At 40.4% G+C, this 220,873-nt stretch overlaps 2 protein-coding genes and 1 pseudogene across 5 annotated transcripts; 2 read left to right on the top strand and 1 right to left on the bottom strand.

Annotated features, from left to right (window-relative positions):
- The first annotated feature begins 15,583 nt into the window (after positions 1–15,583).
- DR1 (down-regulator of transcription 1) lies at positions 15,584–33,773 on the top strand. Its single transcript, XM_079777088.1, has 3 exons — positions 15,584–16,534; positions 26,582–26,745; positions 31,683–33,773. Exons 1-3 carry the CDS (start codon positions 16,315–16,317, stop codon positions 31,827–31,829), a joined length of 531 nt encoding a protein of 176 aa, XP_079633214.1. The 5' UTR covers positions 15,584–16,314; the 3' UTR covers positions 31,830–33,773.
- Positions 33,774–70,215: 36,442 nt separating this feature from the next.
- On the bottom strand, positions 70,216–70,680 carry LOC307102515 (ubiquitin-ribosomal protein eS31 fusion protein-like; annotated as a pseudogene). The gene has a single exon. The product of its transcript is annotated as a ubiquitin-ribosomal protein eS31 fusion protein-like (transcript).
- Positions 70,681–80,959: 10,279 nt separating this feature from the next.
- Positions 80,960–204,391, top strand: FNBP1L (formin binding protein 1 like). 3 transcript variants are annotated; one of them, XM_079776999.1, is made up of 16 exons: positions 80,960–81,207; positions 135,365–135,480; positions 161,123–161,176; positions 162,438–162,585; positions 163,564–163,626; positions 169,177–169,281; positions 174,528–174,656; positions 176,475–176,621; positions 178,577–178,780; positions 180,174–180,332; positions 185,440–185,454; positions 189,005–189,114; positions 195,488–195,620; positions 195,984–196,078; positions 198,841–198,989; positions 200,722–202,832. In XM_079776999.1, exons 1-16 carry the CDS (start codon positions 81,184–81,186, stop codon positions 200,898–200,900), a joined length of 1,830 nt encoding a protein of 609 aa, XP_079633125.1. In that variant the 5' UTR covers positions 80,960–81,183; the 3' UTR covers positions 200,901–202,832. The 3 variants fall into 3 exon arrangements, with proteins under 3 accessions (XP_079633125.1, XP_079633123.1, XP_079633124.1); XM_079776997.1 differs by lacking the exons at positions 180,174–180,332; positions 185,440–185,454 and having other exon boundaries at positions 80,964–81,207; positions 200,722–200,880; positions 202,689–204,391; XM_079776998.1 differs by lacking the exons at positions 180,174–180,332; positions 185,440–185,454 and having other exon boundaries at positions 80,965–81,207; positions 200,722–200,880; positions 202,149–202,832.
- The last annotated feature ends 16,482 nt before the right edge of the window (positions 204,392–220,873 follow it).

Raw genomic sequence — 220,873 nt, 5'->3', positions numbered from 1 at the left:
TGGACATCATTCCGGATGTACTTCCTGATGAAGCCGTGGCGGTGGGGGCCAAGGCAGAGGCGGTTAGGGGCAATCAGGCAGGCAGGCAGAGTGGTTAGGGGAAATCAGGCAGGCAGGTAGAGTGGTTAGGGCGATAAGGCAGGCAGGCAAGCAGTTAGGGGCCTCAGGCAGGCAGGCGAGTGGTTAGGGTGATCAGGCAGGCAGAGGGGTTAGGGGTGATCAGGTAGGCAGGCAGGCAAGCGTTTCCGGATTGTGAGAGAGATGTCGACTGCTGGTTTAGGCCCGATCCAGCAGTCAGACATTCCTGAGGGGTCCCAGATTGTGGAGGGTGCAGGCTGGGCTGAGGGACCCCCCACCACCACCACGTGCATGAATTTTGTGCACTGGGCCTCTAGTTTACTTATAAGAAACTGCCTGTCCTCCAGTGCCTCTCTTTCTCCTTTCCCACAGGCTGGAATTCAAACCCAATTAGGACATGTAAATGAGAACAATACCCTAGAAGATGGCAGAGCATGTTTAGGTATTATTTAATGCTTAATGCCCCCACACATTGCTTGGCACATGGTAGCTTCACAGTAAATTTTGCTGAATGAATGAATGGCTAATGAATGAATGCCTGTCTTGGCTTTCCCACTAGAGTGTAGGACCCCATGATTGACCCCAGAGTTTAACATAGATCCTTAAAATTAATAAATTATAAGACTACCTTGAGAGAAACCAAGATAACAGCATAGGTTGTAAACACCTATACTGCTGCCTCGCACAACAATTTCAAAACTGCAACTGGAAGACAGACCGGACATCATCCAGAACCACCGGAAAGCTGGCTGAGTGGAAATTCTACAACTAGAAGAAAAGAGAAAAGGACACTGAGACTCAGAGGAGCTGTGGAGGACAGAGGTGCGGAGACCCGTGCTCACGGAAAGGGCAGGCGGCTGAATACGCGGCTGGCTGACTCATGGTGCATGGAGAGGGCGGGCAGCAAGTGCGCGGCTAGCTTTCTTTGTTTTTTGGTTTTTGGTTTTTTTTGCATTTTTTAAAATATTTTTTCTTTCTTTTTTTTAATAAATATTGTTCAGATTATTACAATTGTTTCTCTTTCCCCCCCCCCCATATCTCCCCATCACCCAGTTCCCTCCCCCCCGTTGTCCTTATCCATAGGTGTATGATTTTTGTCCAGTCTCTTCCCATACCCCCCACACAGACACCCCTTTCCCCCTGAGAATTATTAATCCACTCCCATTCTATGCCTCTGATTCTATTATGTTCACCAGTTTATTCTGTTCCTCAGATTTTTAATTCACTTGATTTTTAGAATCACTTGTTGATAGATATGTATTTGTTGTTCATAATTTTTATCTTTACTTTTTTCTTCTTTTTCCTCCTTTTAAAGAATACCTTTCAGCATTTCATATAATACTAGTTTGGTGGTGATGAACTCCTTTAGCTTTTTCTTATCTGTGAAGCTCTTTATCTGCCCTTCAATTCTGAATGATAACTTTGCTGGGTAGAGTAGTCTTGATTGTAGGTTCTTGCTGTTCATCACTTTGAATATTTCTTGCCATTCCCGTCTGGCCTGCATAGTTTCTGTTGAGAAATCAGCTGACAGTCGTATGGGTGCTCCCTTGTAGGTAGGTAACTGTTTTTCTCTTGCTGCTTGTAAGATTCTCTCTTTGTCTTTTGCCCTTGGCATTTTAATTATGATGTGTCTTGGTGTGGTCCTCTTTGGATTCCTCTTGTTTGGGGTTCTGTGCGCTTCCTGAACCTGTAAGTCTATTTCTTTCACCAGGTGGGGGAAGTTTTCTGTCATTATTTCTTCAAATAGGTTTTCAATATCTTGCTCTCTCTCTTCTGGAACCCCAAAAATTCGGATATTGGTACGCTTAAAGCCATCCCGGAGGCTCCTTATGCTATCCTCACACTTTTGGATTCTTCTTTCTTTCCGCCTCTCTGGTTGGGTGTTTTTTTCTTCCTCATATTCCAGATCTTTGGTTTGACTCTTCGGGTGCGGTGGTCTACTCTGTATATTCTTTATTTCAGACAGTGTATGCATAATTTCTGACTGGTCCTTTTCCATTTTTTTGGTATTCTCATTTAGGTCCTTGAAGGTCTCTTCAAGTTTCTCAGCAGTTTTTAGGAGATTCTTGAGTAACCTTATAAATATGGTTCTGAACACTGTGTCGTCCATTAGTTTGCTTTCATCTATCTCTCCTACTTGTGACATACTTTGATGTCTCCACATTTTGGCTGCCTCCCTGTGTTAATGGAGTGGCTTTGTGTGGTCGGTGACCTATAGGGGCCGATAGCTCAGCTTCCCCAATCACCGTAGGTGGTCGCTCTTGGTACTCCCCTTTGTGGGCTGAGTGAAAAGTCTTGGTGTAGTTAAAAGCCCTGATTGCTGTTGGTACACTGGGAGGAATTGACCTCCGGTCCAATTGGTTGTGAGGGCCTGCTGTGTCTATAACGGAAGAATTGCTGTGCTGGAGACACAGTAGGGCTTTGGTGCTCACTGAGTCTGCCTCTTGAATGTGTCCCTTATGAGAGTGGTTGAAATCTGGTGTCGTCCACACCGACAGAAAAGTCACTCTCACTCTCCGACCGATGGCCGAGCCGAGAGTCCCGTAGGTGTCTGGGTCCCCCGTGTGTCCCCAGAAACTGGAGTTCAGCATGGTTGGGATTGTTGGTATCACTGGCGGGGGTTGATCTCCAAGCCAGTTGGCTGTGAGGATCAGCAGTGTCTCTGCTGGGAGAGCTTCTGTGCTCAGCTTGGATGGGGCGGAGTCTCAGGGTGGCGCAGACAAGCTTTGGTTTCCCGTCTGCTCCGCCCTAAGAGGGGCGGTTTCTCCGTGCCCGAATTAATGGCTGTGCGCCTCTGAGAGAAGGCAGCTTTCGAGCCTCTCCCGCTGCCTAACAGACCAGTTTCTCCCCAGCTGGGGCTGGATTTCAGTGCAGACCGGAGGTTTTGTTTTTCTCCCGAACGAGAAATCCAGTCACTGGGAGGGCTGTGCTCAGCTTGGATGGGGCGGAGTCTCAGAATGGTGCAGACAAACTTGGTTTCTGTCCGCGCTGCCCTAAGGGGGCAGGTTTCTCCGTGCCCTAATCAATGGCTGCACGCCTCTGAGAGAAGGCAGCTTTCGAGCCTCGCCCGCTGCCAAACAGACCAGTTTCTCCCCAACCGCAGCTGGATTTCAGTGCAGTCGGGAGGTTTTGTTTTTCTCCCAAACGAGAAAGCTAGCCACGCAGCGTCTGCTGCCCTCCCTCTCCGCACGCTGCGAGCAAGCCTGCCGCGTATTCAGCCGCCCGCCCTTTCCGCGCTCACGGATCTCCACACCTCCACGGCTCCTGAGGCTCAGCGTCCCCCTCTGTTTTTCTCTAGTTGTAGGTTTTCCACTCTGCCAGCTTTCTGGTGGTTCTGGATGGTGTGCACTCTGTTTCCCAGTTGTAGTTTCAAAATTGCTGTGGCAGGCAACAATTAGGTGTTTACCTTATGCCGCCATCTTGGTTTCCGGTCGCGGCTAGCTTTCTTGTTCGGGCGGGAAACAAAACCTCCCGACTGCACTGAAATCCAGTTCCGGTTGAGACTTTGGGTGCCAGATTCATTCGGGGAGAAACTGGACTGTCTGGCTGTGGGCGAAACTCGAGAGCAGCCTTCTCTCAGAGGTGCGTGCAGCCATTGCCGCGGGACACTGAGACACAGGGGCCTCTTAGGGCGGGGCTGACGGGAAACCAAGGCTGTCTGCTCCACCCTGAGACTCTGCCCCATCCAAGCTGAGCGCAAAAGCCCTCCCATCAGAGACACAGCTGATCCTCACAGCCAATTGGCCTGGAGGTCAACTCCCCCCAGCGATACTAACAACAATCTAGGCTTAACTACAACAAGACTGTGCACACAGCCCACAAAGGGGTGCACCAAGAGTGTCCACCTCAGGTAACTGGGGAGGCTGAGCCACTGGGCCCTGCTAGGACACCTAGCACACAAAGCCACTCCATCAACTCAGGGAAGCAGCTAAAATGTGGAGACAAAGAGGCAGGTCACAAATGAAGAAAATGGAGGAAAGCAAAAGACTGGATATAGAGTTCAAAACCACGGTTATAAGGTTTTTCAAGAATTTCCTAGAAAAGGCCGATAAATTAAACGAGACCCTTCAGGATATGAAAAAGGACCAACTAGAAATTAAGCATACACTGACTGAAATAAAAAATATTATACAGAGACCTAAAAGCAGACTAAAGGATCACAAGAATCAAGCCAAAGATTTGGAATACAAAGAAGCAAAAAACACTCCTCCGGAAAAGCAAAAAGAAAAAAGAATCCAAAAATATGAAGATAGTGTAAGGAGCCTCTGGGACAACTTCAAGCGTACCAACATCAGAATTATGGGGGTCCCAGAAGAAGAGAGAGAGCAAAATACTGAAAACCTATTTGAAGAAATAATGACTGAAAACTTCCCCCACCTGGTGAAAGAAATAGACTTACAAGCCCAGGAAGCGCAGAGAACCCCAAACAAAAGGAATCCAAAGAGGACCACACCAAGACACATCATAATTAAAATGCCAAGAGCAAAAGGCAAAGAGAGAATATTAAAAGCAGCAAGAGAAAAACAGTTAGTTACCTACAAGGGAGCACCCATACGATTGTCAGCTGATTTTTCAACAAAAACTATGCAGGCCAGACGGGAGTGGCAAGAAATAGTCAAAGTGATGAATAGCAAGAACCTACAACCAAGGGTACTCTACCCAGCAAAGTTATCATTCAGAATTGAAGGTCCGAGAAAGAGCTTCACAGATAAGAAAAAGCTAAAGGAGTTCATCAACACCAAACCAGAATTATATGCAATGCTGAAAGGTATTCTTTAAGAAGAGGAAGAAGAAAAAGGTAAAGATAAAAATTATGAACAACAAATACTTATTTATCAAGAAGTGAATCTAAAAATCAAGTGAATAAAAAATCTGATGAACAGAATAAACTGGTGAATATAATAGAATCAGGGGCATAGAAAGGGAATGGACTGACAATTCTCAGGGGTAAACGGGTGTTGGGGTGCGGGAAGAGACTGGACAAAAAGCGTACACGTATGGATGAGGACAGTGGAGGGGAGGTAAGGGCAGAGGGTGGGGTAGGAACCTGGTGGAGGGGAGCTATGGGGGGAAAAGAGGAACAATTGTAATAATCCGAACAATAAAGATTTATTAAATTTTAAAAAAGACTATAAAAAAAGACTACCTTGAGATTATTTTAAGAAATACTGTTTTAAAAAGTAAAGGAAGTGTCCTGGCTAGGTAGCTCAGTTGGTTAAAGCATCCTCCTGATGTGCTAGGGTTTTGGGTTCAATTCACATCAGGTCACATACAGGAAGCAACCAATGAGTGCATGGACAGGTGGAGTAACAAGCTGATGTTTCTTCTCTCTCTCTCTCCCCCTTCCTCTCTCTCTCTCTCTCTCTCTCTCTCTCTCTCTCTCTCTCTCTCTCTCTAACTTTAATAAATAAATATGTTTTAAGTAATTGAAGTACTAATAGAAGTGTTTTTACTATTTTACTTTAATTAGTATCTATATCAATTCTTAATCTGTATATAACAGTTATGGAATGACCTAGGATAAGAGTTTTTCTTCTCATATATCTTAAATACTGCCAATTAGCATTTTAAAAATACTTAGATTGGTTTTCTTTTATTTCCCTGAATAATATTTTACAGCAGTTCTCTGTGCAGACAGTATGCATGCACTTTTCAGTGCTATTGACTTCCCTGTGAGCTAGTGCATCATTGACCGTGACACCGGAATGGGCTGGTTTGTACCATAGAGAACTTAATAAACCCCATAGTTACACAGAGCCTTTTGCCTTCTACTTCTTCTCAGATCTTTGTTATAATTAAAGGAGGAAATCATTGTTTACTTCAGATTTAATGTTCCAATGTTTTTCAGAACACAAATTCCTAACCTCAGCCATTATGTGTATAAAATACTGCCATAGTAACAATAAGAATAGTGATTATAAATAATACTTTATGAAATGAAAAATGATCTGTCAATTCTATAACATTTTAGGATTAAATTTTTTTTTAATTTTGTGTCACAATTATCAAGATTTTGGAGTTAAGCCTGGCTGTCGTGGCTCAGTGGTTGAGTGTCAACCTATGAACAAGGAGATCATGGTTCAATTCCCAGTCAGGGCAGATTCCCCAGGTTCTGGGGCTTGGTCCTCAGTGTGGGATGTGCAGGAGGCAGCCGGTTAATGATTCTCTCTCATCATTGATGTTTCTATCTCTCTCCTTCTCTCTCTCCCTTTCTGAATTCAATAAAAATACATTTTTAAAAGTAACTTTTATATATCAAAAAAGTAATTCCTGTTCATTGTAGTAACGTTAGAAAATAATGACAGGCAATAAGAAGAACATTTAACAATCCAGTAATCTCCCTTCCCCATGGTTTATGTTTTTCCAATTATTTCCAGTAAGTGTATATGTGAGTGTAGGAGTGTAGGGGGGCCAGGGAGGGAGAGAGGGCGAAAGAAAGAAAAGACCCTCCTCCAATACATCTTGCTCTGAATTTTGATTTTCCTTCTTAACAATATATTGTGAGCATCTTTTCAAATACAATTACTATGGTATCATTTTTATTGGTTGAATAGTGCGGGTGTTTTGTTGAATGAATTTATCATACTTAATATAATCAGTCCCCTTTTTGTTGGACATTTTAATATTTTCCCCTTTTCACCAAAGCACAGATAAACCAAAAAGGACAAAGAGGATAGAAAGAGAAGAGGAGGAAAGCAAGGAAGGAAATCGCAGTAAACATCTTATGGCACACATTAATTATTTCCTTAGCATTATTTGGAAGTGGCATGGCTGGTTAAAAGGAATATACTTTTCAGACATTTTATCAAAGAGCAATGGAGATGTAGTACCCTCTCTAACACCAATTAGATACACAAAGTAGTGTTTTAATTGCATTTTTATTACTGATAAAAATGAAAAAAATCTTTATTAACCTTTTTTATTCCTTCTATTTTGACTTACCTGCAGAAGTCCTTTGCCCATTTTTCTATTTGGCTATTTATCTTTTCTTATTATTTTTTATGACGTTTTACCCTTTTGTCCCTTTTTCCCAAGTTTGGCATTTGTCTTTTAATTTTTTTTTCTCATGATTTTGTCCTCTTTCTTTTTAAAAAAAAAAATATTTTATTGATTTTTTACAGAGAGGAAGGGAGAGGGATAGAGAGTTAGAAACATCGATGAGAGAGAAACATCGATCAGCTGCCTCCTGCACACCCCCTACTGGGGATGTGCCCTCAACCAAGGTACATGCCTTTGACCGGAATCGAACCTGGGACCTTTCAGTCCGCAGGCCAGCACTCTATCCACTGAGCCAAACCAGTTTCGGCGATTTTGTCCTCTTTCAGTTTGATATTTGCCATTTAATTTTTTTATTTTTTTTTGGTGATTTTTAAATCACTTTTTAGTTTTTTATTTTTTTAATATATTTTTATTGATTTCAGAGAGGAAGGGAGAGGGATAGAAAGATAGAAACATCAATGATGAGAGAGAATCATTGATTGGCTGCCTCCTGCATGCCCCCTACTGGGGGGGGATCGAGCCCACAACCCCAGAATGTGCCCTTGGCTGGAATTGAACCTGGGACCCTTTAGTCCACAGGCCGACACTCTATCCACTGAGCCAAACCAGCCAGGGCAATTTAAAAAAAAAAAATACATTTTTTATTGATTTCTTACGTAGAGGAAGGGCGAGAGATAGAAAGTTAGAAACATCGATGAGAGAGAAACATCGATCAGCTGCCTCCTGCACACCCCCCACTGGGGATGTGCCCGCAACCAAGGTACGTGCCCTTGACCGGAATCGAACCTGGGACCTTTCAGTCCGCAGGCTTATGCTCTATCCACTGAGCCAAACCGGTGTTGGCTCAGGGCAATTTTTTATATGTATTTTTAAAATCATCCTTTTGGTTTACATTTCATGAAATATAATTCCTGCTCCCAAGATTATATAAGTATCCTATATAATAAAAGAGAAACATGTAAATTGACCATACCTCCGCTATGCTCACCAGCCAATCAGGAGTGAGTATGCAAATTAACCCGACAAAGATGGAGGGTTAATTTGCATATGCAGGCGCCAAGCAGCCTGGGTCCCGGGAACATCCTAGGGACCCAGGCCGCTCCTAGCCTGTAGGCCTGCGCGTAGGCCCTGAGCGGCCAGTGTCCCAAAATGCCCCCAGCCACTCCAGGCCTACAGTCGCAGGCGCCAAGCAGCTGGAGGCGGGGCGGCCACTTGCGTTTGTGTTGGCGCCAAGTGGCAGCCTGGGTCCATGCCCCCAGCCCCACACCCACAACACAAGGCTGGCTGCCGGCCTCGGGGGCGTGCCCCCCTGGGCCACAGGGACATGCCCCTAGCCCAGTAGACACAACACAGCGGGTCTTCTGCGCAGGAGCTGCAGAGAAAACACCTTTTTTAAAAATATATATATATATATTTTATTGATTTTTTACAGAGAAGAGGGAAACATCGATGAGAGAGAAACATCGATCAGCTGCCTCCTGCACACTCCCCACTGGGTATGTGCCCCCAACCAAGGTACATGCCCTTAACAGGAATCAAACCTGGAACCCTTCAGTCTGAAGGCCGACGCTCTATCCACTGAGCCAAACCAGTTTGAACGTAAACACCTTTTCTGACCTCTCATTGGCTAAGCTCCCTGTACGCCGTCACTTGCAGTGTTCTTGGTAACTTGGGTAATAAGAATCCAAGAAGGTGATTTAGGGTTTTTCCACCACACACTGAGAGGAAAAAATGGAGGTCCGCTGCTGGAGGTGCTACGAAATGTCATATCCTGCCCTACCCAGTTTGGCTCAGTGGATAGAGCCTTGGCCTGCTGACCGCAGGGTCCGGGTGCGATTCTGATCAAGGGCATGTACCTAGGTTACAGGCTCCTCACTGGCTGGGGCTCAGGTCAGAGCTCATGCAGGAGGCAACCAATCAAAGTGTTCCTCTCACATTGATGTTTCTCTCTGTCTCTCCCTCTCTCTTCCACACTCTCTAAAAAATTAATGTAAACATATCCTCAGGTGAGGATTAAAAAAGAAAGAAATGTTATATCCTATGAAAGACACATCTTGAAAATGCCTAAAGAAAGTTGTTATTTTTTTCATGGTGAAGGGACTGGAGTCCGTGTTGATGAAAAGACCTTGGCGACTGTGGTGGCTGGCAGTGGCTGCAGCAGCGGGGTGATTGGGCTGGTGCCTTCCCCTGATCAGCCTGGTCGCCTCCCACAGTAGGCCATCAGTAGGACATCCCCTGAGGGCTCCCAGTCTATGATAGGGGGCAGGCTGGGTTGAGGGGCCACCCCCCGTGCACAAACTTCATGCACCAGGCCCCTAGTTTCTCTATATTTTCTTTTACTAATTTAATGGCTTCATTTTTATAGGAAATTCTTTTTCTTAAGATATGTTTTTATTGATTTTAGAGAGAGGAAGTGAGAAGGAGAGAGAGATAGAAACATTAATGATGAGAGAGAGAATCATCAATTGGCTGCCTCCTGCACACCCCCCATTGGGAATCGAGCCTACAACCCAGGCATGTGCCCTGAGTATGAATCAAACCGTGATCTCCTGGTTCATGGGTCAATACTCAACCACTGAGCCACACTGGATGAGCTCTATTAATCTCTTTAATCCACAAGGAATTTATTTTGGCACATGGTGTATTTTTGTTCTTCCAAACCATTGGCTAGTGGCTCCTTCACTTATTGTATTATTTGTATTTTCCTCCCAATCAGAAACGCTACTTTTAAATCTATCTACTTGGGACTGAAGAACTTTGAATTTTAATGTGAAAATACAAATCTGCCTGACATATCTAATCATTTGCCCTCTCAATCAGCAATTGTGAAGAAGATGAAGAGATGTCAGTTCAAATTCCAGAAAGATACTGAATGAATATCTGGCTTTTTTTAAATCAAAGTATGTTATAAATATTTTATAACAATATTACTAACAGATTTGTATTGTTAGATATTCTGATCTAAATCCCTGATTCTATTATATTCACCAGTCCATTCTGTTCTTCAGATTTTTTATTCACTTGATTTTTAGATTCACTTGTTGATAGGTATGTATTTGATGTCTTTTTGTTGTTCATAATTTTTACCTATACCTTTTTTTCTTCCTCCTCTTCTTAAAGAATACCCTTCAGCATTTCATGTAATCCTGCTTTGGTGGTGATGAACTCCTTTAGCTTTTTCTTGTCTGTGAAGCTCTTTGTCTGACCTTCAATTCTGAATGATAGCTTTGCTGGGTAGAGTAATCTTGGTTATAGGTTCTTGCTGTTCATCACTTTGAATATTTCTTGCCACTCCCATCTGGACTGCATAGTTTCTGTTGAGAAATCAGCTGACAGTCGAATGGGTACTCCCTTGTAGGTAACTAACTGTTTTTCTCTTGCTGCTTGTAAGATTCTCTCTTTGTCTTTTGCCCTTGGCATTTTAATTATGATGTGTCTTGGTGTGGTCCTCTTTGGATTCCTTTTGTTTGGGGTTCTGTGTGCTTCCTGAACTTGTAAGTCTATTTCTTTCACCAGGTGGGGGAAGTTTTCAGTCATTATTTCTTCAAATAGGTTTTCAGTATCTTGCTCTCTCTCTTCTTCTGGCACCCCAAAAATTCGGATGTTGGTACGCTTGAAGCCGTCCCAGAGGCTCCTTACGCTATCTTCACACTTTTGGATTCTTCTTTCTTTCCACCTCTCTGGTTGGGTGTGTTTTGTTTCCTCATATTCCAGATCTTTGGTTTGACTCTTTGGGTACGGTGATCTACAGTTAGTTTCTGTATATTCTTTATTTCAGACAGTGTATGCATAATTTCTGACTGGTCCTTTTCAATTTTTTTGGTATTCTCATTAAGGTCCTTGAAGGTCTCTTCAAGTTTCTCAGCGGTTTTTAGAAGATTCTTGAGTAACCTTATAAATGTGGTTCTGAACACTGTGTCGTCCAATAGTTTACTTTCCTCCATCTCTTCTATTTGTGACATACTTCGGTGTCTCCGCATTTTGGCTGCCTCCCTGTGTTGATGGAGTGGCTTTGTGTGGTCAGTGACATATAGGGGCCGGTAGCTCAGCTTCCCCAATCACCCTAGGCGGTCGCTCTTGGTACACCTCTTTGTGGGCTGAGTGGAAAGTCTTGGTGTAGTTAAAAGCCTTGATTCCTGTTGGTACACTGGGAGGAATTGACCTCCAGGCCAATGGCTGTGAGGACCTGCTGTGTCTATAATGGAAGCACTGCTGCGCTGGAGACACGCTTGTGGTACAGGGCTTGTTTGAGTGGGGCTTTGGTGCTCACTGAGTCCGCCTCCCGAATGTGTCACTTATGGATGTGAGGAGTTGAAATCTGGTGCCTCACACTGACCACTAGGTGCATTGGCTTCTGGATCTCCAATGGGGTGCAGTTCAGCTGCTGTCTGAGGCTACCCTGCAGGAGCTACAGCGAGAACTGCCGTCCTCTCCTCCCTGCTTGGAGCTTGGAGGCCTTGGAGCTGTCTGTACCGGGTTGCAAGTTTACTAGTTTAAACTGCAATAGAGAAGGCCATTCATATGCAAAAGCCACTGCTAGGAGCTTCGTGTGTTTGTAGATTGTGCGGGGCGGAGTCTCAGGGCATCTCTAGGCTAGGGCGTGTCAAACAGCAATGGCTGGCAGTGAGCCGCCTCCAACTGCGTCCCTGCCATCTCGCGTGCCGGCGCAGCCAACAATTCTATCTCCATGCAGCTCTGCTAGTAAGCCACCCTCACTCTCCGACCCAATGGCAGACAGACCAGTTTCTCCCCAGAAACTGGATTTAAGAGAGATTGGGGGCTTGTCTCTCTTCAGATTGAAGAAAGCAACGCCCGCCTCCAGCTGCCAGCTCGTATCATGCACGCGCTCCCCTGTACCTCAGTTTTTCAGCGTTTGTGTCCTGATTGCACCTGTCTCTTTCAGTCTAGTTGTAGAGGTTCCGCTCAGCCAGCTTTCCTGTGGTTCTGGGTGATAGACGTTCTATCTTTTAGTTGTAGTTTTGGAAATTGTTGTGGACGGCAGCAGCCCAGATGTCTATCTACACCGCCATCTTGGATCTCTCTCTCCACAACTTTATATTGTTACTTTGAACACCAAATATTACCTTCCTTTCTCTCGTCTTTCAAAAGTCTGTATTTCAGGGCAACTCCTTCACTACTTCTTCCCAACAGCTCCAATAGATTCTTTAGTGATTACTGTATGATACATCCTCTTGCAGACTCAGCATGAACCCATAGAATGAAATGACCATTTGGGGGTTATTTGTCCTTGCAGCAGACCTGGACTATCTTGAATATATATCTATATCGATATCTATACCTATATCTATAATAAAAGCATAATATGCTAATTAGACTGGACGTCCTTCCAGATGACCTTCCGGACAAAGCCAGGGCTACAGCCATGGGATCAAGGCAGCCACCATGGCTGCAAGGGCGGGATCCAGGCAGCCGCCGTGGCTGCGACGGCCTACTCTGCCACAAATTTTGTGCCTCTAGTATACATATATCCTATATAATAAAAGCCTAATATGCTAACTGTCCAGTTGTCCATTCAACCAATCAAAGTGTAATATGCTAATGATATGCTAAGGCTGCTCAACCACTTGCTATGATGTGCACTAACCACCAGGGGGCAGACAGTGACCTGGTCAACCAGTTGTTATGATATGCACTGGCCACCAGGGCAGAAGCTCTGACTGGCAGGTTAGCTTGCTGCTGGGGTCCAGCTGATTGGGACTGAGGTGGGCTGGACACGCCCTGGAGCCCTCCCGCGGTCCCTCCCCGGCCCCAATTGTGCACTGGTGGGGTTCCTCAGACTGGCCTGCACCCTCTCGCAATCCAGGCTGAGGGACACCCCCTCCCAAGTGCACAAATTTCATGCACCGGGCCTCTAGTGTGTATGTGTGTGTGCACTTAATGGAACCAAAGTTTATTGGGAGAAGCCAGTCCTGGAAAAGGTACAGCTAGCGTTCTAGGAGCAGGCCAGTGTCCAGAGCTTCCTTTCCATGTTACAGTCGGGAATTGTTTAACATCCAAACTAATTAAAGTCTAATAGTTCACGTGTGGAGGCCCACATGGCCATAACCACATGGGCACAGGGGATGTGTTCCCCACAATAGGAATGTCAGGTATCTATTGTGTGCTGCATGCAGGGGAGGGGAGGGGAGAAGGCTATATTTTTTTAAATATGTTTTATTGATCTTTAGAGAGAGAGGAAGTGGGAGAGATAGAAACATCAGGGGGAGAGAAGCATAGATAGGCTGCCTCCTGCATGCCCCCTACTGGGGATCAAGCCTGCAACCCTAGCATATGCCTAGACTGGGAATCAAACCAGGGACCTCTTGGTTCATGGGTCAATGCTCAACCACTGAACCACACCAGCCGGCCTTGACTGCTATATTTACTTTAGGGAAGTTACCAGCTTTTCCCAGCTTTACTTTTCTTATCTGTAAAATGGAGATTAAAACAGTATCAAATAAGTTTGCTCTGAGTGAGGATTAAATGAGATAATACTTAAGTACTTAAATAAAAGTACTTAGCACAGTGCTTATCGAAAAAAAAGTATATAATAGATATAAGTTATTCATTTATTTTAAAATATATTTTTATTGCCCTAGCTGGTTTGACTCAGTGGATAGAGTGTTGGCCTGCGCACTGAAAGGTCCTGGGTTCAATTCCGGTCAAGGGCACATGCCCGGGTTGTGGTCTCAATCCCCAGTACGGGGCGTGCAGGAGACAGCCAATCAATGATTCTCTCTCATCAGTGATCTTTCTATCTCTCTCTCCCTCTCCATTTCTCTCTGAAATAAATAAAAATATATTTTAAAATATATATATATTTTTTATTGATTTCAGAAAGAAAGGGAGAGGGAGATAGAAACATTGATGAGAGAGAATTATTGATTGGCTGCCTCTTGCATGCCCCCTACAGGGGATCAAGCCTGCAACCCAGGCATGTGCCCTGATCTGGAATTGAACTGTGACCTCCTGGTTCATAGGTAGATGCTCAATTACTGAGCCACACCAGCCGGGCTGTAAGTTATTTTTAAAATTTATATTACCACAAACTAGCAATTGGTGTATTAGCAATGACAAATGAACAAAAAGGACAGTATTATTTGCTTTTTTTTAATGTTAAGCTTCAAATTACAAATGTTATAAATTATTGTAAATTTAGCTGAAAACCTGGGCATGCCTATTTTGAAGAAAATTTTAATGTTTTTTTAATACAAAAATTTTGGGTTTGGTTAAACTTAGTAGCACTGAACAGAGTTTGCACTTTAGAAATTAAAGAACTGGCAAGTGTACTGGAGAAAATGCTAAATGAAAAACAAAAACAAGCCCTAGCTGGTTTGGCTGAGTGGATAGAACGTTGGCCTAAGGACTGAAGGGTCCTGGGTTCAATTCCACTCAAGGGCACATGCCTGGGTTGCTGCCCGATCCCCAGTAGGAGGTGTGCAGGAGGCAGCCAATCAGTGATTCTCTCTCATCATTGATGTTTCTATCTCTCTATCCCTCTCCCTTCCTCTCTGTAAAAAAAATTAATAGAATATATATTTTTTAAAAATAAAGACAAAACCAAAACAGTATAATTAACCAAGATCTCCTGGAGATACATCTAGTAGTCTTTGTTAAACTAGTTTAAGAAAACATTTCAAATAAGCCTGTTGCTGTCCAATGTATCAGGAACAAAGTATCTAATTAACTAATAGTGCCAAAACTGATTTATAACATAGGCTCTTCCTGCAAATAACAGTATGACACACTTAATTAAAAAAAAATAATGCAGTTTTTGTGAAGAACTTAATACACGTTGACATTACTAGACACCCTGGACAGAAGCAAAGCTCAGAGCTGCTTAGATACTTTCACATACTTTCCCCTCTCTCCAGAAGCCTACGTGCAACACACCATGTACAATGGCCAAGTTGGAACCTCTTCCTATGGCTCACAGCACGGCACACATCATTTCCACTCCTTTGTATCACATTTCTAGTTTCCGGCTTAGCCATTAGTAGTGACTGGGAGGGCAAGTCACTGCTCTGCAAGTTTTGTTTCCCATAAAACAAAACTGTGTGGAGGCCCACAGGAAGCTTTGATCCCAATCACGTCTACTAGGTACCATCAAAAGCTTTCCCCACGGACCGTGCAGACAGGAGACACACTCTAGAGCCCAGGCCTTGTTCCCGTTCAATCCCAATTCGGGCTCTTTGAGGAACAGCAAAGAGAGTCCTTTTAACGAAAGCCAGCGCCCCTTTGTCCCGGAGCGTGGCTAGGAGTAGGTTTGAGGCGTCAGCTGCTTGACCCCTACCGCCCGCCAGGCGCTGTCCCGCGCGGCAGCCGCCAACAGGCGCGTGCTCGGGGCGCCGGGACCGCGAGGCGCGCGCCCGCCCGGCCACGGCCCCGGGAAGGCGCGGGACCGCGGCGGGAGGAAGTGGAGGCCGCGCGGATGGGCGGGAAGGCGCGGGTGGGGGAAGGGCGCCGTCACTTCCGGAACTTGATCGGGAAGGGAGGGGGCCTGGAGGAGAGGCTTCCGGTAGCGCAAAGGGTGTCGGGAGAGGCTTCCCGTAAACCTTCTCTGGCTTCTTGAGGGACCAACGTTGCCGCGGTTTCGGCTTCCACGATCTGCGTTCGGTCTAAACGGCCACGGCGGCCCCCCAGTGCCGTTTCCCTTGTGCCTGACTCTATCCCTAGTCGCTTCCAGGCGCCCGCCCGGGTTCTGGCAGCGGCCGCGGCCGCGGCCGACATGTTGTGAGGCGGCGGCGTGGTGTCCGAAGGATGGTTTGGCCGAGGCAGCGGCAACGGCTGCTGGCGGCGGCGGCCGCGGCGGCTCCGGCTCGTTAGAGCCCAGCCCGCTGTGTGTCCGCCCGGCACCGCAGCGAAGCCTGTGTCCCTGGACCTTCCTGTGCTCCGGCGCCGCTGGGGACCGGTTGGGCGACAGCGCCCTCCTCTCTGGGGATACACGGAGGTGGTTCCTGGTGCTCAAATCCCCAACCACCTCACGTTCCCGTCCCGACCCGGGCAGTGCTGCGCCCAGAACCCTCAGCTCCCCGGTTTTCCTCCCAACCTCGCCCTGAATCTCACACGGGGTGTACCTCGTCCTCCGGTGCCAGCCCGCCCCCCCATTTTCTGCACCCTCTTCTCACAGCGCCCCTGGATCACTCCGAGGGCGGCCTTTTGAAAAACCTTTGTGGAGTCGTGGACCAGGACTGGGGAGTTTTTTTAAAGTCGAGGCGCGAGAGATAGGAAGAGACGATGGCTTCCTCCTCTGGCAACGATGACGACCTGACTATCCCCCGGGCTGCTATCAATAAGATGATCAAAGAGACGCTCCCCAATGTCCGGGTGGCCAACGATGCCCGGGAGCTGGTGGTGAACTGCTGCACTGAATTCATTCACCTTATCTCTTCCGAAGCCAATGAGATTTGCAACAAATCGGAAAAGAAGACCATCTCTCCAGAGCATGTCATTCAAGGTGAGTGTTACGGGTGGGATTTTGTTTAAATGACAGTCGCGTGACCCGTTCGCGTCAAAGCCCCCATTCCTCCTCCCTGCTCGGGACTGGAAAGTGAAAAGGCCACGCGGGCGTGGAGGGAGCCGGAGCCGGAGAAAACCCCTCGGTGGCACTTTTCATCCAGCGAGTACAAGTAAGGATTGCACGCTTTTGGGCCAGCCAACACACCCAAAGGTAAAGGATTAGGCTCAGTTTACGTACAGCCAGGTAAGCCGAAGCAAGGACAAGAATTTTGCCTGCCTAAAGTGGAACCTAGACATGACAACTGAGAAATTGCCGGCCTAAGGTGAAACGTAGCTCGCTTGGAAAATTAAAATTCAGACAGGAACCTCAAGTATGAGTGGGGGGACAGCACCCCTTTCCCACTCATCTCTTTACCAATGTAGAGGAAAAGTTGAATTTTCTAACCGCATGAGTAAAAAAATTCTTCACACGAATGTGTTCAACGTTGTGAAGTTTATTGGTGGTGAATAAAAGAGTATATTTCCTGCTTTAAAAGTTGTTTGATGGTCCTACCATTAATCAAGAAGTTACCAAAGAAATCCAGTTCTATTCTGTAAGAAAAGGGTGAATATTCTTTTTTTTCCCTCCTCTCTCTTCTTTCTTTCTCTCTTTTCTTTAATTTTCCTCCTTCTATATAGCTTCCTTTGTTCTATGGAGATACATTTTTAAAGCTTGTATTAGTAGACTGTAAGAGATGTTTTTTCATGGAACATTTCCCTATTTTTTCCTGCTGCCATTACTGTTTAATTGTATACACTTAAACTTTTATTGGACATTTCTGAAAGTTTCAACAGTTTCTTCTCTCTTAAATTGAAAAGTAATAGGGATTTGAGAGATCATCTTCAGATTATTTGTTTCAGGCATGGAGAGACATATTTACTGGTCATAATGTCTTGGGAAGTACTTACACATACTCTTATGCAAAAGTTGTGTTCAATTTGAGGTGATAGCTTGCCCCTTATAATAATCCAATTAAAATCCTGTCAGTTTCTTGATTGCTTTTGAAGTCAGAAAAAAAGTATTAAGTTTAATGGTTAATTTTAATCATTTCGGTAGGCAAGTGGCTGCCTGCCATTTTATTGTTATAATTTCACTTTTTAAAGGGTGACTTTCCTGTTATTCTGAAGTAGAGAACACATCTGCTCATATTCCCCATATCCAATATTTTACTGTCAATATTGACAAGAGGATTAAATGATTCATTTTTGGTCCTTAATGATGTGTGAGAGGTAGATTTAAAATATACTCTTCCATTTCCACTTTAATATATAAGGAGGAAATAGATCCCTAGGAAAAAGCATATTCCATTTTTAAGCAATTATTTTTTTTCTATTTGTTTGGTGTGCTGGATACCCTGGCAAGTAAAAGGAAAGTCAAATTGTCTATTTTTCCTCTTGTGTTTTTATTTTTATATTGTATGTGCAGTTGTTGTCAAAAGTCCTTCACAAGATTATCCAACACATAAAAAAGAAAAATGATCTTTTATCAACATTGCCTTTCTAATGAAAATTGCAAAAATATTTTAACCCTTTGCACTCGCTTGCTTTTTTCTCGATTCCTTTATTCTACTCGGGATTTAATTTTTTAAATACCCCAGATTTTACAAAGCGTGGCAGTAGAATAAAAAACTGGAGTTTCTTTTCATACAAACTTATTTATTTGGATTTTTTTATATTTCAAATTATTGATACATTCAATAACCGTCACACTTGACATCCGAGTGCAAAAGCTTTTAAAGGATCTCCCTAAACATTTGTTTACACCACAGAAGTGGGGATCATTCCAAAAATCTAATAACACATTACAACCTCTTCTTGGGTAGAGTTTATTCTTTTCTAGGATATATTTAGATTTCTGATTGACATGATGGAATAGAAGTGCAGCTGTAGCAAGCAGTATGTTAAATGCCTCAACTTTGGAATATGATAAATTCAGTTTACCATATAAGTCAGAAAGTTCCAATGAAAACATTTTCCTTTGTGTACTGAATATGATGTATTAATTTTTTTAAAATCATGTATGGACCTGTTATAGTCTTATAAATTTACCTATTTTTTCTTGTAACATTGACATTGTTTAGTGGATAAGGACCTACCATTTTTGCCCAAAATTCTCCCCAGCTAGATGTTTAGATTTTATAAATTATAATCTCATATTAGTTTCAGATTTCTTAATCATTTTAAATATATATTTTTTTGCTTAAGTGGTTACTTTTTTTTAAAGAAACGTTTAATGTGTATATATTTTAGGTGTTTTAAGTGCATTTTTACAGACTAACTGGAAAGCTAGTTAAGTCACAGTAGACACATTTTTTACACTTTCTGTCAGCACTGATTATTTAGGAATGTAAGATATATCTAAGTGGAATAATAATGTACATTTAAAGTAGCATAATTGTTTTAAGTTTGGAATTTAAATAATAAGTTTAATGAACTAGACTGCTTCAGGACATCTCACTTGTTCACTTGCTACTTTGCTTGAGTCAGTTCTGTAAGATTCAAGTAAAAGTTGAAGTAATTTTACTGCCAGTAAATATGTGAAATACTATAACTTAAAATACTATAACTATAAAGTTATATTAAAATATTTTCCTAAATGTCTTGCTTATTTTGAGTTTAAGAAAGTAGACTTGGTATTGAAGATCACAGATACACAAATAGAGGGAATTCTAAGGTGCTCCTCATATTCCATTGCTGGTTTCAATGAACACATTCTTCAATGAGTTCTAACATGTTCTCTTACATTATGGAAAGAATTGACATTGAGAGTCAAGAGCTGCAAGTTCTACACTGGAAAGTTTTTCACCTTAGGCAAATTTGTTAAGTGTTTCCCCATTTATGTATAAATAATACTTAATAGTTTCAGGTATAACTTGCAGTTATTGAGAATCAGTTAAGGTTGAGAATCTTATGAAATATGCTACAATAAATAATAATTTTAAAAATTCATGTAGTATTTCTGATCTTCTATATATATAAAAGGCTAATATGCAAAGTGTCCCCTTGGGAGTTTGACTAGGAGACTGGGAGTTTGATTGCTTGCTATGATGTGCGCTGACCACCAGGGGGTTGGCGCGGAACAAAGGAAGGCCCCAGCTGGCAGCCAGAAGGCCCTGATCGGCCCTGGTCGCTGGCCAGGCCGGGGACCCTACCCGTGTGCAAATTTCGTGCACCAGGCCTATAGTTAAAATATAAAGCTGAAAATCTGTTATGTTTAACCATACATCATATCTTTTGTAAAGCCAGAGTGTAAGAATATTTTAAGTGATACTATTTTCTTTCTGCATTTTCAATCTCTTGCTACATCTTTTTCACATTTATGAGAATAGTAAGTGAAAGTAGTAAAAGTTTGAGGATTTGCTTCTTCAGCAATTGAGTTGCTGTAAGCTATCTATGTTGGGTGTCTTTTTAAAAATTCTAGTCCCTCTCATACTGGTACTTTTCTGTGGGTTTTTATTGTTGTTGTTGTTTATTTGTTTTTAATCCTCACCTGAGGATATTTTTTCCATTTTTTTTTTCAGAGTGGAAGGGAGGGAGGAGGGAGGTGGGGAGAAGAGAGAGAAAAATATTGATGTGAGAGAGACACATCAATTGGTTGCCTCCTGCACACGCCCCAGCAAGGCTGGGGGTCAAACCGGAACCTGGAGTGGAGGTACATCCCCTTGACTGGGAATGGAACCCACAACCCTTCCATCTACATGCCAATGCTCTAACCACTGAGCAAACCAGCCAGGGTTCATACTGGTACTTTTGTAAAATACAATAAAAATGGATCACTAGAAAAATAAGAAAAGGTATAAATAAAAAATTTATTTTTTTGTTGTTAGACATAAAATTACTGTCAAATTGCTATAAAGGTTCTTTTTCCCCTTTTGTTGAGATATAATTGACTATAACATTGTATAGTTTAAGTTGTACAATATAATGATTTGATATATGTATATATTGTGAAATGATTACCACAATTAGGTTAGTTAACACATCTATCACCACATAAAGTTACAGTTTTGTTATGAAGTTTCTTAAATGCTTACTTTGATTTTCCATACTTAACTCACACAGACCATTACAAGCAATTCTGGCATAAACGGACCACCCTTTGCGTAGCTTTGCTCTAAAGTCTAAACCACAGTCTATTTTGGAAAGTGGATGTGAAGTAGTTTTGAAATCAGGGGATCTGAGTAATTGCAGAGAAGTTGTAATAATAATGAAAATGAGAATGATACTGTATTGCCTAAATAATCGTCCATGCGGATATTTTTTTCCTAAGAGACAACATGTAATTTGCGTTGCACAGTATATAATCAGTACTTTTTCAAGTTAGGATTTTATTATTTTTCTTAAAATTGATACTAGTATATGTTTTGTTTTTCTTCTGCCACCCAGCAATTACTTTTGAATACTACTATGTACTTGACACTGTGCTAGATACTGCTAAGGATATAAAGGTGAATGATACTTAATTCCTGCTCTGCCATCATTCTCTTTGTCCCAGATTTCCGTGAGTTATGATACCATAGAGGACATAGTTCTTAAGGGTCTTCAGAAACCTTGTCTGGCTTATGAGCCAAAATGTCGATTTGGCTACATCCTTTTAATGTATTTTAAGTGAATTACATTACACAGACACTCCTCCCCCCAACATACAAAATAAAATACAAAAATCAGAGAATGTTGTTATATTTTTAAATGAAAAACATGCAATATGTTGTGAAGTATAAATAATTCAAACAAATTTTTGTTAAAATTAAACTTTTCAGGATTGAAATAAGCTGTATATGTTATTGGTGGTGGAAGTTTTTACTTTTTTTTCTAAGTGGGTATCTTGTTAACATATGTCTTTGAAATTGAAAAGTGTGCTAAGTGATTTTTCCCCCCTAATATACCATGTACTTTTCTGGGCATAGTTTTAAGATAAATGACAGAGGGTAGTAGCCAGACCTCTGAGGAACAAATAATGTGTGTGTTTTACCCACAAATTTTTTAAAGATTATTATTTTTTTTTGGATTTTACTCTGAGATCCTTAGAGCCAGGACCATTAACATTCCATAAAGTCCCTTTGTACATATTAGAAAATGATATACCTACCTTAAAAACCTTTATCACCATCTGCCAGAAAAGGCACAGATTTTAACATATAAATTATAACACTATTTTATAAACATACAAATCTATGCTGTTTATACCTAACTAGAGGCCCGGTACACAAAATTCGTGCATGGGGGTGTGTGTGTCCTTCAGCCCAGCCTGCACTCTCTCCAATCTGGGACCCCTCGAGGGATGTCCGACTGCCCTCTCACAATCCAGGACTGCTGGCTCCCAACTGCTCGCCTGCCTGCCTGCCTGATTGCCCCTAACCGCTTCTGCCTACCAACCTGATCACCCCCTAACCACTCCCCTGCCAGCCTAATTGATGCCTAACTGCTCCCCTGCCAGCCTGATTGCCCTCCCCTGCAGGCCTGGTCACCCCTAATTGCCCTCCCCTGCAGGCCTGGTTTCCCTCAACTGCTCTCCTCTGCAGGCCTGGGTCCCCCCCAACTGCCCTTCACTACAGGCCCGGTCGCCCCCAACTTCCCTCCTCTGCCGGCCTGGTTACCCCTAACTGCCCTCCCCTGCTGGCCATCTTGTCGCGGCCATCTTGTGTCCACATGGGCGCATCCATCTTTGACACATGGGGGCAGCCACCTTGTGTGTTGGAGTGATGGCCAATTTGCATATTACTCTTTTATTAAATAGGATAGAGGCCTGGTGCATGGGTGGGGGCCAGCTGGTTTGCCCTGAAGGGTGTCCTGGATCAGGGTGGGGTTCCCTTGGGGCGTGGAGCGGCCTGGGCAAGGGGCCTGTGATGGTTTGCAGGCTGGCTACGCCCCCCAGCGACCCAAGCGAAGGCCCAGGGATCTGGGATTTATTTATCTTCTATAATTGAAACTTTGTAGCCTTGAGTGGAGGCCAGGGCTGGCCAGGAAGTTTGGCTTCCTCCATCGCTGGGGAAACCCAAGCCGCCTGCTCGCTCCGTGGCCGTAACCATTTTTGTTGGGATTTATTTATCTTCTATAATTGAAACTTTGTAACCTTGAGCGGAGGCCTGGGCCGGCCAGGGTGTGTAGGAAGCTTGGCTTCCTTCATTGCCAGGGAAACCCAAGCCTCCTGCTCGCTCCGTGGCCGCAGCCATCTTGGTTGGGTCAGTTTGCATACTCACTCCTGATTGGCTTGTGGGTGTGGCTTGTGGCTGTGGTAGAGGTACAGTCAATTTGCATATTGCTCTTTTATTAAATAGGATGGTCTTCATTAGATATGGTACTGTTGTACATTGAACAGCCTGCTTATAACCATAAATCGTAACCTTCTTAAGAGCCATTCCCCTAATTCCTTTAAGATTCTACTTTGTGTAAAATGGGAATGATTACTGTTACATTATAAGAAATGATGTAAAGTATCTCCGTTTAGAAGATACTGTATCCAGTTATTAATATGTTAGCCTAAATATATTTAAATTTTTTTTAATTTGTGGCTGTTCCTGTTAAACTGTTCATATATATATATATATATTTTTTTTTATTGATTTTTTTACAGAGAGGAAGAGAGAGGGATAGAGAGTTAGAAACATTGATGAGAGAGAAACATCGATCAGCTGCCTCTTGCACACCCCCTACTGGGGATGTGCCCGCAACCAAGGTACATGCCCTTGACCGGAATCGAACCTGGGACCCTTGAGTCCGCAGGCCGACGCTCTATCCACTGAGCCAACCCGGTTTCGGCTGTTAAACTGTTTTATTGTGAATACAATATTTGTATATAGCAGCTCATTGAATAATAAATATTAAATATTAACCTAGGACTTACTTGCAAATTTTTTTTTAAAGCAGTGTTCTCAACCTTAGATGTTTTTAAAGGTGAGTTGTTTTTGTTAATTTTTAACCCAAACCCTCCGTGGTTAAAGGTAGTTTGGAATGAATTTTTTAAATGTCTAGTCTGGTAATTTATGACGTTTCAAAGAGGTATCTCTCCATTGTGTTGATTTGTTAATTTTGTAAATTTAATATTTTATATTATAAATATACTTGTTCAACTTGAACATAGGTGTGATAATGCATAACTGTATATTTAGGTCCTATATCCTTATTAGGGGACTCTTTTAAATGTAAGAGGAAAAATAAAGAATAATGATACATAGTCCAAGTCAGTTAAACTACTCTTAGGTACTAGACAGTATGTTAAATCCTTTCGATTAATTATTTGGTTGATTCCTACAACCCTAGAACTAATGCAGATATAATAGTGAATATTTTATTTTGCTTTTTCGATGGGTCAATCTCTGTTCTAAGCTCTTTATATCTATTTATTTATTCTTCACAGCAATCTAATCTGATGAGATGTAGATACTGTTATTCTTATTTTAAGGGTAAAGGTAAAGGAAGTTATGTAGGGTCACACAGCTACTATGAGATAGAGCTGGGGGTCAGGCCCTGGCAGATTTAGGGCCTGCATGCTTAACCACTATACTGCTTCTGGTTGTAGGAAGATATGGAATAAATACCATTCTCATTTTAGAGATGGAAAACTGAAGCTTAGAGATATTAAGTAACGTATCCAAGATTATACAATACAAATGCAGTGACAACTAAGTTTTAAATTCTATGTCTATCTGATTTCAAAAGGAGAAGAATACTCTGTCTAGGAGGATCAGGCAAGCTTAATTTGAAAATGGAGTTTGATCTAGGTCTTGACTGCATTACCATCAACATAAATGTGGGAAACTGGTGCCTGCTGGGAAACACCGAGCAGTCAGATTTAGTAGAAGTATGCAGGGATTTAGTAATGGCGAAGTAAAGCTGGAAAGGTTGGTGGAGCTAGATCCTGGAGGACTTAGATATAGGGCTAAGGTGGTAAGATTGTTCTTTAGAATGTGGCAGGATATCATAAACCATTCACTTGGTTTCTTTTGATTTTGTCTCCAGCCAATATTATTGAAAATACACTGCCATTGCTTGTGCCTTTAAAGAAGAAAAAAGGCTCTTGCCAGTGAGGCTCAGTTGGTTGGGCGTGGTCCTGTGCTCTGAAAGGTGGTTGGTTCAATTCCCGGTAGGGGGCATGCAGGAGGCAGCCGATCAAGGTTCTGTTCTTACATTGATGTTTCTCTCTCCTTCGCCCTCTCCCTTCCTCCCTCTCTAAAAGTCAATAAAAAGTATTTTTTTTAAAAAAAGAAAAAAGATACAAATGTTGGCATCTAGCTTTGACACTTAAAAAATAATCTATTAGTTCAAGTGAAAAATGCAGGCTGCCTAATCTTCACTTAGTTTTTCACTATACCCCAAGCTTCCTGAGGCCAAGAATTATACAGTAGTTAATTTGATATACACAACTCAGAATAATGTGTTACTGAAGTTTTGGGGATGGCAAGGTAGGGTCAGAAACTTGCCTTAGTTAAAATTCAAGTAATAGTACTCTACTTTATGGCATCAGGTTATTTTTATTTATTTATTTAAATATGTTTTTATTGTTTTCAGAGAGGAAGGGAGAGGTAGAGAGAGATAGAAACATCAATGATGAGAGAGAATCATCAATGGGCTGCCTCCTGCACGCTCCCTACTGGAGATCATGCCCGCAACCCAGGCACATGCCCTTGACCAGAATCTAACCTGGGACCCTTCAGTCCACAGGCCAACACTATCCACTGAGCCAAACAAGCTAGGGCCATCAGATTATTTTTAAAGAAGAATTATGAAATTAGTTTAATTGAAGAACTTAAAGTTGAAATCATTTAAAATATCTTTAAAAAAAACCACAGTTGACATGGTAATGTGGATTTGTAAAGGTATATTTGATATTCTTCCTGAAGAGCAAATCTCTGAAGGTAGAATTTAGAGCATATTTATTGAGGGCAACCTTGTTCATCAAATTGTTAAAAGACTACAGGAACTGATGAACTAAATTAAGTTTATTTACTGTGTTTTTCACTACTTCTATTTCATCATTGGCTCAGAAAACAAAATATGTCTTTAGGGCTTTGATCAACATGTAGCACTATACAATATAATTCTAAACACTATGAGCCAAAAGGAAATTTTATGCCTTGTCTTTCTGGGTTACAGAAAGCATTTAGAGAGTGTATTTTCTTGTAAAGAATTTCTTTCAAAATGTGAAAAAAAAGAAGCCCCCATTCTCTTCTCTCCCCTCCCCCCCTCCCCCCCCCCCCCCCCCGTGTAAGAGAAGGTTAAGGGACTGCCTGGCTAAAGGAACCAGACATCCTCGATTGCCTCGTTAGGCTTTGAAAAAAGAATTTTTTGTTAAATGCTTCTTTTATCCTTATACTTGTCCTTTATCCCAGTTTTTCTGCCACACCACATGAAATGTTTTAAGAGTGCTTCCTGTTAAGTTTTATTTTCAAGGGAAATTCATTGGCTCAATATAAATGCTGAATTTCATAAGTTATTTTCACCAGTATTTCTTAAACTTCGCAGTTTGAGTGTCTTTGCTTAAAATAGTTCCTGTTGGTATATTGGACAAAAGAACTTATCTACTCTTTTATTCTATCCTACTGAAATTTAGAACATATGTTATCAAAGCCTACTCTTTCTAAGCCAAATGGTACAAAAAATATTATTAACAAATATATTTCAAATATTTGCTCTTCTGGTCTTCTTTGAGAAAGTGACTGACTTAATGATGTTTGATTTACTATGAGTGGCATAGGAAAAATATTTTGTTACTAAAACCACATGTTCTTACGTTGGACTTTTTTTTTTCTTACAGGAAATGCTTTGGTTTTTAGTCAGCAAGAAAGGGAAAAGGGAAGGCCTGTTCTTAAGTTTTAGCTAATTTGCAATCTAATATTAAGAAATTTGACAAAATACTTTGTCATAGTCATCTAGATAATTGCCGTGCAACTGAAAGATAGGTAAAATTATTAGAAAACAACCACCTCCTCCTCAAAAACAAAAACTTAAAGTTTATACGTAGAAGAAAAGCTTATACTATCATTCTTTCATATTTTTATTTCCTTAGCCCTAGAAAGTTTGGGCTTTGGCTCTTATATCAGTGAAGTAAAAGAAGTTTTACAAGAATGCAAGACTGTAGCATTAAAAAGAAGAAAGGCCAGTTCTCGTTTGGAAAACCTTGGCATTCCTGAAGAAGAGTTATTGAGACAGCAACAGGAATTGTTTGCAAAAGTAAGTAATTCATTTTAAATTATTGTCATCTGAATCCTATGCTGTTTGCTAATAGAAATCAGACTGGTTTCTGAAATAATTTCCAAAATCAACTTACCTCGCAGGATTTTCTTTCTGTGGCTTACTTAATCATGGAATCTGATATTTAGTAGAGATGGCCAGTTTGAGTCTATTTGGCCAGTTATTTACTTCATGTAAAAGTAAATATTTGCAGCAACCTGTTTTCTAAAGAGAACAACTCTAAATAACTACTGAGATTTTACTCTGATTTTTTTTCCAGACAGAATGACTATACAAAGCATGAAAAGTAGACCTAAACATTTTTAAGATTTAAAATGATGGGCTGAAAATAAAAAAAAGAAAAATAAATAAAGAAAATAATGAGCTGATGAGAAAATACTCTTTTTAAAATTTATGATGAGTGGCATATAAAGAAAATGTGATTAATATCTACTTTGCACTTAAATTAGATCTTTAATATACATTTAAAACATTCTAATCTTAAAAAAATTTTGAAGTGTGCCAGTGGAGCAGAAAAAGGAAGAAGACTTCTCTTGCTTGGTACAGGTCTAATACCTAGACTGTGAAGGATTAGCAACCAAATACTAATATTTTTTTAAAAGAAGGGGAGAAGGTTAGGCCGTTTTTTCCCCTACTAAGATCTGGCCTCTCATTTGAAATTGTAAGGCAGTTTTGGGTTGAATAGATTTCCTACCAGTTACTGTAGTTACCATTGGAATTGGGAAGTATCATTTTAGGTAAGCTATTCCAGATTAGTACCATAGCTGATCTCTTTGCAATCATAACAACCAACTTGGTTTATACCAAAAGCATTTGAATTTTAAGTGTTATTAGGCACTAGACACCAGTCAACATTTGAACCAGTGGTTCCCAACCTTTTTTTGGCCATGCCCCATCTAAGCATCTCTAAAATCCTGATGCCCCTCCCCCCCGTGACATATAATTTTTATTATTCAAAAAGTGAACTCCTATTCACGTGGAGGAAGCCTAAAGGCCATTAACTTGGTCTAAATAAGCTTCCAAAGAAGCTTGCACAAAAGTAAAAGAATGAAAGGACAGTAGACGTACTGAGGAAGAAATCACTAAGAAATTATTTTTTTAAAAAAAGCCTATCTAATAAAGAGGGAATATGCTAATTGACTGTCACGCCCTCACAAAGATGTCAACATCCACAGCCAATAAAGAGGGAATATGCTAATTGACTGCCCCGCCTCATCCAGCCTCAGTCCCCCAGTCCCCTTAGCCCCGCAGGGGAAGGCAGTTGGCGGTGATCGGGCCAGCAGGGAAGGGCAGTTGGAGGCGATCGGGCCAGCAGGGGAGGGCAGTTGAGGACGATCATGCCGGCAGGGGAGTGGTTAGGTGTCAATCAGCCTGGCAGGCAGAGTGGTTAGGGGCAGTATAAGGCAGGCAGGCAGGCGATTGGTTAAGAGCCTGCAGTCCCAGATTGTGAGAGGGATCTCAGATTGGAGAGGGTGCAGGCTGAGCTGAGGGACACTTCCCCCACGTGCACAAATTTCGTGCAGCGGGCCTCTAACATATATATATATATATATATATATATATATATATATATATATATATATATGAAAAAATAGCAAATAAAGTTTTAAAATACAGAGAACTGAAATGCATAAATATGTCACAATATATATTTATACACTATACTAGAGGCCCGATGCACAAAATTCTTGCACAGGTGGGGGGGTGGGGTGTCCCTCAGCCTGGCCTGCACCCTCTCCAATCTGGGATCCCTCTCATAATCCGGGACCACTGGCTCCTAACCTCTTGCCTGCCTGCTGATTGCCCCTTACCACTTTTGCCTGCCAGCCTGATCTCCCCTAACCGCTCCCCTGCCGGCCCGATCGCCCACAACTGCCCTCCCCTGCCGGCCTGATCACCCATACCTGCCCTCCCCTGCCGGGACCTGCCTCCGCTGGGACCTGCCTCCTTCGTGCCACACGGAGCCTCAAAACCCCCAGACCTCACCGCACAGAGCGGCTGCTGGGCCCCGCTTCTGCTGTGCATGTGGCCATCTTGTAGTGGCTATCTTGTAACAACGTCACACACAAGGGCACCTAGGCTTTTATTAAAATAGATTAGTATAGATATGAGGCCCCTAGAACCATAAGAAATTCACTGTTAATAACTCATTCTCCAGTTGACCCCTCTTAAATATCAATTCCCCCCCTGTGGGGTGCGTGCCCCATGTTGGGAACCACTGATTTAAACTAATAAGAGAATAAAAGCTTACTACATATTTATTGAGTTCTAACCATGTGTTAATCATATTGCCATGTAATTTAACTGTATTACTTTATTTAATCCTCAGAACAACCTATAGTACTTAAAGATTTTACCATGGTTTCTTACATACCATTATATTGGTAAAATCTATAAGTACTAAAGAGGACAAGCCTTTGAGGCAGGCGTGAACACAAACAGTATTGTAATCCATATGAATGTAAGGTAACAAAGAAGGAGTAATGATTAAAAAAACCATTAGCCAGAGACAGGTGGCTCAGTTGGCTGGATCATCATCCTGTACACTAAAAGGTGGCAGGTTCGATTCCCAGTCAGGGCACCTACCTAGGTTTCGGGTTTGATCCCCAGATGGGACGAGTTTGGGAGGCAACCAATCAGTGTTTCTCTTTCACATTGATATTTCTCTCTTTCTCTTTCTCTACTCTTTCCTCTTACTCTAGAACCATGGTCGGCAAACTGAGGCTCACGAGCCACATGCGGCTCTTTGGCCCCTTGAGTGTGGCTCTTCCACAAGATACCACGGCCTGGGCGAGTCTATTTTGAAGAAGTGGCGTTAGAAGAAGTTTTAAGTTTAAAAAATTTGTCTCTCGAAAGAAATTTCAATCGTTGTACTGTTGATATTTGGCTCTGTTGACTAATGAGTTTGCCGACCACTGCTCTAGAACAAGCATGTCAAGCTCAAAGGCTAACACAGGCCATATAAACAAGGTTTAAGTTTATATGGGCCATAAAGAAAACAAAAACTTCAATTTTCATAGAAACATAGGTTTATTTTGATAGAGATATGCTGAATACAAAGGGCTGAAATAAATGAGTAATTGTTAACATAAAATAATAGAAAATTTTAATAAAAATTAATATTTTTTCTTGACCATTACCTTACCAGACACTGAATAACTGCCCAAATTAATAAGCGTAACGCAAATAAACATATATTTTTTTGTTCTCCGAAAGCAAAATATTTTCTGTTGCACACACCAAACAAGTCAGTACAAGACTAATGACGTGGCAGTCGGCTGCTAAAATAAATATTGACTGCTAGTATTAGTGGAGAGAAATGGTGCGCCTGCACGTAAGATGCATAAGGGAAATGAATGCAATACAATTATTGTAATCAGCCATTAGCAAACGTTGTAATTCGTTATTAATAATTATGTATACCAGGATATTGTAAAAGTTAAGTTACAAAATTTTTATTAAAACGTTTCTTACATAGTGTTATATTGGCTGGGCCGCAAAAATATTTGTTTTCCGATGATCTTAGGCGACCCTGTTAGCAGTTCTCAACCTGTGGGTCGCAACCCATAGGTTGAGAACCACTGCTGTAGAGCCTAAGACCATCAGAAAACACAGATATTTACATTACGATTCATTAACAGCAAAATTACAGTTATGAAGTAGCAACGAAAATAATTTTATGGTTGGGGGTCACCACAACATGAGGAACTGTATTAAAGGGTCACGGCATTAGAAAGGTTGAGAACCACTGAAGGGTGCCAAGTTAAATATTTGATGAAAGGAAAAACATACTCTGCTAGACACTTTACATACTTGGTAGAGTTTTTATGTATAATATAAATGTTATTATATCTATTTATACATTAAGAAACAGACTCAGAGATGGAGAAACTTGCATGAAATTATTCATTTGTTCTGCAGATATTTACTAACGACCTTACTATTTACCAGGCATAGAGCTAGGTGCTAGGCTTACACCAGTATACAAAAAAAACATAGTTTCTATCATTATAGAGTTTAGTTTATTAGGAAGGATTGAGTTAAATAAAACCAGTAAGTTCATACAATTAGAAAGTATTGGAATCTCAATTAAAACTCATATCTTCTGAATTTAAAACCTGTGCTCTTTCTATAATACCATGCTAATGGTTTAGCCATCCTTTAGTTTACTTAAATTTATTTTGAAAAAAAATTTTTAAATATATTTTATTGATTTTTTACAGAGAGGAAGAGAGAGGGAGAGAGAGTTAGAAACATTGATGAGAGAGAAACATTGATCAGCTGCCTCCCTGCACACCCCCCACTGGGGATGTGCCCACAACCAAGGTACATGCCCTTGACCGGAATCGAACCTGGGACCCTTGAGTCTGCAGGCCGACGCTCTATCCACTGAGCCAAACTGGTTGACCTATGAACCAGGAGGTCACGGTTCAATTCCCGGTCAGAGCACGTGCCCAGGTTGTGGGCTCGATCCCCAGTGTGGTGCGTGCAGGAGGCAGGCAATCAATGACTCCCTTTCATCATTGATGTTTCTGTCTCTCTCTCCCTCTCCATTCCTCTCTGAAATCAATAATTTTTTTAAAAAATATAAATTGTAAATTGAGAGGACAGAAGAATCAAGTGAAACAAAAGAAAAAGAGAAATACAGGTAAAAGAACCAAAGAGAAAATATTATGATTTTCCTGTCTACATTTTCAGCTTCTTCATTTGAACCAAAGCATAAATTATGTGACATAGAGGGGGGACTATCTATAAGAGAACCAATCTCAAAGAGTTCCTTTTCTCCAGATGTACAACAGTTATATAGTGGTTGGGAAATATTCAAATTTGATAATGACTAAGTTTGCAATATACACTAAAGTGTGTATTCTATGGGTATTTAAAAAATTACTTGTTCTTATGTTTTTGGTGTTTAGGCTAGACAGCAACAAGCAGAACTGGCCCAGCAGGAATGGCTTCAAATGCAGCAAGCTGCCCAACAAGCGCAGCTTGCTGCTGCCTCAGCCAGTGCATCTAACCAGGCAGGATCTTCTCAGGATGAAGAAGATGATGATGATATCTGAAATTCACCAGCTGAGGTTCTGTTTCCTCTATAAAGGTTTTCCCTGCACAAGAAAACAGTGAAAGAAATGCTTATCTGTAATTTTGTATTCATCTTGATGGACTTGCCACTGGTACCCTAGGGATGTCTGCTATTGATTTTCATCTATTGTGTGCTATTCATGTGAAAACTGTCTCTTTGAACAATTGAAAATTTAAGGTTCAGTATAATATCAATTTTGAATTTTTAATGGTGTTTATGAGATTTTAGATAGCAGTGAGTCCTTTATTGATCAATAAACAGTGTTACAGAAAACTTCAACTTTATAAAAATACAGTAAAATTTATACAGAAACTCTAAATCTGTATTTTCATTTCCTCTGCCCTTTTAACTAAACTAAAAATTGGGAATATTAAATTATTGGGGGAGGGGGTGCTGTGTAATACAGTAGGCATTAGACCAGATTGGTTAAAAAGAACGAGTTCATTTCTGTAGTATGTGTTTTTTTGTCTTTTAAAATGAGTATATATATATATATATAGGCTACATATATATGTTTGTGTGTATATATATATCTATGTACGTAGATATATACATGCACACACATATATATGCTCAGATAAATATACTTATTTGAAAGAATTTCAAAACAAGACATTCAAAAACTAGGAAGGGTATGTTCCATAGTAGTGTATAAATTTGGTGGGTCATGTTTTTTATTTTGTTTTGTTTTATGTAGAGGTAAAACCTATGGTTTTATTATGGCATAATTCATCTTAAGCTACACTATTACATTTCAAAGACTGCCCAATTTTGAGGACTGTCATGATTCTTACTATTTCACTCCGTTAATTGTCAGTAGTATTACTTGCTTAGTCCATTCATGCTTATTGGAACTTGTGAAACAATTGCTTAGGTTCTATTGGTTTAACTGAGGTTAATGAATATTCAAACCTTTGCTGGGGGAAAGGAAAGTTAATGAGCATGCTTGCTGTAAAAGAGGGGTTTTTGTAATTTAACTTATAGTTTACTTATTGTTTGTTTTTCACATTACTCTTAAATTTTTTTTACTAGATGGCCTACAGTGTCCAATGCTTCCTTTTGAAATGATATCATCTCCATCTTAGAGTGATAGCTTTAAAAATTGATTTGTTTTGTTTTAAAAAGCATGTCATAACTAATCAGTCCTATATGAAACATAAAAAGTAGTTTCAACCTGCTCATTAAAAGGGAGGAAACTTTAATTTGGTTCTCATAAATAAAGTATGGCAATGATTTATATAGGAATCCAGTGTGTTGAAGAAATGGCATCTTGTTTGTATTTTGGAAACAATGGAAAAGGCCACTTAAGATTGTATGAGGTAATCTAATCTAAATTCCTTTGTCAGTTGCCAAACTATTTAAATTTCTATATTCACCAAGCCCAAGGATAATTTGTGGCTGTCAAGGATTTCAATTTTAATTGGAGAGCTAAATAACGTTTACAAGTATTAGATTTCTTAATGATCATATTTTGCACTTTTAGGAAAAGTGAAATATTGTTATACATTTATTAAATACACTTCTCCATGCCACAAAAAGGTTAATTTAGTAGAATGTTTTAAGTTGAAGTTGACATTGTATCTATGACGTGCTTTGGACAACATAGAAGGGATTGTGTGTTTTTTTAAAGTTTAAGTACCAAAGGTAGTCTGGTCTAAGACACAGTAAGTTAATAAGTGTTGGCTTTTCTAATTTGTACTGTAACATCCTTATACTTGCTATTTTAAGTGTATCTGTTTCTTAAGTAAACAACTTAGATATTTTTCCACACCTTTTTTTCTGATGCAGAGTTCAGGTTAATTAATATTTTACTGCATCTGATAATGTATTATATGTTTGAAGCCTAGTGATTTTGCATTTGGACATTCTTGTGATTTCATATGCTGTATTCTTCAAGCAATAAAATTCTGATGTGTTTTATAAATTGTTTTTATTTTTAATGATCTATACAGACTAATAACAGGAGATTTCTGTTACTAACATTTTTACTAGTTTCAAGAATCTTAGACCCAAAACACATTTTGATCATTAAGTATGTAGTACCTGACTTTCTTCTTTGTTTACCGTTATTTAAGAAAATGTGGTTTTACTGTATTTTTGTAATTTATAGTCCTAGGGTCTAGATATCAAAAGTTAAGTAAGCAATGTTTTACTTTTAGCTTTTTTTTTTTAACATTTAAAAGTCACTATTTTGTCTGTTGATATTTTAAAAAATCTTTTAGAGAGAGAGAGAAACATCTTTAGTATTCTTGAGAAATAAAGTTATTCTTTAGTAAGTGTTTGCCCCACCTCCTTGAATATAAATCTTGGGTTTTTTTCCAGCAGATTATCAGATTGTTAAATGTTGAAAAGGTACCAATTTTAAAACTGAACATACCATACATATAGAGGAATACACAAGTAAGGTTTTTCACAAATTAAGCATACTCTTTCCACTGAGTCATTGTTAACCCTCAGACCAAGACAACAGTGCATTATGAGCATCCGAGAACCTTCCTCTTGCTCCTATCTTTTTAAAAAAATATATTTTATTGATTTTTTACAGAGAGGAAGGAAGAGGGATAGAGAGTTAGAAACATCAATGAGAGAGAAACATTGATCAGCTGCCTCCTGCACACCTCCTACTGGGGATGTGCCCTCAACCAAGGTACATGCCCTTAACTGGAATCGAACCTGGGACCCTTCAGTCCACAGGCCGACGCTCTATCCACTGAGCCAAACGGGTTAGGGCAGTGATGGGCAACCTTTTGAGCTTGGTGTGTCAAACTTCGCCAAAAAACTGAGCATAACTCGGGTAGTGTGTCACTTTGAGGAAAAAACATTATTTCACAAATGTTTCATCCTCGGGAGCAGCAAATGTTTCATCGCCGCGTGTCATTAGAAATGGCTACACGTGTCAGTGCTGACACGCGTGTCATAGGTTTGCCATCACTGGGTTAGGGCCATATATCCAGTTTTAGTATGTACTTGTCAGTTTTCCAAAATGTTTGTGAGAAGACACCATTTTAATGTGTACCATAATAATGAATTACTAATTGTTTAGTGGCCTAAGAATGTTTATGGATTTCTCAAAATACCAAAATTATACCAAATAAGTTATACTTGCTACAGCAGATATGTTCTTTTTTTTTAGTTATTTTGCCCCCCTCCCCCCCCCCCCCCACACACACACTTATCAGTAGGGGGAAGTTTAATAAAAATAGTAAATAACAATAATAATAATAATAATAGAGATCAACCAAAAGACTTGTGTGCATGCATATGAGCCTATCCAGTGGTCACGGACAACAGGGGGATGGGGGCATGCGTGGGGAGGGGTTTGGGGTGGGAATAGGGGGGATGAGGATAAATATGTGATACCTTAATAAAGAAATTAAAAAAAAATGACTGTGTTCAATAATAAAATGTCCCCTATGGTCCCCTATTACACAGTTGGTCGAAGCTTTAAGAAAAAGGACCCCGCCCCTTTTTTGGGGGAAGGGCCAGGTCTGTTCTTATTTAATACTAGAGGCCCGGTGCACGAAATTCGTGCACGGAGGGGGGGGGTGTCCCTCAACCCAGCCTGTACCCTCTCCAATCTGGGACCCCTTGAGGGATGTCTGACTGCCCATTTAGGTGAGGAAGAAATGAAATAACATATTACAGATCTAGTACAAGGATCGGGCCTAAATTGGCAATTGGTTATCACTCTCACAATCCAGGACTGCTGGCTCCCAACTGCTCGCCTGCCTGCCTTCCTGATTGCCCCTAACCGCTTCTGCCTGCCAGCCTGATCACCCCCTAACCACTCTGCTGCCAGCCTGATTGATGCCTAATTGCTCCCCTGCCAGCCTGTTTGCCCCCAACTTCCCTCCTCTGCTGGCCCGGTCACCCCTAACTGCCCTCCCCTGCAGGGTTGATTGCCTCCAACTTCCCTCCCTTGCAGGCCATCTTGTGGTGGCCATCTTGTGTCCACATGGGGGCAAGATCTTTGACCACATGGGGGCAGACATATTGTGTGTTGGAGTGGTGGTCAATCTGCATATTACTCTTTTATTAGATAGGATAGAGGCCTGGTGCAGGAGTGGGGGCCAGCTGGTTTGCCCTGAAGGGTGTCCCAGATAAGGGTGGGGTTCCCTTGGGGCATGGGGCAGCCTGAGCAAGGGGCCTGTGGTGGTTTGCAGGCCAGCCACGCCCCCTGGCGACCCAAGCGGAGGCCCTGGTATCTGGAATTTATTTACCTTCTACAACTGAAACTTTGTAGCCTTGAGCAGAGCCAAGCCTCTTGCATGCTCCACTGGCAGCCATTTCTGTTTGAGTTAATTCACCTTCTATAATTGAAACTTTGTAGCCTTAAGCAGAGGCCTGAGCCCGGCCAGGGTGTGCAGAAAGCTTTGCTTTCTCCGTTACCGCAGGCAACCCTGGCCTGGTCTCTCCAGCTCTGTGGCTGCCGCCATTCTGTTTGAATTTGTTTACCTTCTATAATTGAAACTTTGTAGCTTGAGTGGAGGCTTAGGCCTAGCAAGGGCAGGCGGAAAGCTTGTTTCCCTCTGTTGCCTGGGAAACCTTGCTCTCTGTGGCTGTAGCCATCTTGGTTCGGTTTATTTGCATACTCGCCCTGATTGGCTGGTGGGCGTGGCTTGGGCTGGTGGGCGTGGCTTAGGTGTAGCAGAGGTATGGTCAATTTGCATATTTGTCTATTATTAGGTAGGACTAGAGGCCTGGTGCATGACATTTGTGAACTCGGGGAGGGGGGTCCCGCATTCTGGCCTGAGCCCTTTCACAGTCCAGGAACCCTCGGACATCCTTAGTGCTGCTGTGGAGGCAGGAGAGGCTCCCACCACCACTGCTGTGCTCACCAGCCATCAGCCCGGCTGTGGCTGAGCAGCACTCCCCCTGTGGGAGCGCACTGACCGCCCGGGGAACAGTTCCTGTGTTGAGTGTCTGCCCCCTGGTGGTCAGTGCACGTCATAGTGACCAGTCGTTCCACCATTCGGTCAATTTGCATATTACCCTTTTATTATATAGGATCATACAAGGGGACAATAAAAGCAAAGGTATTTATTCTTGTTACTGACACAATAGTATTGTGTACTTACTAGGTTATTGTTCCTCAGAAGAAATGCAAGTTTTAGATAATCATAAATAGTATGTTGAGTTTATACATAATATGCTTAGTTGTGGAAAGTTCATGATTTAAACTTTTCATTGAATTAAGATATTTTTGTTATAACCTTATTAATGTACATAGATATTTCCTTGTATCCAAATGGCCTTTATGAAGAATTATCCAATTCAGATAGCATAGGCACTGCATTCCATTGGCTTCACTTGGATTTTTTGTTTTCTTCTCTGTCCCCTACAGCCTGGCCCCCTCTCAGTGTCACTTTGCCTCATGGCATAGAGCCGTGGTCGGCAAACTGCGGCTCGCAAGCCACATGTGGCTCTTTGGCCCCTTGAGTGTGGCTGTTCCACAAAATACCATGGCCTGGGCGAGTCCCTTTTGAAGAAGTGGCGTTAGAAGAAGTTTAAGTTTAAAAAATTTGGCTCTCGAAAGAAATTTCAATTGTTGTACTGTTGATATTTGGCTCTGTTGACTAATGTGTTTGCTGACCACTGGCATAGGGTATTGGGGAAAGACTGGACTGAACCTCTTTGGGAATGAAAATACGGTATCAATGGGAAAAGACAAAAAGAAACAAATTGCTTTGGAGAGAATAGGCCCAGGATTAAAATGTATTTTCTAGCCCTAGCCAGTTTGGCTCAGTGGATAGAGCATCAGCCTGTGGACCAAAGGGTCCCGATTTCATTCGGTCAAGCACCGGCCCAGGCCCTGGTTGGGGTGTGTGCAGGAGAATCAATCGATGTGTTTCTCTCACATCAAATTTTCTCTGATTTTCTCCTTCTCTTCCACTCTCTCTAAAAGATCAATGGAAAAATATCCTTGGGTGAGGATCAACCAAAAAATAAAAATGTGTTTTCCACAAAGTCAGATCTTAAAGGTGGCTCTCGACTTTACATCTGCTGATCCATTCACCCCCTAAGATCCCAGTCCAATTCTTAAAAATCTCACTGCTTTTCACCCAGAGATCCTAGCCACACCCAGTTTAAGATAAATCCGGTATACTGTATTATTACTATATACATTTTTAACAGCATGCTATTTTTTTTAATGAATCTTTATTGTTCAGATTACAATTGTTTCTCCTTTTTCCCCCCATATCTCCCCACCACCCAGTTCCCACCCCCCCTCTGCCCTTACCTCCCCCCCACTGTCCTTATCCATAGGTGTATGATTTTTGTCCAGTCTCTTCCCATACTCCCCACACAGACCCCCTTTCCCCCTGAGAATTATCAATCCACTCCCATTCTATGCCTCTGATTCTATTAAGTTCACCAGTTTATTCTGTTCCTCAGATTTTTAATTCACTTGACTTTTAGATTCACTTGTTGATAGATATGTATTTGTTGTTCATAATTTTTATCTTTCTTCTTCTTTTTCCTCTTTTTAAAGAATACCTTTCAGCATTTCATATAATACTGGTTTGGTGGTGATAAACTCCTTTAGCTTTTTCTTATCTGTGAAGCTCTTTATCTGACCTTCAATTCTGAATGATAACTTTGCTGGGTAGAGTAGTCTTGGTTGTAGGTTCCTGCTATTCATCACTTTGAATATTTCTTGCCACTCCCGTCTGGCCTGCATGGTTTCTGTTGAGAAATCAGCTGACAATCGTATGGGAGCTCCCTTGTAGGTAACTAACTGTTTTTCTCTTGCTGCTTGTAAGATTCTCTCTTTGTCTTTTGCCCTTGGCATTTTAATTATGATGTGTCTTGGTGTGGTCCTCTTTGGATTCCTTTTGTTTGGGGTTCTGTGCGCTTCCTGGACTTGTAAGTCTATTTCTTTCATCAGGTGGGGGAAGTTTTCGTTCATTATTTCTTCAAATAGGTTTTCAGCATCTTGCTTTCTCTCTTCTTCTGGTACCCCCATAATTCTGATGTTGGTTCGCTTGAAGTTGTCCCAGAGGCTTCTTACACTATCTTCAACTTTCTGAATTCTTTTCTCTTCATGCTTCTCTGGAGGAGTGTCCTTGGCCTCTTTGTATTCCAAATCTTTGAGTTGATTCTTGCGATCCTCTAGTCTGCTGTTGGGTCTCTGTATAATATTTTTTATCTCAGTCAGTGTATGTTTAATTTCTAGTTGGTCCTTTTTCATATCCTCAAGGGTCTCATTGAATTTATCGGCCTTTTCCATGAAATTCTTGAAAAACCTTATAACCGTGGTTTTGAACTCTATGTCCAGTCGCTTGTTCTCCTCCATTTCTTTGGTTTGTGATCTGTTTCCTTGCCTCCTCATTTTCTCTGCTTCCCTGAATTGGTAGGGTAGTTTTGTGTACTAGATGTCCTATTGGTTCAACGGGTCAGCCTCCCAGTTACTTGAGGTGGACACTCTTGGTGTACCCTTGTGTACTGTGTGTCCCCCAGCAGGAGCTACAGCAAGAACTAGTTTTCTCCTCCTTTGCTTGGGCGGTTTTGGAGCAGTCTGACTGGAGCTGCAGTTAATTTGGTTGAGCTGCCACAGAACAGGCCATTTATATGCAAAAGTCGCTGTGTGGAGCCTGGGCGGGTTTGTAGAATGTGCGGGGCGGGGTCTCAGGGCTGGGCGGGGTCTCAGGGCGTCACTAGGCTGGGGCGTGGCCAACGGCGATGGCTGGCGTCAGCCGTCTCTTGCCTTTCCACGTTTCCAAGTCCCTGCGCCCCGCGCTCCAGCACAGTAAAACAATGATTGCTGGGTACACCTGTGCAAAAAAGTCACTCTCACTTTCCGACCCGATGGCCGAGAGTCCAGCTTCTCCCTGTAGGTGTCTGGGTCCCCCGTGTGTTCCCAGAAACTGGATTTCAGAGTGATCGGGAGCTTGTCTCCCTTTGGGTTGAAGAAAAGCCGCGCACCCAGTCGCCCGCCGCCAGCCCGATTCACGCGCCTCCGTACCTCAGCTTTTCAGCGTTTGTGCTCCTTTCTCTCCTTAGTTGTATATCTACCACTCAGCCAGCTTTCCTGTGGTTCTGGGTGGTAGACGTTTTGTCTTTTAGTTGTATTTTTGAAATTGTTGTGTGAGGCAGCAGATTAGTTGTTTAACTATGCCGCCATCTTGGTTCCTCCCAAATCCTCAGCATGCTATTTTTTAAAAACTGTTTTTATGTGGTTAAATATAAAATTTACCATTGTAATAATTTTTAAGTGTCTGTCCAGTGGCATTAGATACATTGATATTGTGTAGCCATCACCATTTTCTCCAGAATTTTTTCATTAGCCCAAACTGAAACACTGCACTCATTAACGCCCCATTCTTCTCTCTCCCCCAGTTCTTGGTAACCACTATTCTACTTTCTGTCTCTGAATGAGGCTATTCTAGATACCTCGTATAAGTGGAATTATGCAGTATATATCCTTTTGCATCTGGCTTATTAGCATAATTCTTTCAAGGTTCATCCATGTTGTAGAATCTATCAGAACATCATTTGTTTTTAAGGCTGAATAGTGTTCTGTTGTATGTATAGGCCACATTTTCTTTACCTATTCTTTTGCCAGTGAATAAGTTGCTTCCATCTTTAGGCAATTTATATATATAAAAGCCTAAGTGACTGTTATGACCGAATGACTGGAATGACCAGTCGACCAGTCGCTATGACGCGCACTAACCACCAGAGGGCAGATGCTCAATGCAGGAGCTGCTCCCTGTTGGTCAATGCGCTCCCACAGCCAGCTTCCCACAGCCCCTCCCTCCAGCCAGCCAACCTCCCGCCCGCCCCTCCCCCCCATTGGCCCTGATGGGAGAGGACTGGCTGGCCAACCTCCTGCAGCCCCTCCCCCCGGCCGGCTGGCTCCCCAATAGGCCCCAATCGCTGGCCAGGCCGAGGGACTCCACCTGTGCACGAATTCATGCACCGGGCCTCTAGTTGTGAATAATACTGTTAGAAACATGGGTGTACAAATACTGTTTGGTCCCTAACAAGCATGTCTTTCTGAGTGTACAGATTTATATATTGAGAACTGAAACAAGGAAAGCAGTATGATATGAATCTATATAATAAAAGCCTAAGTGACCCTTATGGTGGAACGACCAGAATGACCAGTCACTATGACGTGCACTGACCACTAGGGGGCAGACGCTCAACACAGGAGCTGCCCCCTGGTGGTCAGTGCACTCCCACAGGGAGAGCGCTGCTCAGCCAGAAGCTGGGCTCACAGCCGGCAAGCGCAGCGGCAGTGACGGGAGCCTCTCCTTCCTCTGCGGCAGTGCTAAAGAGCAGCGAGCCGAGTGGTAAGGAGCAGCAAGCAGGCAGGCAATAAGGAGCAAGGGGTCCTGGACTGCGAGAGTGATGTCCAACTGCTGGCTTAGGCCTGCTCCCTGTGGGGGGGCCAAAGCTGGCAGGCAGACATCCCCTGAGGGGTCCTGGACTGTGAGAGGTTGCAGGCCAGGCTTAGGGCCTCCCCTCCCTCAGTGCATGAATTTAGTGTACATATAAAGACATTATATAATCCTATATAATAGGCTAATATGCAAATTGTGCCCTCAGGAGTTTGACCACTCGCTATGATGTGTGCTGACCACCAGGGGGCAGCATGGAGCAGAGGAAGGTTCCAATCGGCCCTGATCACCGGCCAGGCCTAGGGACCCTACCCATGCACAAATTTCGTACACCAGGCCTCTAGTATATGATAAATGTGACATGAACAAAAGTGATCAACACTTTGTCCTAGATCTTTAATATGTTATTTCATTTCTTCCTCACCTCTGTGAGGTAGTTATTGATAGTTTAGGGTGGCAGACTGGTAACAGATATACCATTAAAGATAAAGACATACATGATGCAATATTTTCTTTATAAAATTTCCTATCTTATGCATAATGTAGTGAGTTGGAAAATAATATAGTCCATGGCTATTTCCTTTCAATTTCATATTATCTAATAAGTTTGCTTTTGTATACTTTATATGAATAGCACTTGTTTATCAGTGGCATGGAGTTAGTAGTGGGGCTAGAAGAAGGAGATCTGACTGAAAAACTTTTTAGTTGAATTGAGAAGGGTTTTTTGGGGGAGGGGTTTGTGTGTTTTTGTTTTTATATGTTTTTATTTCAGAGAAGAAGGGAGAGGGAGAGAGATAGGAACATCATTAATGAGAGAGAATCATCAATTGGCTGCCTCCTGTATGTCCCCTATTGAGGATCAAGCCTGCAACCCAGGCATGTGCCCGGGCCCGGAATCAAAACATAACCTCCTGGTTCATAGGTCAGTGTTCAACCACTGAGCAACATTGGCTGGGCTGAACTGAGAAGATTTTATTGGGGACTTAGGGATGGAGGGAGAGAGTTAGTATCAGAAAGGATATATCTAGTGATGGAAGAAGAAATTATGCTTGCTGTTAAGGCAGCTAAAGATCCTCAACTACTAGGGGAAAATATGGCAGGCTCAAAATTGTTTCGTTATGGAAGTATCTTCTAAATAAGTTTGCTTCCTTTTTTGTGCCTATAAAAGATACATTAACTTTATATTTATGTCATTAATAAACTTCTAGGATCCATGTAGTAAGGTGTAGTAATATAGTTAAAAAGAGACAATAATCGTTATTTCAGAAGCAGTTATTTGGTGTCTTACACAGCATAGGGCATTTTAAAAGTCTAATAGTATTAGGTTAAGATACACTATTGAAATATACATATAATAGTAGCCCCTATAAAGTTTGGTCTATGTTTATCACTTTCCAAATAAACAGAAGTTAAGAGAAATTAAGTAATACAACAACCTCTAGCAATTGGAGGCATTAGAATTTGAACCCCAATCTAAGTAGTTCTAAGGACTATGTTTTTTTTCTACTACATTCTGCTTCTCCCCCAAAAGTACTCTGAAAACACTGGGTTGAATCTTTATGCCTTTATTTGAAGGTTATTTAAAAAATTATAAGCCTGCCTGAGGATAGCAAAATTGTGTGCTACTGCAAGATAATTGTAGAGCTCACTCTAAGAAAGCAAAGGTAATGTCTGGTAATATTTTTAGCTTTCTATTTCTGCCCACTGTTGCCCAAATGAATCACTAGTCTCTCAGTGTTATGCAGAATATGAACTATAGTTATAGAAGCTATTTCATAAAGTTGATTTATTGCAAAGGCTTTCTATGTGACTTTTTTTGCAGTCAAAATGCTTGACAGCTTATTGAAAAAAAAAGTGACCTGGAACAATATCTCACTCCCCTCAATCCAGGGGGATTTTGGAAGGCTTGAGTTGGAGTTATAGCCCAGTGGAGAAACAAGTGACCCTTATAGTCTCATCTGATATATCGAACACAAGATAAATTATTTTGCATTAAGAAAACAAAAACCTTCAAATCTATCCCCTTTCCCCAATTCCTCCTGTAATACAGCTGAGAAAGCACACACACACACACACACACACACACACACACACACACAGTGACCTGGAATTAGGTTCTAGAATTTCATCCTATCCAAATGTTGCAGAGTTTTGGATTTTGGGTGGAGTAATCTCTCAAAAACCAAGGCCAAATTAAAAATTTTTTTATATATATATATATTTTATTGATTTTTCACAGAGAGGAAGGGAGAGGGATAGAGAGCTAGAAACATCGATGAGAGAGAGACATCGACCAGCTGCCTCCTGCACACCCCCACCAGGGGATGTGCCCACAACCACTGTACATGCCCTTGACCGGAATCGAACCTGGGACCTTCCAGTCCGCAGACCGACGCTCTATCCACTGAGCCAAACCGGTTTCGGCCAAATTAAAAATTTTAATTGCAAGACCCCTATTTCTTCATATCCTAATAACAAACTATTATGCAAATAGGAATCATGATTTGGTAGCTGTGATCCATTATTTGTTGTTGTTTTTTACATTTATCAGGATAACATTTTATGTCGCTCCAGTCAACATGAACATATAGGTTTAGCAGACATATAGAGCCTTCCCCCAACGCATAGTAAGTAATCCCTCTGAACAGTCTGTGCCTGTGGTATTTCTATTTTTGTAACTCTCATTCCTTATTACAATTTGCTTACATATTTGTCTGTGAGAGTATCTTGGGGAAAGTAGTCATGTGGTCATCTCTATCTCTAGTAACTTATATAGGGTGTGGCAAAAGTAGGTTTATGGTTCATACTAGAGGCCCGGTGCACGGAGGGGGGGTGTCCCTCAGCCCAGCCTGCACCCTCTCCAATCTGGGACCCCTCGAGGGATGTCCGACTGCCTGTTTAGGCCTGATCTCGGTAGGATCAGACCTAAACGGGCAGTCGGACATCCCTCTCACAATCCAGGACTGCTGGCTCCCAACTACTCGCCTGCCTGCCTGCCTTCCTGATTGCCCCTAAATCGCTTCTGAATGCCAGCCTGATCACCCCCTAACCACTCCCATGCCAGCCTGATTGATGTCTAACTGCTCCCCTGCCAGCCTGTTTGCCCCCAACTTCCCTCCTCTGCTGGCCTGGTCACCCCTAACTGCCATCCCCTGCAGGGTTGATTGCCTCCAACTGCCCTCCCCTGCAGGCCTGGTGCCTCTCAACTGCCCTCCCTTGCAGGCCTGGTGCCTCCCAACTGCCCTCTCCTGCTGGCCATCTTGTGGTGGCTATCTTGTGTCCACATGGGGACAGGATCTTTGACCACATGGGGGCAGCCATCTTGTGTGTTGGAGTGATGGTCAATCTGCATATTACTCTTTTATTAGATAGAAGGATAGAGGCCTGGTGCACGGGTGGGGGCCAGCTGGTTTGCCCTGAAGGGTGTCCCAGATCAGGGTGGGGGTTCCCTTGGGGTGTGGGGCGGCCTGAGCGAGGGGCCTGTGGTGGTTTGCAGACCAGCCACTGCCCCTGGTGACCCAAGCAGAGGCCCTGGTATCTAGAATTTATTTACCTTCTACAATTGAAACTTTGTAGCCTGGAGCGGAGCCAAGCCTCCTGCTCGATCCGTGGCTGCCGTTTGGATTTGTTTACCTTCTATAATTGAAACTTTGTATCCTTGAATGGAGGCCTGGGCCCGCCAGAGTGTGTGGAAAGCTTGGCTTCTTCTGTTGCCAGGGAAACCCAAGCCTCCCTTCTGGTAGCCATCTTGGCTGGGGCTAATTTGCATACTCACCCTGATTGGCTGGTGGGCGTGGCTTGGCTGGTGGGCGTGGCTTGTGTAGCGGAGTGATGGTTAATGTGCATATTACTCTTTTATTAGAGAGGATGGATAACAATCTACACTAATAAAAGAGTAAGGTGCAAATTGGCATACCTCCGTGATGCCCACCAGCCAATCAGGAGTGAGTATGTAAATTAACCCCCCAGAAGATGGGTTAATTTGCATACGCAGGCGCCAAGTGGCCGGGGGCAGGACGCTTGCGTCATTGCCATGGCGATGACACAGGCGCTCCGCACCGCCCCAGTTGCTCCAGGCCTCTGGGCAGCATGGGAAGGCAGAAAGGCGGCTCCGGGCTGGATCAAAAAGGCGGCTCTGACCCGAGCAAAGGCGGTGCCGGCAGCCAGGGGAAGGAAGGCCCATTCTTGCATGAATATTTGTGCATCGGGCCACTAGTACAATAATAATATAGGAATAAACTGTTTTGCATACTCACAACTGTAAACCTATTTTGCCCCACCCTGTATAGAAAGGTTTTTTGCAATTGAACTTATCAGTATCTGCTTGTGGTCAGTACTGATTTAGCCTGGTGTTCCATACCATCTGTTCCAGAATTTCAATGTAGGGCCTAAAACAAGGGCGACGCTTAGTGAATATTCAATGGTGATACTAATAGAAAGGAGAAAAATTGCATTTCAAGTACTCTATTTAAAAAGAAAGGACCACATATGAATCATTTAGTCAAAATTTTCAGGAAAAAATGGTATTTACTCCTGAAAATTTTAAACTTCTCTGGAAAAATAATTTTCCCAATATAGCATACTCTTTGGTTCTAGGAATGCCAGATAAAATGTTATACCATATAATTAGAAAAATGGAAGTTACTTGAGGTATTTTAAGTAAGGAGGGGTTTAATATAGGAAATTAAAATTTTTGGAAAGGCTGGTGGAGCAAAAGGAGGTGTTGTTGCCCAGTGACAACAGGGCAATAGGAAGGTGCATCTTCCCGTGGAACCTTCATTTGCAGAATTCAGCTCGTGCAAAAACCCTTACTGCCCATGGCTTAAAGGGGTTGTGCTTCTGGCCCCATGCTCCCAGTGCATGCTGGGCTACCTGGGTGCCATGGGACCTACTGTAACTAGAGGGTGCAAAACTCTTCTGGTGCCACTACTACCTGACCTAAAGGATAGTTTCTTTCTCCCTTTAGCTTTCCAATCTCTTGCACATGCCTGCAGTTGACAGAACCCTGAGCAGGAACCTTGCTGGTAAGGGAGTCTGAGGAAATTTCAGGTTTCCCAGCCCCTGCAATACAGTGACAGGGTGGGAATGATGCTGAACATATCACTATCTGGAACACGCATTATAAACATAGCTTACAAGAAGAATATTGGTAATTATAGCCGCCATCAAAGTTCTGCCCAGACGGGAGTTTTAGGATAGAATAGTTCCCATCTCATGCTTTTAAATATTTAATATAATACGTAAGTGCTTTTTAAAACCAATGTTTAGAATTGGTTCTGCTTTTAGAGTACTAGGTGACCTTATTGAATTTTTGGCCTTAGTTTTCTTACTGGTAAATTGGAAAACTTAACTGATTTGGCAGTCTTTCAAAGGAACAGTAGTAGAAGGCTCTTTAAGCCTGTTAGATGGGGGGAAAAATATGTGTACATACAAATGTGTATGTGTGAATGCATAGCAAATTGTGTGACAAAAAGAATACTGTCCTTTGTGAAAACTGATTTTTTTTTTTTTTTTTTTTTTTTTTTGCTGCCCAGTGACTATGATTTTATTGGCCAAAAGTTGAAATACAGTTCCACTAAAGTTCATTAGGCATTGGCACTGTGCTGAGAACTAGAAACACAAAGATACATATTATGTACTCCAATTCAGTCAATATTTATTAAATATCTATCCACTAGGTGCTGGGACTACCAAAATGAATAAGGCCAGATTCTTTCCTAGGAGATCCTCATAATCCATGGGTAAAGACTGATAAGAAAATACTGAAAGATTATGATGTGTTGATAAGAAATTGGCAGTAATGACCAAAAAAATTGAATGGTGAAATTTAAAAATTTTATTCACAATAAGGAAGTTGGAGTCTACTTAAAATTGCTCAAGGAGATGCTATGTAGAGGGGGGAAATACTGAATCTGGAATAAAAAGATCTCAGGCAGTTAGAACTAAGGGGTTTTGGTCTTTAAATGTGTGTAAAATGCTCACTTTGGGAAATGCTGAAAAGTAGTTTTAAAAGTCATATATAATCTCACCACAAAGACAATCACTGGTAACATTTTTATGTATTCCTTTCTAATCCAAGAGCACCTTTAAAAAATATATAAATAAAACCCCCAAATGGAAGCATATAAGTGCACAAGATATGAGAGAGAGAGAATCCATTTGGGCCAGGTATTTCACAACCATCTACCCAGTCACTCAATCAGAAGCATCCAACTACTGTCAGAATAATCCTGAAACTAGTCTAATAATTCCTTTGAAAGAAATCCTTTAATTACTCCCCTTAGATTTTAAGATTGAGTGTCATTTTCTTATTTCAGCATACATGGTCCTTTACTATCTAGCTCCCATTCACCTCACTAGCTAGACCTTCTATCCCGCTACCCCAATGGTCAGAGCACAGTGGTTAGTGCATGTCAGGGAGGCAACCAATAGATGTGTCTCTCTCATCAATATTTCTCTCTGTTTCCCCCCCCCTTCCCGCCCCCACTTCCACTCTCTCTTTAAAAAATAAAACAAGCCCTAGCCGGTTTTGCTCAGTGGATAGAGCATCAGGCTGTGTACTGAAGAGTCCTGGGTTTGATTCCAGTCAAGAGCATGTGCTGGGGTTGCAGGCTCGATCCCTAGAGGGGCAGTGTAGGAGGCAGCTGATCAATGATGTTTCTCATCAACATTTCTCTCTATCCCTCTCTCTTCCTCTCTCTCTCTAAAAATCAACAAAAACATACTAAAAAGAGCAAAAATACTCACAGGTTGCTTTTCAAGATGCGGCAATCTATTCTGTTCACCCACTGCACCATGCACAGTATCTCTAACATCATTTGTCTTGCTGTCCTGGAATTATTGGCATTTTTATCTCTTATTCAACTCGACAAGTATTCCTTGAGATTAGGGATTATATATCTTGAAGTTCCTGCTTCTATCACAATACCCAACATTATAAATAATCCTACCTAATAAAAGAGTAATATGCAAATTGACCGTACCTTCGCTACACCCATAAGCCACGCCTGCCAGCCACGCCCACCAGCTCATCAGGAGCAAATATGCAAATGAACCCAACCAAGATGGCTGCAGCCACACAGAGCAGGAGGGAGGCTTGGGTTTCCCTGGCAACAGAGGAAGACAAGCTTTCTGCCTGCCCTTGCTGGCCTAGGCCTCCACTCAAGGCTACAAAGTTTCAATTATAGAAGGTAAACAAATCTAAACAGAAATGGCGGCAGCCACGGAGCTGGAAAGAGTGGGAGGCAAGGGTTTCCCCCAGCAATGGAGGAAGCTAAGCTTCTACAGCCCTGGCCAGCCCAGGCCTCCACTTAAGGCTACAAAGTTTCAATTATATTAGATACATGAGTCCCAACAGAAATGGCTGCATCCAAGGAGCAAGCAGAAGGCTTGGCTCCCCTCCAGGCTACAAAGTTTCAATTGTAGAAGGTAAATAAACCCCAAATACCAGGGCCTCCGCTTGGGTCACCAGGGGGCATGGCTGGCCTGCAAACCACCACAGGCCCCTCGCCCAGGCCACCCCAAGCCCCAAGGGAACCCCCACCCTGATCCAGGACACCCTTCAGGGCAAACCAGCTGGCCTCCACCCATGCACCAGGCCTCTATCCTATCTAATAAAAGAGTAATATGCAGATTGACCATCACTCCAACACACAAGATGGCTGCCCCCATGTGGTCAAAGATCCTGCCTCCATGTGGACACAAGATGGCCACCACAAGATGGCCAGCAGGGGAGGGCAGTTGGGGGGGACCCAGGCCTGCAGGGGAGAGCAGTTGGGGGGGACCAGGCCTACAGGGGAGGGCAGTTATGGGTGACCAGGCCTGAAGGGGAGGGCAGTTAGGGGCAAACAGGCTGGCAGGGGAGCAGTTAGGCATCAATCAGGCTGGCAGGGGAGTGGTTAGGGGGTGATCAGGCTTGCAGGTGGAAGCAGTTAGGGGCAATCAGGAAGGCAGGCAGGCGAGCAGTTGGGAGCCAGCAGTCTTGGATTGTGAGAGCAATGTCCGACTGCCGGTCTAAATGGGCAGTCGGGCCGAAACTGGTTTGGCTCAGTGGAGAGAGCGTTGGCCTGCGGACTGAAGCGTCCCAGGTTTGATTCCGGTCAAGGGCAGGTACCTTGGTTGTGGGCACATCCCCAGTAGGGGGTGTGCAGGAGGCAGCTGGTCTATGTTTCTCTCTCATCGATGTTTCTAGCTCTCTATCCCTCTCCCTTCCTCTCTGTAAAAAATCAATAAAATATATTTAAATGGGCAGTCGGACATCCCTCGAGGAGTCCCAGATTGGAGAGGGTGCAGGCTGAGCTGAGGGACACCACCTCCCCCCCTTGTGCACGAATTTCGTGCACCGGGCCTCTAGTCCTACATAATAAAGAGGTAATATGCAAATTGACCCTCACACCCTCACAAGATGGCTGCCTACGACCAGGCCAGCAGGGGGGTTAGTGAGGAATGACCAAACAACTGAACAGCAGGCTGCGTGGGGTGACCAGGTCAGCAGGGGTAGGGGCAGTTAGGGGCGATCAGGCCGGGGGTGGGGGGAGGCAGTTAGGGGTGACCAGGCAGGCAGGCAGGTGAGCAATTAGGAGCCAGCGGTCCAGGATTGTGAGAGGGATGTCCAATTGCCGGTTTAGGCCCAAACCAGCAGTCGGATATCCCCCAAGGGGTCCCGGATTGGAGAGGGTGCAGGCTGGGCTGAGGGGACACCCCCCCACATGCACAAATTTTGTGCACCAGGCCTCTAGTGTTGTTATAAATAACTAGGAGCCCAGCGTTTGAAATCACGCGGCGCTGCCCTGCCCTGATACCCGAATCCTCCGCGTAGAACTCCAGCACGCCTGGCCCAGCCCCCAACCCCTCTGGCCTTCTCTGGCCACTTCAAGCCCCGCCCTCAGTCCCTCAAGTTGCCTTGGGCTGGTCCTGCCTTCTCCGAGTACCTCTCCGCTTCCACCCCGTCTCCGGAGCAACGCGGTGGCTCTGCCCCATCATGGCACCAGAGGAGAGCGTGGAAGCCTCCCGCCTGCTGCGCTGTGCTCCTTCCCCTGGCAAGTGGGCAGTGGGGCGCTCTGAGTGCGAGCGGTGGGTGGCGAAGGACTGGTGACGGGGGCGCTACGGGATCTCACCCCCGCCCTCCCTGGCACAGGATGGTCCCACCTCCTCCAGGTGCCTCTCTGCTTCTGCCCCATCTCCGGAGCAACGCCCCACCGCACACACATAGGCAGCCTCCTGTGATCAGTTGTTACACATTATGGCGTCCCAACCATTAGCATATTAGCTCTTTATTATTATGATGCTGAAGGACTTAATGTGAATTAGTATAAAAAGGGGCTGGTGAGATTTTTTTTTACTTAGTAATCTTAAGGAAACACGTTTAGGAATTGTAACATGTTGTTAGTTGCCTACCCAACTGCCATTTCCCTTATTTTTTGTTATGAAAACTCAAGTTTCAGTGTGGCAGTTAGCAGTATACCCCCAGGACATGTATCTGGATAGGTCTAAGGCAGCCATGGCATCCCCATTCCCCTTTGCCAATTGTACATCTGGGTTGGACTTGGTGGGGCAGAGAGGGAAGTTGCAGAGGCTTTAGGGAGAGGCCTTCCTCCCTAAAAGGAGAAAGTCTTTTCCTCTTCTCCCTTCCTGTCTTGTTAGCTACTCTATAAGGGATGTGAAACCTGGAGCAGGAGCAAAAATAAAATGCTGAGAATTGTGGAGGGGAAAAATGGAGAGTCTGGGTCTTTGATGAGATCATTGAGCCACTCCAATCCTGTACTGCCTATTACATACAGACTTATTTTTATGTAAGATAATTAAATGGCTTCATTGTTGCCTGGCCAGTGAGGCTCAGTGTTTGAGTGTTAACCTATGAACTTAGAGGTCACAGGTTCGATTTCCTGTCAGGGAACATGCCCGGGTTTTGGGCTTGATCCCAGTGGGCGGCGTGCAGGAAGCAGCTGATCAATGATTCTCTCTCATCATTGATGTTTCTATCTCTCCCTCTCTCAGTCCTCTCTGAAATCAATAACAATGTATTTAAAAATAAATAAATAAAATAAAGTGGCTTCATTGTTTAAGGCAATATATGGTTGAATGATAGCCCCCAAAAGATATATCTATGTCCTAACCCCCAGAACCTGTGAATGTGACCGTATTTGGAGAAAAGGTCTTTGCAGATATAATTAAGGATCTTAAGATCATCCTGGATTATCTGGTGAGCCCTAAGTCCAGTGACATGTGCCCTCATACGAGACACACAGAAGAGAGATGCACAGAGAAGAGAAAATGGACAGAGAGGAGAAGGTCATGTGAAGACAGAGGCAGAGATCGAATTACACGGTGACAATCCAAGGAACACCTGGAAACACCAGAAGCTGGAAGAGGTAAGGAAGGAGTCACCCTGCAGCTTCTGGAGGGAGAATGGTCCAGCTGGCACTTTGATTTGGGGCTTCTGACTTCCAGAACTGGGAGCAAATTAATTCCTGTTGTTCTAAGCCACCCAGTATATGGTCATTTGTTACAGCAGCCTCAGGAAATAATACAAACTGGAAGTCAGTTCTTCTGTTGGTTACAAGCCAAAGATAATACCACACATAATTACCCTGTGTGTGTGTGTCTGTGTGTTGGTCACTTTTAAAATCTAGTTTCTTAACTTTCAGGTACTGTTGAACCTTGAACAACAGGAGGGTCAGAAATCTGTGGGTGACTTTTGATTCCCCCCAAATTTTAGTCGTCTCTTAGAATCCACAGGGGATTTAGTTCCAGACCACCCATAGATACCAAAATCCTTGCACCCTGAGTCCCTTATATAAAATGGTGTGGAATAATGGATACAATCGGCCCTCTGCATCTGCGGCTTCCCAACCAAGGCTCAAAAATACTGTCTTCGATCCAAGGTTGGTTGAATCTGTGGATGCAAAACCCACTGAAAGTTTCTGAAGTTAGCTTCCATTACAGGAAATAGAGGAGATAAAGGAACACAAGGAGGCAAACAGACAAGTCCACAGTGTGGGTGATTTGACAAGGCAACTAATCTGGTCTCTGCAATCAAGTCAATGGCATGAAAAAAGAGGTGAGGTAGAAGAGAGAGTACGCTAGATTAAAAGAGGCTTTAAGCCCTAACCGGTTTGGCTCAGTGGATAGAGCGTCAGCCTGTGGACTGAAGGGTCCCAGGTTCGATTCCGGTCAAGGGCATGTACCTTGGTTGCCGACACATCCCCAGTAGGGAGTGTGCAGGAGGCAGCTGATTGATGTTCTAACTCTCTACTCCTGTCCCTTTCTCTCTGTAAAAAAAAAAAAAAACAATAAAAAATAAAAATAAATAAATAAAAGAGGCTTTAAGAAACAACCAAATGCAATATGTTTAAAAATCTGATTTCTTTCAACAAACCAACTACTTAAAAGATAGCTTTGATTCAGTCAGGGAAATCTGAATATTAGACCTGGGTATTAGATGACACCAAGGACTTACTGTAAGTTTGGTGAAGTGGGTTTCTCACTTTGAGTTCTCCCGGAGGCTGAGACAAAGATTCAAATGCAAGTAGTATATTTGAGAGGGGATCCCAGGGAACAATGGAAGAGGAGGAGGAAGTGAGATGAGGAAGAAATGAAAACCAATAAAAGCAACACAATTAAGCAGGTTAACCACTGTGGGCAAGTGGAGCTTAATCTCACTGGCCTACTTTGGGAAATACTGTAGAATACACCACAGAGCTCATCTCCACGCCCCCATGCCAAGGGAACTGGAATAGTTACACACCAACTCCCATCAGGAGATCAGGAGGGTGGGTGGGGAATTCCCTGTCCATTCTGGCCTGCTCTGTGCAGGCAGAACGGGCTCTGGTGGCCAGAGAAAGCCCTCAGGCAAAGAACATACACTGAAATGATAATGGCCACGGTGATAAGAGAAATCAGTGACACCAATTGCTACAGTGTGATGGTAGTATTGTGATCATGTAAAAACATGACCTTTCTCTTAAAATGTAAACTGAGCTTAGCCTGGTGTGGCTCAATTGACTGGGCATCATTGCATGCACCCAAAGGTTACTGGTTCAAATTCCAGCCAGGGCACATGCCCAGGTTGCAGGCTTAATCCCTGGTAGGGGGCCTGCAGGAGGTAGCCAATAGTTCTACTCTCACGTCAATGTTTCTCTCTCTATGTCACTCTCCCTTCCTCTCTCTAAAAATCAATAAAAATATTTTTTAAAAAATATACTGAAGTATAGGAGGATGAAATGCTGTCTGAGATTTGCCTTAAAATACTTTGGCACTGAAAATTATAAAAGGAACAGAGGAAACAAAATGATAAAACAATAAATATTTAAATTGTTGGGTATATGGGAGTTAATTGCATTAACACTGTGTAAATATTTTGTAGTAAAAGCATTTTCAATGTACATCTAAGTAATGAAACTAAATAATGAAATTATTGGGCTGCCTGGAGTAATTAGATATAAATAATTTCATTTTAGAGAATATCTATCAAAAATATTTTTAGTTTTAAAATACTTCTCCTTAAGCTATTCTTTCTAGTCATAGGTTGGCCTAAAGTGTTTTCGCAGTAGCCAAGATGGCCGGGGTCTGGAAGCCACCCTTGTATTGCTCTTTTGGGATAGAGCCCATCAATGAACCGGATCAAACACATTTTACAGATGGTCCAACAGCCCAGAGCTGCTGTGGCCTCACCAGCCTCGTGTGCCAGGAGCCCCCTCTCCCCCAACCTTCCTATGTAATTGAGCCTCCCAGCATCTGTGTGCCACTTCCTTTTCTTAGCTGCAGACACAAACCTGCAAAAGGTCTTGCCTTCTTACACACAAAGGGACACTTAAGACCACTCACCAGCTGAATCCTTCAGTCCTTCTTGCCTTTTCTGACCCTCCTGGATTTGGACTCTTGCTTTCCTGGACTCTGATACTCACATGCATGGATCTGATGGTAGACTGACTATCCAGACACTTACCTCAGGGTCAACGAGTCACTGAATCTCAAACTTTTCCTGCCTAGATCAGGAATATCTGCTATACCCAACTAGTCCATTAGACTTTTAGGCTTTTTATATGCTCCATTTCCCCTTTCACCATTGTTCTTTTCCATTTTACAAAAGTAAACCTTTCTCACATCTCAATTTCTTCTAGATTCATTTCCTCAGGTGTTAAAATTTTCCATGTGATAAAAAGAGGAAATTTGAATAGTGTTGATGGGGAGAGAGTGAATGACAGGTAGCAAATCCTTTTGCAAGTCAGGTGGACTTAATTGTTTTTCTTTAAAATAATTTAAAGGAGAGCCTAATTGAGTTGCCTGCAAGAAATCAGTAAAAATGATTTTTGATGATAGATCATTATGTGATTTTTTTTACATAACTCAGAAGTTCAAAGAATTTAGTGACATTGCTATGACAAGACTTTCCATTCCCAACTACTTATTTATGCAAACGGGGTTCTTAGTGCTTAAATCTATTATAACAAAACCAGGAATGGGATTGATGTTGAATCCTCTCTCATTCTAGAAGTAAGTTATATTTATCCACATAAAGAAATGAAAATAGGCCTATCCAACTCATTAAACAATGCATTTCTAATATAATTGGACTTGCATGTTTAATAATTATTCATGAAAATGTATAATATAGTTTTATTATCTTAAGTTTTATACTGATAATTATTAGAATGATAAATATATACAAAAGAAAATTTTTTAAATACTTAGAGCTTTATGATCAGAGGAAACATGCTTTTTATAATGAAATGTTATGTGCTTATTTTTGTTGCAGAAGAGTATGATAGGGTAAACCCATGAAAGTCCTTCAATCATAAAATATATTAGGATAATGAACTGTAGGAGAAGTGGAATAGTAATGAGTTCTAAGACAAAAAGTAATCTAGAATTTCTTTTTGTTACACAGAAGAATTTGTTCATACATTTTTTTAAATGGGTGATTTTCATTTTATATTAGTTAAGGGACTCTTAGCTCCTGAAGCAGACAAACCACTAAATCTCAGGGTCTTAAATATAAATTTCTAACTTACATAAAAATCTAATAGTTGGTGGGGAGAAAGGTTGTAATGGGAGGACAGTTGTTGGAGGAGGGAGATCTTTGCCCAGTGTAGTCACTCAACCTCCAGCTGGTAGATGGGGAAGAGAGCGAGCAGCATGCAGATCAGACAGTGGTAGTCTTTATGGGCCAGGTTCGGAAGGACATAAATCACTTCCATTCGCATTCTGTTACCCAGAATTCAGTCTCGACGGCCACATCTAACTTCAAGGGAGACTTTGTGCTCATGAAAAAGAGGAGGTAGGTTGGGTAAACATCTAATCAGTCTGTGACATAATTGTAGATATCAAATTGCTAAGATATGCAGATTCATTTTTTTCTGTACAATTAAAAGAACAAACTCACAGGCATATTTTTAAATGCCGTTATTTAAAATGCCATAGAATATATGTCTTTTACAATTATTTAAAATAATATAATGAAAAATTTTACAACATTGACTTTAAAATGAGCAACAACTAGTAGCAATGAGCACTCTTAACACTCAGATCTTAGTTTCTAAATACCATTCTCTACTAAAAGGAATCAGGGCTCCTTGAGAAATGGCTGATTTGAGGGTTGGGGCAGAGAAACACAAGATGAGCCTAGAGCATCTTGTAGTACCAGAAAGTATGGAAATGCTCAAAAAATAAATAAATAATGGAGCATGTTAAAGTGACACAAGAGTCAAACCAAAGAAACAATATGAACAACGAAATAATGTGGTATTGTATTATAGCCCAAAGTATAAAACACATGTTTGAGTCTATACTGACATAGATAAGTTATTGAAATAAATAAATAGGGGAGAAAAAATGAATGTTTCCAACAGAATTCCAAATAATTTATGGAAATACTGCCCCCTTCAGGAAGTGGACCTTAGTCACCGCCTTCCCTGCTTGGGATGTGGGCTGGACTTAGCATCTCATTTCCAAAGAATAGAGTATGGAATGAAAAAAAATTAAAAAACTAACTTCACAGTGGAGAAACCTGGCAGCTACCACCCTAACCAAGGGACTAAGGATAACATCACCAGTAGATATCATGTACACCGTGATATGATGTAATGAGATAGTGCTTTACTTCTGGGGTATGCTTTCCAAACACATAACCCTAGTTTAATTATTAGAAAAACCTTAGATAATCCCAAATTGAGAGACATTCTACAAAAATGTCTTCCCTCAAAATTGCCACAGTTGTCAAATACAAAGAATGTCTGAACAATTCACAGAAAAGACTAAGAGGAAATGACAGCTAAATGCAGTGTGGTATCTTGGATGGGTCTTGGAAAACAGAAGGAGGACAGTAAAGGAGAAACCAGTGAAATCTGAATGGAGTGTGTAGTTTAGTTAATAGCAGTGTACCAACATTGGTTTCTTAGATTTGACAAATACACTGCAATGATGTAAAATTAGGGAAACTGAAACTGGATGATGGATATACAAGAACTCTACTATCTTCGGGAGGCTCCAGGCAAGAATTAATTTAGCTTCTTGAGGATGCCTGCACTCCCTGGCTCATGGCCCCATCCTCCATCTTCAAAGCAAGCAGCATAGCATTTTCCCATCTCTTTCTCTGTCCCTCTGCTCCATTGCCACTTCATCTTCTAACGTTACTGCCTCCCTCTCAAGAATGCTTGTGATTGCATTCACTACTCGACAACAAAAAGGTATTAATTATTTATGCAACAACAACATAGATGAATTAAAATAATTAGGCCCACTAATTAGGATAATCTTTCCCCATATCAAGATTCTTAATCACATCTGCAAAGTACATTTTGCCATATGAGGTAACATTCCCAGGTTTCAGGGATCAGGACATGAACACCTTTAGTGGGTCATCATCATTCTGGCAAACACTTTTAAATAATCATCCCCCCAGATGAAAGTATATTCATATAAATATTTTTACACATACGTTTGGAGTGGCTTTATTTATAATATTTACAACTTTTACTTGCAAAATAAAAAATAATCTAAATGTTCATCAACAAGTGAAAGAGTAAACAAATTGTGCTATACCCACAAAATGGATCACTACTCGACAACAAAAAGGTATTAATTATTTATGCAACAACAACAGTGATGAATTAAAATAATTACACTGAGTAAAAGGAGTCAGACAATAAAAGAGTACATACATCATGATTCCATTTATATAAAATTCTAGAACACAAATTTATCTACAATGAACAGAAGCTAATCAGTGACCGCCTAGGGATGGAGCAGCAGGATGGTGGGGAAGGTTTGGGTTACAAAGGGTCACATGGGCACTTTGGGGGATGATGAATATATTCATTACCTTGATTGTTGTGATGGTTTAATGAATTTACATATTAAAATATATACGGTTTATTATATGTCAGTTATGCCTCAGTAAAGCTGTTAATACAAACAAACAAAAACCAATTGATTAGTTCTGTTTGAATTAATTATAAGGGATTGGGGCATTTTGCTGCAGGATAAAACTCCATTCATCTTGACTAGTTGGTAATCAAACTAGATTTGATAAGGAGTAGGGTGCTAGGATAAATATAACTAAAACTTCCTCTTCTCCAACTTTCCGTTTTTTAGTTTTCCACCCAAAAGTTTGCTAGTTATGTATGTAAAGATTTGTTCAGAGGGTTCTGCCTAGAAAAATTATTCTTTGCTTTAAAAAATATCTAGTCAATACCTGAGGCTCAAAAGTGCGTATTCTCACCTAGAATTCTCGCCTTTGAATTATATACCTTTTTCTTTATATTTCTCTTTTAGTTGTAGTGCATGTTACTTCTAGGATGGACTTTAGCAACATGTCACATAGGCCTTGCTCTAAAAATCCATGGAAAAGCTACAATCAAAGTTGACTCCTTTAAGCAGTACATTATTCAATGCTTTGTACTGAGCATCGCTTATACTGTTTTTAAGGAATTGAATTATACAATTCTCTAAATCTATTTCTCATTTCGGATTTTCATGGTAACAGGAATATATATTGTATTGTTGCCTGATATTTGCTGCACTAAGTGGATATAATCTGTAAGGACTGTAAAATATGGTGGAGAAAGAATAAAAATGATAATAGGATCATGAACTTCTTATACAAATAAATGGAAAATTCTATTTTATTTTATTTCAGATTTAACAATCCTAACTGAATGCCATAATGTTTATATCATGTCTAAATATTTACATGTACTAATCTTGCAGCTGATATTTACATCACATCCAAATATTTACCTAGTATTTGCAGGTGATAAATTCTACAGAAAAGCAGTTCTGCAAATTTTGCTCATTGTGGGGAAAGGTTGTTGGTTTCTGTGTAGTGCAACATTCTTGCCATTAGATGGCAGTCAAAACTAATGCAATGATTAAACTCCCTTACCTGATGTTTAATGGTTTGCAGGTACAATTTATGTTATTCCATAGGCATGTTTCTGATAAGTTTTGTGAATATTGAAAGACACTATAAATGATCCAACATTCCTTTGGGAAACGAGCTATTTTACAAGGTAAATAAGTACCCTGAAGAGATCAGTTCCTTTTTAAGTATAACATGTGTACAAAATGCACAGATCTGCCCTAGCCCGTTTGGCTCAGTGGATAGAGTATAGTCCGGTGGACTGAAGGGTCCCAGGTTCAATTCCTGTCAGGGGCACATGCCCGGGTTATGGGTTTGATCCCCAGTAGGGGCCTGCAGGAGGCGGCTGATCAATGGTTCTCATTGATGTTTCTCTCCCTCTCCCTTCATCTCTGAAATAAATAAAAATATATATTTAAAAAACACACAAATCTAAGTGCCACCAGTTTGAAATATCATCAAAAAGCAAAAAACATGCCCTGTCCGATTTGGCTCAGTGGATAGAGCGTCGGCCTGCGGACTAAAAGGTCCCAGGTTTGATTCTGGTCAAGGGCATGTACCTTGGTTGCGGGCACATCCCTGGTAGGAGGTGTGCAGGAGGCAGCTGATTGATGTTTCTGACTCTCTTTCCCTCTTCCTTCCTCTCTGTAAAAACTCAATTTAAAAAAAAAGCAAAAACATGTGTAAGCATCACCCAGACAAAATGGAAGAACATTACTGTTATCTCAGAAGAACATTACCATTTTCTCAGAAGACCCCCTTATGCTCCCTCCCAATCATTACCCCCATCTTTCTCCCCAGGGATGAACATTATCCTCACTTCTATTATTATAATTTAGGTTTTCCTGTTTTGAGAAGTTTTATAAATGTATTTATGTATTATATATTTTCGTGTCTGGCTTCTTTCACTCTATTTTTTGTTACTTTTCTTATAGATATTGTTTCCAGTATTTAGCTATTACAAATAATTGCTGCTATGAACATCCTTGCACATGCCTTTTTGGTGCACATATGAATGTATTGCTTTTTGTTGAAGCTGTTAATCCTCACCCAATATTTTTCCCATTGATTTTTAGAGAAAGTGGGGGAGAGAGAGAGAGAGAGAGACATGGATGTGAGAGACACATCGATTGGTTGCCTCCCACACGCACCTGACTGGGTCAGTTATTGAACCTGCAACCCAGGTACGTGCTCTCAACTGGGAATCGAAGCCAAGACCCTTGCATGCACAGGCCAACGCTCTAACCACTGAACACCCCGACCTAGGGCTGAATGTATGTGTGAGTGTGTGTGTGTGTAGAATTTGGGGGTCATATATTGTATGTTATAATGCCAAATAGTTCTTCAACATTGTAACAACTGTAATTTTCACCAGCAGTGTGTGATAATGTCCATTGTTCCATATTTTTACCAACACTTGGCATTGCCAATCTTTTTATTTTAGCCATTCTAATGGACCTGTAGCAATATTTCATTAAGGGCTTTAATGTGCATTTCTATGATAGCTAATAAGTTTTATAACTTTTTAATATATCTGTAGACTACTGTATTTTAATATTTTCTTATTTAATATTCTTGCATTTTGCTGATTTTCTATCATATGGTCTATCTTATTAGGAGTTCTTTGCATATTCTAGATATGAGTCCTTTGTTGGGTATATGTATTGCTAATTTATTATTCTCCCATTCTGGGCTTGCCTTTCCATTCTCTGAAAAGCACTTTTCGATGAACTTTAATGTCCTCTAATTTATCCATTTTTTTCCTTTATGGTTAGTACTTTTTGTATCTTGTTTAAAAAATTTCTCCCTACAGCAAGTCATGAAGATAATTTCATATGTTTTGTTATAGAAGTTTCACTATAATAGTTTTCACAGAGCTAAAATCCACCTGGAATTGAATGTTGTATATCATATGAGGTAGGGTTCAAGATTCATTTTTTCCCATATGGGCATCCAGTTGATGTCGCACTGTTTGTTAAAGAGGCTGTAGCTTTCCTACTCTGCACTACCAACATGGGCTTTATGTTCAGAAAAGCTGTGCCAGTTTTGTGTAAAGTAGAACATGTCCATATTTAGCAAAGTTCATTATTTGGTAGAGTTTTTTGAAAAAAATGCCAATAAAAATCCCATTAAAATTATTTAATATGTAGACAGTTGCATGGTTTTGACAAAATCCAAAAACATTTTATTATAACAGAATAGTTTTATCATTATCCAAAATGTATTACATTTTCTGGAGAGTTTAAAACTCTTCTTTCTTGGGGGAATTTAAAGAAAAGGATAAACAATTTGCCTGAAGTCAAGCAGATTATGCAGGTTTAGGGATGATCCTGCTGACACTTTAAAATCAATTAATCAACCTCAAAGCTTGTATTAATCTGCCTTGTGACTGACCTGATCCAAACCTCTGAGGATGTTACCATCAAGCTGGGGGAACATGAACACATTCAACCTTTAGCGAACAAACACAGTAATATAAAATCAAGTGTTCCTACTGCTACCTCTTTGTAGTGGGCTTGGTAAAAGATGGGAAAAAACTCACAAAAAACATGAATCCTGTCTGGCCAGCGTGTCTCAGTGGTTGAGCATCGACCTGTGAACCAGGAGGTCACAGTTCGATTCCTGGTCAGGTAACATGCCCAGGTTTCAGGCTTCAGCCCCAGTGTGGGGAGTGCAGGAGGCAACTAATCGGTGATTCTCTCTCATCATTGATGTTTCCATCTCTCTCTCTCTCTCTCTCTCTCTCTCTCTCTCTCTCTCTCTCTCTCTCTTTCCCTTCTTCTCTGAAATCAATAAAAATATATTACAAAATAAAATCAGCCTTAAGCTTGCTTCTTTTTTGTGGATTATTCACTCTTTAATAAGTACTTGACTCACCTCTGAGGATTTTTTTTTGCCAGAAATATAAAAGTCATGCTAGCCCTAGCTGTTTTGGCTCAGTGGATAGAGCATCAGCCTGTGGACGGAGGGGTCCCGGGTTCGATTCCAGTTAAGGGCACATGTCTGGGTTGTGGGCTTGATCCCCATTGGGGGAGGTGCAGGAGGCAGCCAATCAACGATTCTCTCTCATCATTGATGTTTCTATCTTTCTTTCCTTCTCCCTTCCTCTCTAAAATCAATAAAGATATTTTAAAAAAAAGTCATGCTTACTTTGGTCTTTTTGAATTCATATTATTAATTTTTAAAGAGTTTCTTTTAACCTGGATTTCTGAACAATTTAAAAAATTGTAACTAAGTGATGACATTTTGAATGTGCAATTTCAAAAGAGCTTTGAGGGGATTTATTAATTTTTTAATCTGCAAAAATTTCTGTGTATTTTATTTTTTAATTTTAAAAATTGACTTTATTTGGTTGAAGTATTCATTTCCTCAAAAAGTTAAAAATGGAACTCCCATTTGACCCAGTAATACCACTTCTAGGAATATATCCAAAGAAAACAGAAATACCAGTCAGAAAGGATATATGCACCCCTATGTTCATAGCAGCACAATTCACAATAGCTAAGATTTGGAAACAGCCTAAATGCCCATCAGCAGATGAATGGATTAGAAAATGGTGGTACATCTACACAATAGAATACTACGCTGCTACAAAAAAAGAAGAAATTCTTTTTTTTTTAATTTAATAAATCTTTATTGTTCAGATTATTACAATTGTTTCTCCTTTTTTTTCTCCCATATCTCCCCTCCACCCGGTTCCCACCCCCCCTTCTGCCCTTACCTCCCCCCCGCTGTCCTTATCCATAGGTGTGTGATTTTTGTCCAGTCTCTTCCCGTACCCCCGACACAGACACCCCTTTCCCCCTGAGAATTATCAATCCACTCCCATTCTATGGCCCTGATTCTATTATGTTCACCAGTTTATTCTGTTCCTCAGATTTTTAATTCACTTGACTTTTAGATTCACTTGTTGATAGATATGTATTTGTTGTTCATGATTTTTATCTTTACCTTTTTCTTCTTTTTCCTCTTTTTAAAGAATACCTTTCAGCATTTCATATAATACTGGTTTGGTGGTGATGAACTCCTTTAGCTTTTTCTTATCTGTGAAGCTCTTTATCTGCCCTTCAATTCTGAATGATAACTTTGCTGGGTAGAGTAGTCTTGGTTGTAGGTTCTTGCTATTCATCACTTTGACTATTTCTTGCCACTCCCATCTGGCCTGCATAGTTTCTGTTGAGAAATCAGCTGACAGTCGTATGGGTGCTCCCTTGTAGGTAACTGTTTTTCTCTTGCTGCTTGTAAGATTCTCTCTTTGTCTTTTGCCCTTGGCATTTTAATTATGATGTGTCTTGGTGTGGTCCTCTTTGGATTCCTTTTGTTTGGGGTTCTGTGTGCTTCCTGGACTTGTAAGTCTATTTCTTTCATCAGGTGGGGAAAGTTTTCGGTCATTATTTCTTCAAATAGGTTTTCAGCATCTTGCTTTCTCTCTTCTTCTGGTACCCCCATAATTCTGATGTTGGTACTCTTGAAGTTGTCCCAGAGGCTTCTTACACAATCTTCAACTTTCTGAATTCTCTTCTCTTCTTGCTTCTCTGGAGGAGTGTCCTTTGCCTCTTTGTATTCCAAATCTTTGACTTGATTCTTGCATTCCTCTAGTCTGCTGATGGGTCTCTGTGTAATATTTTTTATTTCAGTGTATGTTTAATTTCTAGTTGGTCCTTTTTCATATCCTCGAGGGTCTCATTAAATTTATTGGCCTTTTCCATGAAATTCTTGAAAAACTGTGGTTTTGAACTCTATGTCCATTCGTTTGTTCTCCTCCATTTCTTTCCTTTGTGATCTGTTTCCTTGCCTCTTCATTTTTGCTGCTTCCCTGAGTTGGTAGGGTAGCTTTGTGTACTAGGTGTCCTATTGGTTCAATGGGTCAGCCTCCCAGTTACCTGAGGTGGACACTCTTGGTATACCCTTGTGTACTGTGTGTACAGCCTTGTTGTAGTTAAGTCTTGATTGTTGTTGGTGTCACTGGGAGGAATTGACCTCCAGGCCAATTGGCTGTGAGGACCCACTGTGTCTATAAAGGAAGAATTGCTGTGCTGGATACACATTTATGGGGCAGGACTTGTTCCAGTAGGGCTTTGGTGCTCACTGAGTCTGCCTCTTGAATGTGTCCCTTATGAGAGTGGTTGAAATCTTGTGTCATCTCACACCAACCACTAGATACCCTAGTTTCTGGATTTCCAATGGGGTGCAGGTCAGCTACTGTCTGAGGCCACCCAGCAGGAGCTCTTGCAAGAATTACAGTTTTCTCCTCTTTGCTTGGGCTTTGGCGGTTTTGGAGCTGTCTGACTGGAGCTGCAGTTTATTTGGTTAAGCTGCCACGGAGTAGGCCATTTATACGCAAAAGCTGCTGTGTGGAGCCTGGGCGGGTTTGTAGAATGAGCAAGGTGGGGTCTCAGGGCGGGGCGGGATCTCAGGGCGTCACTAGGCTAGGATGTGGCAAACGGCGATGGCTGCCATCAGCCGTCTCTGCCTTTCCGCGTTTCCAAGTCCCTGCGTCCCGTGCTCCAGCACAGTAAACAATGATTGCTGGGTGCACCTCTGCAAAAAAGTCACTCTCACTTTCCGACCTGATGGCTGAGAGTCCAGCTTCTCCCCGTAGGTGTCTGGGTCCCCCGCGTGTCCCCAGAAACTGGATTTCAGAGTGATCGGGAGCTTGTCTCCCTTCAGGTTGAAAAAAAGCCGTGCGCCCAGTCGCCCGCCACCAGTCCGATTAGCGCGCCTCCGTACCTCAGCTTTTCAGCATTTCTCCTTTCTCTTTCCTTCTTAGTTGTAAATCTACCACTCAGCCAGCTTTCCCGTGGTTCTGGGTGGTAGACGTTTTGTCTTTTAGTTGTAGTTTTGAAATTGTTGTGCGAGGCGGCAGTTTAGTTGTTTACCTTTGCCGCCATCTTGGTTCCTCTTCGAAAAGAAGGAATTCTTACCATTTGCAACAGCATGGATGGATCTGGAGAGCATTATGCTAAGTGAAATAAGCCAGTCAGTGAAAGGTAAATACCACATGATCTCACTCATTTATGGATAATATAAAGAATGTTACAAACTGTTGAACAAAAATAGACAGAGGCAAAGAAGCATTGAACAGACTGTCAAACTATAGTGGGTATGTAGGGGAGGGCTGGAGGGGGGGTAAGATCTACCGAAGGACTTGTATGCATGCATATAAGCACAACCAACAGATGCAAGACACTGGGGTCCGGGGGGATGAGGGCAAGTGCCGGGGGGTAGGGGAGGCTGGGGGGAGGTCAGTGTGAAGAAAAAAAAAGACATATGTACTACTATTTGTAATACCTTAAACAATAAAATTCAATTAAATTAAAAAACTCAAAAAATTTTCTGAGCATTTTATTTTTTAATTTTAACTTTATTTTTTTAAATTGATTTTATTTGGTTGAAGTATCTCTTGTGTAAAGTGAGGAAGGCCTGTACAGACCGGTTTGGGGAGGCAGAATTTGTTTTTTAGACATCTAAAATAGCCATTGCTAATTGTTCTTCTCTACAGAAAAAGAGTACAATTAAGAACATTATTTCAGCCCTAACCGGTTTGGCTCAGTGGAAAGAGCATCGGCCTGCAGACTGAAGGGTCCCAGGTTTGATTCTGGACAAGGGCATGTACCTTGGTTGCGGGCACATCCCCAGTTGGGGGTGTGCAGGAGGTGGCTGATCAATGTTTCTCTCTCATTGACGTTTCTGACTCTCTATCCCTCTTCTTTCCTCTCTGTAAAAATTCAATAAAATATATTTAAAAAACATTATTTCATAAATAATTTTCATTTTAAGATTCCTTTTAAGTCATATTTTTTATAATATTGTTTTTTTTCTTTTAAACTTTTTTTTTTAATTGATGTCAGAGAGGAAGGGAGAAGGAGAGAGAGATAGAAACATCAATGATGAGAATCATTGATTGGCTGCCTCCTGCACGCCCCCTAATGGGGATCGATCCCACAACTTGGGCATGTGCCTGGACTGTAATTGAACCTGGGACCCTTTAGTCCCCGGGCTGACGCTCTATCCACTGAGCCAAACCAGCTAGGGTTTAAGTCATATTTTAATTCTAGTTTATTAGTAACTTGAAAGCAAATAAGCTAAAAATGAGAAAGTAGGTGTTTGAGGTAAAAGAATCTGAAAATCAATCCCAGAAATATGATTTACCTACATCACTTTAAAGCTATGTAGAACGTGAATTTTTATTTATTATCTGAGAACACTTGATATTAATTTATTAAATATTAAGTGAATATTCTGTGTCTGTCTCAAAGGAGACAAGTTAAAATACTATTTGAATTGCTGTCTAATGAGAGGTGGATACCACGAACGATAAGAACATAGAAAGCAGCATCAAATTCAGAGTTAGGAGAGAAAAGAAGAGTGAGATTCATGGAGAGGAACGCATCCACAGAGGCATGAACGAGTACCCGGGCAGTCATGGAACTAAGTGCAGTGGGGGATGGCTGGAGTTTAGGAACAATGGCAGGGAGAGGTAGGAGATAGGAGGAGAGGTTGAGGCCATATTGTAAAGGTTCTTGCATGTTGACATTAGAAAACACAAAATTCACAATTCTGTAACATTTCTTTTTCTTAAAAATACCAACTTAAGGATTTTAGGGTTATCATCCTGGGTCCTTGCAACCAAGAAAATATTTAGGATTATCAAGTGATATTTTGGACTACTATCCTCCAAAGAATAAGTGAAATAAATACTTATTCTTAACCATGTTTCTCTCCCTCTCTCAAATCAAATTAAAACATATTAAAAAAAAGAGAATGTGGTGAAGGCCTAGGGCAGGAGGCAGAGGCAGGCTAGAAGGGGTCAATGTGGGAAAAAAGGAACATATAAAGTATGTAATACTTTCAACAATAAAGACTTAAATATATATATGTTTATAATTTATTTATATATGTTTATAAATAAATATATATATAATTTTAAAAAAAATTTAAAAGAGAAAGAAGAATATCAGACTATTTTCTAGGACACAGGTTCATAATGTCCAGAGTGTTGTTGTTTTTTGTGACTGAAACTCAATGCGTTGCATATATTGTAGTACAGTCATGTGATTTGTGGCACAATAGACACAACTGACCAGAAATAGAACACTAGAAAAGGGAATTAAAAAAAATTCTTTCTCAGTTATATGTTTGCCTATAAGAAGTTCTTTCCTGACAGTTTGGCTGAAATGAAGGGAAGCATGGATAAAGGCGAGACACTTTTTCAGAGCGACTTCAGAAAAATGGCCCAGGTAGTGCTCTAACTCAGCTGGGTGCATGTTTCCTCTCGGCAGGTCTAATCATGAGGAATTGCAGTCATTCCTTGAACACTGATGATCTGATATCTGCTGGGTAGTGGATAGGACGAGGTAAATTGTGAACAGGTGGGGCTGTCTCCTTGAACCAGGCAGGCAAATTCCTATGATGCCAGAACACAGGGGACAATTTCCTGGAGTGTCAGGTCATTGCTAATCCTGGCCCCACCCACTAGAAATGCCGAAAAGGCAGGTTATTAAATAGAGAGATAAGCAACTATATAATCAAATGCTCTGTGGCATAATATAGTGGCCACAAACATTAATTAGGGGACCACTCTCCTGAGCCTTCACCTTAAACACTGAGCAATTTCCTGTCTCACCACCCCTGAGTGTGATCTGGTTTGAATCACTCCATGTCAGTTCTATACAGAACTCCAGTATAGCTGAAGTGACTAATTCATTTTATGGGTCTTCCCTGGGAAATACGGGATGGTGTGTGTGTGTATATGTGTGTGCATGTGTGTACATATGTGTGTAGAGTGTGTGTGTGTGTGTGTGTGTGTGTGTGTGTGTTTCGGCAAATGCCACAGAACAGTGTGTGAGTGATTTTGAGGTATATTCAAAATGCACTATGGAGTTAAAAAAAAAAGAAAAGAACCAAATAGACATAACAGACATTGTGGCCCAACCACTAAAACCTTAGAAATTCTGACATAAGAGGCCTAACGTGAGGCTTAGGCACTGTTATTTTTGTATTTTTAAATAGACAAAACATGGATCATGTCATACAATTAAATGGTACAAACGAGTAATAGTGAAAACTAAGACGTCTTCTCATTCCAGGCCTCTCGTTTCCCTCTCCAGAGGTAACCATGGCTTCCAGTTTCTTGGGTGGCCTTCCGGAGGTATTCTGTGCACATAAATGCACAGTCAAAAGTTCCTCCCCCTTGAAACAAAAGTAATAGCATTCTGTACCCACTGTTGTCAGCTTTGTCAGGCACAAATTTTTCACAAGCTTTCCAAGAGATTTTGAAACAAACTCTCCATTACGAGTCACTGATGAAAGCTATGCTTTTGTTCCCCAGAAAAGCTACACACACAGGTCTTTTACATCCAATTTCAGGTGTTCACCAACTCCCTGAAACCCCTGGTCTTAATTCATCTGGTTTAGTGTCCTTGACCTAGAGTATTTAATCTAAGATCACCCTGAGAATTGAGTGTTGCCAGATAAAACACAGGATGTCCAGTTGAATTGAATTTCACATAAAAAAACACAATTTTTCAGTATAAGTATGTCTCATGTGTTATTTGCAATATCTGAAATTAAAATTTAACTAGTTCTCTATTTTTATTTGCTAAATATAGCAACCATACAGAAAATTTTGATTCAGTGGAAGCTACTCCAATTAATTCTCTTTAGAATGACTTGTAGTACAGATGACTTAGATTACAATGACAGGACCAGGCTCTTCACACTAAAGCCAAATAATCTGTGGCCTTATTTCAAATTAAGTGGCTTTACCTTGCTATTTCATCTAATGGGATAAAGCTGTTTTGTTATAATGAAGTGGTGATGAAAATAAAAAATATATTGAATTTACATAAAGATTATTTTACTTTCAAAGAACTAAAAATACCTAAAGTCTGAACTGTTTTGATATTTAAAATGAGCCTTAAAATCCTAACTGGATTTGGACAAGGATAAAGAGAACCAGCCTAGAGATAAGTTTTCATTACTTAAAGATGAGATTATTTAACTCATCTTTATTATCAACAAAATAATTATAAAGCATTGACTTATAGGTAGTGTAAAATCCTGACATGGAGGATGGAAAATTATGATTTATGACTTTTTAAGTAAAATACATAATAAATATTAAATGACAAGACTTACACACATTAGAATCTTAATATGAAGACACTAGAAGCAAGGATTACCATAAAGGGTATGATCCTGTTACATTGGAAATGAAAAAATTATGATCCTGTTGGATCCTGAATATTCCAAATACATCTGAATAAATTCAATAAAATTAAATTTTATCATTCCATTCCAGAATTGATCTCTTTTAGTAGCTAAAGGTATATTTTTGTTTCTTTCACTGTTACCCTGATTTGTAGCACTTGCCAATTTCATGGTGTAAATACTCTCACTATGATAAAGCTCTATTTTTTAAAATGTTTGCAAAATTCCTGAAAACTTAACAATTGTTTCTTGTGAGCCTGTAAAAGCTGGTTTTATTTCTGTAAGTGCATATGATACACCTCATTGGATTTCATACAAAGAAAATAACTAGGTGTCCTTTCTGTTAATTGATGTGTATATCTTGAAATTTGTCATCACAACCCCTCCACCCGCTCCAAAAAAAGCCCCCACAAAACAAAGAAAGTAATACATAAAATTTTTAATTAATAAAAATTTTGAATGAGTTTAGGAAGGTATAATAAACACCTGAAAAAATCTGTAGCTTTTATTGTACCAGGTCTCCTGGCCCTAAAGAGAATTAAACCTAAATAAATACCTAAATGCTTTTAAAGTTGCACAGTTCTATAATAACTGGTGGGAAAGAACCTATCATCATAGAGGGGTGGAAATAAGTGGACTCTTTAAACAGATCTATTCCATTTAATTTATATGGAATTTTCCTTTACTTTTTGCCAAGTTTCATTAGAGCAATTATAGAAATGCTTTAACTGGATTCAATAACAGAGAGTAGAATCCACAAAGACATAATAGTAGGTGGTTTTCTTTATTTTTCTTCAGTGAACCACCTTTAACTATGCTCTTAAAGTCTTGAATTTCTTTCGATTCTTGGTTAGGAAAACTGGCAGTGCAGAAAGTAGTGATGTCTGTTAACTAGCCAGTGCATTCTTGACTTGGCTGCCATGGATCAGGAATCTAGTATGATCCTGTGTCCGTTAAGGTGCTCCATTTGAAGCATTAAAATTAAGGTGCCAGGTGCATTTCTTTGATATTCTTCTTAAAATAGTTTTCGCTTGATTCTGGCCTATCTATGGAGATAATTCTATCTGTGGACACTGATAGTATAGTTTGAATTTTAATAGCCTAAGATATTTGAATGACAAAAAAGGAATTGCTATTGCTTTTTGTTGTTTTTAGTTCATGTCTTTTATTTTTTTATTTTTTATTTTTAAATTATGGTTGTTTTTAATATATTTTATTGATTTTTTTTTACAGAGAGGAAGGGAGAGGGATAGAGAGGTAGAAACACTGATGAGAGAGAAACATTGAATCAGCTGCCTTCTGCACACTCCCTACTGGGGATGTGCCCGCAACAGAGGTACATGCCCTTTACCAGAATCAAACCTGCGACCCTTCAGTCCGCAGGCCGACGCTCTATCCACTGAGCCAAACTGGTTAGGGCATCATGTCTTTTATTAATCCATATACAATTACTTGTCTTCTGGTTTGTTGAAGCAATAGGTCAGACAACATTTGCCATAATAACGTCTGCCAAAGTGGCTGGCCATGAAAACTTCAGCACCACATTCATGTGAAGGCCACTCCTGACGAAGGTGACTGACTGCCATTCTCACCCACTTTGTGGTATTTCAACCTTCTTTCTCTTACACTTATTCTTATGTGGGCAATCTCATAGCATCCATATGTGGTGTAAGACTTCTTCCTTTTCTTAGCACCACCACGAAGTCTCAACACAAGATGGAGTGGACTCCTTCTGAATGTTGTAGTCAGACCAAGTACTTCTGTCTTTCAGTTGCTTGCCAGCAACAGATCAGGCTTTGCTGATCAAGAGGAATTCCTTTCTTATCCTGGGTCTTGGCCTTTACATTTTCTATTGTATCTTAGGGTTCAACCATGATGGTTTTCCCCGTAAGGGTTTTCTCAAAAATCTGCATTTTGGACGGCAGATGTTGGATCGAAAAAAAAAAAAGAAGTTGCTATTATTTATGCTAGAGATTGTTTTCCTCTCAATAGTGGAAATTCTGTATGATTGGTAACCATTTATAGATGAGACATTGATACATATGTTTAAAAAAGCTTTCTACACTTCAAATAAGTTTATGTAGAGCTTTATTTTTTTCTTTGGAAATACTTTTCAAAAAAGTGCTGCAGACATTACTAACTTTATATATAGAATAAACTTTTGCAAAAATTTAATTTTAAGAGTTCGATTTGTGGTTGGAAGTAGATGTATTTGGACTAGTAAATTATTCTATATTCCAGAAGGCAGCAGTGAACAACTATGTTTCACAGTCTGACTTAATAAGGGAACTTACTAGTATGCAGGAAAACAATGAAACTGGAAGGCTCATCAGCTAAATGTTTATAACAAAGAAATTATAAGAGACTTACATTTGAATTAGTACATGATAAAATATCAAGAAAATGTAGCATTTCGATGGCATATCATAGAGTTCAAACATATGTCTGGAGAGTTTAAGTAAAAGTTTATTTTCCATAATTAATAAAAGGATACATTCTAATAATTTTAAAAATCGCTAATGAGCCTGTGCAATTTGAACTCTTTCAATTTTACTCAGTAGATGGCTCCATTGTCAAAATATGTGGAGAAAGCTAAAATAATATTATTTCCTCGATTCTCTCTCAGTGTTGAGTACCTTATAAAATATATAATATGAAATAGAAACTATGTAGTAATAGGTTGTCAAAATAGGTAAAGTAGCAAAAAGGTATGAAATAATTGGTTTGGCAGAACTTTGTATCACTTAATGATGCAAAATATGATTGGTCATAGCACCTGGAATAAATTAATAATAGATTGCTGTTATACTAAAGAGATTTTGCTTTCAAGATGCTGTTATTGTTTTACCTTTTTTCCCCTTTTCGTTGTTAAACATTTATTATGTATTCTTTACTTGGGTTATTTAAAAAAACCTCTTACGCCCTAGCTTCAGCCTGTGGACTGAAGGGTCCCAGGTTCAATTCTGGTCAAGGACACATGCCCAGGTTGTGGGCTTGATCCCCAGTGGGGAGTGTGCAGGTGGCTGCCAATAAATGATTTTGTCACATCATTGATGTTTCTATCTGTCTCTCCCTCTTCCTTCCTCTCTGAAATCAATAAAAATATACGTATTTTCCGGCGTATAAGATGACTGGGCGTATAGAAGACTTTCCTGGGTTAAAAAGTCGTCTTATACGCCGGAAAATACGGTATTTTAAAAAAGTTTCTTACAACAGTCCTATGAGGCATTTATTGCTATGAGCCCTAATTTTTCAGAAAAGGAAAGCAAGGTTCAGAGAGAATACTAATTTTCTCAAAGCGAGTCAAGCAGAGAGTGGTGAAGCCAGGATTTGATCTGAAAGTCTCTGACACCTACGCTCACTTGTTGAATCATTGCTACCTCAATGTCGCAGAGGGACCTTTGTTCGCATTCTGGTGTCTTTGTTATACTTTATTTTTTAAAATAAAAAATTTAAAATAAAATTTTAGCCTTAGCCAGTTTGGCTCAGTGAATAGAGAGCTGGCCTGCGGACCAAAGGGTCCTGAGTTCGATTCTGGTCAAGGGCAGGTATCTTGGCTGCAGGCTCCTCCCCGGGCCGGGCCCTGGTGTGCTTGCAGGAGGCAACCAATCAACGTGTTTCTGTCATGTTGTTATTTCTCTCTGTCTTTCCCTCTCTCTTCCACTCTCTCTAAAAATCAATGGAAAAATATCCTTGGGTGAAGATTAAAAAAAAAAAACAAAATACTTCCATAAAATAAATAAATAAATAAATAAATAAATAAATAAATAAATCCTACCTAATAAAATAGTAATATGCAAATTGACCGCACCTTCGCTACGCCCAAGCCACGCCCACCAGCCAAAGCCACACCCACCAGCCAATCAGGGCGAGTATGCAAATTACCCAACAAAGATGGCGGTTAATTTGCATACACTGAGAGAGGGAGGAGTGAAGACTAAAGACAACTTAGAAGGAAGAGGGAGGAAAAGCGGAAAGCAAGGTGGCTGCCAGAGGGAAAGCCCGGGCGGGGCGGAGCGGGGTGGAACGGGGCGGAGCGGGGCGGGTGGCAGTGGCGAGTGGGTGCAGGCGCGGTGGCCGCAAGGCGGCGGCAGCGCACATGGCCGCAACAGCCGCTTGCAGGATTTTCCTGCAAATGGGCTACTAGTAAATAAATAAAATAAAATTTTATTGTGTGCTCTGCCTTTTCCTAGCATCAGAAGCATTTCTTTTGCAAGTCAGTGAAAGTTTTTTATATTTCTTTAATTGTTACTTAACCATTCTCCTATTATTGGACTTTCCAATTTCTTGTATTATAAGTACCATCATAAGGGACATCTTTAAGCGTGATATTTGTGTGGACTGATTTTGAAAATTGGGTTTTGGGAGAAACCAAGATGGCGGCATAGGTAAACACCTGAACTGCTGCCTTGCACAACAATTTCAAAACTACAACTAAAAGACAAAATGGACATCATCCAGAACCACAGGAAGGCTGGCTGAGTGGAAATTCTACAACTAGAAGGAAAGCGAAAAGCACACTGAGACTTATAGGAGCTGCGGAAGTGCAGAGGTACAGAGGCACGTGCGCGGAGATGGCTGGCAACTGAGTACGCGGCTGGCTTTTTCAATCTACAGGGAGACACAAACTCCCGACTGCTCTGAACTCCAGTTCTGGGCGAGACTCTGGGGACCCAGACTCATTCGGGGAGAAACTGGACTGTCTGGCAGCAGGCGGAACTCGACGGTGACTTTCTCTCAGAGGTGCTTGCAGCAATTACCGAGGGACACTGAGACCCAGGGACCTTTTAGGGCAGGGCTGACGGGAAGCCATTGCTGTTTGCTCCGCCCTGAGATCCCACCCTATGAAGCCATTGCTGTTTGCTCTGCCCTGAGACTCTGGCCCATCCAAGCTGAGTGCAGAGGCTTTTGCATATGAATAGCCTGGTCCTTTGAATTCTAAAATTTCCTAACAAATTGCAACTGAGTCAGTGAGACCCAGAACATCCAAAAGAAGGCCCAAGGCCCCACAGCAGCTTGCATTGCTTCACAGTTGGGCCTCATCTGGGCACCTCCAAAACCCAAACAAAGAAGAGGAATCTGCAGATCTCTCTGTAGCTCCTGCTGGGTGGCCTTAGGCAGAGGCTAAATTAGCACCTCCTTGGAGACCCAAGAGCCAGTATACCCAGGGACAAAGTGGGACCATCCAGATTACAACTCCTCAGATCCATAAGGGACACACTCAGGGGGAAGACTCAGTGAGCACCAAAGTCCCACTGAAGCAAGTCTTGTCTCATAAGGGTGTCTCCAGCACAGAAGTTCTCCTATCATAGACACAGCTGATCCTCATAGCCAATTGGCTTGGAGGTCAATTCCTCCCAGTGATACCAACAACAATCAAGGCTTAACTACAACAAGACTGTGCACACAGCCCACAAAGGGGTGCACCAAGAGTGTCCACCTCAGGTAACTGGGGAGGCTGAGCCACTGGGCCCTATAGGATACCTAGCACACAAAGCCACTCTATCAACTCAGGGAAGCAGCCAAAATGCCGAGACAAAGAAACAGATCACAAATGAAAGCAATGAAAGAAAGCAAATGACTGGATATAGAGTTCAAAACCACGGTTATAAGGCTTTTCAAGAATTTTCTAGAAAAGGCCGATAAATTTAGTGAGACCCTTGAAGATATGAAAAAGGACCAACTAGAAATTAAGCATACACTGATTGAAATAAAAAATAATATACAGAGAGACCCAACAGCAGACTAGAGAATCGCAAGAATCAAGTCAAAGATTTGAAATACAAAGAAGCAAAAAACACTCAACCGGAAAAGCAAAAAAAAAAAAAAAAAAAGAATCCAAAAATATGAAGATAGTGTAAGGAGCCTCTGGGACAACTTAAAGCATACCAACATCCAAATTATGGGGTGCCAGAAGAAGAGAGAGAGCAAGTTACTGAAAACCTATTTGAAGAAATAATGACAGAAAACTTCCCCCACCTGCTGAAAGAAATAGACTTATAAGTCTAGGAAGTGCAGAGAACCCCAAACAAGAGGAATCCAAAGAGGACCACACCAAGACACATCATAATTAAAATGCAAGAGCAAAAGGCAAAGAGAGAATCTTAAAAGCAGCAAGAGAAAAACAGTTAGTTACCTACAAGGGAGCACCCATACGATTGTCAGCTGATTTCTCAATAGAAACTATGCAGGCCAGACGGGAGTGGCAAGAAATATTCAAAGTGATGAACAGCAAGAACCTACAACCAAGATTACTCTACCCAGCAAAGCTATCATTCAGAATTGAAGGGCAGATACAGAGCTTCACAGATAAGAAAAAGCTAAAGGAGTTCATCACCGCCAAACCAGTATTATATGAAATGCTGAAAGGTATTCTTTAAGAAGAGGAAAAAAAAGAAAAAGGTAAAGATAAAAATTATGAACAACAAATACATATCTATCAACAAGTGAATCTAAAAATCAAGTGAATTAAAAATCTGATGAACAGAATAAACTGGTGAATATAATAGAATCAGGGGCATAGAAAGGGAGTGGACTGACAATTCTCGAGGGTAAGGGGTGTGGGGGTGCGGGAAGAGACTGGACAAAAATCGTACACCTATGGATGAGGACAGTGGGGGGTAGTAAGGGCAGAGGGTGGGGTGGGAACCGGGTGGAGGTGAGCTATTGGGGGAAAAAAAGAGGAACAATTGTAATAATCTGAACAATAAAGATTTACTAAAAAAAGAAAAGAAAATTGGGTTGTGGTTTTTATTTAAATATATTCTATTGATTTTCCACAGAGAGGAAGAGAGAGGGACAGAGAGCCAGAAACATCGATGAGAGAGAAACATCGATCAGCTGCCTCCTGCACACTCCCCACTGGGGACGTGCCCGCAACCAAGGTACATGCCCCTGACCGGAATCGAACCCGGGACCCTTGAGTCCGCAAGCCGACGCTCTATCCACTGAGCCAAACCGGTTTCGGCGGATTGTGGTTTTTAAATATTTCTTTTCTTCCTTTCGTTCTTTTTTTTTTTTATAAGTCAGGGAGGTGAACCACGCAAATGATACTTTTAAAATATTTTAAGTGTGGGCAATTTCATACCATCTATATGTGTAGAGAACAATGAGCAGATCATCCTAGGAAGCAGAAAGTTTAAACATATTTGATGATTGGCTTTCGATGTGTTATACAAATTAGAATAGCAATTTCACCTTGCTATTCTTATAAATTGGTTGTAGATAATCATGAAATGATTTTGTATTCTCCATGTACTTGTTGGCTCTTAATGGGTAAAGGATCAGAAAGCAAAAAGCAAGCCCATATGGGCGTTTGTATCCCATCACATAGCTGCTTGCAGTATATTATAGTTCCCTGTAGACTTTTCTTTATCCCCCACTAGATCAGGAATTTCAGGAAGCTGTGAATATACTTTTGGGACACTGTAGTATCCCCAGGGCCTTGCAATAATAATATTTGGCATTGGGCATTTGGCATTTGATGGGCATTCAGAAAATTGTGTTAAAAGGAAGCAAACAAGTATGAAAACTAGCCATACACAATCAGGCAAATAAATACTTGGAAAATGACCCCACTCATTTGGAATCATTGTAGACAGGAAGGTTTTTGAACTAATTTTCCAAGTAACCTAAGGGGAGACTTTTCAGAATCACGAGAATTCTAGGAAATGGCTCTCACTGAGTGGCTCCTGAGGTCAAGATGACAATCTTTGATTGACAGGCTGAAATGAATTTAGTCACTTTTTTAGGTCACTCTTCCGTATACGAATTCTAGGCACATTCCGGGGAGGTGCATTTCAGTCTGATGTGGGGCAAATATTTGCTTTGTTGAAAAAACAAAAGCCATCTTTTTCTCATTGGCTGTAAGATGACTGCCATGCCATTGGGAACAGGTCACACCCTTTGCCTGCTTTTGGGGAGGGGGGCGGATAGGGGGGGAGGAGACACTCTAGAGTCCTCTTGCTACCCTGATAGCATCACTCTGCTGTCACTGCAGTTGTTGGCCTCTCTTCACTTCCTGCTTTGCTCTTCATCTTCTGTATTCCTGGCAGGGATAAGTTCCAGAATCCAAGTTGGATAAATGGTTCCTTTTGTCCCCAGCTCTCAAGGTGGATCCCAGGACGGAACAGGAAGTGCTGTTTTACATTTTTTAGAGATAAAAATGATGTGTTTGCACTGCTCCCATAATGCCTTGTCATGGGTCTGTAAAGAATAAGTCATATATATATATATATAAATAAATATAATTTCATACCCAGTAGATTCTGATTATGTCAAAAATCAACAGCCTTATAAACTGCCATACTGATTATATATATTTGTGTATGTGACTATATATGTGTATGTATGTGTGTATAAAACCCTTCTGGATGCCCCTATACTATTTTAGGGGTTTGTTATAAAAAGGAATACTTTGAAATCTGATTAATTTGATTGTTGTGACAAAATATACTATAAAACATATTTATTCTTTTGTTGTGCTAGCTTTCACTTTCTAATCAATTTGCTTAAAGACTTTAGTGAAGTAAATAGCGTATTTTAATATACAAATATTTAAAAGATATTAATTTAAGTTGATTATATGATTTATACTTAAATCTTAGTTATGTAGGATAACAGAAATTTTTATCTGAGTTTGGTGTCCCAAGACCTAACTTTTTACAGAGAAATTAACTGTTCTAAGTGTGGAGTTCTGTTTAGAAACTTTGGAAGAAGAATGTTCATCTAGCCCTGGCTGGTTTGGCTCAGTGGATGGAGCGCTGGGTTCGATTCTGGTCAAGGGCACATGCCCAGGTTTCGGGCTCAATCCCCAGTGGGAGGTGTGCAGGAGGCAGCTGATCAACAATTCTCATTATTGATGTTACTATCTCTCTCTCCCTCTCCCTTCTTCTTTGAAACCAATAAAAATATTTTAAAAAAAGAATGATCATCTAGGAGATAAGACTTTCTGTTCCATTTGGGTATTCTGTAAATTGTGTATGGTTGAGGATAATCTTTAATATGTATAGTACACTATTTTACTTTTTGAAGGGAAAGTATGTAATTTAGGTTTAAATTATACTTCATATGTCTTAACTTTTATGACAATATTTAGGTTCAATAAATTTTAGACACAAGAAAGAAAAACAAAAACCAGAGGATGGGTGAGTCAGAAGAGTTAATCTGCAGCCTGCAGGCCAAAACTAACAAAAGACTGCACACATTCCTGGATGTATGTTGAAACTTTGAATCAACTCTCAAGCAGTTATCTCAGCAGTTTTCTGGAAAGAACAGGGGACTACTAGATGCCGTGGCGTTCTGCTTACCCTGGAACTTCCCAGACTGTTGCCCACGCCCAATCCAGAAGCAACAAATGCCACTAATCACTATCCCAGGACTTTCCCAGCTTCGCCTTGCCCTCCCGCGTTAATATATGGCCAATATAAATTCTTTCAAACAACGTACATTGTTCTTCCTCAAACCATAGTATAAAAAAGTCCCGGTCAACCGCAGGACTGTGGACAGTTTGTCTTCTCCATCTGGCCCTGATGCTAGTGGCTTAGCGTGCATGCCGCAGGACCTGGTTCTTTCTCTGGCTAGCATATGGCTCAACAAACACTTTCAGGAAAACCTTTGGTCTCTAAGGTTTTGCTTTAACATTAGCTTTGGAATGGTTCTAAATAATGATACATCCAAAAAAAAAATAATGATACATCCATTGAATAGGTATATTTTCCTTGTAATTGCTAATTACTTTCATGACGTCTAGGAGTGATAGGAAGGGAGAGCAGAGGTGGGCAGCAGTGTCAGGTGATACAAATAACCGTAAAGAAATTCTATGTGAAATAGAAGAAATGCAGAAAAATATTGGCATATTGAATCATTTAAAATTTGGCCATAACCCATCTGGAAGAGGGTATTTGTATGCTCAAGCTCATCTCAGAGAAGGGCAACAAAGAACTGAGCAAGCGTGTTAGCTGGACTGTCAGGAGGGCTCAGGCTGTTTGCCTCAACCCCAAGAGGGAGCACAGCTATGCAGGGACAAAGGTTGAAGTGAAGACATTGGGGCACCTGAGCAGGCCCTAGGGGAGGAGTTTCAAATGCAGACATGCTGGCAGGGAGATTGTCTTTTTCATATTTATGTTACTTTTTTATTTTAAAAATTTATTGGGGTGACATTGGTTAACTAACAGAAGTTTCAAGGGTCAATTCTATCATACATCATCTGTATATTGTACTGTGTGCTCACCACCCAAAATATAGTCTCCCTCCTCACCTTGTATTTGACCCCCTTTGCCCTCTTCATTCTCTGCCCACCCACCTTTCCTTCCGGTAAACACCAAGTTGTTGTGTGTGTCTATGAGTTTGTTTGTTTTGTTAGTTGGTTTGTTGCTGTTTTATATCCCACATGTGAAAGCATATGGTTCTTGGCCTCTTCTGTCTGACTTATTTCACTTAGCATGATACTCTCAAGATCCAGGTTGTCACAAATGGCAGTGTTTCATCCTTTCTTATGGCTGAGTAGTATTCCACCCTACCACATCTTTTTTATCTAATCATCCATCGAAGGACACTTGACTACCATCAACATAGGGGTCCATAGGTCTTTATGAATAAACTAGAGGCCTGATGCATGAAATTCGTGCAAGAGTAGGCCTTCCTTCCCTTGCTGCCGGCACTGGTTTCCCTCTGGCACCCAGGACCGGGCTTTGTCCCCGCAGCAGGCTTCCTCCGGAATGAAGTCTGGTCTAATTAGCATATTACCCTTTTATATTATAGATGTGTTAAAAAAATTTGGGAGGCATGTCAAAACCGGTTTGGCTCAGTGGATAGAGCGTCGGCCTGCGGACTCAAGGGTCCCAGGTTCGATTCCGGTCAAGGGCATGTACCTTGGTTGCGGGCACATCCCCAGTGGGGGGTGTGCAAGAGGCAGCTGATCGATGTTTCTCTCTCATCGATGTTTCTAACTCTCTATCCCTCTCTCTTCCTCTCTGTAAAAAATCAATAAAATATATTAAAAAAAATTGGGGGGGGGGGGGCAGACACTCAGAAGGGGAAGTGCTGGACCATACAGTAGCTCTATTCTTCATTATGGGAGGATCCTTCATTCACACTGATTTCCATAGTGGCTGTACCAATTTACATTCCCACCAGCAGTGTATGAGGGTTCCTCTTTAGGAAGAACTCAAGACACTCCGCTATCATGACACACTGAGGAGTATTCTACTAGTGACTGGATTGAAAGTGTGTGTGTCTAGAAGAGGAGCAATTAATGCTAAGGCATGTTAGGGAGTTGTTAAGGTTAGACATCTAACAGCACACCCAAACTTGCTGACTGCGGTTAATGATTGCTCAGAAAGGCTGGGAAGCAACTCCACAAAGGAAGAAGGAAACGGTGGCCCTTCCTCCAAGGCTCTGACATGCTGAAGGGGAGATATGTGAAGTCTGGATAGGTTCTTTGCACCACTGGGGAGGAATCTGGCGCCCTTGCCATCCATCCCCAACCACAAGGTGCCCATTTCAGAAAACGGGCAAAAGCTCCGTTCTCATTTCTGCAGGTGAGAGCTTGACACAATTGTCCCCGTCTTCCCTCTCGGGTCATGGCAACATCCAAAGAAGAATGCTGAAAGATCCGCCTCTTTGTATGATTTCCCGACAGAGCTTATAAAATTAAAATGTCTTATTAAAAATAGAATCAGGGGGCATTGCATTCACAGCTGATACTCAACCGCTACACATCTTAGTGATTCCCAAGATCACCTTAACCACAAAGACGTTTTTCTTATACAGTCAACCCAGCTCTCCCCGGCCTAAACCCAGGGATTTGGGAGAGGTTTCCTGGTCGGGGTTTCTCCCGAGTGGAGAAGAGGCAGGAAGGGCGGGTGCCCGGAGCTCGGGGCAGAGAAGGGCGGTGGGTGTCGTTTCCCTCTCTCCCTTTCCGTCCTGGGCACGGCGATCGGAGCGGCATCGGCGGGGAGACTGTCCGCGACCCGAGGTGCGGGCGGGAAGGGACCCCACACGGCGCCGGGCAGGTGGCTGACCCGCAGGACCCCGCCGCGGCGGCCGGAGAGCGCGGGCCCGCCCCGATCCCAGGGTGCACCGCGCCCGCCCCCTCCCCTCTCCCCGCCCCCTCCCCTCTCCCCGCCCCCTCCCCTCTCCCCGCCCCCTCCCCTCTCCCCGCCCCCTCCCCTCTCGCGTCCCGCCTCCCCCGGCTCGGCCCCCTCCCCGCCGGCTCCGGGAGGCGGGGACGCGGCGGCGGCGGCTGGTCCCGTCCACTCGCTCTCACTCACTGGGGAGCCTGCGGTGGCGGCACCTTCGGAGGCAGAGCGGCAGCCGCGAGCCCGCCGGCCAGCTAGTGGGGGGCGTGCAGCCTGACGGCGGAGCCGACGGACGGAGAGCGGGCGGCAGGCGGCCGGGGCGCAGCAGGTTCCACCATGAGCTGGGGCACGGAGCTGTGGGTGAGTGGACAGGGGCGCGCGGCCCCGGCCCGAGGGCGCGGGCGGGGTGGGTGCCGCGGGCTGTCGGCGGCCGGAGCCCGGCGGGCGGCGCCGCCCCAGGCGCGGGAGTTGGGGGTTCGCTCCCCTTTGTGTGCAGCCCTCTCGGCCGGGGTCGGAGGGGCTGCGCGTCCGCGCTCCCGCCGAGCCCCCGCCGCCCGGTGGGCCGGGGCAGCGCCCTGGACGGCGGGGCAGCGGCCCGTGGGCTCCCGCGCCCGCTGCCATCCCCTCCCGCGCCCTCGCCCTCGCCCTCCTCCGCCTTCACTTTCCGGGCGCCTGGCCGCGCGCCGGCCGCGCTGCTCAGCCTTTGTATCTCCCCGCCCGGCGGCGGGGGAGGGGGCCCCATTGTCCCGAAGGGGCGCTGGTCGCGGGCGCGGAGGGGGCCCGCGCTGCTGCCCCTCGCCCGGGCGGGCGTCCCCGGGGCGAGGGCGTCGCCGGGCCGGGCCGCGCGGGGAGCCGCCCGCCGCTCGCGCCCAGGTAGGGGAGGCGCGCGGCTTTGTTCGGAGCCCGGCCTCCGGCCAGGCAGGCCCGGCCCGCAGCCCGGCTCCCCGGCCCGTCTGCGCGCTCCGCACCCCGTAGCCCCGGGGACTGCCGCCGGGCCACCTCGCCTGCCACCTGGGGCCCGGGGGTGGCTTTGGGGATCCGAATTCAATGGAGGGATGGCCCGGGAAGCCAGTGCTTCCCAAAGGAGCGCGCGCTGCCCGAGGGCTTTACTTCCCCTAACGTTGTTCTGTATTCTTGCAGGTTTTCCCTCTTTTTTTTTTTTTTTGTCTCTTTCTTCCTCGCCTTTCTCGGGCGCTGTAGCCTCCAGACAATGCCCAGTGTCGGGCCAAGGTGCGAGAGGACCGTAATGGGTCGCAGGTTTCGCTCGCGACGCCCCCGCGAGAGGGTGGCGGTGTGGAGGGCCGTGATTGCTCAGGTGCGGCGAGGAACGGGGCGTGGGCGCCGCCCGGGAGCCGCCCGCCCCAGCCCCGCCCCTGGGAGCCCACCTGTGCTGTTTTCCGTGCCTTTTGTTAACGGGGATCTGGTGAAATCCCTGCAGAGAAAGGGGAGAAAGGACTTTTTAGTATCCGTACGTGCATTTAGGAGTGAAATGAGGGCAGATTGGTAAATTGAAGGGACAGATGTTTTACATTATTATTATTATTATTTTACATTTTGCAGATTAGGAATCTTAGCACTGGAAGAGACTTTAGAAGCATCTGGTTGAACACCTGCTGAGCTATAGCCCGGGAAGCTCCTGTTACCTTGTGGATAAGTGCTTAGCCTGTAAACACCACCCAAGAGAAAACACCTCGGGAGCCTCTTCATTTCGTTTCTTAGATAGCATTCATTTTTCCTATATTGGGGAAACTTGTAGGCTACAGGAATTACCTTTACTCCGGTTAGATTCTCAGGTGTTCCTGGTCTTTTCCCTTTGGCGGTGTACATTCTATAATTGATGATAGTGTGTGGTTTGGTACCTTCGATATTATAGCATGCCATCAATTACGGGAGAGGGGTATAGTTTTATTTTCCATTTTTATAATTAGAAAATACTTCTATTTTTATATAATTGACCAAGTTTCAGATTTTTAAAAGTACACAAAGGAAAACAGTGGAGGGATATCATGTAGACTTAACTCTTAATTTGTTTAAAAAATCACTTTGTATCACATTTATAGAAAAACAGTTTTAAGGAGACACAATGTAATATTTTAGTGAACACTATGCAGTTTTAAACTTTTTTTAGCCCTTGTCAGTGTGGCTAAGTTGGTTAAAGCGTTGTCCCTTACACCATAAAGGGGGCGGGTTTGATTCCCAGTGAGGGCACATACTTAAGATTGTGGGTTCGATCCCCTGTAGGTTATCTCTCTCTGTCTGTCTTGTCTCCCCACCCTCCTCTTCTTTCCTCTCCATCTCTTTAAAAAATAAAGTTAAAACATTTTTAAAATTTAAGAATATACAATTCAGAAGCAGTTACCAACTCCCCCCCCCACTTTCTCCTATCATTTAGTTATTTATTTTCAGCATTTTAATATCAATCTGAAAAGGTAAACTGTATAAGAGATGGGAATTTCTGTTCTAGTATCTTTTTCGGAAATTTAAAAAATATTTAAAAAATTTCTCTTAAACTTTAATCTCCATGTTTTAAATCTTTTTAGTGGTTTGAGGATTTGAGGGAAACATTTATTAGGAACTAAATAATGTGGAATCAACTGGATGCTTAAACCTTACATAAGTAGAAGTTGGTGTAGAGGACTATTGGGACCAGAAGAGACCTTAGAAAAATTTGACTAGACTTCCTGTTTTTATTGTTCTCAGTTTTGAAAAAAGGATATTGTGCTTCCAGTGGATTGTAACAAACAACTATACTGTGCTCTTGCCATTGAGGAATTTGAGGTTGGGAAATTTCTCTTGAAATTTCAAATTTAAAAACCAGTTTTCATGTTTAGGATTACATTACTGTCAGGAAGGTTTAATTGTTGAGAGACCATGTTACAAAAAAATGATATGTAGTTATGCACTCAAACTTAAGTTTCTTTCTTTTAAAAATATATTTTTATTGATTTCAGAGAGGAATGGAGAGGGAGACAAAGAGAAACATCAAAGATGAGAGAGAATCTTTGATTGGCTACCTCCTGCACACCCCCAACAGGCATTGAGCCTGCAATCCGGGCATGTGCCCTGATAGGAATTAAACTGTGACCTCCTGGTTCATAGGTCTACAACCACTGAGCAACACCAGCTGGGCTAAGTTTCTTATAATATTCATTGTAGTTGTATTGCTGTCTTAATGCTTCTTAAATCTTATGTTAAAATTGAGAATAAAGTAGTAAATTAAAATGAAAAACAAAACAAAAAAGTAATACATTAGCCACTCTAATACTGATTCTGTGGGACAGAACTAATAGTGATAGGCCCAGTGGGTTGTGGCAGACTTTGGAAGTGTAGTTGTGAAGGGATATGAATGCACTGATAATAAGTTTGAGCTGTGTTTTAAGGAATTTCTAGTGTCCTGAATGAGTCTTTAAATAAGGTGGACACTGTTCTGTGTTCTGCGTAATAGCAAACAGAGAGTGGGCAGTGTCTTCCTTTCTTCAGGATGCAGTGTAATTATTAGATTAAGCATCTTAAGCATGGTTTATTGTGTTGATTTCTTTATTATCACAGGAAGAATGATTGAATTAAAAATAATCCAAATATGTATTAATGACTCCACAAAGCACAGATGTAATTATTAGCTCTGCTTACAAATAAGAAAATTAGAAATTGGAGAAGTCCTGTGTTTAGTCAGAAAGTTGACTTATTAGGAAATGGCTTTTTGATTGTTTTTGAGAAGCCAGTTAAAGTTCAACAACAAAAAAAGTCCATGTACAGTTATGAGTGTATATATAGATAAGAAAAAATGTGGCGGAACACATCGTATTCATATCATGATTTAATTGAAAATTTGCCCCCCAAGGGAAAGGAGGTGACTAGCCTGGAAGTTAGAGGGTAGGTTTAAATATCCAACTAAATATATAGGGGCTTAATAAACCTTTTTTTTAATGCCTTAGTTTCCTGGTCTGAGATTTTATTTAAATACCATCATTATTTTTGTTGTATTGTTAGGGAAGTGTATTTTAAGAATGCTCATGACTTTTCGGAAAAAATTGAAAATGTAGATTGGATCGTAGATTCAGTGGATTATTTAACACCCCAGTCTTAACCCTTGAATTATTTCTTATCTTTGTCCTCATAGCACTTTATATAGCACTTCTATTTTAACACTTATATTGTAAGTGTACTAGACTTTTGAGGTTTTTAAAAATATATATATTTTTATTGATTTCAGATAGGAAGGGAGAGGAAGAGATAGAAACATCAGTGATGAGAGAAAATCATTGATTGGCTGCCTCTTGCATGCCCCACACTGGGGATCCAGCCTGCACTGGGAATCAAACCATGACTTCCTGGTTCATAGGTTGACGTTCAACCACTGAGCCACACCAGCCGGGCTAGACTTCTGAGTTTTTGAGTGTAGGCACAGTTAGTTTTCTTTGTTTTCACTGGCTAAAACAATGCTTGTAGGACAAGCGTGCATGTTTGCCCAATTGAATTAACAGCTCCTTGCATTACGCACAATATTGGTTGCTGATTAAAAGTACATCCTGGAAGAAGTCTTTGTGGTACCAAAGCTTTGCAGGTGATGATATAATAGGTGGTCTAGATAACAGTTCATGAAGGTCTAAATGAGCTGAAAGCAGAATGATAAAGCTAAGTTTTAGTACTTGGGTTAAAAATTTTTACTGTTTGGAGAAGGATGAACTGACATAAAAGTAGTTCTTCTTGTGAATGTATCTGACTGATACTTTGGGGATTTGTCTGCCAAAATAACTGGTGGAATGTTAGGCCACATTAATAGATTTGTCTAGAACAAAGGAATTGGGTCCCATTGTATTCTACAATGGTTAGACCACGTCTGTAATATTGACTTAATTTTACTTCAAATTTTTTAGAATGCACTTATCTAAAGAAGGTTGAAAAAAAAAACTAAATCAGTGTGAACTGTATTGCTTTTATATATATATATATATTTAAATATATTTTATTGATTTTTTTACAGAGAGGAAGGGAGAGGGATAAAGAGTTAGAAACAGCGATGAGAGAGAAACATCGATCAGCTGCCCCCTGCACACTCCCTATTGGGTTGTGCCTGCAACCAAGGTACATGCCCTTGACCGGAATCGAACCTGGGACCCTTCAGTCCACAGACCAATGCTCTATCCACTGAACCAAACCTGTTAGGGCTGTATTGCTTTTTTGAAGACTATGAAACTGCTGTAGGAATTCAGTTTAATTTAAAAAATAAAAGTTTTGTGTTTTTATAGGGAAGCATTGTGCAATGCATGGTGAGATTTATGAAGGCTTATAATAGCCCTAGAGTTATTTTGAGATGATATTACTCTTTTAACTCCAAATTCTTCGCTTCAGTGATATTATTGTACAGAATGTCTCTGTTAACCAGTTCCTATCAACCCACTCCCTCCAGACACTCTGGATGCTACCTTTCTTAGGGGACTACCACCTTATATTATTGTTATTTCTTACACATTCAAATCTTTGGAAAATGGTCATGGTATACATTCCTTTTGTTGGTAGAAATTGCCATGTTCAACATTACAAATGTATTACAGATGTTGTTATTTATTAAGGAGGGTGAGAGTTTCAAGAAACCTTTTTATGACACCATTCTCTTCTGACTATAATAAGGTGGGAGCTGGAGAGCTGCCACTAACCAGTATCTCATCTGCATTGCTACTTCCATTCCCCTTCCCTGCCTTTATCTTAAAACATTTACTCTTTTTCCTTCCCCCAGTCTATAAAATGTGGGTTTGGCTGGAAACTTAAAACCTACTCTACCTACTTTTTCCTATATTTTAACTCATGTTTGCAGGCAGAACACAGGACAAGAGAATAGTAATAGTTTATAATTATGAGCATCTTCTATGTGTACCTACAAGTGGTATCTTATTTATTTATTTAAAAAATAATTTTTATTTTTCCATGGATTTTTAGAGAGAATGGAGGGGAGAGACAGAAACATAGATTGGTTGCCTCAAGCCTGCAACTGAGGTACATGCCCTTGACCGGAACTGAACCCGGAACCATTCAGTCTGTGGGCTAAGGCTCTATCCACTGAGCCAAACTGTCTGGGACTGGTGTCTTATTTAATAATCTATAGTCCTTACACATTTTCGGCTCAATAGCAAAAATGAAAAATGCTGTTTTGGAGGAAATACTCATCCCTACAGCATTTAAAAACTAATAAGAAAAGGTTATATAAAGGTTTTGTTTTCTAGAAAGCAAAAACTGTTCTACATATTAGTTCAGGCTATGTACAGTATATCAGACATACCAAAAAGATATTTGGAATAGGGAGGGTTTGTATATGGGGATTCCTGAGAAGTTCCTAGAGGGCAGTGATCATGTCTTACTCATTACTTATTCATTGTCTGAATCATTGTTGTATCCTCAGCTCAGCACACTACATGGCATAGAGCCTAACACTACCAGGATCTTTAGTAAATGTTTGCTGGACTGATTAAGTATAGTGGCTAGGTTTGGCTTGAATTTGAGTGTAGGATACCTGAAAGAAAGTAGGGATGGAGTGTACAATGGGACCAGGCTAAGAGATTCATCTGGGGGAATGCTTTATTCAAATTCATGAAGTGTGTGTGTGTGTGTGTGTGTGTGTGTGTGTGTGTGTGAGAGAGAGAGAGAGAGAGAGAGAGAGAGAATGAGAATGCATAGTTATGCATTAGCATATAATGAACTCAACTTTTAGACCTTTAAAAATCCACAGAAGGGAATCTTTGTTAAGCTGGAGGGATTATCTCTTCTGAATCCTTTGGTAGTACTAGGTGGAATCTCTGGGTTTTAGGAGATGAAAGTTGTATTGATTTGATTACCTCTGCAAGAATATTAGAAGTATGTTGGTTCCTTTAATAATATGTTATTGGTTCTGAAATCATTTTTATTTTTAACATGTTATTCCTGCAATTTGTTTTATACCATTTCCCCCCCTTTGCCTCTTATCTGTGACTTAATATTTTTATATCAGTTTAGTTTCAGTGTTTTTTTCTGAGGTTGAGAGGTGTTCATTGCAAAAATGCAGTTTTGACTCCCCCAGTGTTGCTTTAATTACTAGTATTATTAGCTGATTTATGGACTAAGTTTCTCATGGAATAAAAATAGGTTAGAATATTTTGAGATACCATTTTTAATTGATGACAGAATGATAGATGCTTTAAAATTGCAAATTGTGCTTAAAAGAATCTGTTGGGGTTACAGTTATTTTTAATATTGTTTCTGTGCTTTTCAGCATTTCTTTCCTACAATAAGTTGCGTTAGATTACTTTCACAGAATTTTCATTCTGTATTATAATCTTTTAAAAATATGTTTTTATTGATTGCAGAGAGGAAGGGAGAGATAGAAACATCTCTATATATATATATCTATATATATAAAAGCCCAAGTGACCCTTATGACAGAATGACCAGAACGACCGGTTGATCAGTGGCTATGACGGGCACTGACCACCACGGGACAGACGCTCAATGCAGGAGCTGCCCACTGGTGATCAGTGTGCTCCCACAGCCAACCTCCTGTGGCCCCCCCCCACCCAGGGCCCTGATTGGGGGGCTGGCTGGCCAACCTCCCAGGGTCCCGCCCTCCGGCTGGCTGGCCCCCCTGAGAAGGCCTTGATCACTGGCCAGGCCGAGGGACCCCACCCGTGCATGAATTTGTGCACTGGGCCTCTAGTCAATGATGAAAGAGAATCATTGGTTGGCTGCCTCCTCCTACTGGGGATTGAGTCCAGAACCTGGGCATGTACCCTGACCAGGAATCAACAGATAACCTCCTGCTCAACCACTGAGCAACACTGGCCAGGCAGTCTTTCTTTTGAAGTCACATTTATCATAGTTCTTTGAAACCACCTCTTTGTAAGATGACATCTGACTGCTTTTTGTATGTGGGATTCAGCATTTAGAATTTGTATGGAGTCCAAGAGAAGGAAGTCTAGAATAATAAAAGTTTTTGTAAAATGTTCCTATAGAATCCAAATGAGTCATTAATAATTGGGGCTTAGGAGCAATTTTTTTCTTACGGTCTTGATAGAGAGCTTAATCATCAGAATTTAACAATACCTCATGATATATGTGAAATATAGTATTTGTTATGGTTTGAAAAAGCATAAATGTATAGGGTCAGATTTTTCCCTTTTTTTTTCTTTAAATAAGAACAATCCTATATAATAAAGAGGTAATATGCATATTGACCATCACTCCAACACACAAGATGGCCGCCCCCATGTGGATACAAGATGGCTACCACAAGATGGCCAGCAGGGGAGGGCAGTTGGGAGGGACCAGGCCTGCAAGGGAGGGCAGTTAGGGGTGACCAGGTGGGCAGGGGAGGGCATTTGGGGGCAATAGGGCCGGCAGGGGAGCAGTTAGGTGTTGATCATGCTGGCAGGGGGAGTGGCTAGGGGGTGATCAGGCTGGCAGGCAGAAGCAGTTAGGGGCAATCAGGCAGGCAGGCAGGCAGGCAGGTAGGTAGGTGAGCAGTTGGGAGCCAGCAGTCCTGGATTGTGAGAGGGATGTCTGACTGCCCATTTAGGTGGGATCGGGCCTAAATGGGCAGTCGGACATCCCTCGAGGGGTCTCAGATTGGAGAGGGTGCAGGCTGGGCTGAAGAACACCCTCCTTCCGCCCCCCCTCCCCCCGTGCACAAATTTTGTGCACCAGGCCTCTAGTTAAAAATATTGATTTTAGAGAGAGGAAAGGGAGGGGGTGGAGAGAAACCAATTTGTTGTTCCACTTATTTATGCATTCATTGGTTGATTCTTGTATATGCCCTGACTGGGAATCAAACCTGCAACCTTGACTGAGTATCTGGCCAGGGCAGATTTTCCTATTTTTGGCACTTCATTATTTTTGTTGTTTCCAGAGAGTAAAAATCATCTGTTTGTTCCTGCTATATCCCTGCTGTATACTTAATTTGTAGAAAAGGAATAGGGATATTATAAGCACTGAAATGTTGGTTGAATGAAGGAATCAGTAGATTACTGTAACTATCATCAAATTATGTTTTGGGTACTAAGTTTTTCCTCCCTCAGCATGTGTATTTCTAATAGGTTTGAGATCCGTTTGATAATCTGGACATATAACTAGTTGTATCATATGAAATTTATCTCAATTATTTAGACCTAGAATTCCCATTTCCTTAATTTAAGTGCAAATGATCACTGATACAGCCCTAAGGATTCTAAAAGTGAGAACAGTGAATGTTCTGTTATATGCTTTGAGTATTAATTGATCGTTATATGTAAGAATAATGTAAATTGAGAATGAATTGGGAAAACAAAAGATTGATTTCAGAGAATACAGTGTTAAGGAGATTTTTGACAAATGTTAATGATGGTTAGTTGAGATTTTTCTCTAGTATAAATGATAAAAATCAAGGTAATTGAAACCGCTGTGATACATAGCTTAAAGATTTTTTTAAAAAACTTTTCCGATGAGTACTTATTATTAGTTAAGCCATGACTCAGGATCCCAGGGTAGGATTGTATGTCCACTTTGGAGAAGTGTCTGTTTAGGTCTCAAATATAGTTTTTATTTTTTTGTGTTTAGTTTTTTTATTCTTAAATAATACCTATAGTCTCCAAGGTGCTTACCTCCCCCCCCCCCCCCCCCCCTTTGTGAGTTTTGGTTCCTGTCTTTCATGTTAGAGACTTTCCTTACATATTTAGTGACCCCAGGACCCTGAAAAGATGTTTACCAGGATTAAGGTCTACCTGCATAAAATTTTTAGTCCTTTTAAAGAATTTTGTGTGATTTTTACCCTGGAATTGTTCAGATCCCCTACCTCTTTCCCATCCTGTTGTGAAGGGAGATGTACTATTCTTTCTGAGGTGTACTATAGTCTTTCTTTTGAAGTCTTTCTTTTGAAGTCACATTTATCATGGCTGTTTATGGTGTTGGGAGCCGCACTTGATTTTTTTTAAAAAACAGGTACTTAAAAAAATAACTTATTTGTCTTATATAACAAGAAATTTGGAAGTTGGCAGTCACTGGCATGGGTTTATGAACTCAATACTAACAGGTTCAGCATCTGTGCAGCTGTTTTGGACTTTCCCTCAGGGTTGCCAGGTGGTGCAGCTCCAACCATTATATCTGTATTTACGGGGCCGGGGCGGGGGTGGGGGTGGGGGGAGGGCGAGGAGAAGGGGAGAGGAACAACATCAGCTATATCTGTGTGTTTATTGGGAAGGCTAAAGCTTTCCTAGACTCTCCACAACAAACTTCTCCTTAGGTCTCACTGTTCAAAGTTGGGCACTTTGCCACTTGCACAAAATCAGGATTCTATCAGAAAGGAAGAATGCACCCCAAAACATAGCATTTATGGTCTCTGTCCCCAATGAGTTAAGGATGGCTTTGTGGAAGATACGGATATATCTTCTCTGTATATGTGAATGATAGCATAGGAGTTAAGAAAAGGCCATAATATAAGGGACAGAGCAGATATTTTAGAGATGAGGCCTTGAGGGGTCTAACACAGTCTATCATCATTTCAAGAGGCCTGGAAGTGAAGGGCTTATGTGTCTTAGCTGGAATCTGTGGGCTCCTGCTTGCTTGGTACACCATACCATGCTGATGTCACCTGCCAGAACAGATGAGAGTTTTGAGCAAGTGTCCAGTTGGACAGGATGTGGTGAAGTTGACCTGACCCCAGACTGAGTGAAGGCACTGCAGGGACTGATGAAAGGGTCCTAAAATAAGTCCAGAAGTTTATTTTGCAAGTGGAAAGATTTGCTGAATGTTGGAAACAATAAAGATATCCTATAATTACCCAGGTCTCTTAGTCACCTAAATATAACAAATACCAAGCTATAAAATTGCCTCCAGAGAGTTAAGAGCACTTACTTTTCTCTCCTTTCCCTCTTTAACCCTTTGTACTCGCTTGCTTTTTTCTCGATTCCTGCTACCGATGCTAACTATGTCGAGTCACACTCGACATCCGAGTGCAAAAGGTTAAATTGATACATTAGAACGGTTACAATTTATTACAATTAATGAACCAATAGTGATACATTATCCTACCTAATAAAATAATAATATGCAAATCAACCGCACCTTCGCTATGCCCAAACCACGCCCACCAACCAAAGCCACGCCCGCCAGCCAATCAGGGCGAGTATGCAAATTACCCAACAAAGATGGCGGTTAATTTGCATACGCTGAGGGAGGGAGGAGTGAAGACTGAAGACAACTTAGAAGGAAGAGGGAGGAAAAGCAGAAAGCAAGGTGGCTGCCAGAGGGAAAGCCCGGGCGGGGCGGAGCGGGGCTGAGAGGGGCAGGCGGCAGAGCACGTGGGTGCAGGTGCGGCGGACGCAACGGCAGCAGCAGCGCACAGCGCACGCGGCCACAGCGGCCGCTTGCAGGATTCTTCCTGCAAATGGGCTACTAGTTATTAATGAAAGTCCACAGTTTACTTAGATGTCTGTAGTTTTCTTTTTTAAAAAAATTAGTTTTTATATATTTTCGAGAGAGAGGAAAGGAGGAGAGGGAGGGAGGGAGGGAGGGAGGGAGAGAGAGAGAGAGAGAGAGAGAGAGAACATTTATGAGAGAGAGAGACATTGATCAGCTGCCTCCTGAATGAGAGAGAGAGAGAGAGAGAACATTTATGAGAGAGAGAGACATTGATCAGCTGCCTCCTGAATGCCCCCTGTGGGGGATAGGGCCCACAACCTAAGCATGTGCCCTGACGGGGAATCGAACCAATGATCTCTTGGTACATGGGTCAGCGCTCAATCATTGTCCACAGTGGCCAGGCAAGATTTCCTTAGTTTTTATCTAATGTCGTTTTCTGTTCCACATTCCATTTATGTCTTTTAGGCACATCTTGCCTGTGCCATTTTCTCTTGACTTTCCTTGTGTTTGATGACCTTGAGAGTTGAGAGAAGTACTGGTCAGGTATATGACGCCCCTTTATTGGAATTTGTCTGATGTTTTTCTCATGATCAGACTGAAGTTATGGTTTTTTGGGAAAAATATGTCATTTTCATCACATAATTTCAAAGGTACCATATTATGATTTATTAGCAGATACTGATGTTGATCATCTGGCTGAAATAGTGTTTGTCAGGTTATTCCACTATAACATTATTTTAATCTATTGATTTGAGAGAGAGTCAGAGAGACATTGACTTGTTCCTCCCAGTCATGCACCCATTGGCTGATTATTGTATGTGCCCTGACTGGGGATTGAACCTATAACTTTGGCGTATTGGGACTACATTCCATCCAGCTGAGCTACCTGGCCAGGCTGTCACGTTATTTTTCCCACTCTATCTAGACTGTATTCTCTAGAAGGAAGTCACTATGTACAGCTCATATTTAGAAGTTATGCTTCTCTCTTTTAGGGTGGAGTATCTACATAATTTATTTGGAATTCTTCTGAATGGGATATTTGTCTCTCACATTTACTTATCCAATCATTTATTTATATCAATAAGGACTCAGGGATATTTATTTTGTACTTTGGTTTATAATCCACTACTATTTCATTTATTTTATTGCTCAGATTGTTTCAGCTTTACCCATTGGGAGCTTTTTTAGGTGGCTCCTGTGCCTGTAACATTATCTCCATAAAAATGATTTTTAAAAGTCCCTTACTTTTTGGGACTACAAGATGGTCCAGTCTCATCTTGCATGTTTCGAAATGACGGAACTTTTTTTTATAAATGGAGATGGCAACGTAACCACGAAACGACATAAGTTGAGTCCGACGTAATGGTATTTACAAGGACTGCCTGTATGTATATTTTATTGACCTCAGAGAGGAAGGGAGAGGAGGAGAGAGATAGAAACATCAATGATGAGAGAGAATCTTTGATTGGCTGCTTCCAGCACAACACCCAAAGGGAATGGAGCCTGCAATCCGGGCATGTGCCCTGACTGGGAATTGAATCATGACCTCCTGGTTTGTAGGTCAACGGTCAACCATTGAGCCACACCGGCTGGGCAAAGTCCCATTCTTAATTCCCTTCAACTGATATCCAGTTGCTTACTTGTTCCTTTTCAGTATATATTTATAGCAATATCAAAGTTATTAACTTATAGTCCCTGGGAACCAACATTATCAACTAGAGTACAGTAATTAATTGTAGCTCCTTTTTCTTTTAGTCTTACATAATCCTCATTTTCAAAGTTACTTAGGTCAGCAACATTTCCCTCATCCTCCTAAGTGAGGTTGTTCCATGCATTTTTGTAATATAGTTATATTTTCTTAACATAATCTGTATTCTTTCTTGGGATCCTTTTACTTTCTCAATGATTTTTTAAAAAGTTGCATACCTTAAGGTTTATTCTTTGAGCTGTGAAATTTTGTAGGTTTTGATATGTATAATGCCATGTGTCTACCATTCCAAGATCATATAGAATAGCTTCATCTCTTAAAAATCCTCTGTGGCCTGAAAGCAGAGATTTAAAGAGATATTTGTACATCTGTGTCCATAGCATTATTCACAGTAGCCAGAAGGTAAAAGTAACCCAGGAATTTGTCAACATATAAATGGATAATCAAAATGGTGTGTAGATACAATGGAATATTATTAAGCCTTAAAAAATTAGGAGGGAAATACTGGCATATGCTGCAAATATGGATGAACCTTGAAGACATTATGCTAAATTATGAAATTAAACTAGTCACGAAAAGACAAATTCTGGATGATTCCATCTATAGAAGGTACCTAGAGTAGTCAAATTCATAGAAAGTAGAATGGCAGTTGCTGGGGGCAGGGAGAAGGGGGAATGAGTTACTGATGAATGGGTATAGTGTTTCAGTTTTGAAGATGAAAAGAATTCTGCTCATGGATGATGGTTGATCGTTGTACAGCAATATGAATGTACTTAATATCATTGAATTGTAAACTTAAAATGATTAAGATGGTAAATTTTGTGTTGATGATTTTGCTACAATAAAAAAAAATTCACTCCCTTTTGCCTATACCTGCTCATCTCTCACCACTCCAACCATTGATTTGTTTTCATTTACTTTTTAAAGAGCAGTTTGAAGTTCACAGTCAAATTGAGCAGAAGGCAGAGATTTCCCATATGTCCCCTGCCCCCATTATCTACATCCTACACCAGTTATAATTGATTAACCTACATTGATACATCATTATCACCCCACGTCCATAATTTACATTAGGGTTCTCTCTTGGCGTTATACTTCCTATGGGTTTAGACAAATGTATAATGACATATAGTCACCATTACAATATCATACAGAGTAATTTTTCACTGCCCTAAATGTCCTCTGTGCTCTACCTACTCATTCCTCCCTCCTTCCTAACCCTGACCACTGGTCTTTTTTCTGTGACTTTTTATTCCCCTAAAAAGATAGCCAGTACCTATTAGGAGTCACACTCTATTTCCCTTTCTCCTCCAACACCAGCTTTAGGAAACTACTAGTCTTCCTCAAAATATGTGCTTATTCTGGACATTTCATATAAATGGAATCATACAGTATGTGTGACTGGCATTTTTCTTTTTTGGTACAGTGAACTTTATTGATGGTGCACGACAAGGTAGGACTCCCTAAGCCCCTCCCCTTATTCAGCAGATCTGGCATGGACACTGGAGGTCAGGAGATTCTCCATGTGTTGGGGGATTGATCTGGGGCAAGCACTCTCCAGCAGCTGAGGGCCTCTCTTCCTCTCGCTGGGGCTGGTGGTCCAGGGGGCTCTTACTCCTTGGAGACCGTGTGGACCATAAGGTCCACCACCCTGTTGCTGTAGCCAAATTCATTGTCATACCAGGAAATGAGCTTGACAAAGTGGTCATTGAGGGCAATGCCAGCCCCAGCATCGAAGATGGAGGAGTGGGTGTCACTGTTAAAGTCGCAGGAGACAACTTAGTTCTCACTATAGCCCAAGATGCATTTGAGGGGGCCTTCTGATAGCTGCTACCTTCTTGATGTCATCATATTTGGCAACTTTCTCCAGGTGGCAGGTCAGATCCACAACCAACACATTGGTGGTGGTGACACGGAGGACCATGCCAGTGAGTTTCCCATTCAACTCAGGGATGACCTTGCTCACAGCCTTGGCAGCACTAGTAGAAATAGGGATGATGTTCTAGGCAGCCCCTCAGTCATCATGCCATAGCATCCCAGAGGGGCCATCCATGGTCTTCTGGGTGGCAGTGTGACATGGATTGTGGCCATGAGCCCCTCTACAATGCCAAAGTTGTCATGGATGACCTTGGCCAGGAGGGGACAAGCAGTTGGTGATGCAGGAAGCACTCATTGTTGACAGTCTTGAGGCAGTTATCATACTTTTCAAGGTTCACACCCATCACAAACATGGGGGCATCTGCAGAATGGGCAGAGATGATGATCCTCTTGGATCCCCCCTTCAAGTGAGCTCCAGCCTTCTCCATGGTGGTGAAGACACCAGGGGACTCCACAGCACACTTAGCACCAACATCACCCCATTTGCTATTTGTGGGATCTCGCTCCTGGAAGATGGAGACGGACTTTATATTGATGACAAGCTTCCCATTCTCAGCCTCAATTGTGCCTTTGAACTTGCCAGGAGTAGAATCATACTGGAACCTGTAGACCATGTAGTTGAGGTCAATGAAGAGTTCATTGATGGTGACAGTACCCACTTTGCCAGAGTTAAAAGCAGCCCTGGTGACCAGGCACTCAATAGGGCCATATCTATTCACTCTGGCCTTCACCATCCTGTCTCAGCGTTACGGCTGGCCCTGTGCAGGAAGACGTGGCTGTCTCTTGAACAGGAGGAGCAGAGAGCTGTGATTGGCATTTTTCTTTCTTTTTAAAAAATCCTCATCTGAGGATATTTTTTCCACTGCTTTTTAGAGAGAGAGGAAGAGAGGGAAGGAATGGGGGGAGAGAGAAACATCGATGTGAGAGAGAGACATCGATTGGTTGCCTCCCACATGAGCCAGGGATCGAACCTGCAATCCTGGTACATGTCCTTGACTGGGAATTGAACTCATGACCCTTCAGTGCTCTAACCACTGCGCATGCCAGCCAGGGCTGGCAATTTTCAATAAGCATGATGTTTTCAAGATTCATCCATGTTGTAGCATACAGTATATCAGTAATTCTTTTTTTGTACTGCTTCCTTTTATGCATATACTGCATTTTATTTTTAATTTTTATTTTTTTAAATACATTTTATTGATTTTTTACAGAGAGGAAGGTAGAGGGATAGAGAGTTAGAAACATTGATGAGAGAGAAACATTGATCAGCTGCCTCCTGCACACCCCCTCCTGGGGATGTGCCCGCAACCAAGGTACATGCCCTTGACCAGAATCGAACCTGGGACCCTTGAGTCCGCAGGCCGACACTCTATCCACTGAGCCAAACTGGTTAGGGCTGCATTTTATTAACTCATTCATCAGTTGATTGACATTTGGGTTGTTTCTGCTATTGACTATTGTGAATAATACTGCTGTGAACATTTGTGGATAAGTTTTTGTGTGGACATATGTTTTTATTTCTCTTGGGCATATACTTAGGAGTGTAATTGCTGGGTCATATGGTAACTATATTTAACTGTTTGAGGAACTCCAGACTGTTCTGCATTTTATATACCCACCAGCAGTGTATGGTTCTGATTTCTTTACATCCTTTCCAGAACTTGGTATCATCTGACTTTGATTATAGCTATCATAGTGGTTATAAAGTGGTACTTCATTGTGTTTTTTGTTTGTTTGTTTGTTTTTTTGTTAATCCTCACCCGAGGATATTTTTCCATTGAATTTTAGAGAGAGTGGAAGGGAGGGGGGGATACAGAGAAACATCGATGTGAGAGAGATACATCGATTGGTTGCCTCCCACATGGGCTCTGATCAGGGCTGGAGATCAAGCCTGCAACCGAGGTACATGCCTTGAAGGGAATCGAACCAGGACCCTTCAGTCGAGGGCTGACGCTCTGTCCACTGACCCAAACTGGCTAGGGCTGATGGCAGCGCTTTTCATTATCTAGATAGAAGGCTTTCTTATGTTGCTAAAGTATTTCAGCTATGAAAGGCCAGGAGAGTTGAGGTTTAGGAGATATTTAAAAATAATGAAAGCCTTCTGCATAATTGATATATGACCTTTTGAATTCTAAATTTTATTGCAGAATTTAGTTAATGCTTGTAATAAAGATATTTTGGTTCTTCAGTTTTATTCTAAGAAGAATAAATAGCAATATTCTTTTTTAGTGATGCAAGATTACAAATGTTGCAGTGGTACTTATTTACTCATATATAGATAGAATGTTAGTTATGTTAATAGAAGTTGCATTTTTTCTTCTCTTTCTTAGTTGTTTGACTTTATTACCCAGATTGATAACCTAGTTCTTTTTTATCTATCCTAATTGTTTCTTTGTTAGGTAAAATGTTGATCATCCCTACATTCAACTTCTGATAGTCCAGAGGTTATTGATTTATTTTGTAGATATTTTTAAATCCTCACTGAGCATATGTTTATTGATTTTAGAGAGAGGGAGAAACATCGATCAATTGCCTCCCATTCCCAACCAGGCTGGGGATTGAACTCACAACATAGGTATGCACCCTGATCTGAAATTGAACACACAGCCTTTTTGGTGTATGGGACGATGCTCCAACCAACTGGGCCACCTGACCAGGGCTATTTTGTAGATTTTTATACCCTTTAATTGAACAACAACAGTAACTCCTCTCTTATTTCAGTTAGCTTTTGGTCATTTGGCCAGCGTGGTTTGCAGATTCTGATTCATTAAGTTCTGGGGCTGTTGGGTGGTCAGCCATTTGGAATTTTATAAGATTTCCTTGGTGACTGTGGTTAACACTGGCTGAGAAATACTGTTAATTAGCAATCCTCAAATCTGGATGATAATTAGAATCATCTCAGGAATTAAAAAGCAGTAAGAACCAAACAAACTCTCCCAAGCCTACTCTAACCTCTTGAATGAGGCTCTCTCTGGGAATGAGGCCCAGGAATTTGTATTTTTGAAAAAGACCCACAGATGATTCTGATAATACCAAGGTTTGAGAACCATTGCTTTCATGTTCTACAATCTATACTTAGGTTAAATCAGGACATTAGAAAATGCCTTGTACTTGGAGTGCATCATATCCTTTTTCTATTCCCATTGAATTGCTTTTAGTATACTACTAGGAATAATCCAATGCTCGCTGAATACTTACTATATTTGAGTCAGTGTATCTTACTTTGGAGGGCTCAGAAAGGTCGTGTCTTGTCCGAAACTACTTTGTAGTAGGTGGTAGAATGAGGATATAAACCCAGGTCTTTCTGTATTCAGAGCCTTCATTCTGACTGTGGATGTTAGACTACCTTTATCGAATTGCTTTTGTTGAGAACCTAGCCCTCAGTGTATGTGCAGAAGTTATATTTTTGAAGGTCCTAACAAGTGGATGAGGACTTTGTTCTCTATGAGGCTCCTGGGAGAACTTTCTCTTAAGTTTTTTTATTGTGTAGAAACTGTTTGCTATGATTACAGTATTTGCATTTCCTAGTTTGAACTTGCTGTTAAGAAATTTACAGTCAGATTTCTGGTAAACTGTTAGCAAGTATTTCGTATTTTTTTCTGCATTTTGTTTATAGATTTGTATCTCTTTATCATTTTCCTCATCTCTTTAAAATTATTTTATCTTACTGTGTTATGTCATTTTAAACAAAAGTCTTAAGAAGTAAGTTAACAAGTAATTTTGAGGCATTTTATATAATTCTGGCCAAATGTCTTTTTGAAAGAGTTGAATTTGTGAAAGAGAGGAACTTAGAATTTGGAATGTGTCTGTGTGCATGGCACTTTGGTAGATGTTATTTTATTTTCATGCCAATTCAATGAAGTAAGTGGTGATAGTCCTATTTTACAGAAGATGAAACTAATAAGAAAGGTTAACTTTAGTCACACAAAGCTAAACTTGAATCCAGGTTTTCGTGACTTCAAACCCTCCTCCTCTTTTTTTAAGTGGCTGTAATGGTATCTGATTTACCCAACAATTTCTAAACCCTTCATTGGGGTCATTCATATATTCAACAGATATTAGTGAATGACTTACTTTGTAGGAAGCACTATATCTGGTGCTGCCTTGTAGAAATTGCCCCACTTATCAGAATGTCTTGTCTTCAGTTTTGCGCAGTGGACATTGGATTAGTCAGTGCCCTGGTAGGAAATAGCGTACTCAAAAGGGTTAAATGGGGAGAGTTCAATAAAGATATCTCTATATATAAGAGCCAGGGTCTGTAATGTCCAAAATGACCGAAGAGACGACCGAACGCCAGGCTGTGCGCGCAGCAGGCTCGGGTGGGTGGGGGCTGAACTCTCGGAGAAAGAGAGAGGCGGGGCTGATCCCCACTGAGGATTGAGCCCATAACCCGGGCATGTGCTCTCCAGGAATCCAGCTGGTGAGCTCTTGGTGCATGGGTCAATGCTTAGCCACTGAGCTACACCAGCTGGGTGGTAGTTAAATATGTTAAAGTGACTAATTTTTCCATATTAATTCTCTATCTTCCTACCCCACTGAATTATTCTTTTTTGGTGTGTAGTAGTTTTTCAGTCATTTTCTTGAATTTTCCAGGTACTGTGGGTATCAGATCTGCAAGTAGTGATACTCTGCCTTCTCTTTTTGCAATGTTTATACCTCTACATTCTTTTTCTTGTTTAATTGTGTTAATATGTTAGTACATTAAAACATCATGTGACATATCAGATCAAACACCAATGTTGTAATACTAATGCACAAATAGTATGTAATTGACTCAGGGTTCACTTAAAGCATTTATTTATTTCTTAGTAGACTGTAAGTCTCCCACCTGGCCTCGTGTCATTTAGTAGCTCTTAAACCCTGAACTTTACTTTGCACATTTGTAAAATAGTAGTTATTATACCTACCATCAGGTAAGACAAAATGAGATAATATATAAAAAACTCAACACTATACCTGGCACAGATGATAGTTATTATTCATTCATTTAATTCAGTAAGTGACTGAGTGTTGAGCTAAGCACTAAGGATATAATGTGATCAAAAAACAGGCACGATAGTAAGGAGCTCTATTAATCAAATAGTCGCACAAAGAAATGAAAGACAGGAGCAAAGTTCTTTAAGATGATATCAGCCTAAAAACCTAACCCACCACTAGGTTCAGGGAGGGTTTCCCTGTGGAAAGGATGTTAACAGAGATCTGAAAAAGGATTAGGAGCTAATAGGCAACAGGTGTGTGTGAGAGGACAGAAGAGTGAGTTTGGGGTGTAGCATGTGCAAAGGCCCTCAAACATCACGGTGTGAGGTCCTTTTTCAAATGGGAAAAACCAAATACAACAAAAACCCCGCCAGTATGAATGAAACAAAACAAATACAGATAAAGACATGTTGGTTGATGAGGCAGGCTCTAATTCGCAGAGCACTTAATTTATTAGTTCATTTAAATCCTTACACCCACTTAAGATACATATTGACATCTCCACTTTATAGATGAGGAAACTGAGGTTGAGAGGTTAAGTGTCTTGTCCAAGGTGATACAGCTGATAAATGGCAGTCTAGATTTGAACCCTGGCAGCCTGGCTCCAGAATTATTGCTCTTAACAATTGCACTGTATTGCCCAACATGATCACTTGCATTTTGAAAAGCTCACTCAAGCTACAGTGTGAAAAACAGATTAGAGGACAACTAGAAAGGACAGGGAGAGACCAGTTAAAAGGCTACTACAGTCTCCTAAGAAAGGTAGCTTGGAATAGAGTGATACCAGGGAAGATGAAAAGAAGTAGATGGTTTACTGTTATATAAGAGTAGAGGCCTGGTGCATGGATTCATGCACCGGTGACCCCATTGGTGCACGATTGGGGCTGGGGAGGGACCGTGGGAGGGCTCTAGGGCATGTCCGGCCCGTCTGGCCCAGTCCCGATCGCGGACCCCAGCAGCAAGCTGGTTTGAGCGTCTGTCCCCTGGTGGTCAGTGCACGTCATAGCGACTGGTTGAATGGTCAGATGAACGGTTGGACAATTAATTAGCATATTAGGCTTTTATTATATAGGATGAGTGTATCCTTGGTGAATAAATGAAGAATGAATGAATGAGTCTGAAACACATGTATAAATATGAGAATATGCGGTCTCACTTCAAATTATTTATAAGCAACAACTGTTGAATTCATCTGTTGGAATAAAAATTCTGAGGCAAATGTAAACCCGTTTATGTTACCACCAACTAAGATTTATGTTAAGTTTATTTATGTTACCACCAACTAAGATTTTTATCTTAAATACATGATAGAAAAAGATGTTAATCTACAAAATAATAGGCTGCATATGTTCATTCTACAAACTTCTCTGGGCACTTGATGCTATAAAGCTTTTCTAGCTCTTATCAGATTTTTAAATACTATTTAATACAAAAATAAATTATAGTACAGAGCTATTATTGCTTCTCAGACATGAGAGTAGAGCAAAGGGAAAATGCTCTAAATAGAAATAGAAGTGAATTTAAAGGAAGAGATCATGCACTGTAAAATTGAGAATCATACTCTTCCTGAGCAATAAAGGTAGATGGACAGAAAAGAAATACTTTGCTCTAATTTGAAAAATTCATATTTCTATTTCAGACATCTTACTGTAACCGTATCCTACATTAGTGCATTTTGTGGTTAAAGCATTTTTATCCTAGAAAGCTAAAGGTGTATTAAGTTAATAACATGTTTTTAACATCCTACCTTTTGTTTCTATAATCAGATTAAATGCTTTTTATAATTCTAAGTACCATTGATAGACACAGATAACCTAATTATTTAATTGTGAGAAACTTTATTATTATTTAAAAATATATATATATACATATATATTTTTTAAAAAAATATATTTTATTGATTTCTTACAGAGAGGAAGGGAGAGGGATAGAGAGTCAGAAACATCGATGAGAGAGAAACATCGACCAGCCACCTCCTGCACACCTCCCACTGGAGATGTGCCCGCAACCAAGGCACATGCCCTTGACCAGAATCGAACCTGGGACCCTTCAGTCCGCAGGCCGACGCTCCATCCACTGAGCCAAACCGGTCAGGGCTAAAAATATATTTTTTGATTTCAGAGAGGAAGGGGAAGGGAGAGAGAGATAGAAATATCAATGGTGAGAGAAAATCATTGATCAGCTGCCTATCGCATGCCCCCTACTGGAGATCGAGTCCGTAGCCTGGGCATGTGCCCCGACCCGAAATTGAACTGTGACCTGGTTCATAGGTCTATGCTTAACCACTGACCCACACCAGTTGGGTGAAACTTTATTTTTGAAGATGTCTAGATCACACACAAATTTAATTTGGTTCTAGAATAAGGGAACTGTATGAATTAAGAATTCTTCCAGTTAGGGGTAAGTGGGGAAGTGATAGTTGGGGATTATAAAATAGAATCTAAGGCGAATGTCAGGAGCTTTTCCTTCTCCTTCTAACTTCTGAACAATATCAAGTGAGGCTGAACAAGGTTTGTTTCCTCACTGGGTTGGAAGCTGTGATGGTTTAGAGCAGAGCATTAGAACCTGAGTCTTGAGGAGGGCTTGTGTGCAGAAAGGTGACCTGTAATATTAAGTCAGAGTCTGTGTGGGGTTAGGAATCTCCATTTGAGGGGATGGCATGCTCAGTGTGGCGTGTTAGAACATGAATAGGATGAGGAGGATGACTATGTGGGAGGGTGGGGACAGTGGCAATAATAACCCGTGGTAATATATTGAGTGCCCAAGTGGAATGATGAGGGCATCATGCAGGAGAGCAGCCAGATTCAGGGTAGCGCAGCCCAGGTGGAGTGAGGGGGAGAGTCATACAGATGGGCATAGTGGTATCTGCCCAATGCAGTGTGTCAGAGAAGCGGGTGGCAGCAGCAGTCTAAAAAGTCACTATGACTAAGTACAGCCAGGAACATTGGGAGTAGCAGCAGCAGCAGCAGCAATGTGGGATTGGTTGCATAGTGGGAATCATTTAAATGAGTAAATAAATATGTTAAGGGTAAAGGGAGCCAGGTTTTTCACTTTGGAGAAAGGAATACAAATATCAACAGGTGGTGTTAGATTAGAATTAGAGATATTGGTGTGAAATATTGTGTGTGTGTGTGTGTGTGTGTGTGTGTGTGTGTGTGTATCCTATATTGTAAAGAGGTAATATGCAAATTGACCACCATGCCGTCACAAGAAGGCTGCGCCTGCAATGGGGCAGGGCCGGCTGCTCTGCGTGCCTGCCGCTGGAGTCCCGTCAGCCCTGCCCGGGGCCTCGGGTACTCCTGCACCCCCACTGACTGAGGCTCAGGCGAGCAGGGCCAGCCAAGGCTTGTGCTGCCGGCAGTGGCAGCAGCAGAGGTGTGGTGGGGGCGTCGCCTTCCCCTGATCACCGGGTCGTCTCCCGCCCCTGAGGGCTCCCGGACGGTGAGAGGGGGCAGGTCGGGCTGAGGGACCCCCCTCCAGTGCATGAATTTTCATGCACCAGGCCTCTAGTGTGTGTGTATAAAACATATCTGTCTACCTACCTACCTATCAAGTGTATGTGTGTATACATATATTCTAGAGGGCCTTGGAGTAGTGATCACTAATAGCAGTTTGTGATCAAATTTTGGCTTCTGAATATTTTTCTCCAGTAAAAGGAACCAGAGTTACTTGAAGACAATAGCTGATTCTAGGGCAAGAAAAGTATAAGATGAGCCTGAAATATCTTGTGTCAGAAAGTAAGGAAGTGCTCAAAGAATGATGAGGACATGTGAAAAACAGATACAAGCTTAACGGGGCTCCCACTGGCCAAATGTGGGACAATTTGAGCATAAAAATATATAGTAATGATTATGAATGATAATCCATGGATGAAATAGGAACCCATGAGTCCATACTGATATAAAAAAATAAATGAATAAGTTGAAAGTTTGATGGGGAAGAAGATATTTCATAGCTTCATAGTTAATCACAAAGGGGAAGTAGTAACTTTACACTGGAGAAGCCTGCCAGTTACCACTTTAGTCAAGTAAGTGATCAGTTAGCATCAGCAGTAATGGGACTACTTGAAGTTATGTGCCACCTGGTTGGATGCAAAGAGAAGGACACCGAATCATTTCCTGTCAAAAATGATTTGGGGGAAAGATCAGACAAACTCAAATTGATGGTCATTCTATAAAATAACTGGCTTGAAACCTGCAAACGGGTCTAACTCATGAAAGATAAGGAAAGACTGAGGAAATTTTACAGATTGAAGGAGAATAAAGAAACATGACAATAATTGTAATATATCATTCTAGACCTAGTCCTGTTGTTGTAAAGGACATTGTTGGACCGACCAATTGAGAAAACTTGATTGGGGTCTGAGAATTATATTATTGTATCATGCTAATTTACTTATTTTGATGGTTATGTTTTTGTTATGTAGGAGAATGTCTTTGTAGAAAATATGCACTAGAGCATTTGGGGGTGAGGAACCCCCATATATATATATATATATATATATAAAATACATTTTTATTTCAGAGACGAAGGGAAAGGGAGAGAAAGATAGATCAATGATGAGAGGGAATCACTGGCTGCCTCCTGCATACCTCCTATTGGGGATCGAGTCTGCAACTTGAGCATGTACCCTTGACCGGAATCGAACCCAGGACGCTTCAGTCTGCAAGCTGATGCTCTATTCACTGAGCCAAACTGGCTAGGGCGTAACTTTCTTGGTTTTGTCTTTTTTTTTTTTTTTTGGCATCAATGATGTTACAGGATGATGTTTATGAAGGAAAAAGATCTAGAGGAAAGGGAAAACTATAACACAGAAGAAGGTATAATTCAGAAGTGCATATATGAAGGAATTGATCCTAGGAGCAGGGACCAATGGAACAGGGGAGGCAGAATACAGGCTGGTGGTTTAATGATGTGAAGATATGGCAGTTATTTATAGATTGCTTTAATTTTCCCTGTCAAAATAAAATTTAAATCAACAGCTAAGAATGAGGAAAGGAAAGATGGAAGTGGCAAATAGTCATTGTGAAGAGTGGGACAGTGAACAGACCAGGAAAACGTAATAGGATTGAAGGACAACCCTAAAAGCTCTCATGAGTTTGCACTCAAAAATTAAAAAGTAAGACCCAGCAGTATGGATGGCTATTTTTTCTCTAACTACCTTCAGCTAACTGGATTATGGGCACATAGAGGAAGTAGACAACTGGAAATAACCAGGGTTGGGATTTTATTAGAAGTACAGCAAAATGAGAGAAGGGCAAAGGAGTTGATCATGCTGGCAAGAAAGTGATATTATAGATTGAGTAAACTACTCAACACTGACCCTTTCAACTTTGATGTTATATTAGAAACGGGGACTTATTTCTTATTGGTTATTTTTATTTCTAAGACTTTCATGAAAAGAAGTATCTGCTTTGGCTCCTCAGTAGCAACTAAGTAATCCGACTTCCTACAGAGTGCTAACTGTACTAAGATTACTTTTATTCGGTACATTAAAGAATGCCAGAGAAACCAAAGAGTTCTTTTCCCTTTTAAAAACGGAGTAAACTTTAAAGATCTTTATTCAGTGATTCTTCAACCAGGCAGCATCCAATCTAGCAGATAGAAAGGAGTTCCAGTGAGCTGTACAGTATGAGACTTCCATAGGCAGAAGGCGAGCAGGAACAAATAAGTTACGCTAGACAGAAAGCTGACTGGTTATTGCAAGGTTACTCTCTTTTAGGAGATGGCTAGGGTCTTTCAGGCAGGTTACCTGACTAGTGCTGATCAGGCGATTCCAGATTGACTGGTTTAAGATTCCATTTCTGGTAGAGCTAAAAGTCTTGGTTTGGTGATGTGGGATTTCGCATAAATGACTCCATTTTGGGCCTGTTGTCTTGTTTATAAATAACATTTCCCTCCAGTCCCCATAAGCTTTATCTGAGGCAGAAACATTAACTATTACCTGGATATATTACAATTTTAAAACTGTTAAAATGCTCAGATTCTTTTTCCTCGTACCAAAAATGTTCATCATGGGGGTCAAGAGTCTCCCTTACTAGTGTTTCTAAACATTCAGTGCTCATTCCTGTTTCAGGTTTTGGCAGCTGTCATCTTTTTATTTATTTATTTATTTTTATTTTTTCCCCATTTTTTATTAAGGTATTATATGTGTACATATCTTACCATTGCCCCCCAGTGTTTTGCGTCCATTGGTTATGCTTATATGCATGCATACAAGTCCTTTGGTTGATCTCTTATCTCCCCCACCTCTCCCTAACCTTCCCGCTGTAATTAGCTGTCATCTTTTTAGCATGCTACCCAGAATCTCATCACCCCCATTTTTTCATCCTTTAAAGTTTAACTTAAAACACTCTTGGCTTCATCTTGATTATGTATGTGTCTTTTAAGTCTGTGAGGGCTCATAAAGGACACACCTTGCTTCTTTCACCTTCTCTTCCCACCCAGTTCAGTTCTTCAGAGCATTCCTGTTCTAAGTAGTTTTCAAATAGTTTCTGGGCTTCTAGTCTCTGTATTACCAATGTACTTTTCAGAAGAAGCATAGACCAGGGTTTCTTAACCTTGGCTGTATTAACATTTGGCATTTGGGCTGGAAAATTCTTTGTTGAAGCAGATAGGGAGCAGACCTATGCCTTGTAAGTGGGTTAGCAGCATCTAATCTATAATCTGTATCTATAGTTTTAAGGAACGACAATCATTCCTCCTCAGAAATTTATATCATAGATGACAACGCAAAACTCCTTCTTTTCTTTCTTTTTAAAAATACATTTTTATTGATTTTAGAAAGGAAGGGGGAAGAGAGAGAGAAATATCAATGATGAGAGAGAATCATCGATCAGCTGCTTCCTGCCCCTCTCCCGTCACCCTTCTCCCTCCCAATGGGGATCAAGCCCACAACCGTGTGCCCTAGACCAGGAATGGAACCTTGACCTCCCGGTTCATAGGTCGATGCTTAACCTCTAAGCCGCACTGGCTAGGCAACACAAAACTCCATGGAAAAGTTAAAAATCAAAAGATCCTCTGGTGAAGAGCAGTCGAGGCCTTTCATTTTTGGCATATCCACTAAGAACATATATAGATGTTCAGGCCATGATAGCTTGCTTTTTCCACTATTAACCTCACCTGGTAGCATTTTTAAATTAAGAGTTGGGGTACATGCCACCTTAAAATCTTTCAAACTTTATTTAAAACTAGAGGCCTGGTGCACAAATTCATGCATGGGTGGGATCTGGCTGGCCTACCCCAATAGGGCTGATCGGGGCTGATTGTGCTGGGCTGGCCGGGGGGAAGGGCCACGGGTGGTTGGCTGGCTGGCCCTGCCCACTGGTTGAACTCCCTGTCAAACTCCTGGTCGAGGGGGCTATTTACATATTAGCCTTTTATTATGTAGGATAAGATCAGGATTTTTGATATATTCAATGTGTGATACAGCTTGCTTGTTCATTGTATGTTAGTACTTGATTGTTCCAAATTAGTAAAAGTAAATAACATATCAGACATTTACTATGTTTGCTTTACACATGTTCATTTACTTTTAATAAAAACTGTACTATGTAGGTATTATTATCCTCTACTTGACAGATGATGAAAGTGAGACACACAGACTAAGTAGTATGGACAAGGTTGAAGAGCCAGTAAGAGGTGGGAGTGGGATTCAAACCCGGATAGTCTGGCTATAGGATCTGAGCTCTAGACTACTGTGGTAGTCTATCTCTTATAGGTGTCACTGGTGGCAAATGTTCAATCTTGGTTTGTTTTTTTCTTTCTCTGGCCTGACTTTTATTTATTTAATTAAAAAAAATTATTTTTATTGTTGAAAGTGTTACAGATGTCCCCCTTTCCCCCCATGACCCCTTCCAGTCCAGCCCTGCCCAAATGTTCAGTCTTTGATTAACCTTAATCTGCCAGTGAGGTCTCTCAAAATGAACACATGTAAACTGGAAAAAAAAAAAAGTATACTTCCTATATAATACAAGGCTAATATGCAAATTGACCGAATGGTGGAACGACTGGTCACTATGACACACACTGACCATCAGGGGGCAGATGCTCAATGCAGGAACTGCCCCCTGGTAGTCAGTGTGCTCCCACAGGGGGAGCGCCGCTCAGCCAGAAGCCCTGAGCTGGGTGCAACGGTGGTGGTGGGAGCCTCTCCTGCCTCTGCAGCAGTCGGACATCCCCCAGGGCTCCCAGACTGCCAGAGGGCGCAGGCCAGGCTGAGGGCCCTCCTCCCCCCGACCCCTCCACCCCCGAGTTCACGAATTTCGTGCACCAGGCCTCTAGTTAATATATAAATCAACTAAGAAAAACATTTGGAAAGTAAATCTGCTATTGAAAACTTAATGTCAACTGTATTCAAATGTTGGGGACTTAAAAAAGTCATACACAATATTGTTCTCTTTTATAGCTCTTGATGACTGACAAAGAGATGTGTATTATTTGCTTTTGTTTTGAATTTTTTTCTGCAAGGAAAAGGTTCCTGTGCTGAAATCATGAGTGTGACATTAAACCTATTACTCTATCCTATGTTTAACTGTGTACATTTCTCTGAATTTTAAAACCTTTTCCAAGAGAAGAAAAGTACATTTTAAAAAATACTTCTGAAGTAAAATTGACTTTATCCAACATATTTATTGAGCATTTATTATGCATAAATACTGTGCCAAGCACTTTCTTAGCTTATTCTTACAGATATTTAAAATCACAGGGTTTAGAATAAATCATATTCTCCAAACCTGTGCTATGAGAGTTACCGTAGTAACTCTAAGTAACAATACTCAATATGCCATCGTGGTCCCAGGTAAAAACCTATGTGTTGCTTTAGTTTCTTACTGGTTATCTTGCCAGTTTAGTATCTTAATCCCCCTGGAGAACTGTGGCCTTACTACCTTCCTAGTTCCTACCAACACTCCAGATCCTGACATAACCATTGTTCTTAGTACACCTTATCCTTTGAGGTGAGATCTACTGTTCTTAGTACATCTGCAAATAAATAGACATCTGAACCCAAGCACAACTCTACTTGATTTCCTAAAAGCACTCTACCTGGAACTTCTTTTGCCCAGGTGGACTAGATTTAACATCACTTACCAAGAACTGCCTAAATCATTCTTAAGTTTATATATACTATGGATCATTGTCCCCAGACTCAACTCTACATCAAAATTCCTGGGCATCTAACCCCCGAGATTGATTCCATAGATCTGGAAGGAAGCCCAGGATTCATTGTTTTTAAAGCTCCTAAGGTGTTTCTTATCTAAGGATCAGTGTTTGGAATCTTTGCTTTGGACTGTTGATTCTCAGATGCAGGTCCTACAACAAATATTCCACTAATATTGCATAAAATAAATATGTGGTTGTTTTTTAAAAATAAGATACTAATTATGGTAATTGAAAGAACTGTCCTATATTGTCTGAGATTTTATCTTCTCTTGGGGGGGGGTGTTGTGTTAAATTGCTTGTTTTATAAAATGATGGTGAGTGGAGGCAGTAATTGATGTACTTTATTTTTTAACCTTTTGCACTCGGATGTTGAGTGTGACTCGACACGGTTAGCATCGGTAGCAGCTCGTATGTCGAGCCACACTCGACACGTAGTTTCACCGCGGGGGGAAGGGGGATTTTTGTCTATTTTTCCAGTATCTTTTGTTTTCATTAGCATGAAAGGACAAGTAAAATGTAAATGCTGTCTCAACTGATGCCAAAAAAGAAAAAATGAAAAACCAATAACGCATGTGAAATTTATTAGGAAACTAGTACATGATCTTGTTGGAGAATTCAGAGATGGTACACTAACTTCCAGGGGTAGATAATTATCCACTAACTTAGAGCAACGTTTAGATGGAAAGCTCCATATAATCACACCTCACGCTAACAAAAAACACAAAGATTGTGTTGTTTGTTCTAACAGAAAAATCAAAGGAGGAAGAAGAGAGACGATTTATATTTGCGAAACATATGAATGTAAACCAGGTCTTCATGTGGGTGAATGTTTCAAAAAATATCACACCATGAAAAATTATAGAGATTAAAATTACTCTTTGAATGTATCAATAATTTGAAATATAAAAAATCCAAATAAATAAGTTTGTATGAAAAGAAACTCCAGTTTTTTATTCTACTGCCGCGCTTTGTAAAATCTGGGGTATTTAAAAAATTAAATCCCTAGTAGAATAAAGGAATCGAGAAAAAAGCAAGCGAGTGCAAAGGGTTAAAACAAACACAAGGTTGACAGTTTTTTGTCAGTCTCCAAAATTTAATTTGAAATTGTACTGGTCTGTGAAATTCAAAAGCCCAGGAGCTCCTTGCCTTAGACTAGCCACTTAATGGCCAGGTCAAGTAACAAATCCAAGGGGCCAGTTTTACTTGGCTGTTCACACGTCTTGCTTTCCATCGCAGATAATTTCATCCTGTGTCCTATGCTTTATAACTTTGACACTATTGCAGGGGCATTCAAGCTCCCCCACCTCATGTTAAAAAAAGTAATGTGTATAGGTTATTAATTTCATTTAGACTGTCAAATAAAGGAATTTTTAGTAATTTTAAAAGCAGTAAAATACAATCAACTCTATTCATAGAAAAGTGAGAGAGTCAATACTTTTCATAGGTTTAACTATCATCAAGAACTATAGCATTATATTAGGGCCCAAATCCATGCTAAGATTTAGATAGTGCAACTTTCAGCTTTTATTTCAGCAATTTTATGAAAGAGAAATGTACTTTCAAGCAAGGTGGATGCAAAAATTACACAGAATTTAGCCATTCAGAAATTCCTGGTGAGTTCTGAGATTTATATAGCTTTTCCAAAAATCTCAGAAGTCCTGTTTCTTATGGGAAGTTTAATTTTGACTCAGGTTTTCTTTGATTCATACAGTCACACTGACAGGAAAGACACTTGATGATTCAGATATATCCTGAGGTTTGCTTTCCAAAGACTGCCATTGCCAGTGAATCATTCGTCAAAATTTGTAACTCTTTTAAATCTTTTTATTTTCCCTCCAAAGCACTGCAGTTTTTCACAGTTATGGTTTTACTGAACTCAGGACAATTCACAAGGAGAAATGAATAAACGTCTAGTAGCCACTTGCTTCATGCATTTGCCAACCTAAGTCTGAATACCTTGACAAATCAATAGTAGCTTTTGTCTTTTTCCTGCATTGTCAACTGGAAAGACTTCTAATTCTGTACCTTTCAATTCACTTAACCTTTGAGAACCCATTTCTCTGTATATAATAGGGTTGTGGTTGAAGATTAAATGAGATAATACATATAAAGTTTCTCCATACTTTATATTTTCTTACTGATAACCTTGAGGGTCCTGCAAGTTGGGTCTTTAATGGCCTTCTAATTTCAAAGCCTAACTTAAGGGAGCAACTTATTAAATTTCTTCAGCATTTACACATAATAAAATTTCCAGACTCTATTTCCAGTTGGCACAAATGGAAATAATGGTTAAGGTAGAATTGTGAAAAAAAATTCATAATCCTGATCACTTCCTCCAATGTATGTATGATGTTATTCTTACTTTTGTTACCATGGAAACTCTCCACATACATGCTGCAATGGAAGTGCATAACCAATAAGCAGCTTGAAACTGCCCCTTTTGTAAGTGCCCCTCCATATTGTAGAAAATACTTCTTAATTTCTTTCTACTTTCTATGTTTTCATTGATTTTTTTAAAGCGAGAGGAAGGAAGAGGGAGAGAGAGAAACATTGATCGGTTGCCTCCTGCAACCTGGGTATCGAACAGGCTGGGGCACTTCTTAATTTCATAAAAGCAATTAGATATGCCTCAGAGGTCCATGTGTGTTAATTATTATTATTATTATTATTATTATTATTTTTTTTTTTGCTAAAAATCTCAGACATTCTTTTGTTGGATACACTCCCTGGATATTTTAGTGAAGGTATACCACAAACCTAATGTTTATTACCACTATTGGCCTTATCAATACTCATTTGGTTTTAACATCATTAGAAAGGAACAGTATGGATACTTGAAATATTTAAGAATGTTTAAGAGGAAAAATTAAGGAAACTAATGGCCCATTAATTGTGGGATGAAAGAACAGCAGTCAAAAATTTTTAACCAGTTTATTAAGTCACACTTACAAACTTGTAATTATATTCCTGTGCTAAGATGAAGGCATAGTAAAAAATCAAGATAAATTGAGGTTCAAAACATTTTTCTTCTGAGCTGGGAATACAACAAAAAGTTACAGACTGATGTCCACTTATAATACTTTTTAAGTGCCTTACTATATTTCCTTGCTAGCTATGAATAAATGGTCTAATTTGACATAATTGTTAGTAATTCTCCTCAATCCTTTTTGGAAATAGACAGGAAAATACATTGAAAAAAGAAAAAAAAAAGGGAAAGTATTAGTCTATATGTAAAATTTCAGTCTATTTCATTTGCATATAAATCTACCAGAAAAACACATTGTTACACTGAAATATTTTTGTTTGCCTTATTTCCATCTCTTCTTAGCTGCTAAAATTCTTCCATGTGTATACTTTTCTCTTAGTACAGTGGTCGGCAAACTCATTAGTCAACAGAGCCAAATATCAACAGTACAACGATTGAAATTTCTTTTGAGAGCCAAATTTTTTAAACTTAAACTTCTTCTAACACCACTTCTTCAAAATAGACTCGCCCAGGCCCTGGTATTTTGTGGAAGAGCCACACTCAAGCGGCCAAAGAGCTGCATGTGGCTCGCGAGCCGCAGTTTGCCGACCACGGTCCTAGTATATCTTTTTATTGTTATTCCAAATATATGATGTGTTAGGGTTTTGGCCCATGACATGGGCTGTGAAAGAATCTCTCTCTCTCTCTCTCTATAAAAGCCTAAGCGACTGTCGCAACCAAAACAACCGAATGGATGACTGAACAGGCTGTGTGGGGCGACTAGGCCAGCGGGGGGGGCTTAGTGAGGGCCGACCAAATGACTGAGCAACAGGCTGTGTGGGGCGACCAGGCCGGCAGGGGGGTTAGTGAGGGACTACTAAACGACTGAGCAGCGGGCTGCATGGCGTGACCAGGCTGGCAGGGGGGGCAGTGAGGGGCGACCAAATAGCAGGCTGCGTGGGGTGACCAGGCTGGCAGGGGGGGCCATTATGGGTGACCAGGCTAGCAGGGGGGGGGGGCAGTGAGGGGCGACCAGGCTGGCGGGGGGGCTGTTGGGGGCGACCAGGTTGGTGGAGGGGGGGGCAGTAAGGGGCGACCAGGCCGGCTGGGGGGGCAGTTGGGGGTGATCAGGCTGACAGGGGGGGCAGTTGGGGGTGACCAGGCCATGGGGGGGGGCAGTTAGGGGTGATCAGGCAGGCAGGCAGGTGAGCAGTTAGGAAACAGTGGTCCCGGATTGTGAGAGGGATGCCCAACTGCTGGGGTCCCGGATTGGAGAGGATGCAGGCTGGGCTGAGCCCCCCCCCCCCCCCCCCCGTGCACGGATTTTGTTCACTGGGCCTCTAGTTCACAACTAAAAGAAGAGATAGATGGAAAGAGTAAGTTTACTTTATGTTCCTCAAAGGGAAAGGGCCAGTGCATTGCTAATCAATACAAAGGCAAAAAACAAAAGCTGGGCCCCCTTTTTAAGCCTTGGCTGCTATTGCTAGGTGACAAGGAAGGGAGGAGGATTTTTTGGCTGAAATTGAGGAGACATCAGGGGCTTGTCTTTGTTAGTTCTTCAGGAGACAATCCAGGCAGATGTCTTAGGGAGGTGTCTTATTAGTATTTTTCCAAAGTCTCTAAAACATGCTTATAGTAAAAGTTAAGAAGAGTTCAAAAGAGTCTTGTTTGAAGAGGAGGGGGGAAGGGAACTTTCTACTAACTAGAGACTTCTTGGTGCAAATTATCCCTGAATTATAAAAATAGCAGGGAGGAGGAGTATGTATGCAAGAATGTAGCCTTGAGAGTAACTTATCTTCTCTTGCAGTTTGAACAGGGGCTGTTTGAAACAGAGGAGTTAACAATCTTGGGTTTAATTACCAGCTGCTTCTCATAAATTGTGGAAGGCCACAACAAAGAAAAAGAAAGGCCCTTTTACTATCCTAATATGATTTATTTCACATTAGCAAACCATTATTTTTTAAAATTATTTTGCTATAGACATTAAATGTCTAGGTAAGAATTTTAATAGTCTTCCTTTCATTTCATAGATATAATACTTGTAAGTACATCTTCATGTATACTATAAGATTTACTCCAGTGTTTTAGGAGTAAAAAAGAATCAGTCTTAATGTGAAGTTCTTTCAAAAAGTCTGAAATTGTGTATTCATTCAGAATACTATGCATAGTAATGGTATATGGAAATGGCAGCTAGTAGCAGCTATTCTACCTGCTCACAAGGTAGTTTCTAAGGTTGAAATAAGAATCACATAGACCAAATATGAAAGGACAGAGAGGCAATGTAAATTTAAAATGTATTATTAATAGTGCCTTGTTTATGTTAATGTACAAGATAATTCATTTACTTGACCATTTCCCTTTTACCCAGTGCATCCCACCAATACTATATTGCATACAAGAAAGAACAAAGAAGAGCTAAGTCATGTACACATTTGCTGAGTATTCCTGCTTTGAATCCTAGAGACTCTTCTGATTAATATATAATACTTCAGTATGTCATATAAAAGTTTACTTTAATACCAACATTAATTATAATTTCTTAATCCTAAATATTAAGGTTTTCCAATAGTGCTTCTGAAAATGAACCACAAAAGTTCTGTCTGCGTCAGTTCTGCTTCTTCCAAAATATAATAGAGCATATACAGATATAGCTAAATTACCTCAGTATTTAAACCATAATTATATGCTAAGAATAGTATGAGGTCACTCTTTGGAGTTATTCCCATGAATACACCAACAACTAAGTATCTTTTCAGATTAGATTAGAGCCAGGAAGCCCATTTGCTCTCTAAATAATAAGTACAGTCTGAGAGCACTTACGTAACTAAGAGTACTGATTTGAAGGAGCAAAACAGGAAAAACTAAGACATCTGGATACTTGGTTCAGCTCTGTTACCGTGGGCAAATAATCTCTAGGCTTCAGTTTTCTCATCTGTAAATAGAGAAGCTAATCTTTGAAGTCCTTTCTAGCTATAAAGCCCTATGATTAGATTTCATATTTAAAATTGTGATCATGGAGTTGATCAAGAGTCTAAAACACGGGAAAGGGAAAGAGACTAGAGTAAAAAGAAAAATGAGCTCAGGGGGGTTAGAAAGTTAAGTAATCAAAGAGAGACTGTGCAAAACAATGCTTATTAACACTGTTCTAGGTAATTTTTATGTTAAAATGTGAATTTACATACATAAAGACTGTCTCTGTTCTTGAGTCTCCTTTTTGCTACTCATGTTCTCTGTTCTCAGGACAAAGGATAAAAAAATGTCAGCTCCAGGAAAATGATACTGTGTTATTGGTATGAGGGCAGAGGAACAGTGTCAGGAAGTGGTCCAGGGGTCCAGGATAGTAGGTAGCAAGGACTACAAGGAAAGATGACCAGGGATTCTGAGCCAGGGCAAAAGAGTACAGTATAAAGAAAACTAGACTTAAAGTAGTAGTCCTAGCTTTATCCTTAAGTAACCTCTGAATGACCGTGAGCTCAAGTTTGAGATTTGGGAAGCAGAGCAGTGCTGAATAGAGAGGCTAACGTGAGGCAAACATAAAAATCAGTAGGATCCCAAAATTACAAAGAACTGGGAAATGAGAGGGACAGGTGGGATGATGGGAACATCAATATGGATGCTATCATGCTATCATGAAATTGTAGAATTAAACAAGGAAGATGTTAGATAGCATACATAACGTATCTTATTTCACACAACAGATATGTTCTGATAGTATGCAAATTTATCTTGGATCAATAAAATCACTTTAATTGTTCTCAGAGCACATTATTTTAAAGGACTGCTACTGAGAACAATTATTCTTTAATTTTCTTGATATACAGCATTCATATATTGATGTTGCCTTGAAGACATAACACCTGTATGTTGATCCAGGTTCAGATATACAAATCTGACCACTAAAAACTTAACTACCATTACTGTATTTAATATTATTCTGGGAGTACTAGCCAATAAAATTAAAGAGAAATTGTGTTTTATTTGATTAATAACTCTCCTTCCCACTAAGTATATTTTTACTCCTATTGTATCCCAAGTGCCAAGCTCAACATGTATTCACTTGCTTAATTAAATGAATGAATAATAGCCACCAGTGTTAAGCACTGCGTTGAATACTTATTTAAATTTCATGTAATATTCTTTAGAGTTCAGTTTTACAGCTGTGGAAACTGAAGCTCAGAGATCAAGAGCTAGTAAATGATACTGAGGTAGATGGGAGATACAAAGAATTATAAATAGATACTAAGAGCTTATTGTCTACTAAAAGCTGAATAGATGCTTTAAGTGAACATGCTCTTCATGCATTGTTATTGCAGTATTGATCTTTGATCTGCTGTACCATGTGCTATTTTAATGTATTGATATACTACTATTTTTGTTAATATAATGCATTTATTTTGGAATTAAAAAAATCTTAATCATTTGCATCTTGAGATGTGCCCAGCAAGTTATATATTCTACATTAGAATTTCAAACTAAACAAAGTTCACTCTTCTGTAACTTCATAACTTTCAAGAGAAAGGAGAAAAATTGATAAAGCATAGCTCTATAGCAAGAATAATTATAATTTAATTCATAGACTTTCTGAATAAGTAGAATATGAACATGAAAAGCACTAAAAATGATACAGGTCATTGTGTTGGAACCTGCATCTATCCATGCTGAAATTAAAGGAGATAAAGACCAAACCAAAAATGCTGGTTTGAACTAAAAGCTATAGATCTCTATCAGTAAAAAAGATTTTAGTCTCTGTTAAGAAAACAGAAGACTGTTCAAAAGATTTCCTCTGAAGTTTGCAAGAGATGAGATTACTTGAAGGGTAAAGCATCAGAGGAAAATATGTGGTCCTAGTTTGTAGTTATCTCCTAACTGTGCCTTCCAACAGAGAGTGTGTTAGCATGTACTGGAGAATTTTGCCTAAGAATATGCACAATAAAAAAGATGCTATTAGGTCTTTCAGTGGACTATTACTTTTCAAGAAAAGGTCAAATGAATCTATTTTATTTTTAGGTTTTGTAATTAAATGGCCATCAATTTAGTTTTATTTTAGAATATTTTATTACATATGCTAGATTATGTTAAAATAACCATGTATGGTCATATTCATATTTTATAAATTTGTATTTGCCATTTAATATATCTAATTTTATATTTATAATATAATATATATTTTAAATGCTTTAGTTTTACTGATTTTTAAATTTTTTTTGTTAATCCTCATCCGAGGATATTTTTTTATTTATTTTAAAATCTTTATTGAGAGTATTACAGATGTCCCCCTTTTTCTCCCCATTGTCCCCCTACACCTGGTTCCCACCCCACCCCAGGCCTTCACCACCCTATTGTTATATCCATGGGTAATGCATATATGCATATAAGTTCTTTAGTTAATTCCCCCCCCCCCGCCCCTCACCCCCTGAGATTTGTCAGTCTGCTCCATGTTTCTGGTTCTATTTTATTCATTAGTTTATTTTGTTCATTAGATTCTTTGTTTATTTTAATTTTTAGATTCAGTTGATAAATATGTATTTATTGCCATTTTATTGTTCATATTTTTTATCTTTTTTTTTTCTTTCTCTTCTTAACGAATACCCTTCAACATTTCATGTAGTACTGGTTTGGTGGTGATGAACTCCTTTAGGTTTTTCTTGTCTGTGAAGCTTTTTATCTGACCTTCAATTTTAAATGATAGCTTTGCTGGGTAGAGTGCTATTGGTTGTAGATCCTTGCTGTTCATCACTTTGAATATTTCTTGCCACTCCCTTCTGGCCTGCAAATTTTCTGTGAGAAATCAGCTGACAGTCATATGGGCACTCCCTTGTAGGTAACTAACTGTTTTTCTCTTGCTGCCTTTAAGATTCTCTCTTGTCTTTAATCTTTGGCATTTTAATTATGATGTGTCTTGGTATGGACCTCTTTGGGTTCCTCTTGTTTGAGACTCCTTGTGCTTCTTGGACTTATGTCTATTTCTTTCACCACGTGGGGAATTTTTCTGTCATTATTTCTTCAAATAGGTTTTTAATATCTTGTTCTCTCTTCTCCTTCTGGCACCCCCATGATGCAAATATTGGTACGCTTGAAGTTGTCCCAGAGACTCCTTATACTATCTTAAAATTTTTGGATTCTTTTTTCTTTTTTGCTCTTCTGATTGGGTGATTTTTACTGCCTCATATTTCAAATAGCTGATTTGATTCTCAGCATCCTTTACTGTTGATTCCCAGTAAATTATTCTTCATTTTTGTTAGTGTATCCTTCATTTCTGACTGGTTCTTTTTCATGTTTTTGATGTTCTCACTAATTTCTTTGAAATTCTAACTAATATCTTTGAAATTCTCACTAAGTCCCTTGAAGCTCTCATTAAGATCCTTGAGCAACCTTATAACCATGGTTTTTAACTCTGTCTAGTAGTTTGCTTGCTTTCATTTCATTTAGTTCTTTCTCTGGAGATTTCTTCTGTTTTTTCATTTGTGACACATTTCTTTTTCTCTGCATTTTGGCTGCTTCCATTTGTTTCTGTGTATTAGGTAGAGCTACTGTATCTCCTGGAATAGAACGAGGATATTTAGCCAGAGCAATTATGCAAGAAAAGAGATAAAAGATATCCAAATCTGAAAGTGTCTACTGAGCACAAAAAATTCAGGAGGCTTTGGCTAGAAATAAATTATAAAGATTTATTTAAGGGTCTTTGAATTTGCAAATTGGGAAGGCAACTAGGCAATATCCTGAGTGTTCCAAAGAAAAAAGAAAAGCTGAAAGTTTTTATAGTAAAAGTCACATTCTTGAGAAATTAGCACTGCATTCTTAGCCCTTGGATTAGTTCAAAATGGTAAACAGTCATATGTCAGGCGATCTGGATGATGGATGTCAGGTGGTCTGGCTACATGAACATTCTTTTTAAGTTGTTCAACGGGTTATCAGAAGTTTATCTGTAGGATTTACATATCTGTGTATCTACAGGCACAACTGAAGAGTTAAAGAGTTTAAATTCCCAGGCTAGTTAAAGCAAGAATGGAATTGTTTTCTCATGGCTCAGACTACTTAATTTTAATAATTTAGCAGCTTGACCGTAATGACTCAATTTTATTTCTTCAGTCTTTCCTCAAGTAGAAGTAAAATTATCTCTGTTTGCAGATCATGCAATCTTAAGGTAAGAAACACACAAAACTTAGAACTAATAAATTCAGTAAAACTGTAGGGTACAAAATCAGCATGTAAAAATCAATCTGAAAGGAAATTAAGAAAACAGTACCATTTATAATTACATCAAAATTAATAAAATATTTGAATAAATGACCAAGAAGGTGAAAGACTTATCTATCATAAACTGCAAAACACTGTTGAAAGAAAAAGGACACAAGTAAATGGAAAAGATATCCATGTTCACGGATTGAAAAAGACTTAATATTGTTAAGATCTTAATACTACCCAAAGTGATCTACAGATTCAATGTAATTTAAAATCCCAATGAAATTTTTTGCAGAATAGAAAAAATCAGTTCTAAAATTCATATGGTTCCCCAAGGGACACTGAATAGCAAAAATAATCTTGAAAAAAGAAGCACATAGTTGGAGAACTCACTCTTTCTGATGTCAAACTTATTACAAAGTTATAGTATGGTGCACAACAGAAAGCCTTGAATAAACCCTCACATATGTGATCAAATGATTTTGAACAAAGTATCAAGACCATTTAATGGAATCTTCTCAACTAACGGTGTTGGGAAAATTGTATATCCACATGTAAAAGAATGAAGATGAACCTTTACCTTCAACATGCACAAAAATTAACTCGAAATGAGCAATAAATCAAAGATCTAAATGTCATAGCTAAAGTTATAAAACTCTTAGAAGAAAATATAAGGGAAAAGTTTCATGGCAGTGATTTCTTATATTTGATACTAAAAGCATAGGCCACAAAAGAAAATAAACTTTAAATAAACAAATTTAAACTTTTATGCATTAAAGTACACTATAATACTAGCATATTGAAAATGCAACCAACAGAATGGGAGAAAATATTTGCAAGTCACATATCTGAATAGGGAGTAGCATCCAGAATATATAAATAATTCCCACAACTCAACAAACAAAAATACCAACCCATTAAGAAGTGGGCAAGGGACTTGCATAGACATTTCTTCAAAGAAGATATACAAATGGCCAATAATACATGAAAAGATGTCCAAGATTGCTACTCATTACAGAAATGCAAATCAAAATGACAGACCATTGTGGTGGCTGTAAGAAAAACAGAAAGTAATAAGTGTTGACAAGGATGTGGAGAAATTGGAACCCTTATGCATAGTTGGTGGGAATATAAAATGGCACAGACACTGCAAAAAACAGTATGGAAGTTCCTCAAAAATTAACCATAGAATTATTATGTATGATCTGACAACTTCTGATATATAAACAAAAGAATTCAAAGCAGGGTTTTGAAGAGATATTTATACATCTGTGTCCATAGCATTATTCACAATTAGAGGCCCGGTGCACGAAAATTCGTGCACTCTGGAGGGGTCCCTCAGCCCGGCCTATGCCCTCTTGCAGTCTGGGACCCCTCAGGGGATGTCCGACTGATGGCTTCCTGGGAGATAGGCCCTAAGCTGGCAGTCAGACATCCCTCTGGCAACCCGGGAGGCCTCAGGGGATGTCCGACTAATCGCTTAGGCCCGTGAGGAGTGGGCCTAAGCGATTAGTCGGACGTCCTTAGTGCTGCTGCGGAGGTGGGGGAGGCTCCCGACACCGCTGTGCTGGCCGGCCATGAGCCGGCTTCTGGCTGAGCGGCGCTCCCCCTGTGGAAGCGCACTGACCACTAGGGGGCAGCTCCTGGTTGAGCATCTGCCCCCTGGGGGTCAGTGTGCATCATAGCGACCGGTTGTTCCCAGTCATTCAGCTGTTAGGGTCAATTTGCATATTACCCTTTATTATATAGGACTAGAGGCCCGGTGCACAAAAATTCGTGCACTGGGACGGGGGTCCCTCAGCCTGGCCTGCCCCCTCTTGGGGATGTCCTACCAATGGTCTGGCCTCCCTCTGCGGGAGGCGACTGGGCTGATCAGGGGAAGGCGCTGCCCCCATCACCCCGCTGCTGCTGCCACTGCCGGCCGCTGTGCAGCCGCTGTGGCTGCCTGTCCTTGGTCCTTGCAGCTGCCACGGCTTTGTCCGGAAGGACGTCTGGTCTATCCAGTCTAATTAGCATATTACCCTTTTATTAGTATAGATAGCCAGGAGGTAAAAGCAACTTATGTCCATTGACAGATGCACACTGGTATACACATACAACGGAATACTATTCAGCCTTAAAAAGGAAGAAAATTCTGACAGATGCTATAATATGGAAGAAACTTGAGGACATTATGCTAAGTTAACCCAGTCACAAAAAGAAAGAAAATACTGTATGATTCCATTTATATATGAGGCACTCAGAGTAGTCATGTGCCACATAATGATGGAGCATATTTTAAACGATTTCCCCATAAGATTATGATGGAGCTGATTTTTAAAAACATTTTTTTTCAGAGAGAGGAAGGGAGAGGGAAAGAAAGATAGGAGTATCAGTGATGAGAGTAATTGATCCACCTGTCTCCTGCATGCCTCCTACTGGAGACTGAGATAAAAACCCAGGCCTGTACACTGACTGGGAATCGAACCATGACCTCCTGGTTCATAGGTCGATGTTTAACCACTGATCCACACCGGCTGGGCTGAGTTTTCTATAAGAAATAGGAGGTTATGTGGTTCAGGAGGAATTTCTTGTTTTTCTCTGACTGTAGCAATATTTGTGGGGTTTGGGAATAGCTTTCCTCTCAGAGCACCTCAATTTTGAGTGCACAGGTTACATTCCAGTCAGCCACTGACCTGTTTCAGCACAGAGGAGCCTGTCCCACCAGCACTACATATTCAGAGGGTGCTACAGCCATCCCAGATCTAGCGTGATGGTCTTCAGAGTACACTGCTGTAAACTTGGTTGAGGACCTAGGATCCTGGACAAGGGCACAGGTCCCCAGGAGCCACCGTAACAAGTATTAAGGGCCACTGCCACTGTAGCAAAAGCTTTCCCTGACGGTGTGGAGCCTGTCTGTCTCTGTGCTTAGAATGATATGAAGCATAGAGAGATTTTTCTGCCACATAGGATCAGTGGAACCAAAAACAACTTTCCAAAGTCAAAATAATTGAGTCCCCAGTTCTATATCTTCTTCATGTTAAATACCCATCCCTTTTGTAAAATGAATACCACATAAGTTCCTTAACCTGACCACTGCTCCAAAATGCAGTAGCCAAAACCACACTGCCATGACAATCCCCTATATCCCTTTATGTCTCCATCTTGATTTCTTATTCCTACTGATCCTCAGGTCAACTTTCCCCCCCTCCTTTGACAGTCACTATTACAGTGTGATCTAAACCTTGCCCAGCCAGTTTCTCCTCGATATTTCCATTCACTCCAGCCCACATCCCTATTCATGGAGCAGTGTTGACAGCTCCAATGTTCTGTTTCTGAGCCTGTTGGAGGGAAGGAGGGACAGGGCTTGTGGAACAGTGTTTATAAAGTAACTAGAGGCCCAGTGCACAAATTCGTGCACCAGTGAGGTCCCTTGGCCTGATCTGCGGGATTGGGCTGAAACCGGCTCTCCGACATCCCCCAAGGGGTTCCAGATTGTGAGAGGGCGCAGGCCAGGCTGAGGGACCCCACGGGTGCATGATTGAGGCTGGGAAGGGATGTGGGAGGTTGGCCAGCTGGGGAGGGACTGCGGGAGGGCTCCAGGGTGTTTCTGGCCCGTCTCGCTCAGTCCCGATTGGCCGGACCCCAGCAGCAAGCTCACCTACCGGTCGGAGCGTCTTCCCCCTGGTGGTCAGTGCACATCATAGTGATTGGTCAACCGGTCAACTGTCTGCCCCATGGTGGTCAGTGCATGTCATAGTGAGCAGTTGAGCGGCCTTAGCATATCATTAGCATATTGCGCTTTGATTGGTTGAATGGCTGACCAGATGACTGGACACTTAGCATATTAGACTTTTATTATATAGGATTATATAGGATGCCCTAGGCCAGTGGTCGGCAAATCGCGGCTCGTGAGCCACATGCGGCTCTTTGGCCCCTTGAGTGTGGCTCTTCCCAAAATACCACGTGTGCACGTACAGTGCGATTGAAACTTCGTGGCTCATGCGCAGAAGTTGGTTTTCAGCCTGGGCGAGTCTATTTTGAAGAAGTGTCGTTAGAATACTCAAGGGGCCAAAGAGCCGTATGTGGCTCGTGAGCTGCGGTTTGCTGACCACTGTCCTAGGCCTTCGTATTTGCTTACCACTCATATACTTACCCAGAGTAACTCCCAATTCTGCAGGCTCCATTCATGGTAAGTTCCCTATACAGGTGTACCATTTTTTATCTTTCACACTGTATTTTTATTATACATTTTCTACTTTAAGATATGTTTAGATACATAATGCTTACCATTGTGTTATAATTGCTGGAAGTATTCAGTATAGTAACTGCTGTACAGGTTTGTAGCCTTTGAACAATAGGCTGTACCATAGAGCGTAGGTGTAGAGTAGGCTGCATCATCTAAGTTTGTGTAAGTGCACTCTATGTTTGCACAGTGATGAAGTCACCTAATGACACATTTCTCAGAATGTATCTCTATCTTTAAACAATACATGATTGTAGTGAAAATTACAGACAGAAAGTAGAATGGTGTTTGCCAGGGGCTGAAGGGAGGAGAGCACCAGGAGTTATTTTTTAATGGGTACAAAGTTTCAGTTTTACAAGATGAAAAGAATTATGGAGATGGATAGTTGTTATGGTTACACAGCAGTGTGAATGTACTTGTTACTGAACTGTACGCTTGAAAATGGTTAAGATGGTAAATTTTATGTTATGTGTATTTCATTACAATTTAAAAAATGACATTGTAAGGATTAGTAAAAACTCTACAGGTTAAAAATTTTTAAAAAAGGGAAAAAAATCATGGACATCTGTTGACCTAACTAATCAACTTCAGTAAACGTCGTGTTTAGAAATATCTTTGTTTTATTGCAGCTTCATATTTGGAATTATCTGTCCATTTAATTTCTACTTTACAAAAGAGCACATGACTTTGAATAATAGCAAATTTAATTTTTTGATTTTTGATTTTTAATGAATTAAAAGGTAACTTTACACACCTACAGTAGATCTCTAACCTTGACTTCAAATTCTTTTTTTTAGCACATTCATTAAAACCCTGCCATAGTGTGACAAGTGAGATCCAAAATTTTAATAACATAAAATACAGTGTAAGGTTTGTGAAAATGTTATTTAGTTTGTTGTACTATCAGAAAAAAGCACAAAAGTAGAGATGGTGAAGAATTGTACCTAAGTGAGTGACACTTAACTGAAGAGAGAAGGTCCCAAATGATCTTGTTTGTGTTGGTTCATTTCCTATCTTACTCTCTGAAGGACTTGTAGCTTGTTGCTGTTTTGAGAACAAGAGCAAGGTAGAGGACCGGAAGCAGTTACATTGTATTCAAATTTGTATATCCTCCCTCTTGCTTTATTCAGTGACATTATGTTTGTTAGCCTCATTAGAAACATGGTATAAAAGAACCCCTTTGATTTGCAGAGATGGGGTTTTGTTCCCAAAGATTTAAGTTAAATTTGTTGCATTTAAAGAAATTTCAGCTGTGCTAATTTGGGTTCTCTGAGAAATAGCCGCCCAAATGGGATTAAACCAAGAACTCATTAGAGGTAATACCTGGGAGAGGAAAAGGAGAGGGAGCCAGAGGCAGAAAAAGCTGTAAGACCACAAGCCAAGTCTGACCTTGATGGAGGAAGAGAGGGAGGAGGGAAGGAAGATTGAGTAGGAGTATCTTAGGTTGCAGGGAAAGTTTAAGGAGAGTTTGGCAAGGCTTTTTTTGGGGAGACCTTGAGCCAAATTCACTTGTCAGAAGAGTCCTTGGACTCCCTGAACCAGATCTGTCTTTGTATCCTTGCCTTTCTCAGTCATTATGTGGGAGCAACTGCAGCCCTGTCAGCTCTGCTTCCTGTGGTTAGACATTTGAGAGGCTCATTCTCATAGTTTCACCATCATCTTCTCACGCTATTTTTCATTCTGTATGTGGACTCTATTCTGACCTGCTAAGTCATGGCCTTTGAGAGACGTGGCTCTGTTGAGGAAGACCTTGTGTGTATTCATTTATAACCGTACTTGGAGAAGTTGAAGAATTGTGTTATTTTTGTCTTGTCATATATTTGGTGCTTATTGATTTAAATTATAAATGCAAAAGAGGGAAGGGAACTCCCACCCCCCCCCCCTCCCTTCCCCCTTTAAGCCTCTAACACCTCCTTGTAGTTATTGCTAATGACAATGGTGGTAGAGTAGAGGAGAAAGTCATGGGAAGAGAAGTAAAAAAATATGCAGTAGGATATTGGAAGGAGCACCTGGCTAGATTTTGAAGTAACTAAGAGCTTAATTTAGAATTTAATTAAAATTTTAATGAAAAGTTAAGATAGCAAGTGAGTTTCTTAAATATACAAGTTTGCATCTGTCTTTTAAAAAAAGCAAAACCATGAGGAAACATGCAAATAAAAAGTTGACTTTTTAAAACTTAAAATATTCCTCAATTTACTTTGGAGGTAGATGTTGTTGATCCTGAGTTGTAAATTGATTTCTTGGTTCCATGAAACTTAAACACAAAGAAAGTTTCTACAGTCCCATATGAATCAAAGACTGAGAAAAGTCATTTGTGTTAGATCTTAAAATGTCTTTGGCAGCACTTCAGTATTCAGAAGTGTTGGAGAAACTTTGGCAGCAAAGCAGAGACATAGAGTAAGACCAAACTAGGACAGCAAAGTCATTATTCTGCTTTTTAGTGAAGAAAGTATTTTTTTAAACAGTTGTGACCTTTGGTGTTATACCAAAAATACCTTATTGGGACTTTATTTGGATGCAAGGCTGTGTCAAAGTATTTAGAAACACAAGGATTGAATATTAAATAGTGACTTCTAAAAAAATTATCACATTTTAAATACATAGTTATTTTTATGCCAGCTTTAATTTTTTGTTGTTTTGTAAAAATGCCAGCTTTAATTTAAAATGTTTTTCTTGTGTCCCCAAATGAATAAGGTAAAATAACTTTAAACACTTTACAAATTTAAAAAATAATTCTAAAAAAAACTGAAAATAAGAACTTTCTTAAATTGAAATATGAGACGATAAAATGGGAGCTATATTTCACAGAAACTGTGGTTAGAATGAATGCGTTGGAAAAGGAGCTGAGGGAATAATTAAGGCAATGAAATGGAAGAAGTTGGACCTAGACAGTAATCTAGAATCATTCCCTAGAAATAAGAGCAGTGCGAAAGGCAGAGAGAATAGGGTAAGGATAAGTTGCCTATTTTGACGACCTAACGTTCTTACTTATTTCTAATCCATAGATCTTTTCAGAATATTGCTTCGTTTCACTTTAGTTTGTCTTGAGTCTTCCCTGACATTTTTCACAGTCCAAAGTATTGGCTGGCACGGAGTAGGGAGAAATAATGATTTCAGGCTTTGAAACTAAAGGGATTGGAGGCTATTACCTTTGAAGACGTAAGGTTTTAATGATTGTGATTCTCATTTTTTATTTAAGAGCTTTCTGCTTTATTTTATGATGGTAAAAATAATTCCTCAGTCTCCAGGCATCTTCTCTCATTCTACTGGAGATGTTATTTTGATCACTAATGGTATGCCCACTAAAGAAAGGCTGGGAGTTTAAGAACTAAGGGTGTGTTTGTATTAGATAATTTCTAGCTTTGATATTTTTAATTTGTTTCTTTTATCAAAGTTCCCCAGTAACCATCCATTTTTTTCAGCCTTACATTTCTTTTTTAAAAAAAATATATTTTATTAATTTTTTTTTACAGAGAGGAAGGGAGAAGGATAGACAGTTAGAAACATCGATCAGCTGCCTCCTGCACACCTCCTTCTGGGGATGTGCCTGCAACCAAGGTACATGCCCTTGACCGGAACCGAACCTGGGACCTTTCAGTCCGCAGGCTGACACTCTATCCATTGAGCCAAACCGGTTAGGGCTCAGCCTTACATTTCTTTTTTAATTTGTTTTTGTTTTTTATTTTTTAAAATATATTTTTATTGATTTCAGAGTGGAAGGGAAATAGAGATAGAAATATCCATGAGAGAGAATCATCAATCGGCTGCCTCCCACACATCCCACACTGGGGATCGAGCCTGCAACGCGGGTATGTGCCCTGACTGGGAAATGAACTGTGACCTCCTGGTTCATAGGTAGATGCTCAACTACTGAGCCACACCGGCCTAGCAGGCATCTTAAAAGGAGAGCACATAAGGTGAGCCTCTGAAGTCAGAGGAGAAAAGAGCTTAGAACTTTGATTTATATATGTTATCTAAATATAAGAAATGTGCCACTTTACTAGTATTTTACATATGAATTGACACTGGCCTCTTGTCTTTGACTTAAATTTTCCTGTAAAGATACCACTGATTACATATAATGTGCACCTCCTAGGCAAATAATAGGAAATGGCAAGCCTGATGCTTCTCATCTTAATATGTTTGAGAAAATATAAACAATGTTTGTTAATAAAGAAAAGAAATACAGTGGCTATATAATCATTTAGAGGTGGACTTCCCTCAGGAAATTGAGAAGTAATTTAAAATATGGCCACTGATCTGTTACTATTGGTAATGAAGTTTGCCCTGAATATATTTTGTGTCCTATGATATCTGATAATAGTAATATGAAGCCATCATAGTTGGCAAGAGTTTGAAAAATAAAATTTAGATCATGCATCTGCAGTTTTTTAGTGATGTTTAAAATCATGTGATAATCAATAATATATTAAATTTCACCGATTTTATTAATGTTTGTGAGCGTCCCCCCTTATTGTGGTAAATATAGATAACATAAAACCATTTTAAGTGTACCGTTCAGTGGCATTAAGTATACTCATGGTGTTGGGCAGTCATCATCACCATGCATCTCCAGAACTTTTTTCATCTTAACAAATGGAAATTCTACCCATTAAACCAGCGGTCGCCAACCGGTGGTCTATGGACCACTGGTGGTCTGTGAGGTCCGAATGGTTGGCGACCACTGTATTAAACAGTAACTCATTCTCTCCTCAGCCCTTGGGACCAGCTTTTCACTTCTTCTTTAAAAAAAAAATAATTCTTTATTGTTGAAAGTATTACATATGTCCCCCTTTTCCCTCCATTGACCCCCTCTAGCGCCATCCTTTTGTCTGTGTACATGGACTATGCATATATGCATACAAGGTCTTTGGTTGATTACCTTCCACCCACCCACTCTCCCTGCCTTCCCTCTTAGATTCCCAACTTTTTACTTTCTGTCTCTAGCTGCTTTTGACTACTTTAGGTAGTTCATATGAATGGAATCATACAGTATTTGTCCTCTATGATTGGATTATTTCACTTAGCATAATGTCTTCAAAGTTCATTCATTTTGCAGCATGTGTCAGAATATTCTTTTTAAGGTTGAGTAATAGTTTATTGTTATCTATATACCATATTTTGTTCATTCATCTGTTGATGAACACATCAGCTGCTTTCACCTTTTGTTTATTGTGAATAATGCTGCTATGAACACGAGTGTGCTGTAATCCTCTTGAAATGTCCAGCTTGGTGAAAGACAGCATGTTGTTAGAAATACACTTGCTCAAAGGAAGATAAACAATCCAATCAAAAAATGGGCAAAGGACCTAAGTAGACACTTTTAGAAAGAGGGACATACAGAAGGCCAAGAGACACATGAAAACATGCTCAAAGTCACTAATCATCCAAGAGATGCACATCAAAATGACAATGCGGTACCATCTCACACCTGTCAGAAATCAACAAACGACAAGTTTGTTTGTCAACAAATCAACAAACAACAAGTGCTTTCAAGGATGCAGAGAAAAAGGAACCCTCTTGCACTGCTGGGTTCCACTGGTGCAGCCACTGTGGAGAACAGTATGGTGTTTCCTCAAAAAACTAAAAATGGAACTCCCATTTGACCCAGTGATCCCACTTCTAGGAATATATCCCAAGAAAACAGAAACACCAATCAGAAAGGATATATGCACCCCTATGTTCATAGCAGCACAATTTACAGTAGCTAAGATTTGGAAACAGCCTAAGTGCCCATCAGCAGATGAGTGGATAAGAAAACAGTGGTACATCTACACAATGGAATACTACGCTGCTGTAAAAGAGAAGGAATTATTGCCCTAACCTGTTTGGCTCAGTGGATAGAGCATCGGCCTGCGGACTGAAGGGTCCCAGGTTCGATTCCGGTCAAGGGCATGTACCTTGGTTGCGGGCACATCCCCAGTGGGGAGTGTGCAAGAGGCAGCTGAATTGATGTTTCTCACTCTCTATCCCTCTCCTTTCCTCTCTGTAAAAAAACAATAAAATATATTAAAAAAAAAAAGAGAAGGCATTATTACCATTTGTAACAGCATGGATGGAACTGGAGCATTATGCTAAGCAAAATAAGTCAATTAGAGAAAAATAAATATCACATGATCTCACTCATTTGTGGAATATAAATGAACAACATAAACTGATGAACAAAAGTAGAACCAGAGTCATAGAAGCATCGAACAGACTGTCCAACCTATGAGGGAAGGTCGTGGGGGGGGGGGGCGGGAGGGGATAAGAAGATCAACCAAAGGACGTGTATGCATGCATATGAGCATAACCAATGGACACAGACAGTATGGGGGGGTGAGGGCATGTGCTGGGGGTGGGGGTGGCTGGGGAGAGGTCAATGGGGGAAAAAGGAGACTTATGTAATACTTTAAGCAATAAAGAATTAAAAAAGAAAGAAAAAGAAATACACTTGCTTTTTTGTTGTAAAAATAATGATACATGTAAAACAACATGGTGACAAACTAATGTTCTCAACAAATATTGTTAGAAGTCTCATTGATAACACCCCTAAAGAAATTTCTTTTAGGGAAAATTATGTTGGAAAGTTGCTATACAGTTTGATTAAAGTACAGATGTTTCTAACATCTCACCTTATAATAATTGCTAGATTCTGTTTCATTAATGAAGTATATTTAGAACTTTCCTGGCAACCACTAAAGGAAAGTTGTGTTGAAGAATATTTATTCTCACCTGGCCGGAATTGCTGGCTGGTTGAGCTTCAACCTATCAACCAGGAGGTTATGGTTCAATTCCCGGTCAGGGCACATGCCTGGGTTGCAGGCTAGGTCCCCAGTGTGGGGTGTGCAGAAGGCAACCAATCAATGATTCTCTCTCATCATTGATGTATTTATCTCTGTCTCCCTCTCCCTTCTTCTCTGAAATCAATAAAGATATATGTATTTAAAAAAAAGAATATTTATTCTCAACAGTAAATGACAGTGTTTTATGAAAAAAAAACCATGAAGAAAGCATATGTTGACTGGAATTTTAAAAAGGAAATGGGGATATGGTTGCAATTTATTCACTTACTTACTTATAGATAATCAAAGAAAATTAAAGCCAGAAGTCCAGAGACTATTACAGCATATTTTTATTATGTTTATTTTTATAAAAATAATCTTTAAGATATAGTAGTGATAACTGGAATGGTGAGCCAAGGTGTTTTCCCGGGGTCGTGTCTCGCAATACCAAAGAATGAGCTCCGAAGACCAGAAGATTTAATCAAAAGTGTGGAAAATTTATTACAAGCAGATTCAGACTCCCTGCAAGGGGAGGAGGACCCAATAATGGGCTGCCCGTTAAAGCCTTGTAGTCTAGGGGTATATATTTGCTACAAGCCTGCTCTACGTCTACCTGTGTTGCCACCTGATTGATTCCCTCAATTGTTTTTGCCCAGTAACGGACCTGAACTTTCCCTGTTTCTATGTGCTCTTTCTCTGTTCCTGTGCTAAACTTTCTCTGTTTCTATGCATTCGTTCACCTTGTTGCTGCAGGCCCTCCCTTGTTTTCCCATGCCTCCCGCTCTGTATCCAAAAACATTTTATTATTTCTGCTTGGCTGGTTCCTGTGGTTAGGCTGCTCAAACTGCCATGTCTGCCCCTGCCTATGTTCCACCTGCCCTTTTTCCCCACTGGACTCCTGCCCTGTTTGCCTGCATTTCAAGTTAACCCTCTCAGTAAATAGACTTTTTACAGTATTCCCAAATGAAATGGGGACGGACCATTGAAAATCTTTGTTTCACACAGTTTGCTCTTTATCTCCTGGCTGTTTCAAATTTGTTGACCTTTTCTTTAATAAGTGATAGTTAGTAATATGCTTTCCTAGCAGGTATTTTTGAGAAAATTAAATTTGTTCCTTCAAGATAAAAGGGAACTTTTAATAGTGAGCGGATAGCTGCTTTTCCAAAGAAATTTGAGCTATGCAGAAAGGATTTTGATGATGAATGTTTGGAAATGCATCCAGCATTATATAATTTTGTTGCTGAAAATGATGTGTCACCTACAAATATTGCACACTTAAAACACTTGTAAACAAATTTTTTTACTTGTTTTAAAGTTCATGTATTAGAGTTTTCCAGAGAAACAGAACCAACAGAGTGTGTGTGTGTATGAGTGTGTGTAAATGAATAGATAGAGAGATACTGATTTATAAAGTTTGGGTTGCCCCCTGTTACAAGGCAAATCCAGACTCTGCAGTGTAGGTGCAGGGCGGAGTTGCAGTTCCAGCCTAAAGGCAGTCACCTGGCAGTAGTGCTTCTGCAGGGGAAAGGTCTTTGTTCTAGTAAGGCCTTCAGCTGATTGGATGTGACCCACCTGCATCATGGAGGGTAATCTGCTTTATTCCAAACCCACCAGTTTAAATATTAATCTCATCTAAAAAATACCTCCACAGAAACATTCAGGATAATACACATATGTTTTAAACATATTTTTATTTATTTCAGAGAGGAAAGGAGAGAGAGCGAGAGAGATAGAGAGAGAGAAACATCTATGATGAGAGGGAATCATCAATTGGCTGCCTCCTGCAAGCTCCACACTGGGGATTGAGCCAGAACCCCGGCATGTGCCCTGACCGGGAATCGGACCATGACCCCCTGGTTCCTAGGTTTTGATGCTTAACCACTGAGCCATGCCACTGGGCCCAGGATAATAATTTGACCAGGTATCTGGGCAGAGTGGCCTAGCCAAATTGACACATAAAAGTATATCAAAGTCAGTTTTAGTGGAGTTTGAACCTATTTATTAAAAATGTAAAGATGCAGTGTTTTCTGATTAGTTTGTGAAAATCACAGACTGACATCACGGACATTTACTAGCATATTTTAACAAATTTTAACATAAACCTTTCCACTTTGGTGGATAAGGTTGATAACGGAATTGGAAAATGCAGTCAACAGTGAACTTTTCCCACTTAGCTCTTTATGTTTTTGTGAGGTGTCATTTGTTCCCCAGCCTGTGACAACCACTAGAAACTAAATATCACCATTTAAAGCCAAGGCCTTCGGATTGCTTTGCCTTTAAGTATTAAACCAAGATTTTAGAAATAATGAGTCATAGTCAAGTCATTGCTCTCACTAAATTGTTGTTAGTATTTTAAAAAGTCATGGCCGGGAGGCTTTTGTTTGTTAAATAAGTAAAAATAATGTTTAAAATGAAGTTTAAAAATAATGTTTACTTCATTTTTTGTGGATTTCATTATTCATAATTTAATAGTGTAGTGTATATAATTTAGAAATCCTATATAATAAAACGCTAATATGCAAATCAACCGAACTTCGGAATGACTGGTTGCCATGACACGCACTGACCACCAGGGGGCAGACGCTCAACACAGGAGCTGTCCCCTGGTGGTCAGTGTGCTCCCACAGGAGGGAGTGCCGCTCAGCCAAAAGCTGGGCTCACAGCTGGCGAGTGCAGTAGTGGTGGCCTTGCCTCCGTGGCAGCGCTAAGGACCCCTCGGGGGATGTCCGCCTAACCCGGCAGGCGGACATCCCCCGAGGGGTCCCGGACTGCCAGAGGGCACAAGCCAGGCTGAGAGACCTCCCACCTCTCCCCAGTACACAAATGTCACGCACCGGCCTCTAGTATACAAATAGAAGTATTCATATTTTTTACTGATAGGGGAGAGTGTTATAATAAATTTGGAGATTCCATCTAGAAGATAGAGAAGTATAATATAAAATTTGATGAGGAAGATGATTATCAAGAAACTGAACATTTCAGAAAAATGAAGGATGATTATTTCAACTTCAGACTATTCTTTTTTTTTTGCACTGTTTTTTGCTGGGGGTTTTTAAATTTGAAAGAGAATTCCATATTAAGTTTACTGAGCAGTGCACCCTCTTGCTATTTTCAAGTCTACTTAGGAAGCAAGTGACATTGAAAAAATTGTATGAAAGAATAGAATTAGAGTGGTAATACCAAACTGTAATAAGCAGATAAATTGTATCGCTGCTGTTTAGAGAGTATTTACTTTTACCAGTGGAATTTTAAAATTATTTAAGGAAATAAGGATAGGGAAAAAGATAAAAAGAAAAGACTTGGAAATTCATGGGTAAATAACAAGTGTGATTAAACCATGGGTGATTTAGGAAAGAAAAACTAGAACATATTTGAATCTTTTATCAGCATTGTAGACTTGCGTTGTGGGTGAGGGAGAAATATTTGAATATAAAGAAATATTTGAATCTTTTATCAGCATTGTAGACTTGCGTTGTGGGTGAGGGAGACAGCACCAAGTTATTAATTTGGAGATTATTCTTAAGGGATAGGAAATGATGGTTTCTTAGGCAACAGGTAGAAGGGAATTTTTTTTTGAGAATTGAAAGAGCCTTGTAAGATTTATTAGTACAGTATTAGTATTGTGTGTACTGCATTTCAGAACATTTAATGACATCACTATAATCCTATTGAGGTTGGTGATGGGACTCCCATATTAAGATGGAAAAAGTTCAAACAGCCTTGGTAACTTGGCCAAGGTCAGACATCTGATAAGTACAGAGCCCAGAATATGAACCCAGATAATAATTTGATTCTGTTCAGCTAATTTTCATTGAGTGCCTGCTGTGGTACCAGGCAAGCCATGGTGCTAATATCTTGGTAACTCAGAGTTGAGTAATACGTGGTTCTTGCCCTCAATATAGTATGTCAAGTGAAAAAGATAGGAATTTTTTGTGAGCCTTGGGACCCAGACAAGGGCCCCTTATCCCAGTCCATGAGTTTAGGGCCATTTTCTGGAGGATAGAGTATCTGAACTGAATCTCAACAGAGGAATAAGAGTGCAAAAAGGTGACTAGGGGAGGGGGTTTCAGCTGGGGAGAACCACATGTGTAAAGGCCTTCAGCCATAAAGTAGCATGATTCATGCTGAGGAACCTATTTCTGTGTAGGTCTTAAAGGATGCAGTGGATGGGGACCCACAGAAGAGCCTAGGTTTTCCTTCTTTTACTTCATTGCTTCTCTGGATGAATGTTAGAAGCTAGTTAAAGCATTTGTGGATAAAATTAGATTTTTTACTGTGCTGTTACCTTCCTTTTCTAGGATCAGTTCGACAGCTTAGACAAGCATACACAATGGGGAATTGACTTCTTGGAAAGATATGCCAAATTTGTTAAAGAGAGGATAGAAATTGAACAGAACTATGCGAAACAATTGAGGTAAGTTAAATTTTTTTTCATTTCTCAGAAGTGCAATTACATGTGAAAATAGTTGGGTGTGCCCTGGCCGATGTGATTCAAGTGGTTAGAGTGTTGGCTCACTCACCAAAGTGTCACGGATTTGATTCCCAGTCAAGGACACGTCTCTGGGTTGTAGATTCGGTCTCAGTTGGGGCATGTGTTGGAGGCAACCAATTGATGTTTCTCTCATATTCATGTTTCTCTCTCTCTCTCTCCCCCAACCCCACTCCCTCCCTTCCTTCCACTCTCTCTAAAAATCAATGGAAAAAATATCCTCAGGTGAGGATTAACAAAAAATAAACAAACAAAATAAAAATAGTTAGATATTAGGTAAATGTGATATACTAGATGTTAAATTCTGTTTTTCATTGAAGTAGATTGCATTAGGTAACTGGCTTGTTTTAATTACCAATTTAATTAAATCATAAGTAGCTTCTTTTCAAAAGATACTTAAAATCCTAGAGTCAGGAAGCAAAATGCTAGTAAAAAGAAAAATTCTGGGTATAAATTCTATCCTTTACAGTTTTATTCTTTCATAGTTTTTTGCTTTAGTAATCTTTCTAAAGCATTGAAGATTTCTTCACTTTCTGATTTTTTTAAAGTTTCTATGACTTGGAAATTGAATGTGCTTAGCTGAGTTTCTTTCTGTCAAAAATCATATATGTTACTGATTTTGGAATATGTGCCAGAAGATAAAAGTTTTAAAGGGAAAATTTTAGTCTTAAAACAAATGGAATTAATTTCAAGATTTTGTTATAGCAGAAGATCATTGTTGGACCACAATTTGACAAGTAGTTTTGCTGGAACTTATTTAATAGAAATGGTACTTGAAGTCTGAAGACTAGACACAAATCAGTATAAGGTTCTAGGGATAGGGCGTTAGGATTCTTTATATTTCAACTGACAGAGAATCCAACCTAAACTGACCCACATGACTAAAAATTCCAGGCATATTTTGATTCTGGGGTCAAATGTGTCCAGGTTCTAGTTTTGGATTCTACCTCCCTTTTGCTGCCTTTATCCTCAGGTTCCATTCAGTAGTACCATCCCTTTTGCCCTCTTAGCTCTAGATTTCATCCTATCTAATAAAAGAGTAATATGCAAATTGACCATCACTCCAAGACACAAGATGGCCACCTCCATGTGGTCAAAGATGGCTGCCCCCATGTGGACACAAGATAGCCACCACAAGATGGCTGGCAGGGGAGGGCAGTTGTGGGCAGTTGGGGGTGACCAGGCCGGCAGAGGAGGGCAGTTGGGGGTGACCAGGCCGGCAGAGGAGGGCAGTTGTGGGGGACCCAGGCCTGCAGGGGAGGGCAGTTGGGGGGGGCAGGCCTGCAGGGGAGGACAGTTGGGGGGGGGGAGGACCAGGCCTACAGGGGAGGGCAGTTGTAGGCGATCAGGCCAGCAGGGAGGGCAGTTAGGGGTGACCGGGCTGGCAGAGGAGGGCAGTTGGGGGAGACCAGGTCTGCAGGGGAGGGCAATTGTGGGCAATCAGGCCAGCAGGGAGGGTAGTTAGGGGTGACCGGGCCAGCAGAGGAGGGCAGTTGGAAGAGACCAGGCCAGCAGGGGAGGGCAGTTGGAGAGGGCCAGACCTGCAGGGGAGGGCAGTTAGGGGTGACCGGGCCAGCAGGGGAGGGCAGTTTGGGGGGACCAGGCTTGCAGGGGAGGGCAGTTAGGGGTGACCGGGCCAGCAGGGTAGGGCAGTTTGGGGGGACCCAGGCCTGCAGGGGAGCGCAGTTGGGGGGGGGGACCAGACCTGCAGGGGAGGGCAGTTAGGGGTGATCGGGCCAGCAGGGGAGGGCAGTTAGGGGCAATCGGGCTGGCCGGGGAGCAGGCTGGGCTGAGGGACATCCCCCCCCCTCCCGTGCACGAATTTCGTGCACTGGTCCACTCGTATATATCCTTACATCCTGGTGAGGAATGATTTTTTTTCTTTATTGTGCATTTGGGGAAGGAGAGAGGATAGGGAAGGGGAAGGAAAAAAGTGAAGGAAGGGAGAAGAGGGTGATAGAAGGAAAGCAGAGTGCAAGCTTGTATTAGTTTCTTTTTTCCAGAAGTCCCAGCAAAGGTTTCTCCTTTTGTCATGCTAACCCTGTTTAGGTTATATGCTTATCCTGAACAATTCACTGGGGTGAGAATAATTAGAATGATTTGTAGCTAATGATGGGGGAGGGCTAGTTACCCAAGAGAAATTTAAGGTAGTGGATAGCAGAAGGAAGGGGTTGATAGTTGCATGAGAAACCACATGATAAACTACCATAGTAGTGGTTTATACAATCAACTGACTTATTTTGGGGATGAAATTAGACAAGTATGATGAATAGATTATTAATAACTAGTGACCCGGTGCATAGATTTGTGCATATTGAAAGGAAATTATTTAGGAGGTGGCCGGGGGGGGGCAGGACTGGGCGAAACTGACCGGACATGCCCTGGAGCCAGCCGCACCTCAGGTGGTGCCGTGGCTCGAAGGGCGTCTGTGGGGTCCTTCTGGCAGGTGGAGTCCCTCAGCCTGGCCTGTGGGGATTGGGCCAAAACTGTCTCTCCGACATCCCCTGAGGGGTCCTGGAGTGCGAGAGGGCACTCTGCAAAGTTGCTGTTATACATGGTGGTGAACACAAAAGCGAGTGTGCAGTAAACCAGATTTGGGGCCGGCAGTGTCCCAGCAACAACATAACCCACAGCCGAATGTGGAATTGTGCGGCCCAGTGAGGAATTGGGCTCCCTCCTCTCTGGTTTCGGGGTGCGTCACCCGAGGACTGCTGCTGCCAAGTCACTGCAGCTCAGCAGCTCCTGCGTCTTCCCCCTGGTGGTCAGTGTGCGTCATAGAGACTGGTTGGATGGTAGGAGGGACAATTAGCATATTAGCCTTTTATATATGTAGATGTTTTTATAATGATGCACATACTATTAGGACATTTACTGAAAGAATGGCATCATGTTAATTTCTTCATCCATTGGCTTCCTGTTTTTTTTTTTAAAGCAGGTATTTCCCATTTGAGAATATTAACAGACAGCCTATTAGTATCCTATCTAATAAAAGAGTAATATGCAAATTAACCATCACCCTGCTACACCCACAAGCCACACCCACCAGCCAGTCAGGAGCGAGTATGCAAATAAACCCAACCAAGATGACTGCAGCCACGGAGTGAGCAGGAGGCTTGGGTTTCCCCGGCAATGGAGGAAGCCAAGCTTTCCGCACAGCCTGGCAGGCCCAGGCTTCTACTCAAGGCTACAAAGTTTCAATTATAGAAGATAAATAAATCCCAACAAAAATGGCTGTGGCCGTGGAGCAAGCAGGAGGCTTGGCTCTGCTCAAGGCTACAAAGTTTCAATTATAGAAGATAAATAAATCCCAGATACCAGGGCCTCCGCTTGGGTTGCCGGGGGGTGTGGCCAGCCTGCAAACCACGACAGGCCCCTTGCCCAGGCTGCCCATGCCCCAAAGGAACCCCCATCCTGATCCGGGACACCCTTCAGGGCAAACCAGCTGGCCCCCACCCGTGTACCAGGCCTCTATTCTATCTAATAAAAGAGTAATATGCAAATTGACCATCACCCCAACATGCAAGATGGCTGCCCCCATGTGGTCAAAGATGGCTGACCCCATGTGGACACAAGATGGCTACCACAAGATGGCCAGCAGGGGAGGGCAGTTAAGAGGGACCAGGTCTGCAAGGGAGGGCAGTTGTGGGTGATCAGGCCAGCAGGGGAGGGCAGTTGGGAGGGACCAGGCCTGCAAGGGAGGGCAGTTGGGGGTGATCAAGCCTGCAGGGGAGGGCAGTTAGGGGTGACCAGGCCGGCAGAGGAGGGAAGTTGGGGGCGACCGGGCCTGCAGGAAATGGCAATTGTGGGGGACCCAGGCCTGCAGGGGAGAGCAGTTGGGGGGGACCAGGCCTGCAGAGAAGGGCAGTTAGGGGTGACCAGGCCTACAGGGGAGGGCAGTTAGGGGCAATCAGGCTGGCAGGGGAGCAGTTAGGCATCAATCAGGCTGGCAGGGGACTGGTTAGGGGGTGATCAGGCTGGCAGGCAGAAGCGGTTAGGGGCAGTCAGGAAGGCAGGCAGGCGAGCAGTGGGAGCCAGCAGTCCTGGACTGTGAGAGGGATGTCTGACTGTCCTACCGGGATCGGGCCTAAACGGGCAGTTGGACATCCCTTGAGGGGCCCCAGATTGGAGAGGGTGCAGGCTGTGCTGAGGGACACATCCCCCATGCACGAATTTTGTGCACCGAGCCTCTAGTATTAATAATAATAGTGATGATATTTCACCTGTCCAGAAGTTACACTCTTGGAACTTTACCCCTCAAGAATCTAGAAGCATTAAGGACCTCTGAAAAGTTAAAATAGCAATCAAAATTGTATTCACATGTGAACAACAAAAATTTTTCCTCATTTAATTTTAAATTTGATCTCAATTCTAGCACAGTAAGTTCTTTGGATTCCAGCTTTTCCAATGTAAGTGAGGAGAAGAAATACTTTAGGCAATACAGTGATGGCAGTGTGAAATGACAATAAAAAAGATTAAAATATTAAAAACAGATTAAAAAGAGTTTCCAGTCTAAAGTACCTGTCAGTAAGGGAATGATGAAAAATACTGTGGAATATGCAGTTTAAATAAATCAGGTATACTAGTATATTTAAACTTAAAAGGCTATTTACTAGTAATCTATTAGTGTAAAAAGCAAGTTATAGAACTGAATGTATAGCAAATCTGCTTGCTTACTCTAGTTTTTGAATACAAATTATGTATAAAATTTGTATGTATTCTCAAGAAGTACAGAAGGATACACCCAAATTGTTTTATAGCAGTTACCCCCTGGGGAATCGGAGGGGGGATGGTAAGGGAAGGAACTTTTTTTATTTACACTTTTGAATTATTGAAGTCTTTTAAACAATTGTGTTATTTTTGTAGTTTAAAACATTTGTTTTTAAGCAAAGAATGTGGCATACTTCAATAGAGAATCTTACAACAAATTATAAAATAAAAAATCGGTAATTTAGAAGGTAAAATTTCAGCAGTCTGGAATATTTAACTGTCCAGAATAACTCAGGCTTCAGGGTTTCAGGATGGCCAAGCTTTTACCAAAGTAACAGGACTCTAATCAAATGACAGACTTGTTTGCCTTTCTCTCTGTTTTGTGACTGATAACAATCATTATAATTTTCATTTACTTGCAAAAAAATATTTGAGCACCACTTCACTGAAGCAGAGGTGGCTAGAATCTGCAATTATATTGAATGAAAAATATAATTTTGCAGTGAGAAAGTAGAGTTTATTATGCACAGATGCTCTAGGTCAGTGATTTGCACCTTTTTTTTTTTTTTTTTTTAGTCCAAAGGGAAGAGGTTTGCCTTGTTTATTTCCTCTTCTTTAATGGAAAAGATTCTTTTGGTTAACTCCCTCCTGTTTATACTATGCAGAGGACAATTTCTTTCATAGTAGGCAGCTATTTTTCCTCTTAAATAATAACTATATTCAGAATGTTAAACATTTACATTTTAAACATACAAGGTGGGGCAAAAGGTTTACAATTGTGAGTATGGGGAACTCAGAATTTATTCTTGTATTATTATTTATTCTTGTATTATTTTCCACACAAACAATTGTAAACCTACTTTTGCCCCACCCTGTATTACAAGATATTAAAGTTTTTCAGCCTTTGGTATTCCCAGTTTATTTTCTTCTCATCTACTTGTCTATTTTGATGGCTTTGGTTTAATTTTACCTTGATTTTTGGTAGTGGTTTGAGGATGGTAATAAATAGAAAATAAAGCATCTAATTATGTTTAAAGACATAGCTATACACAATTGAGTCATATCCATTTTGATTGATGATAAACTGATTTAAGATAACTTAGTAGAGTGTTTTATGTTTGCAGACATAAAAAACTGAACTCAGTGATTCCTTTAATAAATTTATTGTATTTGTATGGCAGAGATTAACTAAAATTTCTAAGTTAAAAAAAAGTTCTATATACATAGGTGTCATTTTATTTTTTAGTAAAAATAATTATGGTATTAAGTGCTATCGTAAAGATTGTTATGTGAAATTATATTCCCTACTGCCACCCCAGATCATGTCTTTCTGGTTTAAATGTGTGGCAGTGTGGTATACTAGAAGAGAAATAGATTGGACGATAGAAACCGTAAAAGCTACTCTTATCTTAACGAGAGCAGAAATCTCTCCAAATACCTTTACTTTTTAGTTTTTCTCTTTTTTAAATTCTTTGCTCAATCCCTCCACCCTTTCACCCTCCCACCCCGATAGCTGTCAGCCTGCTCTCTGTCTATGAGTCTGCCACTATTTTGCTTGATAATTCACTTTGTTCATTAGATTCCACATTATGAGTGAAATCATATGGTACTTGTCTTTCTCTGACGGGATTATTTCACTTAGCATAATGCTCTCAAGGTTCATCCATGCTGTCTCAAAGGGTAAGATTTCCTTCTGTTTTTATAGCCAAGTGGTATTCCATTATGTAAATGTACCATAGCTGTTTTATCCACTCATCTGCTGATGGGATACTTCCAAGATTTGGGCTACTTCCAAATCTTGGCTGTTGTAAATAACACTGCAGTGAACATAGGGGTGCATATATTCTTTGAAATCAGTGTTTCTTTCAGGTTTCTTTGGATAAATTGCCAGAAGTGGAAGTGCTGGGTCATATGGTAGTTCTATTTTTAAATTTTTTGAGGTATCTTCATACTACTTTCCAATGGCTGCACCAATCTACCTTTCCACCAACAGTGCACTAAGTTTCCCTTTTCTCCACATCCTTACCAACACTCGTTTGCTGATTTATTGATGATAGCCATTTTGACAGGTGTGAGGTGATATCTCATTGTGTTTTCAATTTGCATTTCTCTAATGATTAGTGACATGGAGCATTTTTTTCATATGTCTGTTGGGCATCTGAATGTCCTCTTTGGAAAAGTGTCTATTCAGGTCCTTTGCCCATTTTAAAATTGGATTGTTTGGTTTTTGGTATTGAGTTTTATAAGTTCTTATTCCCTTATCAGATGTATCGTTGGCAAATATTTTCTCCCATTCAGTGAGATGTCTTTTCATTTTATTGATGGTTTCCTTTGCTGTGAAAAAACTTTTTAGTTTCATGTAGTCCCATTTGTTTATTTTTCCTTTTGTTTCACTTGCCTAAGGAGATATATTACAAAAAATATTGCTACAAGAAATGTCCGAGATTTTACTGCCTATGTTTTCTTCTAGGAATTTTATGGTTTTTGAGTCTCATATTTAAGTATTTAATCCATTTTGAGTTTATTCTTGTGTATGGTAAAAAAGGGTAGTCTAGTTTCTTTCTTTCTTTTTTTTTTTGCACGTATCTGTCCAATATTCCCAGCATCTTATATTGAATAGACTATATTTACCCCATTGTATGTTTTTGCCTCTTTTGTCAAGTATTAATTGACTATCAGGCGTGGTTTTATTTCTGGGCTCTCTATTCCATTGATCTATATGTCTTTTTTTATGCCAGTACCATATGGTTTTGATTACTGTGTCCTTGTAAAGTTTGATATCAAGTAGCATGGAGATTTCTGCTTTTTTTTTATTTGGGGTCTGTTTCTTTGTCTCCCAATTTCTGCTGCCTCTTTGTGTTTGTTTCTATGTACCAGGTATTAGATAGATCTGCTATGACTCCCAATCTTGGTGGGGTGGTCTTACGTAATAGGTATCCTGTAGGGTCCAGTGGTGCAGTCTCCGTGATCACCTGAGCTGGATGCTCCAGGCATGTCCCATGTGGTGGGTTATGTGGGTCCTCCTGTTGTAATTGAGTCATTATTGCTATTGGCCCATTCCTGTGTGGAATCAACCCTCAGGTCGGCTGACTGTGAGGTTCAACCCTGACCATGGTGTGTGAGCTATTGCGCAGGTGCTGACCACAGGAGTCAGAATTCACCTCAGCAAGGTCTGGTGCCTTCTGAGATCTCCCTTTGGATATGCTACTTGTGAAACTTACTGGATCTTGCTCTGATGTTGTCCAAAGCTAGTCATTGGGTGTGTTGGTTCTTGCCCTCCTGGGAGGGACTGTGGTGCAGGCCAAGGTCAGACTTGGCCTGTTACTGGCCCTTGGCAACCCGTTTGGAGTTACCTGTGATCCACAGTTTGTGGCTGCCTCTACTGTGCACCAAGGCTGGCTTTTAGCAGCACTGGACCTGGGGGCAGGTCAGCAAAAGTCCCAAGGCACCCTGATGAGATCTGGCTCTATCTGCCTCTGCCTGCTGGCTGCCTGTCAGGCTCAGTCACAGAAAGAGCCTCTGGCTGTACTCCTCAGGGCTTACACTTCACAGTTTAAGGTCTCCCTGCCCCCCCACCCATGCCACCTGGAGGAGAGTGCTCCACCCAAGAGAGATGGCGTCTGTGGTATGGGAGAATGATTCAGCACAGGGATTCTGGTGACTCTCCCTTCAGGCCGCCCCTCCCCACCCACCCCAGCAGAGACACAAATCTCAGATTGTCCTCAAGCAACTCTAGTCCGCTCTGCCCTCCCTCCGTGGGAGCCCAGGATGAGTGGCTACAAATGAGATATTTTGCAATGGCCCTTTAAAGAGGGTGCCTTTGTCTCCAGTGAATCCTGCCTCTTCCTGGCAGAAAGAAATCCCGTTGCTTTGCACAGCCATATATTATGTGAGCACCTCTTCCCAGCTCTGGTGTTCTGGGCTGGGGAGCTGAGCTTGGGGTTTAGACCTCATGGTTCTCAGGAGGACCCCTGCAGCTGAGGTATCCCTCCGGAACTTCAGCAGCTGCTTGTAGGAGCAGGGCCAGCCCTTTTTGTGTCTCCACCCTTCCTAGGTCTGGATGTGGTTTCTTCTGTAAACCCTTGGTTATAAGACTTCTCTCTTCAGGTGGTTATTCAGGATGATTGATCTATAATTTAGTGTAATTCCAGGTTGGTTCTGGGAGGAGGTGAGTATAGCATCCACTTTCTCTGCCGCCCTTTTGAATCCCCCTTTCCAAGTAGCTTTTGATGTTTTGTTCAATTCTGTACCCTTGCCAAGCCTGGCAACATAGATGGTATCTCTAGAGCTGAGTGAATATAAATTAAATGAGTAAAATAATTGAGTTATCTGTAAATATAGTACTTGGTTTAGTTCAGAAATTAGGATTTCTGCCCATATTCTGTACCTTTGACCAAGTACTGCTTTCTATCTGTACTAGCATTTGTGTCCTACACGGTTGACACAGTTGTGCCAGTTTACTTATATGAAGACTTTTTTCAGTTGACCCTTACAGTTCAAACCTCCATTGTTCAAGGGTCAATGATACATCATTGTGATGAGATGGTGGTTCTACTAAAAGCTTTTCCATATATCTAGGGGTAGGCTTAGATATAGAATAATCCGAACAATACCAGTCTCTATTTTCTATTTAGCCTTTACTTTCTCATGCCTCTTTATCAGAATTTTCAGTTTCTGTGTCACTCTCTTTAGTCTCAGGAGAACCCAGGGCATGTGTCTGAGATTTGCTGCCTGTGGATTCCTCTAATATTTTTATGATTTCCCATCTTATGTTTAAGCCCTTTATCCATTTTTAGTTTATTTTTGTGTATGGTGTAAGTTGGTGGTCTAGTTTCATTTTTTTTGCATGTATCTGTCCAGTTTTCCCAACACCATTTGTTGAAGAGACTGTCTTGACTTATTGTATGTTCTTGCCTCCTTTGTCAAATATTAATTGAGCATAGTGGTTTGGGTCTATTTCTGGGTTCTCTGTTATATCTCATTGGTCTATATGTCTGTTCTTGTGCCAGAACCAGGCAGTTTTGAGAACAGTGGCTTTGTAATACAGCTTGATATATGGTATTGAGATCCAACTTTGTTCTTCTTTCTCGGGATTACTGCGGCTATTTTGGGGTCTTTTTCTTATTCTAGATGAATTTTTGGAGAGTTCGTTCTAGGTCTGTGAAATATGCCGTTGGTATTTTAATGGGGAGTGCATTGAATCTATAGATTGCTTTGGGTAGTATGGACATTTTAATGATATTGATTCTACCTAGGGCAATGGAAACTAAAGAGAAAATAAACATGGGACTATATCAAAATATAAAGCTTCTGTACAGCGAAAGAAACCAACAAAACAACAAGAAAGGCCACTGCATGGGAGAACATATTTGCCAATGTTATCACTGATAATGGTTTAATCTCCTACATTTACAGGGAACTCTTACAACTTAACAAAAGCAAGATAAACAACTCAATCAAAAAATGGGCAACAGACCTAAATAGATACTTTTTTTTTTATTGAGGTATTATATGTGTACATATCTTACCATTACCCCCCCCCCCCCACCCCACACCCATACATGCCCTCACCCCCCTAAATAGATACTTTTCAACAGAGGACATAAGGAAGGCCAAGAGGCATATGAAAACATGCTCACAGTCACTAATCTTCTGAGAGACGCAAATCAAAACGACAATGCGGTACCATCTCACACCTGTCAGAATGGCTATTATCAACAAACCAACAAATGACAAGTGCTGGCAAGGATGCGGAGAAAAAGGAACCCTCATGCACTGGTGGTGGGAATGCAGACTGGTGCAGCCACTGTGGAGAGCAGTATGGAGTTTCCTCAAAAAACTAAAAATGGAACTCCCATTTGACCCAGGGATCCCACTCCTAGGAATATATCCCAAGAAACTAGAAACGCCAATCAGAAAGCATATATGCACCCCTATGTTCATAGCAGCACAATTTACAATAGCTAAGATTTGGAAACAGCCTAAGTGCACATCAGCAGATGAGTGGATAAGAAAACAGTGGCACATCTACACAAAGGAATACTACGCTGCTGTAAAAAAGGAGTTCTTACCATTTGCAACAGCATGGATGGAACTGGAGAGCATTATGCTAAGTGAAATAAGCCAGTCAGAGAAAGATAAATATCACATGATTTCACTCATTTGTGGGATATAATGATCAACATAATTTGATGAACAAAAATAGATCCAGCCCTAACCGGTTTGGCTCAGTGAATAGAGCGTCAGCCTGTAGACTGAAGGGTCCCAGGTTTGATTCCTGTCAAGGCATGTACCTTGGTTGCAAGCACATTCCTAGGAGGCAGCTGATCGATGTTTCTAACTCTCTATCCCTTTCCCTTCCTCTCTGTAAAAAAAAAATCAATAAAATATATTTAAAGAAAAATAGATCCAGAGACAAATGGCAGGGGAGGTGGGGGGAGGGGTTAGAGAGCAACCAAAGGACTTGTATGCATGCATATTACTATAACCAATGGACACAGACACTGAGGAGGTGGGGGCTTGCCCCGGGGTGGGAATGGTTGGTGGGGGTGTCAATTGGGGAAAAAGGAGACATATGTACAACTTAAGATAATTAAAAAAAAAAGTAATTCCCATTTTCAGAAAGTGAATACAAAGATGAGTTCCCTGGGTTCTTCTTTTTTTAATTTTTATTTATTGATTAAGGTATTACATATGTGTCCTTATCCCCCCCTTACCCCCCACCCTCCCACTCATGCCCTCACCCCTCTGATGTCTGTGTCCATTGGTTAGGCTTATATGCATGCATACAAGTCCTTGGGTTGATCTCTTCCCCCTTACTCCCACCCTCCCTTACCTTCCCTCTGAGGTTTGACGGTCTGATCGATGCTTCTCTGTCTCTGGATCTGTTTTTGTTCATCAGTTTATGTTGTTCATTATATTCCATAAATGAGTGAGATCATGTGATATTTATCTTTCTCTGACTGGGTAATTTCGCTTAGCATAATGCTCTCCAGTTCCATCCATGCTGTTGCAAATGGTAAGAACTCCTTTTTTATAGCAGCGTAGTATTCCATTGTGTAGATGTACCATAGTTTTTTAATCCACTCATCTGCTGATGGGCACTTAGGCTGTTTCCAAATCTTAGCTATTGTAAATTGTGCTGCTATGAACATAGGGGTGCATATATCCTTTCTGATTGGTGTTTCTGGTTTCTTGGGATATATTCCTAGGAGTGGGATTACTGGGTCAAATGGGAGTTCCATTTTTAGTTTTCTGAGGAAACTCCATACTGCTCTCCACAGTGGCTGCACCAGTCTGCATTCCCACCACTAGTGCATGAGGGTTCCTTTTTCTCTGCATCCTCGCCAGCACTTGTCATTTGTTGATTTGTTGATGATAGCCATTCTGACAGGTGTGAGATGGTACCGCATTGTCGTTTTGATCTGCATCTCTCAGATGATTAGTGACTTTGAGCATGTTTTCAAATGTCTCCTGGTCTTCTGTATGTCCTCTTTTGAAAAGTGTCTACTTAGGTCCTTTGCCCATTTTTTGATTGGATTGTTTATCTTCCTTTTGTTAAGTTGTATGAGTTCTCTATAAATTTTGGAGATTAAACCCTTATCTGAAATAGCATTGGCAAATATGTTCTCCTATGCAGTGGGCTTTCTCGTTGTTTTGTTTATAGTTTCTTTTGCTGTGCAGAAACAAGCTTTTATTCTTTGGTCTGCCATTGTTTAACCCTCTACTACTATGGTCTCCCCTGAGTTTTTTGACCAACTGCTTAATGTAGTAAACCCTAATAGTGGCATTTGAATATAGACAGGAGGTACTGTTCCCCACATTTTGGAGTTTAGATTAAATTTCTTCATAGAATTTGATTCTGTGGAAACGCTTTCATTCCCATCAGTTCCTATTAGATTGTTACTGAACCTGCCTGGGTGCCTGTCTAGGTGTTCAAATCAGATGATTTATTGACTGAATAATTTTTGCCTATTAATTCTAGAATATAATCCCCCTACCAAAATGTAAACTCCACAGGGGAACGAGATTTTTGCTTATTTTGTATACTGCTTATTTCTAGCTTCTAGAACAATGCTTGACATAGAGCAAGCACTTTTTTTGGTATTTGCTGAATACTTGTATAGCATTTAATGTTTCAATGCTATTCTAAGTGCTTTGTACACATATTTATACATTTCTTTTTCATAAAACCCAACAAAAATGTCACTATGTTTTTGCAAAAAGGTTCTTAAAATTTTTTTTAATTTTATTTTTCAATTTCAGTTGAAATTCAATATTACTTTATATTAGTTTCAGTCATACAGCATAGTGGTTAGAAAATTATGTAGTTTACAAACTGATCTCGATAATTTAAGTTCCCACCTGGCACCATACATAGTTATTACAATATTATTGACTCTATTCCATGTATTTTAGTTATTACATAGTTATTACAATATTATTGACTCTATTCCCATGACTATTTCATAATTACCAATTTGCACTTCCTAATCTCTTCACCTTTTTAACCATCCCCCAAACTCCTCTACTCTGACAACCATCAGTTAATTCCATGCGACTGTAAGTCTGTTTTGTTTGTTTGTTGTTGTTTTTTTGTTTAGATTCTACACATAAGTGAAGTAATAGAGTATTTGACTTTTTCTGTCTGACTTATTTCACTTAATAGAATACCCTCTAGGTCCATTCATGTTGTCACAAATGGTAAGATTTTATTCTCCCCCCCCCCCCATATATTTTTATTGATTTCAGAGAGGAAGAGAGAGGGAGAAATGTCAATGATGAGAGAGAATTATTGATTGGCTGTCTCCTGCACACCCCCTACTGGGGATTGAGCCCACAACCCGGGCATGTGCCCTTGACCGGAATCAAACCCAAGACCCTTCATTCCATAGGCTGACACTCTATCCACGGAGCCAAATTAACTAGGCCTCATTCTTTTTTTCTTTTTTTATGGCTGAGTAATATTCCATTGTATATATGTACTACAATTTATCCATTCTTCTGTTGATGGGCACTTGGGTTGCATCCTTCTCTTGGCTATTGTCAGTAACACAGCAATGAAAATAGGGTGCATATGTTGTTTTGAATTAGTGTTTCAGAATTTTGGGGGATAAATTCCCAGAAGTGGAATCACTGGGTCATAGGCAGTTTCATTTTTAATCTTTTGAGTAACTTTCATACTGTTTTCCCTAGTGACTCTACCAATCTGAATTCCCACAATGCACGAGGGTTCCTTTTCCTCTGCATCCTCACCAACACTTGTTGAGTGTGAGGTGATATCTCATTGTGGTTTAATTTGCATTCCTCTAATTAGTGATGTTGAGCATCTATATCCTATATAATAAAAAGCTAACATGCAAATCAACCAAATGGGGGAACAACCGGTTGCTATGACGTGCACTGACCACCAGGGGGCAGACGCTCAATGCAGGAGCTGTCCCCTGGTGGTCAGTGCGCTTCCACAGGGGGAATGCCCCTCAGCCAGAAGCCAGGCTCACGGCTGGTGAGCCTCTCCCCCCTCCACGGCAGCGCTAAGGATGTCCGACTGCCTACTTCTCTCGGCCTGTGAGAGGGCACAGGCTGGGCTGAAGGACCCCCTTCCCCCCCCCACCCCCCCAAGTGCACGAATGTTGTGCACTGAGCCTCTAGTATATATATAAAAGGCTAATATGCTAAGTGTCCCTCCCTCCGTCCGACTGGTAGCTATGATGCACACTGACCACTAGGGGGCAGGCGCTCAATGCAGGAGCTGCCGAGCTGCAGTGACTTGGCAACGGCAATTCTCGGGTGACGCATCCTGAAACCAGAGAGGAGGGAGCCCGATTCCTCATGGGGCCGCAGAATTTCACCTTCGGCTGTGGGTTATGTTGTTGCTGGGGCACTGTCGGCCCCAAATCTGGCTTACTGCACACTTGCGTTTGCCTTCCACACCTTGTACGACAGCAGCTTGCAGACTGCCCTCTTGCACTCCAGGACCCCTTGGGGGATGTTGGAGAGCCGGTTTTGGCCCGATCCCAGCAGGCCAGGCCAAGGGACCCCACCTGCCGGAGGGATCCCGCTCACTCCGCAGACGCCTTTCGAGCCATGGCCTTTCAATCTACGGAGCCACCCCAGGTGCGGCTGGCCAGGAAGTGACCGTGGGAGGGTGGCTCCAGGGCATGTCCAGCCAGTATCACCCAGTCCCGGCCCGCCGGCCACCTTCTAATTAATTTCCTTTCAATGTGCACGTATCTGTGCACTGGGTCACTAGTCAGTCTTTTTATAAGTCTATTGGCCATCTCTCTGTCCTCTCTGTCCTCTTTGGAGATGTGTCTATTCAGGTTCTCTGTCCATTTTTAATTGTATTGTTTTGTTCTTGTTGTTTGGTATGGAGTTTTATGAGTTCTTTTAAATTTTAGGTATTATCCTCTTACCAGATATATCATTGTTGAATATTTTCTCCCAATCAGTAGGTTGTGTTTTTGTTTTGTTGATGATTTGCTTTGCTGTGCCAAAACTTTTTAGTTTAATGTATGTCAGTATTGTTTTATATATTAGGAAACTGAGTTACAGAGAGGTGAAGATACAGCTAGCTAAATTCAAATCTGGCTGCATAGCCTGAGCTCTTGGTATTTTTACCTGCCTCTCAGCATAGGAACAATGAATAATCCTCTACTCAAGAGGATTTTTCCCCCCTATCATTAGTGTCTAGTATCACAGAGACATTTTGCGATGTCTAAAATATTTTACAGGAAAGAATAAGTTATCTAAAACTTCATAACATACTCTTTCATCAATTATAAATTAACACATCTGTTTATAATGTCACAATTTTAGAAATTTGATTAAAATGTAAGTTATGTTCTCAATAAATTTAGGTCTAGTTGTATGTTTTCCATAAAGAATAAGAAAAGATTAAAAATCGTTAATACTTTAGAAATCCTTTCTTTTAAGAAAACGTTTTTCTCAGGAGGGAAAGTAAAAATGAGCCTTTTAAAATATATATATATTTTTCTTGATTTCAGAGAGGAAGGGAGAGGGAGAGAGAGAGAGAAACATCAGTGGTAAGAGATAATCATTGATCGACTGCCTCCTGCGTGCCCCATACTGGGGACCAAGCCCACTAATGGGCATCTGCCCTGACTGGGAATCAAACTGTGACCTCCTGGTTCATAGGTCGATGCTCAACCACTGAGCCACACCGACCGGGCAATGAACCTTTCAAGAAGCCCTATTTATTTTAATTTTCTTCTTAAGAGATATTAAGAATACTTCTGGGTGTTTTAAAGCCTCATTTAGAAAGTGTTCAATTTTTAATTATGAGAATTAAAAAAAATACTTTTTACTTTCATTATTCCTATAACCTATAACCTATTCTAAATTGGAGTTAGGAATGGCCTAATGTTACTTTACTTCTCTCTGGTTCTTGCCTTTAATATTCTTCTAACTCAGATATTTTCTCTTGAGGAAACAAACAACATGGTAATTAGAGAACCTTTCTTTAATGCCATACAACTATATCTTTCTTTAATGTTATATAGCTATACCTTTATGATATGTTTAGATTGGACTTCATATAGTTATTAGAGTATTTTAGCTGTCTTTTTATCTACAATTGCAACAACTGGGTTTTGAGTGTCATCTTCAGTTTATATATGCCACTGTCTCATTTAATTTTCACAATAATTTGATGATCTTTGTTACCATGGTATTTCTATGACCCGTAGAGTACTTGTCTTGTAGTAAGCATCCAACAGTAAACTTTTGTGGAATGATTCAACCAGCGAACTCTACCATTTTACTAGCAAAGACACTCAAGCCCATCACCGCATCAAGAATTGCAAAGCCTATTCCTGATTGTTGTGTATGTTTTCTTAGGTTAAGTGAAGCAGAACCTAACAAGTAAAACATAAAGCTCTTTTAAAAGAATAAATATGTTTATATTGATTTTTTAGAGAGAGAGGAAGGGAGGGGAAGAGAGAGTTAGAAACATTGATGAAACAGAAACATCGATTGGCTGCCTTCTGCCTGCTCCCAACTGGTGATCAAGCCTGCAACGCAGGCATGTGCCCTGATTGGGAATTGAACCAATGACCTCTGAGGTCACTCAATTAACTGAACCACATGGGCCAGGCAAACATAAAATTCTTACAAAAGAAAATAGTTTCTAATCAATTGTGTTAAATATTTTGATAGCCAGCTTTCCAATGAAAAGCCTTAAAGACAATATTGTTTAAACAGCTAAAAAAAAGTAATTTGGTTGTTAAATGGTATTGGCTGTATAGATAGATCACTTAGTTAATTTCTTACTTCTCTTATAATGCTTTGAATGGTTTTATTTCCAAATTATTTTTTGTAGCCATTTCAATTGTGTAGCCGTTAGTAAAATGAGGTAAATGTTATTTCATCATTTTATCTATAATAATCTATAATAATAAAAGCATAATATGCTAATTAGACCGGACAACCGAATGACTTTCTGGACTTCCTTCTGGACGTCCTTCCAGACGAAACTGGGGCTGCTACAAGGGCCAAGGCAAGCCGCCGCGGCTGTGAGGGCTGAGCTCCTTGCACAAATTTTGTGCATTGGGCCTCTAGTATGTATATAAAATGTAGGCAAATCAGACAGATTTTAGCTGCTTAGTTGAATCTAGTATGTGAAGGTGTTATATAGTTCTCTTTAAGAATATAACATTTAAAAGTAAAACAGAAGTTATTTAAAAAAAAAAAAAATATATATATATATATATATATATATATATATATACACACACACATTATTGATTTCAGAGAGGAAGGGAGAGAGAAAGAGAGGAGAGAAACAGCATTGATGAGAGAGAAACATTGATTGGCTGCCTCCTGCACGGCCCCCACTGGAGATCAAGAAGTTATCAATTTTCAGAACAAAATTTCTGTTTCCTTGAACATACCTAAAAATATTCTTTTGTTTTTGTTGTTAATCCTCACTCAAGGACATATTTCCATTGATTTTTAGAGAGAGAGTGGAAGGGAGAGGGAGAAACAGAGAGAGAAACATGATGTGAGAGAGGCACATCAACTGGTTGCCTCCCGCATGTACCCCAACTGGGACCGGGGATTGAGCCTGCAATTAGATTTTTCTGTCTCATCGATGTTTTTAACTCTCTATCCCTCTCCTTCCTCCCTCTCTAAGAGAGGAAGAGTTTGATGCCCTTGACCAGAATCGAACCCAGGACCTTTCAGTCCACACACTAACGCTCTATCCACTGAGCCAAACCAGCTAGGGCTGAAAATATTCTTCTGAAAGATCTGCAGTTGCCAAGAAACCACATTGTTATGCCTGTCACATCCTAAGTAGCAATGAATTGTCCCCATATACTCTTTGAGTATAGTCTAGGAAGCTGATACTATATATGCATAATCCCATTTACATTTTAGGTACAGTGTACCTTTTGACATGCTAAAGACAGGCAAAATTGGGAACTGGCATTTAAGAAATGAGAATAGATATTAGCTTTGTTTATCTTCCTGTCCATAGATGTTTGTTTGGTTTTCTTCTCCTAGGTTTTTCAGGCATAAATACTTAACTCCTTTTATTTCTTCTTATCATCTGTCTATTTCAGCATCTGCCATTGGTAAAAGTATAGCAGTTGAGGATGAAGCATGTCCCTTTAAAAAACAAATCTAATATCACTTGTAGTAATCCATATTTTAAAAACAGTTAACTTTTAAAAATTGTGGTAGAATATATCTAACATTAAATTTGCCTACGATCATTTTTAAGTGTACATTTCAGCCACGTTAAGTATATTAATACTGTTATACAACCAATCTCCAGAACTTAATCATCTTGAAAACCCGAAACTTTTGTACCTATTAAATAACAACTTCCCCTTTTCTTCTTCCTTCAGCCCCCAGCAATTCTACTTTCTGTTTTTATGAATTTGTCTGCTCTAGGTAACTCATATGTGAAATTATACATTACTATTATTACTAGAGGCCTGGTGCACGAAAATCATGCATGGTGAGGTCCCTAGGCCTGGCTGCAATTGAAGTGCGAGCGTCTGGTGTGGAAGGGCAGGTCCCAGCTGACCTCTGGGCCCTGGGCAGCACCTGGGCCCCTGCTTGCACCCGCCTTGGCCTGGCGCCGCCCGCTCACCTGCTCCACCATCCCACCGTGATCCTGCTCTCATTGGGGCCCATCTGGGCCAGCAGTGCCTCCACAGCTGCCTGCTGCCAACGCTGCGTCCCTGATGCCGCCTCTTGGTGGTCAGCGCACATCATAGCAAGCAGTCAAACTCCCAGGTCTCCCAGTGGAACTCCTAGTCAAATGACTGTCCGAGGAGACAGTTTGCATATTAGGCCTTTATTATATAAGACTAGAGGCCCGGTGCATGAAATTCATGCGCGGGTAGGGTCCCTAGGCCTGGCTTGTGATCAGGGCCAATCTTCACAGGCTGCCAGCAGCTGGTTCTGCCCCTGCCACCGACGCCAGTCACCCTCTGTGCCTGGGGCGACTGGCGGGGCGATCGCACTCACCTTAGCCTGGTACCACCCGCATCTGCCATCACCCATCCCCGGTTCCCCGTTCCCATCAGGCGATCAGAGCCTGCCGGCCCAGTGGGAGGGACCAAGAGGTTGGCCATCGGGCTATCGGGGCCTGCGGGCTGGGGGTAGCTCCTGCACTGAGCGTCTACCCTCTGGTGGTCAGTGTGAATCATAGCAACCGGTCGTTCCTCCATCTGGTTGATTTGCCTATTACGCTTTTATATATATATATATATATAGATTATTATTATTATTATTGTGACTGACATTTCACTAAACATAATGTTTTAAGAGTTCGTCCATGTTTGGGCATGTGTCAGAATTTCCTTCCTTTTTATTCCATTACCAGAGGCCCAGTCCATGAAATTCATGCATGGGTGCGGTCCCTGGCTGGCGATTGAAGCGTGAGTATCTGGCATGGAAGGGCAGGTCCCAGCTGACCTCTGGGCCCTGGACAGCACCTGGGCCACTGGGCCCTCACGCGCCCCCTCCACCTGAGTCATGGCGCTTGAGTCTCCATGTGGAGATGCAGTGAGCGCAGCCGATGCCACGGGCCAGGGCACAGCGTGGGCCTCTGGGCTGCTCAGTGGCGCTGCACGGAAGTTGGGTGGGCAGCGCGCTCTTTCCTGGCTGGCCTTGAAGACAGGCTCCTGCATGAACCCATGGGGAGCCCGACCGGCCCCTGTGGTCCAACGACTGCGGCCAGGCTCACCTGGAAGACGCCGCGTGGGTGCGGGGTGGGCTCCTCGTGGGCGCCCGGTACCTGAGCACAGGGGCTTCCCCGGCGCGTGAGCCCTGGAGTCCCAGGGGAGGCCAGCAGGGGGAATGAGAGCGAGCTCGGCAGACACCCCGCACTCTCACTGCACCTCCGTCCCCATCACCCCCGCCCTCAGGTAGCTGGCGAGAGGTTGCAGCCCCCCATCTGGGTGCCATGTTGCCAACGCCCGCCATGTACCATGCCACCCCTGGTGGTCAGTACACGTCATAGCGAGCAGTCGAATTCTTGGTCTCTTGGTCGAACGACAGACCGAAGGGACAGTTTGCATATTAGGCTTTTATTATATAGAATAGCCAAAAGGCAGAAACAATCAAAATGTCCATCAACAGATGAATAAACAAAAAATACTACATAGATATCTATAATAATAAAAGCGTAATATGCAAATCGACCGAACAACCATCCGGATGACTTTCCGGACGATCATGCTATGACATGCACTGGCGCCAGGCCAGCCAAGGTGGGTGCGGTGTGATTGGTCGGAGGGGCCCTGCCATCACTCCATGATCGCCCCGCAGAGAGAGGCTGTGGCCACTCTCTGTGGGGCAATCAATCGGGGTCTCCACAATTGATCGCCCCTCAGAGGGAGGCCCAGGCCACCAGGCCAGCAGCCACAGAGGGAGGCCTAGGCTAACCGGCCGGCGGCTGTGGTGGGTGTGTGGGGCCGGCCAGCGATTGCCCCGCAGAGGGAGGCCCAGGCCAGCCAAGCGATCACACCTCACGCTTGTCACTCGCAGAGGGGGCAGTGCTGCACAAATGGCAAGCAGTGGCAGCGGCAAGGGCAGGGCCAGCTGCTGGCAATCAGGGGAAGGACAGCCCCGATAGGCCCTGATTGCTGGCCAGGCCTAGGGACCCTACCCGAGGGGCCCTGGATTGTGAGAGGGCGCAGGCTGTGCTGATGGACACCCCCCGCCCCCATGCACGAATTTCATGCACTGGGCCTCTAGTCCTATATAAAAGCCTAATATGCAAATTGTCCTCTCTGGTGGTCATTCGACCGAGAGTCCAGGAGTTCGACTGCTCGCTATGACGTGCGCTGACCACCAGAGGGCGGTGCGGAACACGGCAGGCGTTGGCGACACGGGAACATGGCAGGTGTTGGCGACACAGCGCTGGCAGTGGGCAGCAGTGGAGGTGCTGCCGGCCCTGATGGGCCCTGATGAGAGTGGGATGATGGCATGATGGTGGAGCAGGTGAGCAGGCGGCGACCAACCTCCCATGGCACCCAGATGGGGGGCTGTGACCTCTCACCGGATACCTGGGGGCGGGGGTGACAGGAATGGAGGTGTGGTGAGAATGCAGGGTGTCTGCCGAGCTCCCTCTCACTCTGCCTGGTACACTCCCCAGGATGCCAGCACTTGCGTGCCGGGGAAGCCCCCGCGCTCAGGTGCCGGCTGCCCGCGAAGAGCCTGCCCTGCACCCAGGCTTCCTCTTGTGGGTGAGCCCAGCCGCTGTTGGGACTGCAGGAGCCCGTCGGGCTCCCCGTGGGTTCATGGAGGAGCCAGTCTGTGAGGCCGGCCTGGCTTCTGTGCCATGCCTCTGGGTGGCCCAGAGGCCCATGCTGCGCCCTGGCCCGTGGCGTCTGGCTGCGCTCACTGCATCTCTACGTGAGGACTCAGGCGCCCTGACTCAGGTGGAGGGAGGCGCGCGGAGGCCCAGGGGCCCGGGTGCTGCCCAGGGCCCAGAGGTCAGCTGGGACCTGCCCTTCCATGCCAGACACTTGCGCTTTGATTGCCAGCCAGGCCCAGGGACCGCACCCATGCACGAATTTTGTGCACTGGGCCTCTAGTTGTGGATAATGATGCTGTGACCATGAGTGTACAAATGTGTGTGTTTGAGTCTCTGCTTTCAACTGTTTTGTGTATATGCCCAGAAGAGGAATTGGTGGGTCATAATTCTGTGTTTAATTTTTTGAAGAACTATATACTGTTTTCTGCAGTGGCTGAACTAATTTGTATCCCTACCAGTAATAAACAAGAGTTTCAATTTGTCCACATCCCAGCCAACATTTGTTATTTTCTTTATTGTAGCCATCCTAATGGGTGTAGGAGATCTCATTGTGGTTCTAATTTGCATTTATCTCTGGTGATTAGTGAGACTAATAATTTTTTCCATGATTGTTGGCATTTGTATATCTTTGGAGAAATTATATTTAAGTTCATTGCCCATTTTTAAATCAGATTATTTGTTGGTACTGAGTTTTAGGTGTTCTATATATATTTTGGATTTCAACCCCTTATCAGATATGTAATTTGTAAATCCTTTCTCCAATTGATAGGTTGTCTTGCTACTCTGTTGATTGTGGACTTTTATGCGCAGAAGTCTTAAATTTTGATGTCCAATTTACCAGTATTTACTTATTTCTTTTGATGCCTGTGCTCTTGGTGTCATATTTAAGAAATCATTGACAAATCCTGTCATGAAGCTTTCCCCCTGTGTTTTAAGAGTTTTATAGTATTAGTTCTTAGGTTTCGATTTAATCTCTATATGTGGTGTGAGGTAAGGAGAAGGGTACACCTTTATTCTTTTGTTTGTGGATAGCTTATGTGTGTGTGTGTTTAGAAACCAATAATGTTTTATTACTAGCTACAGGAGGGGCCTGCATGGCGTGGTGGGTGCGCTGGGCTCAGAGTATGTGTGGTCTGAGGAGATGATGATCTGGAGACTGGAAGGAAAGGGGGGTGGGCCAGAAGCTAGCTCCCAGGTCTCCTTAGATATACTGCTGGGCATGGATAAAAGAGTCATGGCAGGTTCTACCAGGCCACTAATAAGATTAAGAAATTCTTGGAAATCTAGCTGCCCGTCACAGTTGAGGCCCAATTTCTTCATCATGACATCAAAGTCACAGGCCCATCTGGTTCTTTGTGAAGGTAGCCGGTTCTGTCTTCATGAAGGTTAGGAACTCAGTCTTGAGAGTTTGTAGATATTAACTATCCTTTTCAGCATGAATCTGGAAAACAGCAGTCAGAGACTCCATGTACCACTTGGTCTCTGTAGGGCATGTTGGAGCAGAGCGAGGCACAGAGGCTGTGAACAGGAATGGTGCCTCTGTGTGGCTATCTTTTACATTTAATTTTCCACTATATGAGAGAAGAAATGTGGCTGTAAGTGATGGAAAACCCAATATGAGCTAGTGTAAACATAATGGGAAATTTATTAATAGGAAAAATTTATTTTGATTTTTTTTAATGGATTTGATTTTTTAATTGAGCTTAAGAAGTTGAATAGTCAAGCTGCTGAAAGGCCTGGTACAGCTGGGTCACAGAGAAAAAAGCCAGTGTCTGAAACACAGCCAGAGCCCTTTGCTGCTGTTGTCTACTTCTTTTGGCTTCTTTTGGTGGGTTGGCTTTATTCTTTCAGTAGAGGCTGGCTTTCTTCATTTGGCAGAAAACGTAGTCACCAGCAGTGCCAGATTTATGTCTCAGATTCAGCTCTCTTACTGGCCTCAAAGCTGAATCGAGTCCAAAGACTTAAAAACTCCAGGAAGAGAACTCTTTGGCCCAGCTTCAGTTTTCTATCTCTGGATCACTTAACTGAGGCCCACAAATGGGGCCTGGCAATTCCTAAACCTAATAACTGTTAGATACATGGAGAGCTTTAGAAAAGAGGTAATATCTAGTCTCATGTATCTCATATTACTCTTCTGCTAGAAGATATAGATAGTATGATTTATATCCCATTTTACAAATAAATATGATATTGATCACCTGTTAAATAGTAACTAGAACTCAGAGTGCCTCAAATGTTGATAGGTTGAAAATCTATAGAGATGATTTTCAGCCTTTAAATTGTTTTGAGATATCTTATACTGGTATCCTAATATATAAAAAGCCAGGGGTCGTCACGACTGAAACAACTGGATGGACAACCAAACAGCATTTTGCATGGGGTGACCAGGCTGGCAGGGGGGTTAGTGAGGGACAACCAAACGACTGAACAGCAGGCTGCATGGGGTGACCAGGGCGGCGGGGGGGAGGGCAGTTGGGGGCAACCAGGCCGGCAGGGGGGGCAGTGAGGGGCAACCAAACAACTGAACAGCAGGCTGCATGGGACGACCAGGTCAGCAGTGGGGGCAGTTGGGGGCGACCAGGCTGGTGGGGGGGGGGCAGTAGAGGGTGAGCAGGCCTGCAGGGGAGCACTTGGGAGTGACCAGGTTGGTAGGGGGGGCAGTTGGGGGCAACCAGGCCAGCGGGGGGGCAGTTGGGGGCAACCAGGCTGGCAGGGGGGTAGTAAGGGGTGACCAGGCTGGAGGGGGGGCAGTTAGGGGCAACCAGGCCCACAGAGGGGGGCAGTTGGGGGTAACCAGGCTGGCTGGGGGGGCAGTCAGGGGCAACCAGGACGGGGGGGGGGCAGTTAGGGGCGACCACACTGGCAGGGGGGGCAGTTGGGGGTGACCAGGCCTGCGGGTGGGCAGTTAGGGGCGACCAGGCCGGTGGCGGGGGGGCAGTTAGGGGTGATCAGGCAGGCAGGCAGGTGAGCAGTAGGAACCAGCAGTCCCGGTTTGTGAGTGTGATGTCTGACTGCTGGTTTAGGCCTGATCCCAGGGAGGAGTCCTGGATTGGAGAGGGTGCAGGCTAGACTGAGGGGAACCCCCTCCTTCCTCTCCATGTATGAATTTCGTGCACCGAATTTTGTGCACCAGGCCTCTAGTATATAAATAACATTGTAATCTTTGGAGAAGCTCATTACATGTAGGAGCCTTCTCAGACCACTGAAGAAACAATGTTAATTCTCTGTATTCCAGAGTGCATGATCCTAAGGTACTTAGAAAACATGGATGAAACACATCAAAAGTACCAGCATGTCTATGACATCTATTATAATTTCTATAATATGTATTGTATGTGTATAAAACTTCCTTTCAATTAATTCCTGATTTATAACACCCAGTTAAAAAGCATGCCTTATCTATAAACTGCTATTATAATTGGTTACTTGGAGAATCTCTGGACATAAAAGAGAGGAAAAGTTTCTGGGGGGAAAAAATAGCCTAGGGAAACTGCTTGTGAGGGATAGAGAGATGAATTGTCTAATGTATTTTTATTTCAGGAGCAACCCAAATGCTTCACACTTGCATACAGGGTGTGGGGCAAAAGTAGGTATACAATTATGAGTACACGAAACACAATTTGTTCTTGTGTTATTATTTATTATTGTATTATTTGCTATATGAACAACTGTAAACCTACTTTTGCCCCACCCTGCATGCCCCCTACCTGGGATTGAGCCTGCAACCCAGACATGTTTCCTGGCTGGGAATCGAACTGACAGTCTTTCAGTCCCAGGGAGGATGCCAACCAACTGAACCACCCTGGCCAGGGCTCTTTTTTTATTTAATAGCATAATCAACCAACTTGTTACAATTATACTTATATAAACACAGAAATATTTTTTTCTACAGGTGTATTTTTAAAATTATAAGCAATGATCAAATATTATGATCATTATAGTAGATACATGTTGCTCTTAATTGTTTTATATCATTAAATTCTTTAATGAAATTGGAAACCTTTAGAATACTTCCATTTCAACAACAATATGTCTTATAAATTTTAAAAAATCTTTTTCCTATAGAAATTTGGTTAAGAAGTACTGTCCCAAACGTTCCTCCAAAGATGAAGAACCAAGGTAAATTATATACCTGTTTATTATTGCATATTAAAAATTTTAAAAACACTTTTTTTTGGTAAAGTAAGTATGCTGTCAGCTTTTCATAAAGATTTTGTAAAGTTTGTCTTAAAAAATCAATGTTTATGAAAGGGAATTAGTATTATTTCTATAAGAATGAATACTTTAATATTGAGACTTGATAATACTTATCTAGAATAGTTGATGTGTGGGTTTCCAAGTAAGAGGTAGACGAAGACCTCGCTTGAGTAATTTAGTCTCTAGAAGAAAATAATATTTTTTCCATATTTATTTTGTAGTTGTCAGTTAGTTACTAGCTTCTTGCTTTTACTCTTACAAGTAGTAAAACAATTTGGCTGGCTGGTTTAAAGGGCTAATGAAAAGGACAGTAATTTTGGAACCTTGAATATGTAATAGATTAGGAATTGGCTATGAGCTTTTGACAGTCTTAAACAGGGATACGTAGATGGCTGTAAAATGCAGAAGCAAAAGAGACTACACTTAAACAACTTTATGTATAATTGTGAGTTGTTAGGATTCTCAGGCATAATGTTAATGCAGTCCTGTCTGAACATTCACCTTCTGCTGTAACTGTGTTTAGGGTAGTATATTCAAAGTAGGTCTATGTTTTAATACAGTGATTCTCTTTGTTTTTCTCCATCCCTTCACACCCATTTTCCCCCCTTATTTTGGTCCCTTCTTACCTACCACCCCTCCTTTGATGCCAACATATGGTACTTCATGTCCATTTAGGATGTGGGCAGGCATACAGGCAGCTGTTGTCCAGAAATGATAGTAACGTTGTTTTGTGGATCAGCCCTCGAGATGCATTTAAGGGGTATGATTGGCAGATTCTGTCCTTGAGAGCAAGCCCATCATCTCTGCAACAGGTTTAGCTGCCAAGCCTAGGAAGTTCATTCCCAAGCTCAGGCCAGTCAATTGCCAACTTAAGAGATTCCAATATGCCAAAGGACCTGCAGGTAGTATTCATATAATTTTTGACCCCAAATATCTATTTATAAATTAAGACTACATGAAGACACACACACACACACACACACACACACACACACACACACACACACACGTACAGCTTGAACTTAATGCAGGATTATTTCCATACAAAGTTAATTTAGAGCTAGTAGCTAAGATTTAGGTAGTTACGATTTGTCAAGTGTCAGTCTCAATGCATTCCTCACAAAAAATATTTGTAATGAAAATAAAAATAAATTTCACCATTTTAAAATATGTTTTTTGTCAGGTTTACTTCATGTGTAGCCTTTTTTAACATCCTTAATGAGTTAAACGACTACGCAGGACAGCGAGAAGTAGTAGCAGAAGAAATGGCACACAGAGTTTATGGTGAATTAATGAGATATGCTCATGATCTGAAAACTGAAAGGAAAATGGTAATTATTGTTTTTATCCAGCTATAATATATCTGAAATATTTTCACTCAAATAAAGTAATAACTTTGTTCTTTAGAATAATGTATATTCTGTAAAAACTAGTTTTCTATTTCACTGTATTTCTTCTAGCTAAAATTATCTCAAGATTATCTTGCTAATTAGTGATCCTTTTGGATTGAGGATGAAGGTTTGGTAAACTATAAACTAAATCTAGTCTACTACGTGTTTTTGTTCCTAGTTCTCATGTGCGAAGACTGTTTTTTATATTTATTTTTAATATATTTTTATTGATTTCAGAGAGGAAGGGAGAGGGAGAGAGAGATAGAAACATCAATGATGAGAGAGAATCATAGATCGGCTGCCTCCTGCAGGCCCCACATTGGGAATGAGCCCACAACCCAGGCATATTCCCTGACCGGGAATTGAACAGTGACCTCATGGTTCATAGGTCGACCCTCAACCACTGAGCCATGCAGGCTAGGCTGGTTTTTACATTTTTAGATAATTGAAAAGAAAATCAAAAGAATAATATTTTATGACATGGAAATTATATGAAATTCAAATTTCAGTGCCTAACAGATAACTTTTTTTTGGAACAACCTCACACTCATTCACTTATGTTTTGCCTTTGGCTGCTTTTGCATCACATTACAGAGTTCCAGCAGAGACCACATGACTTGAAAAGCCTAAAATATTTATATGACCCTTTATAGAAAACATTTGTCAGCCCCCACTCAAGAAAGTCATGTATTTTCTTAAAGATTATATGTATCTTAAGTTATATTTAAAATATTCAAATAATTTTCTATAAAATGTATTTTAGAGAGTTTTTGCTTTACTAAAATTTCTTATTAAATTTTGATAAAGTTATATAATTAGAATCTTGAAAAAATAAAGTGAAAAGCCTTTTTGAGACTTTAGACTTTATTTAAATGTAACTTTTGTTTGTTTTGTGTTTTTGGTTGTTATGATCTTCAGCATCTTCAAGAGGGACGAAAAGCTCAACAGTATCTTGACATGTGCTGGAAACAGATGGATAATGTGAGTTATAGTGTTTCATGGTTAACATGAAATTTTGTAGACTTGTTTAGCCCTAAATTTTCTTATGCCTTACATCTATTTAACTTTAATATTTCTCAATGTATTTTTCATAATTTGACATTGGTATAAATAGAGACTATGAGATCATTTTTTTTTCTGTATGAGTTTATACTTGTACCATCTCTATAATATTGAGATAATTGTAAACATTTAGGAAGATTATTTTTGACTTTGCTGTAGTTACTATAAAATCCTATATAATAAAACCCTAATAAGTGACTGAACAGCGGAACGACCGGTTGCTGTGACATGCACTGACCACCAGGGGGCAGACACTCAACACAGGAGCTGCCCCCTGGTGGTCAGTGCGCTCCCACTGGGGGAGCGCTGCTCAGCCAGAAGCTGGGCTCATGGCTGACAAGCACAGCGGTGGTGGTGGGAGCCTCTTCTGCCTCCATGGCAGTGCTAAGGACCCCTCAGGGGAGTGGGCCTAAGCCAGCAGGCAGACATCCCGAGAGGTCCTGGACTGCGAGAGGGCGCAGGCCGTGCTGAAGGACCGCCCCTCCTCCCCCACAGTGCACGAATGTCATGCACCGGGCCTCTAGTATTGTTATAAGATAGAAGTAATAGGGAAACAGTGATGTATCTTAGAAGACCATTTGACTGAGTCTGAGAGGACCTAGATTCTAGTTCTGTCTTTTACTGAGCACCTGATTTTTGTTGACTTCATTTTTAGCATATGAAACATGAAGAGCAGTCTTGCTTATATGAAATGTGTCTTCCAATTCAGTGATTCTGTAATAATGTAAATGTTCCTAGTACTAGGCTGGCTGCTGGTCATAGACCATCTCGTTGTAGAAAATTAAGAAATCTGTAGATAAGGCAAAATTGTAATATCATAGTAATTATTTTCTTAAAAACTTTCCAAGGGTACTTGCTAATGTGTTTTGTTGTTTTTTTTTAAATGTAGTCACTTGAAAAATAAGATGTCTACATGGAACATTGTTGTCTCTTTTCTCATTTACTTAAAATGCTCTACCAAGTATTCTCTAGTATAAGATTAATATTCTTTTTGAGCCCTCAGATTAACAGTTTGCTCTTTGCCTACATATTTTTATGATGGACACTATATATTCCTTGAAAATTATGCTTGAGGGTTTTTCATCTTAAATTAAGCAATTTAGTTTGTGGTTGTTGGAAAAAGGACTTTTAAGTTTGAGGTTAAAAATAACTCATGCAGTTGTGCACTATTTGAGCCTTTTTCCTTTAAAAAATTTCTGTCTTAAAATTTCTAAATTTCAAAAAATTTCTATGTAACTGTCATTGATATAATCAGTGCTAATTGAGAATTCTTAGGTATATTAATAGTCTGTCTTTATTTTTGTTTGGATCGTCTCTTTAATTGGTCTCAGCAAGACTTTTAGGGAGTGTTTACATTTATTAAATTTTAAATTGCCTTAACTAACATCTTTGGTATCTGCCACTTGATGAGTGTATGTGAGTGTTTGTGTTTTCATCTGCACAAAAAATAGACTCCTACACTTATGAGTCATTGGTCCCTTTAAAAACTGTTGGCTCAAATAATTCTTGTTAATATATACTGACTTGCCTTTAGAATAATTGGCAGTTACTAAGCAAAAGTTACGGGGTCATAAAAAAGAAGCATCAAAAAATGTAGGAGAGATTTCTTTAAGGCATTAACAATACTATGAAATAAAGGTGAGTTCAGCTCAATTCATGTTTATTGAAGGCATCCTTGACATGTACTGGGTCTTGGAGGTACAAAAGTGTATATATGTGACATGGTTCTTGTTTTTGTGGAGCCTGCAGTCTAGTGAGGGAGGCAGACAACTATAATTTCTGTATATTACGTAGAAACATATGCAGGATCCCAGTTCCTAGTTCCATGTCTTCTTGCTTGATCAAGAAAATGCAATTGTAAAATTCCTATCATGTTTGAAATCATGGAAGAGATTTAAAGGACTGGGAGAGACAGATTGACTTACAGAGAATTGAAAATTGAACCCTCCCCCCCACAGCACTGGCATTTAAATTGCTCCAATGTGAAGATCTTCAAGGAATGACCAGATTAAGACAGAAACATTGGAGATGCCATGTCTGCCAGCTGAGGCAGTTCCAAGGAACAGATTTTACCTGCTCGGGAGAAGAGGGCTCAAAACGGAGCAGTCTCTGAGGTGTCAGGGGCTCAGTGACGCCACAAAGCTGTCCCTCCTTTCTTTCTGTCCACTTTGCCATCTTGACCAAGTCGGCCTTTTTCCTGAGGCTTGTCCCCTACTGTCAACAATTGACTGGGGCAGCCAAGCTCCACATCTTTATTCACTGCATGCAGACACATGAAAAAGAGAGCAGATCTTTTCCAGCTCTCCCTTTTCATCAGGGAAGGAAGACTTTCCCAGAGAACCCCCCAGCAGACTTCCTTATGGGTGCCTTTGACAGCAGTAGATTACTTGACCATACCCCAGTTGTGGGGAAGCTGGTAAAGCAAGTATCAGCTATTTTTAGTTGATATATTGGGAGGTCGGCTCTTCTAAGAAAGGATGGGGGAGGAAAAGTGGTTGTTGATTAGTCTGCCACACATAGGATGAAGAATTGAGGATCTTTTCTGGAGTGTATTCCTATATTGTGTAAAGATATAGTATCTCTCAGGGAATGAAGATGTTAAATATTGTATTAGTGACTCTTTTGCTGTTGCAAGGAAATTAGTATTTTCCCACAAGTAATATGACACTTAATATAAAAATACTTTTGTATATTAGTAGCCTCAAATTGCAACAAAATTAGTAGCCTTTAGCTATTCAATTTAAAAAAAAAGCTCTGAATTAAGTTTCAGAGAATTAAATGTGGAAATTTAATTTTAATCTTTACAGGAAAGTGACATTCTATATATTATTCATATTCAGATGTATTTATATGCTTTGACTAAAAGTGTTCCATTTGATGGTTCATACTATCAAAACAGTGAGTGCATTTGAAGAATTTTATAAAACATTTCAGAGCATATTTATCTGATGTAAAGTATAGGTATGTCTGGTTCTAGGTATATATAGTAAACTTAGCTAACTCTGAAGCCTTTGGCTACAGATACCTAGATATAATAGCTAAAATATTTTTATTGCTTTTTAAGCTCTTAGCAGAGCTTATTTTAAACTCATAACTGCTAGAAACTATGGGTAAACTAAAAGCCAGAGCAATAGGTATATGAATATGAAGTGATACAGTGGAATTTGGAAAAAGGGGGCAGAGGTGTTGGAGTGTGGGTAAGTCCTTGGTAAGAACTTTGGTTTTAATTCTCACACAGGAACAGATTAGATTTTAGTTCTGTATGTTGTGGGGAGTTGGAACAGAAGCTCTTGTATAACATTTGAAACTTTGAAGGACTAAATCTGAAAGGTGGCTACTGCCCACTGGCTAAGGGAAACAGAGAAATTTGTCTTTGTCTGAAGGTCAAAGGAGGGCAGACAGGTATCCTGTGAAAAATTCAAAGCTTTTGACCTTGTACTGAGAAGGTTTGGAATTCAAATTGGTACTTTTTGTATAGTTTCATAGTCCCCAAGACAAGAAATTGACACAGAGACTGGTTCTAATAAGGGGGTTAGGTAAAGAGAAAATATTAACATTCCTTGCTTTCTTTTGAGCAATTCTCAGAATATAGGTAGCAAGGCATATATTTTTCCAGGCAAGAGATTAAAAGAGTCATATCTGGGGAATCTAACCAGCTTGAGGGGAAAGATAGGGATTCCAGGATTTCTCTCAGGGAACTGCCTGACCATATCACCCTGAGGAAAAGACCATGATCCACAGGCCCCACCTTAGAGCTTTCAGTTGGCAGGTTAAGCCAGAGCAGATAGGCAAGGATTCCCCAGACACTGAAAGAAAACATCTAATGTAAACACCAAAGACCAGAAAAAGCAACTTTGAAACAGTGATGATGAAAGGAAATAGGAATTAAAAAGCAAAATAAATAAGCAAGACACCCAAAACTATTATTAATATTCTCAAAGGGAATAGAGAAGATATTACATCCATGAAATAGGAAAAAGATACTATTTTAAAAGGAACATACAAAGAACATAAACGAACGTTATGATAGCAGAAATGAAAAAAAATCACTTGAAACCATGAAAATAAAGAAATCTCCCAGAAAGTAGAGCAAAATTATAAATTGAAAGTATGAGCGAAAATATAAGAAAATAGGAGGACCCATTCTATAGGTTCATTTTCGAAATAATAAGCATCCTAAAAAAAGGGAAAGAAAACAGAAAATGGAAAGACAATAATAATTTAAGAAAATTTCCCCAGAACAGAAATACATGAATTTCTAGGTGAAAAGGATTATCCAGGTGCCCAGCACAGTGGCTTCACAGCAAGACAGTATCTTCATGAAATTTCAGAACAGGTATGAGAGAGAAAAGATCCCACCTGTTTCCAAAGAGGAAAAATAAAATAGATTTCAGCGAAGGATCAGGAAGTAATATGGAGTAGTGCTTTTCACATTTCCGCAGAAGACAGTTTCCTACTCAAGAGTTCATTCCCAGACAAATTTTATCGATTAAAAGTAATATTAAAGGATTTTTCAGCCATAGGGACTTAAAAAATTATCTCCCGCAAACCTTCTTTTAGGATGCCACTGCTGAATGTGTTTCAGGAAAATAAGGAAGTGAATCAAGAATGGAAAGAAGGCTTGGAACTTGGAAATAGGAGATTCAAATCAAGGGAGAGGTGAAAAGAATCTCCAGGATAATGGTGAAGGGAAATCCCAAGGTTACAGCCGTGCGGTAGGCCTACTTTGGTGACCAGTCCCAATTTCAGCAGATCAAAAGACTGGGAGAGATTTCATCAGGAAAATAAAATTGATAGAATTCTGATTGTGTTTGAATTAACTAAGCAGCAATTTTATGAACTGGGCAAACAAGGATTGAATAACAAAAAAGTACATCGAAACTGAGCAAATTTAAAAAAAAGAAGACTAACTATAGTATTTAAAGACGTGTGCAGGAAAGGAAATGCAGTTGTGAATAGCTTTTACAAAGTGAAGGGAGTTTGAATTAAATACAAAATTTTAACAAAGCCTGGTTCTGGGCTGATGGCATTTCCTGGGACACCTGGAAGAAACAACATAACACCACTTGGGAGGGACATTTCCACACCTAAGCTACATTGAGATCTCACCAAAAAATAAAAATAAAGACAAGAAAACACCAAAACCAGCCACGTAATCAAACAAACATGCAAAACAAGCAAAAAGCACGGAACCAAAGTTCTGCTGAAGATGCGTTTATAATTAAAAATTATAAAATACATGATTTTTTTTTTTTTACTGAGAGATGAAATATATATATATTAAGTCAGTCATGCCTATAATGTTTGATATTTAAGGGACTTAGGTTGGTTATAATAGTAACATTTCTAATTGAGGCAAATTTTACTCATACAATTCTACACAATACACCATGGCAGCATTTTAAAGTTTTCTTTTAATGGATAAGTCTAATTTTATTTCTCACTGTGATATTTTGATTATTTTCACAGAGTAAAAGGAAATTTGAAAGAGAATGTAGAGAGGCAGAAAAGGCACAACAGAGTTATGAAAGATTGGATAATGATACTAATGCAACGAAGGCAGATGTTGAAAAGGTAAGTAATAATCCAAATTGACTTTGATATCAAAATATTACTTACATATCAAAAGTAGTTGCAGTATTGATATTGGTATTAGTTTCCCCAAGAGATATACTGCATCTAAATCTAATAAGATATACCAATATTCGCATAATTTAAATTATACATATTGGTCTGAGAAATTAATCAATATGTGTTAACTTATTTTATTGTAATGTCTTTACTGCATTCAAAATGTATAGGGAGATCCTAGCTGCTACTGGGAGTGAGCTTCTGTTCTATTCCAAAATAGTATAGAACAGTGGTCGGCAAACTGCGGCTTGCGAGCCACATGCGGCTCTTTGGCCCCTTGAGTGTGGCTCTTCCGCAAATTACCACAGCCTGGGTGATGTATTATTTTGAAAGGAAATAGGAATTAAAAGAAGTTTTGAAGAAGTGGCATTAGAAGAAGTTTAAGTTTAAAAAATTTGGCTCACAAAAGAAATTTCAATCATTGTACTGTTGATATTTGGCTCTGTTGACTATTGAATTTGCGGACCACTGGTATAGAAGGTGTGAGGATGGGGGTGTTCAAATGGGGGGTTACATAGTGTGCTTCCCCAACTTTACAGAGGGAAAACAGGATAAAGCTGTCAGATGTGATATTAGCTGTTTGTTTGTTTGTTTGTTTGTTTACTCACTCATTAATGTTGGAAAATGGAACTCTCTCTTGTCACTTACTAACTGATTCTGGGCCAGATATTCCTGTAACATAATAATTGGCAGGATCACCCCTGTAACTGCTGCTGCTTTTCCTTCTCCCCTGCTGTATGCTCTTTATCTTAGAACATTTGGCAAAAGTAATGCTGCTGAAATTGGGATTTTCAAATATAGATGAACCTTCCTTCACAGTTTTGTATACACAAAGGCCCATCATTGGAATATTTTCTTCTTACGATTCATAATTTCCTACAGGATCAGAACAAGAAAAAGTAGAAGGAAGAGAAGAATACAGTTGATCCTTGAACAACTCATTGTGAAAAATACACATATAACATTCAAATCCCCAGAATTTAACTATTGAGAGCCTGCTGTTACCAATAACATAAATAGTTGATTAATACATACTTTGTATGTTATATGTACTATAGATCAGTGGTCGCTAACCTTTCAGACCTTACGGACCACCAGTGGTCTGCGGACCACAGGTTGGCGACTGCTGCTATAGACTGTATTCTTATAATAAAGTAAGCTAGAGAAAAGAAAATGTTATTAAGAAAATCATTAGGAAGAGAAAATACATTTGCAGTATTTTTTTTTAAATTCACGTATAAGTGGAGCTGTGCAGTTCAAACCTGTGTTGTTCAAGGGCTGACTATAATTTATTTTCTGCCTTTAATTTTCTTTACATTAAAAAAAACCCTAAGATTATATAAATTCCAGGTTATAATTACCTTGAAGGTCTTCTGATATAACTTGTGATGTTTATATCTTGTCTACCCTATTTTTAATTAGTTCTACCCCTAATGATAGTCCCTGTCATTGAAAATAATGGTCTTCAGATAGTCTGTTAGATTTTTTTTCAACTTGAACACTTCGTTGTATTGACCCCACTTGTCTGACTGTTCAGTTTTAGTTGCCTTGAGGTACCAAAAAATATCAAATTTATTTTTTCTTGTAATAGCTTTCTAGATATTTATAGCAGATTCTCTACTCATAGGTGAATTGTTGTGTTTTTTCAACTATTCCACATGTGAAATAGCTTCAAGTTATCTTTCATTGTGACTGCTTTCCTTTGGATACTCTTGAATTCATAAATATCCCACTTAAGTATGTTAGCTCAAGGTGGATATAATAATCCAGGTATGGTCAGATCAGTCCTGAATTTGATTACCTCTTGGTTTTGAACACTAAATTTATGTTAATTGTAGCCTAACTGTATATCGACTTTTTGGGCAGTCACATTGTGTGGATTGACTCCTATTGAGTTTATGGTTAAATGAAATCCCCATGTCTTTTCATATATGGTGTGGTATGAGAATGTGTATCTCTCTGTACTGTTGGTATTTTAAATTCATATGTACATCTGAGTCAAATATTAGATTTGATCTACTGTTAAGATTTTTGGATCCTGATTTTGATCATCTATTTTACTTTTCCTTCTTAGCATCGTCATACACATAATGTGTTCCCATTACTTGATAAAAATGTGGACCACAACAGTTGTAAACAACACTATTTACTTATTTATTTTTTAAATGATTCTTTATTCATAAACTTGATGCAAGTTTATAAAATTTACTGTACATTGCCAAATCTGCAATGAAAAATAAACTCCAAATAAAAACACAAAGCATGCCAAATGTGCAGCTTAACACTATTTACATGGGAGACTCCTTGCTGGTTGACACTGACTTTTTAAGAACTCCTTGATTTATTTTCAAACACTGATTATCCTATATAATAAAAGGCTAATATGCAAATCAACCGTACAGCAGAACAACCGGTCGCTATGACGCGCACTGACCACCAGTGGGGAGACGCTCAACACAGGAGCTGCCCCCTGGTGGTCAGTGCACTCCCATAGGGGGAGCGCCACTCAGCCAGAAGCCCTGAGCCAAGCTTACAACTAGCAAGTGCAGCGGTGGTGGCGGGAGCCTCTTCTCCGCAGCAGTGCTAAGGATGTCCTACTGACGGCTTAGGCCTGCTTCCCAGGGGGAGTGGGCCTAAGCCGTCAGTAGGACATCCCCCGAGGGCTCCCGGACTGCAAGAGGGCACAGGCTGGGCTGAGGGAACGCCCCCCCTCAAGTGTATGAATTTCGTGCACCGGGCCTCTAGCTGAATACATAGTTTATGTACAAGGCACAGTTTGTATACTAGATAAATTAAGGAAACTCTTTAGCAGGACTCTCATTTAACTTATTTTTTTTCCCTTCATTTTGTCTATAGAGATATCTTCAAAGACTGGTCAACATCTTGAAATCTAGATATAACATGTCTAGTAGTTAACTTGTAGAATTTTAATGTTTATAGCTTCCTTTTTATTGCTCATTTGTTTGCAACTCCTTTAATTTGTAGAGAATTAGGAAAACTTTGAGGATTTGCTTTAGGAACTAGAGAGTAGAGCAATTCTGTTGTAAGTGAACAGGGAGGGAAGGAAACATAGTTTTTTAGCAATTACTGATAAAAGCTTAAAGAAAGAAATGGTGAAGAGGGAGCAGCTCAATTACTGATCTTTCCAAAGAAAAGGAACCTAGTTGCACAACAATGTGAACATATATAAACTTATGAACTGTACACTTAAAAATAATTAAGATGGTAAATTTTGTTATATATACGGTATATTTCACCACAATTAAAATAAAAATAAAAAATAAATGCAATAGTAAAAAGAGAAAGAAAGGAGAGACAATAAATGTGAAGTCCAGAATATACCAGGGGAGGCTTCAATTATTTTAGCTTTCTAGCCTTATATTCCTAAATACTTTGCTGCAACCTTTGCCCCCGGCTTTAGGGATCACAACCAGTGACTTGGAGCAAAAGGAGTTTCCCCTGACAACCATTATGAATAGGAAGTCATTTGGGGGGAGGGGAAAAATGGAAAGGAATGAATAAATGTGTGTACCTAGGGTCCCAGGTTGGAACTTTAAATGTATTTTTCTCTAGAAGTAATTTTGGCCATGGTGTTTAGTTTCCATAGTAGTTATTTATTGTAAGTTTTAAGTCCACTGTGGATTAAATGGTTTTTTTAAGTGGGCTTATCTGAGATCTTGGCTACCACATATTTCCACATAGGTCAATATGTTTCTGAGTTGAGAAGAACTAACTTGTGGACCTATTTATTGTTAGAGGTCAGGGTCTACGTTTGTAGAGACTGGAATTAGAGTAATGAAGTGTATTTACAATGTGCTTTACAATTTTCAAAACACTGTCATATAATATGATTTAGTCTTTGGAACACTGAAAAATTTTATTCAATTCTTATTTTGTTTTTAATCTATTTACAACAGTTGAAAAATTTGTTTAGATTCCCCTCTAATAAATCTGTAATTAATGATTTGTGTTAAGTTTGTAGTCTAACATTCTCACCACTGTAAATGATACTAAAGTGACCCATTAGAAAAACATTTCTACAAGAACTGAAAATGAACAAAACTATCTATACTAATAATAGGCTAGGTGGTCGTCACACCCTCGCATCATGTCCTAACGTCGTCACAAGATGGCCATCACAAGATGGCCATCACAAGATGGCCGTGTGCACAGCAGGGGCAGGGTCCGGTGTAGGAGGCAGGTCGCGGTAGGGGAGGGCAGTTGTGGGTGATCAGACTGGCAGGGTTGGGCTGTTGTGGGTGATCAGGCCGGCAGGGGAGGGCAGTTGTGGGTGATCAGGCCGGCAGGGGAGCAGTTAGGCATCAATCAGGCCGGCAGGGGAGCGGTTAGGGGTGATCAGGCTGGCTGGCAGAAGTAGTTAGGGGCAATCAGGCAGGCAGACAGGTGAGCGGTTAGGAGCCAGCGGTCCTGGATTATGTGAGGGATGTCCAACTGCCCTGTGGGATCGTGCCTAAACTGGCAGTCGGATGTCCCCCGAGGTGTCCCAGATTGGAGAGGGTGCAGGCCAGGCTGAGGGACACACCCCCCCCTCCGTGCATGAATTTCATGTACTGGGCCTCTAGTTTTCTAAATAAGCATTTCTTAAAGTGCCTGCAGTTTTGTATAGAGATGAAAATCATTGTTGACAATTACCTTATCCAAAATCACCTCCTTATCATTTTCATTTTATTGTGGTTCTGAGTTGGTTGTAAGTGTATCACATTTAAAGAAATGTTTTACTACTAACTTTTTAACTGTTTTAAATATTCCTGATGCTGTTTTTCTCTTCTGATTAAAAGCTTACTGTTTCAAGCCATAATGTTTTGAAATACTTATTTAAATTTTTTTAACAATCTCAATTCGGTAAGGGGAAACTTTATTTGAATGGATTATTGCAAGGGGGAGTACTCTTGCACTAGGAGAAAGGGAATATTGCCATAGGGAGACTGTTCTGGCTATAAGATCTGCAAACATCTCCTTAAATTTTAAATGATATCAGTAGAGAAAATCTAGTTTTAGTATAACTTTTACAAAACTGTGTTAGCTCTTAGTTCATTGGAATTGTATATTGTAATGTGCTCACCTAGAATTGGGATGTGGCTTTTGACACTGTACCAGAATCATTGGAATTAGTCCAGGTGGCAGTGATTTTGTTCTTGTGGTAATGATTTGGACCAATTTGCCTCTAGGCCAAACAGCAGTTGAATCTGCGGACGCATATGGCTGATGAAAATAAAAACGAATACGCTGCACAGCTACAAAACTTTAATGGAGAACAACACAAACATTTCTACGTAGTGATTCCTCAGATTTACAAGGTAAACTTTAAATATATGAAATTAATCTAGTTTTAGCACTGGAATAGTTACTCTTTAAATGTAAAACTTGAATTTCAAGCATCAATCAGAGTTTTTCTAGATTCATTAGTCATTAAGATTGGTGGTAAGAAATTATGATTATGGTTTTTAAAACTAAATGTATCCTAACTTTGAAATTACAAGTTTTCCTATATATTTATTATTAGTGTAATAAACAGTCCACTAAAACAATGATGTTTTCTAAATAAATTTTAATGCTGTATTATTAAGCATTATGACATAGGGGGAATTCATTTGGAATTGTGTATTGTAATCTGCTCACCTAGAATTGGTATGTAGCTTTGTGACACTGTCAGAATCATTGGCATTGGTCCACGCGTCAGAAATAAATCTTATAAAATGTGTTTGCTAGCCTGATTTTTGCCTGCTTGTCTTCCTAGCTGCCCGATCATAAATGTAATTTAGGCATGAGCTTGCCTATAAATCCCATCCATCATCACTTGATGATGGCAGTTGCCAAACAGCCTCAGGTAAAGACCACAGAATTTCCATGAAGGTTAAATTGTTACTTCCTATTCTAGAAAGAAGAGAAATTAGCGAAAAGGAATTTAGTGAAAGTGTTGAAAGAAGTTGGATCTTGGAGAGCAGAGCTTATGTGGGCAGAATGTCAGCTCAAATGTACTTTTTTCCTTTGTAAGACAAGTTAGAGGTACAAGCGAAGCATAGTGAGAGGAGGTGGACTAGAGTGGGTATCAGATTCCGGCCATTTAATCTCGGGTATCTGTCCTGCTACTCCTCACTCTGTGGTGCTTTTCTAGGCTTATTAGCCAAGCCTTTATGTTCTTAGGAGACCCTAACGTGGAGATCACCTGCTCTTTGTATTTTGGGACTTGGTCCTTTTGTTTAGACCTTGCTGTGGAGCAGTCTAGTCATTTTGTGACAGCGGGAACAGTTATTTTTGTGAAATTGCAGGTCTCAAAATAAATTCCCAGGCTTTAGCACGTAATTAAAGAGGAAAAGTTATATGAAGGCTATTGGAGTTTGGGGATTTGATCAGTGTAGCTGTTTCCTAGGAGAAAGAAAGGTCAATATTGACAAATAGGAAGTGCCAAAAATGTCTCTTAAGTTGTTTGGCTTCGTATGTGCCAGCATAATTCTTAGTGGCATGTGCCAATGAATTTTTGAATTGTGGGGATCCCTGATATGTACCTGTGGCTCTTTTCCCTCTTGTGCCTCCAACCCTCAGAGTGACAATATTCTGAGCTGTAGACTGTGAGATAGATCTGTGAACCTATTGGTATGCAGTCAACTGTCGATCCTTGGTCCAGCCAGATCTTACCAAAGTATTCTGAACTAACCTCCTAAGGGTTAGAAGTCTCAGACTTCTGTATGTCATAGCCTAATTTCTTAAAAAGGAAAAAAGATGCATCAAAATTTTGTCTTCAAATAAAACTTTCCCTGAAGTATTAACAGCATCTGAAGGAAAGAAAGGTAGAGGCAGTATGAATCAAGTATGAGAAAGGTGGGTAGGCTGTAGTGGTATCTTTAGACCAGCGGTCGCCAACCCGTGGTCCACAGACCACTGGTGGTCCTTGAGGTCCGAACGGTTGGCGACGGCTGCTTTAGATGGTTTGAAATTTCTTTTGCTATTTAACAGGCCTCAAGTTTTAAGTATTATAAGTCGATAGCACTTGTTAAAAGGCATTAAAAACAGTATAACTCTTATGGTAGAACTTCAATTTTTTTTTCTTTTTTGAGGAGGGCGGGCTGCTTCAGAATGAAGAAAAATGTTTTCCTTTTTTTATTTCTGATTATTAGCAACTCCAGGAAATGGATGAACGAAGGACTATTAAACTCAGTGAGTGTTACAGAGGATTTGCGGACTCAGAACGCAAAGTTATTCCTATCATTTCAAAATGTTTGGAAGGAATGGTTCTTGCAGCAAAATCAGTTGATGAAAGAAGAGTAAGTGCTATATAATTATATTTGAATAATGTATTTGGTTTAGGTGTGGGGTTTAAGTTAGTAAAATGAATTGGAAAAGGGGTGAAGAAATTGGTAGTACTTGATTCTAAATTATATCTGTAGAACAAAGTCTGGCAATAGATTGGACTCCAAGGACCATTATAAATACTAAAATTCAAATTGTTTCAGAGAGTTATAACCCTTCCCTCTCCTGCCCCCACTAATTTTTCAGTTATACTACAAGAGTGTAATTAAGCTGTGACCATGTTATAATACTATATTAAACTATTAGTTTACTTAAAGGTTGGAATAGGAAATGCTCACCGAGATCTAGAGTTGTAAGAGTTGCTTTTAACACAAGAGTTGGCACTTGAACTGGATTTGAAGTGTGGGTAGTGTATGGAATGGTGGCCCATGAAAAAGAAGAAGTAGGGCATTATGAGTAGAAGGAACAGCATAGTCCTGCTCCCCTTGAGGAAATATATCTAATCACATTATTTTTTGATTAAAGTCTAGCAGAGTATTGTACCTGGTAATTTCTCAGTAAATGTTGATTGAATGACCAAAAGGATAATTGGCAGAAACTGAAGATATGTACCACATAGTATTTTAGTCTTCACAGCAACTTGTATTATATTAGTGAGAATCCTTCCTGTAACAATTAGAATCCTGACTATAATTTTTAAAAGAGGATTTTTGGGTTTTTTAATTGGGAATTCAGAGGTACATTTGTATATTGGCAAGGCTGGATCCAAGTTACAAATATAGCAGAGGTCCCTCCTCTATCACTCTTCTTACCCTTTAGCAAATGATTGGTAAGGGTGGCATTAGTGACAAAATTAAGGTATCACTTAAGGATGACTTTTGACTACATGATAGGCAAAATGTACTATTAACAGAAATCCTATATAATAAAAGGCTGTTTTGCAAATTGTCCTCTCAACTGGGAGTTGGACCAGGAGTTTGGCCAGGGGGCGGGACTGGCCAACTGCCCATGGCTCCTCCCCCTGGTCAGCCCTGCCCCTAATCAGGTCCCCCCAACCCCGATTGGGGGCAGGGCAGGCCTGCCAACCACCTGCGGCCCCTCCCCCAGCCGGCCAGGCCTGATCAGCCTCGATCTGGGCAGGCTGGTTGGACTCCACCCGTGCACGAATTTGTGCACCAGGCCTCTAGTAGGGAATAAAAGAAGAGGTGGTTAGGGTGGGTAGGAGTTTATAGGATTAAAGTATTCTGTTTGAAAAAATGAGTTTCAGATGTCATTAGAATATTAGGATAGAGTATGTATGTCCAAAAATATAATATAATACTTATGCGAATTTTAAAATTTTAGTTAAATAGTATTGAACTTTATATTTTTAAAGTTGCTTTTTACGCTCAGTACTGTTTGTGAGATCTTTCTCCGTTGCTCTATTAATATTCCTGAATATGTATTTAATGTATTTTATTTATTCTTTCCCCATTGGATGAATGAAAGCTTTTCTACTTGTCTCATACTTTCTTTTATGATTAGATGCCCTTTTATCTGTTCCAAAGGTCAACTTCTTCATAGACATCCCAAAGCAAAAGGCCTTCTACCTTTGAAACTTCTTGTAATTTCTACTTGGGAATAACCTCTTCTATATTCCTTTGTTTCAGTTAGACCTTTCTTATCAGCTAACTAGTCCTCAGATGAATTTCAGTAGGGGAAAGCTATGGAATGAAAACATTCATGAATATTACAGATTAAGAAAGTGGTAATTTGTTTAGAAATTAGCATTGTTTTCTGTTGGGATTAAAATAGGGTTTATTGCAAAGTCACAGGAAGAAATTATTTACTTTAACCCTTAGATGCTTACTGTAGAATTATTTCTTTACATTTTTTATTTCTTTTTTCTTTAATGGATTAAAGTTTTGAAAGCTAATGTGGTATTTATGAACAAATGGAATGGTTTTTAAAACACGTTTCTTGTGTATAGGACTCTCAAATGGTAGTAGACTCCTTCAAGTCTGGATTTGAACCTCCAGGAGACTTTCCATTTGAAGATTACAGTCAGCATATTTATAGAACCATTTCTGATGGGACTATCAGTGCATCCAAACAGGAAAGTGGGAAGGTGGATGTCAAAACCACAGTAGGAAAGGCCAAGGGCAAGTTGTGGCTCTTTGGAAAGAAGCCAAAGGTAAAAGTCATAAAGTTTCTCTATGCTACTAATTTTGTTTTAGTGTGTCATTTAAATGAATGTAGGTATCGAATGGATAATGGTTTAGTATTAATAGAAAATAAACATGTTGAATGATTCAATTATTTTTCACTTATTAGAAACATAGTTTTATTCTTTAATAATAAAAATTATTTTTAGATTTAACATTTGACCACCACTTAATAATGAATAAAATAATTTGTTAAATGTCTCTTAAATTATAACCTTTTGAAATTTTATTTGTGTATAATTTCAATCAGAATTTTTAAGGAAACATTATGATCTAACTATATGAACACTAAAATTGCAATTCTCAGTTGGAATGAATGATTGACTACAGTAATAATAAGTATCAAATTAGGACTTCTAATAAAGTTTTTTAAATCATCCATGTGAATATTTAATGGGAAGGGCTCAACGTTTGTGGTTATTTGAAGTTTAAAAAAATCTCTAGTTTACTAAGAAAATCTCACTCTTCTTGTTGGAACCTGTCTTTTGATATGTTGTTTATTTTAGATAGATAAATCTAGCTCAGCAGGTGAGCAAATGGAATAGAGGAGAGTTTAGTCTTTCTTAACAATTTAGTGATTATAATAGTATATCAGTAGGAAAATAGATAGGTACTTTTAATCTATGTCTATATTTATTAAAGCATACATCATTATTTTAATACATTTTTATGATTTTGACATGAATGTAGATAAAATTATAATATACCTGTATATTTAAAATCACAATTATAGTTAGCTAAAGCTTTATTCATGCTTTTAATAATATTATCCAGTCAAGAAGTTGAGAGTTGAGACTTTGTCAGATCAGAGTAGCTAAAAGAGCTTAGATAAATAAGGAATACTGAGATTAAAAGAAAAATAAGGATGAAATAGAAATAGTCTGAGAAGAAAGCCACAAATGTAATGATTTTTTTTTTGCCTATTTGTGATAATAGTTACAGTTTTAACATTTTAATATTTTATTTTAGTAGACATTACGTATTATAGATAACTTTTACTGTCGCTGCTGCCTTTATTGCTGACAACTACTGGTTAAGTAAAGGTCGTACTAATATTCTAGAAATCAGAAGACAGTTTTAAAAATCTAGGTCACATTGCTCTAACATTATAATTTGCGTACTCTATATTTCTAATCTGTCAGTTTGTAAAAAATGATAAAATGAAATGGTACATTTTTAAAAGTAAATTTGACTTAAAATGATAGTTTTGGCAAAACTATGTTAACTTTCTTATAATATTTTTATAGAAAGCTTTATTTGAAATATATTTTGTGAAAAGTATGTTGCCAAAGATAGAATTTTCATTTAGAAAAAAACTATGCACATTTGGCTTATTGATTCCTTTCTTTATTTCCATATTAGCCACAGTCCCCACCCTTAACCCCTACTAGTTTATTCACATCCAGTACTCCTAATGGGTCCCAGTTTCTCACATTCTCCATTGAGCCCGTGCATTATTGTATGAATGAAATAAAAACAGGGAAGCCCAGAATTCCTTCTTTCAGAAGTCTCAAAAGAGGGGTAAGTTTAATAATGGGTTAAAATGCATGATGGCCTATTGTGTGTGTAGTGTGGCTTTTAATACTCTCCACCCTCATTATAAGGCTCTCTCTCCTATAAATATGTAGTTTAAACACCACAGAATTAAGTATAGCTGCCCTCAAGTTAAAAATAACTCCTCTTTATAACATTTGAAATGCTCAACCATAAAAGAATGGTATTATAAAGAGGGTGCTGGGTACAGTCATATTAGCTATTTTTTTGTTTATGTGAAATCATATGTCCACCATTGTCTTGTAATGTATTGACATTTTTAAGACTTTCAGTAATTTGTCACTGGAGTTATTCATGTAATAATTTGTCACTAATGATGACTTCTGCCAATTTATAAAGCATTATTTTGTTGACAAAAAAATCAAGTTCAATTTTAATTGCCCTACTTTTTGAAGCATAAAATACAATTTCTAATAGTTAAATAAAAAATAAAAGATAAACATGTTAAATATCAAGATTGTAGATAAAATTAAGATAATATATTAGAAGATAGCTTATAAATTGTAAAGCCTATAAAAATAGTAGATATTATTGAGTAATGTTTACATGAAATTTGCTTTCTTAAACTAAAAAAAAAATAAGGTTTTTTTTTCCCCCCAGAATTTTTTCTTTTTAAAAATTGGGCAGCCTTTGGCATTTACTTATAACTAAAGATGCTCTGCAAATGAGAAAATTTAGAATAGTAAAAAGCAAATATTAAACTGTTTCTTAGCAACAACCATTATACTGCTGATAAATAAATTAGTGTTATTCCATTTTATTAGACTACTTTTTCTTGTTTATCTTTGATTTTAAGGCTATGTTTATAATAGTCATAGCTCATAATTTATATACATTTATGAGATTTGTTTGCACATATGAAAACCAAAGATGTGATAACCCCCAGAGTCTGTGTCATATGAAGTCTAATCATTCATTAACAGTAATATACTGTAGTTGGGTTCCCTCTTGCTAGTGCTCTCTCTCTCCCCTCCCTATTTCCCTTTTCCTTTCTGCCTTTCTTCCTTTTCTCTCATTTCTTTCTTTTCTTCTCTTTCCTTCTCTGTTTCGCCTGTCTCTTTTTCTTACTTTTTGCAGCCCTTTCTGACTTCAAATTGCTTTAGTTCAGTTTCCGTTTTGGGGCAGTGTAGAACACAATAATTTAGGGCATGATCGCATTATTATCTACATTCCTCACAAAACAGTAATGATGTCAGTAATGCAGCAGAAATGTCTTAGTGTATTATGTCCCTTTTTAGACTTCACTTTTTCCTATAATGAAACCAACTTTTTTACATCTACCTTACCTAATTCTGTATGTGGGTGATATTACAGGTAATTAATGACATTTTGAAAAGTCCCTGTGAATGAGTGTGCATTATACCTATAGGCAATATGTAATAAGCAATGGAAATCATATTTGGGATTTCTGTTGCCTAAATTTGAGGGTAGAATTAATTCCTATTTTTCTTCTCTATGATAATTGAGACTACATTAAATATTGCCTAAATTTGAGGGTAGAATTAATTCCTATCTTCTATATGATGATTGAGATTACATTAAATATTGTTACATAAGTCATGAGAAATTACTATTTAGTAGCCATATTTTTGTGTAACCATTTATGTATCCTACAAATTGAGTCTACCAGGCCCAATTATAGTACACTACACAGTAGAGTCATGGAATATGAAGTAACTGTACTTCTATGAAAAGAAGTTTAGGCACTTAGTACTGTGAGCCCTAGAGAGAGAAGCTTAAATATGTGACATTCATTCTTATTGGAAAATTTTATGGTTAAATTTTATTACTATAGAACTTAGAAGAAGTATCTGCTTGGTCACTGTCTTAGTTCCACATATTGCTTTAATTTTAAATATAAGTATATTGGTTTTTAGGGGAGAGAGGAGGAAGGAAAGTTCAATTCAGCCTTGGTGTTGAGAAATTGCTTTCTTTTTGATTGGTTACATATATTTCAAAAGTAATCCATAGAGATGTTTTCCTTCTATTTCTCAAAATAGAAAAAAAAAAGAAACTTTAAGAAGCCACGTTTCGTGTTTTTACATGGATTTACATGTAAGTTCATTAAACTTACAAAGTAAGTCTTAAGGTTTGTTCCCCAGGTTTTTTAAAATATATTTTTTATTTATTTCAGAGAGGAAGGGAGAGGGAGAGATAGAAACATCAATGATGACAAAGAATCATTGATTGGCTTCCTCCTGCAGGACCCCTACTTGGGATGGAGCCCACAACCTGGGCATGTGCCCTGACGGGGTATGTAACCATCTCCTGGTTCATAGTTTGGCGCTCAAACCACTGAGGAACACCAGCCAGACTTCCCAATTTTATTGAGAAATAATTGCCATACATCACTATAAATTTAGGGTATGCAGCATGATGGTTTGACTAACATATATTGTGAAATGATAACCACAATAGGTTTAATTAAAATTTATCATCACATGTAAACACAATAAAAAGAAAGACAAAATGGTTTCTCCTTGTGATGACAACTCTTAGGATACACTCAACAATTTTCCTATATGTTTTATGGAAGAGAACTCACTACTCTTTAAACTAAATCACTTCTAGGCACTTTTTACATTTCCACTAAAATAGCCACGTAAATTTCCTAAAATAAATTAAATCCCCAGTTGTTTATATAAAAACAGAATATTTTTTAGTCATCATTTTTTCCAGTTTTGAGAAATAATTGATGTACATCACTGTATAAGTTTAAGATGTACAGAATGGTGGTTTGATCTACATATATTGTGAAATGATTAGTGTTAAGTTTTCTTAAAACTGATAAATTGTACCAATTCAAATTAGAAACTTGTGTTGAGCTATATTTGTTACATAATTTTTTCTAAATACCCACATTTTGGCTTTCTAAAAATTAATTTATTTTTCCTAAAGAAAACCTAGTTTACACAGTTTTTAGTATCTTTAAGGATATGAGAAATGTTATATTGGATCAGTGTTTTTTAATTTGACCATACGTGGACCTTTTCTGAGGGTCTATAATTTCCTTCAAAATCTAACCATTAATGGATATTTGTTGTACTCCTAAAGTTAACTACTTAATTTAGAAATGAATAATTTTTCTCTATATCTACTTCATTTGAGCTTACTAGGTACTCTTTTTTTGGAGGGTTTGCGGGTGGGGGGGAGGGGGTAGATTGATCTAGCAGTAGCAAGTCCATGTTTTCTGTCTTAAGTTATTTAGGATCTTATAAACTTCTAAAGTAATTTTTGTAAGCTTTTATCCAAAGTACAGTTCTCAGAATTTTTGTCTTTAAGTGAAATACATTTAGTAATATTAATTGCCTGATTTCCTTTTATAGCTCCCTTGTATATTTATTAATATATAGTGGGTATGTGAAATTTTCTAATTGTAAGTATATAATAATTACATGTGAGAGTGAGGTGTTTCTGTATAGAACATGAATTACTTTATATATTTCTAATATTTTTACAAAGAACTTGAGTTTTTTGTATCCCCAGAATTTGATTAGCTAAACATTGAAACATCTGATATTTCAGTATATAATTATGTTAATGTTTTTTTCTAAAACATTAATATAGAAACTGAAAAAATAATTTGCATCACTTAGAAATTTAGCTGGTGAAAATTATAAAAGATAAATCAAATATCATAGGTAGTTTGCTTCTTGTCCTGTATATAATTTTGTTTTAATAACATTTAAAGAAGAGCGTGAATATCTTTTAAAAATTTAAACCATTAAATCTCATCAGGAATTTTGTTACAAAGATGTTATGGTTTTATTCCCTGAAACTACTGACAGTCTAAAGAATGTTAAGCTTAATCTGGAAAGGTAATGAATAGCATATGTCATCTTTTCTTATCATTATAACCATTTATATATGACAAATTCATCAGAGATAAGGGGTAGATATTTTTGTCAGATATTTATTAAAATTCATAATTTTATGTGAAATTCTACCCGACATCCCCCAAACTGCTTTAAAATGTTATGATTTAGAAAACAGAGAATGATAAAAATTTTAGAGGCTGCTAACCAAATGCAATGAATATTAAGTTAACTTTGTAAAGCTCTCCTGTGTATTCTTGGTCACAGGGGTGTGTGTGTGTGTGTGTGTGTGCGTGCGCTTGCGTGAGCATACTTGTGTACCTGCACATGTGCATGCATCTCACGTGTTTAGTTGGGATGCTAGGTAGATGCAATGCCAGTTGCAGAACCCTGACAACCCACAGAATGTGCGTTTTATATACATGTGTAGTATATATAACTATATGGTAATACTCTGGCTATGTCATTTCATATTTTCAGAAAGACTAAATTTTAACCAATTTTCTAAAAATTCAAGTTATATTTTCAGTGTTGTTTTTCAAGCATGTAGATTTCAGAATAAAAACTAAAAAATAGAAGCTGTATCTTCAAAGCAAAATTCAGCCCATATACTTGTGTCTATTAGGAAATATGTATGGGGAACTTGAATCTAAGTGATTCATTTATTATTTTGGTAATAATGTGTTTTTAATGTGTCTGTACATTTTAAAAAGCACCTTAAAACTAAAGTAGGAATGTTACCCTCACCTAAAACCTACCCTACAGTATTTTAAACTATAAAAATTCAGAAAATGGTGTTTTGTTTAATACATTGGAAAGAGCATTCCATTTTTTAAATCCTTTATATAAGATTTCTTTTAAAATGGCTGTTAAATCTTTTATATTCAAATTTTCAAATATTAGTATTTTGAGAATGAAGAGCTAAATAAGTGAAATTCACTTATGTAAAAATTCTCCTTTAAAGAAGAAAACACATGATTACTGATAGAATGATTACCATTTACTTTTGAGTTTTAGTTGCATATACAAAATATCTGCCCATTATCATCATTGTATTTTGTTTTTTGTTTTTTTTTGCAGATAATTTACTTTCAAAAAATGTGCTTAAAATTGCTTTTCTGGCATAATTGTTTGGATTATGAAATGTACATGATTTATTTTAACATTGTAAAAAATATATATAGGTTATTGCATCTTCTATATTATGGTTTCATGTGAATAATTTGCCATTTCTTTCTGTTTTCCATTGAACTATTCAGTGGTCGGGGAAGATGGTAAGCCTTATGTGCTAATCTGTATACTGTGCCAACATTAAATAATATCAAATCATTATTTTGTTTAAAGTCAAAACAAATAATAAGGTACAGCTCCACATTTTCATCTTATATGTTTTTCTTTTTATAATTTAATCTATATAGAGTCCCACAAATGCCAGTACCTCTTGATATCATAAAAATTCAAAAATAATGTGGTTAACCTGTAATCAACTCATTAAGTTCTTGATTGTTATTGAGTGTAGTCCTTGTCATGTTATCATGTTACAGAGAATAAAATTATAGTTAAAGTAGTGGCCCGGTGCACGAATTTGTGCACATCGAAAGGAAATTAATTAGAAGAAATATTTTAATATCGCTCTTCACCCTTTTCTATAATGGAAGTGTCAACCAAATTCACGATCAACAATGACAGATGGAAACACAGGCATGTGATTGGCGCCAGCGAGAGTTTTATATGCTTTATATGTACCGTGCATGTGCGAGTCAAACTTAACCTTTTATAGATATAACTTGAATAAACTTGCTTAATTAGACCTGCTTTATGATTTAGCTAAACTTTTTCCAGCCCAGTGAAGCACCCCAACTTCACTTTCAGGTAATTGTCAGCAACAGAGCAGTAAATATCAACATGAAGCAGATTATTATTGTAGATCACGCAGGGAGAACAAAGGGTAAAATATTTAGCTGCAGCAGTGTTTGACTATATTCTGCGCAGTGAGGAAACCTGAAGGCATTTTCAAGGTCCACCATTTCTTTTCAGTCAAGTTTCTAAGCTTTCTAAATCTCCATTTTTCAGCTAATGAAAATAAAATAGGATTCCACTGAGTCTCCTATCTACTCTAGGACTTCTGTGAGGATCAAATGAGATGAGGCACGGGAAAATGCTTCACAGAAATTTTGTTACAGTGTGAAATGTTTCCACCTGGCTATGAAGCAAGTCGTGTTCCTGGGCTGAAGAAACAGCAAGGAGGCTGGTCGCTAGGGAGAGGAAACTGGGCGTTGCTATGTGATGTCATTACCTGGACAGATACTTAGCATATTAGCCTTTTATATATATAGATATTATTTTGAAAGTTACATGGTAGAAAAAAAGTTTGTTTTTATGGAAGGAAAAATAAATGATTTTCCTTAACACCCTTTTATAAATATTTTATTTTAACCCTCTCCTGAGGATATGTTAATTGATTTTTGTATATAAAGGAAGAGAGACATGGATTGCTTGCCTCCGGCTCATGCCCCAACCAGGGATGGAACCAGAAACTGAAGTATATGCCCTGACCAGGAATCAAACCTGCAATCTTTTGGTGTACGGGATGATGCTCCAGCCAACTGTGCCACTTGGCCAGGGCTTCCCTTTTAAACACCCTTTAAAAAAATAATATAAATTTGATTTTTTTCAGAGTTTATGATAGTTTATCATAAGAATCATTGGGTTTTCCAGAAAGTAAGAACGAAAGTTTTTCTACTAATTTAATATAGTCAGTGCTTTCTTCTGACAAATCACCTAAATATCGTGTGTGTGTGTGTGTGTGTGTGTGTGTGTGTGTGTGTGTGTGTGTGTGTGTTTCTTTGACAGAAAGAGAGAGAGATGTTCCTTTACACATTTATGTATTTCAGACAAATTAATGGAAGTACATTGTGAAAACCTAAGCCCAAAACTATTGGGTTCTTACATAGTTTCTCATTTTTAGAAAATAAACCGCTGTTTTTCAGACTCTTGCAATTCGGCCGTTTATGAATTCCCTTGTAGGAGAGTTGTTAAATGCATCAGAGGTTTTCTTTACATCCACAGGAAACAGAGTGGAGTTACTTTTCATATTCTATAGAAGGGTAGGTTATAATGTCAAAATGGGATATTACATATGCAAGTGTCTAGGATCTAATGTTAATAAATTTGAGAACAAGGTTTGATTAGGGATAAATGGAAATTTGGCAGATTTATAGTTAGTTTTGAGTTTATTATAATACTACCAAATAAATCACATTGGAATACATTTACTCACTTTATTAAATAGTTTTTCAAAATTTTAATACATATTTAAAAATATAAATTAGAAAGTTTTATCTTTGGTACATATATAATAGTTTTCAAAACCTGTACCATAAATTAGATTAAATGTGACAACATATAATGATAATTGGCCACTAAATTTCAAGGATAGGAAATTTTGCCATTTATTCATTTAGGCAAATTTGATTGATTTGACAGATCCTTATGTATGGTGACTGGTAGATTAAAAAACAACAGCTACTTAGACAAAATGTCCTACTTCTTTTTAGGCAAGTTTGTTGAATGTCCATAATGTGAAGGCCATTTGGGAAAATTCTAGAGATTCTGTTATTAATTAAATGTTACATTTGATCAGGGCTCATCCTAAAATTGAGTGTTTTCATTTTTCTTAAAGTAAGGGAAGCATTCTTATAATGGTGAAATAAAGCTTTTTAGCTTATGTTATAGGCACAAATGGTCCACAGAACAAGGATGCATTTATTTTGGGAGCTCCCTTCAGCAACACTTTAAAAACTGAATTTGTGTATTCTTAAAATAACCATTTTAAAAGAAGAATGAGATAGGTGTCATCAGTTTTTGGAGGATATAAAAACCATGTAAATATGGGTTTATATCAGATGGAATCAGTAGTTGCTAATATTTGCTCCATTGTATAATCTCTAATAAAATAACTAAAGTAACTAATATGATTAATATTTAAGAGATGAGTGATGTCATTTTAATCAAATTTACATCTAAATACTAGCACTTTTCTTAAATTATATAATTTTTTTAAATAACAAAGCATTAAGAAATTGTCAAGCATCAAGCTTACTTCCAAAAGAAGGATTATATCTCTCTTTGGATTATATCATTCTTTCAGGAACAACTGAGGTGTATTATTTGGTTGTATGAAAGGATAATTGGAAAAGACTCCTTATTGGAATATAATCTCTACTTACATTTCACTTAGTGGATCTTTTTTTTAATTGCCAAGTATGTTTTGGTTCTAAAGAACAGATTGGTTTACAAGTGTAATCATTCAAAGATCATATGCATTAATTAGAGTGTCTTTATGAGGTAAGTTGCTTACTTAATTCAGTTATACAAACTTCATATTTTCAGTCGGAACATTTGTAATATTCTGACTGGGATGTGTTGATATGTTATATATAAAACATTAATATATATAGATGAGAAATGTTACGTGTTTCCATTTGTTGTTGTTGCTGTAAGAAGATCCGTATGTATTTATTTTAACTCTGCCAAGACCTGGGAATAATGTGATACTGGTCATTACCTAATATCTTTATCTGGTGTGATTTTTACCATCCTGTTTCATGATTTTATAAACTGACTGGAATTTGAGCCCTTTTGTTAATACAGTTGTTTTAATTAACACACATATCTATGTAGATTTCTTTTTCTTAAAAGGGATTGTTCGGGGCTAATTAGAAATTAAACTTAAAAATGGATATTCTTATTTTATAACGGGTATATGTGAAAAATAAAATTTCTTGGAAATGCCTTTTATCCTCATTTGGATTCTCTTTTCAGGGCACAGCACTAGAAGATTTCAGCCATCTGCCACCAGAACAGAGACGTAAAAAACTGCAGCAGCGCATTGACGAACTTAACAGAGAACTACAAAAAGAATCAGATCAGAAGTATTTTTCCATTAAGTTCTCTCTACCATTATTATTCCTTTCAGGGTCTATTTTGAATGATGTGTTTAAGTGTGATGTATAAAAAGTTTAAAAATCATTCATCCTAGTTGAAATATCTTTTGAGGGGAAAAAACACTCTGAAGTGTTGGAAAATTTTATGGTTGCTATGTCACAAGTAAAAATGAAATGTTAGAGTTTCTGGGGTTGCAGATTACGTATTGGAGCTAATAGTATATGTTTATGCCTTCCAAAAATTTACAAAATCACTTGATCATTATCAAGAGTAGTTTCACCAACAATAACTACCTCTTATGCTTGGATAAATTTCATTTTGATTTGGTATATAAATTGAGTTCAATAGAAACCTGAAGCTATAATTATTTCTTTTGCAGCAAAATACATTGGTAAACAGTACTTCATTACTATGGCTTCAGATTCATTCACTCAATGCTTTATTATTCTCCCAATTTTATAATATTCCTGTATTTCAGTTTTGTTTTAATAAACATAGAGAGCTATGATGAGTAAAGGATTGTTACAGTGAATTGGTGACTTATTATCTGCTTTTACACTGAAGATAAAATTGGAGCTTAAGGCGCTAGCTCCGTGGTCGGCAAACTGCGGCTCGCGAGCCACATGCGGCTCTTTGGCCCCTTGAGTGTGGCTCTTCCACAAAATACCACGGCCTGGGCGAGTCTTATTTTGAAGAAGTGGCGTTAGAAGAAGTTTAAGTTTAAAAAATGTGGCTCTCAAAAGAAATTTCAGTCGTTGTACTGTTGATATTTGGCTCTGTTGACTAATGAGTTTGCTGACCACTGCCCTAGCTGATTTGGCTCAGTGGCTAGAGCATTGGCCTGCGAACTGGAGGGTCCCGGGTTTGATTCCAGTCAAGGGCACATGCCTGGGTTGTGGGCTTGATCCCCAATGGGGGGCGTGCAGGAGGCAGCTAATCAATGATTCTCTTTCATCATTGATGTTTCGATCTCTCTCTTCCTCTCCCTTCCTTTCTGAAATCAAAAATATTTTTTTAAAAATTGGAGCTTAAGGTGTCTGGCATTAGTGATTAAAGGGATTGCTAAGAATTACACATCAGATATAATTGTCTGTTTAATCATGAATGAAACACGGCATTATAATCAGTTCCCGTCATCTGTGGCAGTTAGGCTCTGTGACGTCACTGTGAACACTGAAAATACAGGGCTCCAGCTATTAGCCTCTGTCACAACGTTTGTATCAACTGATCTAGACATAACCTTGTTTTATGTTTTCCTTAAAGACACGTTTTATTGTGTGTGTTTTTCTTTATTGATTAAGGTATTACATATGTGCCCTTATCTCCCCATCTCCCCCTCACCCTCACTCATGCTCTCACCCCCCTGGTGTCTGTGTCCATTGGTTAGGCTTATATACATGCATACAAGTCCTTTGGTTGATCTTTCCCCCTTACCCCCACCCTCCCCTACCTTCCCTCTGAGGTTTGAGGTTTGACGGTCTGATCAATGCTTCTCTGTCTCTGGATCTGTTTTTGTTCATCAGTTTATGTTGCTCATTATATTCCATAAATGAGTGAGATCATGTGATATTTATCTTTCTCTGACTGGCTTATTTTGCTTAGCATAATGCTCTCCAGTTCCATCCATGCTGTTGCAAATGGTAAACATTCCTTCTTTTTTTTACCACAGCGTAGTATTCCATTGTGTAGATGTACCACAGTTTTTTAATCCACTCATCTGCTGATGGGCACTTAGGCTGTTTCCAAATCTTAGCTATTGTAAATTGTGCTGCCATGAACACAGGGGTACATATATGCTTTCTGATTGGTGTTTCTGGTTTTTTGGGATATATTCCTAGAAGTGGGATCACTGGGTCAAATGGGAGTTCCATTTTTAGTTTTTTGAGGAAACTCCATACTGTCTTCCACAGTGGCTGCACCATTCCCACCAGCAGTGCACGAGGGTTCCTTTTTCTCGGCATCCTCGCCAGCACTTGTTTGTTGATTTGTTGATGATAGCCATTCTGACAGGTGTGAGATGGTACCGCATTGTCATTTTGATTTGCATCTCTCGGATGATTAGTGACTTTGAGCATGTTTTCATATGTCTCTTGGCCTATGTCTTCTTTTGAAAAGTATCTATTTAGGTCCTTTGCCCATTCCCCCCCCCCCTCAGGTTTATGTGTTTGTTTTTAAAAAATATATATTTTATTGATTTTTTACAGAGAAGAAGTGAGAGGGATAGAGAGTTAGAAACATCGATGAGAGAGAAACATCGATCAGCTGCCTCCTGCACACCCCCTACTGAGGATGTGGCCATAACCAAGTTACATGCCCTTGACCGGAATGGAGCCTGGAACCCTTCAGTCCGCAGGCCAAGGCTCTATCCACTGAGCCAAACGGGTTAGGGCCGTTGCTCATTTTTTGATTGGATTGTTTATCTTCCTTTTTTATGTTGTATGAGTTCCCTGTAAATGTTGGAGATTAATTAAACCCTTATCAGTGATAACATTGGCAAATATGTTCTCCCATGCAATGGGCTTTCTTGTTGTTTTGTTGATGGTTTCTTTTGCTGTGCAAAAGCTTTTTATTTTGATGTAGTCCCATTTGTTGATTTTCTCTTTAGTTTCCATTGCCCTAGGAGCGGTATCGGTGAAGAAGTTCTTTCGGCATATGTCTGAGATTTTGCTGCCTTTGGATTCCTCTAGTACATTTATGGTTTCCCATCTTATGTTTAAGTCCTTTATCCATTTTGAATTTATTTTTGTGTAGGGTGTAAGTTGTGGTCTAGTTTCATTTATTTTTTTTCTCGTGTATCCAATTTTCCCAACACCATTTATTGAGGAGACTGTCTTGACTCCATTGTATGTTATTGCCTCCTTTGTCAAATATTAATTGAGCATAGTGGTTTCGGTCGATTTCTGGGTTCTCTATTCCATTGGTCTATATGTCTGTTCTTGTGCCAGTACCAGGCTGTTTTGAGAACAGTGGCTTTGTAATACAGCTTGATATCTGGTATTGAGATCCCACCTACTTTGTTCTTCTTTCTCAGGATCGCTGCAGCTATTTGGGGTCTTTTTTTTTATTCCAGATGAATTTTTGGAGAGTTCTTTCTAGGTCTGTGAAATATGCCATTGGTATTTTAATGGGGAGTGCATTGAATCTATAGATTGCTTTGGGTAGTATGGACATTTTGATGATGTTGATTCTACCAGTCCATGAACATGGTATGTTCTTACATCTGTTTATGTCTTCCTCGATTTCTTTTTTCAGTGTCCTGTAGTTTTCCGCGTACAGGTCTTTTACCTCCTTAGTTAAGTTTATTCCTAGGTATCTTAATTTTTTTGGTGTGATGATAAATGGGATTGCTTTTTTAGTCTCTCTTTCTGTAAGTTCACTATTGGTGTATATATTGTTGATTCATTAACTTTGAATCAGGGCTAATACCTCGGGAGCTCATGCCTGAACAGAGATTATATAACATGTATTTTCTCCTCACAGCCTTCTTGCTCTTAGGAACACTAGATAGCACTTCAGCACTACGCTTGTGGGCTCTCATAAGAGAAAAATCACCAACAGTGAGCACAAAAAGGACACTTGTTCAGAGTGTCAGAGCAGAAATAAGAAGTTAAAGTATCTCCTTGTTTGATCTCAGCTGAGAATGTACACATACATCAGATGACTCAAATTTTTCTCCACTCTGTGTATGTCTAATGACTATAAAAGTGCCACATGTGTTCCTTTTTGGATTGCAAATACATTTTGGCAAATGGGAATTCACAGATATGGAATCTGCAAATAATGAGGACCAACTCTATTAGTATTACATTTTTCATTGAGGTATATTTGACGTATTAACATCATATTAGTTTCAGATATACAGCATGGCTCAATATTTGTATATATTGCAAAATGACCACCATGATAAGTATTTAATATTCATCACCATACATAGTCACAAAAATGTTTTTTCTTTTGATGAGTACCTACTCTCTCAGCAACTTTCAAATATACAATACAGTATATACCATGCTGTATATTACTTCCTCATTAAATAATTTTTAAATATTAAAATATTTCTTACTAGAGCAACATGTAAATGGTCTCTGGGAAATTATAACATATAATGTAATATTTAGGGCTTACTATATGTAATAGACTGCCAGGACTTGAGAAGATACAAAAAAGTAATAAAACAGTTCCTGATCCTAATAGGCTCACATTTTAGTTAGGAAAGATAAAACTCAGTGATTTTATTTCTGTACAAGCTAGATTATGATAGCTGCTAATAGAGAGATAAAGTTCTGGGGGAACCTAGAGGAAAAAATAATGAATTCTTACTGGAATAATTAAGACAAACATCACTGGGGAGATGGTGGGGGAAGAGGAAAGGTGATGGTGTAGGAAACTAATGTTTATTGAGGGATTATTATGTACTAGAAAGTGAACCCAGCATTTTACATTGAATTCTTCAAAATAGCCCTCTGAAGTTGTTGTTCCTGTTATAAAGGTAGAGAAATTGAGTATCAAATATATCCATAATGTGGCTCAGATTAGGTATCTGGTAGATATCAGAGTTGACATCCAAACATTAGCTGGTTTGTTTCCAGAACATTGGAGTTAGACTTTGATGGGAGGATAGGGTTTTGTCAGATAAGAAATTAGACAATTAAGGGAGAGTAGGAATATTTAAGGAAGAGAAGAAAAACAAAGAATAAAAGCACAGAAATGTGAATATTTTTTCATGGCCTGGAACTGGCTCTAGGCCAGTGGAGACTTGATTAGAAATTGTGTGCAGTATAATATCAGAAGATGAGGATGAAAAGGTACGGGATGAATTATATGAAATGTTGAATGCTTTTTTATAGAATTCTGGAGGTATTGGAGAGTCACCAAGAGTTGTTGAGAAAGTAGGTGATACTATCACCTCCGTATTCTAAAGAAAGATAATTGAAAACTATATGAAGAGTAGATTTTATAGGAAAGACATTGACATCAGGGAGACCAATTAGAGGACTTCTTTTTTAAAAATATATTTTTATTGATTTCATAGTGGAAGGGAGAGGGGGAGAGAGAGAAATATCAGTGATGAGAGAGAATCATTGACCGGCTGCCTCTTGCATGCCCCCTACTGGGGATCGAGCCTGCAATCCAGGCATGTGCCCTTGATTGGAATCGAACCTGGGACCCTTCAGTCTGCAGGCCGACACTCTATCCACTGAGCCAAACCAGCTAGGGACAGTTAGGTGAGAGATGTTGAAACCGTGTCTTGAAAATAGAAAAGAGCAGATTATAAAAATTGTTTAAAAGGCAAAGTAGGTCAGACTTGTCATCTGATTGGATGTCCAAGAAGAGAAAAATGGAGGCTTTCTACCTCAGAAGTATAGATAAAGACTTAATTAAAACAGTAAGAAAAAATAAATTTGGGGCAAAGGTCATGGTGTTGTTTATGTTGATTTTTGGAATATGTGAAAATCTATATGGAAGTATCTAGTTGGATTTGGAAATCAAACCTAGAACTTAGGAGAAAAAGAGGACTGGAGATGTATACTTGAGTATCATCTAAAGATAGGTGATATTAAAGCAATGAGTCAATTATATCTCACTAAAACTGGAAAAAAAAAACAGTAAGAGATCATTCTGAAGGAGGAGTGTAGGATAAGATGAGAAGAAACCTATGCCATTTTATGTAACACATTTAAAGGATGAAGAGAGGAAGAGAAGCCAGTCAGGGAGATATAAGGCAGCAGAGGTGAGGAGAAGGAAAAAGAAAATGTACCCTCCAGGAGATCAGGCAGAAAATGAGTATTAAGGAGTGTAAGTCAGTACCGTCAGCTGTCAGAGTTGAGGAGAACTGATTGAGTCATAATCTATTATTATTACGATTAGTGAAGAGGAGATGAATAACTGAATTTGGAGGTAGAAGAGCAAGTTAAAGATGCATTTCTATTTCTAGTATAGATGGGTAGGAGGACGATGATGCTGTGAACTCTTAAGAAAAGGTGGAATAATGTCTAGATGGGAATATGAGTTTGATTTGGGATATGATAAGTTTAAGAATATTGAGGAATATATTCCAGCCTTTGATTAAGCATATATGTATAGGTCTGTATATATATAATCTCAGTTAGGAGCAAGAAATGAGAAATTAAATCTAACTTGTTTTTGATATTTCAAGTGATTTAAAGGATGTTTCCATAAATTACACACTCTATATACTTGATCAGATTATCTTTAATCAGGTAATATTTTACTAAACTTAAGGAGATGTGAATCTTTTCAGATTAGGTTGCATGTGAGTCCCCAAAATAAAATGAAACTCTTTTATCTGGAAATATATAGAGTGAATACTTAATTTTATGGCTTCTTTTTTGTTTTCAGAGAAGCTCTCAACAAAATGAAAGATGTGTATGAGAAAAATCCACAAATGGGGGATCCAGGGAGTTTGCAGCCTAAATTAGCAGAGACCATGAATAATATTGACCGCCTGCGAATGGAAATCCACAAGAATGAGGTAGAGATTTGTTATTTAGCAGTTGTCTGAGATAAATTCATTTGTATAAACTTCATCATGATAGGTTAGTTTTTGCTAGAATTATCTTCAAATATTTATTTAATTTCAGCGCTCATGAACTAAAAGTAAGGTATCATTTGTTTAGTCCCTTGTTGAAGTTTTTAAATTAAAAATGATATATAAAAATAAACACTTAAACTATTTTGTATTAGCCATAAAGTTGATCATTGACCAAACTGGAATAAAGGTTTCCCTTCGCTAAGAATTACATAATCATAACTCAAAGCACATTTTAAATGTAGAATATCTTATGAGCTTTTAAAAATATTTATTAAGCTCAGTTTTACTTATTTTTTTCCTAAGGCATGGCTCTCTGAAGTTGAAGGCAAAACAGGTGGGAGAGGAGACAGAAGACATAGCAGTGACATAAATCATCTTGTAACACAGGGACGAGAAAGGTCATTTTTTTTGTATTTTATTTCTTCTTTTCTCCCAAACTTTTCTCACTTTTTTTTCTAAACTTCATATAACTTTTTTTCTTCCTCCCTCATTTAACAAGTTTGGCTTTAATAACATCAGTCTTTCGAACCTAAATTTTCTGTTTCTTTATAATAGCTATAGGTGAAGTATGAAATTTCATATTGCTGCTCAGTTTGTTTGTCATGTATTCCAAAACAGAGATGGGAACATAGAAAGTTCTTGGAGCTGTAATCTGGAGGCATAGGCTCCTCAGGCCTGGGGAGATGTCCTAATAGATGGAGTTGGGTAGCTAATGCCAAAGAAAAATTTAACTGTCAACTTGCTCAAAGTTTTGTGAAAAATGTATATTGTTAGTTTAGACCAGAGCTTCCAAAAGGCACTTTGCTAAGTTTCCATATCATTGTGGCATTTCCCTTATTGTAATATGTTTTTTTCTTTTTTATAATAAAGTCCAACAAATTAGCCCAGCCAGCGTGGCTCAGTGGTTGAGCGTTGACCTATGAACCAGGAAGTCACGGTTTGATTCCCAGTCCAGGCACATGCCTGGGTTGCGGGCAAGAGCCCCAGTAGGGGGCATGTAGGGGGCAGCTGATCAATGATTCTCTCTCATCATTGATGGTTCTGTCTTTCTTTCCCTCTCCCTTCCTCTCTGAAATCAATAAAAAAATATTTTTAAAAAAGTCCAACAAATTAGAAGAAGAAATTGAGAGCTCTTAGTTTACTGCTTAATTACACTATAATTTGAGTAAGTTCATTTTTAATTCTCTCTGAGTCTCAGTGTCCTCAAATATAAAATAGAGATTAAAATACCTCTTATACAGGCTGTTAGTAATAAATGAAGTAATGTACATAAAGCACCCAGTAGTAAAAACCTGGTTATAGTGTGTTCTTGACAAATATTAGTTTCTCCTCTCCATTATCATTTTTTGAAAGAGTACGTATCTTCAGTATATCAAATAATACCCCAAATATACTGGGTTTTGTTATTAGATAAAACCTAGATTTTAATAATCTATTTGGCTTGTGTTATTTAAAAACACGTCTTCCACTGACTTATTTCACTTAGCATAATACTCTCTAGGTCCCTCCATGCTGTCTCAAAGGGTAAGAGATCCCCCTTTTTACAGCTGTACAGGATTCCATTGTCTAAATGTACCATAGCTTTTTTTTATCCACTACATCAGTAAAAGAGAAATATCACATGATCTCACTTATATGTGAAATCTAATGAACAAAATAAATTGACAAACAAAATAGATCCAGAGACATGAAAGCATGCAATAAACTAAGGATCCTCAGAGTGAAGGGGATGGAGGGCAGGGAAGAGATTAACCAAAGAACTTACATGCCTATAGGTATAAGCCATGGACACAGGTAGTAGTGGGGTGAAGGCCTGGGGAGGGGATGAGAGTGGGGAGGAGGGGTCAATGGGGGTAAAAAAGGGACATCTGTAATAATTTAAACAATAAAGATAAAATAAAAAATATGTTTTCCAGGCATACTGAAAGTGCTGTTAAATCTAATCACGTAGATTTCCTCATTATTAAAATCTTAGTCATTTGATCCTTCAGCAAAATTATTAACATTTTTCTCTCTTTGATTTAAAAAGTTGTAAAGAGCCCTAACCGGTTTGGCTCAGTAGATAGAGCGTCGGCCTGTGGACTAAAGGGTCCCAGGTTCAATTCCGGTCAAGGGCATGTACCTTGGTTGCAGGCACATCCCCAGTAGGAGGTGTGCAGGAGGCAGCTGATTGATGTTTCTCTCTCATCGATGTTTCTAACTCTCTATCCCTCTCCCTTCCTCTCTGTAAAAAATCAATAAAATATATATAAAATAAATAAATAAAAAGTTGTGAAGAAAAAAATGCCTTTGGATTACTGAGTTGTTTTTTTTTTCTTTTTTCTAAGTTACTAACTTTCCTGGTAACATGATTAGTTGGAAATGAACTTTATTAGGAGTCTTTGGGTTTTTAGTGACAGAATGAAATTCTCTGCCGATACTGGCTTAAACTAAGGAGGGATTTTATTAGCTGGCTTCAGGGAGAGCTTAATCTTGGAGCTCAGATGACGTATCCTCAGGACTCTGTTCTCTCCACTTCACAGTTCTGCCTTCTACTGTCTTGGCTTCATATGGTAATCTTTCAAAGCTCTAGGCTCATATTTCTCCAGGTTCAAGTCCAGTGGAAAAGGAAGGGAGCTTCTCTTTCAGCAATCCCAAGCAAAGGTCTCTGTGCATCTCTTACATCTGACTGGGTTACAGTCCTACTTGCCAACTCATCACTCTAGCCATGCAAGTGCTGTGCTAAGATGAGCCCTCTGGAGTCAGGACAGAACAAGCCACCTGAAACCTTTTAACTGAACACGGGTCTGGGTGGGTCCCCTAAGGAATTTTAGGCCCTCTTGCAAAAGAGGGTGTGATAAATCCAGAATAATGAAAGACAAGTATCTAATACATCTTTATATTTTCTCTGGACCTGGTGATAGTGAGAGATATTCACTGAATACATGCTGTGTGTCTAGAATATTGTAGTCTTTTAATTTCAGGAAATTCAACAAAGAATCATTTTGTTTTAGAAGAGATAGATAGATAGATAGATAGATAGATAGATAGAGTTAGTGTTTAAGAACATAAAGATTTAATTTGGAACTATGTCATAGATATTCTCTGAATTGATCCTGAGACAATATAAAAGGTTCCCATGTTTGTGATACTTGATCAGAGATAATTTTATGTTTTATAGTCCTGAGGGAAGTTACACTGATGATGCAAACCAAGAAGTCCGTGGGCCACCCCAACAGCATGGTCACCACAATGAGTTTGATGATGACTTTGAAGATGACGATCCCTTGCCTGCTATTGGACACTGCAAAGCTATTTACCCTTTCGATGGTATGATTTTTCTAATACATTATATATGATAAAATTGGTTTCTAAAGTCTACATTTATGAGTTATGTACTTTAATGTCCGCAGCTAAATAATACATTGTCAGATAATAATACTAGTTCATTAGTATGAATGTTTTTATTTAACTGTATTACAGATACAGAGATGTTCAGTCCATACATGACATTAAAAGAAAATTACCTATTTATCAGTATACTAATACAGGTTATTATTTAATTATCAACTTTGGTTGATACAGAATTTCCCCCAGAGATGTGACTAATGCTTCATGCACTCATTAAAGTTGAAGCAGCTCAAGCATGTGTCCTAACCCAGGAAGTGGAAGGTGGGCGGATGTCACTTCAACTCTTCCTTGTAACTTGCTAACTTTGGGAGACAAGCACACGGCGAATGGCATATCTGAATGCCGCCGTATCCTGACGAGGCCGCATTTTCAGATGAGGGAAGGAGAGAGTATGCTAGCTTCTGACTTTGCCATCTGTTCCTCTGCACGAGTTGGATGACAGACCGAAGGGAGGAAGTCATTGTGGTCCTCTCCTGCAGACTTTTATTCACCCTTCCCTCTCTTGTGGGAAAAGGATTCTGAAAAACCCTTTTCCTCAAATCACAGAGGAGCACAGTAACACCTTTATAAATAAGTTGTTTTGTAAAATGGTATATGAACGAAGGTCCTTCCCCACCCATCCATTGTATTGGTTTTAAAATTGAGTAAAGTCTTTAGTTTCTCCTCATTCTAAGAAAAAAATAATAAAAAAATATATATGTATATGCCTAATATACAAAGTGTCCCCTCGGGAGTTTGACTGACCAGGAGTTTGATCACTCACTATGACGTGCACTGACCCCCAGGGGGCGGCACGGAACGAAGGAAGGCCCCGCGGGCAGCCCGGGAAGGGAGGCCCCGGCCAGCAGCCAGCAGCCTCCAGGGACCCTGCCTGTGCAGGTTGGAAGGGTTGGGGATTGGGAGGAAAGAGCCCTGAGGCTGGTGAGGTTTTAAAGAAAGTTTGTGCTCTGTGGCGATAACCATTCCGCTTCTACCATCACCCGAGTTGAGCCTGTGGTTTTCTCTCTGCTCTCTCTTTAAGCTACATTCTTCCCACCCTCTCACTGCCTTATTACTCTTTTCCTGATCCACATCTCATGAATTTTCTAGATAGCAATACCACTCAAGTTTGGGAAAGAAGTTGAAGTAGTGAAATCAGAGTAGCCTTGCAAGTCATATGTCATTGTGGCTTATACTTCATCTGTTACATGGGGGTGATATTAATGCCCGCCTGGGAGTTCACATGAGATAATGTATATGAAAGTGTTGGGCAGCCCTGGCTGGTTTGGCTCAGTGGATAGAGAGTTGGCCTGTGGACTCGAGCGTCCTGGGTTCGATTCCAGTCAAGGGCACATGCTCGATCCCCAGTGGGGGGTTTGCGGAAGGCAGCTGATCAATGATTCTCTCTCATCATTGATGTTTCTATCTCTCTCTCCCGCTCCCTTCCTCTCTGATATCAATAAAATATATATTTTATATATATATAAAAGAAAGTGTTGGGTAAACTACAAAGTATTGCTACATAATAGAGATGTTGCTAATGAGAGTCAGTGGGCCTAGGCACATTGAAATTTAGTAGAGTTTCATGTTATTTTGTGTGTTGTTACTTGTAACTTTTATTTGAAATTATTGCTGTTTAAATTATGCTTGTACTATGAAAACTCTCATCTAGGACATAATGAAGGTACTCTGGCAATGAAAGAAGGTGAAGTTCTATACATTATTGAGGAGGACAAAGGTGATGGATGGACAAGAGCTCGGAGACAGAATGGTGAAGAAGGCTACGTTCCCACATCATACATAGATGTAACTCTAGAGAAAAACAGTAAAGGTGCAGTAACTTACATCTAAACTAACCAGGCAGCTTTGTGACATAGGAATGATAACTTAAAACAAAAACACACTCAACGGGTGGGATAACATCAGAAAATTTAAAGGGCATCCAAGATTTATTGTTCACTATGTGAGCTGAATGCTCGATCTTAAAGATGTGAATATTACCACAAGAAACTGTTCTTGTTGATGCTTTAATGTGAGTGATGTTGGTGTGGAGCTTAATTGATGCCTTTTGCTTTATGTCTTGCTTAAGTCTGTGTGAAGGATTTGTGTTTTTCTGCCTTATAAAGAATGGGATTTGACCTATTGGGCAGGAATTCATAGATAAAAGTTACCCCCTCCCAAACATGTACATATACACACTTGACTTCAGAAAACTCAGTGACTGTAGTAAATTCAAATAATTAACACTGCTACGAAAAAGCTATAAAAAGCTGATTCCCAAAGAGTGGTTTGATATAGGCGTTTGAATTTAGCTACAGTCTCCAAGAAGGCAAGTAATAATAGTTGGCTAATTGGATAAAATAAGGTTATAACCATTTTCATTTTTCTCCCTATTAATTTTGGTTTCCTAAAAGAAGAAAATAAATACCTAGCACAAAATCTATTGTAGTAGGCAAATCAAGAGACTTGCAAAATAAATCAACCTGGTCTAGCTCTCAGGTGAATAAAATGGCTTTCTTTTGAGACCTAATAATATTTTCAGGAATGTACAAGCTCCCTTTCAAATTAATCGAATGCTTTATTTTTATCTTGAAAATGTCCTTTGGGAAATATCACTTTAGTGATTATTTAGCAGTTATAATAGGAAAATAGATTTAAAATAAGATAGAGAGAAAAATATTGAATGGGGGAGAAGTACTGGCATGATTTATGTTGAAAAGAAAAAAATAACTTTTGATTAAGTGGGTTGAGGGGGTTATCTGTACTACAGTTTAGAGCATTTCCTCATTTTAGCTGGGTCACCAGTTACTAGGATAGATTCCCCCCCCCCCCCCCCCCAATTAATTTCAACAAGCATTGGTTGGTAGCACTGTATAATCAAGGATTGCGCAGTGCTGGTTGTGCTGGGAATGAAGTGAAGTAGCAGCTACAAGCCTTGTCTTTAATTTTGCTTGTGTTACAAATTTTCTGGTGTTTTCAGTAGCTGACTATAAAGTAACTTTAGGGACATTTAGGACGGACACTTTAAACTGAACACCCCTTTTGGTCTTACCAAAGGTCTTCAGTAATTGTTCTTTTCTTTTTCCTCCTGGACTGCAGGTTCCTGAAGAGGGTTTCTGAGGAAATGGGCAAGATGTTGAAGGAGGTTACATGCAGCTGCTTTTGGGGGGGAGGGTGTTAGAGTTGTCAGGCTCAGAGAGAGAGAGTGAGAGAAGCAAGATGCATGAGTGCATGCAGACATCATTATTTTTTACTAACTTCATTAGCATTTCCATACATTGTTTTAAAAAATCATCAAGTCCTTAAATTCCCCTGTCACATGAAGGAAAAAAAGCTAACAATGGCTAACCTTTTTTCCATTTATTTTAATGACGTCCAAATCAGAAGGAATGCAGAGCTGTCAGATTGGTCTCACGTTTGGCGGTCCCACCAGCACCATCTCCGCCCCAGCTCTGTTTTAATTGGCTTTTAGATTCATTGTCTGTTAGAACCCTGGCCATTCGTCAGTGTCTGCCTGCGCCACTTCTGTGTTTGCTTAACATCCTGTTGCATGTGTAGAGTGACCGAGTTAGGTTTTTCAGGCATGTGTTTATAACCCCTTGTTCTTGTCAAAGTCTTAGTTTTGTTTTACATTTGTAGCGCAAATCCCGTTGTCAAACATCTCCAGCACTAATGTTCTCATCCTGTTGTTTGTGTATGCTGCTATAACTTCCCCACTGCAAACATTCCAGTTCTGGCATTATGAAGAACTAGCTTGTGAACCTGAAGTATTTATGATAAGAAAAAGAAAACATCCATGCTCTAGCCCACAGCCCAGTTGAAAGAACTCTTTGAAGCGTGATACATCTTCCGCACCTCAGTCTGGGAAGAATCCATAGTCAGCACCGAAATCCTGGCATAATACACACAGAGATACCCGCCACCTCAAGACAAAGGACTGTTGTCAGAAGTCAGCTGCTTCCATTCAAACGCTGCCTTAAACTAGAGTGCCTAAATCTGTTCATTGCCAACACTACCACTCCAGTGTCCCACAAAGGGCTTTACGTGTCAGCTCAGTGTGACCTCCTTTATCTCGGCGGGGCTGCTGCAGCTGCCGATGTAGCCTCGGTAGGTGGCTTTTAGAGCTCTACCATGTTTGATGGTGCATCTCCAAATTTATGCACCAGACTAAAGACATGTTCAAGTCCATCTGACTTTACTCAGTGTTTTTATGAGAAGTTTTATGGACCTCTCCCCCCATTGTCTTTTAATTTGGGGTTACCATGTTCTCATTTGATTATTGCAATGATAGTCCGTTTCCAAGTGATGCTTTTGTTTGAACCAGATAAAGGTTAGTGAAACTTTGTAATGATCTATGTGCACTTTTACTTGTAAAATGGAGATTTCTGTATGTTTAAACTTGTAAATATAATTGTCGTTAGTGCCCTATTGCTCATGTCGTCCTGCCTCGCATTTGTGGTTCTGTTAATGACTTGTATCTTAACTAAGTTCTTAGTGGTGTTTAATAGGGAGGTGGGCGGGGGTGGGGGGTATTTCTACCAATGGAAGCTTCATTCATTTGGTTCTTTACTGTTTTGAGGGAAGAAAGAGGACGTGAAATGGTCTGTGTATTGTTGGATTTTAAGCAATATTTTAGAAGCTGTGTGACTGCTTTAATAATTTTTCCCAGTGTTATTTGATTCATACTAGTTATACTAAAGCTGAATGACAATTGTGTGAAACTTAATGTCTTCATGAGATCGAATATGCCCCTGTTACACAGCTGACATATAGTGTATTACTTTTGAGGCTAGTAAACTATGAAGTTTAGATTTTGAATCTCGTTACAGGGTTATTTATATAATGTGACATTATTCAATACTGACAGACTACATAAAGGAGTTTTAAATCCTAGTGCTATTCGTATTTGAAAGGTAGCAATGAGGAGGAAATGTGACCTGGCTGTGTTTGTCTTCTGTACAAAGCCTGAAGTGCTTGTGTGTGTTTGGCTAGCAGCCACAGAGGGCAAAGTTTAAGGTTTTCTTGTAAGGACTAACTGTTCTTTTCAAGCTACTGTTTGTTTTTCTAAAAGCAGGATTTGCTTCCGTAGGAGGCAAGTTCCTTCACGTGGAATAGTGCAACCTGTATATGGGTTATTACAATAGGACAGACATTTGTACTTGCACAGTTTAAATCATTCTTAAATTTTGAACATGTGAATTGTCCAAAAACTTTAATTTTTCAATAATTTTTACTCTTTTTGTGCACATGTTGATTTCTTAATGGTAAGTGCTTTGTTTAAGATAGTGTTCTCTGTTGAGAATATTTTCATGAAATAAAACAATCTTTTCATGGTCGGTTAAGGTGTGTAATGTGTTATCTCTTATTGCTATGTGAACTAAAGACTTTGTTCTTGAATGTGCTAAATTCCAGATAATACAAAATAGATGACAAGTTACATAAGTAGGAACATCTGTGTTAAGCAACTGGTTTTGCAAAGCAGTTTTGGAAATTTTATTCTACTTCTTAGTTGCACTCATGCTTTCCTAGAGGAAAAAAGTTAATATTTCTTTGCAGTGGATTTGAGTTGAGCGTAATAGTTTGGATTTTAAGTCTTTGTTCTGCAGTAGCTGTGTTGCACAGACCTTCCTTGTGCACCACCTTATCCTCCGCATCCACGAGAACTCTCCCTGTGCCACATGCTCTCAGCATGTCCTGTGCTTCTGCTTGAATTTCCCACCAGTTAGAGAGAGCACCTTTGTCTTCTGTTTGCCATAAATAGTATCATATCTGTCATTTTAGGAAGTCTTAATTTCACAAGGTTCAGCTTTTTAAAAGGGCAAATATGAGACTATGAGTGGTTACTTGATCCTGAACAATGAGGGATTGTAATTGTTGAGATGAAAATTTAGAGATCCATGCCAAGCTGGAAGTAGGGATACACACAAAACAAAGTGATAGGAAAACAGTGTCAACAACAACAACAAAAATCACAAAATGAAAAGGGCTTTTACTATCTGAACTAAGATCAGGAAGTCAAATCCTACTTGTTAGGGAACAATAATATCCTTAAAAAATACTAACAAAAGCAAACGTATCTTTAGCCTTGTTGAAAAGGCTAGATTTTCTTTGTGAGGAAGATATTAGGTGAAAAAACACCAAACCCATTTCAATGAGCTCATATATCTGGCATCAGGTATATTCCTGAATATAGTCACTGTTAATATTCTAAGAAACTAGAAAGTATAAGAGATGACAAAAGATTGGGGGTTGAAGAGTAAACGCTGGGAAGTTCAACAACTCTAAAAGGTACTAGATAGTTTTGTCAGCATTCAGGAGAAAATTTATTGGACAGCTGACATAGGTCATAAGAATAAGTAACATCAAGTTAGCCTCATTCCTTTTTTTTATTTTTTATTTTTTTAAGATACAAACAGGGAACTCTACAGATATAATTGTCTTGGTTTCAGCATAATTTTAGTGTTTGACAAGATTTCTGATTCAATTTTGTGATTAAGATGGTGACAGCATTGTTGTAGAAATGGAAGCTTGCAACAAGCTGATTTGGTAAACTCAGAATGTTAATCCTGAGAACTTTACTATGGGAGAAAAAGAATATGCGTATATATAGAACCATAATAAAGTAAACATCAATTTATCACACAACTTAATAGAAAATTACTAAGCCCCTCTTCTTCAAGGGTAGCCATTATCCTGAATTTTATCTTTATTTTATTTTTCTTAATTTTTTCACATGGGTATTTTCTTCAACCTGATTAACTTTCCATGTTTTTGAGCGTTGTAAAGATTGTGTCATATTCTGTATTAGCAGGGCTGATATTCAGCCACTGCACACTGATATAGCCATAGTTAATGCTAAATACTGAAATATTTCCATATTGGTTGGTAAATAGTAATTCCGAAAAGTAGTAAAACTGGTTACTCATATAAGTTCTGGTACGTATTGTTTATCTCAAACCACACATGACACCCTGTGATGCGTTTATTGTTTAAGCACTGAGGACAAAAGCTGAAGGGCTTAACTATAGATTTACTATTATTTCAGGTTTGGGAAATCTTTGTTTTTTTTTTAAGCTCCCGTCCTGTTCAAGGGGATACTGGAAGAGACTGGGTAGACACAGGTGTTTGGGGACATGGTCCCTTTTGTAGTAAAGTTCTGTTTTCTCTGGCATCTTGTTCTGTGGTGGAGGGTGGCCTATCTTGTGCATTGAGGAGGTGTGAGGAGAAGGACTCCACCAGGACTCTGTTTAATACCCAGTAGAGTGTGCTCTCCAGCAAGTGACAGCACAACTCGCGCTGGGTTTTCCTCCCTCTGCCTCTGGCGCGTCTGGATGGGAGTATCACATTTGTGTGTCCTCTCCGCCTCCACCTCCACCTCCACCTGCAAGTCTACCTTTCCCCTCACTTGCCTGGGCAGACCTGGCTGCTTGGGACTCAAGAATAATTTGAGAAGAAGTGAAGTCATTGTTTGACAACTTGATGCAAAAGGAAGGTGATGGATCTAAGGCTGCAGGGTTTAACAATGGTGTGGTCATTTTAGAGGTTTGGATTAAAAATATGTCAGGGTAACAGAAGAAGTAGCTTCTGCAGATGAATAGGAAGCAAAGTTCCCAGACCCCATTAAGAAAGTAACTAAGGAGAAAGACTATCTGCCTGAACAGATGTAAGTGCCCTGTTCTGGGGAAAAAAAAAAAAATGCTGCAAAGGTACTTTGTTAGCAAGTAGGAGGAGCAAGAACCAGGGTTTAAGGCAAGAAGTGTGTGTGTGTGTGGGGGGGGGGGGGATGGTAGGTTAATGCTACTGTTTTGTGCAAGTGCAGTCTGGTTTATGACAGGACAGCCCTTCTCTATAAAGCTGGTAACCTCTGAGCCTTGAAAAGAAAAGATAAACACCAGTTGCCAGTCTTTTGGTTGTACACCAAGAAGGCCTGGACAAGGAGAACCCTTTTTCTGGATTGGTTCTATCAATGCTTTGTCCCTGAAATCAGGAAGTACCTGCCCAGTAAGGGACTGCCCTTAAAAGTTCTTCTGATGTTGCTCTAAGTCAGTGCTCTTAGTCACCCAGAATTCCATGAGTTCAACACTGAAGGTGTCAAAGTGGTCTACTTGCCCCCAAGTCTATTCAGCCTCCAAATCAGGGAGTCTTTAAGGCTCATTACACATGGTACTCGAGAAAGGATTGTCAGCAGTATGGAAGAGAACCTGGTAGAACATGAAAGTCTGGAAGGATCACACTATTGAAGATGCCATCGTAGTTACAGGAAAAGTGTGAAAGCCATCAAGTCTGAAACAAGTCCCAGATAAAGAAAACTGTCCAGATGTTGTGCTGGACTTCACAGGATTTATGACAGCCAATTAAGGAAATCTTGCAAGATTGTGGATATGACAAAATACTAATAAAAAAGGTGGGTGTGGCCTGGCCGGTGTGGCTCAGTGGTTGAGAAATGACCTATGGACTATGAGGTCATGGTTCGATTCCTAGTCAGGGCACTTGCCCGGATCGATCCCCAGTAGGGGGTGTGCAGGAGGCAATGATTCTCATCATTGATGCTTCTCTCTTTCCCCCTCCTTCTTTCTGAAATCAATAAAAAATATATATTTTTTTTAAAAGTGAGTGAGTGTGTGTGTGTGTGAAGGCTTTCAAGATGAGGTTCTTGGAGAAATTCAAGAGCTAATAGACACCACCCCAGAGGAATCAACAGGAGATGACAATGGAGATGCGTGCCTCCAATCCAACGCCAGGTGATAAGGAAGAAGACAGAAGAAGCAGTGCCAGAAAACAAATTGACATTAGACTATTTCGCAGAAGGGTTCTAAGTATTCAAGACTACTTGGACTTCTCTTATGACATGGACCCTTCTATGATACACAGAAACTAAAGCAAACAGAAAAAGGATTGGTACCGTATAGGAACATTTTTAGAGAAATATAAAAGCAAAAAAAGACAAATTATGATAGATGTCTGTAAAGTTACACAGAGTGTGCCTGCCTCTCCTGCCTCCCCTTCCACCTCCTCCATCCCTTCCCCCTCTGCAACCCTGAGACAGCAAGACCAACCTCCTCGGCCTACTCAGTGTGAAGACCAGGAGGAGGAAGACCTTTTGTGATGATCCACTTCCACTGAACGAATAGTAAATAACCATCATGCTGTACAGTCCATAAACTTACCAGTTTTGTATGTGTGTGTGTGTCTTTGTGTGAAAATCTAATAACTATATGGTAAGAACTGTATGAGATGTTTTTATGTCATCATCATTGCTTAAGTGTTCATTGTGTAGAACCGTGGTCGGCAAACTGCGGCTCGTGAGCCACATGTGGCTCTTTGGCCCCTTGAGTGTGGCTCTTCCACAAAATACTATGGCCTGGGCAAGTCTATTTTGAAGAAGTGGCATTAGAAGTTTAAGTTTAAAAAATTAGGCTCTCAAAAGAAATTTCATTCATTGTACTGTTGATATTTGACTCTGTTGACTAATGAGCTTGCCGACCACTGGTGTAGAACATCATGTACAGTATGTTTATGGAAGTGGATAGACTATCCTTACATCAGCATAAGATGAGTGATATTCAATATAGAATTAATAATGCATTAGTTTTCTTACTGTTTTATAAGTTTGCTTTCAAAGAATTACATTACTGTACAGTATGCCTCTCTTCTAATTGGAAATAGTGCATATCAGCCTACCATCACAGGTAAGTGGTTTTTTAAAAAGTAACAATGTTTTCAATGCCATATTACGAATATGACTGTACTACTGTGTACCATAAGAATTTCATAACGATTCATTCATTAGTGTATATGCTAGGCTACTGTGAAGCAGTCCTGTTGATGACAGTAGGCTACTATAAAGTAATCATATTGCTCTGCTTCATTATCAGTGCATGAATTGTTATATGCTTATAATTAACATTAATTTGTTTTTTACATTATCTTTTCATTTTTGATGTCTAGTGTTAGTAATAAGTGTAACATGTACAATGTTTTATATCATATAAGACTATTGATGTAGGCACTGACAATCTTGTAAACAAATGATGTAAACACAGTACAGTAAGTATAGTACAGTACTATAAGTGTATTTTCTTTTTTTTTTTTTTTTTTTTTTTAATTTCTTTATTGATTAAGGTGTCACATATTTGTCCTCATCCCCCCATTCCCATCCCACACCCCTCCCCTTGGATGCCCCAACCCTCTGTTGAACTTAAGCATTGGTTAGGCTCATATGCATGCACACAAGACCTTTGGTTGATCTCTCCCCCCTCCCCCCACCCTCCCCTATCCTCCCTCTGAGGCCCGACAGTCCGATCGATGCCTCCTTGTTTCTGGTTCTGTTCTTGTTCATCAGTCTATGTTGTTCATCATTTCCCCTAGATGAGCGAAATCATGTGTCACTATAGATATACTTATAAGAATTGAATGTGCGACGAGCAATAATAGTTATGCTGACAGGCAAATGAATCAGTCTGTAGTGAGTTTCTTTCTGGACCAACAGTTCTTTTGAGACCCAATATCAATGTCCACCGGTTCCCTATGAGTACATGTCGGCACTGACCCCTCAGCTCTGGATGGTGGACAAATGGTGGTAATGCAGGTCCGACTCCCTCTGGTTTGGTCTCGGCTGGACCCAGGGGCACTGCTTCACCCGGATCCAGGGGCCCACGGCCTCACCTGGACCCGGGGCCAGGCTCACCCGGATCCAGGGGCCCGCGGCCTCGCCCGGTCCCAGGGCCCAGGGCTCACCCGGATCCAGGGGCCCGCGGCCTCGCCCGGACCCGGGGCCCAGGGCTCACCCGGCTCCAGGGGCCCGCGTCCTCGCCCGGACCCGGGGCCCAGGGCTCACCCGGCTCCAGGGGCCCGCGGCCTCGCCCGGACCCGGGGCCCAGGGCTCACCCGGCTCCAGGGGCCCGCGGCCTCGCCCGGACCCGGGGCCCAGGGCTCACCCGGCTCCAGGGGCCCGCGGCCTCGCCCGGACCCGGGGCCCAGGGCTCACCCGGCTCCAGGGGCCCGCGGCCTCGCCCGGACCCGGGGCCCAGGGCTCACCCGGCTCCAGGGGCCCGCGGCCTCGCCCGGACCCGGGGCCCAGGGCTCACCCGGCTCCAGGGGCGCGCGGCCTCGCCCGGACCCGGGGCCCAGGGCTCACCCGGCTCCAGGGGCGCACGGCCTCGCCCGGACCCAGGATTCAGCCTCACCCGGACCCAGGGGCGCACGGTCTCGCCCAGACCCAGGATTTAGCCTCACCCGGACCCAGGGGCGCATGGCCTCGCCCGGACCCAGGGGCCCGCGGCCTCGCCCGGTCCCGGGGCCCAGGGCTCACCCGGCTCCAGGGGCCCGCGGCCTCGCCCGGACCCGGGGCCCAGGGCTCACCCGGCTCCAGGGGCCCGCGGCCTCGCCCGGACCCGGGGCCCAGGGCTCACCCGGCTCCAGGGGCCCGCGGCCTCGCCCGGACCCGGGGCCCAGGGCTCACCCGGCTCCAGGGGCCCGCGGCCTCGCCCGGACCCGGGGCCCAGGGCTCACCCGGCTCCAGGGGCGCACGGCCTCGCCCGGACCCAGGATTCAGCCTCACCCGGACCCAGGGGCGCACGGTCTCGCCCAGACCCAGGATTTAGCCTCACCCGGACCCAGGGGCGCATGGCCTCGCCCGTACCCAGGGGCCCGCGGCCTCGCCCGGTCCCGGGGCCCAGGGCTCACCCGGATCCAGGGGCCCGCGGCCTCGCCCGGACCCGGGGCCCAGGGCTCACCCGGCTCCAGGGGCGCATGGCCTCGCCCGGACCCAGGGGCACGTGGCCTCACCCGGACCCGGGGCCCAGCCTCACCCTGACCCAGTTCCCAGCCTCACCCAGACCCAGGGGCACGCGGCTTCACCCGGATCCAGGACCCAGCGGGGTTTCGTCTTCTTGATCCCATTTCCTGTTGGTCAATTCCATCTCAGTAATTCCTTCGGCCATTTTCTCAGAGCTCCAGGGCAGCCGCCGCAGAACTCGTTGGGCGGCGGGCTCGGCGTAGCTCCGGTGTGCCCGGTGCGCGGCAGCGGGCTGGTCCGGTGTTGCTGCGTCAGCCCTTGGGTCTGCAGCGGTGGCCAGTCACCGAGCGTGCGCACCTGGCCGCTTCCGGGGCGTTGAGATTCTTGAAGGACTCGGAGGTCAGCAAGCGCGGAGTCTCCCACCCCATGACTCCCAGGGGCTTGTCTGTCCGTGCTCGGCAGCGAGTGGGGCCTTCCCCTCAGCCGGAGACCGCTGGGGGAACTGCGCCGAGCACGTTCCAGGCCGCCACTGTGTCGTCTGGGCCGTAGTTCTTAAAGTGTGATCTTTGGGTCGCCGGCATCAGCATCATCCCTAGTACCCCTCTCTTTTATTCTAGTTGTAGAGCGTCTGCTCAGTCAGCCCTCCGGTGGTTCTGGATGGTGTCTGCTCCGCTCTCCCGTCGTAGACTCAAAATTGTTGTGGTAGGCAGCAATCAGGCTTCCGCCCTATGCCTCCATCTTGGTCTTCCTTTGTATAGTTAAGTCTTGATTGTTGTTGGTGTCGCTGGGAGGATTTGTCCTCCAGGCCGATTGGCTGTGCGGATCCTCTGTGACTATAAAGGAAGAGTTGCTGTGTAGGAGACAGATTTATGGGCCGGGGCTTGGTGCAGCAAGGCTTTGGCGCTCACTGAGTCTGCCTCTAGAATGTGTCCTTTATGTGAGTGGTTGAAATCTGGTGTCATCTCATACCGACCACTAGATGCCCTCGTTTCTGGGTCTCCAATGGTGTGTAGGTCAGCTACTACCTGAGACCACTCAGCGGGACTTACGGCAAAAACTGCAGTTTCCTCCTCCTGTCTGAGCGTCCCTAGAGCAGTCCGACTAGAACCGCAGTTTATCTGGTCAAGCTGCCACAGGGCAGGCCACCCACATGCAAAAGCCGTTGCTTGGAGCCCAGGTGTGCCTGTAAGACGTGCGGGGCGGAGCTGCAAAATGAGCTGGGCGGGTCCCAGGGCGGGGCGAGTCTCAGGGCGGGGCGGGGCCTCAGGGCGCCACCAGGCCATGGCGAGGCGAACCGCTCTGGCTGCAAGTCCGCTCCTTCTGCCCTCCACGCTTCCAAGCCCCCTCGCTCCGCACTCCAATGCAGCAAACACTGATTGCTGGGCGCACCTCCGCAAGGAAGTCACTCCCACTCTCCGATTCGAAGGCCGAGAGTCGCGCCTCTCCCCGCAGGCGTCTGGGGCGCTAATCTCCCCTAGGTTTGGAACAAAAGCCACAAGTCCCTTCCCCCGACCCACGCGCCTCCGCACCTCAGCTCCTCCAGAGTTTGCTCTTTCCTCTTCTCTCTTAGCTGTAAATCCACCATTCAGCCTGCTCTCCTGTGGTTCTGGGTGGCAGACGCTCTGTGCGCGCAAAGTTCCTTTGTTTAACCTTGAAGTTGTTGTGCGCGAAATTCCCTTGCTCGACTCTGCTGCCCTCCCGGTTCTCCTCTCCCAAAATGGCCAGAGGACCCGAGTGTAAGACAGGAAGTCCTAAGAATCCTCCAAGTCGGTGTTGGCGGTCTCCGGGGCCCCGAGGATCTCAGTGGGGAGCTCGGTCGGGTCGGTGACGCGGGTGGGCCCGTCTCGCAGAAAGATGGTCTCTTCCTTCACCGAGAGCCGCTGCGCCGAGTCCGCGGCTGCCGCCACAGCAGTTGCCGCGGCGCCCACGAGCCCATGGCCCCGGCTGCGGTGCTGGCTGAGAGGAGCCGCCGCCCGGTCTGGGGAGACGCGAGCAGGAGTTGCCGCGCTTGCCAGTCCATCTTTTAGTTTTTTTTTCGGAACTGCCATGCGAGGCAACAGATCAGCCGTTCACCTCCGCCGCCATCTTTTTTTTCAGAATCTTACCTCTATAAGTGTATTTTCTCCTATGATTTTCATAATACTTTTTTTTGTAGCTTATTTTATTGTAAGGATACAGTATATAATGCATATAACATACAAAATATATGTTATTCAATTGTTTATGTTATTGTTAAGGCTTCCAGTCAACAACAGGTTAAATAATTAAGTCTATGAGGAATCAAAAGTTATATGTAAATTTGGGACTCTGTGGGGGTAGGGGCCTCTAACCTCCACGTTGTTCAGGGTCAGTTGGTATAAACAACGCTGCTCTCTACATCCAAGTGCATGTTTATGGATACAAGAGTTTCTCTATGATCTAGGAGTGGAATGGCTAGACTGTGGATTATATTTATATTCAATTTTAAAAGATAATGCCACATTTTCCACTCAAAGTGATTATAATATTTTTACATAATTACAAGTTGTGTATAAGGGTTATCTGTGCTCCATATCATGGCCAACATTTAGGAGTAAGACTTTTTAACTTCTGTCAGTTCTTCGGATGTAAAATAGCATTTCATTGTGGTCTTAATTTGATTTTCCCTGATTATTAATGAAGTTGAACATCTGTTCATGTGCACCATTTGTGTTTCCTCCTCTGTAAAAAGCCTGCTTATAACTTTTGCCCATTTTTTTTTTTTTGGTTGGTTGCCGTATTCATTCATGGGGCATTCTTTATGTATTAAGGATGCTAATTGTATTATCTCTTGCTTGTAACATAGCTGGTGACTCTGGCTGTTTCTCAGGATATTGTAGTCAGGATGTTGGCCAAGATCGCTATCATATCAAGGCTTTGTCTAGGGCTCTAGAGTTCCAAGATCCTTTACGTGATTGTTGGCAGGCCTCAGTTTCTTGCCAAGTGAAGATCTTCATATGAATGCCCACAGCATGGCCTCTTGCTCCCCCCAGTGAGTGATCCAAGAGAAAAAACTCAAGACAGAAGCTGCAGTCTTTTAATAAGAGGAGACACACCATTACTTCTGCTCTATGCCATTGGTGCTGCAGACCAACCCTGTGTAATGTGGGACAACACAAGGGTGTGAACACCATCTTGGAGGTTGTCTGCCATACTAATTTTTTGTCACTTTTATGTGTTGCTAATATCATTTCTCTGTTCTTTTAATTTATGATAATTGCTTAATGATTAGTTTATTTTAATGTAGATTGATCAATTTTTCATATTTAATGCTTTTTTTGGTCTAGTTTAAGAAATTCTTCCTTGATTCAAAGTAAAAAATTCTTCTCTTTATTATTTTTTAAAATATATTTTTATTGATTTCAGAGAGGAAGAGAGGGGGGAGAGAGTGAGAAACATCAGTGATGAGAGAGAATCATTGATTGGCAGCCTCCTGCACGCCCCCTCCTGGGGATGGAGCCCACAACCCCGGCATATGCCCTTGACCAGAATTGAACCTGGGACCTATTCACTGAGCCAAACTGACTAGCGCCTCTATTTTTTTAATGTGTTGATCATTCTTTGTATAAAGAACAGAGCAGACTAGAAGACAACCAAGGTATATAGAGAGTGTACAGTAATGTTTCCCAAAGTGTGCTCTATGGAACATAAGCATCTACACTAATAAAAGAGAAACATGCAAATTAACCATCACTCCGCTACACCCACCAGCCAATCAGGAGCGAGTATGCAAACCCAACTAAGATGGCGGCCACCACAGAGCTGGAGCAAGCAGGAGGCTTGGGTTGCCCCCGGCGATGGAGGAAGCCAAGCTTCCCGCCCGCCCTGGCTGGCCCTGGCTGGCCCTGGCCTCCACTCAAGGCTACAAAGTTTCAATTATAGAAGATAAATAAATCCCAGATACCTGATTCCAGCCGGCCCTGGCCTTGGCTTAAGTAGGCACTGAAAAAGAAAGAAAGAAAGAAAGAAAGAAAGAAAGAAAGAAAGAAAGAAAGAAAGAAAGAAAGAAAGAAAGAAAGAAAGAAAGAAAGAAAGAAAGAAAGAGAAAAGAGAAAGAAAGGAATGAAGGAAGAAAAAAAGAGAGAAAGAAAGAGAAAGAAAGAGAAAGCCCCTTACGCAGGCTGGCTACACCCCCATGAGGTGAGAGTCCCCACTGGGGAGCTTGGCCAGCCTGCAAACAGCCCTCAGCCCCTCACTCAGGCTGGCCACACCCCCATGGCCTGATCCCTGTAAACAGGCAGTTGAACATCCCTCGAGGGGTCCCAGATTGGAGAGGGTGCAGGTTGGGCTGAGGGACACCCCCCTCCCCGCCCCCCGTGCACGAATTTTGTGCACTGGGCCTCTAGTCCTTAAATATGTCACTAGATGTTGCTCAAAGAAAGGGCTCCAAACCAGAACCCTTGCTCCTAACCGGAAAAATTCCATCCTAAGTGAATTTGGGAGACCTTACATTCTTAATCCTATTCCCCTTTTGCAGAGTTGTGGTATATATTAATAATTAAAATTGAGAAATTCTGCAGCAGAAAAAGCAAACCAACAACAAGAACAAACAGTTTAACTTACAATTTTCAAACAAGTTTCAAACAATTTTCAAACAACTCTTATAGAACATCGATTAACATCTAATAGACACAATTTAAGAAATGCTGATGTACAATAGGGAGACATTTTACAACAGAATCACAAAACCTTAGTTCTGGAAGGATCTTAGGAGGTCATCTTATCTTTTGGACTGAAGCACAACTTAGCCATAACGAAAGAAGGGAACATGCTTTTTTCAAGCATGACCTCTTCCTAATTTCACAGGTTTGGTTTTTATTTATGTACTAGAGGCCCAGCGTGCATGCCCCACCCACCACTCTGCCGTGCTCGCACCCTGCCCACCATCCCGCCACACTCCCAGCCCCGCCGACCTGCCCGCTGTGCTCACAGCTGTGCTCACAGCAGCGCCTGCCTGGCCTCACCCACCTGCCCGCTGCCCCACCAGCCGCCAGCCTTGCTGCGATCGGAGCCTTTGGGCCGTGGGAGAGGGCCCGAGAGATGCTTCATGCACCTCATGGTGACCGGTCATTTGTTCGTTTTGGTCGTGACGGCCTCTTGGCCTTTTATTATTATTATTTATTTGGTAAAACATTCCATATTTAACAATTTTCTTTTTTAGAGTTACCCCAAGTGCTTCTTCCAATAGTGTATTACTTTTTTCTTTTCATTATAATACTTTGTTTTCTCAGGAAGGAACCTGGAGTCAGAATGCAATAATTAAATGACTTAGAATGTTTTTTTCTTTGTCTTAGGTGTACAGTGTAGTGGTTATATGGTTATATAATTTACAGAGTGATTCCCCTGATAAGTTTAGTACCCACCTGGCACCATACATAGTTAGTACAATATTATTGACTATGTTCCCTATGCTGTATTTACATCCCCATGACTATTTTGTGACTTCTTACTCCCTTTGCTTTTCTTACCCATCCTCCCACCCCATCCTGATAATCCTCAGTTTATTCACTGTGCCTGAGTCTGTTTCTGTTTTGTTTTGTACACTTATTTTGTTCTTTAGTTTCCACATATAAGCGGAACTATGGGGTACTTGACTTTGTCTGACTCATTTTCACTTCGCATAATACCCTCTAGGTCCATCCATGTTGTTGCAAATTGTAGTAAATAACTTTTTTTTTAAATAACTGAGTAATATTCCATTGTATATATGTACCACATCTTTATTTGTCTAGTGATAGGCACTTGGGTTGCTTCCATATGTTGGCTATTGTAAATAATGTTGCAGTGAACAGAGGCATGCATATATCTCTTCAAATTAGTGTTTTGGATTTCTTCAGATATATTCCCAGAAGGGGAATTGCTGGATCATATGATAATTCTATTTTTAATTTTGGGGGGAACCTCCACACTTTTCCATAGTGGGAATGGCTGTACTAACAGTGCACGAGGGTTCCCTTTTCTCCACATCCTCGCCAACACTTACTTTGTTGATTTATTGACCATAGCCATTTTGACAGGTGTGAATATATCATTGTGGTTTTAATTTACATTTTTCTGATGATTAGTGACATTGAGCATGTTTTTATATGTCTGTTGGCCATCTGTATGTCCTCTGTGGAGAAATGTCTATTCAGGTCTTCTGCCTATTGTTTAAATTTGATTGTTTGTGTTTTGGTGTTAAGTTATATGAGTCCTTTATAAAATTTGGATATTAATCCCTTATGGGATGTATCATTTATAAATGTGTTCTCCCATTCTGTAGGTTGTCTTTTCATTTTGTTGATGGCTTCCTTTGCTGTGCAAAAACTTTTTAGTTTGATATAGTCCCATTTGTTTATTTTTTTCTTTTGTTTCCCTTGCCTGATGAGATATATCAGGAAAAAATATTACTAAGAGCAATGTCAGAGAGTCTGCTGCCTGTTTTCTTCTAGAAGTTTTATCGTTTCAGGTCTTACATTTAATTCTTCAATTCATTTTGGGTTTATTCTTATATATGGTAGAAGGTGCTCTAGTTTCATTTTTCTGCATGTATCTGTTTAATTTTTACAGCACCTTTTATTGAATAGACTGTCTTTACCCCATTGTAAATTCTTGCCTCCTTTGTCATAGACTGATCAGCCTTATAGGCGTGGGTTTATTTCTGGGCTCTCTATTCTGTTCCGTTGGTCTGTGTCTGTTTTAATGCCAACGCCATGCTGTTTTGATTATGGCCTTATGATATAGTTTGATATCACGTATCATGATTTCTCCAGCTTTGATATTTTTTCTCAAGATTGCTGTGGCTATTTGGGTTCTTTTGTGGTTCCATATAAATTTTAAATGTATTTGTTCTATTTCTATGAAAAATGCCATTGGTATTTTGATAGTGATTGCAGTAGTCTTAAAATGTTAATTTTTTTTCTATCATGAGTATAGTATATGCTTTCATTTATTTGTAATTTCTTCAATGTACTAAGCGTTAACCTCCTTGGTTAAATTTATTCCTAGATGTTTTTTAAAATGCAATTGTAAATGGGATTGTTCTCTTAATTTCTCTTTCTGATAATTTATTTTTTGTATATAAAAATGAAAATAATTTTAGGATATTAATTTTGTATCCTGCTACTTTGCTGAATTCATTTATCAGTTCTAGTAGTTTTCTGATAGAACCTTTAGAGTTCTCTATAATATTATGTCAGCTGCAAATAATGACAGTTTTACTTCTTCCTTCCAATTTGGATGCCTTTTATCTCTTCTTTTTGTCTGATTGCTGTGTCTAGGACCTCCAGTACTATGTTGAATAAGAGTGTTAAAAGTGAGCATATCTGTCTTGTTCCAACTCACACTTTTAGTCTGAGTTGAGTATGATATTAGCTGTGGGTTTGTTATATATGTAGTTTATTATGTTGAGGTATGTCCCCTCTATTCCCACTTAGCTGAGAGTTTTGATCATAAATGGGTGTTGGATTTTGTCAGATGCCTTTTTCCCTTTATTAATATGATTATATAATTTTTATCCTTTGATTTGTTTATTTGGTATATCACATTAATTGATTTGTGAATATTGTACCAACCTTGCATCCCAGGAATAAATTGTACTTCATCATGGTGTATGATCTTTTTAATGTATTTTTGGATCCAGTTTGCTAATATTTTATTGAGAATTTTTGCATCTATGTTCATTAGGGTTATTAACCTATAATTTTTTGTCTTTGTAATGTCTTTGTCTGGTTTTGGAATCAGAGTAATGCTGGCCTTGTAAAATAAGCTTGGGAGCCTTCCCTCCTCTTGAATTTTTTGTGATAGTTTGAGGGTAGATGTTAATTCTTCTTCAAGTGTTTGGTAAAATTCACCCGTGAAGCCATCCAGTGCAGGACTTTTGTTTGTTGGGAGTTTTTTTTTATTTTATTACTGATTTGGTTTGGTTGGTAGCAATTGGTCTGTTCAGATTTTTGTTTCTTCTTGATTCATTCTTGGAAGATTGTATGTGTCATCCAGATTGCCCAATTTGTTAGCATATAGTTTGTAGTATTTTTTTTTTTATATAATCCTTTGTACTTGTTTGGTGTCAGTTGTCACTTCTCTTTCATTTCTGATTTTATTTATTTGTCTCCCCACCCCCCTCACCCCCGCCCTCCGCTCCCCTAGGAGAGTTCAGCTTTTTATTGAATGTGTTACAAGAGAGGTTTAGTCAAAAAGACCAAAGCATTTGTCATTACCAGACTCCCCCAGATTCTTTCTTTGCTTCCACTTTCTTCTCCTCAGCTGGGGCAGAGGTGGTTAGAGGGGGCAGGATCTCTAGCCCCAACACCTGCTGGGGCAGGTCCACCAGGCCTTACATTGCAGATGAAGCTCCCAATGTTGACATTAGCCAGAGCCTTTGTAAACAAGCCTGGCCAGAAAGGTTCGAATTTACACTCGCTGCTTTTAAGGAGCCATTGATCATATCCTCTGTGACTGTTATCTCATCATCATGCAGGATGAGGGCTGAGTAGATGCAGGCGAGCTCCGAGACAGAAGACACGGTATGGGCGAGGGCTGGGCAAGTGCTTCCGGGCACGGTGCTCATTGCCGGATGAGGTGAGGGTCTCATGTGGGCTTAGCTTCCACCGAAGGACTGGGCATCTGACTGGCAGCTGGGGAAAGCACTCTCTTTTATCCTTGGTGAGTCTAGTTAAAAGTTTATTAATTTCAAGTTTATGTTTTCAAAGAACCAGCTCTTGGTTTCATTAATCTTTTGTATTGTTTTTTAGACTCTATTTTGTTTATTTTCACTCTGATTTTTATTATTTCCTTTCTTCTACTCACTTTGGGCTTTGTTATTCTTTTTCTAGTTCCTTTAGGTGTAGCGTTAGGTTGTTTATTTGAGATTGTTCTTGTTTCTTGAGGTAGGCTATAATGCTATGAATTTCTGTCTTAGGACTGCTTTTGCTGTGTCCCATAGATTTTTGGGTCATTGTATTTTCATTTTTATCTGTCTCAAGATATCTTTTGATTTCTTCCTTGGTCTCATTGTTAACACATTCATTGTTTAGTAGCATGTTATTTAGACTCCATGTGTTTGTGTGTTTTTTCAGTTTTCTTAATTTCTAGTTTCATACCATGGTGGTTGGAGAAGATGCTTGATATGATTTCAGTTTTCTTAAATTTATTGAGACTTGTTTGGTGGCCTAACATGTGGTCTGTCTCAGAAAATGCTCCATGTGCACGTGAAAAGAATGTATATATTGCTGCTTTATGGTGAAATGCTCTAAAAATATCATCTGTTCTGTGTCATTTAAGGGTGCTATTTCCTTGTTTTCTGTCTGGAAAAATATACCATTGATACCTGTTGATATCAATGGTATATTAAAGTCCCTACTATGAATATATTACTGTTGATCTCTCCCTTTATGTCCATCAATATGTTTTAAAAAATATATATTTTATTGATTTTTTACAGAGAGGAAGGGAGAGGGATAGAGAGTTAGAAACATCGATGAGAGAGAAACATCGACCAGTTGCCTCCTGCACACCCCCTACTGGGGATGTGCCCAGAACCAAGGTACATGCCCTTGACCGGAATCCAACCTGGGACCCTTGAGTCCGCAGGCTGACGCTCTATCCACTGAGCCAAACCGGTTAGGGCAGCACCTTGTTTTCTTAATCATTCAGATACTCTATGTCTTTTGATTGGAGGATTTAGTCTATCTACATTTAAAGTGATATGTATATAGTTATTGCCATTTTTATTGTTCATATTTATATCCCTTTTCCTCCTTTTTCTTAAGTCCCTTTAACATTTCTTGTAATACTGGTTTGGTGATGATGAACTCCTTTAGCTTTTTCTTGTCTGGGATGCTCTTTAGGTCTCATTCATTTTTAAATAAGAGCCTTACTATGTAGAGTAGTCTTGATTGTAGGTTCTTTCTTTTTATCACTTGGAATATTTCATGCCAATCCCTTCTGGCCTACAAAGTTAATGTTGAAAAATCAGCTGACAGTCTTATGGGAGTTCCCTTGTAAGCAACTGTCTTTCCTTTACCGCTTTAAGGTTTTCTCTTTATCTTTAACCTTTGGCACTTTAATTATGATGTGTCTTGGTGTGGGC

Source organism: Cnephaeus nilssonii, assembly GCF_951640355.1.
Source record: "Cnephaeus nilssonii genome assembly, chromosome: 7".
Taxonomy (NCBI): domain Eukaryota; kingdom Metazoa; phylum Chordata; class Mammalia; order Chiroptera; family Vespertilionidae; genus Cnephaeus; species Cnephaeus nilssonii.
This window is presented reverse-complemented; position numbering and strand designations above follow the sequence as displayed.

Bases quoted from the DNA above. Each gene is read 5' to 3' on its own strand.
- DR1 (XM_079777088.1), top strand. From the start codon at position 16,315: ATGGCTTCCTCCTCTGGCAACGATGACGACCTGACTATCCCCCGGGCT. The intron at 16,535-26,581 runs GTGAGTGTTACG...TTATTTCCTTAG, and splicing joins TCCAGAGCATGTCATTCAAG to CCCTAGAAAGTTTGGGCTTT. The intron at 26,746-31,682 runs GTAAGTAATTCA...TTTGGTGTTTAG, and splicing joins AACAGGAATTGTTTGCAAAA to GCTAGACAGCAACAAGCAGA.
- FNBP1L (XM_079776999.1), top strand. From the start codon at position 81,184: ATGAGCTGGGGCACGGAGCTGTGG. The intron at 163,627-169,176 runs GTGAGTTATAGT...TTATTTTCACAG, and splicing joins GCTGGAAACAGATGGATAAT to AGTAAAAGGAAATTTGAAAG. The intron at 174,657-176,474 runs GTAAACTTTAAA...TCTGATTATTAG, and splicing joins TGATTCCTCAGATTTACAAG to CAACTCCAGGAAATGGATGA.